At 37.1% G+C, this 288,358-nt stretch overlaps 13 protein-coding genes and 1 non-coding gene across 28 annotated transcripts; 8 read left to right on the forward strand and 6 right to left on the reverse strand.

Annotated features, from left to right (window-relative positions):
• The first annotated feature begins 234 nt into the window (after window positions 1-234).
• On the forward strand, window positions 235-75,812 carry LOC113066182 (connector enhancer of kinase suppressor of ras 2-like). Of its 13 annotated transcripts, none has more exons than XM_026237916.1 (21): window positions 235-854; window positions 12,994-13,157; window positions 30,136-30,338; window positions 36,582-36,687; window positions 40,268-40,309; window positions 42,613-42,732; window positions 43,556-43,615; window positions 44,564-44,632; window positions 49,227-49,373; window positions 50,306-50,442; window positions 51,254-51,447; window positions 52,344-52,433; window positions 55,804-56,012; window positions 61,149-61,197; window positions 61,951-62,126; window positions 62,804-62,877; window positions 62,954-63,093; window positions 63,955-64,058; window positions 65,519-66,038; window positions 70,427-70,626; window positions 71,824-75,812. In XM_026237916.1, the coding sequence occupies exons 1-21, from the start codon at window positions 791-793 to the stop codon at window positions 72,052-72,054; spliced, it is 3,099 nt and encodes a 1,032-aa protein (XP_026093701.1). In that variant the 5' UTR covers window positions 235-790; the 3' UTR covers window positions 72,055-75,812. The 13 variants fall into 13 exon arrangements, with proteins under 13 accessions (XP_026093701.1, XP_026093703.1, XP_026093706.1 ...); XM_026237918.1 differs by having other exon boundaries at window positions 63,958-64,058; XM_026237921.1 differs by having other exon boundaries at window positions 36,600-36,687.
• On the reverse strand, window positions 54,827-54,900 carry trnat-agu (transfer RNA threonine (anticodon AGU)). Its single transcript has one exon. It is a non-coding gene; the product is annotated as a tRNA-Thr (tRNA).
• A 622-nt stretch (window positions 75,813-76,434) lies between the features above and the next one.
• LOC113066183 (kelch-like protein 34) lies at window positions 76,435-79,553 on the reverse strand. Its single transcript, XM_026237930.1, has one exon. The coding sequence runs from the start codon at window positions 79,229-79,231 to the stop codon at window positions 77,468-77,470; it is 1,764 nt and encodes a 587-aa protein (XP_026093715.1). The 5' UTR covers window positions 79,232-79,553; the 3' UTR covers window positions 76,435-77,467.
• Window positions 79,554-80,944: 1,391 nt separating this feature from the next.
• On the reverse strand, window positions 80,945-91,034 carry LOC113066184 (small muscular protein-like). Of its 2 annotated transcripts, none has more exons than XM_026237934.1 (5): window positions 90,905-91,034; window positions 87,304-87,368; window positions 85,219-85,305; window positions 83,172-83,306; window positions 80,945-82,592 (listed from the first exon to the last, which is right to left on the reverse strand). In XM_026237934.1, exons 2-4 carry the CDS (start codon window positions 87,340-87,342, stop codon window positions 83,181-83,183), a joined length of 252 nt encoding a protein of 83 aa, XP_026093719.1. In that variant the 5' UTR covers window positions 87,343-87,368; window positions 90,905-91,034; the 3' UTR covers window positions 80,945-82,592; window positions 83,172-83,180. The 2 variants fall into 2 exon arrangements, with proteins under 2 accessions (XP_026093719.1, XP_026093718.1); XM_026237933.1 differs by lacking the exon at window positions 90,905-91,034 and adding an exon at window positions 89,668-89,843.
• Window positions 91,035-93,126: 2,092 nt separating this feature from the next.
• LOC113066185 (membrane-bound transcription factor site-2 protease-like) lies at window positions 93,127-99,622 on the forward strand. The gene is made up of 11 exons (XM_026237935.1): window positions 93,127-93,365; window positions 93,946-94,094; window positions 94,567-94,705; window positions 94,829-94,932; window positions 95,502-95,629; window positions 95,793-95,911; window positions 96,001-96,181; window positions 96,555-96,649; window positions 96,920-97,115; window positions 97,195-97,270; window positions 98,075-99,622. Exons 1-11 carry the CDS (start codon window positions 93,291-93,293, stop codon window positions 98,295-98,297), a joined length of 1,485 nt encoding a protein of 494 aa, XP_026093720.1. The 5' UTR covers window positions 93,127-93,290; the 3' UTR covers window positions 98,298-99,622.
• A 6,197-nt stretch (window positions 99,623-105,819) lies between these two features.
• On the forward strand, window positions 105,820-118,593 carry LOC113066186 (phosphate-regulating neutral endopeptidase-like). The gene is made up of 22 exons (XM_026237936.1): window positions 105,820-106,306; window positions 108,807-108,863; window positions 109,076-109,237; window positions 109,319-109,402; window positions 110,739-110,965; window positions 111,114-111,182; window positions 111,286-111,402; window positions 111,515-111,598; window positions 112,189-112,331; window positions 112,559-112,652; window positions 112,749-112,877; window positions 113,551-113,652; window positions 113,744-113,821; window positions 113,932-114,035; window positions 114,120-114,178; window positions 114,826-114,880; window positions 115,000-115,067; window positions 115,152-115,282; window positions 115,387-115,452; window positions 115,928-116,032; window positions 117,822-117,898; window positions 117,996-118,593. Exons 1-22 carry the CDS (start codon window positions 106,183-106,185, stop codon window positions 118,096-118,098), a joined length of 2,238 nt encoding a protein of 745 aa, XP_026093721.1. The 5' UTR covers window positions 105,820-106,182; the 3' UTR covers window positions 118,099-118,593.
• A 23,863-nt stretch (window positions 118,594-142,456) lies between these two features.
• Window positions 142,457-153,914, forward strand: LOC113066187 (patched domain-containing protein 1-like). 2 transcript variants are annotated; one of them, XM_026237938.1, is made up of 4 exons: window positions 142,457-143,046; window positions 143,719-144,196; window positions 146,481-147,144; window positions 150,138-153,914. In XM_026237938.1, exons 2-4 carry the CDS (start codon window positions 143,849-143,851, stop codon window positions 151,787-151,789), a joined length of 2,664 nt encoding a protein of 887 aa, XP_026093723.1. In that variant the 5' UTR covers window positions 142,457-143,046; window positions 143,719-143,848; the 3' UTR covers window positions 151,790-153,914. The 2 variants fall into 2 exon arrangements, with proteins under 2 accessions (XP_026093723.1, XP_026093722.1); XM_026237937.1 differs by having other exon boundaries at window positions 142,457-144,196.
• Window positions 153,915-168,464: 14,550 nt separating this feature from the next.
• On the forward strand, window positions 168,465-176,297 carry LOC113065911 (uncharacterized protein PB18E9.04c-like). The gene is made up of 20 exons (XM_026237453.1): window positions 168,465-168,508; window positions 168,658-168,717; window positions 169,100-169,555; window positions 169,765-169,812; window positions 169,927-169,994; window positions 170,555-170,647; window positions 170,737-170,774; window positions 170,867-170,997; window positions 171,264-171,381; window positions 171,503-171,561; window positions 171,655-171,699; window positions 171,788-171,855; window positions 172,126-172,169; window positions 172,308-172,350; window positions 172,457-172,491; window positions 172,571-172,698; window positions 172,802-172,916; window positions 173,403-175,040; window positions 175,494-175,805; window positions 176,198-176,297. The coding sequence occupies exons 2-20, from the start codon at window positions 168,672-168,674 to the stop codon at window positions 176,295-176,297; spliced, it is 3,585 nt and encodes a 1,194-aa protein (XP_026093238.1). The 5' UTR covers window positions 168,465-168,508; window positions 168,658-168,671.
• On the forward strand, window positions 175,789-184,700 carry LOC113066188 (adhesion G-protein coupled receptor G2-like). Its single transcript, XM_026237940.1, has 18 exons — window positions 175,789-177,619; window positions 178,067-178,274; window positions 178,362-178,518; window positions 178,615-178,767; window positions 179,070-179,189; window positions 179,280-179,325; window positions 179,435-179,538; window positions 181,171-181,292; window positions 181,451-181,722; window positions 181,803-181,890; window positions 181,970-182,253; window positions 182,398-182,499; window positions 182,600-182,722; window positions 182,801-182,977; window positions 183,056-183,232; window positions 183,311-183,487; window positions 183,568-183,744; window positions 183,823-184,700. The coding sequence occupies exons 1-18, from the start codon at window positions 176,443-176,445 to the stop codon at window positions 183,939-183,941; spliced, it is 3,783 nt and encodes a 1,260-aa protein (XP_026093725.1). The 5' UTR covers window positions 175,789-176,442; the 3' UTR covers window positions 183,942-184,700.
• A 175-nt stretch (window positions 184,701-184,875) lies between these two features.
• On the reverse strand, window positions 184,876-192,676 carry LOC113065953 (gamma-aminobutyric acid receptor subunit rho-3). The gene is made up of 9 exons (XM_026237486.1): window positions 192,181-192,676; window positions 189,287-189,399; window positions 188,091-188,158; window positions 187,434-187,657; window positions 187,276-187,358; window positions 186,925-187,062; window positions 186,651-186,803; window positions 185,824-186,017; window positions 184,876-185,298 (listed from the first exon to the last, which is right to left on the reverse strand). Exons 1-9 carry the CDS (start codon window positions 192,396-192,398, stop codon window positions 184,999-185,001), a joined length of 1,491 nt encoding a protein of 496 aa, XP_026093271.1. The 5' UTR covers window positions 192,399-192,676; the 3' UTR covers window positions 184,876-184,998.
• A 14,336-nt stretch (window positions 192,677-207,012) lies between these two features.
• Window positions 207,013-217,624, reverse strand: cip2a (cellular inhibitor of PP2A). The gene is made up of 21 exons (XM_026237941.1): window positions 217,195-217,624; window positions 215,062-215,209; window positions 214,855-214,967; window positions 214,639-214,733; window positions 213,724-213,820; window positions 213,500-213,622; window positions 213,227-213,372; window positions 213,067-213,142; window positions 212,690-212,917; window positions 212,238-212,397; window positions 211,885-212,026; window positions 211,657-211,756; window positions 211,452-211,570; window positions 209,480-209,669; window positions 209,204-209,278; window positions 209,012-209,122; window positions 208,672-208,868; window positions 208,397-208,510; window positions 207,897-207,979; window positions 207,674-207,792; window positions 207,013-207,499 (listed from the first exon to the last, which is right to left on the reverse strand). The coding sequence occupies exons 1-21, from the start codon at window positions 217,294-217,296 to the stop codon at window positions 207,347-207,349; spliced, it is 2,691 nt and encodes an 896-aa protein (XP_026093726.1). The 5' UTR covers window positions 217,297-217,624; the 3' UTR covers window positions 207,013-207,346.
• A 960-nt stretch (window positions 217,625-218,584) lies between these two features.
• Window positions 218,585-224,094, reverse strand: LOC113066190 (SH2 domain-containing protein 1B-like). Its single transcript, XM_026237942.1, has 4 exons — window positions 223,716-224,094; window positions 220,270-220,333; window positions 219,928-220,108; window positions 218,585-219,762 (listed from the first exon to the last, which is right to left on the reverse strand). The coding sequence occupies exons 1-4, from the start codon at window positions 223,847-223,849 to the stop codon at window positions 219,719-219,721; spliced, it is 423 nt and encodes a 140-aa protein (XP_026093727.1). The 5' UTR covers window positions 223,850-224,094; the 3' UTR covers window positions 218,585-219,718.
• A 2,168-nt stretch (window positions 224,095-226,262) lies between these two features.
• Window positions 226,263-232,867, forward strand: plcxd2 (phosphatidylinositol-specific phospholipase C, X domain containing 2). Its single transcript, XM_026237488.1, has 4 exons — window positions 226,263-226,606; window positions 226,927-227,393; window positions 229,538-229,779; window positions 232,377-232,867. Exons 1-4 carry the CDS (start codon window positions 226,507-226,509, stop codon window positions 232,528-232,530), a joined length of 963 nt encoding a protein of 320 aa, XP_026093273.1. The 5' UTR covers window positions 226,263-226,506; the 3' UTR covers window positions 232,531-232,867.
• A 2,781-nt stretch (window positions 232,868-235,648) lies between these two features.
• On the forward strand, window positions 235,649-280,130 carry LOC113066191 (pleckstrin homology-like domain family B member 2). The gene is made up of 24 exons (XM_026237943.1): window positions 235,649-235,924; window positions 241,594-241,662; window positions 241,733-241,856; window positions 243,408-243,590; window positions 249,304-249,423; window positions 255,999-257,146; window positions 260,781-261,122; window positions 263,365-263,502; window positions 264,432-264,569; window positions 266,402-266,530; window positions 266,947-267,102; window positions 267,873-267,983; window positions 268,107-268,196; window positions 268,457-268,591; window positions 268,998-269,159; window positions 269,471-269,668; window positions 269,730-269,873; window positions 270,570-270,672; window positions 272,911-273,109; window positions 276,047-276,137; window positions 276,478-276,624; window positions 276,941-277,160; window positions 277,258-277,343; window positions 278,782-280,130. The coding sequence occupies exons 1-24, from the start codon at window positions 235,901-235,903 to the stop codon at window positions 278,920-278,922; spliced, it is 4,398 nt and encodes a 1,465-aa protein (XP_026093728.1). The 5' UTR covers window positions 235,649-235,900; the 3' UTR covers window positions 278,923-280,130.
• Window positions 280,131-288,358: the final 8,228 nt, after the last annotated feature.

Below are 288,358 nucleotides of genomic sequence, written 5' to 3' on the forward strand. Positions count from 1 at the left end.
TCCATGGTCCTCCATCATTTTGGATTAGACCATAACATTAGTCACATATATCCCCATATGTGGCCACGTCTCATGCAAATATAGCCCCTCTATAGGGCATCATTAGATATTCCAGACAAATACTTTGCGTGCACTGCTTTTACAGAGTTTCTGAAGCAGGGTGAACCAGCGTGCCCTCATTAAAATGAATACGGCCGAAAGCCTTTTATCCTCGTGGGAAATAAACCGAGCGCGCGAGTCAAATTCACTTTGCCGCACCACCCACAGGAGGAGCGCGCGCCCAATTGAATCAAAGCTCGCCGCTGCGTTTGGAAGCAACGTTCACTTGAGTCCCCGTGGGTACGCAGCACATTTCTCTCTGTCTTACTCTATATACTCACTAGTCCACCTCTGAAAGGTACAGACCCCTAAAGAGGAGAAGAAAACGAAGGGAGGGGAAGGAAGAAACAGGAGAGACTGCAGTTGGTGCATGGCATGAAGACGCGACTGTTGGGGACCCGGCTGAGCATGGCACATTATGCCAGGATAAGAGCAGATTCGGGCTCTTAGATATGGGTTTTTATAATAAGAAACCCTTAAGTTTGCAGGAGTAACGGGTTAGGAATGCGCTTGATGTCGTTCGCTGTGACGCTTTGGATGCGCAAATCTGGATGGGATGAAATCGCGTAACCGGGAGCCAAATCTAGGCGCTTAACGTAAGACCACCGATCTGAGCTCCCCAGAGCTGCGTTAAACCAATTCTTCTGCCCCTCGCAGCCGTGTTAAGGGGGCAACCACAGAAAGTTTCGCGATGGCTCTCGTCATGGAACCTGTTAGTAAATGGAGCCCCAGTCAAGTTGTGGACTGGATGAAAGGTACGTGATGCGGTTTTGGTCCCTAAACCCATCGTTTACTAACCTAATGGCGCAGGGTAGTCAAGAAAAAACACGATGCCTTACATTTCACTTGATATAGGAGATCATTTATGTTCTAGTTTGGCATTATTGATGTCTTTTGTCCAAGTAGTGAAGCGTACAGGTGTCTGTTGTTGATGATGGCAATCAGGCAAAGCTGGAGTCTGTCGAAGGAGAAGTTAAAACACAATTCTTAAAAGTATGTGTTTTTTTACTTGTATGTTCGTTTCAATTCAAATTTAGTAACCTATCCACAAAAGTTATTTCACAAGTTAGTTGGAAAGTATTAAATCGCTGCTAGCAAACTAAAGTCCCGTTTGCCTGAGGAGGTAACCATAGCAACAATTCGCCGTCAGGCCTCGAGCGCTTTCAGTCAGGAGCTGCATGGGATACGACAAAACACGATTAACGTAATTATTTATCTCTTTACTATATATTTTCACAAATGTATACGCTTTCTGTTTAAAACGTCTTTAAGAAAGTTGACACTAAATACATTTTGAAACGTCGACAGACAGACATTCCTTTAAAAAGTCGACCGCACTCAAAGCCATATAACTTAGATATCAAATCACATATGTAGCATCTTATATAAAATTGATGAGAATTTAACTTTGTTATGGCAAGGAGCTTGAACTCCGATTCAACACGACATAGCTGTACAATACCAGTAATGGGGAATGCTGGTGGCAGAGCATCAAAAACTACCTTTTTCATTAAACATGTATAATTAGGAGTTTCCTCGTGTATTAGTTGAAGAAGAGAAGCAGAATCTTTGATGCGCGGAGGCGGAGGGGGCAATTACTCACCTTCTCTGCTCTCGTGGGCGTGGGCGGCGTGTCCAGATTCGTCATCACGATAACAAATCGAGCAGTGAGTTATCGAGGTTGTATGACAGGATTCGAACACGTCCCAGTGGGATAATGATTCACAGATCTGTGATATAAGGCTTGTTATAAGGTTTCAGACATACAATTGTTCTTAATATCATGTCTTCGAGCTAGTATGTAATGACGAAGTAGAAATTACATTATGAGGCTTCTGCCTTTGCAAATAATGATGGTTATGATTGCAGCATATTGTGCTATTTTAATAGTTTTGGCATTAGTTCACAGCTACTTTAGATTTTGGGGAGTAACATCCTCCTATATTCAGATTATTAACACAAATAAATACATTTGGTCTTCCTGAATATGCGGTCAAAGCTTTAGCCTGGAACTAAATTCTCCCATTAAATCATGGACTTTTGCAAGTGCATGTGTACTAGAATTATGCAGTGTTTGTGTCTTGTCATTTGTGCATCAATGTGAGCATCTGTGAGGAACAGCTGAGAGACTATTCATCAGAGCAGAAGACTTCGTCAGGACTGTAAAGAAGGGCTTTTTGCCCTCATTTTGGATTCAGATTGTTATGTGTACCACTTTTAGTGATTGTAATTACATTTATTATTGTGCTTTCTATCAGTTTGTCTCATCATTCATCCATTAAGACTTGTATCTATGAGCTGTAATATCTCCCTAGACCCCATTAATGGCTTGGTACTGACCCCAGTTTACTGTCCTAATTACAAGTACATAACCTGCAAAAGATAGAGCTGCGGTATTATACCTGCTTGTGAAGAGCAGATTAATTTAATAGCACAGCTAATGCAGCTTACAGAGAGACAGGATGTAGCTGAATCAGTCTGGTTCAGGCTGAATTGAAGTGGAGGCTTATTTGCTGTGTGTGTGTGTGTGTTGGAGGGGTACATATGTACATGAGCTTTAGGTCAAACTGTGACTTATAGCAAATGTATTTTTCAGTTTGTGACTCAGAGAGTCAGTGAGTGTTTTATCGATGCATGTACATGCTGCGCACACCCCCAGGCCTACACATTACACTCAGCACACCCCCTCTATGGCCCTCTCTAAATGCCATTATTAAAGTCTCACTAATGCTGGAATGGTGTATTGGTGCTCTGAAGGCTGCCTGGAGTGGCAGAAACTCATTTACTTCAGAATCAGCAAAGCATTTGGAAGAGACCACCGAGGTCCTTAAGGGGGGACTTAAGGTCCGTTCATACCAAGAATGATAACTATAAAGAAAACTATCTTATTAGTGTCTATACCAACCCATAATAATGTTCTGTTTATTGTTGGATGCAGTTTTGTCATCTGCCACTTTAAATGGTCAAGCTCTTTAAAGCAGGATTATGTGTTAATGTTTTTATCATTCATCAGCTTAAAAAAAAAAGTGATTCCGTTGACATCGCTTATCTGTGCCATTATCGTTATGGTTGTGGTGTGAACGGACCTTTAAAGGGATAATTCACCCCAAAATGAAAATTCTGTCATTAATTACTCACCCTCATGTCATTCCAAACTCATAAAGACCTTCGTTCATCTTCGGAACACAAATGAAGATATTTTTTACTTACTAAAAATACTTTCTGACCCTGCAGAGACAGCAAGAGAAATACCTCGTTCAAGGCCCAGACATTTAATAAGAAAATCGTTAAAATAGTACATGTGACAGCCAACCGTAATTTTATGAAGCTACAGAAAATACTTTTTGTGTGCAAATTAAATTAAATTAAATTTTTAAAACTTTTTTTTTTTTAAATAAAATTAGCAAATTTATTCAACAATTTTTCTCTTCTCAGCCTCTCTGCTGCCGTTCACGAGAGTACCATGACTTATGCGTAAACCAGGTGCAGTGAATGGGTGTTCTGTGTCAGCAGCACCACATGCATGCATCATGATTTATATGCATTTAATAAGTAAATATGGAGCTGAAAGAACAGAGATGAAGAAGGACCTTGAAGATGAAGATGCAAGCAAGACGTAGTACTAGGACTGATTAATGTTAAATGGAGGATTACTAAGTCTTGAATTTTAATGCTCTTGAATGAATATATAACTTTTCTATGATTAATTGTTGTTGTGTCTTATATGCTGGGCCTTTTAATAAACAGTGGTTATAAAATGAGGCTGAGGATGCAGCAGGACATTTAATGGTACATCAGCCTGTACCCTGGAGACTTACAAGATTTAATAGAATGATTTGCTCCATTCTGAAATAGCATGTCCTCACTGTCTGGTTAAAACAACAATGTGTTTGGTTCGGTGTGGGACTGTTTGTAAGAGCTGCACTGTTTGGTCAAAAATATCTCCAATACTGTGATTGTGAATTAGACAGCAATATTGTAAACTTGTTATATTGCTGATGCCTATATAATCAAAATTAATTTAATTTAATTCAAAATCATTGCAAATGATAACATAAATAATATATAAATATTAAAAATAATAATAAATATTCAAAAATATTCAAAACTTGAATATTTTTGTATTCTTTTATTATTATTATTATTATTATAGAAGAAAAACCATCAACGTACAGTAAACTATAAAGCTATATAACAAATGTGGATAATTATAATTTGTTATTTAGTTTTAATATATGTTGATGTGTATTTTTTTAAATGGATTTAATTATGTTTAACTATATACATATTTTAATATTTTGCTAAAATTCCATTTTCATGTATTAAAGTCTCATGTCTCAGAATTCATGTGAGGTTTTGCTGTCCATGCATTTTTCATCGAAAACTTGAAGTACATATTATGACATAATATTGCAATTTGCATAGAATAACTTCTTAGTGTTACTTAAACTAAATTTGTATTTGTTACAATGATGGCAGATTATCGTTAATGGAAATGTGACCTTATAAAGTTAGTCAAGGCATTTCCATGTTAATAATTAAGTCAGCAGTAAGCCTTCATATCCTCACTTTTTAAAGATCGAACACCTTGTTTTTTTTTTTTTTTTTTTGCGGTGTTGGAAATGCAACAGCTGGAAACAACTTCAGGGTGTCTGTGGGTGTGTTTGACTGCTCCTTCCTCTTGATTAGCTTTCTGACCACAGGGCTTTAGATCTAATCAAGTTCTGTCACATCACTGCAGCCTCACAAACTCTGATAGACAACAAGCCTGTTCTCTCCATCTCTCTATCTCTAGTTTTTACTTTGTTTCTCCTTTTCTTGCTTTTTCCCATAAGTGCTATGTATAATTATCTCCTGCGGCTACCAGTGTGCATCGCTTTCCATGAGTACAGTATGCTCATTTAGTAAAAGCACCAGAGACACAAATTTTTTTTAAGTATTAGAAACGATAGAATGTAATATGAAATTAACACAACACGAAGCTATGGGGATGAAGCTATCAAGCTTTTATCCAGATTATTGTTAGAAAAAACTTTTTCAGGTCCTATTTTGTATGTGTCAGGCCCTATTTGTGGAAAGTGCCATGTATCTGCTATGCTGGCCAACACATTCCAGAGAATAGAGAAGTAAACAGTCTCTGATTGAATTCCTGTCGCTAAAGCCAATGTCTGCATCTCTGTAAAGATTAGGGTGGAGTACTTTGACTGAACTCGAACTAGCCTCTGTGGTTTCCCAGTTAGACTGTGGTCCTGGTCTTGCTGTGCTTTTGTGGCTTGTGGTTTTACTGGGAGGCAGCAGTGCTTCAGATAGAGTCATTGCCTTGGAGGGAGTGTTCAATATAACTGACCGGCGCTGGGAGCTGTGCGCTAGAGCCTAGAAATCTGCTGACGGACCATTCAAGTCCTGAATCAGTACCAACTGAGATATTTTGGTATCAAAATCAATGACTGAGAATTGTTCATCACAAAGATGCCACGATAAATAGATAAAATGACTTTTATAGTTGATTAGACTCTGTTGTGCTCCTGTAAATATCCACTGTGTCTCATACCTTTGGAATAATACAACTTGAAAGTTTTTTATAATATATTATTGCATAAAATAATAATAATAAATAATTTGTTATTTTATAAAAAAAGAAAAAGAAAAAAAAGAATAATTTATTAAAATACAGTAGGATTATAAATCTACATGACAAAAATGTGAATAAAAAAGTCAAAGAAGCTGGCTGCTTATTTAAATATCAGCTTAATTTCAGATTCCGCCTAAAATTCTTTTTGAATTCCTTTGGAAAAACAAAACTTGAATATTTCTGTAATTGATCATTATTATTATTATTATTATTATTATTATTATTATTATTATTATTATTATTATTATTATTAATAATCTTACAAAAACAATTAAAAAGAAGCAGGTATTGAAATACAGACTACAAAACTATACAACAAAAATGTGGATAAAAGCTCTGAGAATCTGGATATTATGGTCGTTTAAATATCAACTTTGTTTCAGATTTCTCCACAGATTCCTTTGGAAATTCCTTTGGGAAAACAAAACTTGAATATTTCTGTAAAACATTGTTTATAATAAATAGATACAAAATCTGGATACTGCCGGATACAGCAGTATATCATGACTGTCCAAGGGAAACAACTGAGATACTAAAGAGATCGCGTTTGTGTTTTTTCCCCTTCGGCTGCTACATGCACATAGATCCAGCGATTATATATTATTCAGAACGCTTCAAGAACAAAAACCCTGAACTCATTTTCCTTTACGCCATTCTTCCCTTAAACTTTTTTCTTTTTTTTACCAATTGAGCAGAAGAAGAACCGCAGCTTCATTTGAAATATCCTGACAGAAAGATGAAAGACCATGTAACGGCACGTCTCTTTCTCTCTGCTCCACACCGCATAATTGATTGTCATGTAGGAAGGTGCATTAACAGCTTTTTACAGCCGTCTGCCTGAAATGAGACGCTGTCGTTTATGGCGTTGAGCTCAGAATGCTTTAGTACTTTTTCTGATGGTTAATGAGGTTAAAGGAAGTGTACTTGTGTGGAAAATGTATAGCACACGCTTATGGAGGTCATCAGAGCATATGTACTCACACTCACACACATATCAGGCTCTCCAACTAAGACATTTGGGGGATTCCAGGCCTGCCTTCGGGGTGTGTCCTAAGGGAACAGATGAATATTGAACATTTCATATGACATGTGTCGGAGCTGGGGAGGATTGACTGTGTGTGTGTGTGACAGAAATACAGAAATGGTAAAGAGCGAGAGGAAGAAAGTGAGGTTAAAGAGCTTTGAATAATAATACACACACGCAGAGCTTTAGCGCTGCGTCCTGGGCTGCAGCTTCGAGGGGTGGGTGTGTGGGTGTGTGGCTTGGCTCAGGGCGACTCTTCCCTCCTGTGAAAAAGTGTAAAAGTGTGTTTGTGTGCTGTAGGTGGGTGTAAAGGGTGTGAGTCATCTCTGAATCACTTTATAGAACTGAAGAACTGCAATATAGAGAGGAATATTCAGCAAAATACTTCAGAAAGGTACAGATACAGTATGTACTAGGTAAGAGGCTGTACGTGCTGCGCTGTTTGCCATTTGTCAGAGCTTGGTGATCGAAAGATCAACAGTAGTAGGGCTGCACAATGAATTGAATTTCTCATAATTAGAATCACAAAATTACGCAATCATTCAAAGGCACAATTAGCTTACTAAAAAATTAATTGCAAGGAAAGTGAAGAGATACGAGGAATAGTGAGATGAGGAAGGGGTGGGATAGGAATTTGGTAAATGTTTCATTCTCAGGTTGTATCGCATGTCAAAGCATACACACATATGGTTATTTTCTCAGATAACGGCTGTGGAACAGGCTGATCTGAAGAACCTATAATGCAGCCTCAAGAATGTCATTCTGAAGAGCAGTTAACATCAGAAACACAAAGAACCAGTTATATTTTGTTCAGAATCACAGAGAAGAAACCAATCTGGGACTGTGTTTATATTTTGTTGGAGAAGACTGTATTTATGAACATTCACTGTTGGTCCAAGATCCAGTCCATCAGCTGTCCTACTCCAGCAGAGGCTTGAGTCCCGGCTCTGCACAGCTGGATGGCTCATTTTGAGGCTTTAACTGATGAATTCTCATCTCCAGAAAGTTCCCATTGGCTTTGAGATTTAGTGATGGACTCACACACACATGCACACACTTTTAGAGCCTCATCGCAGGTGGTGTCATGACAGAATGGCAAAAAGCCTGGGTAGGAGTTCACAGCTGATTCATGGGTATTCTTATCCCATCCTTTTGCAGTCTGTGTTCATGTTTCTTTTCAGGGGTGTTACACCTTTTTGTAACTGTAACTGAGGCTACATTCACACTTGTAAGCCTTAATGCTCAGTTCTGATTTATTACTTAAGTCATTTTTTTTTGCAAGCAGCCAAAGCTGTGGCAAGCAGTATGCTCTCATACACGGAGGCCACTGAGAAAATGTGTGAGAATATTTGCATGAATATGATATGACTGTTCAGACTGAGATCGCATTGTAAAACATATAAAAGTGGCCCAAATCAGAACACTTGCAGTGTGACATAAACATAACAATAACATAAACATAAATACACTATTCAGTAGAGTGACAGTAGCTTAGTGTACAGTACATTTTCCAGAAACATGCTAACTTTCCCAACAAGTGGCTTTGTAACATATACATTACTGCTTTTTTTTTTTCAATAAATTTGCTTAACTGTAATTAAACAAAGCAAATTCTCTTATGTAGCTTTTAAAAGATGATTAATTAAATTAATCTGTTTAAATTATTCAATGATTAATTTAAAACACAGTAAAATATAATATAAAATATATCATATATAATATTGTGAAGTATTATTACAATTTAAAATTCTATTATTTATAATTGTATTCCTGTGATGGCAAAAGCTGAATTTTCAGCAGCTATTACTCCATTCTTCAGTGTCACATGATTTTTCAGAAATTATTTTAATATGCGGATTTGCTGCTCAAGAAACACTCACTAGCAACCTTGAAAAGTTGCTGAACTGCTTAATTTTTGTTGGACTTTTTGAGATTCCCCGATGAACAAAAAGTGCAGAACAACAACATTCATTTGGAAAGATAAAAAAATATATATTTGTGTGTTTAAAAACGATTTTGCTCGCCTCTTAAATGGCTTCCATGTGCTTATTTTGGTTTTCCTTGTAAACTTGTGTGTAGCTATTGTAACTAAGATTTAAAAAGAGCTAAAAGGGTAGCTTGAGATTCGTTGAACTATTTTAAATTATAAATATTGAACAGTTTATAATGAACAGTTTCAAAGTAGTTACTCCATCACTACTATTTGTGTACCATTACAATTGCACAAATCACCAGCGTAGCCTTAAAACAAATCAGGAAAACACTATGAACAGTTTTCACAACAACCCTTTCAGTGGTCACCAAGTCTGCATAATACTGCACGGCTGCAAGAAATGAGGTGAACAATGAAGATGCATAGAATATAGAAGGAAAAGCATGACTAAATGACATTACTTAGAATGCACCTGGAATAGATGGGAAGGTTCAGTGTGATCAAAATAACTCCAGATTGTTTTATCTAGGGGAAGTTTGGGAGGAGTTTAATACGTGTCATTTTTTAAGTGCTCAGGCTAAGCTTTTTTCTTTATATCCTTTTGGCCCATTTTCCAGCGTTTTCTCTCTTTCACTGCATTTTTTACTGTGCTACCTGTCAGAGGAGCAGGCTGTGTGCAATGAATAATGCACTATAACAGAGCGAGGTTATTCTAATACTCCAGTATGAGTGAGGGTTTGCCGAGACAGCGAGACAGTGGGGTCTGTTCAGGACAGAGTATATGATCTGTAAATAATATCTCAGATTCGTTAATCCACTACAGTGATGAATTAATCACAAGCTGCTTGAGTGTAAGCAGGGGGCACCTTTGCTGTCTGATAACAGTGTGTCTTCACTGCTGCTTCATGTCTGCTTATTTAAGTGTGTATTTCTCAGCTTTTTCTCTGTAGATGGAACATTATATGGGTGGGAGCAAATTAAGCTGATTCTATCTTTTAAAACGTTATTAAGTAAAGCGTTTCTTCACTGTATTGGACTACATTTTCTACATTTTCAGTTTTTGAAAGTTAATCTTTTAATAAAATGTTTGTAAAGGTGCTTGATTAAATCAGAGAAACATATTTAAAGAATTGAAGGGAAAATAAGGTCTCTGGGACCGCAAACATGAAAATATACACTACTGTACAAAAGTTTGGGGTTAGTAAGATTTTTCTGACAGAAATAAATTATCTTTCATTCCACAACAATGCATTAAAACGTGAAAATAAAAATTCTGAAAAAAATAGTCAGTTTCCACAAAAATATTAAGCAGCAAAACTGTTCATAATAAAAAAAAAAAATCACCATATTTCTGAAGGAACATGTGACTCACGACTCTAAATGATATATTTATATTGTATTCAAATAGAAAATGGTTATTTAAAATTGTAATATTATTTCATAATAGTACTCTTTTTACTGAATTTTTGATCAAAGAAAAGTTGCCTCAGTGAGCATAATAGTCTTCTTTAAAAACTATTAAAAATCTTCTAAATAGAAGCAAGTTAATCTTTACAGAACCATGAGGGTTAAAAGAGGCAATAAAAACTAGATTTGGTCACAATATTATAAATAATCATTGCTATTAGCCTGTAATATCTCTATTTATTTTCCTGTTTGTGCATCTGTGCACCCTTAAGAGTATTAAGAGTATTAGTTAGTATTAGTAAAAAAACAGACAGTAGTTTTTAGATTTGTAATTTAATAGCTGTCTTTTCAGTTATTAGCCATAGTGTATAATAATGTCTGTGAGTATTAGCTAAAATAAATGGTCATTGCTTGAATATATGAACATTTAAGGGGCCACCCTCGTCACAGGTATATTGCCAAAATTAAAAATGAGATTTCACATCCTCTCTTCCTTTATTTCATACTTTTCTTTCTAAATCACTTCATCCTGTTGCCCACACCTCATTATTAACAACATTAGCTAACAGTTAATTGTTCACTGCACCTGTCTAGTATGTGAATCAGGGTCACTGCATCAACAGACATCAGTCATCACGTACACTTTGAGATTGTTCTCTTCAGCAGTCCCTTCCAGGTTAAATTCAGACCTGGGATCACCAACTAATTATCTAACAAGTGAAGCAGTCGCTCATTAATGAGCCAGATATTGTTTATAAACAGTAATGACAGCTATTGTTATTCTTGCTGTCTTGGCAAATGAGTTTGGCCTGTCCTGTTAATGAGCTGGATGATGATAGTTGCATTAGTTTTCATTATTAAAGGGCAGCTAGTGAGATTAAAAAGAGTTCCTGTGACTTTCCATCTTCCATTCGCCATTCGCCATTCTAAACACATGCTCATTCTGTAAGCAAAATATGTGAATCCCGCAGTTATGTACGTTGTGTCAAACAGCAGCTGTTCAGAGATTGAGGCCGTTGGGCAACAGAATGCCCAAGACTGACAAATGCCGTCCAACAAGTGTGGCTCTATGGAAAGTGTGTGTTGTCACCTGTTTGATGGTGACAGTTGTGAATGGTGGTGTTTTCTAAACTTGCTAGATCACTCCTTCTTTATTAGTCTATTTTTTGGTATTTATAGCCTTCGAAGCCGCATCTTTCCTGTGTAGCTGACAGTAGCTTTATTATTTTGATTTATGTGTGCATCCTGTCAGTTTTCAGAGACATTAGACAGTGCAGCCTTCATTTCTGATTTGATTTAAGACTGTTTTTAATCTGGACATTGAGCTTTCTAGACTGATATAAATCTCAAAATGGCTGAAGTTATGGTCTAATTTAAACAAACTGTTTCTGTCCATCACAAATTCTATTTAAATGCAGTTATTTTTTTTGGACATGGATGTTTCCTTTCCATCAAATGTACTTCTTGCTCAAACATGGGAAGGCTTCAAGGTTGCAATGTGGCTTAGATGTTATTTACAGTCAGTTTGATGGATATGTCACACAGTGGAGGTGGAACACAGGTTGTCAGTCATCGTGTATAAGTGTGGCACCTCTTGTCTTGTCTTGTCTTTTGGGGTAAACAAAGTCTGAAGCAGTTGCATTTATTAAGATTTTGCACTGCAGAGAAATTTGGCATGGACAACCCTGACGAGGTTATAATGCATTATAAATCACTACTGCTTTAAAGGAAAACTTCACACAAATAATAAAATGTGCTCTAAATGTACTTACCCTCAGGCCATCCAAGTTTTAGATGTAGAGTTTGTTTCTTCATCTAAACAAATTTGGAGAAATTTAGCACTACATCACTTGCTCACCAGTGGATCTTCTGCAGTGAATGGGTGCCGTCAAAATGAGAGTTAAATAAAACTCCAATCCATCAATTAAAATATTGTGAAAAGCTGCATGTTTGTAATAAATCCATCATTATAGTGTTGTTTGGCTTCAAACCATTGCATCAGGCTAAAATAGTCCTCTATCTATAATATTGCTTTCTCCAGTGAAAAAAATAAATCTTCTCTTCTGAATCAGGAGAGAAATATGCACAGAAAGCACTGTTTACAAGCAAAAACCATTGGTGAGCAAGCTGAATTTCTCCAAATCTGTTCTGATAAAAAAATACTTATATTGACAGATATAAACAAATAAATATCTACATCTTGCATGGCCTGAGGGTGAGTACATTTTTAACAAATGTAACTTTTTGTGTGAACTATTCCTTCAAATGAACTAAAATGTTTTGGAATCAGTTATACCAAAATGGGTATAAATCTTATTTTGTGTATTATGAGATCTATGTATTGTGCTAGCAATGAACATTTATGTTTGATAATATAAATATGTACTGTATATGGCGATGTTTATTTCAATGTATATTTATATGCTTGCATACAATGCAGATGTCTAAATGACTGTTATTGCATAAATCTTTAATAGTGGTCAACTGAAAGGCTTTTGAATTTAATTAACAAAATATACATAAATATTTCAGAAACCTTGCACTTGTCCACTATTATTGCTCTGATGAGCAATTATTAAATCATCAACACTACCTGCATGACTCATGGACTCTCTAACAGAAACCGGGCTAATGCTTAATTTAACAATATTTCACACAAGGCTAATATTAGATAATATTATTATTGCTTTTATGTTATATTTTACATTGCATTGTACAGTACATGCTAAACTCATAACTAAATGTTACAATTTAGTCGTAATGTACACTGGTCATATGGGGACATCTTCCACTGTTGCATGTACCATATAAGCACTTTAACCATTAATTCCACATACTTTGGGATGATTTTGAATGTTGTAATCTGCAAGTAATGATGTTTACTTGATGTCTCTACAGGTCTGGATGACTGTTTGCAGCAGTATATAAAGAACTTTGAACGGGAGAAGGTAGGAGGTGACCAGCTGCTGAGGATCACCCATCAGGAGCTGGAAGATCTGGGGGTGTCCCGCATCGGACATCAGGAGCTGATCCTGGAAGCTGTGGACCTGCTGTGCGCTCTGGTGAGAGTCTTCACACTCCTTTATATCCTTGATCCTTCATCTGCTGGTTAACACCCCATCAGCTGGTGGACACTGAGTCTCCTACTGCACCATGTTGACGAAGATATCAAGATCATTTTGAGAAAAACAATATCACATTATGAAACGTCTACAATCATTGACATAGTAAATGACTCTCTTTACTTAATTACTTAATTTTACTGGTCTTATTTCACCCAATACATAATAAGAAAAACGCATAAAAAATCTAATAATTTAAAATGAAAACTATACATTTTTTATATGAATAAATATGAAAAATGATAATATGGAAATACTATGTAATGTATGTGTAACTATAATATGTAATGTAAATAATGTAAAGAAAATGCATTACTTATTTTGCATAACTTACCATAAGATAAAAAGTTAAAACATTATATATATATATATATATATATATATATATATATATATATATATATATATATATATATATATATATATATATATATATAAAAATCTAAAAAATACAAATTAATAATAAAATTACCTAATTTACAAGGTCTTAATTCACATGATATATCAGGTAAGAATTCGAATAATTTACAATTAAAATAACCGTATTAAAATATTTTTATATAAAAAAAAAAAAATAAAAAAAAAATTTATTTTGATTACAATTTTTTGAAGAAAAGGCAAAAAAAATTTAAAATCTAATAACTTAAAATTACAAAATAAAATTATTATAATAAACATTTGAAAATAATATGTATAAATATTAAAAACATGCATAAATAAACCCCAAATTAACTAATAATATTGGAGCAAAATCCAGTCAAATTAATATTCTGTTCGACTTTGAAAAACATCACTTGCAAATGTCATTTCATGTTCTCTTAAAAGTCAGCCCCCATTTTCTGAGATAATAATATTGTTATCCCGGGAAATCTTTACACAGATTTGTTCTAAAAACAAAACTTACTCAAACATTATGTAAATGTGGCTTTTTACTAGGTGGGTTTGTTCCTGTGTCCTTATTCTGTATCTGCGATGTGTGTGTGTGTGTCTTTTTACTAATTTGTATTGCTGTGTGACGTTCCGTGGCTTGAAAATAATTTTCAAAAAGGTACTAAGAGTACAGACAGCGGGGAGATGGGAAAAGGATTTAAGCTGAAATTTGCTCTGGACCGCTTGAGCCTTTTACATTATCTAGCATTTAATAACTAGCTTTCCATCTAATTCTCTCTTGCTTTTCCTCTTCCTCTTTCTCGAATCTCTCAGTTGAGGTATTTACCAGCCCATGCTTTCAGAATGTCAGCATCATGTTGGGAGGGAACAGGCGACAGGGGGATATTTATCACATCTGTGTTAGACTGAGTCTCTCCTCAACCTGTCCTTTTAATGTTTTGCTAGAACGACTTGTCTTGTCTTTCTAAGAGAGATGTTTTTCGTTGCCTTTTCCAGAGATTGAATTTCAGTGTAGAGTTAACGCAAGGTGAGCTATAATGAGTGTGAGGTTTTGTGAGGGACTGTGAACTACTGGCCTGTGCTGCTGACATTTAGGAGAGTGTTAATCATAAATAGATGGCTTTGCTGTGCTCTCTATCTGCTCTGAACACTGATCCCAAATCAGATCTGATGACATTCACGTTAAATACAGCCCATGTGAATGTCAGCCAATAGACATGTGCGGATGAAATTAGCCATATTGTACACCTCTGATTTCATATAAATGCTGCCTCAACTGTACAATTTAAAGACCAATTTTGTGACTATTTACTTTGATTGACAAAATAAGATATTTAGCAGAATGTCTCTGCTGCTTTTTCTATGAACTTAAAGGGATAGTTCACTCGCAAATTAGAATTGTCATCATTTGTTCTTATTTATTCTGAAAAACGCAAAAGATGATGTCATGTTGGTTAAAAAAAGAAAGAAATTTCTTAAAATATCTTTTTATATTCTACAGAAGAAATGTTTCCAAAAACATGATATGTGATATGTGACACAAAGAACAATGCCACAAACATTCTTATTCAAAGCGAAAACACACTGAGAGAAAAAACATAATCACTGCAAACAATAAAGCAAATCCTGCAGCATTGTCTTGTGAGAACAGTATTAATTCACTGAGGTCTCGTTTCCCCACCAGTAGGTGTCTTTAAAACCATCACAGACACAGACTCGCACACAAATATTGATGAGAGCCAGACAACTGTTGAGTCTTTATTGTTTGACAGCATACTGACCTCAGAGACACACAGCGGCTCACTCTCCTTTCCTGCCTCTCTAAACTCGCAAAGGCTGTCATTCTCTCACTCTTCCCCTCAATATTGCTTTATCTTTCTGTCATTATGGTGTATGTTATCTGCTGCATTTATGCAGTAGCTTCTAAACATTTTAGCATGGAGGATTTTAGCCTCTCTCCCCCCCATCGTCTGCCCCCCCCCCAGGCTTCCTCCACTCACAATCTGATTAAAGTATCTTTTGTGAGGCTGTGTGTATGTGTGTGTGTGTGTGTTAGTGTGTGTGTGTGTTGTACACACCCATTTTAGTGTTCCAGGTATGTTTTTATTACCTGTACTTGTACTTTGTGTGTGATGGATTTGTTCCTCAGACAAGATGGAGCACATTACTCTCATCGATCTCCTACTGATGTGAGATGAGATACTGTGTGTGCACATTTCATACACACACACACACACACACACACAAACACACACACACACACACACACACACACACACACGCGCACACACACACACACACACACACACACACAAAAATTTTCTTTCTTTCTATCATGATTGCATTGACTTCTGATGTTTTATGGTGAATTAATGATATTTTCTATCTTCCGCCCCTACAAAGCCCTCACAGGTTCTCCATTTTTAGATTTAAAAATTTTGGTAATCAATTACAGTAAATCAATATTTTGTGATCAACTCTTTATAAAAAGGATAATAATAACAACTAGATAAAAAAGTTCGTCAAGACAAACTTTAAGTTGGCTTGAGAAAGCCTGACCAGAAAGTCTGAAAAAGTTTGAAAAGTTTGAAAAGTTTGAAAAGTTTAAGTTTAAAAAGTTTTAAGTTTGATGGTTTTCAGTCTGAGATAGATAGAAAGATAGACAGATAGACAGATAGATAGATAGATAGACACAGTCAGAAGATAGATAGATAGCTAGATAGATATATAGATAGATAGAGAGATAGATAGATAGATAGATAGATAGATAGACAGACAGTCAGAAGATAGATAGATAGTTAGATAGATATATAGGTAGATAGATAGTTTGAAAATGTGAAAAGTTTAAAAAGTTTAAAAAGATTTAAGTTTAAGAAGTATAAAAATGACAGTGATTAACATATTGTTAGCATTACAAGCAAGTGACTATCATGTGACAAGCATGTACTTAGCATGATTAGCAAGGTATCTAGCATGTCGCTAGCATAATTAGCAAGTGACTAGCCATGTCGTTAGCATGATTAGCAAGTTACTAGCATGTCGCTAGCATGATTAGCAAGTTACTAGCATGTCGCTAGCATGATGTTAACATGATTAGCATGTTTCTAGCATGCGACTAGCATGTTGCTAACATGATTTTAACATGATTAGCATGCGACTAGCATGTTGCTAGCATTATTTTAGCATGATTAGCATGTTGCTAGCATGATTTTAGCATGATTAGCATGCGACTAGCATGTTGCTAGCATTATTTTAGCATGATTAGCATGTTGCTAGCATGATTTTAGCATGATTAGCATGTTGCTAGCATGATTTTAGCATGATTAGCATGCGACTAGCATGTTGCTAGCATGATTTTAGCATGATTAGCATGTTGCTAGCATGATTTTAGCATGATTAGCATGTTGCTAGCATGATTTTAGCATGATTAGCATGCGACTAGCATGTTGCTAGCATGATTTTTAGCATGACTAGCACGTTGCTAGCATGATTTTAGCATGATTAGCATGCGACTAGCATATTGCTAGCATGATTTTAGCATGATTAGCATGTTGCTAGCATGATTTTAGCATGATTAGCATGTTGCTAGCATGATTTTAGCATGATTAGCATGCGACTAGCATGTTGCTAGCATGATTTTAGCATGATTAGCATGTTGCTAGCATGATTTTAGCATGATTAGCAGGCGACTACCATGTTGTTAGCATGATTTTAGCATGATTAGCATGTTGCTAGCATGATTTTAGCATGATTTTAGCATGATTAGCATGCGACTAGCATGATTTTAGCATGATTAGCATGTTGCTAGCATGATTTTAGCATGATTAGCATTTTGCTAGCATGATTTTAGCATGATTAGCATGCGACTAGCATGTTGCTAGCATGATTTTTAGCATGACTAGCATGTTGTTAGGATAGATAGATAGATAGATAGATAGATAGATAAGTTTGAATAGATAGATAGATAGATAGATAGATAGATAGATAGATAGATAGATAGATAGATGAGTTTGAATATAGATAGATAGATAGATGAGTTTGAATATAGATAGATAGATAGATGAGTTTGAATATAGATAGATAGATAGATAGATAGATAGATAGATAGATAGATAGATAGATAGATAGATAGATAGATAGATAGATAGATGAGTTTGATGATAGATAGATATATATATATAGATAGATAGATTAGTTTTAATATAGATAGATAAGTTTGATAGATAGATAGATAGATAGATAGATAGATAGATTAGTTTGAATATAGATAGATAGATGAGTTTGAATATAGATAGATAGATAGATAGATGAGTTTGATTATAGATAGATGAGTTTGATTATAGATAGATAGATAGATTAGTTTTAATATAGATAGATGAGTTTGATAGATAGATAGATAGATAGATAGATAGATAGATAGATAGATAGATAGATAGAGTTTGAATATAGATAGATAGATGAGTTTGAATGAGTTTGAATGGGTTAGTAATAGTACATAGGTTAGTCTGATTGAGTCTAATGGGCTTCAGTGTGTTTAGATTTGAATTTTTGACAGTTGGAGTTCACGGAATGTTCAGATGAGCAGAGGCTTTTCAATGCAAGTCTATGGGATTTTTATGATTTTTAATCTTCAGTTTTATGAAAAGTATAAGTCCGATCAGTTAGAAAAGATATAGCACACCCGGCGAGATTAGTCTGAAGAGCTGGTCCGAGTTTGGAGTCTGTAGAGTTAACGGTCTAGGAGGAGTTAGAGTCAGAAAATTTAGTCTCAGAAGAATAATAATAACTAGAATTAAAAGTTAGTGAACTAACTTTGATGTTGGCTTGGCCATCTTGGCCATGGAGCAAAAGAGCCAAAGTACTTGTGTGCCCAACATTGAGTTGCCCCGCTGCAAAATTAATACAAATAATAATGCCATAAAAAAAATACACCTGCGACAGTCTTTTTCCATGCTCCCTTGCTGTTTTCTTTTTTTAATAAAAAGCCTGGGCTATGATAACAGCTATGACAGGGTTGTCTAGCTGGATGTGAAATAAGTCATGCCTATTTTTCTCGTGTATGTATTTCACAGTCCTGCCACCGTCACGTTGTGGGCAACGACACACAAGATAACTGAAACAATGCATTTTAAATCAAGGAGATCATAAGGGGTCCAAGCACAATGGTTTGTATAGATGATGCAGTTACACACTGTTTAAAATTGTTTAATTTGTACTGTATGTTCATTCTATTTATTTATTTGTGCTATTTACATAATGTTTACATTTTTTTAAGTTTGTTTATGTTAATTTAAAATAGCACTGCATAGTCTTCACGGTAAGATAAAATACACAATCAAACCAAAATGTATTCAGACACCTTCAACATTTCTCACATAATCACAGTTTATTTGCTGTAGTTTAGAAACTGGTAATAATATATGACAATAACTCAGAACAAATTCATATTGATAATTTCGGATAACTTTGATAAAAAGATATGTAATGGAATCAACCAAAACTTCAGACAGCTGTCAGTATGACAATATTTACACAACTATCAATACTTTGTTGAACAGTTACCAAGCAAGAAATGCTTAATTTGGTTCAGTCTGTGGTGTGAAAAGGTTGCATTAACAATTAAAGAAAGAAACACTTAAGCAAAACATGGGCAGGTCCTTAATTATTATTTTTTTAATCAATTTCACTGGTAGCCTACAGTATTAAGAATTTGTGGGTATAATATTTCACAGATCACTATTTTGCCATACTCACTTACATAAATGAACTAGTGGCCTGCACCCACTAGTAAAACAATTCTATCTGATTTTTGGATTGACTTTGGATAAATTCTTGTACTACAAGGTAAATCAGTCAAGAGCAGTGAGTGATTTACTTTCATTTTCATACATTAAAGACTCTGACAGCAGAGCTAGTAAATTAGGCGCGGTCCCTTTAAGAGACAAACGCATCCATTATGATGATCCACATCCGATTTTTTTTTGCAACTCTTTACTTTCACTTAAGACATAACCACATACTTATTCGAACACACTTTCCAACACGGGTATTTCGACATATTTTGTATGTATTTGTTGTCGGTACAAAAGCAAGAAGACTTTGAGACGCGTCTCTGCTTGCCCTGAACAACACGCGCTGCTGAATTGAGCTCTTTCGCTTTTCGCTCTTTTTTCTGTTTATTTAAACTGCGATTTGAATTTGTTCGTTCAGGTCCAGGAGGAAGTGAACGTCCTGAACGAGAGCTCGGTTCAGTGTTGACGCGCGGCTCTCTCTCGTGCACACGCGCCATCAGCTGCTCAGTCCAGTTTCCCGCAGTGCGGGGCTGAAGCGCGAGTTTACTGTGACGTTCCGCCTGATGATTCAGTTAGAAACCAGCTAAGACCAGCGTGACAGTGGCCAAAACTACTTTAAAACCATTTAATATATTATTCAAATTGTTTTGTGCCGTTTCGCTGCAGTGTTTTAATGTGAAAGGCTGTAAATGTGTACTTCAAGTGTTCAGAGGAATACGTCGCGAGCTCGCTGTGATGTTCAGCCTGATGATTCAGTTAGAAACCAGCTAAGACCAGCGTGACAGTGGCCAAAACTACTTTAAAACCATTTAATATATTATTCTAATTGTTTTGTGCCGTTTCGCTGCAGTGTTTTAATGTGAAAGGCTGTAAATTCTCTGTGGACTTCAAGTGTTCAGAGAAATACATTGCCAGCTCGCGAGCAGTTGGCTGCCGCGAATATATCATGTTATTACTTTAAACAGTTCAGAAACATCTCAATTTAGCTCTTGGTGTGTTCTAACGTGTGGATTGCGTGCAATAGCGTTTTTAAAATGTCTTAAATAGGAATGAATTCGCTTGTTGTCGGCTCCGTGTAGACAGCCTGAGCTGAGCAGCAGTGATTCTTCTCTCGTCTGACTGCTCCCCTCCCCTAAATGTCATTGCAACTGTAGGGGCGCAATTTTTCTCAGACAATGTAAGTCTATGGGTAATGAATTTTGACATTTAAAAATTAATAAAAAAAAAACTTTAAGTCTGATCAGTCTGAAAAGATATAGCACACACCACCGCTCTATCCCGCAGGTGTCTGCCGAGTTTGGGGCTTGTGGCTTTAAAGCCCTAGGAGGAGTAGCGTTCAGAATTTCTGTCAGAAAAATAATAATAAGAAAAAGAAGAAGAAGAAGTTTAAATAGCATAACAGTATGTTGGCTTGTTGCCAAGCCAACATAACTAGAATTAAAAGTTAGTGAACTAACTTTGATGTTGGCTTGGCCATCTTGGCCATGGAGCAAAAGAGCCAAAGTACTTGTGTGCCCAACATTGAGTTGCCCCGCTGCAAAATTAATACACATAATAATGCCATAAAAAAATACACCTGCAACAGTCTTTTTCCATGCTCCCTTGCTGTTTTCTTTTTTTTATAAAAAGCCTGGGCTATGATAACAGCTATGACAGGGTTGTCTAGCTGGATGTGAAATAAGTCATGCCTATTTTTCTCGTGTATGTATTTCACAGTCCTGCCACCGTTGCGTTGTGGGCAACGACACACAAGATTACTGAAACAATGCATTTTAAATCAAGGAGATCATAAGGGGTCCAAGCACAATGGTTTGTATAGATGATGCAGTTACACACTGTTTAAAATTGTTTAATTTGTACTGTATGTTCATTCTATTTATTTATTTGTGCTATTTACATAATGTTTACTTTTTTTAAGTTTGTTTTTGTTAATGTAAAATAGCACTGCATAGTCTTCACTGTAAGATAAAATACACAATCAAACCAAAATGTATTCAGACACCTTCAACATTTCTCACATAATCACAGTTTATTTGCTGTAGTTTAGAAACTGGTAATAATATATGACAATAACTCAGAACAAATTCATCTTGATAATTTCGGATAACTTTGATAAAAAGATATGTAATGGAATCAACCAAAACTTCAGACTGTCAGTATGACAATATTTACACAACTATCAATACTTTGTTGAACAGTTACCAAGCAAGAAATGCTTAATTTGGTTCAGTCTGTGGTGTGAAAAGGTTGCATTAACAATTAAAGAAAGAAACACTTAAGCAAAACATGGGCAGGTCCTTAATTATTATTTTTTTTTAATCAATTTCACTGGTAGCCTACTGTATGAAGAATTAGTGGGTATAATATTTCACAGATCACTATTTTGCCATACTCACTTACATAAATGAACTAGTGGCCTGCACCCACTAGTAAAACAATTCTATCTTATTTTTGGATTGACTTTGGATAAATTCTTGTACTACAAGGTAATTCAGTCAAGAGCAGTGAGTGATTTACTTTCATTTTCATACATTAAAGACTCTGACAGCAGAGCTAGTAAATTAGGCGCGGTCCCTTTAAGAGACAAACGCATCCATTATGATGATACACATCCGATTTTTTTTTTGCAAATCTTTACTTTCACTTAAGACATAACCACATACTTATTCGAACACACTTTCCAACACGGGTATTTCGACATATTTTGTATGTATTTGTTGTCGGTACAAAAGCAAGAAGACTTTGAGACGCGTCTCTGCTTGCTCCCTGAACAACACCGCGCTGCTGAATTGAGCTCTTTTGCTTTTCGCTCTTTTTTCTGTTTATTTAAACTGCGATTTGAATTTGTTCGTTCAGGTCCAGGAGGAAGTGAACGTCCTGAACGACAGCTCTGTTCAGTGTTGCTGTCCCTGTCCGCGATACGCGCGGCTCTCTCTCGTGCACACATCAGCTGCTCAGTTCAGTTTCCCGCAGCGCGGGGCTGAAGCCAACTTGATGTGTTGAATGCTCGGAGCACGTTATAAAACGTATTCTTAAAATACACATTTCTGTTTTAATAAATGGTCATATTAAATCATAGCATAACACATAAGTAGGTACAAAAATAATCAGTGATGCATGCGACCCTTTTGGTCTCAGTGTAGCTCCCTGCTTTACCATGTTATGCAACGCTGAGCAATTGCTGCGACGTTAAGCCTGACAGAGAAATCTCACAAGCACATATAAACACTCATTTTCATATGTGTAATATATTCTTCTAATTGTTTTGTGCCGTTTCGCTGCAGTGTTTTAATGTGAAAGGCTGTAAATGTGTACTTCAAGTGTTCAGAGGAATACATCGCGAGCTCACTGTGACGTTCAGCATGATGATTCAGTTAGAAACCAGCTAAGACCAGCGTGACAGTGGCCAAAACTACTTTAAAACCATATAATATATTATTCTAATTGTTTTGTGCCGTTTCGCTGCAGTGTTTTAATGCGAAAGGCTGTAAATTCTCTGTGGACTTCAAGTGTTCAGAGAAATACATCGCCAGCTCGCGAGCAGTTGGCTGCCGCGAATATATAATGTTATTACTTTAAACAGTTCAGAAACATCTGAATTTAGCTCTTGGTGTGTTCTAACGTGTGGATTGCGTGTAATCGCGTTTTTAAAAGGTCTTAAATAAGAATGAATTCGCTAGTTCTCGGCTCCGTGTAGACAGCCTGGGCTGAGCAGCAGTATTTTTAACCAGTTTAAAAGTGAAACGAAACCCGACTCCGCCCCTAAATGTCATTGCAACTGTAGGGGCGCAATTTTTCTCAGACAATGTAAGTCTATGGGTAATGAATTTTGACATTTAAAAATTAATAAAAAAAAAACTTTAAGTCTGATCACTCTGAAAAGATATAGCACACACCACCGCTCTATCCCGCAGGTGTCTGCCGAGTTTGGGGCTTGTGGCTTTAAAGCCCTAGGAGGAGTAGCGTACAGAATTTCTGTCAGAAAAATAATAATAAGAAAAAGAAGAAGTTTAAATAGCATAACAGTATGTTGGCTTGTTGCCAAGCCAACATAATAATAATAACTAGAATTAAAAGTTAGTGAACTAACTTTGATGTTGGCTTGGCCATCTTGGCCATGGGGCAAAAGAGCCACAGTACTTGTGTGCCCAACATTCTTGAGTTGCCCTGCTGCAAAAAAAATAAAATAATAATACCATAAAAAATACACCTACAACAGTCTTTTTCCATGGTCCCTTGCTTTTTTCTTTTTTAATAAAAAGCCTAGGCTATGATAACAGCTACGACAGGGTTGTCTAGTTGAATGTGAAATAAGTCATGCAAAAACCATAATCTCCTAAATACCATTCAATTTAATCTTATTTTAATAGTACTGACAACATATTTTAAGTTATCATACATTATTGAAAAATTAAAGAAGGGACACTATATATAGTATACTTCGGCGAGTCAAGAGCTAAACAAAAAGTCATGTTTCATTACAAAATACTGTAACTTTTATAAACTTTATACTATCACCACAACATTTTAATTACTTAAATATATTATTTCTATAGGCTATACAAAATAGAAAAGAAAAAAGACTAAATAATAAGGCTGAATAAGCTGATCTATAGCATGTTAAATGGTGGTTGCCTGTCTATGAATGGTACACCCCAACCACTAAGCTCACAGAAGTGGTTTGACCCAAGTCCTCAGCAGCCAATGACATTGACCTCTTCAAACAGATTTTTAAGGTGTACTTCAGTGTATTTCACGTGAAATACATGTTAAATACCCGCTGATTTTTCACTTGTAAACAACACTATTTAACACGTTAAATAATATTGGATATAACATTGGAGTAATATAGTATTTTAAGAAGCTCTTTAAAAAATATATAAATTACTTTACCATGTTGTGCAGCGCCGATAAATAAATAATATTAAATACGTGTTGTCTACGCATGAAATACACGTATTTAACGTGTTGTTGAAACGTTAAAATTCACGTGTATTTGACCCTGTTGGCCTTCCATACACATTAGATATAATGAAAGGAGACGTGAAAAAAAGGACATCGCTTTGTTTTGATATGGATTACTTTATCACAGAATATTTGTTCGGGAGCACTTTTTTAGAAAAGTAGACATGTCAAGCTTTCTATAGATATATCTCTCATGTCTCTTCGTTGAGTATTCATGGAGTTACAGTTCATTTTAATGACGTGTTTGTAAATGAAGATCAGCGCAGACCAAGGCTGCAGACAGCACACCTTGTTTGTTATCTTTATTTTATAAGTGCCCAAAGTTTTGTTGTTATTATGTTTGTATCCAAAAAAAGTAGACCCTTTACAGAGACACGTTAAAATTCACGTGTATTTGACCCTCTTGGCCTTCCACACTTGAGACGTGAAAAAAGGACATTGCGTTGTTTTGATATGGATTACTTTATCACAGAAAATTTGTTCGGCAGCACTTGTTTGGTTTAAAAGTAGACATGTCAAGCTTTCTATAGATATATCTCTGTCTCTTCGTTGAGTATTCATGGAGTTACAGTTACTTTTTTCCCCTCGATGTCAAATGATATTTCGTTTTGCACGGCTCAACAAACACCTGGATTGTGCTCTTGTTTTGTTCTAATGAGTGGATTGTGTGCATTAATATTTTAAGAAGCTCTTAAAAATATATATAAATGACTTTATCATGTTGTGACGATGGATAGCAATTGATGTGACGTTCAGAACTTCAGCCTGACAGATAAAATCTCACAAGCACATATAAACACTCATTTTCATGTGTATAATATATTCTTCTAATTGTTTTGTGCCGTTTCGCTGCAGGGTTTTAATGTGAAAGGCTGTGAATTCTCTATTTAGACTTGTTCAGAGAAATACATGGCGAGCTCGCGGGCAGTCGCGCTGCCGCGAATATATCATGTTATTACTTTAAACAGTTCAGAAACATCTGAATTCAGCTATTGGTGTGTTCTAATGTGTGGATTGCGTGCAATCGCCGATATAATTTAATTACAAAAGGTCTTAAATAAGAATAAATTCGCTCGTTGCGAGCTCCGTGGAGACAGCCTGAGCTGAGCAGCCGTGATTCTTCTCTCATCTTTCTGACTTCTCTCTGCCCAGACATCAAGTATTCATAAGCTGTATCACGCTGTCAAATTATATTTCATTTTGCACACATAAACAGTTCAAAAACACCTGAATTCTGCTCTTGTTGTGTTCTAATGGGTGGATTAGTGCAATTCGCTGTGATATTATTTTTGGAAGCGCTTAAAAATGCGGATGAAGCGCTCTTTTCTCTCTCGTCTTTCTCGCTGTTCTTTGGCCAGAGACATAATTTATAAATGAGATCTGACCCTGTAATAATAACATATGTTGGTTTAGCTTGTCAGTGTGAATGAAATGTGTAGCCTATTTATTTGTCCGATCTCGCCCCGAAACGCGGCTGTCATGTGACTTTTTTTTCTCTTCGCGATGTCAAATATTGCATTTTGCGCACATACACGGCTCAAAAACCCCTGGATTTTTCTCTTAGTGTGTTCTAATTGGTGGATTGTGTGCATTCGCAGGAATATTTATTTTAAGAAGCTCTTAAAAAATATATATAAATGACTTTACCATGTTGTGACGATGGATAACAATTGATGTGAGGTTCAGCCTGACAGATAAAATCTCACAATCACATATAAACACTCATTTTCATGTGTATAATATATTCTTCTAATTGTTTTGTGCCGTTTCGCTGCAGTGTTTTAATGTGACAGGCTGTAAATTCTCTTCAAGTGTTCAGAGAAATACATGGCGAGCTCGCGGGCAGTTGCGCTGCCGCGAATTTGTTATTACTTTAAACAGTTCAGAAACATCTGATTTTAGCTCTTGGTGTGTTCTAACGTGTGGATTGCGTGCAATCGCCGTTTTAACAGGTCTTAAATAAGAATGAATTCGCTCGTTGTGAGCTCCGTGGAGACAGCAGCAGTGATTCTTCTCTCATCTTTCTGACTGCTCTCTGCCCAGAAATCAATTATTAATGAGCCCTGACCCCTGTAATAATCAGATATGTTGGTTTAGCTTGTCAGTTTGAGGGAAATTGTATTATTTAGCCTACTTGGTATTTTTAACCGGTTTAAAAGTGAAACGAAACCTGACTCCTCCCTTAATCTCGGTTATTGCAACTAGGGGCGCATTTTTTCTCAGTTAATGTAAGTCTATGGGTAATGTATTTGACATTTAAAAATTAATAAAAAAAAAAACTTTAAGTCTGATCAGTCTGAAAAGATATAGCAACCAGCACCGCTCTATCCCGCAGGTGTCTGCCGAGTTTGGGGCTTGTGGCTTTAAAGCCCTAGGAGGAGTAGCGTTCAGAATTTCTGTCAGAAAAATAATAATAAGAAAAAAAAGAAGAAGAAGTTTAAATAGCATAACAGTATGTTGGCTTGTTGCCAAGCCAACATAATAAGTTTAAATAGAATATCAGTAAGTTGGCTCTCTCAAGCCAACTTAATAATAGTCATAAATGGTGACTTTTATTTTATATATTTATATAAAATAATAATGCACACATAATTTTTTATTGATAAATATTAATTATTGTATATTTAAATGTTATTTTTATTTCTATTAGAAATTAAATGTGTATACATTAAATGATATAACAGTATTATTTATTAGTGACATTTTATAATATATTATAAAAGATTATATATATATATTTTGTATTTTATTAATAGCAATGATGTATGCTGTTTTTAATTAACATAGGATTAGAAAAAAAGATTTTGATATTATATATATCCCAGTATGTATACTTTTTAATATAACAATAATATAACATTATCAATATAAGGTCAATAACACATAACACACATAACACATGACATCACACACTTTTTTATGGATATAATATTGTTATAATGTGATATGTAATTCATGCATAAATATTGTGAGTGAATATATAGTATATCTCTTAATTGTTTTATTAATAGTAACAATATATTCCGTTCTAATAATTACATGCATCACCTTCTAATAATGAAAAAAGATTTCTGTGGGGGTTATGTTTAGAGTTAAAAGTCAATGGATTGATAAACAAATGTTTGTCTGTGCTCTTGAATGTATGTGCGTTGTCACGATCACTGGCTGAAGTGCCCTGTTTGTTCACTAGAGGGCACTCCATCCCAGACATCTGCCACTCTAAGGACTTCATTCCCCATAATCCTCTGCCCAGACTCATAAGCACTTATTGTTTGCACCTGTGTCTCATTAGCATGGTTAGCTCACACTATATAAGCCCGGTTCTCACTGTCATTATTTGCTAAGTCTTGTATGTGTCATTACTGCAATTCTAAGCCTTGTATCCTGGTTCCTCATCTTGTTAGTCTGCCTGTTTTCTGGATTACTCAGAGCATTGAGGTTTTCACTCTCTCTGCTATTGCTCCCTCATGAGCACAAATTTTGCCAACTCATGCATTAAACAATTATGTCTCGATCACTATCTGGAGTGCCCTGGTTGTCCACTAGGGGGAACTCATCCCAGACTTCTGCCATTCTATCAAGGACTTAATTTCCCAAATTCCACAGCCCAGTATCATCAGCACATATTGTTTTCACCTGTGTCTCATTAGCATGGTTAGCTCACCCTACTGTGTGTATGTATGTATATATATATATATATATATATATATATATATATATATATATATATATATGTATGTATGTATATATATGTATGTATATGTGTGTTCTGTAGACCTTTACTCTGTCATTGTTCATGATTTGCCAATTTATCCTTTGGATTATGTTTGTAGATTACCCCTTCAATGAACTACTCCATTTGGATCCTCTGCCTTTGTCACTGTGCAGTTCATGATATGCATAATGCTGTGTTTGATCAGTCTCTGCCCCTTGATTAGTACTCTTTATGCAGGAACAAGGTAATTTGGTTCTTTTCCAAAGGCACCTGCTGTGACCTCTCTAACACAAACACAGACATCAGCAATTTTGATTTTAAGATACTCCAAAGACACCTATAAGTAAACGCCAATGCGTATGTGAAAACCAAAGTGTGCTCTTTGGCTCTTTTGTTCTGATGTGTTTTATGCAGATTTAGAAATGCTGATTTGTCTGAGCTGATTGTGTTATCTCAGCGTGGAGCGTGGCATGTGTAAGCTCCTATTAGTTGGCAGCGAGACTCTCAGTACATTATTCATAGCCTGAACTTTATGTTCTGTGTCCACCCACTCAACGCACCTCTGCATATGAAGCGCTCTCTCTCTCTCTCTATGCTAGGTGATGAATATTCATTTGGGATCTCTGAATGCTCTTTGAGGGTGTGAGATAGATAGATCGAGAGAGAGAGAGAGAGAGAGAGATTCTCTGCCAGCGAGAGGTGTGCTTTGTGCCTGTGTCTGTGTTACTAAATTTATGCTCACTGTAATCCATTACAGTTATGTTTTATCTTTAGTCTAACCTAACTGAATTTATTTTGTATAGTTTTATTTTAATAGGTATTAACATTTTTTAATTTATTACAATAATATAAATTACATTTATTTTATATTTTATTTAAAATAATTATTACAATTTAAAATGTACTGTTAAACTAATATTAAAGGGGGGGTGAAATGCTCGTTTTCACTCAATATCATGTTAATCTTGAGTACATATAAAGTAGTACTGCATCCTTCATAAATCCAAAAAGTCTTTAATTGTATTATATTCATAAGAGAAAGATCGTCTGTACTGATTTTTCCCGGAAAAACAGGACCGGCTGGAGGCGTGACGTGTGGGCGGAGCTAAAGAATCACGAGCGCGAATAGGCTTTGGCGTTGAGAGCATGTGGAAACTGTGACATTACCGTGAGGGAAAAACCATCATCCAAAACAAACCATGGCTTACAGTCAGATTCAGCCGTTTATTTATGATCCAGAATCAGATCCCGAGGCTGAAACTGAACGAAAGCAGCAGCAGCAACAACTCGCTCCGAGCGGGGCTCGAACCCGGGTCTCTGGCATGGGAGGGGACGCACTAAGAGATATTTGAGATATTTGAAGCAGTTTTACTCACCGCCTGCGGTTCCAACACACGATCGTGACCCTTTTTCCTTGGGATTGCATCATCCTTAAGAAATAAACGATACGCAAATCCGTCGTCAAACTGGGCCTTGTGAACAAGCATCTTCGAAATGCAGGGAACAAACAAAAACACTTGCACAACTCCGTTGATGCTCTGTAAAAATAAACTCCATCCACTGGTCCCTTAATGCTGTTTTTTTTTTTTTTTTTGGTAGTCTGTGCAGGGTTGTCTTGCCCTGGCAACCAAAAACACACTTCTTTTGTGACTTTTCGCGACGCTCTCGCTCTGATCAGTGAATCGCTCTGATGGGAATCCAACTCTTTAACAGTGTAAAAAACTCAGTTTGCATGAAATAGCATTTCACCCCCCCTTTAAATTAATTTAAATTTAAGGCTTGGTTGAAGAAAATATTTTCAAGTAACTGAATTTATAAACTTTTTCACAGTTTGCACAATCACAAATGTACAACTTCTGTTATGCCAATAAAGCACGGTAAAACTGAATTTGAAAACAGAGAAAGGAGATCTGTAAATCTAAAATTAAGTCAGAACAGCGGGAAATGAAAAGCAATTCTGGCTGACTCATTCCTTACTGAGTCAAGTGTTTGCCAACAAGTTTTTTTTTTTTTTTTTTCACTAAAACACTTTATTGTCTTTATCTTTGTTTGACAGAACTACGGGCTGGAGACTGAAAACCTGAAAACTCTCTCTCACAAGCTCAATGCCTCTGCCAAAAACCTGCAGAACTTCATCACGTGCCGCAGACGCAGCGGTCATTACGATGGCCGGACGACTCGTAAGCTGCCCAACGATTTCCTCACATCAGTGGTGGACCTCATTGCTGCTGCTAAGAGCCTTCTAGCCTGGCTGGATAGGTTAGTCCTGCTAAGAGCCGCATACACACCGAATCAATACATGATTTAATACATACTTAATATAAATAAACAGATATTTGATTCCCAAATTCATCCTAAGGTCCAGTGTCTTGTCACCTTTCATTGTTGATAGTCAGATTAATGATGTTGTCAAGTCAGCACATTAGAATGAATTCTGAAGGATCATGTGACACTGAAGACTAAAGTAATAATGCTGAAAATTCAGCTTTATCATCCACAGAGATAAATTACATTTAAAACATTTTTTTATTTTATATCATGAAAATATTTCATAATATTACTGTTTTACTGTATTTTTGATCAAATAAATGCAGCCTTTAAGTCTTACTCACCCCAGACTGTACATTATGAGAAATTTATTCTTGGTTTTTATGGATTAAAGATGTATTCCTGCATCAGAATCCTTTGTTGTTCCTTCCCGGGCTGATAATTTTGAGTGTTTGGTTTCAGAGATATGGCTGTGATTCCTGGAGTGTTATTCCAGGAACATCAGAGGGTGTTGATCCAGGAACATTTCCAAGAATGTTTATTTAAATCATGTCATGCATGGTCTTCCTTCCAGTCAAGGGATGGCACTGAGAATTAGGGTGTTCTCAATTCTTATTTGTGCATTCTCATTTCCTTTCCTCTCTTTGATTCCGTGAGGATGGAGGAATTGAATCAAGCTAAATGACATATTCTCATTTCCTTTAGCGTAACTTCAAAGTAGAAATGTGTGCGATATGACGATTTTTGATCATGGACAATAGAAATGTGTCCACAGTCTGTTTTTGAAGAAATATCGTAGTATCGTGCTACAGCGCACATTCTATCAGCTGTATTCTATCTGGCATCTACATCATATATTGTACAACACCACATGCATTCACAGCAGTGTTAACTCAGCGGTAGAGTGACTCTCTCATTATTTGCATGTGCTTTTAAATGTTTCATTCGTGCGCTGGTCTGTTCTGTGCTTTTTCTGAGCGCCGCATAAACCCGAAGGGCAGGCACTTAAGCCTGTCAAACAGTGCCTGATTAGTTTATCTTTTGCGCTAATACTGTCAAAACACGTTTTATATGTAGACTCAAGTTGGTTATGTCTAAAATGAAAGTAAACGGTTGAGAGAAAAATGTATATGTATTAACTGCTTTTTATTTGTTCTATTGTATTATAGTTTGTTTAATTTTCTTGCATTTTCTTGAAATCATTCTCTATTTCCTATATAAGAGGCATTCATTTAAAAATTAAAAGCAATAAGCCATTAAAATCAAAAGATGCAAATAAATGTAATTAGCTGAAAGTTGCACATTATATCTAAATTAAAGGCAGTGTCAAAACATAACCCACATTTACAATAAATTCATGCTTAATACTCACATTTATGTGTGTTTATATTTTCTGGCATAGCTCAGATGTGAAGGGGAGGAGAATTTACACGTGTGTCCCGTTTAGTCGATAAAACACTTCCTTGCTCATGACTACTCAGAAAGCCTCCTCAACTCCTCGATACTCGCCTCTTAGCAGTGCAATTAGAAAATTGAGATGTCCTACAAGATGGCTGAGCTCGATCGGTTTCTGGGTCTTAGGATGGAGGACAGAGAAGCGAGGAAATGAAGAGGGATATTGAGAAGCACCCCTACAGTGGCATTTTTTGTGACAGGGCAGGCAGAAGTTACAGACTTGGGCTTTCTTGTGTAGTGAGTGCGAGGTCAGCTTTAGTCTGCTCAAATTTAATCATGTCGATTTGTGTTCCTCCCCTCAGCAATCAGGTGCAAAGATTGAAGAGGTCTTGTATAACTCAGACTCTTTCTCCCTTAGTAACGCTGCCTTTTTTGACTCAAGGTTTTAACCACATGGCTTCTGTTTATGTACAGTTGTCTTAAGATTGTGATTTTTTTATAATGTATTGACGAGCAGTGTTTCAGAGAGATCGATATGTGAGGAGGTGAGAAAAAGTAAGAAAGGGATCTATTTACAACTATTTGTTCTTCAGCAAAAATCACTCACTTGTCACTCACTTATCATATATTTTATATTATTTCAAGTTCTGCTGATTTGTCGCCAGTATAATGTTGTCTAGCTGTCTAAAGGTGATTTTGTCAAATTAGCAAAAATTATTTTATAGACTTGAAAGCAACAGTAAGAAGAGTCAGTAACATGTTAAAGCTGAGAGAACACAAATTTGTTGTGGTTGTACTGTGTCACTTCTCATTTACTAGAAATTTCTCCAGCTCCCATTGCAAATTAATCGTTTCCAGTCACCTGGCTGTTGCAAATCACTGTCAGTATTAAACACCTCATAAGACACTTAGGTTAAAGACTGTAGTCCTGCAGTATTTCTACTTTTCATTTCGAAATGAAGGTAAATCAGGTGATTGGTTTGTGCTGAATGATGCATTTGGCACCCAGCTGCTTGATTTGGTCCAGCTCCCTCTGGTACTGAGCCTGGCTTAAAGCTCTGGACTGGGACAGCACTGCACAGTAGGAATCTTTTCATCAGATGGCATTTGATATCCTCTCAGCTTCACCCTGCTGAGAACGTAATCTCTATTTTGCTGTGCCCGGGTGTCTGCCACCCCACTCTCTGATCCTGGACTTGAGAGCAGTCCATATCACACACATTTTACATTGGCACATTCTGGATTGGGATCAAGCTGAGAGGACTTATCCACATCAGCTTGCTGACTAAGGCGAACTTATAGCCAATCAGTGTTTGGGTTAGGGAGGTTTCTGAGTTTCAGTTCCATAATCTTGATCGTACGCTGTAGGAACAAGGCCACCGATTGGGAGGGTGTGTGCCTTGTTCCCTTCGTTCATTAATGCTGGCCTAATTACGCTCCCCAGCCTCTCTTCTCTGCCAAAAAAGTCCCCAGTAGAGCTGTCGTCTCCCCTGCAGTCATAGTGGAAGAACAAAAGGAACTCTGAGAGCGAGAGGGAAGAATGGAGTTACACTAGCACAGGTGAATGGATCGGAAGCCAAAAGACATTATGACTGACTTGAGATGCTTGGTCCCTTAAGTGTTATTGGTTGATATCCATCCGGGCTGTCACCAGCTCTCCACTGCCACTTGCCAAGTCTGTGATCATCATTTTAATGGTACCTGGCTGCTTCTTTTGGGTTTGTGGTGGGTTTTCCCTCTTTTTAATTCATTGTGGATGGCGCTCCTGGTGGGAGGGGCTTATTGGAATGCAGAGGAGGTTCTGTCAATTAAATTTAAAAAAAGGCATAACAGATCATAGTCAGAGTATAAGCCATATTGACAGTTGATGATTCTGGCGGCTAAACATTGATAATGGCTTTTTTCCATTTAAAATTGGTGGCATTCCTGCAGACACGCAGGAAAAATGGCTGCCCACTGCTACGGGTTTGTGTTCATGGGGTGGGGGCGCTTTTTCACTGCTCACTGCTTTGTGTGCAATTGGATGAATTAAATGTAGAGCACAAATTGTGGGACTACATCACGTCACTTTTACTTTCACCAGTATCAACTTTTGGAAACTCCTGTTGCTGAAGTCTCAAGGTGCGCATGCAAGAATCATGAGCTTCAATGAAAACTAAAAATTCTCCATTGCATATTTTTTAACATTTAAGGAATGAATTTGTTTAATCTCTTTATCATGCATGAACACTTCCAAAATATCTTAGTTGAGTTTTACAGTTTTATGTTTACCGGGAGGACTTTTGTTAGTTGGCTTTTTTACCATGTGCTTGTGACTCTTTAGCTCCGCCCACGGCTGATAAAACTAAAAACTCTTCTGAGATATGATGAATGTTATACTACTATAGGTATTCAAGATTAACATAAGATTTGCAGAAACTGTTTGAAAAAGTGTGATTGGGGTTCAGGAAAAAAAATAGAACTACATTTTAATTATATTTTATATATAATATAAAAAAGTCTAAAATATAAATACACTACAATTATATTAATATATAAAATATATTGAATGATTGGAACGGTATTGGCCAATAACTGTTGAACCATCAGTTTCTTGAATGGTGCACCAATAGTTGCCTATAGACTAACTTGTAATTGTGTGATCATTCTTACTTGGATAAAGGTTCCTGAAACTGAAACAGTACAGCATTACAGCACTAGTGACACCAAGATCATTAATTCTGAGGGAATCTGTGATTTGATTAAATTTATACCTTGAATGCAATGCAATTCGCTTTAGATAAAAGCATCTGCCAAATGCATAGATGTAAATGGCCTTACATTAAAGGGGTCATATATGTTGTTGCGAAAAAGCAACATTATTTTGTGTATTCGGTGTAATGCAATGTGTTAATGCAGTTTAAGGTTCAGAAAACATTATTTTCCATTTTTTACAAAGGTCATCATTCTGAAAAGCGAGGTGTATGCTGATTGGCCAGCTATCCAGTGCATTGTGATTGGCTGAATGTGATGCCATCTCCCAGCACGAGTCAAAACCAATAAAACCCATTACAAACGAGGGATTTAGTTGCATCCATTGTGGACATAATTACTGATTACAATAATTTATTCTTTGTTTTTACGCATTGCGCTGGATATCGCGCCGCGTTAACATAAAACAATTTTGTGAACGGAGAGGTGACAAACAACAAGCCCTACTCTACACTGCTCAAAGCTCGCATTTGAATTGTCAGTGGCAAATTCTTACAGGCTGTTAAGTGAGAAGCGCCAGACTGTCCTTGCAAAGTTGGACCTGCCCCACTTTATAAAAAAACAGCCTTTGTGTGTAGATGACATTGTAGGCTACTTTCCCATGTCTTCTGTAAACTGCGCTGCACACATCTGAATATTTGGGTTGTACTGTTCTGGAACAGTGTTGTAAATACAGCGTAACTACTGATTTTTAGATGTGTCGTCTTTTTTTGCAGCAGAAGCAACAATACTACAGCGAGAATCAAAGTTACGCCTTCTTTCTTTGAGTGAACATTTGGGCAGTGCTATGCAAATCTTCCCACACAGTGATGTGGGGGCATGTTTAAATGAGACGTTTTTAGGAGGGAGTGATCGAGTCTTAACTTTTATAAAGAATATCTCTTTGGGTTTAAAACTCTAGTCTTCGCAACTTTAGGGATCTTATCTGTGTACAAACAGCTTATAACACTCCAAAGAAAAAGGAAAACTTGAAATCACATCATACAGTAAGACCTTTTTAATAGTGTTAATGCAATTTCATTGATTTGCACAGATGGGAGATGAAAGTATTCGGATCCTCTCTCTAAGTGTAAAGGGATCTTTGAAATGAAGATAGACAGCAGCACATAAACAGTTATAAGCACACACCAGCTCCCAGAGTCTGATGCACTGATTAAAAAACGGGAGCAGGACGAGGTAAAACTTTAAGGCCTTGCCTTGAGGAGATGGTAGTGGACTTTTTTTACCCAACTGAAGATTTCCTGTCAGCCTGGTGCCTTTGTGTCCTGATGCGTGTTCTCAAATGCTTCAAAAGAGCAAAGGTTGGATGTAATGAAGTCTACTCAGTCCTGGAGAGAATAGAGTTAGCTGCATAGATTTCAGCGTCTCTCAGTCTAGCTCAGATGACTTGGTATTGAACTTTTGCGGCTGTCTTTTTCTTGTCTCACTCTCACATTTTGTCTTATTGCTCTCTCCCTTCTCCCTCCCCTCAGGTTTTTTTCAGACAGTTCTCGTGAAATCTCTGACCACTGTGTCCAAGCTTGCCGACAGGTGTCCTTGTACGGGGGTCAGGCAGAACTTATCTACAGTTCTGCAAAGTGATATTTGGGAGTCAAGCAAAACCACTGACATTTATGAGGGGAGTTTTAAAGGGAGATTTGGTATTTGCCGAGAGCCACATCTCAAATCCTGTCTCAAAAAGCGAGTTTAGTGTGTTTGGGTGGTATAAGAGTGCTTGTGAGATCTTTGAATGAATGATTTTTAGCCCAGCGGGTGAAAGAATGTTAGAGTTTCTTTAATTGTGAGGGGCTTCTGGGCATGCGTCAGTTGGTGTTCCCAGCGGCCTTAGAGGAATATTTAGAGACAGGATGGAAACGATGAACCAATGTTCCTACAGCCATGTAAATATAGAACAAAGCCTCAATACACACGACCCACATTCACTTCGTCACTCACAGGAAGAGAGAAACTGGGTCTGGAGTACATTGATAGTCAACAGGGATAGCATATACCATAGTACACACCAATAGATACATACAATTTGTAAGCACAGTCAAATTGTGCATCTTGTGGGTCTGGCTGTAAGAATAATCTAACAGTTAATTTCAGGTGTTACTTCTTTTGCAGGTCACCATTTGCTGCTGTTACAGATTATTCCATGACCAGGAACAACGTGATTCAGCTGTGCTTGGAACTAACTACCATAGTACAGCAGGTAATGACATTCACCATCCAATGCATGAGATGCAAAAAAACACATTGACAAAACAAAATCTTTAGGAATTTAATTCTTAAGAAATTATTTTGTATAGGTCTTGTATGGCTTTTGTCTGAGAAGGACTTTTTTTATAGTAGATTTAGATCTGTGGTAGAATTTAATGGTGCAGTTAGGGGATTTTAAACTTTTTTGCTAAAATATGATGAAACTGAAAATATAAAACATAGAGGCAGCTATATATGTATAACATGTAAATGCATGTCAAACAAAATAATTGAATGTAAGTTTCAGTTTCCAAAATTCAGTGTTTTTTTGTTGTTGTTAAAAATAGTTAAATTTTCTACTGCACTGTCAATAATAGAATAGTATTCTAAATGATGCTGCAGTTAATCAAATCATTTCTTACAAGTCTTTTACTATTACATTTTAATTTGTGAATTTGTGATTGTGAATATAATTTTGCATATATACACTACTGTTCAAAAGATTAGGTGAAATTGTATAAAATGTTTTTTTTTTTTTTTATGCACACCAAGCTGCATTTATTTGGTCAAAAATTAAATGATAAAACAGTACTATTGTGAAATATTAATTTATTACACTTTAAATAATTTAATAACTGTTTTGTCAATTAAATATGTTTTATGTTTTACATTTTGTATTTATTCATGTGATGCCAAAATTACTGAGTGCATGTTTAAAACATTACAATGAAATGTTATTTAAACCTGTTTCACACACATCTGGTCTTCACGTATTCTCTCACATGTATTAAAAAGGCTCTAGAATGTTTTAGAATGCACTTTGAGGATTTTAAGAACTAAAGCTCATTCGCTACTGAGGCGGTGTGCATTGTGGGTAATGCAGTCCTTCAGAGCAAAGCAACGATGGAAACATGATCAGTGTAAAACGGCTGTCAGACAAAAGAGAAATATGAAAAAGGCGAAGGATTCAAGTCCCCTGCAGTAATGTGCGTGTGTGTTTGTGTACACAGCAGATTATTTCTGGTAGGTTCAGAAGATCATGGCCAGCTAGAGCAGCATTAAATGGATGAGTCTGTCACAGCCAGCTCAGCCTGAATGCTGTGCACAAACTCTCTCTTAATCCAGGACAGATTACAGCGTTGAAGGCAGAGATCTAGGTCTAATCTTAACTACTGCAACTAGTATAGTAGTTCTTTGGACCAGCAGGGGTCTTTTCCCCAAATCGGCCCTTGTGAGATTAGGTTGAAATGGTCGGTTTCCTTTCCCTTTTATATTTTTTACACTCTTTTCCCTCCCAGTTAAATTGGCAGGTGTGATTTTAGCTGTTTTCTACCTGATCCAAGTTGGTAATTAACTGATCCAAGATAATCCAACTTGGTTTAGCTGACCAGATGGACTACCAGCTGGATGGGACCTGACTGAGTTGGTAGACAATCTTATACTAGCCTAGCATGTTCCAAAAACCTGCTTGACCATCTGATTTCTCCGCCAGGGCACTTGACCACGATGGTCACTGATATTCTATCACTGGCCACTAGTCAAACATCTAAACAAGCTTCATTGTCCACAGTCCCCTTTACTACTATTGCATTGTAACTTACATAGACTTTATGGATGAGCGCCGCCTGCTGGCATCACTAACACCTCTATCCTTAGTTTGTGTGTCTGTGTGTGTCTCTCACATTGTTTGGCTCAGTGTGGTATTTACTTTAAAGTAATATTGCATCCAAAATAAAAATTTCTGTTCCATGCTGTTCCAAACGTACTTTCTTCTGTGGAACATTTTTTTTTCAATACAGTGGCACTGAACAAGGTCTGTGGATCCGCCAAGCTTCAAAATTATGTAAAAAACACCCTATAAGCACCAAAGAAGTTTCCACATGACTTGCAGATATATTCCAAGTCTTTCAAAGTGATATGATTGGTTTATGTTAAACAGAACTAAATATGAATCTTAATTACTCCGCAGGGTTCTCTTTGGAATGTTTAGCAATGTTTGATTTTTTTCGTTTCGTTTAGATTTTTTTTTTTTTTTATTAATCATTTGATCCAATTTGCAAAGATAGTCTGAATGATTTATTCACAGTGTTTTTGAAAAAACGTATCTTATGCACACCAAGGCTGCATTTGATAAAAACAACACCAACGTAAAACAGTAATATCGTATAATATAATTACATTTTAAAATGACTATACAGTTACAAAAAGAACCATTTTTATGACCATTTAATTGTGATTTTAATTGTGCTCTACTGGGGACTTTTTTGACAGCTCCACTCCCTTGTGTGATCTTTAAACACCAAAGGGTAGCATGAGAATGCATGTGTCGCCTCCGGTCGCACACACACACATACATGTGCACATTGGCGTCAGCATTGGTGACAGCACTGGAGAATAGGTACAGAGATGCAAAGGGGTGCTCACATGGGAAGTAAAGCAATGTGGTTTCATTTTCTGGGAACCCTCTTTTCTTTCTCTCTCTTGCTCTCTCTTTTCTCAAGCCTTTGCTGCACTAGTGTCTCTGGTGTGAGGGCTGGTTATTACTTCATTGTGATGAAAGATAAGAGGTGCAGGTGAGAGCTCAAAGACAATGAAAGAAAATAGGCTTTCTTGGGAAGATGCTGCAGAAATGGAGATAGTTTCAATGACCAACGAAAAAAAGAATCATGTCCTCCTACTGGAAATTGTTAGGTTTGGCTATAAGTGATGAATACAGGAAGAAGAGCGGGTGTTGCCATGGTGATGGCCAATGGACAGAAATGCATAAATGCTCAATTTGTCTATATACATGAAACAAGGGTTTTTTAACTTTTTTGTCTGTCCTTGAAACAAATGTCTGTCCCTCACAAAGTCATGTTTCAAAGCCATTTGTCCCATCGGTTGATGTATATGACTATTTATGAAATATTAATGTTGTATCTTGTAATGTTGTGTATGTCTTAACTGACACTTAGGATCAGTTGAGTGCATCCTTGCTGAATTAAAAATAAATAAATAAATACAGTGCCATTATAAAGGAATATTCAGAACGTACAAACTCAAAACTTGCAGCACGGAAAACACCAAATTCCATCAGCTGCTCCCAATGTACAGTATATATCCAGTATCAGATTTTGGTAGTAATGGTTATCAATGTACTTGATAAAATGTTTGTGACCAATGAACAAGCAAATAAACATAGAGGTTTCCTTGACGTTTTTCAGGGTGTATGTATACAGTCCATGTATTTCTTATTGTATATGACACCAACACAAACACAGTCACACTGCAGGTTTGTTGTTTCTCCATGAACTTCCACAGCCGTCCCGGCCCCCAGCGGGAACCTCAGAAACTCCTTGAAATGTCTCCATCAGAGCCTGAATGTTAAATTGAGCCCGAGGCTCTCCTCTGTTCAACCTTCCTATATTAGATCAGCATCTGAGAGAGAGAGACATTTCTGAACACAGTGACCCAGCTGTTTGGTAGATTATCTCATCTGCAGAGATACTTAGCTCAGTAAATGTTTTCTCAAGCGCTCAGTGTGAGTGAGTGTGTACAGGAGAGGCCTAAACTGTTTAAAATGACAGTAATATCTTACTCTTTCCTCTTCGCAGGACTGCACCGTCTATGAAACTGAAAATAAGATCCTCCATGTGGTAAGTGTTTCTCTTCTAGTTTACGCTGCAATATGAGGCTGATAATGAGCTCTAATGTTCCTCCTCGGAGCTCTGCCCTCATTTCTTCATTTACAGGAAATACCGTGAGGATGCTCATACACATACTCTCTCTCTGCCTGTTGTTATTTCTCTGTGGTAGACATCATTTTAACTCCTGACTGATTTTATGACCACACAGTGATGTGAATAGACATTTTAAATGTTCATTTCAATGAACCATTTAATAAATTGATTGTTGTGAGTCATTATTCAGTAGTGCCTGCATTTTTGCCCCCAAAATAGATTTGTTTTGTAGTAAAAATAAATATGATATGAGATTGCACTATATCACTGTTACAAGTTAGTTGTAAATGAATGTTTCTGTTGTAAGTGCTGTTCATGTAATATTTTAAAAATGTTATTCATTTGTAGGGATGGGTATCGTTATGGTTTTAATGATATTACTACTCTTACTGATATTGCTTATCAATCTGGTACTTTAACAGTATTCTTATCAGTATTTTTTGTTCACACACACACACACACACACACACACACACACACACACACACACACACACACACACACACACACACACACACATATATATATATATATATATATATAATGAAACAAATTAAAAGCTGAATTATCATTGCTTCATATTCTGAATATAACATAATTTAAAACATTGATTTGTAAATGCATTAGTGTGTAGGCATTTTAAGTGTTTTATATACATAAGATAAGATATAATAAGGTCATGAAGAAAATAAACGAAGTAAAAGAAACCCAAAAAAAAAAATGTCTCATCATCTCAGTGTTTTACATTTGTTGCCGTAAAATCCTCAGGGAACCATTTTGTGAACATGTATTTACTAGTTTAAGCCCTGAGGTCAAGTTCCCTTTGCAGTCACAGCAGACCCACAGCTAGGCTCTTTGTGAGATTCCCGTCTCATACACACTAGCACACAGCGGTGTGTGTGGCAGGTCCTGTTGTCGCCACAGACTGCTGGGCTGGGCACAGCTGTCGTTCTCACTGAGTCCCACAGCTATAAATACCTACACACTGCGCCTGCTAGCAGCATATTTCATTCCCCAGCATCACCCCACCTCAGCTACTGACTGTAGGAGGAGAAACAAACACACCAATGACACCAGATGAAAGCAGAAGCAGAGAGAAAGATGACACCATAAAACAAAGTGAATTAAAGTGCTACAGAACCCTAAAAAGCTAATACAAATCACAAGTTAACTGCAGTCATGCTAAGCCGAATTGAGAGAGTAATTAAAGCAAAAGGAGCCACTACCAAGTATTGAGTACATGTAAAGTAAATTAACATACTTTCCTGAAGGCCAACAATTCACAAAAATATTTTTTTATTGGTCTTATGAAGTTTTCTAATTTGTTGATATTAATTAGTGGGTTTTTGTTACATGTGAGCCAAAATCACCACAACTGAAAAAACAAAAAGACTTAAGTTATTTCAGACTGTGTGCATATTTAATACACGAGTTTCACAATTTGAGTTGAATTACTGAAATAAATGAATTTTTCCTGACATTCTAATTTATTGAGATGCACCTGTATGTGTTGTAGTTTTCTTAACACTGTTGGTTTCTTGCTTATTATTTTTGAAAATTTTCTTGAATGCCTCAGTGTTATAAGTTTATAGTCAGTAACTTTATAGTCATGCCAGTAAAAAGCTTGCTGAGAGTAAAGTGGAGACCATAGGAATGGTGCAGTGGTTAACAGGAAATGAAACATCGATTCCCAGCTCCTTCACCTTGAGTGAACTACACAATATCCTAGAGAGGTGAAATATGATCATAATCGCTGAGAGTTTGATATAACGCTGTTGAGATAATGAACGAAAAAGGGTGAGAGTATAGGGAAGACTGACGAGCACATGAAAAAATAAAAATATATTACTTGAAAATGAACTCTTCTGAAAACTTTATGCCAACCAACTTCATGTCAGTTAATACAGCACATTTTCCAAACCAAATCATCACCATAGTCATACCTGACCAACCCATAGCTTTAGTCTTTTTAGGCATAAGAAAGTTCTTCCCAATGGAAATGGCTTCAGAACTGCACCTACTTACTAAAACTGTGCCCCACAAAAGTTGAATATTGACTTCAGTTAAAGATGCATTCTGTGGTCACGGGACATTAAACCTGAATTTGATCGTATCTATGAGGCTGAGTTAATAAATGAATAATTGTTTGCACAGTGCAGCATATCCATACAGAAAATAATTTATATTCTCTCTGTCTCTCTTTTTTCCCCTCTCACTAGTGTAAGACATTGTCTGGGGTATGTGACCACATCATCTCACTGTCATCAGACCCACTGGTCTCCCAGTCGGCACATCTGGAAGTGGTACAACTGGCTAATATCAAACCTTCAGAGGGTCTGGTAAGATCATACACAATAACTACTGTACTATTGACCATTGAGCTAATTACGAATCAATTTATATGATAATTTATTAACTTTACAGATAATTATTTAATATTTAAAATAACATGTATATATATATTTTTCGTTTCAAAAGGTTGGGGTCAGTAATATTTATTATTAATAAATTAATATTTTTGTAAAGCAGGGATGCATTAAATTGCTCAAAAGGCACAGTTAAGACATAATTTTCAAAATATTTATATTTCAAATGTAGTTGTTTTTTTTTTACTTTCTATTATGTATAATGTTTTCCACAAACATTTTGTATGTGTTTTGTTGATAAGTAATGTTTCTTGAGAAGCAAATCAACATATTAGAATGATTTCTGAAGAACCATATGACACTGAAGCCTGGAGTAATTGCTCCTGAAAATTCAACTTGCCATCAAAAAATAAATAAGTAAAAAAAATGTTTAAAAAAAGAGAAATAATAATAACCCCAAACTTTTGAATGGTTATGTAATGATTATCTTTTGTTTGCTTGATTTTAGCTTAACTAATTGTAATTAGAAGCAGCTTGTGTATCTTGCCTTACAGTTTTAGAGTCACTTCCCGAACACTGATCTTTGTTCTAATGAGTGAATGTGTGTATGCATGCTTGCTTGTGTTAAAAATAAATCTCTTTTATTAAAAGCAATTTAACTTCTCTATATACACATTAATAGACTAAAATCATTTTGAAGTGTTTTTCAATGTGTGCATGAGACAGAAAGAGGAAGAGATGAGGAGATTATTCATTAGAGTCTATTAATTTCTTCCTGTGTCTTTTATATCTTAAGGGAATGTACATCAAATCCACATATGATGGTCTTCACGTTATCACAGGAACCACCGAAGGGGTAAGAGCCAGTCAGTGGTAATGTGTGCGCTCTAATTCATGTGATTTTTGTAATGTTCTGTTTGCAGCAGATAAAAGTAAATCTCAGCAACTGATTGTACGGCTGTTACTGCACATGCTCAAATTAAAGAGCAAGAGAGAGAGAAAGAGAGAGCTATACAGACAGGACTGCTCTAAATAAAGATCCATGATCTAAATAAAATATTGAAATACTGAAATAGAAATATTTATAATATTGTAAATGTCCATACTGTCACTTATCAATTTAAAGTGTAACTGCTGAAAAAAAAGTTTTTCCTCCAGACTTTTAAGTAAAGGACAGAGTATCTGCCACAGTGTATAGATGAAGAAGACTCGATGAAGATGAATATATTCCCACACAAAGTTTAATCACAATAATCCACACAAGAGGTAATCGAAAAGGGCAGGGAAACACACATGAATGCAAACGTGACCAGACAAGGACTGAACAGAACAGGGAGAACTTATACAAGAACTAAACGAGGGAACTAATGAGATAATAAATGAACACAGGTGAACTGATTGAACTAATCAAAGGAAGACAGAAACTAGATCAAAACCGGGAAACAAGAGGAAAGACAACAAACAAACAAAAAACAGTCCATGATCGTGACAATACCATGGTTTCCACAAAAATATTAAGCGCACAAATGTTTGTAGCATTGGTGATTGGTGAATATTAGCTTTATAACTACATGATTGAACCACATTTTTTTATATATTGAAATAGAAAACAGTTATGTTAAAATTGTAATAAAATTTCATAATATACATAGAATGCAATGTAAATTGGTTTGGATAAAAACATCTACAAAATTCTTAGATTTGAATGTAAATTAAATACTTCAACTGCTTTGTCATTTGACATCTATTTTTCTCTCTGTTTTTCTGTCTTTCTATATTTCTCCTTTTTTTGTCTCTTTCTTAGTCTCCAGCAGATCGCTGTAAAAAGATCCACGCAGGTGATGAGGTCATCCAGGTGAACCATCAGACAGTGGTGAGTGTCAGTCTCTCTTAGTCACTCAATCCATCTGGCTCATTTATTCTTCTGTTTTATCATCCATCCATCAGTTTTTTTATTTATATATGTAAGTCTCACTTGGCATTCAACAGCAGTTGCCCCTTTTCTGCCTGCTTGTGTATGGAATTATGGAACTGAAAATGAGATGCATTTGAATTTAAGGACTTTAATGTGTCCTTGTTAAAGCACTAAGAGGTTTAAAACATATTGCTAGATGTTTTTATGACTAGGGCAGCTATATTCCAATTTGACTTAAATTCAGACAGCTGGTTTAATGTGTTACGCTTTAAACTGCCTTTCTGAGTGAGAGTGGAGAGTGTTTAAAGGGCATAAGAGGCTGTACATGTAATGAAGGGCAGTGGAGTTTGTTTTTAAGGATGGTTGTAATTCAGAGATTTTTTGCGTGCATATGGAGTGAGTCAATAGGTACTCCAGTGATCTTACCCTGTGGAGTTCCTTTCAAATAATTGACAAAGAACCTTTTCTGCATACGTCTGTGTACAAGTAATTGCACATGGAGTTCAGTTTCTGAAATCAATTCTGTTTGAAATTACTTCCTTAGTGTTTGATGTGCATAAGGTGCTGAATAATTTTGGTGGCATGTTTGATGAAGTTAAAGCAAAAGCAGAAAGCTAAATGTTCCCTTGTCATCATCCCTTATCACAATGTCTTCTGATGTTTTTCTTCAGTTCTTCAGATTTAAGATGCTTTTTACCTCAAGGCACCAGAATTCAACTTCTACATCAGTTTTTCTTGCTTGTCTTTTGTCGCTGTGGTTAGGGATGCTGAGCTTTTTTTTGTGATGAAAAATCAGCAGCACTATGACTTCATTAATCCTCATGTAATTAGATTGTTGTCACCTTCATAATTGGGTAAAAGCGCCTTTAATGTGTGATAAGAGATATGAATTCGGCTTGTAGCGAAAAACACACAAACAAACAAGTACCGTAACAATGAGCGGTTCAGGAACAACCTCAGCAGACATTAAAGAATGGTGCATTGTGGGAGCTGCTCTATATGTAACCTCTGTGATTAGTCCCCATTCGCTATAGGATCAGGTCTGACTATCCAGCCCATCTCAGTGTGTGTGTGTGTGTGTGTGTGTGTGTGCGTGTGTGTGTGTGTGTTTGTAGTTGTGTATTGTGGTTGTTTCTGTCTGTGAAGGACAGTCTTATCTGAGTGTGTGGGTCAACTTTTCCCCACAAGGATAATAAAGTATAGTAAAACCTCAAACCAGCTACATTTTGGGGACCAGCGAACAGAACACTGCTTAATAAATATAATAAATTATCTCTTAATGACAGTCTAAAAATGCATAAATATTTCTTTGAGGGTTAGGTTAGGGGAAATAAATTATCATTAGCTCAGTTTAAGTATGGAAATCAATCAAAAGTTCCCACTATCATAAAAGAACAAATGTTTGTGTGTGTGAATGTGTACTGCTTAATTTCACCTCTTAGATTTAGAGATGAGCAGCATATTAAAATGAAACATTTATCTTTTCATATACTGACACTGTAGAGAGTTTTGGGTTAATATAGTGTTTTTTTTCCTGCTCTAAAATCTGATTGACAGCACATTAATATTTAATTAATTATATATATAATTAACTAACCAGCAGTTGAAATAATTATTTATTGTGATGATCCATAAATATTTATTTAACATTGGTATCCTTTATCACAGAGTTTTAAACTTTTTGATGCCACAGATCCCCAAATATTATGAGCCCATTCCTAAAATATTATGGCAGCTATATATTTTCATGTGTTAAAGACCTACTATGTTATATTATATTATATTATATTATATTATATTATATTATATTATATTATATTATATTATATTATATTATATTATATTATATTATATTATATTATATTATATTATATTATATTATGTTTAATCATGTTGCTATTGTTCTTATAAGCCACTTGAGTCAGTGATGATGTACAATGATTTTTACCATGGTTAAGTGGTGTTGTATCATCTAATAGTACATCTTAACCAGCTGAAAATCACTGAAATGCTGTGAATTATTGTAGTTTAATAATTAATCTAATGTAAACATCTTTAAAAATGTAGAGTTTGCATACACAGTAGTGTGTCACATTATTTTAGAATTATATTTAAACAGTTGCCTCCAGCTATGAGTTTCACTTGCCGGCTCAGTAAGCATTTTTATAGCAGCGTAACAGAAATATTTCAACAATAAAAAATATGTAGTCAGTCAGTATGTAGACTTCTTCTTCTTTCGGCTTTTCCCTTCAGGGGTCGCCACAGCGAATCATCTCTCTCCACCTATCCCTATCTTCTGCATCCTCAACACTTGGACCCACTAGCTTCATATCCTCTTTAATTTCATCTATATGCCTCCTCTTTGGCCTTCCTCTTTCCCTCCTGCCTGGCAGCTCCATTTCCTACATTCTCCTACCAATATACTCACTCTCCCTCCTCTGAACATGTCAAAACCATCTCAATCTGGCCTCCCTAACTTTGTCCCCCAAACGTCCAACATGAGCTGTCCCTCGATGTACTCGTTCCTAATCCTGTCCAATCTTATCTCTCCCAAAGAGAATCTCAACATTTTCAGCTGTGCTACTTCTAGCTCTGATTCCTGTCTCTTTCTCAGTGACACTGTCTCTAAACCATACAGCATGGCTGGTCTCACCTTCCCCTTGTTTCTCACTGATATTTTCCTATCACACAGAACTCCCGACACCTTTCTGCACCCATACCAACCTGCCTGCACCCACTCCTTTACCTCTTTCGCACACTCTCCATTACTCTGGACTGTTGACCCCAAGTACTTAAACTCCTGTACCTTCTTCACCTCTTCACCCTGTAACCTTACTGTTCCACTTCCCTCCTTTTCATTCACGCACATGTACTCAGTCTTACTACGACTGACTTTCTTTCCTCTTCTCTCCAGCGCAAACCTCCACCTCTCCAGGTTTTCCTCCACAAGCTCCCTGCTCTCACTACAGATCACAATGTCATCTGCAAACATCATTGTCCAAGGAAACTCCTGTCTGACCTCTTCTGACAACTGGTCCATCACTATAGCAAAAAGGAAGGGGCTAAGAGCCGATCTCTGATGCAGTCCCACCTCAACTTTGAACTCCTCTGTCTGACCTACAGCACACCTCATCACCGTCCTGCACCACTCTGACATACTTCTCTGCTACTCCTGACTTCCTCATACAGTACCACAGCTCTTCTCTTGGCACTCTGTCATACGCTTTCTCCAAGTCTACAAACACACAGTGCACTCACAACATTCCTCATTTTTCAGCTTCCACCACTTGGTTTTCTTCTCTATCTTTGACCTCTTTGTCTTACAGACCAAAAAAGTCATCCTTCACACCACCATCCTATGCTGTCTGGCCACACTCTCTCCAACTACTTTACAGACACTAATTTCTTTCAGATTGCCTCTTCTTCATAAGATGTAGTCTACCTGTGTTCTCCTACCTCCACCCTTTTAAGTCACTCTATGCTCCTCCCCCTTCTGAAAATATGTTAACCACAGCAATGTCTATTCTCTTAGCAAAGTCCACTACTCTGTCCTTCAAGATTCCTTTCCTTAACTCCAAACTTGCCCATCACCTCCTCATCACCTCTGTTCCCCCACCAACATGTCCATTAAAATCCGCCCCTATATCCACTCTCTCACCCATGGAAATACTCTCCATCACTTCATCTAATTCACTCCAGAATCTCTCTTTCTCCTCTAACTCACAACCTACCTGTGGGGCATAACCACTAACAACATTCAACATCATCCCTTCAATCTCAAACTTCAGACTCATGATCCTGTCACTCTCTACACCTCCAGGACATTCCTCACACTCCTCCTCCTTCAGGACCACACCTACCCCATTTATCTTACTATCCACACCATAATAAAACAGCTTGAATCCTGCTCCTATACTACGAGCCTTGCTACCCATCCAACTGGTCTCCTGTACACACAGTATATCGACCTTCCTTCTCTCCATCATATCAGCTAGCTCTCTACCTTTCCCTGATTTTTTTGATTAGTCAGTATATAGACTATGTTTCTATATTTTATTTATCTTATATATATATATATATATATATATATATATATATATATATATATATATATATATATATATTTTTTTATCTTTCATTTGAACAATTTCCTGAATTATCTACAAAAAAAATAAAAAAATTCCCACACTGTGCATTTGGTTCATTTTTCATGCTTCAGAATTCATGATTATGCATAATAAAACCCAATGCTCAAATATTGACTTAAACATTGAATGTCAAATTCTTCCGTAGACTTTAATGTGGAATTATTTGAAAGATTAGCAAACATCACACCTCATTAGTGTACACTCATTTCACATAGTAAACTTATCCAACTTGAGCTATCTGTCAGGAAATGTATGTGTGTGATACACAGTTGCAGTATATTCTCTCAATATTCACAGAATATAGAGAGATGAATGTAAGCCTTTCCTAGCTTCTTGTCAGTTGATGTCTCTGTGTGGCGTTCTTGTCGAGTCTGTGTATGTTGACCTTGTATTTGTTGCTGTAGGTGGGCTGGCAGTTGAAAAACTTGGTAAACTCTCTGCGCGGGGATCCTGCCGGTGTGACATTGACCTTGAAAAAGCGTCCCCAGAGCACTCTCACCTCTGCCCCAGCCCTACTAAAGAACATGAGATGGAAGCCCCTGGCCCTGCAGGTAGGATTCAGATCGCCCTGTCCCAAAAGCTTCATCATTTTGGGCTGCACTTTTCCCCTTTATCTGCCACCTGCTCCCGGGCCTCATCCTAGTTAGTGAACTGACACTTTGACTCCATTTCCCATGATGCACCTGCCTGCTTACATGTCGCTTTGCATTCAAACGTCAAACATCCTACTTCTGACTGAAACTTTGTAACAAAACTTTAGAAATCAGTTTGTTATGTGTAAATAACAGGACTGTTGGATATCTGAGTTAACTTTGTGGTCTTTCGGTGCTTTTTAAGTCTTTGCATTAACATCACTAACCTGCCTTAAAAGTGTTGTGGAAAGTGTTTGTTTCTGCACCAGAGAGAGCAGATTAGCTTTAATCAGCTTTTGGTGAAGGATTAAATGTTGGTTCTAGACTTGTGACTCTAGGCTAAACTTTTAGCCATTTTCCCCAAACAGCCATCTGTGTATGTCTCTATCTTGGCGGCTGTTATCTTATATGCTCATTTCACTGATTATATGCATGTGCCTCTTTGTGCATGTCATGTCTGTACATCCACCTGTGCAGTCTGTGTCACAACCCCTGTTTCCAGGCATTCAGCTCACTGGAGACACTAATCACATGTCTGTCTGAAACCATTGTGTTCTCTGGAGATGTTGCAAATGTTTCCATAGACTCCCACTCATTATGTCAAAGCATCCTCACCCAGAGATCCCAGTGCACTGTTTACTGCAGACAGCACTGCAGAGGGACTGTGCCGCCGTCTTACTGCTCAGGGACCTATTAATTTCTAACCCTTGCCCTTGTGACTGTCTACACATATCAGTGCCTGGGTCACGTCCATTATTACATTTGGTTGTGCTCGCAGACATTTTACCAGTAGTTTGAGCTCATAGTAGATGTGAACTTTGATATTTAATTTACTGATCTTGTCTGCCCAGCAGCCAGTCATTCCCAGGAGTCCGACCAGCAGCTCGGCCACGCCCACAAGCACCATCAGCACACCCTCCAAGCGTGATAGCTCCGCCCTCCAAGACCTGTATATCCCGCCCCCTCCATCCGAGCCGTACACACCCAGGTAAACTCATCCAGTAAAGGCTTCTTTTATACTTCAGCTGCTATGTTTCTTGAAGTTCACTTAGTCATCTTAGTCATCTTAGTCAATATTACATCAAAAACTAAATTTTGAAAAATGATCTGTTTTTGCAACATTATTTTCATATATCAGTTTTAATTGATCTATGTGTCGAACAATACTCAATTTAATTATACAGTTTTGCATTTAGATTACCATTATCTATTGCTCACTTAAAGTTAATCTTTAAAAAACAATAATATTTTAATGAAGCTGTTAAATGTCAGTTCTAGCAAATCAAAATACGAATTGGCATTTTTCATACTGCAAAATGTTGTGATGCCTAAATCCACTTGTAAAATGGTTGATTTTTTTTGTGTGTTTTTTCTAGACAAAATATAATAGAATTTCTATTTTCCTTTGTTGCCATAGTATGTGTGACATTTGATCTACTCTACTGCTCAAGGACACATTCAATTTATCAAAAGTGACAGTAAAAGATGTTACAAAAGGTTTCTGTTTTAAATAAATGCTGTTTATTTATTATTATTATTATTTATTTATTATTTTTTTACTTTTTCATCAAAACTATTCCACAAAAATATTAAGCAGCACAACTGTATTTGACATTTATAATAATGAGAAATGTTTTTTTTTTTTTTTTTTTTGGAGCACCAAATGAGGATATTAGTAAAAATTTCTGAAGGATCATGTAACAATGAAGACTGGCTGCTGAAAATTTAGCTTAGCCATCACAGGAAAAATTACATTTGAAAATATATTAATATAGAAAACATTTTAAATATGGTTTTAGAGATGAGAAAGGCATTGTCCCGGGGGATGTTGGGGTACCAATCGCAAAAGGGTCAGAATCACCGAACTCATTCCTGGATCAAGAGTATAGACGACGATTTCCTCTCGTGGAAGAAGAGGCCGTCCTGTACTGCTACGAGTATGAACCCAACCACGGACCTACAACATCCCGCCGAGACAGCACACCTACTTACGGTACACTACCACACACAGGATCAAAATGTTTTGTCTGTGAAGACAGTTTATTACAAGCTTAGATGGTACATCAGGGTTATTCACTCTTTTAGCATGGGAAATTTGTTTCTGCCTTTCTGCTTTTGTTATTTTTTGCTAGCTTTTACAGCAGATGCCCGAGAGACTGAATATTGACCTAGCAACTAATTCAAGGCACAGACCAAACTTCAGTGAACATCTGCTGATTATAAAACAGCACGTAACGACCAAAAAACACGACATACCCCAATTATGTTGCATAACTAAGTTGAGTTATTAAGTAAGCTGTTAATAAGATATTGTTTTTAGATCCAGCTAAAGAAATGGAATGGGAAGCTTCTGCTAGTCTAAATATGTTCTGTAAAGTATGCTACATGTTTAGCAATGCTGCGTGTGGTTGTATGTTCTTTGAGGTTTATAAAGTGAGCATGTCTATAACAAGTTTCCTGCATAGTGGAGTCGGCTTCAGATTTTCTGTAATTAAACTCCAGGGAGCTGGGCTGCACTTTGTGTGTGTGTGTGTGTGTGTGTGTGTGTGGCATTATATCCAGAACCAGAGAACTCAGCTCTAGTCGTTAAATGCCAGCGTGAGCCACTGCAGTGGCACAGAATTGCTGACACACTCCATGCCCGCTGCTTCCCTAGAAAACGAGAGGACACATTAACTCTGACAGTTTGTCTTACACAAACACACACTTGAACAGACTTACCTTGGCATCTGTGAAGAAAATGGATTGTGAACTGTCATTTTACTTCAATCTTTCTTTTCCCTGTCTTTCCACACACACACACACACACACACACACACACACACACACACACACACACACACACACAGGAAGTGATGTGTTTGTATATGTGCATGTTTGTGCTTTCAGGTCGTCTGAGGCCTATCTCTATGCCTGCAGAGTATAACTGGGTTCCTGACTACGAGGACCCAGCTAGAATGAAGAGAGAAGGTCGGAGAGGTCAGTTTGTGTCAGTCACAGTAAATGCACATGGTTATTCTCTTGTTTTTATCCATTCTTCTTCTTTTCACTCTGCAAAGGTATTATGAAAATCTTAGGTGGTCTGTTTTTCTGTAGGTATAAGACAGAATCTTTTCACAAATTTGGGGTTAAATAATATATTATTAGTAATTATAGTATTATATAAACTATTTTAATGAAAACTCAATATAAAATGAACTATTATATAGTTTGGCACTATAGCTGCAACCTAAAATGATCATACGTACTGTATAAATCATTGTATATAATATAATTTATAACAGTGTTATATATATAATATAATATGATAAAATTAAAATTAGCAGACGTTTTTATCCAAAGCGACTGAAAGTGCATTCAGGGTATCAATTTTTACATATCATGTGTTCGCGGGGAATCGAATCCCAACCTTGCGCTTGACAGCACAGTGCTCTACCAATTGAGCTACAGGAACACAAGCAAAAAAAACTATAAATACTATAAAATAGTTTTAGATAGCATGTCCTACTGCAGGGAACTGCTAAAACCCCTTGAATGTATATTTCAGCATCTCTTTCTTTATTGTAACCATCAGAATTTATTGAACTGTAAAAAGTAGACTGATATTAAATCAGTTTCAGATGAGCAAAAAAAGCTGTTTTACTACATCATTGTTACATTGCTTTTATGCAACAATTCTAAAGTTAAGAATTTAAAGTAGAGTAATTGACATTTCATCATTATGCTTCCCCCTCTGCATGGCTCTTTTTTTTTTTTTTAGGATATATAATGATGTATTACACAAAATAAACATGAACATTTATGTCTATTTTATTTAAGGTAAAAGTAGAATAGCATAAATAATGCAATTTATAAATATTAACAAAATTATTATTATTACTTAAGTAAATAGGGTCCATTTTAATTATATATATATAATATATATATTATTTATCCAGAATATCTTTATCTAATATCTTTAGAATGCATCTTCGTTCACCATCTGTTGATCTTTCTTCAAATCTTTGCTCTCACTCTGTCTGGATTTCCCATTGTTCTTTCTCTCTGCTGCTTTATTACATTGTCATGGCTTTTATTCAGGAGTGAAGTTTAGCTATGCTCTTTTCCATGGATCTAATTCTCCTCGCTGCACGGTGGCTCTGAAGTGTGCTGGGCATTACTGATTACTTCCTGTGGCTGCACTGCATGCAGTGGCAGGATAACAGTGGCAGTTTCTGAGTACCAACACCGAGCCAGTGTGTGATGGGCCCAAGACACTCTCAATTGGCTGCTGGTTAGGAAATACAGTCCAGAACTCTCGACAGAAAACACAGATAATATCAATGAAGCTCTTTCATCAACATTTTACGGATTGTATTTTTTAAATTATAAGCTCAGGGTTAAAGTTTGACTGGTTAGTCTTCGTCACTTCCTTATCACCATCTTCATTGAGGCTGAGGGGGCAGCATCTTTTGTTTTGACTCACTCGTGTCGTGTCTTACTGCTTTCCCACGCTAACGTGTTTGTTTTCTTTCGATGGTCTCCTCCAGAACTTGCAGTTGCCCAAACCCCTCTCTTCTCTCTTCTTTGTGGCACTTATGAGTCTGTAAATGTGTTTTTGAGCGAGGGGGTGGATTATCACCTGGCTGTGTCTCCTGGCTGCTATATGATTCTGTTAAGCTGCTGTGTTTATCCGCATTGTGCGGAGTATGGCACCTTGATATCTCTCTTATTTCCTCGCTTTCTGCAGTTCCTTTTTTCCCCGTAAAAAGCTGGGGAGAAAATGCTGGTGGTGAGGCTGCCAGATGGTGTTTAACTGAGAGTAAGAAAGATAGTAAAAGAAGAAAGAGGCACTCAAAGGAGAGTGATGTTGGACAAAGATTGTGATGTGAGAGTAGAGAGAGGGTTCAAAAAGGATAAAGATGTATTAAAGTCACCCGCAACTTGACAAATCTTGGTAATTTGTCATATATCCTCTGTAATGTTGGCAATCCATTATTATCCATTATATAATCCAATATATTTTGTTTAATTGTGCAGCCCTACATAAAGGTACATTGTTACTGTTGGATCATCCAGACTGACATTTTAGATTAATCCACTTCTTGTCCAATTTAATGAGTTTTTTACTGTTTCATTCACTTTAGAAGTTACAATTAATTAAACAAGGATTTATAATGACTCTGCAAGGCTTTGTAACCTGCCTGGATGAAGTGACATTCAGCCAAGTATGGTGACCAATACTCAGAATTTGTGTTCTGCTCAAGGGAACCTAAGTCCTGGTATTGCCAGCCCAAGACTCAAACCCACAACCCTAGGGTTAGGAGTTAAACTCTCTAACCACAACTTCCCGACAAACCACACAGCCCAAGGCGACGCTTGATCACCAGCAAAGGCACCACTGGGATTCGAACCCAGGATCTCCTGTTTACTAGACAGGCGCTTTATCCAACTAAGCCATGACACCAACCTGAACACATGCAATTTAAAATCTGCCAGCTCTTCAATTTTTCCATCAGCGTGAGGGAAACCGAGCTGTAAAGAAGAGGGAATTTCTTCTGGAAGCATGCTGTTGCCATGGAAACTCTGAATGGAGCTCTCCTGAGAGTTTCATGTCCCATTGGCTGCTGCCGGGCAACGGAGGGCATGGATGTGGGAGAAGGGAAACCCAACAATGGCTGTGGTGGTTCCTAAATTAAAGGACGAGCATAAATCGGGACTGCTGGGAGCCCGTTGGTTTGGCTTCGCTAATATGGCTGTGACCAATTGGCTTGTTATGCTCATTAGGCTAGAATAAGCCTATAGAGTTTGATTGGATTCGACTGATTTGGGAAGAGTGCACAGACTAGTGTAGTGCTAATAATAGACCTCTATTGAGGGAATGAATCATTGTGATTGAACAAGGTTTGGAGTATTTTGAGAAGGGTTTGGGATGCTTGATTGATGGAATACTGATTAGAGCTTATTCAATGATTTGAGACAGTACAATAGCATGGAAAATGGCCATACTGTTTGAGAAGGACTGGGTGTACAAACGTAATTTTGATTTACTGAACATGCCAAATAAAATGTATAATGCCAGATTAATCATATAAAATGGTAACGTTGGAAAAATGATCTTTTCCTTTGCATAAGGGGCTGTGTATCCTTTCAGTTTAAGTACTAGTCAAACGGTTGCAGTTTAATGATTAAACAATAGTTGTGCAAAGCATTTAAAGGGATAGTTCTCCTAAAAATGAAAATTCTGTTATCATTTACTCACCCTCATGTTTTTCACCCATATGACTTACTTTCTTTCATGAAACACAAAAGCTTTTTTTAATATATGCATATATTCACCTAAAGATACAGTTCTTTCTCTGTCTCTCAGAAAACTCTCTGTTGCGGTATGTAAGTGATGAGAAGGCTGCCGAACTAGCGGGGCGCAGCATGAAGAGAGACACGGGAAAACGCGGCAAGAAGAAGAGTGAGAAGAGCGGGAGCCCCACCCACTACACCCTTCTCCCCACCCTCCAAATGGAGGTTCTCCGTCAGGAATCCATGAACAAGTCTAACCCCGACTCCACCTCTCTATACCATGTGAGTAGTGTGCTTTCTGTCAAAGTCCTTTGAAGGGAGTTGGTTTATTCTGCAGTTATCTTGGTGGTACTATTTGTAGTCCTGCTAGTACCAGGCTTGTTGATTGGGGAACAAAAGCCATCTCCAAAGCAGACTGCCAAATTAAAGTGATTGGTTTGCAGTGACCAATAGTGTTAGACTGTAAATTTATGTATTTTTTGTTTTCCATAGTATTTTCTTAAATATCCTTAAAGATAAACATTGATCATAAGAGATGTTTTGTGAGCACCAAAGCAGTATATTATGATTTCTGAAGAATCATGTGACACTGAAGACTGCTTAAAATTCGGCTTTGCCATCCCAGGAATAAATTCCATTTTAAAATATATTTCAATAGAAAAGAGTTATTTTAAATTGTAAAAATATTTCACAATATTACTATTTTTAATATATTTTGATCAGCAGCCTTGGTAAGCATAATATACTTATGTTTTAGATAATGGATAAATAAAAATATATTTGTTAAACAATGTAAATATATTGTGCAGTTTTGTTCTCAAGAACACTGATCTTGTTTTAAGGATGTTACCTGCAAAACTAGACAAAAATACTGATTAAGAAACTTTTGAGCTATTGAGCTGGTAGTGTGGTAGTATGTGCACCTTTTATCTGACATGTCTCAATCAGGTTCTTTCTCTTTGCTAAGAATATATACTTTTAGAGTGTCACGGTCTGGATCGGGCTAAAATCAGGCTAAAATCGCACAATGTCTGTGTTCAAGTAACAAAGAGTAATTCTTCAAGGTCTGGCTGCTTTCACCGGCTCTTCGCCCGATCAAGGTCTCTGTGATCAGTGCAGGTAGAGTCTTACATAAAGAGTTTTCATTGAAAGCACCTGATCTTGGTGTGCAGAAGCAGAATGTATACTTACACCCACATGCTAGGTGACTGTTTGTGTGTGCATGTGTGTGTGTGTGTGAGTGTAATGAGAGTGTTAGTCCTTTAGCCTTTAGTCGAGGTGTGTGGGAGTTTGTGCTCAGCCCTGTGTATACTGTGTGTATGTGTGGGTGGGTGGTTTTTCTCAGTGAGACAGCTGCCCTGTGTGTGAAATTATTAGGAGTGGAGGTGAGATCTGGCTGACATTTTTAAGAGGGAATGTGGCAGCCGATGTTCTTGGAGCACACACACACACACACACCGAAACAGCCACAACCTCACACACAAACACCAAGGGAAAACTAATAATCTGGGGAAAAGTGACTCGCAGTGGTGTGTCACAGTGTGCATATGGATGCTGAGTAGGCAGATGGTGGTTCTGTGGGGGTAGGCGGGACTAAGTTGTGTTGTCATCTGTCACAGGGCACAGAGTGACGTGATTGGCTGCGCTCCATCCAAAACAGAACTGTGATTGGCCAAAGCTCATCCATGTGCTGTCTTCATGTCAATATGTTGTGCTTGATACTGTATGTCTGGCAGACCATGAGAAATTATTACATGTGTTTAGTTCTCTATCATTTTTTTAAAAATAAGGGTCTAATTATAGGTCCTCATGAAGAAGTGTGAAAGGTGCCACTCTGAGATCCCAGCTGGGGTGTTACAGTGTTGCGTAAGAGTGACTTTCACAGTATATCATACCTGCGGCGTCTGTTTATAGACACCCTCAGCAGGGTGATGTATGTGTGTCCATTTGTCCTCTGACCTGATGTGGGATGAGGGGTGTGCGGGGGGGGGGGGACTCTGCTGACCACTCCATCACCAATAGTTTGGACAGAACCAATGTGCTGGTCTAAGCACACTTTATATGAGATTATATGAAAGGAAATGAGAAGATGCCAGAAGATGCAAAAGGAGAAGAGAATACAAGATGAGACGAGAGCAGACATGATTGATTTTAGATGAGACCAGAAGAGAAGGGACTCAAGAAGGATTGGGGAGAAAGGAGCATTCAAAACCAGAAGAGGTGAGATGAGATAAGAGAAGATGCAAAATATGAGACAATCAGAAGAGTAGAAGCAAGATGAGAAGTGAAAAAGGGGAATTAAATGAGAAGAGAAGATGCAAGAAAAGAGAAAAGAAAAGACAATATGAGATGAGACCAGAAGAGAAGAGACATGACAAGACAGAACATGGAGAAGGCTACATTCAAAACTAGATGAGAGGTGAAGAGGCAAAATTAAATTAGAAGAGAAGATGTGAGAAGAGATGAGAGGAGACCAGAGGAGACATGACAAGACAGCAGGATGCAAGATGAGAGGGGATTGGATGAGAAGAGAAAATCAGATAAGAAAAGATTCAAGAAAAGATGTGAGAAGCAAGAAAGTGAAAGTGATGTGACATGCAGCCAAGTATGGTGACCCATACTCAGAATTTGTGCTCTGCAGTTAACCCATTCAAGGTGCACACACACAGCAGTGAACACACACACACTGTGCAGCAGTGAAAACACCCTCAGCAATGTGATGCGTGTGTGTCCATTTGTTCTCTGACCTGATGTGGGATGAAGGGAGAGAGAAGAGGAGAGGAGAGAAGAAATGAGGAGAAGAATATTAGACTAACATTAAAAGAGAAGGTCAATTAAGATGAGTAAGATGCCATATGAGAAGATGCAATGAGATGATGCAAGAAAAGCAGAATGGAGAGACCACGCTGTGCATCGTTGATTTAATAAGCCTGCTTCTGTTGGAATTTGCAGTGTTACTGCATTAAGCTCTATTGTTTACAGTGTTTTTTAATTGCCTGCTATGCAGTCTGATAAGAGAGCTGCAGTTTGTCTGAATAATGCCAGCACACTGACCTCACACTCAAGGAGAACGCTCACTCATTCTGCCCATCAGACACACACACAAAGAAGTGTTTTGCCTGACTGTCAAAACACTTTAGACACAACCCAGTGCCTTCAGTCCTATTCATTAAAGCAACCCATTGCCATCATTACATCATTTGAAGACTACAAGAATTCAAAGATGAGAGAAGAGAAGTTGCTGCTTATCTACAGGTTTGGTTTAAATATAACGAGAGGTTAATGCATGTTTTAAGGCCATCAGATGGAGCATATGTCAGCATATGTCAGTTGTTGAAATCACAGCGGAAGAGGTTTGTACCATATGTCATGAACTGAGAGCCTGCAATGCCATGTGGCATTCAGTTGTACCCTGATGGCAAATTTTAGCATGCCATCTAAGATGACGTGTTAGTGATAGAGATAGTGGAGAGAACAAATTCACTTAGTTTCTGAGAGTGACCCACATCAGAGACTGAGAGAATGGATGAACAGAACCATTGCACCATAGCAGAAGGCAACCAGAAGTAACTGCAGGAAGCAAAAATCATGTCCATGCCACTTGCTGAGATGTAACCACTGTGTTTATTCGAGCCACACGGGTCATAGTCATCCCATAATGCTCTCTCTTTGAGGATCATGACCCCTGAGGCATAAGAAATTAAGTTAAGAAGATCTTTGGACTTGGTCTGCTGATGCACATCTCATGTTCATGTCTTGTAGGATTTGTTCTGCGTGTGCTTCATGCATTGTCAAGAGCATGCGGTTCCCCAACATTTAGACATATTCATGAAACCCAAGCAAAGAGAATTTCTGTGTACGTCATTTGTTAAAATCTTCCTACACAAGAATGGTTTTACAAATGATTGACGGATATTGTTCTGCTCGTGTTTCATGAATGAGGCCCGTTACACGACCCCTATCACTGAGTGGCTCTTCAACCCCTAAACATTTTCAGTGATTACTCGTGACTGTTTCAAGCAAGTTTGGATGTCGTTTGAGTGTCAGCAGGGCCATTAACTCAGCAATAATACCCCCTCTGTTTCTTCAGGGACATTGTAAATTATGTTTATTACTGAAATTCAAGGTTGAGTATTGCCTATAGGCGTCCATCCCCTATCTCTCCATCATCCGCTTAGTGTAAGGTCTGTATTGTTTCTTGATATATATGCTGTGTCACTATACATTGCTAGATCATTTTGCTTTGTTCATGTTTAAGTGTTTAATCTTCAGGGAAGTTTTTCTTTCTCAGCGTCTAAGTGTTTCTCACAACTCGCTCCAATTCACACACCAATTGCGATTCATACCTTCTGGGAGTAGATTCCCACAGTGCTTTGGGAGAGAATCGTGTTGACATTTAATTGTGATATGAGGCGAAATGCTGGGAAAACCACAATCTTTTGTTAATTTATGTTTTTGAGTTTTATTTTATAAGAAAGTGAAGTAATAAAGAGTGAGTGGGATTGGAATATGACCCGGGACTTGAACTTGAACTGAGACAACTACCATTTTTATTGAATAACCGATAAGGGCACTTGAACAAACAGAAAATCGTCTTCAAGGAGTGGACACAATTTATTCAGATACTCCTGCATAAACAAAGACATTCCGAACCGGTTGAGTGAGTTTCTAAACATGTTCCATTAATCAATTTCAGTCTTTCTTCTTGGGCTGCAGGGCAGCTTCCCTCCTCAGGCAGATATCAATAAATCAGTTAGTGTGATGTTAGTCAGTGTGTTCTCAATACTGTTGCTAATGGATGCATAGCAACACAAGTTTATCTCTAATTCAGTGCTCAAGGTTTCAGGAATTTTCTTCATGGAAGAGAATTGCCACAGGGCTTGGATCTTAAATATGTACTTGGTCTGGGTGTGCTGATCCGAGATATACTGCTCAATAAACACAAGGGCCAAGGATGTTAGAAATATTATTTATTTTCTCTCTATGCCTCTTCCTGCCCTCCTTCTCTCTGGCTGTTTGGGCTCTCACGCCTTCATCTGCTCGAATGTCATCTCTGATTTTAATTTGTTTTGCGATGGATTGATGCTCGGAGATCATTATGTTCACACATTTCCTCCATGCTATTCCACTCGGGAGAACCAAATGTGTTGACTGATAATTTGGTTGAGATAAATTTTGTCTCGTTTCATTTCATCCCGCTGTATTTTCCAATACGTTTTTCCATTCATATTTATTCATAAATCTTATATAAATATATTTAACTGTAGCTCTAATATATTTATATAATACTTATGAATAAACACAAATGGAGAGATGTCGAAAAAAAAATGTGTATGCATATGTATGTGTTCTTGTGAGTGTATACTGTATGTATGTATGTGTATGTATTTATGTTATGTCTTCTGCTTTGCTTAACAGACATTCCAGGGATCCTCTCTGCTCTCCAAGACCAAGAAAAAGAGTAAAGGTGATCCCTTATCTTTCTTATCCTCATGTTTGGTAACATTGTCTTCATTGTGTACACTACTTGTCCTTTTTTTTTGCCTTATTCAGGCAAAATATGCACCAATACAAATCCTAAAAGACTAAAGAAAGTTAATTTCCAACATACTTATAACAAGTGACATTCAGCCAAGTATGGTGACCCATACTCAGAATTTGTGCTCTGCATTTAACCCATCCGAAATGCACACACACAGAGCAGTGAACACACACACACACTGTGAGCACACACCCGGAGCAGTGGGCAGCCATTTATGCTGGAGCACCCGGGGAGCAGTTGGGGGTTCGATGCCTTGCTCAAGGCATCGTAGTCGTGGTATTGAAGGTGGAGAGAGAGCTGTTCATGCACTCCCCCCACCCACAATTCCATCCAGCCCGAGACTAGAACTCCCAACCCTTAGATTGGGAGTCCAACCCTCTAACCATTAGGCCACGACTTCCACGACTGTAAGCATTCTGACACATTTTGGGACATTCATGGCAGATGGGTACTGGTCATTATACACTTTCATTATAAGGAAAAGAGCAGCATGAACATTCTGCACATGTCCTTATATGGTCTATAAATGAAAGAAAGTTAAACTGATTTGTAACAACAAGATTTGAAGAATGCAAATAAGTAAAAGATACCCTTTAATACAGAAATCAACTGATGATGCTATATACAACAGCTTTATCCAATTGGGATTCAAATACTGTTCTCTTATATGGTATTCAGGGGCTCCGCTGTCCTCCATCAGTAAGAGACGAATCTCCTGTAAGGACCTGGGTCGTGGGGACTGTGAGGGCTGGCTGTGGAAGAAGAAGGATGCAAAGAGCTATTTCTCGCAGAAATGGAAGAAGTACTGGTTTGTTTTGAAGGACGCCTGTTTGTACTGGTACATGAATGAAGAGGTGAGTGTGTGTGCGTGTTTGGCCAATGCAGTTGTCTTTGTTGTTTCTCGTATCCACCAGCGCAGCAGAAAATGTATCGATCTAGAGATGAGGCTTTAATTGGTGCCCGCTTTACTCTCTTGTGTGGAACAAGATTAATGCTCATCTACCCCAACAAAACAGTCTTCTACACACGCTGTTGCTGTAATGAAGATAAGGAACTTCTCCCAACAAACACTCCCCTTCTCTCCCTTACTTGTTCCCTTGCTCCTTTGGTTTTGATTAATTACACTTTTTATCGCGGCCAGGGTATGGGATACGACTGCCGTTCAGGGGGTTTCAGAGGAAGTATGGGGAGGGGAGTGTTCCTCTCGGCCTGGTTTTGGTCCACTGAGAATCCTGCAACATAGTCCGACTCTGCTATAATTGATGATCTTCTACTGTGTGGGTTTCGTAAACACAGACAGGGCTTACAGAGGGCCGCACCAATTTATGCTTTTCATTTATTTATGCAGAGCTCCTGTCAGTGATGCTGCTGCAATTTAATGCTGGAGAAAAATGGAATGGAATGAACCAAGAAAAAGAGAGAAGAATAGGGAGATGTAACTCTTAATGAGGATGTAATGACATTACAGATGAGTGTAAGTGGGGTGAAACATCCACACAGTCCTCTCTCTCTTTTTCTCTCTACCTTGTAGGATGAGAAAGCCGAAGGTTTCGTCAGCCTCCCTGAGTTTAAGATCGACAGAGCCAGTGAATGTCGCAAAAAATAGTGAGTAACTTGAACTTTTGAGGAGCGTGATGATGATGCTTGAGGGATTCTTATTGTGTCTTCGCTCCCTACGCAGTGCATTTAAAGCATGCCATCCCAAAATCAAGAGCTTCTACTTCGCAGCAGACGGCGTGGACGATATGAACAGATGGTTGAGTCGTCTCAACATGGCGGCTGCCGGCTACGCAGAAAGAGAGCGAATCCGTCAAGAACAGGGTGAGATTTCTTATAGTTAGGAAGGTTATGGGTTCGATTCCCAGGAAACATGTGTGCACTGAATGTAAATTAAGTCGCTTTCAATATAAGCATCTTACAAGTGTATCAATGTATGTGAGAAGGGCTGAGCAAAACTGTTGGAGGGGTCAACCAAAGTATAGAGAGGGCCTAATAAGAGCTGACTTTCCCAAAAACATTGCAAGCCTATTGAGACCATAGAAAACATCACCGTCTATTTAAAATTAAAATTAAAATTAAAATTAAAATTAAAATTAAAATTAAAATTAAAATTAAAATTAAAATTAAAATTAAAATTAAAATTAAAATTAAAATTAAAATTAAAATTAAATTTAATTAAAATTATGCATTTAGCAGACACTTTTATCCAAAGCGACTTACAGTGCATTCAGGCTATCAATTTATACGTATCATGTGCTCCCGGGGAATCAAACCCCCAACCTTGCGCTTGCTTGCGCAGTGCTCTACCAGTTGAGCTACAGGAACACTATTCTATTTTGAAGTCACAGTGAAACAAAAAGATTGACACACATGAGAGTAACAGATAGAACTTGGTTCTATGCATTGGATGTTGTTTGGATTTTGAGATGAGGGTGTTGCACTCAAAAATGTGGAGGAGGAGGGTTTGAACGAAGGTTATTATTGATATTCTGTTACAAAATGATACAAACTCGAAACATATACATAGATACATTGTTTAAAGTAGGATCTATAAAATGCATTTACAAAGTAGATTTATGCTCCACATGATCTCCAAGGCTTTAATTTAATTATTGTTTACTTTATGGAAATGTTTTGCAACAAGCTAATGACTCCCTGCATGCTCCTCTCTCTCTCTTCCAGCAGACTACTGGAGTGAAAGTGAACACGAAGACAATGACACGCCCTCGACACCCAAGCAAGACAGCCCACCGCCCCCTTATGACACATACCCACGGCCCCCCTCGGTGAGTCAGCATCTACACAGACACACACGGCTCTCTCTCATTGTGTAATCCCACACAATAGCACGGCTTCATAACGCTTGACATTTGACATTGGTAAAAGAGCTGTTTTATAGTGCCGTCCCCCAGTCCTGGCCTTACCACGTCACCGAATGGCTGTGTGTGTGTGTGTGAATGAGTCAGACCTCCTCATCTCTAAGCCCACTGTAGAGATGTGATAAGATTGAGTCTCATCTCTCTTTCTCTCTACGTGTCTCTCAGTTTTGTGAGTCACTGTTATGTTTACCCTGTGCTCTTGATAGACATCATCGGATATTTATTTCCTTTTTGGCAAGTCTTGTGAAACCTGTCATATTAACAACTGAGATATATCTTTTTTTATTTGTTTTGTGAAGAAAACAAAGCCTATTTTAAAGATTATTATGACAATTCTCATTACCATAAAGCAAAAAAATATATATTTGTAAGCCATTATATGTGTATGCATTCCTGAATGTGTGTGGTTTAATTTGTTTGTGTGTGTGTACTGGTCACTGTGTTTTGTGTATTTTCCTTCATTCCTTCAGGTTTACTTTTTTTCTTCTAAATGGCCCCTTTCATTTCTCCTTCACACATACTGTACACACACATTATTACCAAAGAGAAATTAATTAAGGAAGACAGACATGGTCAACTATTAGATCTCCAGAGTTTTCTGTTTTTCATGACATTTCAGAGCATCTATCTATCTGTCTATCTGTCTCTGTCTGTCAATCATTCTATTGATCTATCGTTCTATAGTTCTGTCTATTGTTCTGTCTATCGATCTATCATTCTGTCAATCGTTCTATCATTCTGTCTGTTGTGCTATCTATCATTCTATCCCAACTATCATATAATTATTTATTTTAGTTAAATATCTTATATAATTAAACATGTTCTTTTGGAACATTACCAGTTGGTTGAAAGCAGAAAGAGCAGTTAGCCCATATTCCGTGTCTACTTTCACACTAACACCGCTTGACAGGTTCTCCCTCCACTCATCTGTCCCCTATCTCTCCATTTTTCTATATTCGGCGGTTTTCACCGAAACCAGAGCTCTCTCTGTTCATTATTCATCTGCCTGTCTTAGATGAGAGCGGGTATTCAGGGGCCTGTTCTACTCTCCGAGTTTCTTCATTAGCACACTTTATTCTTGCCTTTAGCATGAAGGTGATACGTGCAGAAAAGCAAGAGCATTATTTCCATTCATGATTTTTAAGCCTAGTGAATTTTAAAGGGCATGAATGATTTATACCTTTGAAAATGTAGTTGCATGATGATCATCAAATTCAGTCGTACTTTTCTTTTGTTCATGTTTTTATCTTTGGTGCCCCATGGAAGAGACAAAAGTTGCCTGGCTTAGTTGCTGAGTAAAAGCTTCCTACAGTCTAGCTAGCATATACTCGGGTTTAACCTAATGTTCACCTTTTTCTCTCACTCAGAACCAGGTGAGTTGTGCCAGTCCTTACCTAGAACCCAAGCACGGCCGCCTCTCATCCACAGAAACTTCCCAGTCTCGCTCCTCTCACGAGGAGTACCGCTCTGAACCGCATGGGGGTAGCAGCAGCGGAGGAGGTTCCCCAGCTCGGAAGTCCACCAGCCAACGGCGCTCATGGCAGGACCTGATTGAAACCCCTCTGACCAGCTCAGGCCTCCACTACCTGCAGACGCTGCCCCTAGAGGACGCTGTGTTCTGTGAGCCAGGTCCAGGTCTTTCTCCAGAATATCGCCGCCAATCCACTCTGCCTGCCCAACGCACAATGATGCAGGAACATTACGGGCCCTTCCCATTGCTCGAAGGGGAGAGGCTCCGAGACCCTTGTAATGCAGCCGGGAAACCCCGCAGCTTCACCTTGCCTCGGGATAGTGGCCTGCATGCCCTCCTCACACCCTCCGCCAGCATGGCAGAACAACGGGACCCCGGCCGTAGGGAGCTCAGCCGTTCACACTGCATCAATAACGGTGGGTCAACAGTGATTAAGAGTTATGATATATATAATATACTGTATATGTTATCTCCAAAATATAATATATCTACCAACTTTCGAGGGTCGTGAGAATTTTTTTTAAATATATCTATGTATATATGTCTAGCTCTATATACATAGATATGTATATAGAAGTGTATATATATATATATATATATATATATAGAGAGAGAGAGAGAGAGAGAGAGAGAGAGAGAGAGAGAGAGCTAGACATATAAACATAAATTGATTTATTATTATTATTCTTGTTAATAATTTTTTTTCAAAGACAAATGCTATTTATTTAAAATATAAATTTTTCTCTCTTTTTTTTTTAATTTGATGATAAATAATTAACAAATTCTTGTTAATTAATGAGTTAATTACATCAGGACTGTGAAATTAAGACTTCAAAAGTTAAATTTCCCCTGACCCTTAAATTCTTTTTTTAGTTTAATTAATTTTTATAATTGATTGACAGTCCAAGTGTACACACAAATTGGTAATGATGGCAAATGGGGGGATGTGACTTGATCTGGCTTTTGCAAAGGTACTGAATCTACCTTTTATTATTATTTTGCAACATAAGTAGCTGTGCATTGCAGAAAATAAATGGTTCTGAGGACAAGATCGGCTCAAATCAGTTCTCTAAAACCTCTTTACCACATTCTATTAGATTTTAATAACCCCTTTCATTATGAGAACAGTATAGGTACAGCAGAGTTATTTTAATGCACCTGTGAATTTATTTGAGTGCTTCGATGCTAAATTGTTAAGAGCAGTGTTCTCCCAGACAGTAGTGTGCAGGGATTTGAGGGTCTTTTTCTGTCTGTATCTCTTCCTGTGTTTTCTTAGCTTCTGTATCTGCCTCTTTTTCCCTGCTTGAGTCTGTGTTGATGCTGTGTGAAGCATAAACAGTGTCTTAGTTGCAGTTTCTTTTTCTTTTTTTAGCTGTGCTGTAAGGTCCCCCACTGAGATCTGTCCACTCGTTTCTTACATACACACATACAGGCATCTTCGACCAGAAATAGCTGCATGCACTTTCCTTTGAAACCCTGCAGTATTGCTGTGGTTCTGTCACAAGCTACTGACCCAATTCACTCTGATTGAACTTAGTTGATTTTGATTTACAAGGACAGTGGATATTTATTCTCTTAGTTTTCAGCTTTAGTACCTGGACACATTTCATGAGCAAAAATTGAAAATTGTATAAGAATTTATAAATAAGAAACAAGGATATATATATGTATTTATTTATTTATAAAAAAAAATAAAAATTTGAATTTACTACATTTTAATTGTCCCCCTGAGGAATAATACTTTTAGCTACTTAAGTGTAGCTTTGTATTAATATTCTTTTTTTATTATTATTTATAAAAAGATTTACTTAAAAAAAACCTTTTTTGTTTAATGTTTTTTTTTTTTTTTTTTACCAAGACTTTACCAAGGTTTCCAATACTAATTAATCATGGAACTGCCGGGGGGTTAGGTGTTGTGTTTTGATGAAAAGCTAGTAATAGATTCAATCAATAAGAAATTAATCAAAATAAATAATAAAAAAAATCTAAATAAAACAATTACTACATAAGATGAACCTTTTTATTTGTTTATCTGCATGTAATTTGACCATTAAACATCATAAAAGAACTGTGAACATGCAAGTGTCAAGTTCATATTTCAATAATTTAACTTCTCAAGTGGTACATCAAGTAAATATTTTAGCTCAAAGGGGTTCTGCTGACAAAAAGGTTTGGGAATACCTGTTTGTGAATCAGCTTTTGAAGAACCCTCTTATAGTGCATAATCCCACTGTTGATTGTAAAACAGTCTGATTGGACCTATCAAAGCCAGGAAACAGAGAGTTTGATTGCATGTCACTTTAATTCTGTATTATTAGTTACTGTGTTGCTTGACAACCATTAACTCCCTGTAGATATGCTAACAAACTACATTACTTGGAGGAATGTTTGTTAATTTGAATTATTATCAATAAATATAACTTTTTGAACACAGCCACCTCTTTCTTTTTTAAGTAACTTTAATACTCTGCCTCATGGATTATTGCTTTAACCTTGTAGTTAGCGGTAAACTCTGAATAGGCTATTAATTCTCTCCTGTTTTCTGTTTGGTCTGGTGTCCGGATAGACTCAGTTTCCTCCACAAACCTCACAGGGAGCCGCACATTTGCTGCTGGATTACCACTCTGTTTATCTCCCCTGTATTACTTTTCATCTTCCCCTTGTCTCGCAGTCTATCGCCTCATGGCTCATTGCCATCTCACCATCTATATCCCCCATCTCACTGCCCATATTCACTATCTCACCACCAATCTGCCTCTCTCACTTCCCATCGGCCCCTCTCTCTCCAACATTTTCTTCCAATATTCCCCTTTTTCGTCATCTCAGACAGATCTCCAGCAGCACTCTCTATATAATCCCAGTGGCTTTTAATGAGTCTCCCTCTTATCTGTGTCTTTTATATCGCTCTGTTTCTATCTCTCTCTGGAGGAGTAGGGGGCATCTGTTAGTCATCCACAGAGCCCATGTGTGCTGTAGCACATACTGAAGAGAAAAGAGAGGCACGGCCTATTGATCGTGACTCTCACTCGCATGTTCCTCAGCAACCGCAGTGAAAGATTGTGTCGTGCAATGGCAGAGTTTTGAGAGTTCTGTGCCATTTAAGAAGTTATAAAAGAATCACAAAGAGCTTTAAAACTTTATTGATTTACTCCAGTTTAGTCGTTGTTATTTTAATCTGTCACATGGTTAACCAAGCGGTCGATAAAATGCATTTTCTTTTCAAATTATTGCAGGCGTGTAATAAAAGCAGTGCTTGCCAGCTTGTACACTAAATATACAAAAAGTAATATGCTAAGTAAGTTTGAGACCTGTCTTACTGAACCAAATAGACAATGATTTGTGACATCAGACAGATATATCATCAGATATATGAGGCTTTATCCATGGATAATGACAGAATTCATTCTTTTCTAGGCTTTGTGCACTTATTTATTTTATTTTTTAACTATTGAACTGATTTTCATCTACAGCCGCTCTGGTTTAACCTCCTTATTCAGTATTCAATTAAACTTGATTTTGTTGCTGAACGTGACTGTCATGCAGCACGTGGTGGGAGGCGCAGTGTGGGACTGCTGCCCTCTTGTGGTTGTTTAAAATAGTCTATAAATACACACCCTGTATACTGTATGTTAATGAGACCCAGCACTAGATATTGTTCACGGTGCACATTTTTTACCTACACAAACACTGCAACAAAAAGACAATAGTGACTCAACCTATTTCCTGACTAACACACGAGCTCCTGCATGTACAATACGTATCCAGACAGTAAGAGCAAAGCAGCAAGCAACATGTCACCTGATCGACAGAGTCTGTCAGAGTGACTGACTGCCATTCCTGAGCAGCCTTAAGGGAGTTTTTCTCTGCTTTTGTTGGTGGCTGTGTTAAATGAATTGAACATGTCATTTTAAACACTCATAAAATCTGTCTTCTAGTTTTACTGTCCTTCTTTATGTTTCTACAATCACCAAATTGCACATACTCAACCCCTTTCTCAAGACCATCTTACATTACCTAATAATTATGTTTGTCAGCTAATGATTATGTTGAACAACTAATAACCAGCTTAAATCAGATGATCAGCTTATACCATGTTAGACCAGCGAATGACCATGCTTCTTAGATCATTTTAGACAATCTAATGACCATTTTAGACTGTCAGACTAGTGAATGGTCAGCTTAGATCATGTTAGACCAGCTAATGGTTATGTTGACCGGAGCATTTCCAGCTTGAACCGGCTAATGACCATCTTAGACCAGCAAGGTAGCAAGCTAATGACCAGCTTAAACCAGGAAATTACCCGTTTAGTCCATGTTAGAACAGCTGATTTAACCTTTTTTCATTTATTTTTTTAAGCAGGATAGTGTTAAACACATTGAGAAGGAAAGATGTATGACAGACGGAGATTCAGAGATAAAGAGATGTTGTGTTGGCACGGAGAAACCAGCACCCGTTTCTTCAAATAATAACAGAGAAAAATGAGACAGTGAGAGAAAATGTTCCCATATTTACATAAATGTTCCCATATTTACATAAATCTGAGCCTGATTAAGCATTTATCTATGCCAGCCTGGTAAAAAACACTTCTCATCCAGGTCTTATGTGATTTCTCTCTTTATTCCTTCACAATTCCAGACTTATAAACAAAATAAATGAGCCGAGCATCATCAGTCTATACACCTTATTGGACATTAAAATGAACAGTTAAAATGTTGCCTTTTCTGTTCCAACCCCACTCAAAAATGTTCCTTGCTGGTGGAGCCACCCCTCGTTAACTCTGGCTTTCTGTGGCGCCCCCCACAGGCGGGGAGCAGGAGTGCCACGGGCATGCGGATTCGCTTGGTGATTTGTACCGGGCGCTGGAGCGTGCCAGTCTGTCGCCTATTGGTGAGCACCGCCTTTCCACCCGTCTGGAATACAAACACCTTTTCATCCGGCGTTGCAACGATCCACAGCTAAATGACAAACTGCATCATCTCCGCATCCTGCAGAGCACGCTAAAGGTATCTGACCTCTGCTGCCGCATGGGTCCCACTGCACCGTGTGTGTTTCATCTGTCCCGTCTGCCCGTCCGTCCCTCTCCGTCTGTCTGATGTCTGTGGGGTTCTGGGGACAGCAGGAACTTTGTGTTTTTTGTATTTTTTTGTAGTCCATTTTGACACAATGACAAAGCTGAACTGCTATCCCAGAATCCCATCCATGTTAGGCGGAGTTCTCTGTCTGGTGTGGGAGGAGGGTTTCGGCCAAACTCTGCTCTGGACCCTGCCTGTCTGTGTGGGTTAATCTGGTTTACGCTCCACCTGGTGCCTTTGGGTCTTTCCGAGGTTGGGTCAGGAAAGACCCCCCACCTCAGGATTATGTTGGGGCAGAGCCTCTATTTGCAGTTGCATTAAAAACAATTGGTCAATAGAAAAGAAAGGTTCCAAAACATAGGATCAAAGATGACCATTAATGATGAGCTACTGACCATCTTAAACTATTGACCAGACTACATCCCATTTAAACCATCCTACACTAGTTAATGACCAGAGTAAACCAGCTAATGGCCAATTCATTAAACCAGCCAAAGACTAGCTTAGACAAACCAATGACCATCTTAGACCAGCTGATCACCATGCGGACCACTTAATAACCAATTTAGACCAAATAATCATCTTGTTGACCTGCTAATAACAAGTTTAAACCAACTAATGACTATCTTAGACCAAAACAAGCTGATGACCATTGGTAAGGCCAAACTGGTTCTCTGAACCCTGCTTCTCTGTGCGGGTTAGCCTGGTTTAGGCTCTGCCTTCCTGGTGCCCCCTTTTTTTTCCTTCCTGTGGTTGGGTCAGTTGGTCTGTGCCTCTGCTGTGACCTCCCTCCCCTTTCCGGGCTGCTGCGCTGTGCTTATTATGTTGGGGCAGTACCTCCCATTACATTGGGAGGGAATTATAAACATCCATTATCACTCAGACTTGAATGAAAGAAGGTTAATTGGGGGCACGAAGCTCCACAGTGCCAGAGGACTCCAGTCAAGTCTGAGCATGTTATGTGTGTGTGCCTGTGTGTCGCTCTGCTCATCTAGGTTGAGTCCACATCGCTTCACGTCTACGCTAAGCGCCAGTGGCGTGCTTTGACTATGACATCCTAATCACTGTATGAAGGAGACTGTATCTGTAATGCCCACCCTCCACTGCTCTCTTTCTTCACTCCCATAGGACAGGGAGGGCGAGGTAGCACTGATTGACAAGCTGCTGGCCAATCCTAAGCTCACGTCCTCAGAGTTCCAGGAATGGAAGAAAGTTTACATGGAGCTGTTTTCAGGAGAGCCACAGCGGGACCGTCAGCCAAGCCCCGCCTCCGAGCCCAGCCCTGCGACCACACCTGAACCCGCCCCTCGCACACCCTCCCTCTCGCACACGCACTCCTACATCGAGACTCACGTCTGACACACACAATTGCACGCTTCGAACAATCTACACAAAAATACCACCACATTATTTGAAGTATTTATCATTCACATCCAGAGAACACTGTCTCCCTTTCATCATGGACCTTAGACAGTCAAACTAAAGTAAGGGTTGAATTGGTGTTTCTGGACTCTAATTTTGCATTTTAATTTATGAGGCTGTGAGGAATATTTATGTACAGAATTAACTTAATAATGCATTGATGTGTGAATCAACAAGTTACATTATTCAGTAATCAACATAAAATAAACCAAGGTGTTATAGAGAGCATCTCGGAATACATGCACAGGGCGCACTTTAAGTAAATACTTAAAAATGTTTCATATTTGTTTGTATCCATTTAAGCAATGCAAGTTGATATTTGTCATTTTCTTATGAAATATAGTGTTTATGGTCTACAATTTTTGCAGAAAATATATGGAATCACAATAGTTAGTTTTGACCCTGCCTATAAGTGACAGATTTTTGTTTTGTTTTTGTTTTTTTTTTTACATTTAATTTAAATGTATCATGGATATTTGATATATCAGCCAATATCTGCTATTTAATTGTGCATGCACATAATTTTTTACACTTGGATTACCTGTCACCTAATACTCAATTGAAATATTTTTTTAAAAACTATTAACTAATGAATTAATAATTTAAAAACAAATGTAAAAATAAATATAGTATGTTATAATTTTGTGATGCCTAAATTCACTTTTAGCATGTTACAGTACACTATACATTTAAAAAATATATATTTAGAAGAATTTTTCAGATTTTTTATTTTTATTTCAGTTTATCCCATAGTTTCATTTTAAGTCTGAACAGTCAACATCACAATCTCCACAATTTTAATCGATTAAACACACTGTACTTCTATGCCTCACAGCCTTGTTTTAATTGATGTCAAATTTGATACAGCTTCTTCCCTGATTAAGGTCTTTAAACACAAATTCACTTCTCACATTTGCTTGTGCTTTCACATTCTGACAGCAATTACAGTCTCAGTCTACATGTGCTTTTTAAATACTTGAAAAACGTTGTTTACGCAGGCACAGATAGCTGTACAAACAAAGCTCTCTCGATGGCTAGATTCACAACCCGCAAGCTTCAGAGTATGCCACGTCTGTACAAGGGGTTGCCATGGTTACCAGTCCTCCAGGCGGCTCAGACGAGGACAGACAATGCCGTCGCACGGAGAACAAACCTGGCCTACCGCTAGACAGGAACCAACGGACTGAACTCTGAGAGGAAATGCACATCTGATGCGCCGTTCGAACTCTAAACACACTGACTGGCACATTGTGATCCTGTGTTTGTCTGTCTTTTTGAAGCTAATCTCTCAGTGGACACAGACGGTCATCACACAAGTTATCTGCTATGTTTATTTGCTACTTTAGCATACTATATACTCTACTGTATGATACTATATGATCCGATGTTATACATCGGCTGGCCCCGACTTATAGCACTTGTACATTTGTGTGGAAGTTGTGTGCGTGTGCATGAACATGGAACACTTATGTGGTTTTCTCATCTCACCACAATCTGCGTAGAGTGTTTCGATACACCAAAAGGCATATTCCCAGTTCAAAATCAGATCAGTTCTATTGACAGCATCTTTGGCTTGGTGCCAGTTTCCACAGTCAGCAATTTTGACTCGACTCATAGTAATGCTCTTAAAATGGAAGGCTATGGGACAAGCCAATTTTCGGGCAGAAAAGCAGCTTATGTTTGTGTCTCTAAAGTTGTCTAAGTGATCCTTGTGAGACTTTTCGTGGAGCAGAACCTCTGGTAATTCCTGAAGCGGGATTTGTTTCTGTGTAAACAGACCTTTTCTGGTATACTTGCGCTTATCTTACAAAAGTTACAAGGTTTATAGACTTCACACAGTCAAGAGTTGCAGTACAACACTTTTACAGGTTAGTTTATTAATTTGTACATTGTAATAATTTGATGCAATAAATTCAATGTAAGGAATGCACATTTTAGTTATATATTTGTGATTTATTTAGATTTTCATGTATTTTAAAACAATATAGAATTTTTATATTTTATCACTTATTGTCCATAACATAGATATAATTATTGGCTTATCCGTATAGGCCACTTTTTATATACCAATGCATCTCCAATAGTTATAATGCTTATTATTATTATGATTATCCTGCGTAATATTTAAGTCCTGTGAATCTATGAGTTTTTGATGTCGTAAACCTTATTTTAGCATATATTGTGGACCAGTGCCTTGTCCCAATTAGAAACGAGTCAAAATAATTGAATGTGGTAATTGACAGAATGCTAAAAATGCTGTAGATAGTGTTCAGCTTGTACTGAACCTGGAAAATGTCTGTGTCGTGAACACTTCTCGACAGAGCGTAACGCTTTGCCAGACTCGGCCTCTGATAACGGATGAGTGTTCAGTGAAATGTGTGGGCTTTGATTGGAAGAAAATTGCACAGGCTCCATTATCAAGAAGCAGCATTATCTCTGTAACATGAGTCAAATTATGGAAGTTCTCTCTTCACTACTGTTTCCTGATATTATGAGGTGAAAATGAGAATTCATAATCAAAACGGGACGGCACTTACAAGTGATTGTGTGTCTGTGCACAAGGTGTGCTGTTCATTTTGAATGCTTAATCTGAAAGAAGTTTTATGCACTATTGTGTTCAATTCAAAAAATTTTGGAGAATTTGAAGTATAGTATTATGTTTAATTATTGCATACTTCTGTTTGGATTCAAGTTTTCCATTTCTACAAGCTGCCATGCAGCTGTCCTGCACAGTGCTGCTAGTTAAGAGACATTTATGTCAAGACACCAGTGAGTTTATATGACAGACGTGGTCATCACGACACATTGCTGGTCCCAGCCCAGGGACTCGCCGGCGATCAAATCTGATCAAATCTGTTGCCCTGAACTCACCCCAGCATCTGTCAGAAGCAGCAGCTCGACTCCTGAAAATACATGTATATCGTAATTCGGGAGGCTGTCCATCTTTATATACTCTCATAGCAAAACATCTCTTTCTGCATGGCTTGTAGATATACCAGAGTCATTTTTTTTATTATTATTTCTAAACCGAAGCTGCCAAATGATTTAATGTCAGTGTTTCAACTGTCAGGAAGGCTGTGCAGACCAAGAAGCACTCAGGCTCTCAGCAGACACAAAAATGCTTTATTTGTGAGTTTTAGGAACATACTGAATGTTCAGAAGAGAGTTTATTGTATGATAAGATGTGTATTATATGATGTACATTGATATTTCAGGTATGACTCTGATGATATAATGGAGCACATTTCATTCTGTATGTAATCAAGACAATTAGCTTGATTTAGTGAGAGACTCGGGTGCTAATGTGTCCATGAGAATCATGGGAATGCATTAGCTCTTAGCGAAAGTGATTACAAGTGGGTCTAGAGCTACTAGAACAGATGTTTAATGGTATTTTACTTTAGTAGTAGATCAAAATGATTGTTAATTTAGTGAAAACCATGTTATGTTTCTTTAGCAGCCCATTTTTTAACACAAAGTTGTTGTAAAACCATCTAGTTTATCAGTATCTGTGCTGCTGCCTGTCTTTATTATGAGTAGGGCATGTCATTTGGGCAGTGCAGTTTTCTATGTGTTGTGTTTAGCATACAACCTGGTAAAGTTTACTTCATTTATTACATTAATTTAAAAGAGACGTGTTGCTTTTTCCAGATTTCAGTGTGATTATACCTAGAGTCAATAAACTTTTATGGATGTAATCATGCTATATTTATTGCATTTGCATGGTTTTTGTTTATATGCCTACACTTAAATGGGGCCAGTTAGAGTAAACATCAAAGAGAAGTGCACAGATTTTGAGGCTGGTGAATCCCATAAGTTTTTTTTTTTAACTGGAGAAAGCAGTCTGTTGGTATTCCCATTCATCAATTGCAGTTTCTCAGCTTGCTTTTCCAACCACAATGTTGCCATCTTTGGTTTAAAGGTGAGTGCCTAGCCATAAACAATCCCCTGAGAGCTCACAGCCTGTCAAGCAATCCTAGAAAGCTTTTTTTCTTTTTCTTTAAGACTTTCACAGATTTCCAGGCGGTTCATTGAAGGTAATAGAGTCGATTTACAAAAATTAACGGAGAAGAACTGTTTTGGTTTGTTCTGAGTATTGGGTTGACAAAGGGTTACTTTTCTTTGTTCACAAGAGGCAGTTCAGACGGGGAAAATCAGATTTTCTAATCAGCAGTAGTCTATCAGCAAGCCAGGGTTAAGCTGCTCATAACCAAATCTCACTAATTTGCTATTATTATACAGCAAATTGGTGTTCACACCTTTGATCAATAGATTAGTAAAAAAATATTTAAAGAAACTCACAAGCTGCAAAATAAATGTTATGTAGTAAAATCTTTTATTTATGCTTTTCTTAGATTCTTATTTGCATCAATTCATTTGCTGAATCATGTCAACAATGTACATTTTACAATCTCAAGGTTACTTGCTTTTATATAACCCAGAAAAGATTGCTACAAGGTTTAAAATGATATATTATGAAGTATATGATTAAGTTTCAATATTTATGCCAGCCTAGTTATTGTTGCTGATGTGTATCTCACTCTTTGCAGTTCACTTCAATTAATATCGATATTCTAATTCCACTCTATTATCTGTAATGAGTAATCTAGATTTCCATGCATAGCCTGACTTATCTGAGCTTTCAGATATAGGTGTGACTGTGCAGTTTTTGTTGATCATTGCTCACTAAAAATATCCTCATCCTCCTTTGGCTCATCTGCATCCCACACACACTCAGTGATCTTGATACTTGTCCTTGTCCACTTCGACTTCTCTTATACCCTTCTAAATCAATGATCTAATTTGTCTTTCTCGTTAAGCGTCTGTGAGTTTAGCCTCCTTTCACAGTCTGAATTCAACATTCAGGGCAGCTGTCTCTCTGTCATAAGACATTATGACTGTCACCTTTGATCTTCACGCAGTGCCAAAAAGTCAAATCTTGTCCAAAATGTCCTTTTTTTTAGGCTTTTCAAGACTCAGTGACCAGAGTGTGCAGTGGTCTGTAATTCCATCCTTTATTCTGTCCTTTTCTCCAGTGTCCTTAGACGATCTTTGCCATTTCCCGGGACAACGTCTTTATGACAAGTCATCTATCAATGTCATGCTTTTCTCTACTCTATTCATAGTGACCTAGTTTCAGGAGCACCTTACTGTTTGCTTTAAAGCACTTAACAGCATTTTACCCCATGCAAAATCTTCTGTATCTGGGTATATAGAAATCCTGTTTTCCCTGCCACTTTACAGGTCACGGATCCATGACACAAAGATAACCCCTGTCCTTCAACTCTCTCTTCCCCAGACAGCCATCTGTTTGTCTGTGTGTATGTGGGATGGTGTTTTTGATTGACTTTTAGGTCTCCGGAGGGTCTTGAAGAGTCATAATGGCACATTGTATCCCACACAAGGGCCCTGGTAGTTTACACACTTCCCTCCAGGCATCATATTCTGTATCGTACTCCAGCACATTTGTTGTACAAACCTCCTGTCCTTCCTGCCATTTCCTGCCTCCGAACATAAGCACACGTCTGCCCTCTGTTGTGGTCAAACCATAGCAGAAGCGATCATTCAGTAGGGGCTTCAGACGGGTCCACAGGTCTTGTTCAGGACTGTAGCGTTCAATGTCACAGAAGTGCTCGTACATTCCCAAAAAGGTGTAAATTCTTCCCCTCACTGTTGCCATCTGGTGGCCAAATCTGGCTATAGACATGTTAGAACGTCTCTGCCAGGCATCCCCTTCAAAGGCATTCAGGAACAGCACTTCTTTGCTGCTCTCTGTGCTGTTGACATGGATGCCACCTGAGATGTAGATTCCTGTTCCAATAGTGGTGCAAGCATGCCCATGAACTGAATACGGTAGGGATACAGCACTGCGCCAGCACCCTTCACTCATATTGTACATTTCTACAGATGACAAAGCAGGCTCACCCCTCTGGCCGCCTCCGCCAAAAGCAAAGATAACACCTTCCACCACACAGCAGGCAAACTGTGCCCTCTTCTGCAAGAGTGGCTCCATCTCCTCCCACTGCCCAAACCGTGGGTCATAGCGCCACACCTGGTTAGTAACAGTCATCACAGCACTCTTCTCATTCTCCTCATCCACCTGCACCACCTCACCACCTAGTACAAATAGGAAGTTCCCAACAACGCATACTCCCTGGTGCTGTAGCTTATTTGGAAGGGATGCTGAGAGTGGCTGGAATTTCTTACTGTGAGGTTCGTAGGCTAGGATCTGATTTTGGGGTCTGTTTGCCTCTGGTCCTCCTCCCACCAGAAGAATCTTGCTCTTTGTGGCTCTCAGGCTTGTGTGGACACTTTGTAGTAGGGGTTTTAGGGGACCCTGAAGGTGGTAGTTAAGTGCTTTCTGCACTACGCTTTGGATGAAAGGTGTACGTAGAGCAGGTTTAAGTGCACTGAGTTGAGACAGCTCTTTAGGTGGAATCAAACCAAATCGGATCCGACTCAGCAATGCATTACTGTGCAGGGCAGATTGTGGGTTGCACTCTAGCCAGTCCAAAGCCAGCTGCAGAAGATCTATCTCCTTCACTCCTGGCATCTCCTCAGCTATGAGCACCTCTTGCAGAGAATCAATGTTTAACTCCATTATCTCAGCCTTGTGCTCCTCAGATGCAAGTATCCTGCACATATTACTGCCAATAAAAGAGTTGCTGTTATTGAATGCATCAGAAAGGCCATAGCGAGCTGCTATGTTAGCAAAAAAGCAACAGTTGTCAGGAGCAATGCTTTCTGAGATGTACTGAGTGCAAAGCTCCACAGCATGGGTGATCTGTAGATAGCAGGCAGCCTGTAATGTGACCTCCAAAGTAGAGGGTGACAGTGAGATCCATGAGGTGTAGACGAAGTCCAGTATCTGCTCAAGTCCCAGAGATGACAAGGCTGGCAAGCTGATAGTGTGGGCACCAGATTCCAGATTGTAGTCCTTAAACACAGACCAGAAGTAGTCACTGGAACAGGCTAACAGTGTCCGATGAGCAGGGAACTCCACACCTTCTGCCTCCAAAACAACATCACACATTCGACCCTCTAGACGCAAGCTCTGGTACCGAGACAGAACACCTTCTCCATGACTGTTGCTGAGCATCAGGTAGTAATTCATCACTAGGAGATTAAGGGAGAGAAATAAGGAAGACCAGGGTCAGGAACAGATGAGTTAGGACTGAACGAAAGTAAGACACAGCACAGAAGGAAGAGGAAAGAAAAAAGGGAAGGAGGCTGAGGTGGTCGACTGTTATCAAGACTAAAGAAAACAGAAGAAAAGAAAAAGGTCAGTACACCAGCCGCGTATGTTGGGATGTGGCCCATGACTTCTCCAGGCATCAATTGCACATGCTTTAGGACTGCAAAGGGGTGGGTCAACCATTTCTCCTCCACCCAGTGGGCAGACTCCAAACCTTTTGCCTCAACAAGATTGGCATGTTTTCTACCAGATCTTTAGAAGGGAGGGGGGGATGTTGGGCAGACATTTTGGGGCCACGGGAGGTAAACACAGCTTTGAGCTAGTTGCCCTTTCCAGTTAGATAGATGGGAACAGCAAGAGTGGGAGGGATCAGACTGGGGGGTTTATTATGATATGCAGATCTGAGGTCATCTCTTGATAAATAAGGGAGTTAGTCAGCACTGTGGATTTCTGTCTGTCGCCACCAGAAGCCATATCTCACCAAGGTGACAGGAATAGAAACACAGGAGTTGATCAGAGGGACAGTTAAGACACAGTCTAGCCAGAGAACAGAAAGAGAGAGGATTGTGAGAATGAGAATCTTGCCTAGAGGACAATGAGAGCCATAGTGAGAGTGTTTGTCAGGAAGACAAAGATAAAAAAAAAACTGTTAACAAAAGACTACAGGAATTGACATGTTTATGTTGGCTAGATTACTGATGAGTGAGGTTTATTTATAGACTTATAGTACTTGTGTGTAAGTGTGATCCACAACGAAAAGGACACATCCCAACCTCGTGAACATCATACCCTTATCCTCCCTGAATAGCTGCTGGCTCAGAGTTAGGATGGGGCCAAATCAGGCCAGGTTGTGGGGGGGGGGGGGGGTATTAAATATAAGAGCATGGGGTGATTATGATAGAGCTTCTGGTTACATTCTCACACCCTCTGCTCATGATCACGCTGGTTTCTCCACTGTCTAGAGCATTCACAATACAACAGATTTACAAGGTAGTTGGTAACTGGAGATACTTGTGAATGCACTCGCACTCAAGTGCAACTGCAATGGGTCATGATTAATCTTAGAGGGGCGTCTGTGTGTGCTACTTGTGTCTCAAGGAAGTGATTTTGTAGTCTCACTGTTCGTACTGCCAAATCCTATGCTCACCTAATAACCCCATTGAATTCTCACTTTAAAACAAGTTGTTGGCCTTTCAGGGACCTGTCTTTCCACTCTGCCTTGTTGTGCATCAGTGGACATATTTATACGCATGTTACAACTGCAGGGGTCTAAATTTGATGCATTATTTATGCTACACTTTTTATATTTGGCCAACAAAACCAGACTTCATTGCATGCTTAAAGATCTTTTGCAGGATCATGCTCTCTTTCGTCACTGCAAAATCTATAAAAACAATTTATGATTTTTCTTCATGAATTTAATTGCAGATGCATCTGATTTATGTGTTCAGTCACACTGTTAGTGTCTTCGTACTCTCTGGTCTCCCTGTTTTGACCCTTCAGTCCAGAATGCTGTCAGACCTGAGTGGCATTCTAAATATAACAGTGTCTGATCTTCCTGTTAGGGGACTTGTTTGGCTCTGGTGGTCATGGTGAATTATTTTGATATTCTCTAATGAACACAACACTTATAGGTGAGAAAATCCTTTTAATTAATGCACATTTTTCAAAGATATATAATCTGAAATGTATAATGGTAAACATATGGTAGCAGAGAAGACGACTGTATCAATAAATCAACAAAAGTTTAGATATGCTGAGCATCTCAGAAGTTTTAAAACTGCAGGCTTTCTATGCCTTGCATTATGGGTAATAAGGGAATTATGAAGGCTTTGTTGATTAGTTAGACAGCTGCTCACTCTCTCTGTGTTCCAAGCACCTCTGCCAGATGCCTAATCCTAAAAAACTCCATTCCAATTCCACATGATTGATAGTTCCTGTTGTATCATTGTGCTCACAGTCTCTCATTCTCTCAACCAATGTCATGAGGTGCATCCTGGGTATCTTTTCCAACAGGTTTGGATGTATTTCAGTGTACCCTTGTTGGTTGCTTGTCTTTCACTTCGTGATCCAATTCACAATATACATTGTTTCAAAGCAGCATTACTGAATATAGTCTTACAAAATTAATAAAATTCATATGTAGACAATTTATTTGAATTATACATGCATGTGTTTTCCCTGCTGCCGATGCAGACTGACTCTGATCTTAGGAGCAATATGTGATCTTTAAAAAGGACACTTTCACCCAAAGGTCACGACAGCTGCTGCTAGTAAACTACTGTAGATCACAGAGCCGTACAGACATGTATGATGTGATTTGCAGTACAGGCAAGGAGACGAGCAGCGTTACACTTTTAAACTGATCCCAGTTTATGTACATAAACCACTGGTGCGGCATTTGAAATCCAGTTCTATTTGTTCAAGGATAACAAGTGCTGGTTTCCTCCTACGGTTCGCTCCTGGAGAGAATGTGAAATCATGTTTTATTATGCAACAGCCTACTCATGGACTGCAACACACAAGATCAAAGCCATAGATGAAGAAAGAGACGTGTAGGGAGTGAAAACAAGCCTGCAGCGTGAGCCGTTTAAGTAGGGCTGTCAATCGGAGGAAACGTAATCAAATTTAACGCATGACATTCTGACTAATTAATCAAATTATAGCAATTATTTGCATATTAATCACTCTAGATGTAAAATACATTGAAATAATTTCGTTTTTATGATGTCACATTTGTTCAAGTTGTTTAACAAGACAAACTTGCTTTTTTAGGGCGAATGGAGGAATTTTAAGGGGAATAGTACTAGACGATGTCTTCAGTGTCATGTTGTATATTCTGTTTTATGATTCATTGATGGTAGTAGGAGAACACAGAACTTCTATAAAATCAAACCTAAAGGGATAGTTCACTCATAAGGGTGAGTAAATGATGACAGAATTTACATTTTTGTGTAAACAATCGCTATAAATTAAACACACAGTACATTTTGAAACACAAAATACAGAATTGGAAACAGGGAGGTTTAAAAAGCAATGACCTATTTTAGACAGACTAAACCCTGGTTTAAAGCTTTGATTTGCTCTATACCCATCAGTCTTTGCTCTGATAGAATCCACCCCCTCAGTTATTGTTCTCAGGTCAGAAGGTAGCATCGTAGTTTAGGCTTGTCGTTGATTCCTTTGCGACTGGTTCTCTGGGAGTTTGTGGTAAATACATGAACCCGATTGGACGGAGATAGTAACCAAATCCTTGGATAAAATGGGGGTGGAGTCACCTCTGAAAATGGAATGAGAGGCATTAGTTAAATCGGGTTACCAGCATTAAAAACAATACAATCTCAAAGTAATTTGCTTAGCAAATTCTGTTTGTTTTTCTTGCACACACACACACACACACACACACATCCTACAGATGGAAGGAGTGGGTCACAGAGCATGTTTTGCTCTATAATTGGGAGGTCTGGTGAGGCATGCTGGGACTGCACACAACAGACGGACTTTCACTGCCCCACTGATCTGTGGGGTATTAATAGAGTCTGATTCGCCCTCATGCCCCTCTACACACTCAGAAGACCTACACACACACTCCAGCACTGACATATGCACATTAACACGCATGCAAACTACTTTTACAGCTACTGACACCATGTGGTGATTTGTTTGAACAGCATGGGGCCTGTTTTTAGATGATTTCAGTGATGTGACGCATGTAGAATTAAACGATTGCTCTTTTGTTCCTGCTTGTGTGTGTGTGTGTGTACGTAAGATTAAGAACTGCCAATGTTTTTTGACTAACCAAAAATGGTAGATGGGGGAAAAATGGGTGTGAGAGTGTGTATTTGCCTGTCAGATTTACCTGTCTTGTTTAATCCTTGGTGACCCATCTGAGTTCACTCTTTACATTCTGGATCTCGGAAAGGTTGACGGCGGGGCCTGGTAGTTTCACAGCACCTGGCAGGGGCTTTTTCTCTTCTGGAGTCACTGGGGACGCCTATGAAACCGATTGTGAGAGATATTACTAAGTGTGCCTCACATAACCTCTTAAGATTGTCATATTTTACTATCAAAATAAAAAGAAGTAAAGGGTAACCGAACTGAAAATGAAGTTTTTTATGTTTTGTTTTTTCAGGAGGACAGGGTAATTTTAATATTGTTTTTTGACATTTAATGATAAGCAAATTTGAATTATTTGTTTTTTAATTCTTTTTTTTCTGTGTCTGTATTAAAGCGTAATTAAGCATATTTCTTTTTACTAAATATAAGAAAAGCACATTTAAATGTTTATTAGTAGCCTACTTGTCATTTAAATAAGCATTGTGAAAATTACAGCACACATTACATTACTAATAACAATGTAAAACATCCGTGTCACTTATCATAAAAAAGTATTTATTTGTTTATTTATTCATTTTCTTTCCATCTTCATTATTTGTCTTTACTGTATGCAAAAAGATGCATTTAAATTGTTTATTAGTACGTCATGATAGTATTTATGTTAATTTTAAAACATTGTAAAAAGTACAGCATCACATTCCTAATATTCTAATGAGAATTATCAGTATGATAAATTATTTATAAATCTGATAAATAATGTCAATTCGATATATATTCCAGAATTGGATATGTTTATTTTAAATGAATAACGAAAGAAAGAATACTCATAACTGAACAATGGTCCAAAAAGAAATTAACATTACGTTAAAGGGGGGGGGGGTGAAATGCTCGTTTTCATTCAATTTCCTGTTAATCTTGAGTACCTATAGAGTAGTACTGCATCCTTCATAACTCCAAAAAGTCTTTAGTTTTATTATATTCATGAGAGAAAGATAGTCTGTACCGATTTTTCCCGGAAAAACACGACCGGCTGGAGGTGTGACGTGTGGGCGGAGCTAAAGAATCACGAGCGCCAGTAGGCTTTTGCGTTGAGAGCATGTGGAAGCTGTGACATTACCGCGAGGAAAAAAACCATCATCCAAAACAAACCATGGCTTACAGTCAGATTCAGCCGTTTATATATGATCCAGAATCAGATCCCGAGGCTGAAACTGAACGAGAGCAGCAGCAGCAACGACTCGCTCCGAGCGGGGCTCGAACCCGGGTCTCCAGCATAGGAGGGGACGCACTAACAAGGAGGCAGAGATATTTGAAGCAGTTTTACTCACAGCCTGCGGTTCCAACACACGATCGTGACCCTTTTTCGTTGGGATTGCATCATCCTTAAGAAATAAACAATGTGCAAATCCGGCGTCACACTGGGCATTGTTTGTAAAACAAGCATCTTCGAAATGCAGGGAACAAACACAAACACTTTCACAACTCCGTTGATGCTCTGTAAAAATAAACTCCGTCCACTGGTCCCTTAATGCTGTTTCTCTTTTGGTAATCTGTGCAGGGTTGTCTTGCCCTGGCAACCAAAAACACACTCCTTTTGTGACATTTCGCGACGCTCTCGCTCTGATCAGTGAATGTCTGTTGTGCTCTCAGTGCTCTGCTATACGGGAGCGCGCGCTCTTCCGGCAGAAGTGCCCTTAGGACCCATATAAGGAAATTCTGCTCCATCTAACGTCACACAGAGCCATACTCGAAAAAAACTTTCCGAAACTTGTGACAAACCGGAAGGAGTATTTTGGGAACAAAAATGCTCCTTCAAACGTACAACTTAATTTTTGAAACTTTGTCCATGTTTAGCATGGGAATCCAACTCTTTAACAGTGTAAAAAACTCAGTATGCATGAAATAGCATTTCACCCCCCCCCCCCCTTAAATAATTATTTGCTTACTTACATTTAAGTTACATTTACATCTGGATACATGATTACAATTGTTTTTATGTGTGTCTAATTTGTTTATTTATAAAACTGTGGAAATGTCTGTATGTGAGCTTTCTTCCAGCAGAATCTGACCTCCTCTGCTTCTACTGTATCTTCTCTCCTCTTCACAGGATGTCCCGCCCCAGGACGCAGAGCCCCCATCGGAATATTAAGGTTGGCCTTTGAGACAGACAAGAAAATCTAATGAGACAGTTACCATCGCTGCTACACCTCACAGAGTGCTGAGATGAAACCAGCCCTGACACTGCTCATTTCCTCCTGTAACTGCAACTATAATCCAATCACCAGTGTACCAAAGTCATTTAAGCTCACGTAATATTGTGCAATGGTCAAGCATAGCTTTCGAAAACCAAACCTTTCCACAAAACCTGCTGGACGTGTCTTCCTGCTGGAGTTTGTGTTTAATAAAGAGCAAAGTGCCTGTATGGAAATGAGCTGCGGGCAGATAAAACAGTGAGATGACAGATATCCTTGTGTTTGTTGAGGCCCGACACAGACAGCCAGTCTTTTTTCATTCTGGGCTTTATTGTGTGGCATCTAAACGCAGCATGTATTGTGAAAAACTATGTACAAATGTGAAAATGTATTTAAAGCTATACATGAGGAAGAAAGTATCTGGATTGTTGCCAAATCGCTTCTCTTATATATTATTATTGTTTTTTGCTTAACCATCCTATCATTTTGGTGAATCTCACAAAAACCAGGTCACCTTTCAACTCAAAATCAAAGGAAAGGAAATTACACTTTGTTGCATTATGGTGATGCAGATTTAAAGGGGAAAATGTTTAGTTATGATAAAAATTATCTTACAATGCAAAATTGACTTTACAGAATTTCCATATAGAACCCCACACACATTTTATTTAAAAATCTCTTCTGTTCTGCCTCTTTTTATACATTATTGTCCTGCTGTATTGGTCACGCAAGGTCAAACACTCAATTCAGTTTAGAGTTTTGCAATTCAGTGTTTTGATTAGTGCATGAGATCCCTCGACCAATCCCAAACGCTCTTAAAGATTTGGATTTACTCCAGTTTTGCATGCATTTCATGGTCCAGTACATCAAATGCTTGAGTTTCTCCTCTTTTTAACTCTCCTCTTTTTCATTTCTTTGGTTTCCATCTATAGGCTGCTGGATGAAATCTGATTGTTGGCTGTTTTAGGCTGTACAGTAGTGAGCATGTGCTCCTGTCTTTGCATGTCTTCCTTCTATTTGTGCTCTCTGACAGACCATATCCTGAAACTTGTGTATGTTTGGGCTTGGGCATTTTTTTTTTTTTTTTTTGATTCATGTGTATATGGAGGGTTTTTATGGAAAGATAAACGTGTCTATTTTTGGATGAAGTGTTCAGTGTTTTAACAAAAGTGTTCTCTGTACACCGCGTGAACTGTTAAGAGTCTCTCTTTCTGTCTACGTTTATTGCTCCTAGCCAGGAATATAGTTATGTGGGGGGGGGGGTGAACCCTTCTGATTTTGACGTAAACTAGTCATACTGTGTCATCAAGTCATTGATAAATTTTCATGTCTTTTTTTTAACACAAAGGAGCATTTGATGGAGGTTTATGCTGCCAAATGACATTTAACCAGATATCACAACATATTTTCACATGTGTAAAAATACATTTTGTTTTGACCCTTTGTTTAAATAGACTTCACATTCAGATCACATTTGAACTAATTTAAGCAGAAATCCATACAAAACCACAGGGATCACATCTTTTTTTCCTTTCAACTGTATATACTGGCTAGCAAAAGGAAAAAGGCTGTAAGGACTTAAAGTTTACAAGTCTATTTTTATATAAATTGTTTCTGTTTGGATAAGAAATGTTTTCCTACCAAGAAGAAAAAAGCTGGACACACATCAACTCCATAACGTATTTCATGTACTTGTGAATGGCCTTGTGTGAGTACTGTAATGTAATGTACATTGAAACGTGTTTTTACAGTTCTAACTCAGTGTTCAAAAGTGTGAAGTATACGGCTTTTCAGATTAAAATATTTAATGTGGACATGTTCGAGTGTTGTGCAAAGAAAAGCACACTGGGAACCATTTTCGTGCCAATAAAATCAATACAGAACTTCAAAACTCAATGTACACTATTCTTAAATGATGTACAAACAAAAGACACCCACACACACCGCTGGGGTAATACTCACCTGCAGGGCTTTTACGTTGGACGACGGCTGTTTAGACATTGTGTGCACTTGTGTCCACGTTCCTGCTGTAGAAAAGACAGAAAGAGACTGGATGCATTGATCAGATGGACAGACCGGCCCGGTGTGGGTTTAAATGCAAGTATTTTGTGTGTGGCTATGTGTATGTATGTTACAAAGAGCCGGGGATAAGTAAACTCTCAGGTGCCCGTGGATAGTCTTTCAGTTGCTTAGTGACTCCTGCAGTCTGGAGCAGGTAGCAGCTCTTACCCCTGAATCATTTATGTTAACATGGAGAAAACAGGGCTGGGATAACACACACCTTCACACACACTTTATACTGGATATGAAACATGAGTTGAAATATCTACTGTTATTGTGTGTGTGTGTGTGTGTGTGTGTATGTATATGTATATATGTAAAATGCTAAATTTTGGATGAAAATTTTTGGGGTGGTTTATTGCTCAGTGGTTTTTTCTCAACTATCTTGAAAAGAAAGACAGGTTTAAGCAAGATTAATATATTACATACACACACGCATATATATATATATATATATATATATATATATATATATATATATATATATATATATATATATATATATATATATATATATATATATATATATATATATATAGTTCAAAAATATAACCTTGTAGCCTATCAATGGATATTTATCATTACCATCATTATTTATTATCAATAGATATTTAATACATGCTCAATTGTATCAGTATTTGTTGTATCAGTATTATTACAGAGTTTTTTTAAAATTGGTATTATATTATTGAAATCTAATATAATCATTCTGTCTTAAGAATGACCTTGTGTGAGGGGGAACATTTAAAAGGAAGACATTTACATACTTGACAACACAAACCAACGCGTAAATGAGCACATTTTGCCATCACACTTCAAACAGAGAATGAATATCGAATGACTCTAATTGTGGTCTCTGACAGGAAGCTGTTCAGAAATACTTAAAATCATCCATTTCCCTAATGAACACAGCTCTAGGCAGATGAGCTTTGATTATGTGCTCGCGGGCAGCTTTCTGCCCATAATTTGCTCGGTTATGCTGCTGATGAAACGTCCCGATGTGAACACCTGAGATATAAGAGGAATCCTCCAGTGTGCTACAGCCTTCATACATGGTAATGCATCTGCAGTATTTACATTAACACTATCTGTCTTTCAATGTTTCTCTCCTTTTTTTAACTTAATACAGGTCTCTGTGGAAGAGCCAGGATTGACCATGGCAGTGGGGATTCAGAGAGATTCACAACCTTAGCAACCGTAACCTGCGATGTTGTTTGCACATCAACAGCAGTGCATTAGTACTAGTGGTGTGGAGTCACTGCTCCAGAGTGTTGTGCTAAATTTACCTTTCAAAGAGCAACAGAGCAGCTGTCCAAAACTCCTCAGTGTCTGAAATATCAAACTAAATCTACTGTCAGTATCCAAAAACATATAATAGGAGCAAAAAACTAGGACCAAATCACCTTTGGCATAACTACATTGTTTTTAGTTTCTAGATTTATTACCTTCCATATCAAACTGCAACCACCTACAGTATCACAAACCCTACCAGATACTGGAATCTCACACTTAATAATTCATTTTCAGAACTCTCACAATGTTTCACAGGCGCAGTTTATTTGCATTTAAGTCCCTCTATGACTGGAAGTCTTTCAGAAGTTCTAGATCTTTCCAACTGGTCTGACAAGATTTTCTCTTTTATAAAAAAAAAAAAAGTGTATTTGATATTCAAAATGGTAAATATCCAACAAAAAGTCAAATGGTTTTCGTCAAATTCGTTGAATGTATTATTCAGAACAACTCTGTTTATTATGTAAATCATAAAACGTCATGCCAATCATATGTTTAAATGCCATCTAATTCTGCTGCACCAAAACCACAAGACCGACAGAAAAAAAGTATCATTTACATGCGTATCATCACAGAATGCTAACGCTTATGTAAAAGTACAGTTACGGTTCAAATGAAACCTGCCTGTTGTTTCAAGAATGTGTTATGTAGGCCTGAATCCTGCCAGAGGCCCGAGTCATTAACACAGTGTCCCCCGCAAACAAAACATATACATAAATCATACTTTCTTATGAAATGAGTGAAACATGAACATACTTTTAGAAACTGTTAAAAGAAAGGTCAGTGTTAAAGAGGTCAAACGTTCAAATGTTCTGATTTAAATTGTATCTGTCTCATTATCATCATAATACTATCTGGCATGGCTTAAAGAAAAGCCATCCAGTTTATCTATTGTGACCTTTAACACTGTGTTAGTTTCACAGACATGGAGATGAACACACACTCATCCTTACTCTGTCCTAAAAAGTTACATACCTGCTGGCGTAACAGTAAACCGCTGCTCCCCGCTGTGAGACTGACAGGACAAATGCCAATCTTTCTCTTTCCCCCCTCTTTTGCCTTTCCCCTAATGGACTAAAGCAGACTTGACTTCTGTGCGGTTCTGGTTCTGTTCAACACCTCTCTCTCTCTCTCTCTCTCTCTCTCTCTCTCTCAATCTTTCTGTCCCTCACTAAAGGCTGTAGTAGAGCAGGGGATGCCACTCATATCTGGGATTTGTTCACACTATAAATAGTAGTGTGATACACTGAGGGGACCTGCTTTCTGTCCACCCTGACTGTTCACTTCACAGAAGCTATATATGATCCATTATAGCCCCATTCACAGTCTTTTCACTATATACAGATACACTGACTGGGGTCCAAACATTTGCAAGTGAGAATCTGGGATTCAAAATGTTATTAAAACATGGAAATAAATAAAGTTTTTGAATAAGAATAATAAAGTGAATTTGAAATATTATGCACTATTTCTGTCATTCCACTGAAACAAGATGGTATTTGGATCATTTTCAAATCATGCTGTAAAACGTGATCATTTAATTTATATTAATAATAAAAATAAATAAACTTGCCTATTATAATAATAATTTTTTTAATTAAATATTTAATAATATTTAATAATACATCTATCTGTCTACATAAACATATATATTACAATAAACTTAACATTTCATAGATTTATAGTACATTTTATATTATAATTATTATTTATTTATTTATTTACTTACTTACTTGCTTACTTATAAGTATTAATAAAGTTACCTGAAATACATAATATACTATATATGTTACATTACGTATTGACAAGCAAGTTTATTTATATCATGTTTTTCTTTTTTCAAATAAATAAATAATCTTGCCTAGTCATTGCCTAGACTTTTTGGTCCCCACTCTATATGCCCTCACAGAATTACAACAGCATCATTTTAAAATTGCATCTTTAAATTGCCACCAAGTTCATGTATGATGCACATTTGCATAAATGTATAAATGTGTGCTAAGTGGGTATATTTAGTTGACTTTAACCTAGATCGAAATGTCCTCAATATGCCTGAATATAAGAGAGAATGTATAATTGACAGCATTACTAGATCAGATAATGAAAATGGAAGAAAACAGAGAGTTCAGAAAGAGAGAATGGTGACAGATGAATAGACATTGACCTTTGCACGACACAGGACCCAGATATCATGACCCCGCTGTGCCCTTACCTGTTCAACTGTCAGCGTGAGGTCCACACCTCCTCGCTGCTTTGTGTTCTATTTTGATAGCCAGTTAAAAGTCCTGCCTGTTCCTCTTTTGCTCCCTTCCACGCAGTCAGAGAATCACAGAGCAACAATACTTATTAAGATCATGACCTAATTTAGGCTCCAGCATGCAGAGCCCAGGGAGGCATCTGATTGGCCCACGGTTTGACATGACGACCCATTCCCAGTGGTAACAGCACTGCCAGTTTAGAGGAGTTTCAGGTTTTAAACTAGGCAGATTTTTGACCCACAACCGGACAGGTATAAACAAATGATAGATTGCACATAATTTCACTGGAAACATAGATTTCTTAAACCGAACTTGGTGCTAGCAACACTGATGTCATGGGTTTGATTGCACAATGTTGCTTCCCCTCACAAAGATAAAAGTGTCTGCAAAATGCATGTTAAACATGGTTGAGCTAAATGCACTGAACTAACTATTTGCGAGGCTAAATATCAAACTACAACCATAGAACTGAATATTAAAGACTGTTAAAGTATCTCCTGTCCTTACCGGATGCCACTAGGATTTGGCGTGTGATCCCGCTCACTTATTTCCTTCACTGCTGAGTATAAACCTCTATACTGGAGCTCAGAGCTGATGCAAAAGGTGTCCTCTACAGACAGCAGAGCTATGCAAATCTTCACCTGAATTCTCCTCCCTCTACCTGGCATCACAAACTTCCTGCTCTTCCTGCCAGTCAGCTCATATACTACAGGTCAAGCAGAAGTATTACATCTTGGAATCCTTTTTAATGTGCATGTAACAATTACACGCAAAGATACACTTGAAAGTTAATGGGATTTGAAAGTGGCTAAATGCATGGTTGAACAATGCAAATATTGTTAAAAGGTGAGTGGAATATTAATTGTGTGACACTGTCCTTTCAGTGTCTGTGTCTTTTTACATTAATCCCTCCTGATGGCATTATAAAAACCAGCGGCATCCTCTCTGATGTATTCATAAAAGGCAGCCATAATTGCTGTCTTTCTAGACCACAATCTCAGATAATAGATCATTTCATAAAACCTTTAGGAGCCTGAGGGACAAAAACCCAGATGGAAATGTTTGTGGGAACTTGTCACATTTGAACCCGTCATTTGTTCCTGTGTACTTTACATCCAAAACCGCTGCACTTTTTTCATAAGTTTTACTGTACCAGCTGCCTTTAGTGACAAATTGACCACCTTTTTGGTTGACTGGCATCATTTGCTTATAGGTCAACAGTAATGCCTGATAAATATTAATTAAATTGCACATTTAAAAGCAAGTCTTGTGAGTACAAAAACCACAGAGGCCAAATTTGAAACATACTTCAAAGATAGGTCTATAGTGCAAATAAGAGATGATCTCATGCTTCAGCAAATGCAAATGAAACAAACATGTAGTGCTGCATTGCAAAATAGTGACATTCGAATCCTGAGCAAATCACTTTTGTGTGTCGAATCTTTCAACTGAATCAGTTAAAAAGGTTTGAAAAACTGTGTTTGTAGCAAATAATTTAATTTAAAATTTTACTTCACTGGTCCCATCCCTAAAGCCCACACTAAATGTACTGGGAGTTAGAGTCAATTCATGAATCAGACCAAAGAGTATGTGCGCGGGCTGTTCAAATCAGATTCAACAACTCACCAACCTTATTAATTGAACAAAGGATCAGCTTTCTACAATTTATAATGAGCTGAGAACTGACAAGTCAGCAAGTCTGAACTTTTGAAGTGGAAATGAAGATTTGAATGAAAAGTTTTATGAAAGTTACTACGCCACACGCACAGTCCAAATGGAGTAGCCAATGTTTTTTTTTTTTTTTTTTTTTTTTTTTTAATAGATGAACTATTACAAATAAAACATGCCTATTTGTAATGTATGATTTGTATTGCAATTTTAGCAACACACATAACCTATTTGAAATCAAGTTTAGTATTTTTATTGTGAATGTACATTATATTAGGTTTTGAATGACTGTGTTTTATTAGCTGAAACACAGCAGCAACAAACTGAACTGGGACACACAAATTAAAATAAAGATCATTATTTAATCAAAATTAAATACGTTGGAGAACGCAACGAAGTAAACTATTGACTGAATCGTTATGTTTGAAAGAACCGATTCACAGAAATGATTCGAAGCTACGTGGTCGATTGCTCTGCTCTGACAAAAGTAAACAGTCTGGCTCGATTAGTAATACTGCGGTTGGACGTCGTAATAGACGCAAACGCGGAAGCGACTGCTTCCACTGGTGTTTTGTACACAGTGCATGTGTATGTCGTGCTTGACAATCGGAATCGTAAGTTCATTTGTCTCCGGATTTGACCGCTCTTGAGACGCATGCAGACCGGGGTGCCATGATTCCTATAGCGGTGGTGGTGTGTGTGATGGGCGGGTGGTGTACCGTGTACTTGGCGGACACGCTGCTGCGGGTAGGCGGATCTCCCCAATACAACCCTTAATATCTAGAGTTAACGGTAGAGAGTAAGTTCACAACACGGAGGCATTTGCTGCTTAAATAATGGAATCGATTGTTATTGAATGTGATTTATTTGACAAGGACATTGTGATAAGAGCAGCATTTTGGAAGTGCGATGGTACAGTGATGTATAAAGTAATACCATTGTTCAGAATTTTTACCATGTGTACCACTGTATTTACAGTTATTAGTACATTTACAAAAATTTGTAAAAATGTTGGACATTGTACCAGTGTAACCATGTTTTTGTGCAGTATCATATCGTATACAAATACCATTTGAGTTCATTTTAGTTACATAGTAAATCTCCAAGTATCATAATATTATTAGGATGTATTACTGTACCATGGTACTGCCATGTTTTTAGTGTAGTTTTTCATTTGGCACTTCAAAAGTTAATTCTAAATGATTACTCTCACTAATGTAGGATTTGGTAAAAATAGTTTCCAACTGCTTTGGTAAAAACTGTGCTAACTCTATAAATGAGATCATCATATTTTTATACAGTAGTATACTGATTTTCTCACCTACAGTCGTCCAGTTCGGTGAAGAACCGCTATGAATCCTGGTTATCCTCGAATGGATTCACTCTCTCTCCATTCCATATTAAATGGCACACCGGCATTTTCAACCGTCTTTTTGCCAGATGTGCTAATCTCAACCCTCACTTTCTCTACATCTGGTATGAATTACTGTCTTCAAATCTTCTTCTTATTATTTTTATTTAATGTTCAGATGACAGCGATGCTTAGTATGAGCTCTTTAACATTTATTGTTGTAATATAAAGAGCTGTCACTCTTTTGTTCATGTGATCCTGCATAAAAATCAATCAACATCTTTCAATATAAACTTTATAAAATAAAAACACATAAACCTCTCCTGTTTTCCTTTGGTTTTTGTTGCCGTATTAAATCCACAGTGATGATATTTATTTAATTTTTTGAGAACTTAAAGCTTTAGTCATTAAAAAATTCTTAAGCTGCTTATGAAGGGAGCAGGGGATTATGGGTAACCCCCTCCCGCCCCCACACATATCCACAAACAATCTCCTCCTAGTTCTCAGAGATCATAGTAAAAGAATGAGATGTCCAGGTGTTAAAATCTAATTTAAACCTGAAAATATACCAAACATTTCCACATCTTGCTGTTTTAGGTTCAGTGCCGGAATGGTGTTCGGGGTTCTGGCGATGTTTGGCTCTGTGGTTCTCCTGAGCAAAACATTGCAGCAGACTTTGAGTCAGATGATGGCAGAGACGCCACAAGGGTCTCACGAACAGATCTTGCAAGTGGTGGTGAGCAAAGAGGAGCTCTGTTGGAGTTAGATGATGGTGGTGGACTTTTGTTTGAACAGCAGTGAAAGTGTGAACCATCAAACTCAACTTGATAATTTTTGTTGTTCTTTGTTTTATCGTCAGGTGCCTGGTGTGAACCTTCCTGTCAGTCAGCTGGCCTATTTTTTCATTGCCATCTTGGTCAGTGGAGTCATACATGAGTTTGGCCACGGGGTGGCAGCACTAAGGTAAACTTTTCATCTCAAAGATGCATTATATCATTTCTGTCAGTAGCAACATCAAACATTTTATCACTTACTTGTTGAATCTTTTTGCAATTACTGCAACTTGAAGATGAAACTGTGTCTTAATGGAGCAAAAACAAGACTGTCTGTACAATCATACATTTAGATTCTCTAAATGTACAGAGTAAATCTTTAGATTTTTGCATAAATGCAAACATTTTGTTTACTTTAAGAAGAGCCTTGTTTATAATGTCTCTTAATTCCTATGAAAATTACTTGCATAAAAATAATAAAGTTTGCATGCACATTTGTGAGAGAAAAGAGGGTCACTGTAATTTATTAGCAGAAGTTTTGGGGCAAGCTGCTCCAAAACACACTCTAATCCCAGCCCATTTGACTTAGTAAAATTCTCTGAAGTCTGTGTGTAATGCAAGTAAAGTGTGTTTTTCGACTCGTTCCATTATAAGACTAGTTATGCAAGGCAATCTCTCCAAAGTGTTGTGTTGGAAAAATGTTTTTGTTTTAATTTAATGTAGAGTATAATAATGTATATGTCTGCATGTTCTCCTCAGGGAGCAGGTGAGGTTGAATGGTTTTGGCGTGTTCATGTTTGTGGTTTATCCTGGAGCGTTTGTGGACCTCTTCACCACACATCTGAACCTCATCTCTCCAGTCCAGCAGCTGAGAATATTCTGTGCCGGTAAGACGTTTTAACCCAGATATTTTACAGACACAAAGCCACAAATCTTATACATGCAATTCATAAACACTTTATTACAAAACATTGTGTCTAACCACTATTTATTCCTCTTACAACCTTTATAATCTATATAACATTTTCCACATTGTCTGTCTTTGTATAGGTGTATGGCACAACTTCATGCTGTGTGTTGTGGCCCTCAGTTTCCTGTTCCTGCTGCCCATCTTCCTATTTCCGTTTTATTACACTGGAGCGGGGGCGCTTGTCACTGAGGTGGTGGAGGTCAGGCCACCTTTCATCATTAATTTTTATATTTTTATATTTAGAGGATGTCCTTAGTATCTGAGATCAGTTTTGGTTTGTTTTCACAGGGCTCTCCATCAAGTGGACCTCGTGGGCTGTTTTCAGGAGATCTGGTTACCCAGCTGGAGGACTGTACAGTTCGGGGAGTGCAGGACTGGCACAGCTGCGTTCAGCATCTATCCCATAACCCTCAGATGGGATACTGCGTTCACACTGCCAAGCTGCAGCTCAGTTGGTCGACTGGAAGAGGTACTGACCCGCCATATACTCTTTTTGATCACAAGGACAATGAAGATGCTTATAATGTTACAAAAATGCATTTTTTTTTGTTTAAAGGCACCAAATCAGCTGTGTTTCAGAAATGTTTTTGAAAGATCATGTGACAGTGAAGACTGGAGGAATGGCTGTTGAAAATTAAGGAATAAATAATATTTTCAAATCAAAAGTTATTTTACATTTTAATGGTAATTCACAGTATTACTGTTTTTACTGTACTGCTCATGAGACTGTCAAGAATCATATTGCCCCCAAACTTTTAAATGGTAGTGTACTGTAAGTGGAGATGTTTAAGTTTAATATTTACAAATATTTTTCCGCTGATTCTGATTTTTCTTCCGCTCAGCGTTCAAGCGTCTCGATGGCACGATGGAGTGCTGTGGGAACAACAGCTTGACAGATTTCTGCTTCTCTTATAGTAATAACGTGGAGAGCAAATTGGTAAGACAGCCCTTTTTTGAAATAATCTGTTGGGATTTGGGAATTTTATTGAAATTAGACCAGTTATAAAAGTTATATTGGTCGATTCTGTTCACTCCTCTTTGTATTAGCGATAAACTATAATGCATTGTCAGAAAATGGCCTTATTGCCAAACATTTTATCAGTGTTATACTGTTGCATGTCTGAAAGAGATATCTGAAATGATTCATTTTTGTGTTATTGACATCTCAGTCTTGGTATTTTTGACGCTCCAAACTATTGCATGCTAGTTTACCTGCCTGCCGGTCAGAAAAACCATTGAAGCGAGCCGTACATGCCGTACCAACACAGACTGTCAAACCGACTTCACCCCAAGCTTGTGTTTAATCCCATCTCTGGAGAACCAGACCAGACTGATTCGGGTCAAACACCCGCCGCAAACAGACATGCTGTTTGTCGGCTACCCTTCACACCTACAGTATTCAGGTTAGACAGATTCCGTTCTACTCTTTTCAGGTTTGTGCAACAGGCTTGTTTTTAAAAGCGGTCACTTCTTTATGTTTAGTGAGTCTGACCGGCTTCGTTCCTCGTTTGGCCTTTCTTCATCCAGACCTGCCTGTCATGCTGGAGACCTTCTGCAAGTATCCTTCCCACACAAGCACTCTAAAAGATTCCAACTTTTCTTGACTTGCTATTAAAACAGGGACATAGTGAAGAGTTTTTCCTTTTGCCAAAACAATTAGCTACTTATTTAGTCTCATGACTCTGTAGTAGAACTCACAATAATGGCTCCTGGTTTATTTAGGAATCAAGCATAACTTAAAAATATACACACACTATCATTCGAATGTTACAGAATACAGCAAGTACATTGAGAAATATTATATAGCAATTTAAAATAACTTACTGTATTAATATATCGTATTTTTCGGACTATAAGTGGCACTGGAGTATAAGTCGCATCAGTCCAAAAATATTTCATGATGAGGAAAAAAAACATATATAAGTCTCACTGGACTTTAAGTCGCATTCATTTAGAACCAAGAGAAAACATTACCGTCTCCAGCCACGAGAGGGCGCTCTTTGCTGCGCAGTGCTCCTGTAGTCTACACTGAAAACATAGAGTGCGCTCTCGTGGCTGGAGACGGTAATGTTTTCTCCTGGTTCATTTCACTTGGTTCATGTCAAATATTACTTCTTATTATCAGTGTTGAAAACAGTTTTTGAAATAATGATAGTTTTTTTTAGGATCCTTTGATTTATAGAAAGTTCAAAATAACAGCATTAATTTTCTTATTTAAAAAAAATAATTATTTATTTACATTTGTAATGTAATCTCCATTCAATCTGTGTAATTACTCTTCATCCATGAATTCTGACCAGGTTGCATAGGTTTTGTCAAATATATACTTCTGTTAACTAGCCTCAACTTACTGTGTGTTAAGATACCTGGTCTCATTGTCGGGGGCCCTGGCGGTGGTAAACGCTGTCCCGTGTTTTGCGCTGGACGGCCAGTGGATGCTCACAGCGTTCCTAGAAGCCACACTGAGCTCTGTGATCCCCGAGAGGAATAACCGAGAGCTGATTGGCTTCTTTTTTTTGCTGGGAGGCAGTGCCCTTCTAGCGGCCAATGTGGCTCTGGGTCTATGGATGGTCACAGCACGATAGCACACAGCTTTCTCCTCCAAACTGACTGTTTGGGGGAAATCGCTTCCTGAAGAACCTTCTTGAACTGACGGAGGAAACGACTGGGTGGTTTGACCTTTGCTGGTAATTGCTAGGTTGGCCACCATCAGAGGGCGGCCAGTGGGTTAAGAGTGCTGCTGTACTCAAGAAAACTCTTAATCGATGTGTTCTTAGGTTTCAATGGCTTAGCTGGACACAAGCAGTTAAAATGATCTTGAAGCTGCGTGCTTTTCCACAGTGACCTCAGGATAGTGCCGATAGTGCCCTCTTTGATAAATACCTGATCACATTGTGTCAAAAGTGTGTTTACTTCACCATGTAAACCCGGAAGTAACACTAGATCAGGAAATAGATGGAGGACTCTTCGGGTTTTACTTGCCTGTTTGTCTTCGTGAAGTACATAGACACTCATAGTATGTGTAGTTTTGTGTTGTACTTCCTGTGCTTGAGTGTCTGTTCGTTCACTTTTCTGCACACCAGCTCATCCCAATTATTTACAAGTGTGCTACATAAATAGAGCCAATTAACAAAATTGATTGACCCCAGCTGGGAAATTTGGGAAGCACGTAAAAAATATAGAACAGGTACACTCAGTAATTTATATTAAGTTTTGAAAAATATGTTTAAAGTCATGTACACTTGCATGTAATGAAGAATTCAGTCACTGAAGCAAAACAAGAATGGTGTCGTGTTAAAAAGACCACACAACCAGCCAAATTTGCTTGTTATCTCATTAACAAGCCTATAATTGAACGATTATAACTCAATTTTCTATATGATGGCATCTATAACTGAAAATGTTTGCTAATGCATGATGCTGCATCCACACTACTAGGTTTCAATATAAAGTTCAAGATGGTTGCCATCAGATGAAAATGATATGCATACAATGTTAACCAACTATATATATATATATATATATATATATATATGTATGTATGTATATGAACCTGCACTCTACTGCTGTATTATTAATCTTAGGAGTTTAGCTTTAGTTGCTTAGTCATATATTTAATGGCTAATGATTAATTTTTTATACAAATGTATGTTCTGACACAACTGAAAATGTTCTCCATGACAAGGGCAGTCAATTACTAAAAATGCTTTAATATGCGTCAGAAGTGTTCATATTGTTTATGATCTGTGTACTGTGAATATGTTCCCCAGCAATTAGCCTGTGGGTTGAAAATGCACTAAAATATGAATTATCATTTGTTTTTAAGATATTTTATCGCTCTATCTTTGTTGTCCTTCTTCACCCATTGTACATATGTTTATAAAAGGAAATAAAAAAGCCTAAACCTTCCTGTGTCATTGACTCATTTGTTTGTAGAGACCTCAATGCTGCTCTGAATATGTTTGCTAAGTCTGATGAACTTGAACCTGTCTGTCTGTAACGTCATATGGAAGTTGATAATGTGAATTTCATATTTGAAAATAGATCGAGAAAATTATGGAAAATGAGACTGGAAGCTATACAAAAATGTATAATCATTCTTGCAGAACATTTTCTGCCAAAAGATGTCAGCATTGTCCCATGTGAAGCTAAATTTTGAGTCCTAGAAAATTAGACCTTATAGGAAAAGTGTTTCATTCTAGTTCTGTTGGAGATCATTTAGCCATGACTTAGAGATCCGATGGTGATACTGAATGCATTTCCCTTTTTTAAAACATCTCACCACAGTACACTGACAAGAGCTGCCAGACAGGCTGGAAATGATCATGTTAGGCCATCTTGAAAAATTTGAACTTGCATAACTGTGAGCATTTTCCTGCTTCACTTTTCACACATTGTTCCTAGTTTATGGCCCATCCCACCCAGAGTTTCTCTTGAGGGATCGTTCCATGTGAATCTTGGCTCGTTCTTGGATAACCTGCATGATCTGCAAACATTTTTGCACTTTTCAGACTCTCAGAACTGTATCGATTGTTATCGTCAGACATGTGATCCATGTTTTCTTTGAAGAAGCTTTGCTTCATGGAAATGTCCAATAAGAGGCTTGGAACATAGTGAGGAGAGTGACTGGCTGACCTGAAACACAGAGAGCACACTTTGAGAAAAGAACAGAAGTTCATGGGTCAGGTTGCAGTTTTCCCTCAGGTCCTTCAGTTAAGGGATTTTGATTATTCAACAGCATTTATGACTTATATGACTGCAGTTAGTGTCCAAATCACATGGCATCTGATCACTGAAGATGAGTTTACACCTGAACCATGACTCAAATTAGTCACTTTCATGTTGTTAAATGTTTCCTGATGGAGGTGTAGAGCACATCTGTCCATTAGTTTATCATTTGTTCTCCTTTGAGGGTTGCATCTTTGGCTTTATGTGTCTCGGATGTACTGCTATAACTAGCTTTGGTTGTGCATGCATTTGGCTCATTTCCTCAGAAGAAGGGTGTGTTGATGTTGCGTTTGGGACGTGCCCCTTGGGAAGATGGAGGACTGTATATCTTTGTTATTTCAGAGGGAAAATAATTACACATGGATGTGGTTTTGCGTGGGGAGCCCAGACTCCTCCATTCTTACCGTCACCCAGAAAGCCTTGGGGCTGTTTATGTGCGTGTGTGTTCTTAGTTTAGGAGGATGAACTAATTGCTGGCTTTATTATGTATATCTGGAACTGTGTCCGGAGAATCAGATCTGAATTAGCCTATTATACATTCATCCTCCATTGCTGTTTTATTTTATTTATTTATTTTTAATACCGCTTTAATCTTTGAATCTTTGGAGATAATTTTTCCATGGAAATAATGCTGACGTATTATTTTGGCGATTACATGACTCAAGTCAAATAATAAAAACTACTTATTTCATTGTTCTATTATATTATTAACCAACTATACCTATCTATCTATCTATCTATCTATCTATCTATCTATCTATCTATCTATCTATATATAATACATTTATATATATGATATTACTAAATATCAAATTGTTTGCAAATAATTTGAAAATGTTGTTGAATTTCATATAACTTAATAAATGTAGAAAGTGGTCAACTTATTTTGATGAGTTAATGTGTAAACATAAGTTGACATGGCTTGCCAATCATATAATTTTTACAGTTATTAATAATAATACATATTAAGGTAAGATTAATTAATATAAATATTTTAATAAATAAGTATTTTTAGCTAATTGCATTTTAGTAACTAGTGATTATGGAATTTATTTCTTTATTTTTTGTTTGCTGAAAATTATGCTAAATTACAATTAGCAACAAAACATTTTTTAAAAAAAATTATAATCACAGTGGTTCAATTTTATAAGGAATGTCTATGTAGATTGTCAGTCTTTTTTTTAGAAATATTTGAATATTATGTATAAAGTTGTATTCTTTTATTGTCAGTGATGTGTATGCACTGAAGAGCTGTGTGTGTGTGTGTGTGTGTGTGTGTGTGTGTTTAGTATCTCAGTGTAATGACACTGTCAGTCTGTTTCTCTTCATACAGTAAACAGAGCAGCGATGCATGAGGTTTAGCCCAGAGATGTGTCTGCAGTCCTTCCCCATATCTCCCTCTCTCATTGGCTCACTCGTTTTCTCATTCAGTCTCTGTATATTCCATATCTTTGCAGCCTGTGTTTAAACTAATGTTTGTGTATAAATACCGGTTTCATCTGTAACATCCCGTGCTGAGGAGCTGACCCGTCTACTCTGTGCAGGGGGTCTTCCTGACCACAGCCTCCTGTTCACTAACAACATAATGAGACACGAGACGCTCCCCTGGAAAATGATGGCTGTAAAAAAAAAGAAGCTCTCACCTCCTCACTAACCACAATTGCTTTGTGTATAAATATACTGTAGCTTTTGGGAGGCACAGTTCCATTCTTTATAATGCTGCTTGGGAATGTTTTTATTATTGTGAAAAAGTGCTACAGAACTACATTTGAATTTAATAAAAAATGTATACTGACGAAAATACAGTAGAATTGATATTTAAGAGCAAATTCTGTTAAAACGGGACATGGTGACTCTCGATCTCAAAGAATTCTTGCTGCATGTTTCACAGCTGTTATTCATCGTCATAGTTCATGCCAGAAAAAATAATGTCTAACTCTACCTGTGATACAACACTGGAGCATGTAAATCAACTCAGAAACACGTTTTAAATTATTTATTATTTATTCTCCCTCATGTTTTCAAACTTGACAATGTACAAGTGAATCGTCAGACTAAAACTTAGGAGTTCAGTAAGAAAAAAAAACAAAAACAAAGTATTTTATGCTTGCCGAGGCTGCATTTATTTATCAAAAATGTAGTAATATTGTGAAATGTTATTGAAATTTTAAAATAGCTGTGTACTATTTTAATATGTTTTAGTATAGTAAAACAAGCTGAATTTTCAACATCATACTTCAGTATCACATGAACCTTCTGCAGTCATTATAACAATAATTTCCAGGTTTTTAGTGCTATAATCAGGTCCCCGGTGCATCTACCAACCAAGGAACCATGAAAAAGATTAATCCAGTAACTTTACGATACACTGAGCCATCGTTTTTGTTTCTTTCAGTGATTCAGCAAGAGTTGAAGATGACCAGTCATTAATAATGACTTCCATATCAGCATGTTCCCTCATATGAGAGAAATAAAGCAAATGTCACAAATCAGGTGTTTTTTTTTTTTTTTCAGCCCTTAAAAATCCTTGTTAACTATTTCTTCCACAGGAAAAAAAATAAAAATAACAGCAACAAATGGATTTGGACCTGAGAGTGCGTTTGAACAGTCAAAAAAGTAATTAATTAATTACAGAAAAAAAACTTCTTTACAGCTTTATTTAATAAGCTTTGAAGTTTATAAGATGTTAAATTCTTCTAGTAACGCGATGGTAAAAGAAACCAATTTAAAGTACTGACTGATAAGACATAATCGGCATCAGGGTTATCAATCCTCAGGGTGAGAGAGCAGACGTGGCTTTTTATCACTTCAGGAAGTCTTTCACTGATGATCTGTCAAGGGTCTGATTATGAATTTATAGAGTGAGAGTTTCTTCTTTGACTCATCTGAAATGATGAGTGATTTAGTGACTACTGGAAGCACATAAGACTGCATTGTCTTTACTGAGGAACATGTTTTATGCACAGTCAGAAATGAGAACAGATGGTCTTGAGCTGAACTACATTAAAAGTCTTTTTGGGGAATGAAAAAAAAGAGTCCAACACTGATAAGATACTCAAGCGTCAGAGCCCAGCCTTTAACCACACAATTTATTTAATCTCTTTCCGGTGTAATTCTAATGTCAATTAGGGATGAGTCACATGATAAGGCCAGGCGATAAGAAGACGCTCTGTGCTTGGTTGATACATTCCACATAAATCTCACTCTGTTATCTGCAGTTTTTATAGTGGTTACTTTTGAAGAAAAATAAAGATTTTCCAAGAGATTTTGTTTAAAAAAATAACAATTTTTAGTAATTGTATGTGCTTTTGTCAGTTTTATTACTTTTTTTATATCCAGTATTTATATTTTATTTGAATAAAAATATGAATACTTTTCATTTTAGTTTTATTTAGCAATAATGACCCTGGTTTGCTGGTACTAACATGTTCAGGTGGTGCAAAGAGCACCAGTTGCACTTAATGTTACATTTTAATTTTAATAAATATTAATTTGCAACTACATGTCTAACTCTCAGAGTAGACTGTTAGGGTAGGTTTAGGGTTAGTGTTAGGGGTAGGTTTAGGGTTATTATAAGTTGACAATAAGTTGACAAAGTGTTAGAAGATATTAAGCAGACAGTCTACTAATACTCTACACACTGCTAATTGACATGTACCGTATTTTTCTAACTATAAGTCACACTTTTTTCATAGTTTGGCTGGTCCTGCGACTTATAGTCAGGTGCATTATTTATCAAAATAAATTTGACATGAACCGAGAGAAATGAACCATTACCGTCTACAGTCACCAGAGGGCGCTCTATGCTGCTCAGTTCTCCTGTAGCCTACACTAAGCAGCATAGAGCGCCCTCTCGCGGCTGTAGACGGTAATGTTTTCTATTGGTTCTTGGTTCTAAATAAATGCGACTTATAGTCCAGTATGACTTATATATGTTTTTTCCTCGTCATGACATATTTTTGGACTGATGCGACTTATACTTAGGTGTGACTTATAGTCCGAAAAATACTAGTTGCAAAATTACTTACTGTTAGTAGAATGTCTAAAGAGGACTATTGAAATAGTGTTACCCTCATATTTTATAGGTAAGGAAATGTTCTCTGTTATTGGATGAGTTTTAACTAACAGTGTGAATCGGTGCTAATCAAAATCTTTTTTTTTGACAATTGTTCATTCACGGTACATACAGATGTAGGGTGTGAGCCTTATTTGTTCCCAGATTTGGAAAATGTGTACAAGTTGGAAAGGGTCCAGGAAAAATGCTCTTTGTAACTATGGGGAAAAATGAACATTTTATACAAATGTCAGGAAATGCAACATGCATCAATGTCAATAAAATGTAAAGATATAGTGTTGAAAGAAATCCTCAGATGATCTTACAGCTACAGACAGGATCATGACTGACTGCATTGTCACATTCGATGTCAGAGTGCCCTCTTGTACCTTATTTCAAGCTGCGTTTTAGCACTGACCTTCACCTGCCGTTATTTTTGTGTGATGTGACAAAGTGATTTGATATTTGAGGCTTAAAATGTATTAATTTGTTGATGAGATCATGTTTTAGATCCCCTTTCAATGTCAATTATTTATTAATTCTAGTAAATGCATCATCTGTTGGACAACTGCTTAGAGTCTCTCAGAGACACGCTGGAAAAATGACAAGGTCAGGTCATTTCAATTGGTTATTCACTCCAGCTACTAACAGCTGTGGATCTTTAACACTTTGGACATCTTTCTGACTCAAAACACAGGGAAAGCTGCCCTCCAATAACTAAACTAGACCGCAGTCCTGTCATCTCCTGATGGCTCAGCAAGTGCATGTATTTCTTATCAGAAGATAAGATAAGAGTTTAAGGAAGCTTACGTTATGTTCACAGGAATCTCTGCAGTCTGTTTGTTTAAATTGGTTATTTACTGGAAAGCCATGCCTTAGACACTTTTTAGTTGCTTTGAGATGATTATTGTAAAAACAGCTAATGATTTTGAATCTATATTAACGGATGTTTATTTTATTTTTTTATTTTTTACAAAAATGTAGTGTCCATACCATGGTACTGTGATGTTAACACCATGGCAACATATTAATGTACCATGTCCATACAGTTTAGTATCACTGATATGCTCTTATAGTTTCTAATATTTTTTAATAAGATTTATTTTTTTTTATTTTTTTTTATAAGATTTAATTATTATTATTTTTTTTTAATTCTGAGAACAAACAGGGAACATTTTACATTTTACATTTAACCGTAGGGCTCAACATCTCAAACTTAGTGTTGAGTGGGCAGGTGCAGGGACTTAGAAAACACACACCTTGAGCATAAACAGAGGTAGATCCACATATATATACACACACACATCCAGTCATCCAGCCCTTCCTGCAGGACGCCACATAATTACTCCTGTAAGTAGGTGCTCCAGTTGGCTCTAAGGTGAAGAATTCCTCCTACTCTTGGATCTCCTGTCTCTCTTTCCCCTCCCTTTTGGATTATTCTCTTCTCTCCTATCCTCTCTCTTAGTCTGGGACACTCTTTGGCATGTAAAGCATGGCTCTTCATGCTGTGTATCTGCCATTGATCTGAGACCTGTGAGGAGAGACTCCTCTGCATGGCCCCAAAAGGAACGCTGACCTGGGATCAGGACTTAAAAGCACATATCTCCAGGCCAGGCGGGGTGAAAACCGGGTGAGAGAGACAGAGGGAGGAATAGAAAGAGAGAGAACACACTCAACTCAGTGGTAGTATGGAAATGGAAAGGCTGGGGAGAGAAGGATCCAAAACGAGTGTGGGCCCTAACACTCTCCTGAAGGCCGCACTAGCAGTGTGTGTGTGTGTATGCATTGCTCTACTGATAGCTGTCATCACGGGTGAGTGAATTGCATGCTTATTTATGTACTTGCTGCTAATTTGCATAGACAGATATTTGTGCTTTAAGCTCAGTTGTTGTGTTTGTGTGTGAGATTATTTTTGGAGTGTATGCTGTTACACGCACAGTGTGTCTTTGAAGGCTGTAATTAGCACAGTAAGTAGCTTTGGTCAGAAAACATGTATATGTGCATTAAAGTTGAGGCTGAGAGTGTGTATTTATGTGTCATTTGGGAATCCGAGTGCTTAAGTTTAGGAAAGAGTGCGTTTTTAAAGGGATAGTTTACCTAAAAATGAAAATTCCCAGTCTGTATGAATTGTATGGAAGATTGTTTCCACCATGGTATAATATTAGAACGGTTATAGTGGCTTTTTTTTCTTCTTACAATTCTGACACTTTTTATTTATTTATTTTAATTTTTTGCGTTGTTTATATCTTATTTATATGTTCTTTTTTTCTCTCAGAATTGTGATATATAAACTCAGAATTGTAAGGAAAAAATTACTTTGGGAAAAAAAACTAAGAATACAGATAAGAAAGTCTGAATTGTGAGATATTAACTTGCTATTGCGAAAAGAATAATTGGGGGGAGGGGGGAGGGGGGGGGTCACAAAACTGGGAAGAAAAGTCACACAGTCCCTCTTCTATGTGACAGAGAGAAAATAAAAAAAAACAGTATTGAAAGATGTAATGATTGAGATATAAACTTGGACTTGCTAGAAAAAAAGCGGGAGTTTATATCTTGCAATTCTAAGAAAAGTATATTTTTGCTGAAACAAGCTGCCATGCTTTTTTCTCTGGAACATAAAATATATATATAAATATATAAGTATGTAATGTTCAGGGGATGTTAAACTCCAAAAAAGCATCACAAAAATGACTTGCACAACTTGTTGAATGACATGAGGGTGAGTAATGAAGGCAAAATTTTTATAATTTGTGTGAACTGTCACTTTAAGAGTGCTCAAATGATATGAATGGGTCTCTTGGCTCCTGAGATGTTGTGAATGTTGTTTCATGACATGCTGTACAAGTGTGTGTGGATGTGTTTTGGTTTACATAAGTGTCTTCTGGGTGGTGTAGAGTTGAGACAGCAAATAAATGATGTTCTTCTTATTGTTCTCAGTTGTTGAGGGCTGCCTGCTCATTTGTGGTGAGACTAGAGTGTAATTATGCTCATTTCTGTCTGTACATATTCCAGTCTCACACACACACACAAGACTCTCTCTGCTGGTTGTGGGGATAATGAGGCTCAGTCCCATGGGGCCGGGTGCTGGATCCTGCTGTGGTCATCTGCTGTCCAGTTGTGGACTGAACCATAAACACAAGCCTTTAAAAGCAATGCTTGTCCAATTTCACAAGATATTTGCAAATTTGTGCTGTCCAACTTACTGAAATAAATTCACACAGCTTCACTAACCTCTGCATGGAGAGTTTGCGCTGATTGGGTTCAGTGCATAGATATTGCAAAATGTATATTTTTATTACTCCATTAATTCATTTTACTACAAGGTCTATGTACAGCATATTTGCAGACAATATTGGGATAAAACAGCATCGTGTACCCAGACTTCTAAATTGACACCATTTTATGAAATATGTTATAAAAATGGATCTCTGCCATCCTCATCAGCGAAAAGGTATACATTGCAAGCAGTGCATCTACAAAAAAAATATAGTTCTTAAAAGTTCTGTAAAAAGCTAAATATATCAAATAAATATTTTTAATTTTTAAAATGAATTTAATTTAAATTCCATGTACACGAAAAAATCAGACCAGTGTTATTTTAGCATCACTGAGATATTATTTTACTTTTTTTGTTTTGTTTTTATTTTGTATTTTAATTATTATTTTTTTTATTTTATTTGAAGAAATTTCTTAGTTAAGTATTATATATATATATATAATATAGCTTAGTTAAGTATTAGTTATAGCTTTTAAATTTGTTTATAGTTTATATGCACTTTTATTTTAGTTTGCAATTTTAGTACATCAAATTAAACTAAATCAAAATGAGAAATATTGCTTTGTAACTAGCTCAAATTAAATAAATAAATATTATATAAAAATTATATGTTAAAATATTTAATTTATATTTTGTTATTTAATTTAATATTCAATATAATAGTAGATACATAAATACTAAGAAAACATAAGAAAAAACAATTTTTATTTTATTAAGAATGTTGCCTAATAGGCTGGTTTTAATGGAGTAACATATAACAAGAAAATAATGTAACGTTACTTTTCGCCAGCCCTGTTTGTAGATGTGTAGCTTGTTTGGTATGTGTGTAGTAGAGCATGCACTATGTTTTTGTCCTGTGACATCCAGAGCATGGACAGCTGAAGCCTGAGCTCAGTGGGAACTAAATTGTGTGTGTGTGTGTGTGTGTGTGTGTGCGTGTGCGCACTCGCTCATAACGTCATGTTTGGCTGTCATTTCAGGGCATAGTTCCCTTGATCGTTCTGCTTGACATATTTATTTTTCTCTGCCCTGTAGTGTCACACAAAGCAAGCAATGATGACATCTGTCTCACCCCACAGTGTATCGAAGCAGGTAAAATTACATCATGAATCCATATACAGACTCTAGAGTACAATGGGGACTTTTTTCAAACTTGAGCCAGCAGACAACCACTTACAGTAGCAATTCCCTAAACTTCACTCACTCTTACTTTGAACATACTAAGCAGGCATTATCATTTAGAAACACACTTGTTTGAGATTACTGTAATGCTGAATTGGTGTTTGGTGATGTGTCTTCTCTAGCCGGTTCCATCCTGAGTAAGATGGATCAGACAGTAGAACCATGTGATGATTTCTACCTGTATGCATGCGGAGGCTGGCTCCGGGACAACCCCATTCCGGAAGACTCATCCAGCTATGGGATTTACCCATGGCTCAGACAGAATGTAGACCTCAAACTGAAAGGTGCACTGATCCACATTATTCTGACAGAAAAATACCTTCAGCCCAAATAAGGTGCTTTACTCTTGAATCTTTGTGCCACAGAGTTGTTAGAGCAGCCCATCGGAGGAGATGATATTGAGGCGGTGAAGAAGGCCAAAGTCCTCTATGTGTCCTGCATGAATGAATGTAAGAACAGTTTCATATGTGCAGTAATATTCAGTTGTGATAACTTTCTAAATGATATTATAATTATTAGCAAGGATGTTTGTATTTTCATATATTGATAGGGATGTGGGACATCTAATCAAATATAACATTATAATATTATGTATTATATAATGTAATATGAACAAAAAAAATCAGTTTAAACACCGACAACTGGTAAAACTTTATTTTACCCAGAAAGTTATGGTATTAAATAAATGTAAAAATAATTAAAACAATGACACAAACACAGTATCCAGGCTGGATAAGAATTCTCCAGGGAATCAAAAAAAAAAATTATGTATGTGTATATATATATATATATATATATATATATATATATATATATATGCTGAAATTTGAGCTTTGCATCACAGGAATAAATAATATTTAAAAGTATATTAAAATACAAAACAGCTTTTAAAATGGCAATGATTTTTCACAATATAATTATATTTTTCTGTATTTTTGATATATATATATATATATATATATATATATATATACAGTACACCTTCTCATTCAAAGAGTTTTCTTTATTTTCATGACTATGAAAATTGTAGATTCACACTGAAGGCATCAAAACTATGAATTAACACATGTGGAATTATATATGGAATTATATACATAACAAAAAAGTGTGAAACAACTGAAAATATGTCATATTGTAGGTTCTTCAAAGTAGCCACCTTTTGCTTTGATTACTGCTTTGCACACTCTTGGGATTCTCTTGATGAGCTTCAAGAGGTAGTCACCTGAAATGGTCTTCAACAGTCTTGAAGGAGTTCCCCGAGAGATGCTTAGCACTTGTTGGCCCTTTTGCCTTCAGTCTGCGGTCCAGCTCACCCCTAAACCATCTGGATTGGGTTCAGGTCCGGTGACTGTGGAGGCCAGGTCATCTGGTGCAGCACCCCATCACTCTCCTTCTTGCTCAAATAGTCCTTGATGTCTTCAGTGTGACTCGACAATTTTCATAGTCATGAAGATAAAGAAAACTCTTTGAATGAGAAGGTGTGTCCAAACTTTTGGTCTGTACTGTATGTACATATATATATATATATATATATATATATATATATATATATATATATATATATATATATATATATATTTATATATATATATATATATATATATATATATATATATATATATATATATATATATATATTTACCAATAAATAGCATCAGAGAATGTTTTTAACTTTGTTCATTAAAATCTCAGGGCAAACTTCAAGTAAATGTTTTAGGACTTCAGTTGACTAAAAAGTTAGGAATCCTTGTAAGAATCACTCCCTTCCTCCCTCTATCCTGACAGCTGCTCTGGAGATTGTGGATGCAAAACCTCTGCTGAAGAATCTAAAGCAGAAGGAGTTCCGCTGGCCGGTCTTAGGCGAGGCTTTGGGCTCTTCCTCTCGGTGGGTGGAGTCTCAGTTTAACTTGGTGGAGACACTGGCACAGATCCGCAGTCAGCACAGCAAGTCCGTCCTTATTCGGCTTTATGTCTCTCCTGATGACAAGAACTCAGACCACTACATCATCAAGGTGAGACCTACATGTCAAAACTCAAAATGCGTTGACATGTCGACTTGTAGCTCAACCATTGGTGTGAGTTTTAGGTGGGGCTACCTGTTTGCCAAACAATAAAACTGAGATGAAAAGATTTCTAGATATTCTTCATTTCTTTTTCTAGCTGGATCAGGCCTCTTTGTCACTGTCATCCAGAGAAGATTACATCACCAATACAACTGAGGCACAAATGGTACATCAGTATATCTGTCAGCCTATATATCATTACACACCGTCACAGTCAGCCCTGCTTATTCCCCAGCATTCTTAAATCTTTCTTTCATGCTTCTCTGCAGTACCGAGAAGCTCTTTTAAGGTTAATGGTTGACGTTTCTGTCATGCTGGGAGCCAATGAGCAAGATGCTGAGGCTCAGATGAAACCAGTACTTGACTTAGAAATCAAACTTGCACAGGTGAGCACCAAAACACTGGAGAAACCACATTCCTTCAAATCACTGGCATTGAGAACGAAAATAGTGCTGTCAAGGTACTCGATGCTTCAGTGGAGTGTGTGCTCTTCTGTAGATTGTGATCCCATATGAGAACCGCACCAGTGAGAACATGTACAACAAGTCCAGCTTGTCCAAACTGCAGCGCACTGTTCCAGACGTAAGTGCATTATAATTCATATAAATGTTCATTATAAGCCATTTCATACTGATATACACACACACTTACTTAATGATAGACAAATATATGAGCCAAGCTGATTAATTGCTTACAATGATGCAATTTTGCTTATGCAGTTTACTTGCGAGTTTACATTTTCTCTGAATTGCAAGTTATAAGCTAATTTACATTTTACAATTCTGTTTTTTTCTTGACATCTCCCTAAGGTTTTTTTTTTTTTTTTGCCATAGGGTAAAACAGTTAACTGTGACTTTTTCCTCTCACAATTCTGGCTTTGCAAGCTTTACTAATGTGATCTGCCAGAACTAACATTATGCTTGATTTGTGACTCTATTTAGACGGCACTAGTTTTCTCTGAGGTGGTAATTCTTTTTTCCTTTTTTTTTCAAAATTGTGTGAAAGAACATCAGAATTGTATATAAAAAGTCACAATTACCTTTTTAATTTAACTTTCTTTTATTTATCTGAGGCAGAAATAAGCTTCAATACAAAACACAGGTTATCTTTTTCTTATCTATTATTATTATTATTATTATTATTATTTTTTTTTTTTTTTTTTTTTTTTGCAGTTTAACTGGCTGGGTTTTGTCCGAGCAGTGATTGACACTGAGCTGTATCCAGACCTGAAATTCTCTTCTTCGGAGCAGGTGATTGTACGTGCCCCAAAATACTTTAAAGACCTCTTCAAACTCATCAACAGCACAGAAACCAGGTATCCAGACAGCTTTAAAAATATTAAACCTCATTAAAACCTACATCAGAGCCCTGAGGTTCTGCTTCTGTTAGTCTGGACAATATCACTTGTGTGATCACTGTGTGTGCTGTTTATATGTCCTACCTGTTTATCAAAAGCCTTGCTCAATAACAGTTAAGATTACGCTGTAATTTAACTGCTCCAAATGTTTATTATTATTATTTTTTTCTCCAACCTCGCCCCAGGACAGTTGCCAATTATGTCATATGGAGATCAGTTTTTTCCAGAATCACCACGTTGAGCCGACGCTTTCTCTACAGATACCTGGAATTTGCTCGGGTTAGTGAACCACCTGCTCATTTGAACTCTCCACCAATCTTTGGAAAAAAATAGATTTGCTGGGGTTTACAATATGAAATAACCGTCTCTTCTCAGGTTACCACGGGCACCACCTCTCTGACTCCTCGCTGGGACAAGTGTGTGAATTATGTAGAAAACACACTCAGCTATGCCACCGGTAGGCTCTTTGTCGATAAGCACTTCCTGGAGGACAAGAAACACATGGTACAACTTATATTAAGTGCAAATATTATATTAAGTGCAAATATTCACAAATATTCACATTCATATATATATATATATATATATATATATATATATATATATATATATATATATATATATATACTGTATATATATATATATATATATATATATATATATATATATATATATACATACATACATACATACAGTATACACATAAATTCAGCTTTGCCATTACAGGAATAAATAATATTTTAAGATAGATTAAAACAATATTAGGATTCTTATCCTAATACACAAGTTATGCAAACCATTCATACAATATTTATTTAGCTTTGCCATATCAGGAATAAATTGCTTATGCATATGCTACTGTTCAAAAGTGTTTTTTTTTTTTTTTTGATTTGTAATGCACCAAGGTTGCATTTAATTGATTAAACTACCGTTAAATCAGTAATGTTGTGAAACATTATTAAAATGTATAATAATTGTTTCTGTTTTCTACATAATACATCAAAGCTGAATTCTCAGCAACCAGACTAGACTTCGGTGTGATGGATGCAATTTCTGTCCCCATCTAGTGGAACTTATCATGAATAACAGAATAAAACACTGGATCTCGTTTTACTGTAAAACTGATGAACATGCTTTTGAATGCTCCTCTGATTGGTGTCTTTCAACATTTATGAAGATGGAGGAATTGATCAATGGCATCCGATGGGCATTTATTGACATGCTTGAGAAGGAGAACGACTGGATGGATAAAGAAACAAAGAGAAAAGCAACAGAAAAGGTGTTTTCCAGTGTATTTGTGACAGCTATGAATACACAGCATCAATGAAACTGTTCTTTTTCACATCATTACTATCTGTATCTCACATTAGGCTCATGCAGTCATGGCGAAAGTGGGTTACCCAGAGTTCATCTTAAATGACACATATATTAACGAGGACATCAAACGAGTATGTTTGCAAGCTTTTTGGATTCAGTTGCTGATGGTTAATTGTTTTAATTGTGTTTGGCAGATATCAGTGCAACTCAAAGTCATTAAGGTTTCTATGTTTATGCACAGTTGTCATTCAGTGAGACGGACTACTTTGGGAATGTCATGCAGACCCTGAAGTTCATAGCTCAGTCTGACATCGGCTGGCTGAGGAAAACAGTCCCACGCACAGAGTAAATTTTCAGCATTTTCAAAGCCTGTTAAAATGAGATGAATCTGGCTTTGAACATGATGAAACATCACTTTGTTCCCCTCAGGTGGTTCACCAACCCAACAACAGTAAATGCATTTTACAGCTCCTCTACCAACCAGATCAGTGAGTTATGAATTTCAGTTCACTGATAAATAAAGAGCTCTGTTGAATACTTGGTTTTGATTGGTCAAATTTTCTGTAAAACAAAGAAATATGAAGACTTGAAATAATTTTTTAAAGATATTAAAACTTTTATTTAGCAAGGATGCATTGAAATAAATAAATGTATATATATAAAGTTAGGAATATATAAGGTTTTCAGAACTGATAAACAATTTTTTTTTTTTACATGAGCACCAATCGGCATATTAGAATGATTTCTGAAAATTCAGCTTTGCCATCAAAGGAATTAATTACATTTGAAAATATATGAAAATATATTGTGATTTTTAATTGTAATAAAATATATCACTGTTTTACTCTATTTTTGACATAAATGTAGCCTTGATGATCATAAAATGATACATAAAAGACGTTTTAGTGTGTGTATATTATGCTTCCCTTTACACAATTTTGTGTACAAATCAACCTCAGTAACAATGTTTTGCCTTTAAAAGTGCATTACTAATGATAAAGGATATCCAGTATAATATGAGTTATACTGAATAAACATTTCTGGTTTGGTATTTATCAGGTTTTAGATGTTTGATGTGCATTTAGATACACTGTATCACATTCTTTTATTCTGTGGCTAATCTTCTCCTTCCCAGGATTCCCTGCGGGAGAACTTCAGAAGCCATTTTTCTGGGGACTTGACTACCCTAGGTAAGACATAGACACTTCTTCTTGTTGATGTGTTTTAATTAATTTTTTTCATAGTATGCTCATTTCTATATTGAGATGTGGATTTCTAGGAAAAATAACTTTTTTTTTTCTCGTGACAGATCCTTGAGCTATGGAGCAATTGGTGTAATTGTGGGGCATGAACTGACCCATGGCTTTGATAACAATGGTGAGGCCATTTGATTTAGGAAGGTGAGTCTCAATACGTGTTGCCATCTAGACAACCCATCTGTGTTTGTCTGTGTTTAACTAGGCAGGAAATACGACAAAGATGGGAACCTGGACCAGTGGTGGAGCAACTTGTCAATCACCCGCTTCACTGAAAAGACACAATGCATGATTGACCAGTACAACAGTTACTACTGGAAAGAGGCGGGGCTAAATGTACAGTAGACAACAGCCTAATTAATGCATTTCTGTTCAAAAATGTAATCAAAATGTAGTAGAGCTTCCAATCTAATACTTAATACCCACAATCCCCTCTCAAGGTCAAGGGGAAGAGGACGCTGGCAGAGAACATTGCTGACAATGGAGGGATGAGAGAATCTTTCAGGGTATTACAGCATTTTCCACTATAATTATCCCTAAAAAGTGACCGGAATCTGATTTACCATTAACTTGTCTCATTCCAAACTTGTAGGACTTTTTTTTTTTTTGATGGATCACAAAAAGGGAAATTTTGAGAATAAATTACAATTTGTTGTTGATTTGTGTACACATCATTCAGACTGCTAATCAGATCAATTGATTCATAAAAAAATGTGACTCAAAATAATGATTCATTCACAAATTTGACTTTTTCTAAGGAGAGACATGATTCTCAGTTAATAAATTCATTTAATCATATCTTAATGGTTCTTTTCATCCTTTTTTTAAAGTTTAAAGCACTATTTTAATTGCACAGAAAAAATGACAAGAACCTAAAATTCCCCCGTTTGTGTTCCATGGATGAAAAAAACATTTTTGGAATGAAATGAAGATTCTTTTAATAATGTGTCTGTATTGGTGTATATGTGAACTTGTCTGCAGGCCTATAGGAGATGGATTGAAAAAGAGAGAGCAGGAGTCGAGGAGCCCCTCCTACCTGGTGTGGGTCTGACCAACAACCAGCTGTTTTTCCTCAGTTATGCTCATGTCGGTATTATGCATGTCACACATAAATACTTAGGCTTAAATGTCAGATATCACAAAATTATATTTTATTCTTAAAAAATTTGAATGGGTTTGAATGGGAAAAAGTCATTTTTAGGTGTTTTATATGAGTATCCTATAAAGTTTACAAGATTAGAATTAGCATTTTATGACATGGTATTTTCAATACTCACTCAAACGTAAGCACTTTCTCAGTACTATCAAGTTTCAAGTTTAATTTATTTCATAAAAAAACAATAATAAGGTACTGTATGTAAAAATGTAAAACAGCAAAGATGAAGAGAGTGTGTGTGAGAGAGAGAGAGAGAGAAACACAAAGCTCTCAAACTGAATTAAATGCCAAAGAATAAAAATGTGTCTAAGCAGACTAAGTTGGGGCCATCCTCACAGACAATAGTATTAAATTCCAGAGTTTAGGGGCCGCTACTACAAAGACACGATCTCTCCTGTGCCTCAGTTTTCCTCTAAGGACAGCCAGCACAAGCATAAGGTCAGCAGACCTCAAAGACCTGGATGGACCGTGCAGTTTTGTAATTTCAGAAAGATAGGTTTAGGGTATCGTTTAAGGATTTGTAAGCAAGCACTAGAACCTTAAAAACAATTTTAAAACTGACCTGAAGCCTGCAGGGAAGCCAATATGGGGTAGGCTGATGGCTAGGAACTATACTCTTATTCTGGCATAAAAATCAAGGAACTTTGCTGCCGTACCATGGGTGCAGCAGGCACAGTGATATGCAGCACCTGAAAATAGTCAGTAGTCAGCTAATAGTCAATGATCGGCCTCAAAAATCCTGATTGGAGCACCCCTAGCATTGGGCCAAGAATAGAGCCTTGAGGGACTCCAACTGGAAAGGGTGCTGATGAGGCAACAATGTCACCAAGGTGGACAGAAAAAGTCCTTTAAAAGTACCATTTATGTGCTATGAAGAGCTTTAAAACCTGACTGATATACTTCTAAAACTCTATGCTTGTTTTAGAAAGACTGCAACTGTATACAGACAACTTTCAAAGTGAATACTTCAAGTAAATGTTATTTGCAAATGTAATTTAAGACAAGACAATCCAGGTTAATATGGTAAAAGGTTTAACTAATATAAATCACCTGACTTCCCCAGTTGATTTATAACATTAAGAATTGCAAACATTTCTGTATTACAAGATTTATGAAATGTTGTTCAGATATGCAAATGATGGATTATTCAATTAAATATGCACTAATTTGCATATATTTCCAAAAGAGAGATCTGTATATTGAATAAATCCAGGTTCAAGACTGTTGTTTCATTTTTCTTTTGAGGTGGTTTTGGATATTCCTTCTTTAATCACTCCATATATCAGAAAATAGTGTCAACAGTCAGAAAAAAATACATTTTTCATTTTGTTTTTAGGAATCCAATTTTGTATAAAATCAGGCAAATGATATGTGAACAAAATTGCCTTTGTAAAAACCCTCAGAATAAGGGTTCCACAAAAGTGAAAATTTGGTGTGTGTAAACGCTATTGAACTGAAGTTTTGAGAAAATGGCTTTTAAAGATATAATGTAACTGAAATCTACAGAAGCAAATAGAGCACAATACGTGCAATAAAATAAACTCTTAAAAGTGTGTTTCAGATATTTTTTTCTACTGGTCTGAAATAACATGTTATGAAAAGCCGAATAGCCCGAGATTAAAATTATTCAGTGCGTGAAATAAACAATGGTTTTCCCTGTAGTGTCTGGTTTAAATGGCACTCTTATTGATTGGTTGTGTATATGTTGTCATTTACTAGGTTCGCTGTAATGCCTACAGACCAGAAGCAGCACGTGATCAGATCCAGAGTGGAGTTCACAGCCCTCCTAAATATAGGTGTGATGCATTAATATACACACAGCTCATTTCCATCTATATTACATCCCTTATATTTTGTAGTGTCCTTTACTTTACTCTTGTTTCTATGGTGAAGGGTTATCGGGGCGATGAGCAACTATGAAGAGTTCCATAAAGCTTTTAACTGCCCTGAGACGTCAATCCTGAACAGGGGAACGAAGTCCTGTCGAGTGTGGTAATGAAAAAGAGGACCCTGTGAAGATTTCAATCACAGCAGAACCCAAACCTCCCTATTTTGTCCCGTTCACTGGTTTCTTATAGTGAAACAGCAGTTACTAACACTGAATCCTGGGGCCGTGTTGACAACTGAGCACCTGGCCCTCCTTCAGCCGCTGGAACACTGTAGATAAAATGCACAGTGCCTACAAATCTGAGTGCTTCAGCCAAATTTGCATTTTACTGTCTGACCTCAATTAAAATTTGCAAATGCCAAACGGACCATAAAATTCATTTGAGGCCTTTCTTTGATTCATCACTGTTTTTTTTACACAAGCAAATTAGGTGGCACTGTTGTTTTAAGAGTGCTATAAATTGATAACAGTTAACATTGTCTGTCATTTTATTTGATTGAAAACGATGAGGTTTTATAATTGTCTTCGTGGTTTTGTTTTGTTTTGTTGTAGAAAAACAACTCTGTTTTGGTGTATTTTACATGATAAAGTCATAATGAAACAAGTCTTTGCTTCAGTATTGTGACACATCAGAGTCTAACGAATTATAGAAAAAGTAAAAAAACAAAAACATGTAGCATGGAGACTTTTAAGATGTGGGCTGGTATATTTCAGAAGAGAGAAGTCTATCGTTTTCATCAGAAAGTTTAAGTTATAATTAAAATAAATGTTTAAACAGTCATTCACAATAAGACCTATTACATACATTAACAAGAAAAGACAAGGTGAATTTTTATTTCATGATTTAACCTGATGTAAATTATGCGGCAGAAACTGTTTTCAAATAACCCATCTGTTAAAAGTATTTATTTATTAATTTGGTCTTAATAAGCAGCATAATATACAGTCAACCTGTCCTATAGCAAATTAAAAACAGATGGGGTGATCAGATCCATTGTCTATAGACTACATATTTAGCTGGGATAATATATATATATATATATATATATATATCCAATAACTTTGAATGTTTGAAGGTAAAATGCCTTGATGGATTTGGTCTTGTGTATTATTGTGATGTTTTTATCAGCTTTTTGGACTCTGAGTCTGAAGGCAGCCATTCACTGCAGAGAATCAAGTTATATAATGCCAAATTTCTCCAAATCTGTTCTGATGAAGAAACAAATTCATCTACATTTTGGATGCCCTGAGTCTGAGTAAGTTTTCAGCAAATTAATGAAGTTTTGGGTGAACTACGCCTTTAAGGGTGTAGCAGAGGCACCTCCATCGGGGGGATTACATAAAAGCATGAAATCACTTTCACTCTTTTTTTTTGTTTCACTTTTTACTTTTGAAATCAATCTAAATTTGGAGAGTCAGTATGCCTCCCACCCCAAACAAGAAGAGAAAATCAATGCAAATGTCATTTTCACATGACCAATTATGAAACATGTATGAATATCAGTCTAATAAAGCACATAAGGAAACTGGATGAATGAAAAAAGGAACCAGCCCTGTTGGACATAAACTTGAATTAAGCACACACACACATACTGAAGCAATCCAATAATACAGATAAGATGTGAACCAAAATCAATTGCTTTGACCTCCATTTAGGCAGAAATAACAGGAGGCAAAACGGTGGAACAGAATTTCATTGATTGGAGTGCTAAAAGGAAAGGTCTAAAAATAGCCCAGATGTCCTGAGGAGATGCATCTGTCAGTCTGTGTGTAGTAGTGTTTGCTGTTATTCTGAGGAGCAGGTAAAGGAGAGTGACAAAGTATAAGGGGATCAAATGTCCAGGGGGCCAAATCTTCATTCTGCCCAGAGGAAACTGGAGATGAAAGAGAGTTTTGTAGAACAATGCCAGAGGCAGCCAACTGGCAGTTCACTGAAGCAGAATGCTTGTGAATGTGAAAATACAATGTGTGCACTGCAGTTTCACATGCTTTACTTCATCCAAATGATCTTAAACAAACAACAAAAATAATAATATTATGCATGGAGTTATACTAAACCCATTAATTGAGACTAGGTACATTAACTATACATAAAAAAACTGTATACATTTTATATATTCAAAGAACTTAAATGTAATATTCATATTCAGCTTGTGAATATGAAAATTACAAAAATAAAATAAATCTTTATTTTTTTAAGTGCTTGCAAAACAGCTAAAGGTATATTTATGTGGCCATCCTTTTGAAAGAGTAAATTAAAATTTTCAATCTCATGTGAACTATCCTTTTAAGACACACGATGACCAGTTACAGAATATAATGAAATTCAATGGGGAAATAAAAATTGGTTTAGAAACAGTTTTCATGCAGAAATTGCTTGTAAATGTAATAAATGTAACTAATTTCAAAGAAACAACAAGGAACACTGAATTACACATGACATTTTCAAAAACTGAAAGTGTTTTCTTGACAAAATGTTCTCTCTCTCTCTCTCTCTCTCTCACTTTCACTTTCACTTCCGGTGCGAGCGTGAGTGTGCAGAGCGTGTGGGTGAGAGCTCTTCGGTGAGTCTGAGTAAATCTAATTTTTTTTCTTTCTGGCTTTTTTTCTGATCTGTCGTTTGATTGTTTTTTTTTTTTTTTTTTTTTTTTTTGTGCGATTTGGGGTTTTTTTTTTGTAGTTGTTTTGGGCCGCGTGCCACCTTACCGGGAGCATGACGGCCCCACACACACGGTGTTGTTTGGGTTCATTGACCCGGCGTCATGGCGTGAAAGTGGCGTCCGCGGTTAGTGTAGAGAAGTGCTGTCTTGCAGTGGGAGAGGTAGTTGGACATGAAAACATTATGTCTGCCTCCAGGATGAATAATGCCACTGTGGTATTTCTCAGTACTGTTGAAAAGGCTAATGAATTAGTTGAGGCAGGAATAGTTATTGATGATCTGTTTAATGCTGTACTTCCGCTGTCAACACCTTCAAAGAAAGTCACGCTATCTAATGTACCGCCGTTTTTAAGTGATGAGATACTAGGTAAGGCTTTGTCTCGCTATGGAAAACTTGTCTCTCCCATTAAAAAGATCCCTATCGGTGGTGGATCGCCTTTATTGAAGCATGTCGTTTCATTTAGGCGGTTTGTCTACATGGTAGTGAATGATGATGCTGATATGGATCTGTCTTTGCACTTTCGGGCGGATGACTATGATTACATCATTTACGTGACATCGGGAAACATGAGATGTTTTAGTTGTGGACAAACTAATCATTTAATTCGTGATTGTCCCGGGAAAAATTCAACCAATGTGTCAGGTGGTGGTGACGTCAGAAGCGATGTCCTAATTAGTGCTGAAACGGAGCCGGTTGACGAGACTCCGGGTGAGTCAGCGACAGGGTTACAAATCTCAGAGGATAGAAGTGATGGTGTTCCTGCGATCGCTGTAACTGAAGAACCTGCGCCTGAAAGCACAGTTTCTGATGTTACATTAGTTGTGTCTAATGTTCAGGAGGGGGGAGCCGTTATTGAGACAGAGAAGCATTTAAACGATGCTCTCGATGTTGAACTGCAGCCTGCTGTGGAGAGCGTAGGTGACGTCATTCCAGTGGAAACGGTGCAGGCAGATTTTAAAGTCCCGTTAAAGAGGAGGAAGCCTGGTAGAACTGGGATTGATAGACACGCAAAAAAATCAGATAAAAGTGAGTTGTATGAAGATACGGAAAGTGATAGTACATCATCTGATTCAAGTGTTTGTCTTTCTCAGAGTGATTTTTCTGGTCATTACGAGGTTGATGATATTAAACTGTTTCTTAGAGCTACTAAGAATAAGAGGGGTGTGTGCATTGATGAATTTTTTCCTAATACAGAGCAGTTTGTTGAGAATACTAAGGCTTTCATGATGGAGGGATCCTTTACAAATAAAGAGGTCTACAGGTTAAAAAAAATAGTGAGGAAACTTAACTCTGAGCGTAGTAATGAGGATAGGGGGGAAACCTAATTCCATGGCTTTTAGTGGGGGTTTTTTTGTGGACATTGTTTTTCTTTTTTTTCTTTTCTTTAAGCATGTGTCACGTTAATGTTGCTACTCTGAATGTGAATGGTGCCAGAGATATGTATAAAAGAGCAGCATTATTTGAAATAATTCATCAGAAAAAAATTGATGTTATGCTGTTACAAGAGACACATACTGATGTTATTAATGCTGCTGATTGGGCAGTGGAATGGAATGGGGTTGCTGTTCTAAGTCACAATACCACAATTAGTGGTGGAGTCGCTGTTCTCTTCGCTAAGGGTTTCAGCCCACACTCTTATCAGGTTGAAGAGGTTATTAAAGGTAGACTTTTAAAAGTAAGAGCCTCTTTTGAAAATGTTGTCTTTGTTTTTATTTGTGTGTATATACCAACTTCAGCTGTTGAGAGAATGCTTTTTTTAAGTACTTTGTCTTCTATCTTACAAAATGTTGCTGATGACGAGTATTTAATTTTGGGTGGTGATTTTAATTGCACAGAGTCTAATCTGGACAGAAATCATGTGGAACCTCATGTACCCTCACGTCAGCGTCTTGTTCAGTTAAAAAAAACACATGAATTAATTGATATTTGGAGGCAGCTTAATGGAGAGCAAAGGCAATACACTTGGTCTCATGTTCGTGGTAACACAATTTCTTTAGCAAGACTGGATAAGTTTTATGTTTTTAAACATCATGGGAGTATTGTTGAGAGCTGTTTTATTATTCCATCGGGTCTTTCAGATCATAGTATGGTGCAGTGTGGTATCTGTTTTAATTCTATCAAGCCAAAGAGTGCCTATTGGCACTTAAATACCACTTTATTGGATGACAAGTGTTTTAGGGAAAGTTTTAAATATTTTTGGAGCATGTTTAAAACTACAAAGAATTCTTTTAGAACACTGCAGCAATGGTGGGACTTTGGGAAAGTCCAGATAAAGCAACTATGTCAACAATACTCTCAGAACGTCACTAGAGAGGTAACCCTGAGTTTGAGCTCCTTAGAGACTGATATTTTAAAATTGCAAGAATTGGCTCACTTGCCTGAGGTGGAGTCTCTTATAAAAAATAAGACGACTCAGCTATCTGACCTTTTAGGGCTTAAAACGCAGGGTGCTCTGGTCAGGTCACGTTTTCTAAGCATAAATGAAATGGATGTACCATCAAGGTTTTTCTTTAGCTTGGAAAAGAAAAATGGGCAGAATAGAGTTATTCATGCCTTACGGTCTGAATCTGGAGCATTGTTAACTGACCCTAAGGATATCCGTAAGAGAGCAGCTAATTTTTATGAGTCTTTATATAAAAATGAACTGAGTCCAGATTATAGGTGTGACAGTGCTTTTTTTAAAAATCTTCCTCAAGTGGCGGAGGAAGTCAACGCAAAGATCTCAGGTGCTGTGACCATGGAGGAACTGGTTAAAGCCCTCCAAGGTATGGCGCTGGGAAAAGCACCAGGGATTGATGGTCTGCCTGTTGACTTTTATAAGTCCCTTTGGTCAGAGATTGGAGAGGACTTGCTAGAGGTACTGAATGACAGTTTAGCCGGAGGGTTTCTGCCATTGAGTTGCCGCAGAGCGGTCCTGACTCTCCTACCCAAGAAGGGTGATCTGACGGACATCAGGTGCTGGCGACCGGTCTCCCTCCTGTGTGGCGACTACAAGCTGCTCTCTAAGGTCTTAGCAAATCGATTGGCAGAGGTTATGGACCAGGTAATTCATCCTGATCAGACATACTGCGTCCCCGGGAGGTCAATTTTTGATAATGTTTTTCTGATTCGTGACCTTCTTGATGTCTCTAAGAGGCTAAATCTAGATTATGGCCTTATATCATTAGATCAAGAGAAAGCCTTTGATCGCGTTGAGCACACTTATTTATGGAGAGTTCTGGAGGCCTTTGGTTTTTGCAAAACCTTTATAGATCAGGTGAAAGTTCTCTATAGTGACGTTCAGAGCATTCTCAAGGTTAACGGTGGTTTGTGTGCTCCTTTTAAAGCCTGCAGAGGTATTAGACAGGGGTGCTCCCTTTCTGGTATGCTCTATTCTTTGGCCATAGAGCCTTTATTACAACAAATTAGGTTGAAACTAGAGGGTATTTCTTTGCCATCGTGTAATTGCAACTTTTCATTATCAGCGTATGCTGATGATTTAGTAGTAATGATTAGTAAGCAAAGTGATGTGCAGGTTTTATTCGAATTGCTTGGAGATTTTAAAACCTTGTCTTCCGCTAATGTAAACTGGAATAAGAGTGAAGCCCTTCTGATAGGAAGCTGGGAAGGTGGAAAACCCCAACTCCCTTCTGGTTTACAGTGGGGAAAAGAAGGATTTAGATATTTGGGGGTTTTTCTGGGTGAGGAGACAGTAGTACAGAAAAACTGGGAAGGTTTAATTGAAAAAGTCAAAGGACGCCTAGACAAGTGGAAGCATTTGTCTCCAAAATTATCATATAGAGGACGTGTTTTAATTGTTAACAACTTGGTGGCGTCTTCCTTATGGCATAGGTTTGCCTGTGTAGATCCTCCTTTGCAATTACTTTTAAAAATTCAGACTCTCATGGTGAACTTTTTTTGGGATAGGTTACACTGGGTTTCACAAAATGTATTGTTTTTGCCTAAGGAGGAGGGTGGACAAGGACTAATGCATCTTCAAAGCAGGATTGCAGCCTTTCGGTTGCAGTTTGTGCAAAGACTGCTGGATGGACCTTCAGACTGTAACTGGCGCGCTGTTTCATGCCTGATTCTACGGAGCTTTGCAGGTTTGGGACTTGACAAAGCACTTTTCCTAATGGATCCCCTAAAACTGGACACCTCTAAGTTGCCAATTTTTTATAAGAATACTTTTAAAGTTTGGAGTCTCTTTTTTGTCCAGCGTTCAGATAGCTCACCTTCTCTTTTCTGGTTACTGGAAGAGCCTTTAATCCATGGCGCCCGGTTGGATTTAATGGACAGTTCCTGTTTTCCTGGACTCAGTAGGGTGTTGGTGGGACATGACGTTCTCACTCTGAGTCAGCTACTGAGCATTGTGGGGCCAGATTTCAAGGATGAAGTAGCTCTAGCTCAACACTTGGGAATCAGGTCTATTCGTCTTGTTAACCAGTTGCTCATGAAATGGAAAGCTGCTCTTGAAACAACTGAAATGGAATTGTTAACAGAATTTTGTGTAGGTTCTTGTGTTGCAAATCCCAAAGACTCCTTTCCTCGTTTATCTTTGGCTATAAATGTTGAAGGGATTATTTCCCCCTTTTTTAAAAATTCTGCATCTCTGTGTAAAGACTTTTTTTTAAGTGCTGGTAAATCTTTGTACAGGTCTTGTGTTTTAGTGTTTAGCAAAAATGTCTTAAGTGCAAGAGTTGATACTCCCTGGCGTGATGTTTTTAAACTGGACGAAGGCGTAAAGCCTGAGTGGAGTTCTTTGTATAAACCACCGTTAACCAAGAGAACAGGTGATTTACAGTGGAAGATCATTCATGGTGCTGTTGCGGTTAACGCTTTTGTGTCAGTTTTAAACCCTGAAGTTGACTCTGGATGTCCTTTTTGCTCTACTAGAGAAACCATTTTTCATGTGTTCATGAATTGTTGTAGACTACAACCTTTGTTTGAAGTTGTAAGCGATGTTTTTATGAGGTGCAATGAGACCTTTTCTCTGGAGACATTTATTTTGGGGTACAAGTATGTGAGAAAAAAAAGTGTTGTCTGTCAGCTTCTGAATTTTGTTCTAGGCCAAGCCAAGCTGGCCATTTATTTAAGTAGGAAAAAGAAAATAGAACAGAATCTTAATCAGAATATGGTTGCCTTGTTTTCTAACCTGGTGAAGTCAAGAGTTATGGTAGATTTTTTATATTATAAGTCCATTGATGATTTTGTTACATTTGAATGTATTTGGTGCTACAAGGAGGCTCTGTGCTCTGTTTTTGAAGGCGAATTGATTTTTGTGCTGTGATTTTTTTATTTTTATTTTGTACATTTATACTTTGGTGTAAAAGTCTGGTATGATAAATACTAGGTAATGTCTTGTACACTGTGTTGTAATAAAAGTTTTGTTAAAATCAAAAATCTCTCTCTCTCTCTCTCTCTCTCTCTCTCTCTCTCTATATATATATATATATATTTAGAGTGTATACTTACACATTAACATTAATTCTATTTTATTTCTGCAACCCATAATTACCCCCAAAGGCAAGGTTTGTTTTTTTTTTTTGTTTTTTTTGTGGCACTAGCCTGTACATTATTTTTGATGTGATAGTTAAGAAATCACATACACAAGGCCCCTCAGATGATTCAGAGCACTCAGATCTGTTAGAATGAAAAATAAAGACAGCCACTCAATTAACCGTTTCCTCTGCCTCTCTCGCTCTCCCCCTTATTCTGTCTTTGAGACAAGGGTAGTAACTGAATTATGTGCATTTATGTATACTGTTCCTATGGTAACACTGTGCCCTATGAGTGCACTGGAACCTGAAGAGTCTGTAGAGGGGTCTGCACTGTCTGTGAGAGAGCAAGAACATCATTACATTATCAGGGCATGCATCATCTTTAGTCAAACCCATCCCATTCTCTCCCCATAATGCACTAAAACTGATGGCTTGAGCTAATGTGGATGGGGGACGATCTCAGAGCTAAAAGAGCAATAATCAATTCAGTGGTTAATAGGCCCATCAGTCTTTAAAAGATCACACCCATAGTGAATTAAAAGCCAATTCCATTAACTTATCCTTTGTCTTTGAGTACTAATATTGCTTCTGTAGATATTGTAGGCAATTACAGTACTAGATTTTGTCTGTGAGAGAGTGTTTTTCATAAGTTGTCCACTAGATGGTGTTTTAAGCATGTTTGTGTGTTAGAAAGGCCTACATTTTATTTGTCTTTTAGCCTATTTGCATCTTTAAACATACACATTGGATGTTGCATTGGTTGACAGGTGATTTATACAAATACAAATTTTGTAGATCTTATCTGTTGAATTAACCTAGGTTCATTTTGGTCTATTCTCTGGAGTTTAATTACGCTGGGCTTGAGTGGCATCCTGATAGCCCTGAGCAACACGCAGAGATAGAAACATGGGTACTGAGAGCTTTTTGAAAGCTCTTATCTGTCTGTACTGAAACACTCTGTGAATTAAGTCATTTCAAATGGTAGGAATAAAACTGAATCATGTATAGATGGAAATGAAAAATCAGTGATGCTGCTTGAATAACAAACTGCAGCTGTTTTCAAATTGTACACAGTACTTCCAGATGACATTTAAGTGGCAGAGAATTAACATTATCCTTCCCAGGTGGTCCAAGTTATGAACCAGCAGGAATTCAAGCCAGAGGACATGACAGGAGGAACATTTGGGTCAGACAGTTTATCTGCCCACAGGTTTTTCTAGACATTATGTTTTCCACTGGTGCCCGGCAGAATGCAGAAGATAGATTCGCCATTAATATTCTATCAAGTAAAGAAGAGCTAAGCTGGGACCTCAGCGTTAAGGGGTCAGGTTGCCAGATTCTCCTCATGGGCTTATCCAAAATAAATACACTTGGAGATACGCTGAAAGCAAAACGACCAAGAAATGGAAGAATTATTTATAGATGTGTATGGTGAAAATGCAGCAATAGATAAGCCTAGGGACTGCAGGAGCCAGTCGTTTTTTGTGAGCAATTCCTTGTAGAAAATATGACTGGATGTCACTTTATCATAATAAAACTCCCTATCAATAATGGAGGTATCAATATGGGCAATTTATTTAATTAAGAGAAAGTTCACAAGGAAAGAAAATATTTGTTTCTTCTAGTACTCTGTCATGGGCTTCCTGGAAGCCCATCAACACATCAAGTTTTCCTCAATCAAACACACCTGATTCAGTTCATCAGCTCATTAGAGACACCAAGACCTGAAATGGGTGTCAGACAAAGGAGATGCAAAATGTGCAGTGTTGGGGGGCTTCCAGGAGCCTGTCCGGTCACCTGACTGTTAGTGTGATCATGAAGTAATGTTCCATCTGGAATGGAACATGCTCATACACTTAAATCACATTAATCCCATCTAGGTAGTATGGACATATGCTCGAATATCATGGTTTATGTTGTTTGGCAGGCAGAAGATCATGACAAGTGTCAATGACATGACATTTATTTTTTATGTTTTGATTTAGTCACAAATGAAAAAAATGTAAAATGTAGTTCATACACAGAATGTCAGGAATGCATATCTATGATGAGCATGTGTTTAATAAATTAAAGGAAAAAAATAGATTTAAAATTCTAAATTAAATCTGATTTGAAAATATATATATATGGCAGCAACTCAGTGCATTTAGGCATCTAGGTGTGGTGAAGACGACATGAGTTCAAACTTCAAACCGAGCATCTGAATTGGGAAGAAAGAGGATTTAAGTGACTTTGAAAGCGGAATGGCTGTTGGTGCCGGACAGGCTGATCTGAGTATTTCAAAAACTGCTGATCTACTGGGATTTTTACGTACAACCGTCTCTAGAGTTTACAGAGAATGGTCAGAAAAAGAGAAAATATCCAGTGAGCAGCAATTGTGTGGACAAAAATGTATTTTTGATGTCAGAGGTCTGAGGTGAACGGGCAGACTGGTTAGAGATGATAGAAAGGCAAAAGTATCTCAAATAACCACTCGTTACAACCAAGGTATGCAGAATACCATATCTGAACGCACAACACGTCGAACCCGGAAGCAGATGGGCTACAGCAGCAGAAGACCACACCGGGTACCGCTCCTGTCAGCTAATAACAGGAAAAGGAGGACAGGAGAAGGAGGACAATTCACACAGGTTCACCAGAATTGGACAACAGAAGATTGGAAAAACGTTGCCTCGTCCGATGATTCTTGATTTCTGCTGCGACATTCAGATGGTAGGGTGAGAATTTTTCATAAAGAACATGAAAGCATGGATCCATCCTGCCTTGTCTCAACAGTTCAGGCTGGTGGTGGTTGTGCAATGGAGGTATTTTCTTGGGACACCTTTTCTTAGCCACTTAGTACCAACTGAGCAATAAGTCACCAGATCTCAATCCAGTAGAGCAGGTTTGGGACGTGGTGGAACGGGAGATTCACATCATGGATGTGCAGCTGAGAAATCTGCAGCAACCGCGTGATGCTATCATGTGAATATGGACCGAAATCTCAGAGGAATGTTTCCAACACCTTGTTGAATCTATGCCAAAAATAATTAAGGCAGTACTGAAGGCAAAGTGGGGTCCAACCCAGTACTAGCAAGGTGTACCTAATAACGTGGTCAGTGAGTGTATATATATACTGTATAAATACAAACACACACAAATACATATAATTTTCACTGCTCATTAAACTTTTGTGTTCTCTAACTTAAGTAATCTAAGAAAAAGTTTGAAATATGAAATAAAGCACTAAAATATAATTTCTCCACCCATCTTATATTACCATGTTAACTTAGGGTACTGTAGAAACAGAAATGAACTTGGCACATGGGTATTTAACATGATTTTTAAAAGATCTTATAAGATGTCTTTATCTTGTCATTGACCTATTTGCAGATGAAACTGGTTAGATGTTAGCACTTTAGTTACATTAGTTCAACATGAAAACAAAAGGACGTCATTCTATGAATACTGACTGACAGTATCATGCCAAATTGAGATGCTGATGCTGATGTCTAAATTCAAATTAAATTAAATGTATGCATTTAGCAGACGCTTTTATCCAAAGTGACTTAACGGTGTATTCAGGCTATCAGTTTTTACCTATCATGTGCTCCCGGGGAATTGAACCCCCAACATTACGCTTGATAACGCAATGCTCCACCACTTGAGCCACAGGGACACTTCTACATGTCTACAAATGCCCTTCACACAAATCTCTTCTGCATTCACTTCTCTTTCTCTCACTTTAGATTTGAGAAATATGCCATCATAAGTCAGCGGCATAACTTGGATCAGTCATTGACAAGAACTTTGCCTCAGGGTCTGACGGACTGAACTGTCACGCATCCGTCAGCCCTTCAGACTTCACTTCAACACCAGCCTTCACACAGACACAGATGATTCATATTTATTTAAGAGCCTGCTCTAATCAACTGCTCTTATAGAATATGAATTCAAAACACAACACCCCTAGCAAGACATCCTTCCCTGCCGAGCAGTGTTCATGGGCTGCACTACCATTCGTGGCTCTGGCCTTGAGGCGAAAAAGTAGAATCAGAAAGGAAAGCCTGGGACTCAATGTTTGACTAGATCAGACCTTTTTTAAGGGTTCTTATCCATCATGGTTTTGTAGCTGAAAGCATGCCGCCCTTACTCTGCCGTTTCCACTGAAGAGACACTGAGAGGCTGAGAGAGGTAGACAAATGAGATGAAAATAAGAAAAATGGAAATCAGAAAATGGAAAACAGAAAAGCAGAGAAGGAGGAGAGAAAGGTAAATGGTTTCTTAAACAGCAGGCAATTTCATGTCCTAAGAGTTTGATTTGTGTCAATTTCAGCTGCTTTCTTCTTTCTTTTTTTGCTATAAAACGGTCTTGGAATATTTGTTTTTTACCATGCCTTCATAATTTCTATTGGCTACTTTTTAATGGCTTTTAAGTATAGCTTTTATTCTTTGCTCTTTTATACAGTATATATTATTATATATATATATAAAATATACATTATTATTAAAATACATTGTTTTCCATATTTCTAAAGCTCTTCACTGACCCCATTGTCTCCAAGGTTAATAAAGTTGGGCAAACACTCGGTTATTTTGGAAATTAAAATGGCATTAGTATTTATACTAAATAAGAAACATTTCTATTCACTCTTTCAGTAGATGTCACATGTGAGTGTAGGAGGACCTGGCAAATCCGTGACAAACGGTAAGTATCACTCCTGCACAGAATAATCCTGTGAGCCTTTTCCAGTTTTGTTAATTTTGTCAAAATATGCAAAGAGTGTAAAAATATTATTAGATTGTGTGTGTTTTAGGTTACATTAAATCCTATCTAGGAATCTCGCAACAAGGCCTATGAGTAAGACATTTTACTCAAAAAATATTTTTAAAATGGCCTTTCCATCACAGAATGCTACTGCACACAATGCATCATTTGAGATGTAGAAATGACACTGTGTTAGAAAGGTTTATGACTTCAGGGAAAAATAACTCTCAGTTTAAATAAACAAGTGAAAGTGTGAAAAGTGCCAGTAGTTGAAGAAAGACACCGTCGCCCCCCACCCCCCACACAAAAAAACAGTCCAGAGTAATGGCAAGTGCCAAGCTTTAACATCAAGTAAAATTTAACAGCTCAACATACTGTGCAGGGTGAAATTCAGACCAGTTGATGTCACTTTGGCAGAAACAGACAGACTGAACTTGATATATTCACCTGGATAATAGAAGTCATATTGCATTACTCCTTGCAGCTCTTTTAACTGTCATCGGTAACTCTAGAAGAAGTCTGACCAGAAGTGCTTTAACTGTACACACTTTGAAAAATATGTAGTGCATATATAGGTAGAGACAGGAGGTTACAGATAACAGAGAGATGATTGATGGAAGAGTACACGGGCCGAAACTTTTGATTCAGACAGCATCGCCACAGTAACAAGCTGGAAAATAGGATTTTCTTTTGAGTGATTTGTTCCAATCTGATTTGATGGGGAGCATGACAGGAATCTCTAAGGACTGAGTCTGACCTCCCAACCTGTCCACTTCTCCTTCATCTTTAACAGGTTTTCTCCTCGCCGTTCCCCAAAATAAAATGTCTTTGCTCAAAGATTTCTTTATTATACCTCGTCATTTGTTTTAAAATTCCCTGGAAAATGCTCACAAATGGGACAGATGATAGAGTATATGATGATCGAAATTTTAAGATTTCAGACTTTTAATTGCAAATCTGATTACAGAGCCACCACAAAAAGATGGTTAGGAAAGCTCAGTTGTGATTTTTCTTTCCTATAGGGTCTATATGACATAAAGTCTGAGTTAATATAGGGATATGCGAAAGTTGTGCTGGTGGTTTCTTTTGGTGATGGTTGCTGTGGGGACCATGTCTGGTGCACCACAAAGGGCTTGTGTATGGAGGCCTTCCCATTAGCTGCAATAATGAGGCATTTTCTCCTCTCAGTGGCCATATGGCTAACACACATTACAAACATGGTCCTCACAAACACATTGGTTAAGGTATGAAACTGCTGATCATGTTGACAGGACTGATCAGTCTCTGTGTTCCCAAAAAGTACAAAACACAAACACACGAGAGTAAGCATTAAACTGGAACACCTCGTTCAATGGTTAGTTGTAGTTTCTTTTAACGACTTAAAGGTATGATGGATTCTCTGCCGTTTGTTTGTGCGAATCCGTTTGACAGTTAAAGTGCCTCTGGTTCAGGCTGATGCATTTAATGATTGACAGTCTCTGATTCAACCTCACAGAAGAGCACTGTGCATGCCTCAAAGATTACTCAAAGACATACATAAACTTCTTAGATGTTTCTTTTCAAATTGCTTTGAAGTAAAAGTAGATCAAATGATTCATTGTGTTTTTAGTTTGGTTTTTAGTTTAGTTATTATGTTATGTTAAATTATGTTAATAAATGTGATTGATTGTATGTTTGAAGGTATGCTTTCACTTTCAGTTTTGTCAGACAGGAACCTGGTCACAGAAAACAAGGAAATATAAAGGTAACAGGTAATATAAAATATGAATATTGAATTTCTGTTACTTTATCACTTAATGTTTCAATAAAGTTTATAAATAAACATATTATTTAGTATATAAAACTATACATTTCTAACCTTCTCAACTATCTTTAAGATGAAGACTAAAATTCATCAAACTCGACACCGAGTTCCATTTTTCATTGTAGTATTTTCTGTGCTATTGAGCATTGTCTCCAGCAAAAAGCTTTGAGAACTTGATTATTTTGTGCTTTGAAGGCAGAGCTGAGCTATGAGGCAAGTAGAAATTTCTATGGAAGTGCGTGTCTCCTGTCTCCCCAGAATCAAACACCTACACACAGAGCCACAAAGACAGCTACTGGTGTGACAACACACAGGAACTTCAAATGAAAAGCCTGGTGACCTCAGCCTTGGCAGTGTGTATGGCTAGTGTGAAATAACATGGCAGGCGGTGGGCGACGGGGCTGAGTGTGTGCCCACCCACTTGAAAGAAGAAGTACAACAGAAGCTCATCTCTCTGTCTATCTTTTTCTATCATCATCTTTCTTTTTATGGGGAAGTCGTGGCCTAATGGTTAGAGGGTTGGACTCCCAATCGAAGGGTTGTGGGTTCTAGTCTCGGGCTGGACGGAATTGTGGGTGGGGTTAGTGCATGAACAGCTCTCTCTCCACCTTCAATACCATGACTTAGGTGCCCTTGAGCAAGGCATCGAACCCCCAACTGCTCCATGGGTGCCGCAGCATAAATGGCTGTCCACTGCTACTGCTCTGGGTGTGTGTTCACAGTGTGTGTGTGTTCACTGCTCTGTGTGTGTGCATTTCGGATGGGTTAAATGCAGAGCACGAATTCTGAGTATGGGTCACCATACTTGGCTGAATGTCACTTTCACTCACTTTTCACTTTTTCTTTCTTCCACATATAACAGTGTACCAGAATCTTCAAACCCCAGTTATTTCCATGCTGAGAAATACTAATGACTTATAATATCTGGATTATGTCAGTTTTATTGATTTATACACTCAACTGAGCCAGAAGAGCTGGTACTGCATCTTAAAAAATACTTATGCATCAGTTGATGCAGTAAAGTAAACAATGTGACGGAGATCAGTATATATAATTTAATAAATGAACATGAAGAAAAATTTAATTTTGAGTCCACTAGTGAAAATTTTTCTATTATATAAATGAATACAGAAAAGATAAATGATATAATTAGCATAGCTACTGGAAGCAAATTTCTGACTCTGTTTATGTTTTGTTTATGTAATTGTGACTATTTCTTTGCATCTTTATATTGTGCAGTTGTGACTTCATATCTCACAGATATTTCTTATTTTATTCTTTACACAATTACCTCTCTTTGCAGTAGTGAATTGCACCAACTGACAAAGATGATGCATTGATTATGAGTGCTCTAAAAAGCTTTTAGAGTGATTCTCACAAATCTGACACCCAAACATTTCCAATAGATGAACAAAAACATACAAAGCAGGACAGAGAAATTGCAACGTACAAGCACAGTATACAGTGTCATTGTGTATATGTGTGTGCGTGTGTGTGTAAGACTGGATGTGCTGAGTCATTGTGTAAGAATAGATCTCTCTCTCTCTCTCTCTCTCTCTGTGTGTGTGTGATTCATTTGTAGTTTTTCTTCATTAGAAAAATTGACAGTTTGAAGTAATGGTGACTAATGTTAAAGCAAAGTATGATTCAAGTAGTTAATTACTAATTTTGTGCATGTATGACTAGATGTGTATGTGAGGGATGTAGCTGAATCATTTACATATTTTAAATATTTAACTTTCATCCATTTAAAACAGTAAATAATTACTAATGACTGTCACACTAACATATTCTCCAGTGTTTGTCTGCCAGTAAGCATGTAAGACGTAAGGCAACTGGTTGAGAATGAAAAGGTTAGTTGATTCTGTCATTTAGTCACCAGAAAGACCAAGATTAGCAGTAAATAATGACTTTTTTTATTATTATTTTATTTATTTTATTAAAATACAAAATAAATAAATGCAATAATACTATTATCACAATGAATAATTATTTTATTTTCATAGTTATATTTAATTTGCAGTGTGAGAACCAAACCAAATCTCCAGGGGCTCTCATGAGAACCAGAAACGTATGTGCACCCACTGGTTTTAATACAGCTTCAGAAGACTTGGAACACATGAACGAGTCAAAAGGACTACTTTTATAATCCTTTCATCATGCTTTAGTGTGTTTCTCTCCTTTTCGGTCACTATAAACACTATAAAAATTTACTCTTGTGTTCCACAGACAACATACAGGTTTCAAGCAACATGTGACAATTCTGGGTGAAATACCTCATTGTGTGTGCTTCTGGCTGGATTGGGATCATGTAACAGTATTGTCTCCTCTCAGAAAAGAACTACAGCTCTTCCACGTATCCATCCACCTTTTCATCATCCATCGTCTCGCTTTTCCTCTTTAATGCTCATGTTCATTGACTCACTCAGACAGTCCCTTAGGGTATGCTCTCCTCCAAACAAACCTGAATTAATCAAAGGACAATAAGACAGTGAATTATTAGCCTGACTTAAAGGTTCTGGAAAGAAAGTGAATTACAGTGATGAATGGCTTGATTCGATCCATCTTATTGTAGCCCAACCTGGATGGCAGCACACACAGTCTCTGTCCCTGTACAATAAACTAAATGGTACATAATCTGCAATGTCCAACACAATCATGCACTGCTTGTTATCTTGCTTATTACATAATTAATCATTAATTGCTTTCTCTTAATGGAACAGATTTCTGGCCCCTCCTGCAACAGTGGATTACCTTTTCCTGCTTTGGGCTCGTTCTTTTACAAGTGTGGTGCATTAAACAAGGACTTCAGCTGTCTAAATGTGCTGGATAGTGACTCATTTAAATGACATAATATTTATGATCACACCACCAAATTAGGCGATTTCCACATGATGTTTAGTGGAAACAGGTGTTGCTACAGGAAGGTAAATTGGTCAGTTTGATGCATGTGAATTTCTTTTATGAATTAAAAATATATAACACAACAAAAATTACTTTGAAGATTACACTGACAACCCAATATAATGCAGTCATTTCGTAAAATATTTTAATTTCAATTAAATACCAATTAAAATTGTAATTACATTTTACATTTAGATTGACAGCCCTAAAATTTGCACAAAAAGGCATGTTAATTAAATTAATTGGAACGCCAAAGCAAAGAGAGCACAAACTTACTATTAATTCCAGTAGTGCTAACACTGAATACTGAACTAGCGTATATAGATGTGTCGTTCGGGTGTCCACATTCATTTGGCCATGTATTGATTTTAATATCTAAGCTATCTTCTTATAGACCGTAATTAAAAAATAAAGAGGGACAGACAAGATAAAGACACTATTTGGCTCATTGGTCCAGCGCTCCCAGTGCTACGTGCAGAAACGTCTCTGTCTCCCTCTAAATTACCTGTTTGCCCCGGCTGAGATCAATCTAACTGCCTCGCCAATGAAAGCATGGCCATTATTATAAACAACTTTTACTGCACATTTTCAAACTGTGCCTCTAATGTAGTTTTAGCAATAAACCACAAAGTCTGGAAAAAAAATATTAGGAATATAAATCTTATGTCCTTTTTTTTTTTTTTTTAACCAAGATTATTGTTTAGGACGCTGAATAGTGAGTGACAGAAAGGAAAAAATTCAGAGTGTACTGTAATAGAAAAAGTGCTGAATGGAGTTCTCTCATTATTCAATTCAACATATGTGTTTAGAAGACAGGTACATAAAAATTCACAAATATTTGTGTGAAAATACTAGTTCTTGGAAATGTGGCATCCAAGTGATCTTGAATATATATGTAATGTATAAAGGGATATATGCAGTACATTGGGGTAAAAAAAAAATCTGATCGTGAGAATCTATAATTTAATTTAATACATTTGCACTAAATCATGAAAATTGCAAAACTGTTTCTTTCTAGTGTTAAATAAAAAAACTCTGATTTTTGGACCCCATGCACATAAACATAGGATATATACAGTACATGAAGATGACCAGTTTATATGAACATGTCCGAATGTGTTTGCGTGTTTATTCCTGAATTGACTCATTTGTAAATATGTTTAGTGTTTCCTGTGAGCATGTGGTGAGGATTACCATACGATTTTTGTGCCCAGTTTGAGTCAGCGGGATGCAGGATTCTTATTGTCAGAAAGGCATAATTTCTCATTCACCGTGTACATCCTTTCTTGTCATGTCTCTTTGCAAATTTTTCATTCTGGTGTTGATTTCAGTTATCTTGACTTTGTCAAATTCAGAGAAAGACAGAAAGACATATAGAGTATTTTATAGTCTACTGCCATAATATATGAAATGCACACATTGTAAATGCACATAACCCTCAATCTCTCCCTTATCTGTGTTTGTCCTCTCTGGATAAATATATGGGTAGACAGATGGAGAAATGTAGGGGTGGAGGGATAGTTTATGAATTTCAGTCAGCCCCCTATTTAAATAGGAGCTGATGTGAATCAGTGAAACACTTGTGAGTAGCCGTATAATAGCACCACTAACAGTTACAAATCATTTAAAAAATTAAGTTTCTACAATATTTAGTAGTAGCTTATCAGTGGCGACTGTCAGTTTATGTGCATATGGTAGAAATGTATGTAAAGATAAATTAAAGACGTAATCAAACAGATGATGAACACTATTAACAGCGATTATTATACGATGGAAACACACTTATAGCTATATTTGGTAGTTCTGTATGTTGTTTCAGGGTTGGTATCATCTGAGGTCCTTTGAGGGGTTGGCATCGTCTCTTCTCAGGTGTTCTGGATTCAGTCTGGAGCTTGTGTAAATCCTAGTTACCACTGGATGTAGATCCCATGGCAAAACAGAGAAACAAATAGAGGCATAATTAGCATAGCTGCTGTTCCAACCAAGTAAATTTAATTAGGAAGGCTATTCCAGAGTTTGGGAGCCAAATGCGAAAAAGCTCTACCTCCTTTAGTGGACTTTGCTATCCTGGTTACTACCAAAAGTCCAGCTTTTTTGTGACCAGGAGATAAACCATTAAGGGCCTTATAGGTAAGTAATAAAATGTAGTAAATGTAGAGAACTTAATAGGTAGCCCGTGCAGATACTTTATAATTGGGGTAATATGATCATATTTTCTTGACCTGGTAAGGACTCTAGCTGCTGCATTTTGGACTACCTGTAGCTTGTATATTGAAGATGCAGGACAACCACCTAGAAGTGCATTACAATAGTCCAGTCTAGAGGTCATGAATGCATGAACTAGCTTTTTTGCATCAGAAACAATTAACATGTTTCATAGCTTAGCAATGTTTCTAAGATGGAAGAATGCAGTTTTTGTAATATGGGAAATATGGTTTTCAAAAGACAATTTGCTTTCTAATATAACACCCAGATTTTTGACTGTAGAGGAAGTAACAGTACATCTGTCTAGTTGCAAATTGTAATCTACAAGATTCTGTGTACTGTTTTTTGGTCCAACAAGTAATATCTCTGTCTAAACTGAAGGAAAAAAATGTATGAAAAAAGTCCTTAAATATCATTAAATAAAAACTGCATGCTCAGTTTCTTTTCTTTTGCTAAACACTAACATACCTTAAAATATATTGTATTCTTCAGAAGAAAGAAATAATGTTTGGACTGACATGAGGATCTGTAAATTATGACAAAGTTTTTCTTTTTTGGATAAACTATCTCTTTGTTTCCAGAGAATATATCTCAATGTTGAGGTGAAGTTTATGCTTAAAAAAGAAAAGAAAAAGAAACTTACCATTATTATATAAAATGAAAGTGAACTTAAATATAGAATTAAAAACAGTATCTATTATTATCTTGCATAATTTTGATTCTTAATTCTAAGGATGTTTAGATAATTCTCATAGAAAAAAAGACAAAATTAAGGAAATTATTTGGTAAAAGTTTGAGATAAAATAAGGATAAGAGTGAGGCAAGGAAAATGACATCATTGACATTCAGCTCACATTTTCCATCCTCCCTGACTTTCTCTGCATCTCTCTCCTTCTCTCTCTCCCTGCCATCACTCTTTACTCTCTTTCCCACCCACTATTTCTTTTTCTCCTCTCCTCTCAATCCAGGTCTCCTCCTCTTTTCTCTCATATCAACTTTTCCCCAGACTCCACTGCACAGCAAGCAAACTAAGCCTTATTCAGTTCAGGTTTTCTCTGAACGCCATACAGCTCAAGTGAGATTTGAGCTCTGATCTTTTACTCTTTCCAGAAACTATTGTAAATTTCTACTGCAGGAGACCAATCAACTAGAGACTCCCCCCTCTCTGTGCAAACCAGACCTTCTCTGCCTTTTCAAGGTAACAATCTTTAGTTCCTCTCCTGTCTCTCAAAATAAACTCAGCCTAGACTTTTCCACTTTTTGTGTTAGTCAGTTTAGTCTTAACTGTGTCACATTTTCACGAGTGGATTTCCATTTATGCATTTGGCACAATCATTTAACCAAAGCAGCTTTTACATTCAAGTTACAGTACATATTTTTCCTTTGCATTCCCTTGGAATCAAACCCATTACTTGTGCCATGTATTGCCAGTATACTGCAGGAGGAATAATAATACAACATGAGTCCAAACATTTACTTGTCTCATGCAGGTATTACACACACTAAACACAACCAGCACTTTCAGCTGTGAAGTCACAATGGTGCCTGTAACCATGGAAACCATTCTTTGTCGGTTTGCTGGAACAATATGGCAAAGAATGGGCTACAGGAGGCATAGGCAATGGTTACCATGGCAATAACCATATAAATCAATGTTGATCATTATAAGTCCTGCTTTTGTGTCTACAGCACAGGTCGAAGGTTAGAGGCAGGAAAAAAGAAACATAACATCCATCTGAACAGTCTCACTGTGGATTTCAATAAACCACATACAAAATATAGTTGTGCTAATTTGGATATGTGACATCAAATAACTCTCAGAGAAAAGCAGAAGGCACTAGTGCAGTCCAGGTAGGGGAGCCGTGCTCAGCCATGGGCTCAATTCTTGATTAGATATGCATGGGTAGATCCAGAGCCATGCTCCTGCACTCCAGCAGACTGTTCCAGTGTTATTAAATGATCTGTCTGCCAGAGACTGTCTGTCTGAGGAATTCAGAGAGACCTGGCTGTTATTAAGGTTCTCATTAAAAAAACACTACTCACTCCTATAGAATGAGTTAATTACAGACCGATGTCAAATCTCCCTTTTCTGTTAAAGATACTAGAAAAGGCAGTATCATCACAACTATGTTCCTGTGAGGATTTCCAGTCAGGTTTTAGACCACACCATAACACTGAGATTGCTTTTATCAGTAATTCAATAGTTACAAATGACCTGCTCTTTTCATCCGTTTGTGTTTGTATCTCTCTATTAGTGCTACTGTATTTTAGTGCTGCATTTGACAGTATCGACCATAGCATTCTTTTGAATAGACTAGAAAATTATGTTGGCATTAGTGGAATTGCATCAGCATGCATGGTTCAAATCGTACTTATCTGATGGTCATCAATTTGCAACAGTGAATGAAGAAGTATCATATCAATCACTAGTGCAGTATGGAGTACCACAAGGCTTAGTATTAGGGCCATTGCTTTTCACTTTACATACTACACATGGGAGATATCATCAGCAAGGATGGTTTTAGATTTCACTGTTATGCTGATGATACTCAGCACTCTATTTTTCTGTGGCCTGACAAAACACCAATTTGTAAAACTGACAGAATGCATAGTTGATATAAAAAACTGGATGACTAGAATTTCAAACAACACATTTCTAGCATTTGTAAAAACACATTTTTCCATCCGAAAATATATCTAAATGACAATCAATTGTTTCAATTTCAAATGCAAAAACGTTAATGTGTTCATCTATTCATGACCTCAAGGTTACAGTATTTTAATGCTTTATTTGGTGGTTGTTCTGTGCACTTATTAAACAAACTTCAGCTGGTTCAAAATGCAGAAGCTAGAGTTCTTACTAGAACCAGAAAATATGACCATATTAGCCCAGTTCTGTCAACACTGCAATGCTTCCTTATTAAACATTGTTTACATTTTAAAATCTTGCTAATTACTTATAAATCTCTAAATGGTTATCGCAATCCTTCATGTCCACTGGGATCTCAAAACTCTGGACAATTTATCCTATTTAGCACCCAAACTCTGGAACAATCTACTGTACCTGGCATTGTTTGGGAGGCAGACACACTCTGTCAGTTTAAATCTAGATTAAAGACCCATCTCTTTAACCTGGCACACACATAACACACTACTGTGCTACTGGAGAACTGGCCCTCTGACTGAGACTGGTTTCTCTCAAGACTTTTTTTCCTCCATTTTTGTTACCGATGGAATTTTGGTTCCTTGTCACTCTTGCCTGTGGCTTGCCTAGTTGGGGACACTTAATTTTTGGCAATATTGTTGACTTGAATGAACTGCTTAGTACTCCTACATTCGACACAATACCTGTTTGACACTGTAAAGCTGCTTTGGCACAATCTATATTGTATTAAGCGCCATATAAATACGACAAGATGGGTAATTGTGCCAATAATACCAAAAGTACATCAAAAGAAAAAAAAAATCATGGTAAACTCTCAAACATATTGACTTACAGGATTAGTTCACCCAAAAATGAAAATTTGCTGATATAGATGAGCATGTTTCTACATCAAAAGATTTGGAGAAATTTAGCATTACATTCCTTTTATACCAGTGGATCCTCTAAAGTGAATGGGTGCCGTCAGTATGAGAGTCTAAACAGCTGATAAACACACACACACACACACACACACATCTTGTGAAACAAAAAACTGTACATTTGTAATCAATTAATAATTAACTTAACACCAGTGGATCCATTGGTGAGTACATTTTGAGCAACTTTTCATTTTTGGCTGAACTTTTATTTTAAGGGTTACCAAATTCATCTTAAAAAAAAATTGAAATGGGGGGAAAAAGAAGTGCCGGTACTCATTCATATGCTTGCATTCATTCATGAGATTTGTCGAGATGAGAGGTGACCCTTCCTGGGTAGTGTGACTTATTTAGTGTCATTTCTAATCACCTAGACACTGACGCTTTGACTCCGAGAAAGTGCCTGTGCGCTAAAGACTAAAATATATTTTATATAAATATAGTATAGTTAATCTCTGTCCATGGTGCTGAATCAATCCTAGTGGCTGAATTTTGGTTCTGAACACTTTTTCCCTTTCTGTAGAGGCAAATATTAGAACAAAGTCTGTTACATCTGTAAAAGCCTGTTCACACAAAGCATGACAACTATAAAGATTACAATAAAGATGTACGTTTCTAAAAGTATATCTCACTATAGTAGTATATACGAGTCCACACCACAGCTATAACGATAAAGACGAAGAGAAACGATATCGTTGGAATCACTCAAGAACGCTTTTTTTCCCCATTGATGAACGATAAAAACATGTATAGGCTATCCAATCAGAATTAAACCTGCTTTAATGAGCTAAAGAATTACCACCTGTTTTTTTTTTTCATGCCAAATGTTGCCTATTCATTTTGTTATAAAGGTGATCATTTTGTCTGTAGGCTAATATAAAGTGCCCATATATAAAATATTTTTGTAGGCTGCGTGTAAATTAGCATAGTAATTGCAAACAGTTTCTATAGTCAGTCTTTAACAGGCTGTCACACAGAATACATTCTGTCACATAACCGTTGTCTCTATGTGTGTTATTATCTCTTGTATGGTCTAACGTTAACAGACCAATCAGAAAAGCTTTCCTTTCGCCTTTACACAAAACCATTCCCGTGATTAGGTCTTCTGGGGGTGTGGGCACCACCGGCATTCACCGGCCGGCTCTTCGGGAAACCTGAACTTCTGAATTAGCTCCGTAACTGAGCAATTAAGTGCCGCATCGCGTTCGTCTGTAAATATTTTCTGTGGAGCAGCCTTGCGCAGCAAACGAATGCCTTAGCTCGGAAAGGAAATGCACACAAGTGGCCGAGCTGGAGCTGCGCGGAGCCCGCACGCATTCTGCACCGCGGGTCGGTGGTGGAGATTCGTGTTTTCAGACTGGTAACAGCGGATAGCGGTCGTGCTGGGCGCGGTACGGGATTCATATGGATCATTGAGACGCGGCTCATAGATAATGGAATACACAAAACTGTATTTGCGCATTTGAAACTGTCTGTGAGTACATGACCAGTTCACTGTTGAAAATACACCGATATGAAGTGGATTTATCCTCTCTAAGACGCTGTGGATGTATTCAAAAAGAAAAGAGATTCGTTTCTATTACGACAAATGAGCATATCATTCCTTCCACTCGGATCAACGACGCATTTATGGAAATTGGGTCTCTCAGATGGCATGAAACTGCAAAGACGTGACTGGTAATAATTCAGAACATTCCTTTCCCTGTCGAAAAAAAAAATCTAAACAAACAAACCTAAAAACAGCCACGTTTCAGCTCGTCGTGCTGGTTTAGGGTTTTTCTTTCTACGAATAGCCTAACCTGTAACTCCAGTGACCACTATTGCCCAGGGTGCGAATTATGGGGTGGGGATGAGTAGAGGGGTATATGTTTACCCCAAAATAAAGACTTGAACCCCTAAGGAATTCAAAACAAATCGTCTGAGGGTTCTTAAAAATATGCATAGGCTAAGTGTATATTTCAAAAGACGTTTAAGGTAAAGTTAGCTAAAATTGCGCTAAAATAAATGCTCGTAAATAGAAATCACGGTATTCTGAAAAGATAAGCATAGCAACGTTTCGTTACTCGAGCGCTTTCTCGATGTGGGATTTTACATCAAAAAATCATAATAGTCTAATGATTCCTTTTTGTTGAAAAAGTCTTCGAGGTATTTGAAGGATATATTACTATAGCGACGCCAAAGTCTGGGTTGCGCGAAACTGCGCCCCAAAATAACTTGACAGAATTCTGAAAGAAAAGTCGAGCCTTTGAAAGTCTCGCACAGTGATATTGCCACATGCATTTTCATTCCGACTTATCTTTTTCTTAAAAGTAAATGCAGTAGCCTACTAACAAAACGTCTCTGACCCAGAAGGACCTGATGAGATTCAACGCAACGCTTCATCATTTCAGTGATCCAGCTGCGTGGGTTGAACACTGATGCTCCGGATCTCTGATGCTGATGCTGGTTCATCGCCCTTGCGCTGTTGCTGCATTCTAGGATGTTGCGACAAGTGTTGCACGAAGGGCTCAGGACGTCATTCCATAAACTGGGCCACTTTGTCGCCAATCATCCAGTGTTTTTCGCCTCCGCACCCGTGCTGATCTCCATCCTGCTGGGCGCGAGCTTCAGCAGATACCGCATAGAGGAAAACGTGGAGTACCTGTTAGCTCCCAAACACAGCCTGGCGAAGATCGAGGGGAACTTGGTGGACAGTTTGTTCCCCGTGAACCGATCCAAACACACCCTCTACTCAGACTTGCAAACACCCGGGAGATATGGTCGGGTCATCGTGACTTCGCGCAGGGGGAGCGTGTTGGACCCTCACCACGTCAACTCAGTCCTAAAGGTGAGTAACATTTCCATGGAGTTATTGCTTTGATCCAACAGTTTCTACTACAATAGTGTTGTTGTCAGGGCTCCGTGAATCTATCTTTTTCTCTTTTTTTTTCATTTAGCTTCTTTTTGAGAGATCCAACTTTCCTTGAAGCTTATCTTTCTCTTATAAAGGGAAAATAAGTGAAAAGGAAATCACACGTTCCAGATAATTAGAAAAATATACGTCTTAATCAGCTTTACAACTTGTCCTGCCTTTTCATCACTTTTCAGATTATATTTGCATAGAAACACAATTTTTGTGATTATGTAATAATCTTTTTCGTTTAAATATTGTATCTGATGCTAATCACACAGTAAATGGAAAACTGGAAGATAATTCTGTGATTAATATTTCATAACTCATTCCTAGTACTCAGGAATCACTTGGATAATAACTCTTTCAAAATGTCTTAACACTGAACAAATCTGTAGCTTTAATTCCCCTGTGGAATACAGGTGCTTTGATATTAACTGGATTTCAAGGAAAGTTCTCTTCCCACAGCTCTCACTGGATCATATATTTTTTAAATATGAGAAATATTTTATGCAATTTCGGTCAGAGTGTTAGCCTGTGGCCTACTTTATCTTCATGTAACACAGCTTCTCAGTCCAGCTCCAAAATTCACCCCCCAGACACCACCAATATGAAATATGATGCTGGGAACTTCTGCTTATACTGTACTCGCAAAAAAAAAATACAAAATAAATAAATACAATTCTGGCAAAAACTAAATAAGCACTGTACCTCTTTTTGTGGAATGTAGATGAAATTGTGGCTAAACATTTCAGATTGACATTTTGCTAGCAAAGACACTTTATTATTAATGCAAATACTCACGTCATGTGCATTTAGACTCATCCTTTCTAACTGGAAACATTTGTTTCAATTTTCTTGAACTAAATGAACTAAGCCTGAGCTGCAACCACGTCTTAAGAACTTTTTAATATTCACAATGCATTGTATATTCCAGAAATAGAGCCTTTCTTTATATTCTCTCTGCACCATAACACAACAGGTCTCGGTATAACCTTGTTCACTGTATCACAGGCCACCATTGGGCAAGAGGTTTGCTCTCCTCTGCTGAGCCATGCAGTGACAATTGTGTATGCCAAGATCTGATCTGATTCTGAAAGAAGGAAAAATCATGGTTCAAAGAATTTGAGGTGATTATATTCTGTATAGTATACAGCGTATAGTTTTTTCTTTGCCCATTGTTTCCTACAAATGAAGAGCAGACAGTCCATTTGGAGCGTCTGTCTCCGTCAGAGACTGTGGCCATGCAGATGTCATGTTTTAGTCTCCAACTGAGGGTAAATTATCAAGCTTAAGCAATTAGAGGCCTGACTGGTGTGTGTCTGACATTTCTTTGCTGCTTGAAGAGGCTGGAGGAGCATTGGAGGAGGCAGCCTCCCCCAGTGATCTGAGTCTGACACAGTCTAATCAGTCTGACATTAACAACGCAGAGAGTCTGACCTCAGAGGACAATCAATGCTCCTCACACATGGATTGCCTTAGAAGAAAGTCTAAAAGTTTTTCCCTTAATGTTGCATTTGTGTTTTTATACAGGAAGTAAACTGTTGGCACATTCTTCCTGCAGCAACATGCTTTTTTGTTGCCTGGCAACAAGATACTTGCAATTAAATGCATTGAAATACTGACAATCACAGTTTACTCTTGTGTATTAAAAGTTTTCATTTGAATTATTCCTGATGTTGCAAGAACATAACACGCTTCCATTCAAAAGTTTAAGGTCAGTGTTTCGCCAGGTTTTTTTTTTTTTTGATACTTTAATTCAACAGGGATGCATTAAATCAATCAAAATAAAGCAGCATAGATGTTAGAAAATGTTTTATTTATTCTGTTCTTTTGAACATTCTATTCATCAGAGATTCCTGAAAAAAGTTTTACAGTTTCCACAAAAATAATAAGTAGCATAACTGTTTTCAATATTTATAGAAAATAATGATTTTTGAGCACAAAATCAGCATACTAGAGAGATTATTTGACATTGAAGACTAGAGTAATGGATGCTTTGCCATAAAAGGAATAACAATTAAAAGATCTAAAAATAAAAACAAATAAAAAAAAGTATAATATTTTGCAGTATTACTGTTCTTGCTGTATTTTGATCATACTTTTGAATGGTAGTGTATATCTTTTCATTGACTAGTTCAAATTTTGTTTATTTGTATTTACCTGTACTTATTAGTAAAATCTATATACATATTTTTATCCCCCTCTTTTCCACCCCAAGCTACACAACACAATTACTCAGATCCAGGTTCCTATGCTGGGATTCAACTACACCTTTGCCCACCTCTGCCTGTTGGATGACAGCAAGAGCTGCATCGTGGATGACATCCTGCGAGTTCTGGAGGAGATGAGGTCAGCGCGGGCATCCAACCATTCAGTACCCACTCTGCATTATCCCATCACCAAACTCAAAGATGGGCGGGAGGCCTACATTGGGCACCAGCTGGGCGGAGTCCTGTCAGGTGGAGGGAGAGACGGGGTGCGTACTGCTCGAGCCCTTCAACTCACGTACTACCTGCAAGCGGCCAGCCCACTGAACGAAGTGGTAGCAGCCAGCTGGGAGCTGCTGTTCTGCAAGGAGTTGGAGAACTTTGGAAAGGCTCATCTAGAGCTTAGCCTATACCCCTTCACTTCCTCTTCTCTTCAGAGGGACTTCCAAATGACCAGTCGGGTATCAGAACGGCCGCTGCTCTTTAGCCTGGCTCTGTGTCTCTCACTGGCCATGCTGTGCTGCTCAATGCGAGACTGTGTGCGTACAAAGCCATGGCTGGGTCTTCTGGCTCTGGTGACCGTCAGCCTGGCTACACTCACTTCTGCAGGCATTTTCAATCTCACAGGAGGGAAATACAATTCAACATACCTGGGTATCCCTTTTGTCATGTTAGGTGAGATTATATTGCGCCTTCCTGTCCTCCTATTATGCAGAAGTGTACCCTGCTGTTCAAAAGTAATTCAAATTTTTCTTTTATATTTTTTTGAAAGATGTCTCTTATGCTCACCACAGCTGCATTTATTTAATCAAAACATGGTAAAAACACTAATATTATGAAATATAAAAACATTTTATGTATTTTTTTTCCTGTGATGGAAAAAGCTTTTTCCGCAGCAAACTGCAGTCTTCAATGTCACATGATTCTTCAGAAATCATTCTAATATGTTGATTTGGTGCTCAAGAAACCTTTTTTTTTTTTTTTTACCAATGTTGAAAATAGTTGTGCTGTTTGAAATTTTTGTGGAAACAGTTTTTGATTAGTGGAATGTTCAAAAGAATGGCGTTTATTTGAAATAGAATTTTCAATTAACAATGTAAAACTCGTTACTGTCACTTTTGATCAATTGCTGAATAACTGACTCAAACTTTTAAATGATTGTGTATTTGCATCATCCCAGTGATTTGTGCTCTTTTCTCTCTAATCACTAGTCGCCATTGCTGTCTGCATATTCGTTCCGTTCTTTTGATCTGCCATTTCCATACTGTGACTGCTTGTATTTTAAATGACTGTCAGGTTAAACGAGTGCACCTTTTCAACTGGCCGGAAAGCTCTGCATTGCACTTTTGTCAAGGTGTATTATTAAAAATGAAACGCTCCACATCAAAGGAATTCCCTAATAGAGCTCAAAAGACAGCCTTTAGAGGAATTCCATCCCCTTCTTTTGTCTTCTGCCCATGAGCCATTCTGGGTGAATCAGCTGTGTGCATGTGGAACAGATAGATTTACACGGGCAGATTTCTTGCAGCTAATTACCAACAAGCATACATGCATCCTGACAGATCACATCCATATTGCTTGCTCTCATTGGCCATCTCTTACCCACAACAATTAGTGCCATGTGTGGGTGGAGGCCTCTGTTGAGAAAATAACAGGCTGGGGTGAAAGACAGAAATGAGAAGAAGAAAAAATGGAAAAGAAAAACAAGGGCTTGGCAAGAAACCATGAGTTTAGATTGACCCCAATGCCACCCGCTCCAAAACATTACTATTGCATTTCTCAAGAAGACTGACATCTGTGTTGTCCTTATAATGCTTCTACACTTCAATCTCAACCTTGACAATTGTGCCACTCAACGTCAGCAATCTCAGAATTCTCCCCACTGGTTTCCAATCACATCCCGAGTGACAGCATCTTCTTACAGAGCTCTCATAGAGAGCACTTTTTTAGCTTAAAAACAGAACTTGATAGAGCTGCCCAGAGTCACTGCATATTAATATCATTCCAGGTTGTTCATACTGAGTTGAATAGGGTTCAGAGAAAAGCAGGGATATAAGTACAACATAACGGATGTCTGACAAAACAATTGGCCTTATCTCTGTAGGCCACCGGCCTTTTATTTAAAACAAATTCCATTACAAGGACATTAGCTGTCAGCTGGGAACATTTGACAGTCTTCTGAAGATAATGGAAAGATGGAAGGGAGAGATATTATAGGCCATAATTGCTAAGATTAATGTCATGTTTATGAAGAGAAAAAGACTGCACTGCATCTTGGGAGATGAACAAAGATGTTTAGGAGATTTGCATACTAAGAATCAGTCTGTGTGTTACATTGGTATTCTTTATTTTGTTTAATAAGAAAAAAAATAGTTGGTTCAATTAGTAAAGAAGAAAAATTTTGTGGCAGAGAGCGAAGGCAAAAGTGTGAGGAAAATGAGAAAACAGCATGAGGATAGAAATTACAGTCTCTCTCTCACTTTCTTTGTTTTACTCACAGATCTCGATTGTTTAGTTTAGCTGTAATCTCCTCTTATTTACTGCCCATTATTTTAATTTGAGAAAAATCAGAAAATCAGAAAACTTCCAATCATGGAGGCCAAGACGTCAGGCCATTGCTGTTTGGTGACTCTGCTAGCTATTGTGCTGGGCACACACCCCAGGCCTGTGTGAGAGGCAGTACTGGTGGTGATATCGGACCGAGGGAAACTCCGTCATGAATGATGAGTCACTGATGTCGTGGCAACCCTGTAGGTGAGAGCCATCTGCTCACTCTGCCTGCATGAGCGAGTCATGTAGAAAGCCAGAGAGGAAAAAGCATGAGAAAAAAAAAATACAATACAATGTGAAAGCACAAGTTAAACATGTACATGTATGTTATGGTTTAAGAGTGTTAGCTTCATCACGATGAGTTTGTTTCAATTGTAGGACCCCGAGTTCCTTTATATCAACTTCTAAAAGTAGACTGACCCAGTTTGCCTAATGTCTTGGGCTTCTGTGCTTCTATGAAGTCCCAAGGCCACAGGGGCTGTCAGCCTTCCTCACATCCATAAGGCTTTTTCCTTTCATCAGCTCAATATTACATGACATGTGGCTATCGTGAGTGTGACTGAGATTTATTTAGCTACAAATTCAACAGCTGTGAAGATGGAGGAGGAGAGATTGGGCTATAGTTAGATCATGCTCTGTAAATAGAGGTGGTGGTAGCCAAGAGGCTTCTATGAATTGGCTTTCAATCCTTTCTTTATTTTGATGGATTTTCCAGTAAACTGCACTGGTGATGATGATAAGCTTCAAATTAGGAATGGAGTTCTCTATAGGTAACCGTTTGTATAGATTAAACTGGATAATAATTGGATTTTTTTGCTGATGGATGTATAAATGCTACATTGCATGCTTAACACTTTTTGATTTAGCTTTGTCCATAAAAAAAAAGCAGTGCCGGTTTCCCTCACATCTATTGTTGCGATGCAGCTGCAGAGTGACTGTCTTGTCATCGTTTTGTTCAATTATTTACATCTTCATTTTCCCAGCAGCCATTTATGTCATTTGAAAGAGTTGCCTGCCAAAATCATTCTAAGCTATGCTTAGACCATTTCACTTCACGTTTTTTCATTTAAGGTTTATAAATCACTGAAAGATGTATTTTCTCTCTTCATCTCTTTCAGGTCATGGCTTGTTTGGGACATTTGAGATGCTGTCGTCTTGGCGACGTACCCGCGAGGACCAGCATGTGAAGGAGCGTGTTGCTGCTGTTTTCTCTGACTGTATGCTGCCCTTCACAGCTAGCACGGCTTTGCATGTGGTCACCTTCGGCATCGGGGCCAGTCCATTCACAAACATTGAGGCTGTGCGTCTCTTTTGTCGAAATGCTTGTATCTCAGTCCTCTTCAACTACCTCTACATCCTCACCTTCTATGGCTCCAACTTAGTGTTTGCCGGCTACCTGGAAAACAACTACCGTCACAGTCTATTCTGCAGGCGTGTACCAAAGCCCGAGTTGCTGCAGCAGAAGCCAGCGTGGTATCGCTTTCTCATGTACACACATTACAATGAGGAGGCCACAGAAGCAGGACCACTGCGTGCTTATGAAAGTCACCTGCTGGTAGCCTTTATGAAGCGGTACTACTGTGACTGGATCACCAACACCTATGTCAAACCATTTGTGGTTCTCTTCTACTTAATTTATGTTTCCTTTGCCCTCATGGGCTACCTTCAGGTCAGTGAAGGGTCAGATCTTAGTAATGTGGTTGCCACAGAAACAAGCACTATAGCATACACCCATGCACAGCAACGGTATTTCAGCAGTTACAGCCCTGTGATTGGCTTCTACATTTATGAGTCCATTGAGTACTGGAACACGAGCGTGCAAGATGACTTACTGGAATACACTAAAGGTTTTGAACGTATCTCCTGGTTTGAGAGTTACCTCAACTACCTTCATGGACTGAACATCACCACTAGCCTGTCACGCAGCAACTTCACAGAACATTTGCGGTCTGGCTTTTTGCGCCAACCCCGATTTGTGCATTTCTCGGACGATATCATTTTTGCCAAACGTGCGGATGGGGAATTTGATGTGGTAGCCTCACGTATGTTTCTAGTGGCCAAGACAACAGAAAACAAACGAGAGGAGATGTCTATCCTGCTGGATACACTAAGGAAGTTGTCGCTGACCTCCAGGGTGAAATTCATAATTTTTAATCCATCCTTTGTGTATATGGACCGTTATGCTTCATCTGTTGGAGCACCCCTGAAGAACTCTTGTATTGCAGCTCTCTTTCTGCTCTTCTTTTCCACCTTCTTGGCAGCTGACCCACTGGTGAATGCCTGGTTGACTGTGACAGTAGCCTCTGTTGAGTTTGGGCTGGTGGGTTTCATGACCCTGTGGCGTGTAGAGTTGGATTGCGTCTCAGTGCTGTGTCTGATCTATGGGGTGAACTATGCTGTAGACTCCAGTGCTCCACTGGTATCTGCATTTGCTCTAGGCCGGGAATCCACGCGTACACGCTGGGTGAAACTAGCTCTGGAACGACATGGAGTTCCTGCCCTTCAGAGTTACTTGTGTTATGGGGCTGCTCTGCTCCCTCTCGCAGCCGTGCCCTCAAACCTCACCCGCACACTGTTCAGGTGCTTCTTTCTCACCACCATCATCACCGCCTTCCACTGTTTGGCCATTATCCCTGTCCTGCTCACCTTCTTGCCTCCCTCCAAGAAAAAATGTCAGGAGAGAAAGAATGCTGCAGAAAACCTGGAGGAAATTGAGTGTGTGGAAATGGTGAACAGCACACGTGTGGTTGATCAGATTACCACTGTCTGACCACATGCCCAAAAGAGAGGTATACTGGAGGATGTACAAGAGAGAAAAAAGAACACCCACAGGGGGTGGCAGAAGGAGACCTGAGATATGAGAGTCAGCCTTTGTGCAGCTAGGCTTCCAGTTCCCATACTTAAAAGCCTCTAGATGGATGAGAATGAGCTTTAGAATGAGCCCATATTTTAAACAAGGCTTCTGTTTGATGGTAATAGCAGATGAGTTTGATGTTGAGCCATTAACAGTGGGTGTATTGTTGTCATGGTAAAAGTCCTATGCAGGTTTTCCTGCAGCTCAATGAGAGCGAAGAAGGACAGATGAACCACACTGCTGCACAGTTGCAGATAATCACAGAGGGGGGCTTCTCTGGTCTGCAGTATTACAGCAGCTGTAGAGCTGAAACAGTAACAAGCAATTGCTTTGACAAGGCATAGATAGAGACTTACAATGCTTCTGATGCCCCAAGAACCATACCAAGACTTTCATGGGGCACTAAGCTAAAGACCAAGCAGCCATATTCACATCTGCTTTCACAGCCATGACTTTAATGTGCCCAATGTCATTTCTTCTCAGAGGTTAGATGTTTCTGTCAGGACAATATATTTGTCTTTTGGTATATGGTGGTATTAAAAATACATAGTATTTGAAAAGTATTTTCACTGATCATGGTGAAAGTCACCTCTCCCACCATTACCAATGTCTCAGAAGCATTTAAGGCTCATCTTCCATATAGGAAATACAGGAGGGAAGGGGGTGGGGATGTATCTGAGCGATACATAGAAGCAAGACTCTGCTGACAGGTTGGTATGCTGTGCAATGCTTCCATGGTAACTCTGATCACAGTTTAGTTGCATAGTGTATGTTTAATTTCCTTCCCTCTCAATTCAATAAGGTTACCAATTAAGTCACACTGCAATTGAAAGTATCATCTATGAAGGATTTTGCCCTGCTGCTTCTTGCTTATTTTGTTTGCCTCTGAAATGTTGAAAATCACCTTGTCACGGACAATGCTCTTCATCAATATGCATAAGCCAGGGTCCCTTTGTTTTCACCCTCCTTTGCCCTCTGAGTATAAAAGGCTTGAACAAAAAAAAGATACAGAGAGACCTGGAGCAGAAAGACTGCATAAGAAAGGAACATCTGGCCAATCATATCTACTTACTTTTCAAATTACCCTCAAAAACCAATTGATATTAAATCAATCATGAAGTAAAACAGCATCCCCATTAGATCCAACTCTTACTGTATTTGTGCAAGGATTGGTGATTTAAGGCAGCTGGGGTTGGGGTTGGGGGCATATCTTTTTTCAAGTATCCCTTTCTCAAGCACACACATGGACTGTGACATTGACATTCCTGATGACTGTGATATAATAGAATGGTTATGTTGCAGCTTGTGAAATATTGTTGAATGCATTGCTCCAGATAATCATATAAAGGACAATAAAAGGGAAAAAGACAGCTAGACATGTACATGATAGGACACAAATGCACACACACTTAATGTGGCAGCTGTAAAATCGGCTTTTTTTACCATTCCCCACATGCTTGATGGTCCTTACCTACTCCAGTCTCCTCCTAAGTATCACTTCTGAATCACTGCATGGCCCACAAGCATCAGGATGAGATTTAGATAGGCTACACATTTAAATATACATAACTATATGGCTAATTAAATTTATATATTTACAGTGCTAGAGCCTCTCACAGCTGATTTTACTCATCTTGATGAAGTAGCCAGTACTCTACACAATTTCAAACTTATCTGAGGATAGTGCTCTATAAGTTCTCTCAACAAATTAATTAAAGTTTTCAAACATCTCTAAATGTTCTCAGACAAGCTACCCAACTGCAGCTTTTACTGATCTAAGCTCTTGCTGATCTCAGTGAAGCACTCAGACAGCTCTGTCTTATTTCAGAACAGTGCTGTAAATAGAGCTTTCACTGATCTCAGAATAGCACTGAAACACATCAGAAACATCCTTATTGTTCAGTACTTTTCTTGACAGGTCCTATACTGAATAAATTAAAATAAATTTCTTAATCTGTACTTTTGTGCATATATAAACAAGTAAAACTGCATTAGATATTAAAGGGTTAGTTCACCCAAAAATGACAATTAGCTCATAAATTACTCACCCTCAAGTCATCCTAGGTGTATATGACTTTGTCCTTTCAGACGGATGCAGTCGGAGTTATATTAAAACGTTTTTTTGATCTTTTAAGCTGTTTAATGGCAGTCAGAGGGTTTTGTACTGCATCAGTCCAAAATAATTTAAATAAAAAGCGCCCATCCATAATAAAAAGTGTCTCACACAGCTCCAGGGGGTGAACAAAAGCCTCCTGTAGTGAATCGATGTTTTTTTGTAAGAAAAGTATCCATATTCAAAATGTAATAATTACATTAATGTAGCTTTCGCCAACAGTTGTACAAGGAAGCAGCTCCGGACAGAGGACAAATGGGTCACAGCCTATGAGAGAATTTTTTTTGCCCTGCGGTAATTCCAAATAATGTTGCGTAAAAATTCTAACACAGCATCAGAAAGCAACATTAACTTACATTGTGTCTACACCAGGTGCAAGCGGCGTGGCGCAATACAATATAACTTATTATAATCAGTGACGCTGTCTACACTGGATGCGGCGCAACAAATTCCAGACAGAAAACTACTGACTCGTTCTATTTATGATATGCTGACACAGAAATCAAATGATTTGCAATGCTTTGACACATCCATTGTAGAAACTATGTGACAGCAAAAACATTGCAAGTGTGAAGTAAACAAAAGTAGACACTGAAAATAGATGATTCAGATGTTGAATATATATTTAGGTCAGTGGCCCTTGGTTGGTATTGTTGGCAGAATTCACTTTTTATTAAGGATGGGTGCTTTTTATTTCAATTCTTTAGGACTGATGCACTGCAACACCCACTCTGTGCCATTAAACAGCTTGAAAGATCAAAGACAATTTTTAAAATAACTCCGACTGGATTCGTCTGAAAAAAATATATATACACCTAGGAATCGAGGGTGTATAATTTAAGGGCTAATTTTCATTTTTGGGTGAACTTACCCTTTAAAGCTTTTTTTTTTTTTCAGAAGGCCCTTGACCCCTTTGACAAATAGTACTTTTCTTGTTTTAAGCGTAAATGAAAAAAATATAGTTACGTTTGCCAATAGAGTAAGAACAACGATCATGTTTTTTAGATAACATGCCTTAATTATGCCTTAATATTTAATGCAATTTGCTTAAGTACATTTAACTTGTTTGGATATGAAAACAAGACAAAAAAAGACAAAAAAATTTATTAGGACTAAAATACTCATTAAGAAACTCATTTTGAAATGTATTTACCATTTACCATCTATCTATCTATCTATCTATCTATCTATCTATCTATCTATCTATCTATCTATCTATCTATCTATCTATCTATCTATCTATCTATTTATCTGTCTGTCTATCTATCTATCTATCTATCTATCTATCTATCTATCTATCTATCTATCTATCTATCTATCTATCTATCTATCTATCTATCTATCTATCTATCTATCTATCTAATTGGAAAGCTTTCATTTTGTAATGTAGCTTTAAAAGTAGTCCAGTTATGTCTATGTAATTAACTGTACTTGAAAGTGTACCCTTTAAGAGAAATATAATGGACCTAGAATGATCTTCATTTTATAAATGAAGCTTGAAAGTTCATGTTCATTCCAATCTCTTATTTGTCCTCCTTGTCTGTCAAAATTGCTGGATTTGAACATTCATTGCAAAGCTCTTCACATACCCCCTCTTACATACAGATTCACTCAGGCTTACATTCCTTCATTTTGTTTATACACCTCCACTATTTTATTGTCCAAATATGATTGCTGTGAAGCAGAATTGGCACAAGGCCCTTTGAAGATGTCAAAGCCAGTGGGAAGAATTGGGGGGGAGTAAATACTATACACCCACACTGGCTTGCACACACATAAACGCACACAAATTTAGCCTAGAGTTCATGTTTTCTGCCTGACTGATATGGAGATGATTGTTGTTTTTTATCTGTTTCTATGAATTTCAGGAGAGTAAAAATAAAAAAGGGTGAAATGAAAAGAGAACACTGTTGCGTTATTTGTTTGTGTTATTATATTATATTATATTATATTATATTATATTATATTATATTATATTATATTATATAGTAAATAGTATAAATTGTTCCACTGTTATCAGTTTTGCAGCATACTGCCATCTAGTGGTCAGAGCCATTAAATAGCAATGTTGCAGATTGTTAATAACTAGTGGAAAAAGTGCATGAAATACAATGCCATGTGAAACTTTTATATAAGGGTTAATAGTGTTACAATATAACCAGAGACTCTGACGAAGGAGAGCGAGTAAGAAGACATAATTGGGAACGACTCCCACAGTGTGACATTACTAACAGTCTCCACACATAGAGAGTGCTCAGATTCTCAGAGGACTTCTTTAGCATAGAGAGCTGTGAAAATTGCTAGGCTGTCATTACCATTAGTAAACGGTTCATTACTACAGCAACAAGAGCCATATGAGCAGCGGTATGATAGTCTGAGAGTGTGTGCAAAAAGGCACAGGAATAGGGGAGTTTTTCCTTCTTTGAAACAAACATTACACAAAGAGTATTGCATTTCACTTGACACATTTTTTTTCTGTCTAACGCCACTGGCGGTCACATAGATGCTGTGGCATAACCAAATGCAGTACTGGTCGTCTATAAAAATATCTACAGTAATAAGTACCATAGAGACTGATCATGAGCAGAGATTACAGAATTCATCCGACAGGAGAAACAGCCACCATGTATTCAAATAGGCTGGATACAAGTATAGAAAAAGAGAAAGTGCAAATGAACCTAACTAACCATAGATATTTCAATAGACAGAGGTCTGATAAAAAGAAGTGCACCAGTACTCTTTTTTGATCCGTAACCATAGAAACTCAGTCTACTGAAAAGGAAGTCATAAAAGAAGACATTATTCAATACTCACGCTTTTGCTGATGATACATCTCACTTCCTAAATGCAGTGGGGTCTAAATTTAAACCAGGAAAGAAAACAATGTTTTAGTTTTCTGAAAATGGTTAAATAAAAAATATATATATATGATTTGAAATATTTAAGATTTCAAGGGTGTTGTTATTGTTAACAAAAACTGTTATTATTTTGTTGTTGTTGCTGTTTCTGTTATTATTGTTATTATTATTACTGTTAATATTGTTTACAGTAATTAAATTGAATGTGATATAAACAGAAATACATGTTTTGTAAAATTAGAACACTCTTAATGAAAAACTTTAAAATGAAACAACATATAAAAATCAAAGCTAATTCAAAATATCAATAAATACTAATACTATGTAAATCATACAAAAGCTAATGTTTTTATTTTATTAAACCATAAGGTCTTGTGGTTATTAATTTCCAATAACTCTTGATAACTTAATGGTCATAATATAATTTAATGTGGGGGAAAAAACATACTCTTAAAAACTAAATTAGATGCATTTTCACTCTTGGTCTCAGAAGTCTGATTCTTACAATACCAGTCAGTTATATTGCAGTGATTATTTAAAATGGTGTTTGTCTTAATCAAACGTGCCTTAATTAAACTATGTTGAAGAAGAAAAAGGCAGTTCAGCTCTTGGTTAGGGTCCAAACTGCAAAACAGAAGTATAAAAAAGAATCGATCAATAAAAACAAACATATAATAGTTTAAACTAATAAACAATGTACAGTACTAAGCTTATTTCACAACTTTACAAAAAGGAAAAGAGGAAAAGAGATAAAGGAGCCTCAGGGATCCACACCCTGCGTAATAGAAAAGGTGATCTGCTGTTAGCGTGAGGGTCATTTTCACAGGTTTTTTTGTTTGCGTGTGTGTGAGGGATAGAGATAGAGAAAGAGAGAGAGAGAGAGAGAGAGAGAGAGGCTAACAGGAGTTGAGAGGGAGAGCGATGTTAAACCGGTCTGTGCTTCTCCATACATCACTCTGTACCGTCACTTTCACCCACAAAGACATAAACACCATGTTTCCTACAACTTCATGTCCCTTTTTCTATCAACCCATATCACATCCTATTCACATATAAATATATAATATTTAAAGGAGTAGTTTATCCAAAATTAAAGCTGTCATAATTTATTCATCCTCAAGTTGTTGAAAAAAAAAGGGTATGACCTGCTTCCATGTAATACAAAAATGCTGTACATACTGCTCTTTTCCATAAAATAAAACTAAATCCACCAGTGACTGTCAAGCTTCAAAAATGACCAAAAGGCAAAAGCATTATGGAAGGGGACCATAGGACATATACATATATATATGTAAGTATATACAGATCAGACTAAAAAACATTGGTCTCACTAGCTACATTTGCATGCAACAAAATAATATGTTACTATTGATCCCTGAATCGGACTGAAAATCCTTCATGAAAACACAGCAATCAATCTGATGAATCGATCTAGTCTGAATGAAATTTAGATCGGATTGGAAGGGAGTGTGTGGACCTAAAATAATCAGATCATGAAAAAAATTAGGCATGTAAAGGTTTGAATCCAACTGTTTTCTCAACTGGATTAAAAAATACCTTGCACACATGCATAGTGAGTGATTACGTGTGTTTTAAGCCTTACAAATGTGCGTTTCTTTATTTACATCTTACAAACTGGTCAGCTGAGGAGACTTAATATAATTCCTAAAGGCTTTTTTCCTTTTTGGATGTGTCATCAAGGCAAAATGACATTTATACTCACTGTGGCTTACATTGTCATTCGCATGTACTTTCAAAATCTGTAATTAGCTTGGATTCATTTGACTGGCAAAAAATTTTGTAAGTTAATATACCTATTGATCCTCATAACCTATTTTCACAACAACAACAACAAATAATTCCTTCAACATATATTCAACATTAAGTTCTGCGTAACATCTCCTTTTGTGTTTCAAACTATATCCCACAGCATGAAGGTGAGAAAACAATGACAAAACGTATGTTTTTAGATGAACTTTCACATGAACATAAACTTTCTCATGCCTAAAAAAGTTGTGTCTGTCTTTCCAGGCACCTGCTTAGTCATGGAATATTTGAGCTGTCTGTGTGACGTTAGCATCGCTCTCAACAAGCAATCCTGAAAACAGCCAGGGTGTCTGACCTCTTAGAAAGAGCAAGAAGAACCCTGAAGGGCCGACACAAGGCATGCACAGATGGGCATGCTTTACCTCCACTGACAGGCTGCCGAGGGTCCAGGAAATGTCTGAGTCCACATCCTGGTCCCCGCAGCGCCTGAAAGAACCAGTTGCCACCAGATCACTTTTCACTAAGTAACCATGGTAAAAGAAATTAAGAGTGCCTTTTAAAAAGCATGTATCTCCTTATCTCATTTTTTCATTCACAGCCTATAATTAATAATGTCAGAGAATTCAGAAAACAATATTTTTGGGATTATCTTTTAAGCCTTAATAATGGAAAGTGCAAACACTTATTAGCAACAATATCAGTCATCAGGCAACAGAAGAGATCAATAAAATCATAATAATTTATAACAAAGAAAAACGTCAGTAGTGCTGACTGAAAAGTCACGAAGTGTAAAATAGCGGAAGGCGTGGCATCCTCTTACTGAAAACACGAAGTTCCCACAATTATGGGAGTGTCACAACATTTTTTCAACCCCAAGAGCTGTCTTTTTAACTTCACCCTGTTTTGAAACTGCGTTGCTTTCTTAATCCTCGTTACCTGTTAATTCATGCCAGTTGAAAACGGGAGCACACGTCGACAAGCACCGAGATTATTTCGCGTGGAGCTGTTTGGATGAAGTTAATAGCGGTGAAAGAACCGCGAATCTAGGATGAGTTCAGGCGCATCATGCATGACGACACCAGGTGAGCTCGAGACTTCATTAACAAACCCAGACAACTGTATTACACAAGTCTGACAAGAAAAAATTAGTGTGTTTTTTAGATATTTTGAAACATAAATACTACTTATAAAAAAAAGAAATAATAAGTTTAAGCTCAAAAAAAGCAACGAACATTGTTATAGACTGATTGGCAGATTCAGCGATGTGACATATTCCATCTAAAATAAACAATACAAGTTGCATGTACAGTGATAAACAGTTAGCCAACCCTTAAACATACAGTACATATAAATTGTACCTTAAGGCTCATTATCATCTTTAATGTTGCAGAGATGATGGGTTGCTTTGGATCAGGTGATGAGACATTGGACAACTTTTAAATAAAAAAAAATGATGCTCATGCTAGGTTATTAATAGGTTATTCAGAGCTTATTCATATTTCTTTATGCAAATCCACAACACAAGCCTCCATTTTTTTCCTCTGAACTCAGTGTCTATTCAAATATAGTATACTTCATTGGAATAAAGTTTTTCCAAGGCATTAAGGGATGTGAGTTTCTAAGAAAGCTGAGAAAATAAAAATAATAATAATAATTTAAGACTTAAGCATTACCATATAGCTTCTAGACATATATATCTAACACAGAAACTTCCATGACTTCTCCAGGCTTGAGAATCACAATTTTACAATAGCCTGATATTTCCAGATTTTCAATGACTGTGAGAAACCTACTGAGTTAAAAGTTTGCAAGGTTAATGGATTTTGTCATCACAAATCAGCGAATGATAGCAACACCCCTGAATCCTGATATTGGTGAACAGCAATGAATGGAATAAAAGATATGTTCTTTTGTCACATTCCTTGACACACATTTTTGTTAAAAAAAAAAAAATGAATAGCTTCCAATGCATAAATTTTGCTTGTAAATATTCAGTTCTCAAGCACTTGATAACTTTACAGTATACAAAATCTAAAAGCAGAAGGATTCAAACAGTAGATACTTCTTTTTTTTTCAGTTTCATTGTTCCAATGCAAATTACCTCACCTGTGGGCATTTTATACATCCTGAGATTCTAATTGTAGTTTGAACGCTTGAGTTGATTATTGTTTTCATGTTGAGAAATGTGTTTTAATTGAGCTCAGGTTGTGATGTTGTTATCACAATTACTGAATGCAAGTGCTTGCTAAATAAGCACATGGTACAAACTTCTAACCTCTGCCTTTTTGGGCTGATTTCTGTTTTCAGTAGAATGTAATCACAAAATGTTCAGCAAATTCACAGTTTATGTCTTTTTTTTTTTTTTTACAGTAGCTTAGCAAAATCAGAAAATGGTCTGTTTAGCTGGTTTGTCCCTGCTGGTATGTACCATAATTACACAGTTATGTGGGGAAAAAAGGATGTTTCACCATTGACGGCAACTCAACAAGCAATTATGACAAAATGCATATTAATTCCATATGCGGCATCAGTACAACTGCATTAGTGCTGAAGCATAGCCAGGTGTATTAGACCTTGTTGGAAATTACACCTATTATAGAAAGCAAAAGAAAAGGTAGATATAAATAGAGGAAGAGAGCAAAAGAGATTGTGTGAGTGGCTGAATCGCTAAACAGCCCAGACAGATTTGATGAAAGAGGCTGCTGTGAGTTGACAGCCACTTTACATTAGACAGAATTACTGCCTCTCACACAGTTAGTAATGCCTGTCTGCTTTTGTCCAGACAGTAAACCAGGACCATTTCATCAGAGTTTTATACAAACATCCCCACACATGCAGTGATTTAATCACTCTCTGTAATCTATTACTGTAAACCAGCCACAGACATTTAACATTTCCTGTCCTTCCCATCTTTAAATCAAGTGGGACTTTTATCCCCTTTTATAGAGATCTGAGTCACTGTGGAGTTTTGCAGCACAAAAGCCTAAGGATTGGGCATAGGCACCATTTTAGACAGCCCACGAATGCATCTCTAATAGTATCAATTTATGCCTGCGACAAACGTAAAAATAAATAAATAAATAAATAAAATATACAGAAATATATAAATGTACACTTCCTGTTACAGTTGTTGACTGGATTGTGAAAAAAGGGTATTATATAAGAATAAGTTAGTTAGTTAGTTAGTTAGTTAGTCAGTTGGAGAGGAGGGGTTGAAAAAAAAACATTTGTGATGTCAGGCAAAAAGATAATTATTTAAGTTTATATGTAAATTTTTATTATTTTGATAAATGACTCCAAGGACAGGAATAGGGTGTGCATTTAGAACATAAACGGGGTCAATTTTAATTTCATGTTTACTGACAAACTGAAAGAGCTTTATAGAAGTAATGACCTTCTCTCATTTAAACCCCCCTGTTATTGTGTTAGATGAAAATACTTATTTTCTATCTTTGAACAAAAGAGTTCCTTTTGTTTTTCTTTGAAGGATGCTTTACAAGCACAGCAAGCACCTGAGTGGACGCTACAAGAAGTCCGCACATCACTTTCTCTGGCTCTGTCTTTGGGTTCACCTCCTGCCTAAAGGTTAGTACAGTATACTACTATTTTACCAAATGTATTTGTTATTAAACATAGAAAACAGAAGGGCATGTAAGGCTAAAATCTTGCTTTATAAAGTCTGGCAGCTTATTTGCCCCTTTAGACAGAAACAGACCAACTGGCCAATATTTAAATTAACCAAACACAGCATTACATGCCATTTAGAGGTGAGCAAAACTGAAATATATGATATGAAAATTATTATATATCTGTGGGCACTTTTTTTCTATCAATTTCTATATGAGCAAAGTAGAGAGTAGAGAGCCTGAAAATGAACATTAGTTTGGCTGAGAATCAAGTCCAGAAATCCTCCTAAGGCGGCATTTGCTTAATTGCTTGCCCGCACTCTCCTACAAGTCTATAAAACTCCAAGTAGTAAAACGATTAATAAGAATGGAAGGAGGCTGTAAATTGCGAACAAGAGGGACTGAGTCAGCTGTGCAGAAGAGTCACTCTATGCCGAAGACAAGAACGCAACAATTTTAGGAGGGAGCATTTTTTAATACCATTATGTAATCTGATCATGTTTTAGATTGAATCTAATAATAAATACTAGTAATACCAGGAGAATTCACATACCCAGAGGGCATCTAGTTAAAGGAGAGTGAGAGACAGAATGGATGAGAAAATTTGGAGGAGTCCAGCGACCTGCAGTATGATTGTCCTAGCCTTAATGAATTAAATAGTGATGATCACAGTGAAGATAAAGGGATTCAGACCATTTCTCTCCTCATTCCCCAAGAGAAACCACCAACAACACGTAGAGAGCAGAGGGGAAAAGTGACTTATTGTGTTTCAAATGATGCACTATAATGTACACTACCTTTGAAAGGTTTAGTGAAGAAGTGTTTGTCTTACTTTCACGTATTACTTTTATTCAGCAAGGACACGAAATCGATTAAAAAGTCGTAGTTAGCTTTTTATTTTTTTATTCTGTGACGGAAACAAAAAAAAAACTGAATTGTGAGATCCAAACTCAGAATTCAGAGAAAAATAGTCACAACTGCAAGATACAAACTCCAGAGGAACCAGTTATTTTCAAGGGGTCATATGTTGAGATTTAATTTTTTCTTTCTCTTTGGAGTGTTACAAGCTCTTGGTGCATAAAGAAGATCTGTAAAGTTGCAAAGACTAAAGTCACAAATCCAAACAGATATTCTTTATAAAAGTTAAGACTTGTCCACGCCCTCCAAAAATGCCTTGTTTAAACACACCCCCACATGTCTACATAACTGTGTGGAAAAATCTGCATAACACTGCCCAAATGTTCACACACGTGAGTTTTAAGCAGTGTAGAGTAGTGCTTGTTGAGTGTCATTTCTCCGAAAACAAATGCAGACAGGGTTTTATATTTATATGTTAGTCATTATAATCAGTAATTATGTCCCCACTGGATGCAAGAAATCTCTAGTTTGTAATGGGTTTTATTGGTTTTGTCTCGTCGTGCTAGGAGACTGCATCATAGTATATTAAGGGGCGTAACATTTCCTTCACACGATTGAGGTATTCAGCCAATCACAACACACCGGATAGCTGGCGTATCAGTGTACACCTCATTTTTCAGAACGATGAGCTTTGTAAAAATCGACATGTTTCAGAAAGGCGGGGCATGGAGGAGCAACAATAATGTACATAATAATGTTTTTTAACCTTAAACTGCATTAACACATTGTATTATGCCAAATACACAACATAATGTTTTTTTTTAGCAATGTCATATGACCCCTTTAAATTTTAACATATTTCACAATATTTGTTTTTACTACATTTTTGATCAAATAAAGGCAGCTTTGAAGAACATAAGAGACATCTTTCAAAACAATCTAACTAACTTCAAACCATTATAATGTATTCTGCAATCCAGTATATTACATTTAGAAAAGTAGTGTTTTTAGTTATAGAATATTTAACAATTTTATTTATTATACATATTTACTGTTTCCAGTTAAGTCTCTCCCTTTTCTGCAATATGCAATCAAGTGTCCAACATTACACACTTTGATTTTCGGTAGAAAAAAGTTGGAGAAGCACCTATAAAACTGTATAAAATCCCTTTGTAGTCAAGCAGCTTTCTGCTGGGCAACAAGGTGAGTTCATGTAACCAACTCACTGCATGGAGAATTAATACACCCTCAAGCAATATTCCATATCGCATGCATTCCTCTTGAAATGACTACATGGATTTTCCCCACAAAATTTTTTAATAATGGTAATGCAGTATGACTGCACCTTTATTTCAAAGAAACCTTTGGAATGTTTAATCAAATAAGTACAAAAAAAAAATAAAAAAAAAATTCTTTATATGTTTTCCTTTTCAAGTGATGTCACTGAAACATCTTATTTTTCATACCTTCCCCTCCATTTAAATAAAAATACATTGGATCGTTATTCGTGATTCGTGTTATTTTCTGGGATATATGTCAAAATTGAAATTTTGTCTAACACCAAATAATTATCTATATGATTTTCATTCTATATTTTATGATTCTTTTCATTTATTGTTTTTTTTTTTCATTTGTTTTTTCCTGTGATAAATAAAATCTTTCTAATTCCATAATGATTTAACAAATATAGGCCCGCTATAAATATTACAATTATACATGCCTATGGTTAACTTAAAAAAAAAAAAATCAAAATAATGGGAAATGGCATAAAAAAGGCATAAAAGATAAAAATTCCTATTTACAATTAATTAATAATTGTATATATCGGCCTGTTGGACTAATACCGATAACATTCAAATTGCTTATATAAAGGACTTGTACTTATATAAAATTATTATAATAAAATTATTATATAAAATTATATAAAAATAATATAAAACCTTGTATTTTCCTCTCTGTCCCCAGTGGATGGCTTCTTTATGTCTGATGCTAAGGCTGTCCTGCAAGGGTGTGATGACCACTGGACTCTCCAGGAGCAGTGGCGTATGCCTGTGCTCTTTCAAACTACGGTATGTGTTGACGTACAGGTCCTTTCCCCAGGCGAATGGACAGCATTTAGCTACATCTCAGCACCTGCACCTCGCTATGAATTCGCGCTGCAGGGGGATGCGAACAACCTGTATGCCTGGCTGTTGGGTGTACGGCACCAGTTCACTGTCCAGCTTACCATTCGTCGCTGGTACCAGATATGTCTACAGTGGGATGCCCCACGTAAAAGCTTCAGCCTGACGATAGGTGGTAGCTCAGAAGTATACCAGCGGACTGCCATTGCCCGAGCAATCCCTCCTTCAGGGCGTCTTCTGCTGGGATGCCAACCAAAGGAAGCCTCCCTTGTGGCAAAAATGGCCACCGTGGAGCTCTACCTGTTTCGCATATGGGACGATGTTGGAGAGCACAGGGCCTGTGAAGACGGGACAGTGATTGGCTGGGACTCACGACTTTGGGCCATCACACGAGCCCAGGCCAGAGTCCAAGATTATACATTGCAATGTGGTGAGTACAGGGATTCACAAATGTGAAGCATGTTTAACCAGCAGTTCTTAAGAGAAGCGGCCTGAAAATAGAAGTGATAATTTGTGTAATGACTGAGTATAAAACAGCGTCAGATCAACTCTGCAAACCATAAACAGCCTGAAGTGCTTTCTCTCTCCGAACTCTGAAAAGTATTCACAGCACTTTGTTTTTAAAGTCTTTGAACCTATTTAAAGCTTTAATGTTTCTGACTGAATCATCCAAATAGACATATCTTGCTTGTAAAGACCAATGTGTGGATTGGTTGGGACATTTTGTGTGTAGTGTCTTCATATACGTGCATGATGAAAATGGTGCATGATGTTTTGATGTTGCATGATTTCATGATTTAACTTCATAAGAAAACTCACTTCCATTAATGTATTATTTATAGATAATATAATCACCCTGCTGGAAAATCCAACTTTAGCTAGTTTGGAACACGGTAGCTGGTTTCTAGCTAGGTGGTCATTAACTGGTTTTCTATTCCCCATATTCCAAAAATCAGCTGGTAACCAGTTTGTTGGTGGTCCATGATGGTCTACTTCCTTGTTCTTGCAGCTATTGACCAGCTTGAATAATAAATAACTAGAATCAGCGAGTTGGACTACCTAATGACTAGTCACCTAATTACCAGCTAGGATCATCTAAGACTAGCTATGATCAGCTGAAGACTTGGTAGAACCAGCAGCTAAAGATGAACAAGCACCATCTTATTACCAGCATGAACCAGTTAAAGACCATTTTAGAGCAGCCAGTGATTAGCTAAGACAGGCTAATGGCCATTTTGAACCAGCTTGAAACCAGTTATAATGTTTCAGCAAACAGTTACTGGCTTAATATGGATTTTCCAATAAAAGAGTCACTAGCCTTGCCTGTTCCCTGCATCAGAAGATAACTATCATTTGAGTATCTTTTGTGAAAAATTGTTCACCCTCAAATGAAATTCCAGATTATGCAGATTAACAACAGTAAATGTCACTGCACATTTATTCCAAAGAGGGTTTTTGTAATGTTTAATGCCCTACCTCTGAAACAGCTCTCCATTTTAAGTGATGTCACCAAGAACTCTTATTTTTTGGCCCTACTCCTCAGTTGCATTTAAATTCAATCTTATTGGCATTGTTATTTTCTTTTTTAAACCCATAATGATTTTAAAAATACAGGCTTGCTGAAGCATTGGAATAAAAAAATATAAATTTCTACAGTACAAAAATAAAAATAAATGCATCCTATATACGTCAGATCAAACCTGGCTTGTCGTTTCTAGACCTGAATGAGTTCCCTATATAAGACATGCTTTTTCTCCTCCACAGGAAATTAATTCAAATCTATTTCAAATATCCTACAGGATATTTGAAACATTTCTGAACACATCCAGACACAGAGACTGGATTTAAAACCTTGGATGTCTTGATTGAAATGATCTGATCAGATGTTGATGCAGGGTACAAGAAAGGCAATAGTAACGACACTCTTGTCTTTCTATCATTTGTGCATGCCAATTCTATTTCTATATTTCATCTTTTAGGTCTAGGGCATCTGCGTATGAAACGCGATGCAGTCAGAGCTGCAACCCCATACAGTAAGTACAGTGCAAGTGAATTCACTTCACTGAGTAGTATTATAGTGTGGTGGTGGGTCTCTGTCTTCAAGGAGTTACGTCCCAAACTATAAGCTAATCAGAAATTAAAGTTGTTTAATAACAGTTGCAGCATTAAAATTTAGCAGATACTGTAGAGTCAAGTATGCATTTAAATAAATATTTCCTATAAAAAGGAGTAATTTACATTAAGGGGTTTCAAAAGGGATTTCAAATGGATTCATCCAAAATGTGCAGGAAGGGAGGCTCCCAGTCCAGCAATGGTTAAAAAAAAAAAAAAAACTTATTTGCATGACTGTCAGAACAACACAATTCACTATAAAGAAGAATGCGATTTTCAAAGATTACATATGAGAAAAGGGAACAGTTTATTATAACATGTTTGCTTATTTCCAAGGAACAGAAAAGCTTTTTTCTCTTTTTTTCAAAACGTTCAAGCTGCTTTCTTATGACCAATTACAGCACGCAACATCTGAATGTTCTGAATTGAATGTACACAAAAAAGATTGGAGAGCTATGGCAGGATTTCCAGCAATTTAATATCATGTTTTCCATACCCAAAGGTATTATACAGCTTTAGAAGATTTGGAACATAGTACATGAATCAGAGAAACTACATTAAAAGAGATTATTTTTGCCCTTTTATTACTTAACAGCACAAACATAAAGAAACAAAAATGAATGAAATAGCAAAAAAAGTTAAATATCTAATCAACCTCTAAACAGACATTTAGAAAGCAAACCTCCTTCAGAGAGAATTTAAATTTAAAATTATAAGGCATCATTTATTTAATTAATTAATTTAGTTTCCAGGAATCAGTACTTCTCAGGAAGGAATGACAGTGCTTATCTTTAACATCATATTTAATTTCACTCCTTTGCAAATATAGCTCTTTCTTTTGTCCTTGATCTCACGGCATTCTGCCCTGAAAAGGCATTATGCAAACAGATGTTTTGAATAGCGGATGAGTTAGATAATCTCGTGCTTGGTTGTTGTCTGAAGTTAAATTGGAAAGGGTTAAGTGAATCAGCTGTATCTACGAGTTCTGCGAATTGAAGAGCATAACCTCTGTAAACTCTGTGTTAGGTTCTTTCACTGTAACAAATTAATTGTGTAAATGTGTTATGAGAAGCCAGAGCTATTTTTTATTTTAAGGTTTAAAGGTTAAAATTAAATATTATATACACTTACAGCATCCCAAGGTTTTGCCAGCACCCAAGAGTTTGTTTCGACATCTAGTAAGTGTTCCTTTTCTATATATAGACATATAGACAAAGCATTGTACTTTGTGTGTCTATTTACATTTTGCATTTGCATTTTTGCATTTGAATTTGCTTGGTGCAGTGTCGAATAACACTTTGTCCCTTCCTCCCTCTTCCTTTCTAAGGTCCCCTCTACTTGATGTTGACTTCAATAATTACTGGCTCACAGAAAACCACCACCCAAGGTCAGTAAACCGATGTAAGATGCTGTGGAATATAAAAAGCTGGAGTAGAGAGTTCCAAATCAACTTCAGTCAGTGAGCCTGATGTTGAATGGGTCAGAAAAGTTGACTTTTAGCAGCAATGCTTTAAAGGAGATGAATCTAGAAATAGCATGGGTTTTATACAGAGAAATGTGCATTAATTGATTCCTGTTAAATCGCACCTGCTACAGTCATCTGAATTCAGATTTGTTACACTCACCACCCTTAACAATCGATTTCAAGGCTCCAAATTACAGTGTTTCAATTTTTATGCATAATTTACAGCCTTATTTAGCATGCAGTGAATCTGCATTGTACGTGGTGCAGCAATCAAAACGAATTCCTTTTCATTTCTTTCACACAGGACAGAACACACGCTCTGCTTTAACCTCACAATCCAGAACCACATCAAATAATGCAGGACTCGCCACAACAACTTCTAAACCTTCAGTAACCCTTAGTGCACCAACACAAATTCCCCTCACATCAACTTCCACATCAAACACTATTACGCCCGCTAATCAAGCTCTGACTAGTTCAGCTGTTAATAACACAACTACTGTGTCAAATGCTAGTGGATTAAATATGTTACCTCCAACTCCAGCCTCACTTATGTCTTACATAACTACTCAAACTACACAGAGCACTTCAATATCTGCCCAGACACTTTCAAGCAATCATGCTAGCCATCCAATTGGTACTTTTGAAACAACAGTCAATCATACGACAGCAAGCTCTTCTGCTGCACCAACTGTCGTGGCTCAAGTAGCAAATCAGACAGCGGTTCTACGAACAATGACGTCCGATGCATTATTCACAGGTATGGCTATTATCATAGCATTCTGATTATGCCGTTTTTCTTCTTTTTTGGAAAAAAGACAGATGGCTTCTATTTCGGTGATAATTACAGGATATTAAATTAAATTCCTTACCTTCATTCTCTCATTCTGCCACATATTACATAATTTACACATTATACAATTAATCCTAATGGTTCAGTGCTTTGATATGTCTTCTCATTTGTTTCAGAGCCATTTGCAGCCCAGTGTGACTTTTCCCAGTACTGCGCTAATGAATGTAAGAAAGAAAACATTTTTAGACCAAGCCTACTTAATTCTCAGACGACATCATTTAGATTAAAAGTGGTGATTCCTGGGGATGTGTAATAATATCTCTCTAATTACGTCACAGCATCATACTACTGGATGCTTGTGGAGGTGAATGGCTCTAATATGACAGAGGGAGAGATTCAGATTTGGGTATGAGCTGTTTTACTTTTAATAATAATCAAGTTCTAATGCTGAAATACTGTTTTTATTTTTTCAAACAAAATACTTTTCACAATTTCAATTTTGGTCTCATCTGTCCATTAAACTTTTCTGCAATAGTTCTCTGGTTTGTCAGTATTATCTTTAGCAAACTACAGAAATTTAAGCAGTGACTTTATTCTTGCAACTCTGCCATGCACACCATGGTTGCTCTCCGGAACGCATGAACATTAACATGATTCATATACCACGCACAAAACATTGATTGGATAATTTTCCAGCAAAAGTATATATTTTTGTCTCAATTGTTTGATTGGGTTCTCTTTGTCAAATTTCAGAATTTTGGGGTCTTATTTATGCAGAAATTATTTAGAAAATTCTAAAGCATTCACAATCTTTCAAGCATCATTGTGTATAATGGTTAATAATAATATTTAATAACATTCTTGTGTTGTATAATTATTTTAGAAGCTAAAGGGTACTTTATAAAATAGAGTTTTTAAGTTTTTTGTTTTCTTTTTGAAATTTTAAACAAATCCCTGATTCCTCAGTTTTTAGATCTTTTTAATAAAAGCACCTGTTCTGCTGGAGTTTCAACAACAGGAATCAATACAACATCATGCAAAACTCACATAGTCTTTGTGGTAAGTATCATTTGTTTTCAAAGATCAGGTCAGGGCTGAGATGTTGTCCAACACTGCATACTTATAAAATTTATTTTTCATTAATATAGACTGCCGAGGTTAGATGTGTAGCCAAGCAGAACATCCAGTAAGTCAAACATAAATCTTTAAAGCTACACAACAATGATTTCACGTCAAGTAATTTAGCATCAAGTAACACTTTTACTGTAAATATTACAGAAGGACAAACTGCACTGTGCTGCTACAGCTGAGCCAACCTGTGAATATGTGCATCCTCCGAAGGCTGGTGCAAAACGGGACTGTAAACCCATCAATCAAGATCCAGCTTCTGGGAGATGTAGAAAGAGTGGGTGAGTGAGACAAACACAGATAAATATGGGCTTGATTAAGTAACTCGGATACAGTATTCAGGAATAGTTCACACATACTGTAAATGGAAATTCTGTCATAATTTACTCACTTAAAAGTGAATGCAGACTGGTGGCTCTTTGCTTCAAAATGACAAAAGGCACCTGAAAAGCATAATAAAAGTGGTCCATTTGATCTGATCATATACAGTAACAATCACAGACTTTGTTTTGTTTTTGAGGTCTCACTGAATGGCTTTTGTTTATAGGTAAAGGCTTGTGCCCAGAGCACAATAATTCGCCCCCAGGAGATGGTTTAGTGCACTGCACATCTCTAATGTCTTATGATGATTTCTGCAAGACCCAGGGGACTGTCAATGTCATATGGTAGGACTTACCACACTCTTTAATTAGTCCTGCGGCAAACAATTTCGAAATTTTTAGTGTCTACAATATTTATGTGCGATTGCATTAATCATTTCCTAATGTTTGCTCTATCTTGCATTAGTTCTTATAAGGAAAATGGCTTTGTTCCTAAAGACTTGGTTGCTAATCAGTCCTGCAACGGTGAGTGTTTTTATTCTTTGGACTTACTTTAGTCTTCATTTTCTGACTAATACCAGTATCATATTCAAAACTGAAATTTAGTTTTTTTTTTAGTCGAGAACCAGCAACATTGTGAGTGTCACGTGTTTACCAACAACGGTGAGTGGAACATATTTTTTTTATGTAAGAGTACGTACAACATGTCATGGACCAATCAGACTCCAAGCTCTCTCTTCCCCACTTTTAGAGACATATTATGCTGTTCGTCTAAATATCAAAAACCCAGATGTGAATTTCCTCTACATTCAGAACATGGTGAGTTTTTAGACAAATGATTCTTGCAAACAGGTAAAATCCCTTTAGGAAGTATTCTTACCAAAACACATCGGCAAGTTACAATAGTGTTTTAACTAGCCTGACTACGTCAGACTTCGTACGTCCGCTCAATTTCAGTTCGCTTCTGTCTACGAAGCAAAGCGAAGTAGCAGAGTTTAGTATTACCAGGCTAGTGTTTTACCTCAATGAATGACAAAGTATGACAAAATACAGTTATTGTCTTATTAATTATATTGTTTCATCTAATAGGTTATACAGTTGAGCACTCCCTGCAGCGACTCCGGAATGCAAGGGTATGTCTGCAATTTCTGTCAGAAATAACAAAAATACAAAATATTGGGGTCAAACTTTTTATTATTGTGCATATATATGAAACATTATTATTATTATTATACAGTTTCTTTATGGTCGGTCATGTTTCATGTTAATAGGTCTCTGTGCAATTCTTTTACTAAAGTATCCCAGTTGTATCAGGTGAACATCCATTTGTTTTCCATCTTCAGTAAAATAATCTTGTTACAAGTGGGTCAAATCATGTTTTCTAAATCTGTTCTAAAAGGCTGTGATTGATACTTTGCAGGGAATGCACTTGGAATGTTTTGGTGAAGGAACAAGGTAAGTTCTACTGTCGTGTGCGTTTTTATGTGTGTGTGCATGCATTTACAGACAGCTTAACCTGTCTGTCATTCCTCAGGCTCTACACTTGTATGTTAACTCTGCAGCTGTCAAAACAGCTGGATGCGTGTACTGTTAGTACTGCTATTGCTGTTCTTTGGAAGGACAGTACCAACATTAGTTTTGATGGACCTCTCAGTCGAATAGGTGAGTGCTGAACTGTATGTACTGGTATTCCCCAATTACAGCTACATCCAAGTGCTGTAAACTGTAAAAATGCAATAATTTTTTTATTCTCTCTACTATACAGCCATTTGTCATTTGCCCACTGATTCGGAAACCATTCCTTTGAACTCAACTTTTACTTGGATGTCTGTAAATTTAAATTCCAGCCACATTGATGAAATCAAAGACAGTTTGAAATGGTAAATCTTGTATTTAGTTCATATTGCATACTCCACATTTGTATAAAATTTCAATTAAATTTCAGTTAATAATATATTTCCATGTTTCATGGGCTATATTCACATTGAACATTTACATTTCTGGATATCAAATTCAAATTGAATTGAATTTTTTTACAAATCATTCAAACTATATTACAAACTGAATGATTAACGATTAAACATCAATCCAAACAAAAAGCAAATCAGAACCGTTGGCAGTGTGAACATAGCCATTTAATTTGGTTCTAATGTTAGTCCTAGAACAGCATTCCTGTCAACCAGTCATATGTCAGCTTCAGGCTTAGTACTGGAGTTGTGGTTTTCAACAACATTCTTATCAACCTATCATTTCCTCATTCCGGCAGTATATAGTGGTTAGGATTATTTGTTTGACAAGAATGTTGTTTCAGGACTAACAAAAACCTTATCCAAACAAACTTTCCAATCTTGCCCTTTGTTTCTCAGTGTACAGGGTCAGACATTTGCTGTTATCTTAAATGAGAGCTGTAAAGTCTCATCTTCTGAGTCCTACCCATCTCAAGCTGTCCATCCTAGAACAAGCTCTGAGAGCAGTGCTACATTCCCAAACATCACTTCTTTGTCAGTAACTACAGATCGGACACTGACCAACCAAACACTCACTGCAGTCACACCATCTATCACAAACACTTCTAATACACCACTTAATACAACAGTCCTAACATCCAATACATCCATCAGCAGTACAGTCACTCAAACAAATACTGTTGCACATTATACAGCAAGCCTGCCACTCAATTCAACACTCAGTATAGGATCGGAAGTCATTATAACAAGTGCACCAAATGAAATAACCACCTCAATGGTCAGTACAACACATACAACAACTGATGAAACATCTCAGCCAGTTAATACAGCAGTTACAACACACAGTATAACAACCTCACCTGTCAGAACAACAGGTACATCAAATAATATACCAGCATCAATGGCCAGTACAAGTACACATGATATAAAAACCCCATCAGTCAGTGCAATGGGTATAGCATCCAATATAACAACCTCATCAGTCAAAACAGAAACAACACTCAATATAACCACCTCACCGGTCCAAACAACAGGTACACTACACAATATAACATCATTACTGGTCAGTACAACAAATATGTCACACGATATAACCCCAACAGCCAGTGAAAAAGGTATACCATACAATATAACAACCTCACCATTCAAAATAACAGAAACAACACTCAATATAACCACCTCACCGGTCCATACAACAGGCACCTCACAAAATATAACAGCCTCAACGGTCAGTGCAGCACTCGATGTAACAACTCAAACGGTAAACACAGCAGATCCAACAGACAGTATAACAACCTCAACAGTCAGTACAACACTCAGTGTAACAACTCAATTGGTCAATACTGCAGATACAACAGACAATATAGCAACCTCACCTGTCAGTACGACACATACAACACTCAATGTAACATCTCAACCAGTCGATACAGCAAATACAACAGACAATATAATAACCCCACCTGTCAGTAAAACAGCTATATTAAACAATATAACAACCTTACCAGTCAAAACAACAGAAACAACACTAAATTTAGCAACCTCACCAATCAGTACAACAGGTACATCAAACAATATAACATCACCAGTCAGTACAACATATGTGTCACCTAATATAATAACCACACCAGTCAAAACAACAGAAACAACACTCAATTTAACAACCTCACCAATCAGTACAACAGGTACATCAAACAATATAACATCACCAGTCAGTACAACATATGTGTCACCTAATATAATAACCACGCCAGTCCACGCAACAGGTACACTGTACAATATAGCAACCTCACCGGTCAAAACAACAGAAGCAAAACTAAATTTAACAACCTCACCAGTCAGTACAAAAAATGTGTCACCTGATATAATAACCACACCAGTCAAAACAACAGAAGAAACACTAAATTTAACAACCTCTCCAATCAGTACAACAGGTACATCAAACAATATAACATCACCAGTCAGTACAACATATGTGTCACCTAATATAATAACCACGCCAGTCCACGCAACAGGTACACCGTACAATATAACAACCACATCAGTCAAAACAACAGAAACAACACTAAATTTAGCAACCTCACCAATCAGTACAACAGGTACATCAAACAATATAACATCACCAGTCAGTACAACATATGTGTCACCTAATATAATAACCACACCAGTTCACGCAACAGGTACACCGTACAATATAACAACCACACCAGTCAAAACAACAGAAACAACACTAAATTTAGCAACCTCACCAATCAGTACAACTGGTACATCAAACAATATAACATCACCAGTCAGTACAACATATGTGTCACCTAATATAATAACCACGCCAGTCCACGCAACAGGTACACCGTACAATATAACAACCACATCAGTCAAAACAACAGAAACAACACTAAATTTAGCAACCTCACCAATCAGTACAACAGGTACATCAAACAATATAACATCACCAGTCAGTACAACATATGTGTCACCTAATATAACAACCACACCAGTCAAAACAACAGAAACAACACTAAATTTAGCAACCTCACCAATCAGTACAACAGTTACATCAAACAATATAACATCACCAGTCAGTACAACATATGTGTCACCTAATATAATAACCACGCCAGTCCACGCAACAGGTACACTGTACAATATAACAACCACACCAGTCAAAACAACAGAAACAACACTAAATTTAGCAACCTCACCAATCAGTACAACTGGTACATCAAACAATATAACATCACCAGTCAGTACAACATATGTGTCACCTAATATAATAAACACGCCAGTCCACGCAACAGGTACACCGTACAATATAACAACCACATCAGTCAAAACAACAGAAACAACACTAAATTTAGCAACCTCACCAATCAGTACAACAGGTACATCAAACAATATAACATCACCAGTCAGTACAACATATGTGTCACCTAATATAATAACCACGCCAGTCCACGCAACAGGTACAACGTACAATATAACAACCTCACCAGTCAAAACAACAGAAACAACACTAAATTTAACAACCTCACCAGTCAGTACATCATATGTGTCACCTGATATAATAACCACACCAGTCAGCACAACACCGTACAATATAACAACCACACCAGTCAAAACAACAGAAACAAAACTAAATTTAACAACTTCACCACTCAGTACATCATATGTGTCACCTGATATAATAACCCCATCAGTCAGCACAACAGGTACACCGTTCAATATAACAACCTCACCAGTCAAAACAACAGAAACAACACTCAGTTTAACAACCTCACTGATCCATACAACAGATAAAACACACAGTGTAGCAAATCCACTTCTCAGTACAGCTGATACATCACACAATATAACAACCCCACCAGTCAATACAACAGAGGCCACATTCAACACATCTCCAGCGGTCAGTACACTCAATATAACAACCTCACTGGTCAACACAATGGGTACACCACACAATATGACAACATCACTGGTCCATACAATAGATACAACACACAATTTAACAACCCCAGTCCAAATAACAGAAACTACATTTGATATAACAAATTCACCGGCCAGTACAAGAGATACAACACTCAATGTAACAGCCTCACTGGTCCATACAACAGGTATCCAACCCAATATTTCTATATTACTGGTCAGTGCAACACCTAATGTAACAACCTCACCAGTTAGCACAACAGGTACACACAATTTTACAAACTCATTCACCAGTACAACAGATATAGCACTCAATATAACAACCCCACCAGTCAATAAAACAGTTACAGTACGTGAATTAACATATCCAATCAATACAACAGTCACACCACTCGACCTTACTGTCACAAGACTTAGTTCAACAACATCTTTAGTCAGTACAGCAGCCAAATCACTTGACACAACACTTGATAAAAGTACAACAACTCTCAACACATCAATCACTGTAAATACAACAGGTATGCCACTCATTACAACAGCTATACCACCTTCAACACCATTTCATACATCGGCACAGATAAGTGAATCACTTACTACAACAGTTAAACCAATAAATGCAACAGTCACACCTCACTTTGCTACTGCAATGCCACTAAGCACAACTGCACTTCATCATTCAACAGTCACGCCATTCAATACAACAGTGACAATACAAGATGCAACAACCTCAAATGATACAATCTTAGCCCACACTACAGAATCACCTAGTAATGTAAATGAATCAAACACAATTCATCATCTTGGCAGTACAATTGAATTCAACACAACAGCCATTCCTTATTACTCAACACAACTCAACAATGTCAATCGTAGCATCAACACAACAGAGACCTCCAGTAACGCATCAGAATTTAACACAACAGTAAGCCCTGCAGTTAATACAACACAGTTTAATATCACAAACACAACACAGATACATACGACAACCTTTCCAACAACAGAAAATATTACCAGTGGGCCAACCCACTACAGTACAGATTCCACAACTGCTCTATCAGTGACACATCCAAGCTCTCAGAAAAGCTCCACTTCCACAACAGAAGCTCCAACCCCAACGACTAGTAAAAGCAACACAACAACAGGCACTGCAAGTCCTGCCAATACAACTGTGCCAACAACATCTGTAACCACTTCAGGTTTGACTATATAGCATCTCAACTTTCCAAAACTCTAGTTTGTTGACACAAAATTTCAAATATAAATGATTTTGTTCACCCATCCACAACAGAAAAAAGTACTGAAACACTTAAGTAAATTATTATTTTTGAGTAATCCATTCCTTTTTAAGTTTGACTTGAGTAGGTGTTGTTCCAAAACTTTTCCTTTAGTGGAACACAGACAATGATACTTTGAACAATGTCTCAATGTTTTTTTTCTTTGATCATATCATGAAAATCTATGGGGTCCGAGCAACATTGGATCCCATTGATTTGCATTAAATAATCTGTTTGCAATATATATTTAAATAGTATAGCATTGTATCCAATGCAATGGAATTCTCTATCAAAATATGTTTTGGTGCCACTGTGTATTTACATGACACATCTTCAACAACTGCTCATTTATTTTTGTTCATTTTTCAGAGGCAACAACTAAAAGCCCAGATGCAGTGGCTAACGATCTTCTGAAACAAACACAGAATATGACATTTTTAAACTCATCTCAGGTCAATCAGCTGGTCAGCCAGCTAGAGAATATTATCTCCACTTCCAACATTAGTCTGAAACTACTGTCCATCATCAACAACTTATTAGACAGCTCTAAAGATACTCTGGCTCCCTTCTCTAACAGGTGAAATACGTGTGCAACACATGCATTCAATGTCTTAAACTGTAAAACAGGAAATATTTTATTCAAATAATGTATTGTGCTTTGTAGATTAATCCAAGCTGTGGATAACTTGGGTCTGAAACTTGTGATTCGCAACCAGACTGAAAACATTATATTTGATTCATTCGCTTTGACAGTGACCAAAGTTAATGGGAGCAACTTTGAGACAACATCATTCGCAATTGCAGATCCGCTAAACCCACAGGTTATAACAATTGAAGTCCAAAGTAATCCATTAACATTTTTGGATGTTTTTGGAAGTCACACTCAAAATTTGGTGTATATATATCTGGTTATACAGGTCACAAAAGGACAAGTCAGGGAAGTGGAAAGTTCCTCCTCTCTGGCCAAAATAACACTACCTGCGTCCCTGACAGAGAACCTCTCTCCAGAAGAAAAGAAGATGGCTTCTAGAGTCCAGTTCACTTTCTTTCAGAAAAGCACATTTTTCCAGGTAAAACTGGGTTGATTGGAGTTTTACCTTTTAAGGTGGCAGCACTGAACAATGTTTGTACATAAAATTTTCAGAAAACCAATTGCCCTCAGATGAAATGCAATAGTTTACAGAAAACTGAAAATTCTGTCAATAATTATTCACCTTCATGTCATTCTGTCTTTTCCCATTACCATGTATTAAAGCTTCAAAGGATGCAAAAGCACCACAACAGACACCCCACACTAACCGGATAACATTTTCAGAAATAAAGCTTAAATCTGCCTCATCAGTTGATTCTTTGATTTTGCATCTATCTACAGGATGAAAACCCTAGTCGACAGATACTGAACAGCCACATTCTGGGCTGTAGTGTGGCTAACCTGTCAATCAAAAACCTGAGAGAGAATGTTGAGTTTACTCTGAAGAATAAGAAGCCTGTGGTGTGTGTGCTAACATATCTACTGTACTTCATATCTCACTGCCAGCTGAAACCTGTCTGATCTATCTCTTCCTTAACTCCTTTCCCACAGGGGAACGATGTACCTTCCTGTGTTTTCTGGGACTATGGTAAAAACGGTGAGATTACACACCTTCTGAGAAACTGTTATTAGGCTTAATTAAATGTGTGATCTGTCTAATGTCTTTATTAATTTCTTTTAATTCCTATGTGTTTTGAATTTTCTAGGAGGTTTAGGAGGCTGGAATCCCGACGGCTGCCATCTGAACAAAAGCACAGAGAATGAAACCATCTGCAGCTGCAATCACCTAACTAGCTTTGCTGTACTACTGGTAAGTATGCCAGTGTGGGGGATTTTCTGCAGAAACGTCCACATTTTTTATCTAACTAATGCCTAATCCATAATAATGTCTAATCCATAATAATGTCCATCATGTCTAATTAACATTTATAAGTTAGAAAGATGCTTGATATCTAAATACTCAGAGCACAAAGAGTGATGAGCAAAGGCCTCAACATTAGATTTTTATTTGGCCTGCCAACATTTTCATTTTTTCTTTACTTTACTAATTTTTTAAACATTTTTAGAACTGTCAGTAATACACAAACTGTATATGCTATAAATAAGTGATATTTAAAGGAAGTCTTTTATGCTCACCCAGGATGCATATTATTGTTATTATTCTTATTTGATCAAAGAAACAGTAAAACCAGTTATATTATGAAATATCATTACTAATTAAATAACTCTTTTCTATTTTACTATAGGTAATTTATTAATGTGATGGCAATTACTCGTAATAAATTACAATTATTTGATCCTTCAGAAATCATTTTAATATGCTGATGTGGTATTCAAGACACATTTCTTCTTATTATCAATGGCTGCATTTACATTTGGCATTAACAAGCGATCCGTATCCGGATGTTGTCCACATACAGTACACATTGAAAAGACAAGTGTAGAGGTAGTCGAGGATGCATTCAGGTGGACGTCACACAAAACCCCACCCCCTCTGTCGCGAAATTTCCGAAGACATACAGAGAACACCCGCGAGGAGTGCTAGTTAGACTCCTAAACTTGTCTTTGGTTTGTAAAATGTCCTGCAAATGAAATTGCTTTTCAACAGAAAACCCAACACTTCAGGACTACATATTTATTTAAATAATGCGCGGTAAAGATCTGATCAGTTATCCAGATAGAGAAGTCAGCCGATGTTGTCAAGTGTAAACGCGCCGTGTTCTGAATGACTGATGATCCGATATGCTTGATCGGATCACAGTAATGGCCAAATGTAAACGCAGCCTTAAAATTGAAAAAAATTGTGCTGCTTAAAGATTGATTGAAATATAAGGTTAAAAAGAACAGAATTTATTTGAAACAGAATAATTGAACAATATTACTAGGGGTGCTCCGATCACGATCGGCCGATCGTTATGCGCATCTGGTCAGTAAAGCCGGTTCTCTAATCAGCGGTTAATTCCATCAGGTGCGTGATTTCACATAGAGCAGCTGTTACTACACAGAGCCGTTGTTAACTGAGAAGATGCACCAAAAAACACTGAAAATGAAGTGGATTTGCGCATCTTCTCTATTAACAATGGCTCTCTGTAGTAACAGCTGCTCTATGTGAAATCACGCACCTGATGGAATTAACCGCCGATTAGAGAACCGGCTTTACTGACCAGATGCGCATAACGATCGACCGATCGTGATCGGAGCACCCTCTAAATATTACAGTCACTTTTAATCAATCTTGCTGAATAAAAGTCTAATTTCTTTCCAAAAATCTTACTGACCCTAAAATATTTTTAAAAAATGAGGGGGGGGGGGGGTTAATAAATAAACAAACAAACAAACAGGTAGTGTATACATATATAGTAGGCTATATAGAATAAATATAGTATATAGGATATAGTATAAAGCTTTCATTAATCTTTTGCAACTTGTTTTGTCTTAAAAGAAAATTAGCCAGGAAGATGTATGTCAGTCAGATGGCAAAATCCTTACATTCATCACTTACATCGGATGTGGGTTGTCGGCCATCTTTCTCTCGGTTACTCTGCTCACCTACCTCGCATTTGAGTGAGTAGCATCCTCATTCTCAGTATTTATAAGCCCTATTAGATTAATTAAAAACCTCTGTGATGTATCTTATAAAATGTAACTGTAAACAAAAATGTATTTCCATCTGTAATTCCCAAATAACATTTATTTACCCATTGCTTCTTTTATCATTTCAGCAAAATCCGCCGTGACATCCCTTCAAAGATCTTGATCCATTTGTGTTTTGGCCTTTTAATGCTGAACCTGGTGTTCTTGTTGGACTCATGGCTGGCATTGTACAAAAAAGCTGAAGGCCTGTGCATTTCCACAGGCTTCTTCCTGCACTACTTCCTGTTGGTCTCCTTCACCTGGATGGGGCTGGAGGCTCTGCATATGTACCTGGCCATCGTCAAAGTCTTCAACAACTTCATGTCCAGATACATGCTGAAATTTTCCCTAGTAGGCTGGGGTGAGTTGAGCTGCTAAATTAGCCATGTGGTTTGTGGCTGTAGATGATTCCTGATTTAAGTTCAAGATGTGCTCTTGCAGGAGTCCCTTTGGTTGTTGTCATTATTGTGATTGGGGTAAACAAAGAGAATTATGGCCTCATAAGCTTTTCTGATGGAACTAATGCTTTGTAAGTATTCAGCTCATCATTTAAAGGTGTCACTCTGCATTATGTCATCGCTTCTAATGTTTCTATATTTCTGTTTTAGTTGTTGGATAAAAAATACATTAGCGTTCTACGTGGCTGTTGTGGCATACTTCTGCATCATATTTGTGTTGAACTTGGTCATGTTTGGGGTGGTGATGGTCCATCTGAGACGAATCAAGCGCCAAAACCCTCACAATAATCAGTATCGCAGCGGCTTGCATGACCTACGAAGCATCGTGGGACTCACTTTCCTGCTCGGGCTTACATGGGGCTTCGCCTTCTTCGCCTGGGGACCTGTCTGTTTGGCCTTCACGTACATGTTTACCATTTTAAATTCCCTACAGGGTGAGAAACAATGTGATGGATTTTGTTTTTATTAATAAAAAGTCTACATAATAGAATTGGACGTATAGTTTTCTTATTGTAATGCAAGTACCTCGGTAAATTGATGGAAAAGGGGTCTTTTTTATTGTTCTCTTTCTCTCTCAGGATTTTTTATTTTTATTTTCCACTGCGCTCTGAAGGAAAATGTCCGTAAACAGTGGAGAATGTACCTCTGCTGTGGCAGTTTACGATTGGCTGAAAATTCAGGTATCGCCACATTACCAAACCAAATAAAAAACTAGCTGCAGATTACATTTAATAAATGTTTTATGGGTGTCTCCTTTCAACCTCTCTTTTTTTTCTGCAGAGTGGAGTCGGACAGCCACACAGAACTCTAAAAACGCTTCAATTGGGAAGGCAGATTCAGGGTTCCACAGTGCACCCCGAAGCTCAGTGAGCAGCGATTACTCAATGCTGTACCAAGGCATCGGTCTGTTCTGGCAAGAAATGTGCAAATGCATTTTATTTAAGTCGAGACTGTTTTTAACTCTTTAATTTCACATTACAGGCTCACCAATGTATGACAATCTGGTCATATCAAGGGAAATGAATGACGATGTGGTCCTAAATGAGATATACAGTAAAATCCATCCATGGAAGAGGACTGTGAAGGCAGATTCAGGGATCCACAGTGCACCTCGAAGCTCACTGAGCAGCGACGACTCAATGCCGTCCCAAGGCATCGGTCTGTTCTGGCAAGAAATGTGCAAATGCATTTTATTTAAGTCAAGAATGTTTTTAACTCTTTAATTTTAATTTACAGGCTCACCAATGTATGACAGTCTGGTCGCATCAAGGGAAATGAATGACGACGTGGCCCTAAACGAGATATACAGTAAAATCCGTCCACGGAAGAGGAATGTGAAGGCAGATTCAGGGATCCACAGTGCACCCCGAAGCTCACTGAACAGCGATGACTCAATGGCGTCCCAAGGCATCGGTCTGTTCTGGCAAGAAATGTGCAAATGCATTTTATTCAATTCACGACTGTTTTTAACTCTTTAATTTCACATTACAGGCTCACCAATGAATGACAGTTTGATCATATCACGGGAAACGAATGATGACATGGTCCTAAACGAGATATACAGTAAAATCCGTCCATGGAAGAAGATTGTGAATGCAGATTCAGGGATCCACAGTGCACCTCGAAGCTCACTGAGCAGCGATGATTCAATGGCGTCCCAAGGCATCGGTCTGTTCTGGCAAGAAATGTGCAAATGCAATGTTATTCAAGTCAAAACCATTTTTTAACTCTTTAATTTCACATTACAGGCTCACCAATGGATGAGAGTCTGATCATATCACGGGAAATGAATGACGACGTGGTCCTAAACGAGGTATACAGTAAAATCCGTCCAAAGAAGAGGACTGTGAAGGCAGATTCAGGGATCCACAGTGCACCCCGAAGCTCACTGAACAGCGACGACTCAGTGGCATCCCAAGGCATCGGTCTGTTCTGGCAAGAAATGTGCAAATGCATTTTATTCAAGTCAAGACTGTTTTTAACTCCTTAATTTCACATTACAGGCTCACCAATGAATGACAGTCTGGTCATATCAAGGGAAATGAATGACGATGTGGTCCTAAACGAGATATACAGTCAAATCCGTCCAAAGAAGAGGAGTCTAAACGCAGAAGGACTCTAGGTGAAGAAACAGATCACTAAATATTCTGTTTCTGTCATGACTGAAAAAAAAACGTATTACCAAGATAAGAATCTAGTGACTTAGTTCAAAAACATATATTATGTTTTGTCATCAGTTTTGTCTGAATGAACGTTAAGGCTTTCAGCATTCAGCTTCATAGCCAGACATTTTGTTTTTGGTTATTAAATCAGGCTGCTCACAGCTAAGTAATGAATAGCAAGAGCATGTACCTATGGTAGCCAATGCGTTAAAGTATCACCATGTACTGAGAAGTGAGGAAATTGTATATTATGCTTTTGCAGCATCAAGGGTTTTAAAGTCCTATATGTTTTCAGCGAACAGTATTAAATAACTCTTCTGCAAATAAATAAATAGGCCTAATAAAATAAAGCTAAATGATGCAAGTGCATCAAATAGTACAAACAATGTTTTATAATAGATGAAGGATTGCACTTAAAAAGAAGGAAAAAAACATCTTAATCTTTTCATCTTAAATTCTGTCTTAAAAAGCATATAAATATGTCATGTGTTGTAGAAAGACGCAGATATGTCCATTGACCATATAGTAGTTTATTAGTTTTTCCACATTTTATAGTCATTCTCAGTTTTGTGATTCTCATATAAGTGGAAATATGAAGTTAATTCTGCTAATGTATCACAAATTTGTTACATGTAATCAAATGTGCTTTCATTTGTCTGTATTGTCATGAGTAATTTAAGGGTTCTGTTTAGGCAAAATATGGTATAATAGTAATTGTATATAGTAATATTGTAATAGATAAATTGTTTATCATGTTTTGATATATATATATATATATATATATATATATAACAATTTCATAGTTTTATGAGTACAAATTTCACATTTGTACATTTTAGGAATCTGAGATTCTAACATTATAAATAATTTAAATCTTTTTGTCTGTGTTACAGTTTGTGTTTGTGTTTGTGTGTGTGGGAGTTTGAATTTCACTGTGGCATGTGATCACATTCAAGCAGTCAAAGTGTATATGAGTCTTATAATCTCAAGAGCCGGTTTTCTGGATAACATTCTCTCTTAGGAATAGATGCTCCAGTAGATGATATTGAAGAGAAAGTATGCCAAAGGAAAGAATATTCTGGAATAGGAGTCAATCTTGTAACTGTTGCTCATGATATGGTTGACACTTTGGCGGATAGAGCGCCGCCGCCGGAGGCGCGTGCCCAGGACGGAAGGGAGGTCGGGCGTCGTGGAGTTTTGGGAGGACATGCATGTGTCTGTGTTTAGGTCAGAGAGCGGAAATGCGCTGAGCTCTATGTCCTGGTCATGAAAGCAGCCATCAAATGCCATGGCTTGAGATGCATCATATCCCGAGAGCTGTAGGAGACAAAAACAATTCACTTTTTCAGGAATTTATGTGGTACGATTTTTAAAAATAAAAATATTCAAGGAATAGTGCACCGAAAGATTTGAGTAAAAATATTAGGCTAGGGCCATGTCTGAGAGATATTATTTAAATCAAGATAACCCATGAATAATCATTCAAATTTTGTTCCGTTCACAGACAGCTCTGATACAGGTTAGGAATTATACTGCACATGATTCATATGGATTACTTTTTTTTGTCCTTTTGGAATTTGAAAGTGTGGATAAAAAATATATCAAATTTATTAAAAAATATATTTATTTAAATAATTTTTTTAATGTGGTCTTAAGTCCATTTTGCATTTGCGTGATTACAATATTTGATCAACAAGGGGAGACATTTTGAAATTTTGCTGTTTTTTTTTTTTTCTCTGGGTATGTCTAGAGAATGCATCAGTACACCCAAAATACTGGTAACTTTTATGAAGTTTAGAGTGAATGAATTGAGAAAATTAGGATGTTTAAGGGAACTTTGACCTTTAATTGCTCGAGTTTCTTCATTTCCTCCTGAGTAGTGAAGTAATTGACAGCTGCGTACTCGATGACGGACAGAAACACAAACAGGAAGCTGGTCCACAAATAGATGTCCACCGCTTTCACATATGATACCTGAGGCATGGACGCTGACACTCCCGTAATTATGGTGGACATAGTCAACACCGTAGTGATGCCTGGATTGAACGCACATGCAGAGAGACACACATCTGCAGTCACATTTATCATTGTTAAGATAACTGAAATGCAGTTCAGAGGTTGAAATACAGTAGTTTCAGTAAGAATCCACACAACTGGGGATTTTTTGAAATGGCAAAAGATTTCCTTAGACAGATTTCTCAACAGGTTCTTTTGGCCACATTGACCGATTGATCTATGCTTTATAGGATCATTACACAATTGACACTAGACAATTGACCTTTAAGCCCAAGAAATTCCACACATTTAGACTGATTTACAAAGATACAAAATGAGGTGCTGTCTAGATCAACATACTTTTTGATTCTTCCCAACCAATCAGATGTTAGGGCTTGGTTAGGGTTACATAGCCAGCAACCGTGAAAGAAAAAAGTGTGAAACTTCTATGACACTATCACTGACAATCAGAACACATTTTGTATGATATTGGACCCATGTGATTTCATTATGAGTGGAGCTACCCAGTGTGAAGGCCATGCTCTTGTGAAAAACAGTTGCACACAAAATAGAGGTTCCAAAAGGGGTTTTGTGATCCCATAGAAGAACCATTTCTGAGCAGTTTTTGAACTAAGAATTCCACCATTGCATGTGTTTGAATAGGTGTTACGCACCAAGCGAAACACGGGCTGGTACTGCCCGCCTGTCAATCCAAAAAGACACCCAGGACAATACAACCATCAGCATTGTAGGAAAATATGTTTGCAGCATAAAGAAGAATATATGTCTTCTGAGGATGAAGTTGATGTAGAGCCTGTTGTACCAGCCTGACAGAAACACGTAAAGTCAAGAATTAATGACCTACTGATATATAACCAAACAGGACAAAGAGATAAGATTTGTCATAGTATCAATAGATAGAAGGAGAGAGAAGAAAGTGTGTCGTACCCGTGCTGCTGTACAGCGCCAGACCATGTGAGGGGTGAAATTCTTCAATGAAGAACTGAGAGAGGGCAATCTCATCTGTCCTCAAAGAGTCATCACCATTTTTCCAGTACAACATGAGGTCGTTCTCTGCATATGCATCTGAATGGGACACAGGAGAGAAGCCAAAAGATGAAGAAATGAGGCAAAAGATTGTGCACCCTGTTGAATTCATGTTTATATGAAGCATTTGAAGTGTGCTATAATGGCACCATTTTCCCAACCTGTCAAATATCAGCTAAAAAAAGGAACAATGTAGGTGGGACTCAATAAAAATTACACAAGAACTGAAGATGTTTCTAGGTGGGCACGCACAGCTCTCCAATTCCAGGGAACAGTTCTGAGTGTCCAGAGGGAATCGACTGAAGTCCATTGAGCACAGAGAAGTAACTGTAATCCTACAATAAATAATAGTCAATTATTAAAACATTACATGTGAAGTAAATGAATCATCAGAGGTTGCAGGCACCTACCTGACGCTGTAAAGGATGTTGCCGTCTGGGTAAACCCTCAGCATTATGTTCTCCATTGTGGTATCATGGATGAAGGAGCGCTTGGAATGGACGAAAAAGACATCAGGTTTCCAGATCTTCTTTACCAACCGGCCGTCGAATGTGCGGCTCAGATTGTTACTGGAGGGAAAAGCCAATCGTTCATCCTTCCAATAATGCCTCAGGTATAGGGTCATGGTGAAGTCCTGGAAGAGACCTTTAGATTTTACTGACCTTAAGATAATTATTACTACTTATTAAGGGCAACAGTGCAGGGCAGTGACGGGCATTTTGGTGCAAAAAAAAGGTTTTGACATATACCAGAAAAAAACTTTTATACTGCTTTGATTTACTTTGTAGAAGCTGGAGGCCTACTTTTTCAAGACTGACATTTTTTTTACATTTTTGTTAATTTTAAAATACTGAATATTGAAGTTTCCAAAGAACATTATATAAATATATATACACACACACATGTTAAGAACTGAGAATATGAGGTTTGTATTGAGATCATTGACATAATCTCATAATGACTTTATTCCAAATATGTAGTCATTAGAAGAATTCTAAAATAATCATTAATGGAACTTTTAAATAACTACAACCATTACTGTATTTACACAAAAGAGTGGACTTTACCATGTTTACTTCAGAGATGCTGTCTATACTCTCCACCTGCACATCAATGCCCACAGGGATGGCAGATCCTAAAGAGCAGAAGACACAATCCATTTGCATATTGGTGTAGGAGGACAACAGTAATGCCTTTGATATCAATTTAGAGAGAAACCGCCTCCGTTCCTCCTACAGAGTGAGCATATGGAGCTCAAAATGTTACTCTAATCCTATTTGTCCAGTCATTAATTAACAGTGGTCCACTGAATGGAAAGCATTCAAATCCTGCTTCCACTTCTCAGTTTTCTTCATTCATGTTAAAGAAAGTCTAATCACCAATAAACTACTAAAAGTCTTATCTCAACCTTATCTACAGTATCTCTTTGTCTTCCTGTTTCCTCTTTAGGTTAAAACACTGACAGATGAAAGCGCCGCCCTGCTGGCTAAACGGAAGTGATACAGCGATTTACATACGCTTCCACCTATGCCTCCACTCACAATGAGGATATAAAAAATGTAATATTGTAGTTGCAGATAATTTTAAGGGCCTCTCAAGTGTACTTAAACAGAGCGACTAGAGTTTCTCAACATACTTAAGTACTTTTACTTTTTAATTTTTAATTAAATTGAATTAAAACCTCAATAGCAGAACAACAATCGGAAGTGATTGTTAGTGGATACTTTCCCAGTATGTGTACTGTTTTATAAATAAAGTCAGTCAACTGAATAAACTTCATTTAATAATACACTGTTAAATGTTTTGCTTATATTTATGTTTATCTTGGTTTTAAAAATGCACTTGCTATGATAACTGATACACTGTAAAGACATTCATATATTGTAAGTGTGTCCAAATGTGTGTGAAAATTGTCTATGAGTTGCATCATGCACTTTTCCATCTGTTTTATCAGGCCTGGGATGTAATCCAGATTACTGTCCACCAAAGCGCATCTGTGTCCTCAACACCCATTGTCTAATTTGTGTTTGGCACAATCTGGGTCATGTTTGAATTTAGGACCACACTCACTGTGTTAAAGTCACCTCTGGCTGCTTTCCCCAAAGCAGAGAGATGGCAACATCCACCTCGCTCTTCACGCTCTGACATGGTGAAATGATTCAGTCCATTTCTAATCAGGCTTATTAAAAAGAATACTCTAACAGTGATTTTCAAGGTCAAGATGAAAACTGATAATTGGAGCCAGTAAACAGTGAGTCCTGACCTCCAAAACCAGGCCTCATGGCAAAGTCGTGGTCTTCGATTCTCAGCAGCTGTTCAGTTTTGATCAGGAGGGACTTAGTGCTGTCCTTTTTCTTTAATTTGTAGTCAATCCGCCTGAAAATTGAGAAAAAACAGTCAGGAGAAAAACCCAGGCCATTATTGCACTTCAGTGGCATTTCAAAAGGAGGGAAAAACAGCTAAATTGTCCAGGGCCCTGTGAGTAGAAGACCCTTGCATTACAGAGAGAGAACTAAAACATGTTTCAATCATTTGCTGACCTGTTTCCATGTCAGAATGTTACTCTAAATATCTGCCTCAGAGCTATAGCATCTGTAATATGAAAATAATCACTCAGCCGGGTGGGAATGATTTATAAAAAGCAGCTTGTTGTAACAGTGTTTGTGTGTCCCAGGTTGTGAAAATGAGCTACGGTTTGGAGCGGTACCAGAAGCCTCCTGAGCAAACTGTTGTCCGATCCCTGAAAGATGAGACATGAAATATGCCAAAAACACAGCAGTAACTAGTGAAGGTCATTCGTAGGCATACAATGTTTCCTCTAATATAGTCTTTCCATCTGCGTGCTTTAATTGAAACACCAAATATTCTGTCAATCATGCTGTGCTCATTATGTGGCAAAGTTAATTGCACACCGAAGTGCAATTCCAAAATTAAACCTCAAACTGAATATAGAGCCACACAACACTAATGACTGTGTGATGGACTCATTACGCAGTCATGCAAACAAAAACACAACCGAGGACTAATAACACAATTCATGCTGCTGTACACCGCTGTGAATATCTGAAAAATTTTAATAATACAAGAATAAACTAAATACATATAAATATATTTAAATAAATGCATTTTAAACCTCATATTAACCTCTTTCTAAGAACAGAGATCACCATAATAAAGCTTTTAGAAATTTTTAGTGCAATGACACATTATACATGAACAAAAACTACCTTGAAAACCTGGCTGGCACTAGGAAACTGCAGGCGTGACTTTAATGCCAAACAGTAGTTTGGCTGCGCTCCATCCTCCACTATGAAAGGAAAAGCAGATGATGGCACCAGGATGGTTTTAATTACAGAATGAAGGAATATTCTCACTCCTGGGGTTGCGTGTGACTCATTCCTTTGTGGTAATATATAACCATTAACAACAGATTAAAGCCACTATATTCCTCATGTAGACAGACAGTGTGTTAGTAGGAAATATCAGTTAACATTTCCAAACTATTTTTGCCATTAATTGTAACCTCAAGAAACCTACCTTCAAAGCTACCTGAAAAACAATGTGCAAGTGCACCTAGGACAAAAGCTTTTTTAACGCATAGTGTGGTCACACCAAATGTAGATTTAATTTAGTTAAGTTAACATAAATGAATTAATAAAATCTATCTATGACATTATTTTTGACGGCATCCTCACTTACAGCATTTTTATACAAGTGCCTAAAACTTTGCACAGTACTGTAGCATTGCAGGTTTCTTGAAGCGTTTTGGAGACATTGCCACAGTTCTTCTGGATTGAGTCTCAGTTTGTTCTGTTTCTTCATGTTATTCCAGACAGACTGATGATTATGAGATCAGTTCTCTGTGTGGATATATATATATATATATATATATATATATATATATATATATATATATATATATATATATAGTTGTGCTTGTTAACATTAGTTAATGCACTGTGAATTACCATGAACTAACAATGAATAACTTACTGTATTTTCATTAACTAGCATTAACGAAGATGAATAAATACAGTAATAAATGTATTATTCATTGTTCATGTTAATTAATACATTAACTAACATTAACTAATGGAACCTTATTCTAAAGTGTTACCATGTGTGTGTGTATATATATATATATATATATATATATATATATATATATATATATATATATATATATATATATATATATATATATATATATATATATATATATATATATATATAAACTATAGACATATTTAAAATTAATTTATAAATAAAATACAAATAAAAACTAAACCTTTAATTAAAATTAAAGTGAAAACAGAAAACACAAAATTATAATAATCTAAATATTAACAATGTAACTAAAATAATATGGATTCTCACAATCAGAGGCAACTTATCTACCTGGTAATATCCAATATAGCACAGCTTACTGGTTTATCAGAAATCCACAAATGAAACATGTTTTTTTAGTCAGCCACATGCTAAGCAACACGGAAACCTTTCAAACCCAGTTCTGGTGTCCTCCACTCTAATTAAACCCCCTGTTTACTCTTTCCTAATTATTGCCCATCTGTTCACACACTGAACCATGCTGGCAAATGACAAACTAGCAGCACAGTTATGCAAAACTGATCTAATATTGAAATACTATTACATGTCTAAAAGTCCAAACAAAATAATTTTAGAGTTATTACAACTAACAATACATAAATGTTAACATTTAAATTGAATCTATCAAACATAATGTACGTTCAAAAGTTTGGGGTTGGTAAGGAATTCTTTTTATTTTTTATAGTAATTTATTTCTGTGATGGCAAAGCTGAATTTACCGCAGTAATTACTCCAGTGTTTAGTGTAACATGATCCTTCAGAAATCATTCTAATATGCTAAACTGCTCAAGAAACATTTCTTATTATTATCAGTGTTGCAAACAGTTGTGCTGCCTAATATTTTTGCTGAAACCATGATACTTTTTTTGTCAAAAGTCTTTAAGAATATAAAGTTCATATAAGAACAACATTTGATAGAAATAGAAATGTTTTGCAACGTTATAAATGTTTTTGCAGTCACTTTTTCCATACATTTTCTGAATTACTTATAAAGCATACTGACCCCAAACTTCTGAAGTAAGTCAAAAGAGTTAAATATTCTTTACTCACCCTCTGAATCTGTTTTTGCCATGCTCAGCCAAGTAAACATCCTTGTTCTTCTTCCGGTTAGGGTAGGGGTTGTTGAGTAAGGTGACGGGCCAGAGACAAGCAAGGCACAGCAGCCTGAGAGTCAGCAGGACCAGCTTCATGTCCAAACACCTTCGTCTGTTGCTGGGGTATAGAAATCTTCCACAGACCCAAGACAGGATGGTTCCTGGCCATCCCATGCAAACCTCAGCTGAGAGAGTGCTGGGATACGTTACCGTATCTGCTGATGTTCCCACATCTCCCAGTACAACCACAAATCTGAAATCTAGTTTGTTTTATCATATTAGAGCATATATTCAGCATTTATCGGTGCATACAGTACTTCGGCTTATTGTATGCGTCAGCATGTGTCTGGTCACTGTTGTCGACATGCTCTAGCTCAGGTGCTTTGTAACCCAAACATAAATCAACAGGAATTTATTCTTACGGTAATAAAAGAATGACATTAATTCCTCAAATCCTCTTATCTGTAGCTGGTGGATCTTCCCTTAACCTACAGAGTGGGATGTGACAGTGGGATGGAACCATGTCTAATCAGGATTTCCACATGCCAGGAGTAGCTTTATGCCATCACTGTTGAAGATAAACTTGTCATTCCTTCCCATTCATGTTCATACACTTCATTCGATGATGCTGAGGTGGAGCTGAGCTGAAGCATACAAAGCCACAAATAAGAGACAATGAGACAATAAGATGAACCTAAACATCAGAGTGTCATGTTGCATTGTCATATGGCGATGTAATCCTGTCATTGTCCTCTTGTTTACCTTCTTTCAAGAAAATAGCACAGATGTAGTCCAAAAAAAATCTTCAGATTTAGGCATCTGAGAATAAAACATTACAGCAAGTGAACATTTGAAGGTAGTAGTGCTGGTTAAAAACATTGCATCTGTGTTTTGTAGAGCACCACTCTGGCATCACCTGATGATCTGCTCCAATTTCAGGCAGTTCTTTCATTAGTTATTATTATAAAAAGCTCAGGGACTAACCAATCAAATCACATTAATGCAATCAATTACATTACAGAGGCATAGAGGGGGGTGGGGGAGCGAGCTCATAGGATGGACAGATACATAAGAGGGGGGAAAAATCATAAACCAATCACAGACTCCATGTGTCCAGTAATCCCAATGCATTGCCTAATCTGGTGGATTACGGCTTGATCAGCAGAAGAGCAAGCTACATCATCACAGATACTGTAGCTGCATTGAGATTGACTGGTTAGACAAACATATCACAAGAGGAACTTGATAATTTATCAAAAAGAAAGAAAAAGAGACCACTGTTACTGTTATTAAAAAAAAAGAAGAAGAAGATTAACCTTGGCCCATTAGTCTCATGGCACCCAGCAAAAAAAAAAAAAAAAAAAAAAAAACAGTTGGTTGTGTATTTATTTATTTATGTATTTATAATTAAACCCTACAATTTTTATAAAATATAATAATTATATATTTTTTTGTAAAACATCAAGCATTGTAATAATAAGATTAATTATTTAACGAATCTCTATATAAATATTTAATGAGAATAATGATTTTTTTTTTACCCTATTAGTGCCATCCCAGCAAGTCAACAAATCATTATATCATTACACCATTAAAGTGATAATGTTTACTTGAAATTTACATTTTAGTTTTAAAGTTTTGGGTCATAGACATAATATATGTATTTACAAAAAATAATGTATTTACAATGCTGTTCTTTTGAACCTTCTATTCATCAAAGAATCCTAAAAGGCATCCATCATGATTTCCAAAGAAATATGAAACAACTCAGTTCTCAACACTGATCATAAAAAGAAGTGCTTCTTAAGCACCAAATCAACACATTAGATTCTGAAGGATCACGTGACACAGAAGACTGGAGTAAGTTCTGAAAATATTATATTCACTGAATAGCTACCATAATTTTTCCGGAAGTCTAACAGTATTTAGAAACTCCTCCCATTCATGTATCAGCACAAAGTGGCAGACCTATGCTCATACTATGGGAGAGTGTATTATAAAATAAAATAGTAAGTCTAGTCACAGCCTAGTTCACTTTCACAGAAGAAGCTTCTCTCCACAATCAAAACATACACACATTAGTTTGCCTTTTGAATCATATCAACCCCAACACAACACAAAATAAATGGATAAAGCCTTAGACAGTTCAACATTACTTTTCTAATTCACAAACAGATGAGACTAGAGAGACATTTTATCATCATGTTCTATGCTTTTGAGATTTGTTTTAATCTAAAGTAACTAAAATTAGTAATGATGTATTAATTGAATCACTTCTTGTGCTTCTATATATAGAAGTGTGTGAGTTGTTTTGTTCAATTTACTGTAAATTCAGTAGATTTCTGCCTACAAATGCTTTGTTATTATTAGCAATCTCAAGAGTGAACTTGATCCGAAAGATTTAAGTCAAGTCAAAGGTCAAAGTCTGCTTTATTGTCAATTCTTCCACATATACAGCACATACATACAGATAATTGAAATTGTGTTACTATCAGACCCTTGGTGCATACATATAACACTAACAGTGTTAGTAAGCAAATAGAGAATGTGACCAACAGTTTTCACACATGACATAAAATGACATCATGCACAAGCTTAAAGGGGGGGTGAAATGCTATTTCATGCATACTGAGTTTTTTACACTGTTAAAGAGTTGGATTCCCATGCTAAACATGGACAAAGTTTCAAAAATTAAGTTGTACGTTTGAAGGAGTATTTCTGTTCCAAAAATACTCCTTCCGGTTTGTCACAAGTTTCGGAAAGTTTTTTTCGAGTATGGCTCTGTGTGACGTTAGATGGAGCGGAATTTCCTTATATGGGTCCTAAGGGCACGTCTGCCGGAAGAGCACGCGCTCCCGTATAGCAGAGCACTGAGAGCACAACATACTTCACTGATCAGAGCGAGAGCTTCGCGAAATGTCACAAAAGGAGTGTGTTTTTGGTTGCCAGGGCAAGACAACCCTGCACAGATTACCAAAAAAAAAACAGCATTAAGGGACCAGTGGATGGAGTTTATTTTTACAGAGCATCAACGGAGTTGTGCAAGTGTTTGTGTTTGTTCCCTGCATTTCGAAGATGCTTGTTTTACAAACAAGGCCCAGTTTGACGCTGGATTTGCACATCATTTATTTCTTAAGGATAATGCATTCCCAACGAAAAAGGGTCACGATCGTGTGTTGGAACCGCATGCGGTGAGTAAAACTGCTTCAAATATCTCTGTGTTGTTAACTTAGCTATCGGCCCGTAAGCACATCAAGTAAACAACATGCGATGTTGTCATCAAACTGCCCTTTCCACATGTCCATCTTAAAAAAAAAAAAAAAAGACGACAAAGTGGAACTTAGTCATTTTCCAAAACCGCTAAGCAAATATATACAGTTTCAGTACATACCACATACAGTAGAGACGTCGTTGCTGATGTTGCTCTTGTTAAATTTCAGCCTCTGGATCTGATTCTGGATCATAAATATATGCCGAATCTGACTGTTAGCCATGGTTTGTTTTGGTTGGTTTTGTCCTCACGGTAATGTCACAGCTTCCACATGCTCTCAACACAAAAGCCTACTGGCGCTCGCGTTTAGCTCCGCCCACACGTCACGCCTCCAACCGGTCGTGTTTTTCCGGGAAAAATCGGTTCAGACTATCTTTCTCTTATGAATATAATAAAACTAAAGACTTTTTGGAGTTATGAATGATGCAGTACTACTGTATAGGTACTCAAGATTAACATGATATTGAGTAAAAACGAGCATTTCACCCCCCCTTTAATCTAAAAAGTTTAGATCATAGAACTTTCACATCTCCATAATCCAGAACACTGAACTTGACTCTTCACTTAAACAAGGCTGGTCACCTCAACTTGAATCTATTGTTCTCTGAATTAAACAGTTGAAAGAAGCGTCTGGAAAATGTATTTGTAAAAGTTTCAATCGATCCGATATTCCGCCAGAAAGCAGCCTTTATCTAGTTAATAATGATTGGTGTTAATAAATAATTTCCCCCCCACTGTAGTTCAAGCCTTCAAGAAGAGAGAATAATGACAGTGGTGCATTCTTGGTAGGGGTGCATGATAAATATAGTCCGATAATTAATGCGCATTTTGTCTTGTCTGATAATGAACGTGAATTTGAGCAGCTTTTCAGTTAACAACGGCTCTGTGTAAAATAATGCTCCTGATGGAATTTACCGCTGATTAGAGGAAAAAATGTGCCTGATTTTAATTACATATGCCACAGCAACCACGTGTGACTGGAAAATGAAAACACCATCACAAACAACAAAAACAAAAAATAACTCTGGCTCCTGTCCAGCCAGTGAGCCTGCAGACAACATGTCTCAGTGGTTTTGAGGAAGTCATATGCTCCTGTTGAGATGTCTACCCTGCTCCCCTTGTAAACCTGTTCATAGAGCCGTCTGGTCTACCTGATTCCCTCCAACCCTTCACATGCAAAACAGCTGACAAACAAGGCCTGTACTTGGTGGAGAGCAAGCTCAAGAAATTGAACAATCTGACCTACATCTGCCTCACTCAATCATTCTACAGGTCTCAGACATGGAGGGCATCGCTGCAGGAGAAAGGTTTGTTTTCACCGAGCGAATTCATAGATGTCTGGACTTGTTACATTGAATTTCATCATCATTATTATTGCACAACACTGCATCACAAAATATTTTCATGACCAACCAAACAGTTACACACAGTCGTGAGAATATCATGGATCCATGGAACCTGCAGAACACACTGACATGGTCCTTCACCAAAGAACACAAGTCCTCAACCATGTATACCTCTGATAGCTTAACACAGCGGAGCACAAGCATTTGGAAGGAGAAAGCATGACTGATGACCCCCAGAGATGGATAAGGCTCACTGCAGTTACACAACCTGCTGGGACTAGAGCACACTGGAACCTACACCTGTATCCTCTCTGCTCACCAGATAAATGTTTTTCTCTAAAGACACATTGGCCACAATTAAAGGCAACCTTTCATTCCAAATTTTATTCATCCGGTTTAAATGTTCTCCTATAATGCCTGAAGAGGTTAGAGAACACCTGACAAGAGATCAGAGACAATTCCTTCATCCAGAATCACTCCAAACCCTTTAGATTCCCACCTCCATGTTGGTGCTTCTCCACTTCAGTTCACTCCTCTCATTTTCTATAGGGTTCAGGTCAGAGGACTGGAATGGCCATAGCAGAAGCTTGGTTTTGTGCTCAGTGAACCATTTGTGTTGTTTCTGAGGTTTGTGTTTGAATTATTGCACGGTTGGAAGATCCAAACATGGCCCATTATAAGATTTCTAACAGAGTCAGTCACTTACTAATTTTTTTGACTATTGGTATTTGATAGAATCCATGATGCCTTGTATCTAAACAAGATGTCCAGGACCTCCAGCAGAGATATAGGCCCACAACATCAAAAATACAGCAGTATATTTCATTGTACACATGGGGTAATTTTTATCTCTGTGTTTACCAAACCCATCTTGAGTGTTTACTACTAAAAAGCTACATCTTTAGTTTCATGTGAGCATAGAAGCCAGTCCCTATGAAGTTCCAGTCATGTCTGATAGCTGAATATGCTCTTGTTTGTTTTTGGATGAGCTAGGAGAATATTTCTTGAAACCCTCCCAAACAACATGTGGTGATGTAGGTGCTGTTTCACAATTTTTTTAAAAGGTTTTCTGAACCTGAGACTCAACTATTTTCTACAATTCTCCAGCTGTGATCCTTGGAGAGCTCAAACTCTCCTTCTCACCACACATTAGGATGAATTAGACACACGTCCTCTTCCAGGCAGATCCGTAACATTTTATGTTGGTTGGAAATTCTTAATTATTGCCCTGGTGGTGGAAAAGCTCAATTATCTTTTGCTGCATATCAGAAATATATTATTTGATTTTTTCTCATTGTGATGGATGATTAAGGGTATTTGGGCTTTGTTTTCCCTCCACTTTATATTTCTGTGAAACAGGAAGCTATGGCTGGATAATTTCTTGTTTATAATTACGCTGGAGTGCTCAAGATTGTGAATATGAATGGCAATATACTTCAGAGATATTTTACTCATAAGAATTTCTGGGGGGGGGGGGTGGGGGGCAATAATTGTGTCCAATGAGTATTTGAGAAAAAAATTTATTTCATAATGGTTTTCTTAAAGGCATTTGTTTTATTCTTCAGCTAACAAACTTATTTTCCTCATATTCCAATCACCACCTAAACTGTTTCTGTGGAAAAACTAAAGGGTGAGAGCGCCACCAAGTGGTGAATTCCTGCTGGGGGGGGGGGGGGCAATAATTGTGTCCAATGAGTATTTGAGAAAAAACTTTATTTCATAATGGTCTTCTTAAAGGCATTTGTTTTATTCTTCAGCTAACAAACTTATTTTCCCCATATTCCAATGACCACCTAAACTGTTTCTGTGGAAAAACTAAAGGGTGAGAGCGCCACCAAGTGGTGAATTCCTGCTGGGGGGGGGGGGGGGGGCAATAATTGTGTCCAATGAGTATTTGAGAAAAAACTTTATTTCATAATGGTCTTCTTAAAGGCATTTGTTTTATTCTTCAGCTAACAAACTTATTTTCCTCATATTCCAATGACCACCTAAACTGTTTCTGTGGAAAAACTAAAGGGTGAGAGCGCCACCAAGTGGTGAATTCCTGCTGCTGTGATCACATGCATTGCAGTCACTGCAGTCTTAGCATTAATAGGAATCATAAAATGCAAAGGTATGTATTACCAGAATCATAAGTCAATCAATATTTGGAATACATAGACTTATACTTAATATATATGTGCAACAATTGCGTCTACTTCCATGTAGAGGCCACAGAGATGCAACCAATCAGAGGTTTGTGTGTGGTTGCAGTTGCATAATAAATCCTCCTCATATCACTGCATCATATTCACAAATCTCTATCCTTTACAATGACTGTTGCAAACAGCGGAGCTGCATCTGAGGACGCCTGCTTAACAGAACAGATCGTCATCAGACCAACATGAGAATAAATGCGGGAAATGGTTTGTGTGTGTATGTCTTGTCTGCATAAGAACATCTACTAAATTTATAAAAATGTAAATATAATTTCTATTAACTATATTAATTAGTTAACAGAGTTGACTAGTGACTACATATTACAAATCAGTGACTATGAAGCTGTTTTTCTTGCTTTGGATTCTGTCTGTAACTTTAGGAAGTAAAAATTAAGAATATCTACTGACATTTATTTACACGTCTGATATGTGTCTCAAAAACTCTTAAATCATTAATTCAACCTCAGAAACATACTGCCTCCTTCAGTCACATTAGCACCTCAGTGTCTATTTAAAAGAAATGATGGTCACAAACATTTTCATAATTAAATGTAACATTAATTGTAAAAATTATTATTTAACTTTGCATTACATTAATGTGAATATATGAACTTTTGTGTTTCTTGCAGAGATCCATATAATTGTTTCTTTTCTCAAAATTAAAACGAAAACCTTTATGACAAAAACAATGTAAAAAATATTTTTACTAATATTTTGATATTGCATAATAATATCTGCATCAAAAACATTATGAATAGGTTAAATGTTGACTATTTAAACCACAGTCAGCTGAAGGTAAACACATCTGTATACCTTTACTCAGATTTGACCTTTGATACACAAGTAAATGATTGCTGACTTGTTGGAATCACTTTTATTTAAACCCTAAGGTATTTTGCAAAAGCTGGTTCAGGGCATTTCTCAATGGCTTCATAAAGGTCATATTATGTTATGAAACATCAGGCTACAAGATGAAGGCAGATACAAATGCTACACTGCCACTAAAAAAAATAATGATGGATAGTATGTGAATGTGTCAGTGGAAGTTGAGAACGAGAATTTCTGAAACTTTTACAAGATCCCTGACTTCTTTAAGAAAAATGAGACCTGTTAAAAATTAAAGTATGTTGCTCAGGGGTTTCTCTTTCATAGATCAGTAAACTTAATAGAGTTTGTTTCAAATATAATGCTGCCTTCTCAATGACTTGGCTCTGATTGGTCAGTCACCATATGGTGTGTAGTCCTTTAAGTGTTGATGAGAAGCTACAGAAATTTTACAATTACAGCACTAATATGATCTAAAAGTATCTATTACTATAGTCATTTATAAAAAAAAGCATAAAATAATAATAACTGCTCATATATGTTTACATATAGAATATGAGGTAAACATGTGAATACATATTTATTCAAATATGTGCAATTTTAGACTAAAAGTATGTACATTGTGAAGCAAAGCACTGTGATCAAAAATAAATGGAAGCAAACATGACTAAATACCTTCAGGTTTGTGTCGCTTTATTCTATTTGAAATATCAATAACTACTGAATGATTTTACATGCTTTAAAATTTCTGACAGAAATTAAAATTTCTCACTGTCATTGTATTGTTATAAATATTGAAGCTATTTAATCTATATAATAATTCAAAGCTGAAGATCAAATCAGAAGCAATATTTGCTAAACAAATAGTCTATACTGTAGTTGATGTACATCTACCTCTTCCCAGCTCTATCTTAATATTTTATTTAACATGATCTGCTATTAAAACGTTTCTGGGGCCTAAAACCTCAAAAGTTCTGATTTCAATCATAATTAATTAATAACAAGTAAAAGTAAATAATGGTTCTATACACCTGTCAATGTAAAAGAATTACAAATCACTCCTGTCAGGTCTAGTGTGACGTCATCTCACAAACACCTGTCAAACTCAATATCATACTGTGTGATTGTACAATAACAATCTGTATTTTCATATAATAAATAGGCAGTTTATTTCTGTGATTGACTGCCATTGATAAAATACAACATGTACAGTATATTTTGCACACTGATATTCATCAGTGTTATATAGTTCATGGGAGGGATTTAAGAACAAGTGTGGCAACTCCTGTTAATCTCGGAGGGTGTGTTGCAGTGAGAAGGAATCAAAACAGAAAATAGTTGGTGGAATGACTTATTACCTTCATTTAGTTTTAAACTATGCGACTATGAAGCTTTTTTTCTTGCTATGGATTCTGCCTTTAACCTTAGGAGGTAAGAAATCAAAATATCTACTGACATTTATTTACACATCTGATATTGCCTCATTAACTCAAGCTCAGAAACAGACTGGCTCCTTCAGTCACATTAATGTAGCACCTCAGTCTCTGTTTAAAAGAAATGACAGTCACAAATTAAGTGGGTAATTAAATGATTACTATGAAACTTTAATTCTGAACATGTTTATTTAACTGCATTTAACTACATTAATGTCAATGCTTGAACGTGTGTGTGTGTGTTTCTCGCGGAGATTAATATAATAGTTCAATATTTTTTTTTCTCAGATATAATAATATGTACTGTATGAATATATATATATATATATATATATATATATATATATATATATATATATATATATATATATATATATATATATAGTTTATACATAACATTTATTTATGTCTGTCTGTCTGTCTGTCTGTCTGTGTGTGTGTGTGTGTATAAAATAATAAAAATAATTATTTACTTTTAGTCCACTTTTATTTTTAAGAACAGTAAGCGTTAGTGTCAGTTTTGATTATTTAAACCACAATCAAATGAAGTTAAACTCCTTTACTCAGATTTGACCTTTGATACACAAGTAAATGATTGCAGACGTGTTGGAATCACGTTTTCTATTAAGCCCAAAGGTATTCTGCAAAAGCTGTTTACGCACATTTCTCAATGGCCTCAGACATGGAGGTCATTTTATTTGTGATTTCATTTTCCTAAAATAACTTACAACTGACTGTACAGGGAAGCCTGAATGCTGAATGCTGGATGAATATATACAGTAGGCCCATCTGTATGTAGTCTTAATATGAGCCTCTGTGTTTTTACAGACACTCATGTCTCCTGTATCTATTCTGAGGAATGTATGTTACCTTGCACTTCCACCAAACTTGATATCATCCATTGGTACAAGGATAAAATTCCAGTCCATTCATTCTACCACAATCAGAACCAGCTGGGCCATCAGCACCCGGACTACAAGGGAAGAACTTCCCTGTTGTCGGAATCTGAAATTAAAAATGGAAATTTATCACTCTTCATAATAAATATCACGGTCCAAGATGAAGGCAAATACAAGTGCTACGCTGCCACTGACAAAACTAATGATGAGAATTATGTGGATGTGTCAGTGGAAGGTGAGAATGAGAATTTATGAAACTCTTAAAAAAAAAAAGAGATTTTTGACTGCCCAGAGGAAACTGTGTTGCTTAGGAGATTCACTTTCATCACTTGTTGCTTACGGAAGTATTTTTATTTAAAAGTCTTTATTAAAACATTGAGGCCTAGTTTCACAGACAGGGCTTAGATTAATGTCCGGAAGTTGCCGCCGACTTTATTTTAGTGTAGTGATGTATTTCCATCCGAAACTGAATATTGAATAGAGGGCGGGGTTTTATTTTTGCACACTCATAGCAACTTGAAGAAGGTTGGGATATTCAAACTTTCGTCATCAGAGAAGGAATGCCATTACAGAGCAGATGTAAATGTTCAGATTTTGATTAAAGATTTCCAAAACAAAACAAAAAAGAATTCAGCAGATTAACTTGCACGGATTAATCAAGACTAATAAAATAAATAAGTACATTTCATGCAGACTTTAAGACAGGATTAAGCCATTGTTCAGCTAGGCCATTCATAGCTTTTATAAACATGCCTTAGAAAAAATAAACATGTGGTTTGCATCTTGAGACAAATTAAGGCCACTGACATATTTTAAGAAATGTCAGTGCAAGTTCCTTTCAGTTAAAACAGCACAGACATGCATTTTAGTCTAGGACTAGCCTTAAATCTTGTCTGTGAAACCGGGGGTATAAACTATAAACCAAACTAAGCAGCTTGTGAATCGCATCATTACTAATTTTTATTCAACAGAAAAAGTACATGAAAATTGGACAAAAAGATAAAGGTATTAGAATACGAGAATATTAGACAGTTTAGTGAGGGAAAGAACTGCTATCCTGAGAATAGTGCTTTGTAGTAACTAATTATATGTCATGAACTCCAGTTTCAGAAAACCTGATGTAATGTTGAATGCACTTCATGTTACTAAATAACAATAATAGGAATTCTCTTTGTATTTTATATCAATGTTGTACAACACTATTTAAATCAATGAAAACAAGCTAGTTACAAGTTAGTTTTAGTAATCTTAAAGTAATCAAAACATAGTCTGATTATAATGTGTAATGTTATTAATTAAATTACTAACTAAATTTTCATGTGCTTTGGAATGGACTGTGTTTGTAAGTCATCTACCAAACACTGCCTGTGAAGCATTGCGAATGACATAATTGAATTAAAACGATGGAGAAATCTAAAACTATTAATTTAAACTTGTTAAAGTTGCTGTATCTACAGAAACAATATACTTTCATTTTATAAAAATAAATAAATAAATAAATAAATAAATAAATAAATAAAAATATATATATATATATATATATATATATATATATATATATATATATATAAATATATATATAAGTATTATAAGAGCATAAGAAGATTGCATACTTCGACTTCTTTCCTTTTTTTTTTTTTTTTTTTTGATAAAACACAAAATGTTTGTTATAACCGTTTTGCTATATGTTTATCTTTTTTAGCTCCAGCTAAATCAGTGAACATCACATTAAATAATGATAAAGTCATCTGCAGCACCAGTGGAGTTTATCCAAAACCGAAAGTCTTGTGGTGGTCCTCAGACCTTCCAGCAATGGAGCCACAGAACAGCCTCAGTCAAACAGAAGATCAGCTGTTTACTGTGACAAGTCAACTTCAAGTGGATGCCATCACAGATACCTACACGTATAACTGCTCCATAACTACTAATAAACACAGCTATACAGCTAGTCTGACACAACAAGGTAAATTCACATAATTTTTTGTTTTGTTTTGTTTCAGTTTCACAGAATATGTCTGATGTTCTGTAAGAGAACAATTATACATTTTAAATGTTTATAAAGTTACATTTTGAAGTACAGAGATTTTTTATTTTTTTTGTCAGATTCCTATTTTAATGCATAACCTTTTTTATTATTATTTAGCTGCAGAGCTCTCAGAGAACGAGTTCACTTTCAAATGTCCAGTCACTAAGGACTTCAACTACAGTCTCACCTTGAGTTTTTCCACCACCACCGTCCTGACATATGACCACAAAACCTCTATGAAGGAAATCTCTAAACAGTGGGGGGATAAAGTTACATTCCATCCAGAAAATGGAAGTATTAATCTATCTCATCTTAATCAAGAGCAACTGGGAACATACACATGTGAAAGCACTACAGCCCAGTACAGATACATTACACAAACTACAGTCCAATCAGAAGGTACAGTATATCAACATTTCTACTATCTAGAATGGTTTATAGTTGGTGTATCTACTAATCAATCAAACAGACACAAAAGAAAATCTATAAAGTAGATTAAAATGTGTTGAACGTGGTCTTAGCACCTGAGACGTCATTAAAAAGAAAATTGATCCTCATTTCTTTCCGTACAGGTTTGGGAAAGGAAGTCTACATAATAGTTATCTGCATCAGTATAGTCCTAGCCATTCTTCTTATTGCTCTAATTGTTTATGTTGTAAGAAAAAGATATAAAGAGGTAAGTTAATTTATTGTTCTTTTGTTGTTATATCATGATGTTATTTATCTTTATTTTATTTATTTTAAAAAATGCAGAAGAGCTTTGATTTCAAAAGTTTTCTTGTTATTTGAATGAATCTGCCTTCCTCACTTTCTCAGTTTTAAACTTGAAACTGCATGCGTTTAACTCAGTATGCTAATCTGAAACTAAACTGCCATATGTTTTCACACAGAGACTTAACGTTGATAGAAAATATATTGGCCACGAGATGGAGGACGTGAATAAACCATTAAAAGCAGTTAAAAAGAGGAAATGTGGCTCATCTCTTCAAGCCCACAGTCATATGGAGATGGATTAACAAAACCTTACATACTGTCAATGAAACGTATTATCGATGAAAACTGACAAGGAAATCAAGTACCTGATCTTTAGTATTTATATTTAAGTAAGCCTGAAGATGAATATTAAGACTTTTGAAGGTGAAACCATACGAGGAGGTACCAGCAAGTGCAATGAGCCCGAAACTCCCGGTTATGAAACACATTTTATTTGTTTTCTGTCTGAAGATACATTTTAAGGGACCATCACTGAAGCAGCCACTGCCTAGACTCAGATGTCCTTCTAAACTCACAGCCTATCAGTTACAGACTATCTTTTCTGTATACTGAAGGAGCTTGGCTTTTAACTTAATCATTTCTAACATGTTTTAGCTCTGTCAGAAGTGGATAGATCAGATTCCAGGCATTTTCAGATTCAAGTCAGCTTTTTCTGACTAAGAAAAATATGTAAACAATCAAGTTTTTTTGTGTGTGTGTGTATGTGTGTGTGTTCTTGTTTTAGAAGGTGCTAATGTGTGGCTGTAAATGTATTATATTTAAGCTTTATATAAACCTATCAATGTAGAATATACTAATCAAGGGCTTTATGAGGGGAAATCATGTATTTCTGTTCTTTTACATGATGTGCAAATCTGAGTTTTCCAGTGTTTTTTTATTTATTTTTTTGTTACTACTTTAAATTGCAGTATTCTTACATTTTATGAAGATTGGCTCGTCTATGAAGGATGTAAATATTTAATTTGTCTGTCTCATTCCACATCAGGGATCGGTGGATCATAATAAATGACCAAAATATGAGAAACTCTGAGTCACACATGGTAATGATAAACTCATAAAGGAACTCATACCTTTAACCTGAGACCGAGGCACACCTCCAGCTGTAAAACAAAAAAAGAAATGATAACTGCTCCTTATATGGAAGCTTTTGGTTTGATTGTTGCCGTTCTGAATTGCAAAGCAACTTTTCACACCTAGCGCAGCCTGTCTAACGCGTTTTGAGACATGTACTGAATTGTTTGTATAACAAAACCATGAATCGAGCGATCACTTTTCATTTAAAATACATCTTTACATTAAGAAAATGATTCAGCAATTACTTTTCAGTCAGCTGTTTGTGGTTACTGATTTATCCCAGAATGTGTGCACCTAAAATTGTTACACTGACAAACTGTGAGAATCTGAGAGAATGTTCAAACAGACAGGTGAAGTAAGATTAACAGATGTCTTTTTAAAAAACATTCACACTCAAGATATATATATATATATAAAATTTGAGACAATGTCTAATGCATAGTTACAGTCCAGACTGATTATTTGGGACACATTCATCTGATTGGCTGACAACTTGCCAAAACAACTATGAAAATATGTAACAAATCAGGTTCAAACACTGAAACTAATGTTACCAGTACATTTATATTGACATGACACAAAAAACAACAACAATAAAAAAAAAAAACCACCTATAATGGCATTTTGTTCAAACCTGCTTGAATTAATTTCTATAGCTCTCACTCTCTTGTTCTTAAAGAATAAATAAATAAAAGTTTCAAACTAATACATAATACTAATTTCTAAACTAATACATTATTTAAATACAAGAACACACTTACGCATTAAATAAACAGAAACTATGACTTACACTGATTTTTACAGGCCTAAAACAAGATTATATTTAAACAAGGAAGTCATACCTTTCACATGAAAGGCCCTATAAAACTCTCTGAGCTTTAAAACCACATCCTTATCATTGTGAAACTGAAATAATGATCACTGAACATTTTCTCTTAGGAAGATAAGAATTCTTGTTTATTGAAAAAAAAAAAAAGTTACAATACTTTGTCACAATCTGTAAAGTATATACAGTGCCCTCTAGTGGCCAAAGATTCTTTCAAAAATCTGCACATTACTTCAACAACTGAATAATTGCAATAATTAATATGATACAAACTGAAAGCAGGGAAAATGTAGTGTTAATTTTCTATAGACATTTATTCATAAAAACACTAAAGAAAACATACAAAGTTACAGACTAAACGCGATAAAACAAAGATAAAATGTTATTTTAAATTCATGAAGCATGTGAAGCATTTCATAGCTTGATGGAGTGTACATGAATGTGCGTGAGTCACAGAGAGAGGTTGGCGGTGACGTCCCCCTTGAGTTTGCCGCTGCTGAGACTGTGTATCATGGAGATCATTTGCGTGTGTTTGCTCAGCTCTTCCTCCATCTTCTCCACCTTGGCCTCTAGCTGAGATTTCTGCAGCTCCAGAGAGGAAGCCTGCAAGATGAGTACAACAGAAAACACACTGGATCATAATGCAGCCTACCTGACCCCTTATATAGCAGATAGAAAACAGGTAAAGCTAAATCATGATTGTTTGTTTAATCATGACACAATATGATTTGAGACTGATAGGACTGATTGATAGGTTAGAGTGAATGTTGATGACACCTTGATGCTGGTGTCCTTCCTGGCTTGCTCTGTCTTATGAAGCTCTTTCCTGAGACTGGAAATGTTCTCCTCCATCTCATGAATCTGCTCTTCTTGTCTCTTCAGATCGTTCTGAAGACCTGGTACAGAACAGAACCTTTTTGTGTGCACTTTATGAAACCAAACAAAAGTGTGTATGACAGAAACAGCATAAAACTGATGTGAAATTAATTCCACCGCTCACCTGTTATTTTTCGCTCTTTCTCCAGCACGTCTGTCTTTAGGCCCTTTATCTGCTGTTCTTTTTCTGCCAACTCTGCAAGAGTCCTGAGCAGATAAAACTCAAAAGTTTAAGGTCATTCAAGAATTTTCCATAATAATAATTATTATTATTATTGACTCTTTCAAGGGTGGCATGAAGTACAGTTCAACTTCAATAAATAATAATAATTAATTATTATTATTACCATTTAAAAAAACTATAATAATGACAACAACTATAATAATGATAATTATTATTATTATTTCTTTTAAATTGAGTTGGGTTATTCTTCGATATGATAATTATATTAATTTTATAAAAAAAAATTTAAGAGTGACTTGAAGCATAACCAGTAAATAATAATAATGACAAATGTAATATTTTATTTTTTATAATATTTTATAATGGGTTATACTTCACGCCACCTTTATTGGTCACCTGATAAAACGCCTGCCTTTCACTCCAGCATTTCAAACACTGACCTCTCCTGTTGGCGTTTTAATCCCTCATTGGTCTTTCTCAGCCCCTCAGCCTGCTGGGTAAGTGAGATATGGGCAGCCTGCAGGTCCTTTAGCATCCCTTCACTTTTGTCATACCTAAAAATAAAGGATGAGGAGAAAGAAGGTTGCTTATCTATAATAAACATGTGATGTATCCATTCCTGGAGGACTAAAATGTTGTATCCGAGTGTGTGTAAGTTTGTTTGTGTGTGTGTGTGTGTGTGTGTGTGTGTGTGGTGTGTGTGTGTGAAACTGACCTACTGAGCAGCTGGTTATAAGTGCCCTTCAGCTCCTGATGCTGGTCAGCGACTGCCTGCAGACGGCCGTTGTGCTCCAGGAGCTGCTGGCTGTCAGACTTCAATCTCTCGACCTCCAACAGATGATCCTTCAACTCCGTCTGCAGATCCTCTTTCTTCCGCTCCGTGTCTTTGAGTAGAGATGCCAATTTACGTGCCTAGAATGGAGAAAGAACAGAAAACAACTACTGTATATAATAGCAACTCAATAATAGCAACTCAAAAAGCACATATGCATAAACAGTGGTCGTGCAAAAGTAGTTACATTTTACTGCAGAAAGAAGAAAAAAAACTGTGTAACCTCAGCTTCCGCCTGAGCTCTCTGACAGCGGTATTGAGCAATGAGTCGATCAGCCTGCGACAGCGCGAGTGCTTTGGCCTCCAAAAGGTCCTGTAGACGGCTCTCTTTACACTACATATACAAAAGCACATACAATTTCAAAGTCTGCATATGTTAAATATATACACAGGAAGTTCCTTGATGACAACTTACCGCTAGTGCAGAAAGCTTCTGCTCATACACATCAATGATCTCTGACATGTGCACATCTTTGACCTTCTCCTGTAACTACAAAAAACACAACAATAGAAATAAAGAAAAAAACAAGCATGCATTGCCATCCACTTGTGGGCACGTTTCTATTGACAGTACGAAATTAGATACACCTAAACCCACGCTGGAGTATATGCAGACATTGTGGTCACAGAACTAAGTCAATGTCAGCTTCTCATGAAAGAACAAAGACAAAAGCCCAGACAAATGCAATACCTCCACTCCGCTCTGAAGCTTCTCGATCAGGCTGTCGATACTTTGGTGAGCAGAACCAGGTGGTTCAGCATGCATTATGGGAAAACTCTTCCCCATGAAAGACACATCTTCAGTAGCAGAGCTGCTCCGGATCGACAGCTCCCCATCCCTCTGACGGTATGCATTATTGGCAGCAATACTATCCCCCAGACTTAAAACAAGAGTGACAGAGAACAATTATTTTCCGATTTAATGGCAATGTTTATTTCTAAATAAATAAAAGGCACTAATATTGGGGTCAACATTTTTTAAAGTTGTATTTACCATTAAACTGATCAAAAGTAATAATGACGGCATTTATAATGTTACAAAAGGTTTTTATTTCCAATAAATTCTATTATTGACACATAATATTACACGAAAAGATTTTAAGCACTACAACTGTTTTCAACACTGATAATACTAAGAAATGTTTCTTGCAGCAAATCAGCATATCAGAATGATTTCTGAAGGATCATATTGGAGTAATGGCTGCTGAAAACTCAGCTTTGCCATCACAGGAATATATTAAATTTTAAAACATATTAGAAAAAAAAAACAGTTATACAATAATAATATTTAATAATACTCAATATTTCACAATTTTACAGTTTTTACTGCATTTTTGATCAAATAAATGCAGCCTTGGTGAAACACTATACAAAACTTTTAATTTAATCTTGCCAACCTCTCGCTTTTGAACAGTAGTGTAGTTTTTTGTGGTTAAGCACCATATCTGCATTTAAAGGGGGGGTGAAATGCTAGTTTTCACTCAATATCCTGTTAATCTTGAGTACCTATAGAGTAGTACTGCACGCTTCATAACTCCAAAAAGTCTTTATTTTTATTATATTTATAAGAGAAAGATAGTCTGTACTGATTTTTCCCGCAAAAACACGAGCGCCTAGAGGTTTTGGAAAATGACTAAGTTCCACTATATGTCGTCTTTTTTTTTTTTTTTTTTTTTTTTTTTTTTAAGCTGTACATGTGGAAAGTGCAGTTTGATGACAACATCGCATGTTATTTACTTGATGTGCTCACGCGCCGATAGCTAAGTTAATAACACAGAGATATTTGAAGCAGTTTTACTCACCGCATGCGGTTCCAACACACGATCGTTACCCTTTTTCGTTGGGACTGCATTATCCTTAAGAAATAAACTATGTGCAAATCCGGCGTCAAACTGGGCCTTGTAAACAAGCATCTTCGAAATGCAGAGAACAAACAAAAACACTTGCACAACTCCGTTGATGCTCTGTAAAAATAAACTCCATCCACTGGTCCCTTAATGCTGTTTCTCTTTAGGTAATCTGTGCAGGGTTGTCTTGCCCTGGCAACCAAAAACAGACTTCTTTTGTGCCTTTTCGCGACGCTCTCGCTCTGATCAGGCTGTGCTCAGCCTCTCTCTGCTCTGCTATACGGGAGCGTGCGCTCTTCCGGCAGAAGTGCCTTAGGACCCATATAAGGAAATTCCGCTCCATCTAATGTCACACAGAGCCATACTCGAAAAAAACTTTCCGAAACTTGTGACAAACTGGAAGGAGTATTTTTGGAACAAAAATACTCCTTCAAACGTACAACTAAATTTTTGAAACTTTGTCCATGTTTAGCATGGGAATCCAACTCTTTAACAGTGTAAAAAACTCAGTATGCATGAAATAGCATTTCACCCCCCCTTTAAGGAGGAAACCTTGCCTGCTCGAGTGCTCTTTGCATGTTCATAATGTACATTTAATCATTTTAGGGAATTTTATGAATTTTCTAAAATCATGATTTAAAATGCTTAGTTATGCATGCAATTGTAATACTTAGGATAAGCACTCTCGCTATTTTTTTCACTCAGTCAGAATGTTTGGTACTGTACTTCATTTAAAACAGCCTGGAGAGTCAAGATTAATGTTTTGACACCTCAGTGTAAACGATCACACTGTGGCTGTGTGTTCGGTCAACTCACATGACAGAGGGGAAATCGGGGAGTGGGGCTGCTTCAAAAAGTATGCGAAGGGCGACCTGCACCAGCTCTCTGCAATTAGAGGTCAACGCTAGTGAGAGAGGTGTCACCATGCGCTGGTCCTGCACACAACGGAAAAGGAAGAGCTATAAATATCTGATACAGTGTGAAAAAAAAAGTCTGAGGGAGGGGTGCGTAGTTCTTGTACCTGTAAGATCCTGTAGAAGGACGCCTCCATGTCTGGCATCTGCTGCCTAAGATAGCTCATCAGCTCTAGAGTCTTCAGCACCACCTCAGAGCACATCTGACTAGAGATGCACAAGGAGACCACTATTGTTTTGATGAACAATTTCTCAAGGATTGTAATAGATTTGACTGGAACTGTAAGTGGCAATACTTTCTCACAAACAGTATTCCTTCCGAAACATTTAATAACCTGAGCTGATAGTTGGAGGTAGTGCAGGTGGACCCAGAGAGGTCTTGGTTGTAGGACAGCAGAAGCTCCACCTGTGAGACACACACCTCAGGACTGAGCCGCTGGGACACCAGCATCCTCAGAGCATCATCGCCGCAAAGCAGTGAAAGAGTCAAGGACATCTATACTATTACAGTAGAATTAGACAATTACAATACTAGAACAATTTACTAGTCAATTCATAAAAAAGGCAAGCCAAATAATTATATGATATTTGCTGATACCAATTGGCTAATAACACTAGCTCATCAAACAGACAGCTTGCCCTGTGAGGTGTCCTGAAGTGTGATTATTGTGCTTAATAATAAGGATATCTAATAGAAAGTCAACGACGCGGCCTGCACGTAAACAGTGTTTCTTTAGCAGCTGGTCTCCTTCAGTGGAGTCTGGAGACTGCAGCAAAACCAACACCTCCTGTAGAAGGAGCTCCACAAACGACTGAGCTGAGCTGCACAGAGAGGAGTCAATTGCCTCCTAGATGAAGACAAGCATACAATTATGGATTGAAATGGCAGTAAAACATTATAGAAATTAATCGAATTTAATAATTTTCCATTTGTTAACTACATTAGTGAAGTGACATGTGGTCAAGTATAGCGTCCCATACTCAGAATTTGCGCTCTGCATTTATCCCATCCAAGTGCACACACAGGTACCAAGACTTGAACCCGTGAAAATTGTGTAGTCTGATCCGAACTTAAAACTGTTTTGGAACTGTATTTTGAAAAACATTATGCAAATAAACTGATATGAAACACTAGCATACTTCAAAAAGCTCAGCAAGCAGGGAGAGAGCCTGCATGTAGCACTGCTCTGGACCATCCAGAGGTGACGTAACCCAGTGGACAAGTGCTAAACTTGGTTCAGACCCTCGAGCCTGAACACCTCTTCTAGTACCAGGCTGCAGTCGAGGTGCTGGAGGTCGGAGCACCGTCTCACAGACGAGCTTACGCAGGACAGGGACTGAGCACAGAGAAACCAGCAACTCCATCACCTGCACAGACAAGAGCTCATGACTCAAGAATTCAAGACCTTTTGATCTTGAAGCTAATGTTTAAAGGTTTGAAATTAAATACATATTTTGCATAAAGAATGAATTACTTGACAAAACTAAAACTGTATTGAACAAATGATGCATTTGACCTTTGATGCAGTATCAGGATCTTTGCTGTTTAATAAACCAAGAACCTCGGAAAGACAAACTGAGAGGTGTTTATACCTAGTGTGGGGAAAAAAATATGTTGAGACTGGGCCACAAGAAAGCTATTTAAAACTGTGTCATCAGACTCTGATAAACACATACTTAGTCAGGTAATCAGCAATCTTGGGATTTTTCAGGAGATCCACTAACAAGTCCACAGCATAATTCCTGGTTAATGTGCCATCTCCGTTGACGGTGATATTAAATATTAGCTGAAAGGTTTGATGAATGTTCTTTGCATTAAACAGCTGCAAAAGAAAAAGACTTAAGTATCAATAACCACAAAGGAAAAGCTAGTACAGGGCCACAAGTTTCCAGCCACAACAAGTGATGACGAGAAAGCTAACCAACATGAGCGCTATATTGCAAGCCTACCTTCTGCCCAACCTCTTCATTAAGAGTCAAACTTGATAATATGGACAGAGCAAAGATGACCACAGTCAGACAGTTATGACCCAGAAAATTTAGCAAGTCTCTGTAGAAAGCCTTCACATTACTCTGAAAAAAATAAATAAAAAGGGTAGGCATTATAGACATCAGCAGGTTAGTTCATTAACAAAACTTAGAAGAGTTCATGCAGAACTAATGCCGATTCTGACCTGAGATTTGATATGTGACTGCACAGAGACGTCGTGTCGACAGAGGTTGGCCATTAGGCCCAAGCAGGCTTTTACAATGTCATCATTACTTGACTGGCTAAAGACAATCATAAAAAAAAGATATATTTTATGCATAGTTTTTATTTATAAATGAAGGCTGTTATAAATAACTGCTGTTCTTCAAAGTATACTTATGTCAAAACTTTTGCATACATAACCATTACTGTGCCACATTTAAATGCATCTTGTTTCTTTTAAAGGTTACTGCTATACAGCCAGCCTCTGTGATGAAAGGTAAAGACTATGTTTCAGTTCGGTGTTGTGGTTTTCCACTACTCAACCTCTAACATTTCTGCTTCCTCTTAATAAGATACTAAAAAGTGTTTTGCATGCAGGACTTGTGACCACTTTTCAATATCATTAATGCATTTACAGAACTGAATGATGATTATATTCCTCAAACATGAACAGTATTTTATATGCTGTGGGCAGAAAATGAAACTGTGTACTTTCCGTGATACAAGTTTATGCTCACATAGGCTGCATTCGTTTGATCAAAAATACATTGAAAACATTAATAATGTTGACATAATTATTACAATTGAAAATAACTTTTCTTAATAATTGCTTATTATTATCAATGTTGAGTACAGTTATGCTGCTCAATATTTTGGTGGAAACTGACACATTTTTTCAGGATTCTTTAATGAATCAAAAATTCAAAGAACCACATTCATTTTGATTTTTATTAATAAAAGTATTAATATCTTTCAGAAATCTTCCGAAACCTTTGAACGGTATTATGCAGTCATATCCATTATCTTTATTTACACGAGGACTGCTCTGTTAAAAAGTGGCATTTACATAAAACAAACATCTATGTATAGAGCAGAAAAGTGAATGTCGTGGTCTTACACATGATGCATTAGGAAGCTGATGAGCTCATGGATGTGAGAGGCACGATTCATTGTCCTCACATTGTAGGTCAGTCGCTGCAGCACATTAAGGCACTGTGGACAGCATATTGTATTAAAATGAAATACATATTATTATTTTTTATGAATTAAAATAAAAAGCAAGTTTAAGCAAGTGGAGTACATTATTCATTTAAAAAATCTGCAGTACTGTCACCTGCAGCACAAGAGGCTCTTCTGGTGTGGTTCTGTTGCAGTGGATTATGGCTGCCAAAGTGCCGGTGAAGTTGTAGCTGCTGTGAAGAGCCTCTTTAGCCTCACCATCAGAAGCTGTTGGGCCATTAAGAAGAGTAAATGCATAGGTAAACAACTGGTGATGTAACTATAAACTGAGTGTGTTTAACTATATTAAAGGGTTTGATACCAAACTGTGCCAGCAGGGATATAATGGATCCCGACAGTGCGTGACTGGTGTTGGGATCTCCAGCTACTTCCATGAGTCCACTCAGACACTCGCTGGGCAGCACTCGACCTGAAAAAAGCACTCCACCGCATTTCAGCCCCGAAACATCCTGAGGATTTAAAAACAGCAATTAAAACATTGGAAATGTTATATTGAAGAGAATTATGTGTAAAATTACGCATTTGGCCACTTTTGACCACACTGGGTTTGACCGTTTGATGACTCCATTTCTTTCTTTTCCAGTCATCTGTTGTTAGAGAATAGAGATTGCATTCACATAAAGCATTTTCTAGAAAATCCATTATCTTTTAAATAGCAGTGGTTTTCAAACTAGGATCCAGGGAGGGAATATTTTTTACTTTGCAGCCTTAAATGAAGACGGACAGAGTTTTTGTTTTAATCCGCTGTATTTAATACTCAATGCAACTCATACAAGATATAAAACAAACATGAGGATCACCCGCTCCTAAAAATTGGCCACTAAACACCTTCACAATGGCACACAAAGCCTTTTGACTTTTAACTGTGATCAGCTTTGGTCATTTTTATTAGCTCAGCATGAAAACAGCTTTCTTAGAGCATTTCGGTCCTTGGTAGAGTAACTGAAGCAAACAATCAACTATGGGTGGCAAGATACTGTCAAAAGATCTCCAAAATAAAGTTGTGGACAGGCACAAGTCAGGAGATGGCTCAAAGGCTTTATCAATGATGGAAACTGGTGAGAGAGGCGACCGAGAGGCCTACAACTCTGAAGCAGTTGCAGGTATTTATGACAAAGACTGGTCATTGTGTGCATGTGACAACAATATTACAGATTCTCCACAAATGTGGCTTGTGTGGCAGGGTTGCAAGAAAAAGGTGGCTCCTCAAGAAAGGCCACATGCAATCACGACTGAGATCTGACAAAACACACCTTGAAGATTCTGAGGCAGATTAGATGATAAAATGTAATTATTAAGTATAAGATAAAATTAAATTATTTGGTCTCAACACCAAACAATATGTCTGATGGAAATACAATGCAGCTCTCCATCCAAATAACAGCATTCCTACAGTAAAGGATGGAGGCGGTTATATCCTTTTATGGGGCTTTTTCTCTGCAGCAAGGACATGAGCACTTGTCAGGATAGAAGGAAAAATGGAGAGGAAAATCTGCTGCCCTCTGAATTACAGTGATCTAAAGCACACAGCAAAACTGAGCACACTGTGGTTGATGGTGAAAAAGGTGAATGTCCTTGCATTGCCTGGTCAGAGTCCAGACTTAAAACCCATTGAAAATCTGTGGAAAGACTTAAAGTCTACAAATGGTCACCATCAAATGTAACTGTTCTGTAAAGAAGAGAGGGCAAATATTGTAACATCTAGATTTGCAAAGTTAGTAGAGACATATCCCAACAGACTAAAGGCTGTAATTAAAGCAAAAGGTGGTTCAACAACACACACACACACACACACACATATATATATATATATATATATATATATATATATATATATATATATATATATAAACTAAATAATATAAAATCGCTTTAAGTAAATTAATAAATATAGTAATAAGTAAAATGATACAGTACCATAGTACGCTGAAGCATATTTATGCAACAGATAAACAATAGAAACAAAATATTTTCCTAATATATTTTTTTTTACACAAATTTAATTTACATCAAATAATACATAAAATAATATATAGCTGCTTTTAGAATTTTAGGATGGGGGTCCTTCACATAAGGATGATAATGTTTTGGGGTTTGTGGGATTCAAAAGATAAAAAACTAAATAAAAAAAATTTAGACCATACAAGAAAATGATGTTGAATATTTAAGAAATAGCTTTTTCCCCTTCCAAAACAGTAAAGGACATGAATGACAGCTTCAGGCACCTTTCACTTTCATTGTATGGAAATGATGAGAGGAAGTGAACGTTGACTGTCATTCATAACATCTCCTTTTGTGTTTCCCTTTCACATAAAAATTAAAAAGTATGTTTGGACACTGGCACAACTTGAAGGTGACTAAATGATGCCAGCATTTGTATAGATCACACAAATAATACGTTTTCAATAAACCCAGAAAAAAAAAATTCACTCACTTCAATGTGTTTCTGCAGCTGTGATGCATTAAAAGCGCTTCTGTTATTTCTGTACTGACGAATGGCCAACAGAAGAGACTTCAAACAGGTCGATACATCCATCTTTACAACCAAGCAGGGTCAATGAACAAAAAAATTCAAAAAACTAAAGGGGGAAACTATCTAACTTAAACAGTTTCTCGATAACAGTTAGGTTTTGTAAACATAGAGTGGGCTATGCTAGTTGATAATAGAAGCCGTTACTGATATTAAATAACAGATATATCGTATTCTCTCCCATACAACGTTTTCGTCAAGCATGGAAGTGACTTCTATTTTAACAATAATATAAACTAGTATTTTATTTTACTTAAAAACGTATAATGAGATCCCCAGTGTCGGCTACAACGGCGACTTCCTCCCGCTAATACTTCGAATCGAAGGAAGTGTTCATTATCCAAAATGGGAGGGGGATAATGGAAACATTTACAAATATGTCTAAATATTTACGTTTCAGACAGAAGGTAGAGCATTTTTACGAAGAAACATAACTTTTAAATATTGCGTCAGTGGGTGGTTTGCTCTTCTTTTATTATCTCTATTTGTAATATTTTTGGGAGTGATTAAACCCCCCTTTCTAAGAAGAATGTTGCGAGCCAGAGTTCCACGACGCACTTACGTATCTGCGTCATAGCTTGGGTACATGGGTCAAAGGTATATTTCCATCTACACTTCGTCATTATTTAGCACTGACCCGCGTACGTCATACGTAGTTGCTGATTTGCATTTTAGTGAAGCCTATTTGGATAAAAAAAAAAATGCTAAAACTGTTTTTCAGATCCTTACTCAAACCTTCTTGTGAGAAGAATATACAAACTGTCATAGTTGCAAAATAAATTTCTTTATTAATAATGTTGCTGTGTGGCGTTCTTAAACCAGTCAGTTAAGCTATTATTATAAGCATGTTTTCACGAAAATGATCCAATGTAATCATGCCCTATAACAGGTACTGTCACTGTAAATGATAAATGTAGTAACTTATTTAGTATCTGTAGCCAGTTGCAGAAACTTTTTCAACTGTAACACAATTTTCCATTACAGTTACATAAAAATGAATAGAATAGGAAGACTGGTTATCCCTTGGTTAACTGCTAGTAGGTCAGACTAGTTCTTAAGACAGTTTAACCTTTAGGCTGTGCCTATGCAAATGGCATCTACACTTTTTATAGAAATTAAAACATTTGGTAATTTAGAATTAGACACAAAGCACTTGGAAAAAAACATACCAATCAAGTCATTTTATTTTTCTAATTGATTTATTAAAGATACCAACCAAACTTAAAATTAGACCGTAACAACCAGCTACATCATTTGCATTCTTTGACCACATGAAACAGAGTCACAAAACATGTTTGACTGTCTAATGTGGGCCCATCAATTTTAGGTTTTTATTTTAAGAAAATTGTATATATTTACATGTTACAACTGAAGATTGCACATTCATGGAACATAACATTTACACAGCATAAGCTATTATAGACTCTGTTTGACACAAAATTAGATAATATTTATAAACTGTACAAACAATATACAGATATACATTTTTGTAACCAAAAACCAAAACATATATACAATCAAAAATCTCTTCTTGAGTTAACATCGAGCACAAAATACAAATATAATATTTTACTCAGATCCAGATTAGTATTACAATTCCAGCCAGACAAACAATGGATTTTATAAGTCTGAGGCCACATTAAAAATCTAAAAGCAAGTTTTAGGATATATCGAATGCTGTAAAATAAATAAACAATATTTAATATTTTGGACTATTTCTAGGACATTAAACCAAACATGTGACATTGACCATGTGAAATCCTCTGAACATTAAATAATTTGTCATTAAAGCAATACCAAATACTAATTTTGAATCTTTCAATTCAACATTTCACTCAAATAATTATGATACCATAATTAGTAATGAACGAATTATACAAAAAATCCTATGAAGGCCAATTTCTGCCACATAATTAAAAAAAATAATTAATAATAGCTACTTTTTTTTTTAACTTTTTTTCTTTAAATTCTGAGTTTACATCTCACAATTATGACTTTTTCCCCACCAGTTCTCATTTCAGAATTGCATTATATAAACTCAGAATTGCGAGTATAAACTCAAAAATTTTAGATATAAACTTGGAATCCTTTATATCTAGTTTATAGCTTGCAATTTTGTGTTTATATCTTATAATTCTGACTTTTTTCTCTTGTTGTGAGAAAAAACATCCAAATTGTACGATAAAAAAAGTTTTATTTTGTAGCAGAAACAGGCTTCCATAAAATTCAGACCATTACAGCATTAAAATTTACATCCCCAATTTATGCATTTTCTATGCTAAAATATGATTTGAGTACTGTGATTCCACATGCATTTCCTATATTTGAGGTGAAAATGCCCAGAAAGTTCTTGGAAACTAATAGCACATCTATATTGTTCATATTGTCTGATCCAGGTATCCAGTCAGAACATCACATTGCCACTATATCAGTCCGGCAGAACAACAACATAGTCCCCCCCGCAATCAACATCTGTAAGAGACAAAAAAAGTGTTCACAGTTAATTTAGCTTAAGGAGCATTTTTGATTCTCCTTCAAAGAGAAGTATCTGACATTCTGATAATGTTTTGTCACTGAAATGACATTGGTAATGTCTCATGATTGCTAATCTCTTATATGGTAACAGTCGACACTCACTTTCATAGTCATTCTCTTCCTTATGCACTATCGCTGCTGCGCATGGCAAAGGCTGATCTTGCACCGTTTTTCTTTTCAGTGAACGGCATAAGCGTGTTGCAAGTCCTTGATTCTTTTGCTTATAATGGTGAATAAGATCCTTCAATGTCTTGAAAAACTTCTCCTCTACACCTGTGCTGGCCTGAAACAAATTGTGTGACATTATAATGAATTTCATTCATTTATATTTATACATTTATTCATATTTGTTGGCAAACCAATGCAAACTGATAAGACTATAGCAGTGAATCAAAGTTGTACCAAAGGTATCCAGCACAGAAAACTTATTTCAGTGTATCCTACCTGTAGAGTGAAGTATCCAGTGTGGGTTTGGAGAATCCTATAAGTATAGACCACTTTTTGTTTGCTGTAAAAATGAATGAATGAATAAATAAGTGAGCAGTCCATTTATAAACTTGAAAACTTGAATTATGTTAGACTATGACATTTGGGGTTTGATAGTTAAGGCATACAGTATGTGGGTCTTAAAAAAATGTAATTAGCCCTTCCAAAGATTAAGGAGTAAAGGTCTTAAATTCACAAAGTCATTGCAATAAATGTTGCATGCGCTGCCAAAAAAAAAAAAAAAATCATATCTTCATTATTTTGGTTTTGTTCTCCAATAAAATGAGATCCAAACTGACATCTTGTTTTCTGAGAAACTGGACAACATTCATTGAGTTTATGAAAACGTGTTGGCCCCTTTGAATTAAATTGTTTTTCTGAGCCCAGTGGCAGATATATATTCTTGTTTTAATCCTAAATTAATCTGAAAAATGTCTTATCTTATCCTTAGTAAATGCATTTACGCATGTTCATTTAATCTTAAGACATTTGCACTGGAAAACAAGACAGAAATACCAATTAAAACATCTCTTTTTTTTTTTTTTTTGCAATGCGATCAGAATGTTTAGTAAAAGTTATTTCCATATTCTAGTGGTTGTGAGCAGAGCTATTCAGTTCTTTTTCTTAGTTTTTTTTTTTTTTTTTTTATAAAACGTATCAGATCTGCTGTTTTTTTCTTTTCTTTTTTAACTTTGAAGAATTGCTAATACAATACCTACATTTTCTTTACTGCATTTTAGAAAGGTTTTTAAAAGCCTTACATTTATCTGCATAAAACATAAAAAAATCCTGGATTGCATGAAAACACTGAAAATATACATCATGGTCAGCATTTAAAAAAAAAAAAAAAAAAAAAAAAAAAAAGCTTTTTACATTAAATGAAATGGTAATGTTAAACTTTGACATCTGTATCATTTTGTATATTCATCTGTCTCTTGGAAGACACTTTCTTATCAAAGAGACCTTCAGGAAATATCATGCTATGTTTGGTTTAATCTTAGATTCACTGATAGACTTTTAGTTCTCTCTTCATTGAGTTTCTGTTTCAATTATTATTAGCTGTTATATCAGTACAAATTATTTTTTTCGAAGTTTAGCCTTCTTTTTTGTTATCTTGTTTTTGTCTATCTATCTAGTCGTTCTTGACAAAGACTGTTAGGATTTTTCCAAAAAGAAATATTAACAAATAAGGCTACATTAATAATAATAACAGTAATACATATAGATTATAGCGTTATATTATAGTTCCATTATATACGACATTTATTTACCATTTCAATTACTTTTTTATTATTATATTTGGAGTTAATTTCAGTCTTCGCATATTGTTCGAAAACATACAGAATACACTGAAATTAGAAACTGTAACACTTGGATCACTAATATTAAACTGATATACAATAACTTAATAACATATACAGTAACATAAGGCAAAAGTCTTTAGCTACGTTTTTTTAAAGTTCTTCGAAACTGCTATTAACTAAAGTAAACAGCATATTAAAAGTGCGCCATTCAATGCATGAAACAATGAAAATAATGCAATGGCCAAAGATGTCCATATGACTGAACATAGCCTAAATAATTAAAAGAAGCAGGTAGAATGCAAGAACATGTTTTTTGTGAAGGACCAGGGACAAATTTAGGATTCTGTGACTCCTGACTATACAGCATATTGCTCTGCCCCCTTGAATTGTTTCCAAATTTAACATCACTAGAATGACCCTTAAATGTGCAGTAACTAATTTAACTGAAGTTTTCCGTTTATACTCTAAATTTGAGCAAAGTTTAACTTCATTGTCATGTATATTTTGTCTCTACTGTGCATGAACTTATCTACCACATCTACCAGTTCTCTTTTTCCACTGACACAAGCTGCTCATTTCCTTTTTTTATTAATATGCATCTGCTGAATGCTTCACCCTGAATAACATCTAAGGCATTTCCCTGATCATAGTTTATCTAAATACAGTACATATTGTGTTTTGACCGTAACTGGGTTCACCATACTGGAATAACAAACAAAACGGCAAACCTTAAACATTAACATTTCTCACATATTACAAAAAAATAAAAGAGAACATATGGTTTAAAAATGAAGAAGTGTTGAAAAGCAATGTCTTGTGTTATCCTGACGTTCACGCAGTAGCATGGCGCTAGCAATGGTAAGAACATGGGTTTGATCCTCAGCGTACTGACCGTATGTGAACTGACAACATTTATGACTTCAATGTCGATCAGTTTCTTTGGATTAAAGCGGCTGCCAAATGTTAATAACTTCTAGAGGATAGTTGAGAAATCACAAAATGTGCAAAAAACTTCAAGGACAACATCATTGGTTTCAAAATATTACCAACAACTTAAAAACTGAAACGGGTCAAATTGGACCGCGACATAATATCAGGGCTAGAAACGGAACAAATTTAGAAACAATGCTAGGATGAAAAATGCACTTTAAGGAAAGAATTACAATTTCTTGTTTACAAATTAAACATTAACGGCTTAATTTCCCATAAATATTCCAATTATAAAAGATAAATGTTTTTAAAAAATATTAAAATATAAAAAAATGGCAATGCTTTTTGAGATACAGAATTAACTTAGTTTTGTAAGTAACAAAATGTCAAAATTTAATTATTGATTATAAGTGTGATATTCTTAATTCAACTGAACCATATATATATATATATATATATATATATATATATATATATATATATATATATATATATATGGGGGAAAAAATAAAATTTACATTATATCATCATCACTGACTACTGTTAAACTACACATGAGTTTTGGAGATTTTCTAAAATTCCTGGCTCGGTCACATGTTTAAAAATGTAAATAGGCCTTCTAATCAATATCAACATTGACTTTCATTCTAAAGCGTTGCTTTCCATATTTGATCAGCTATGAAACAAGTCTCACAGTTGTGGAATGTATGTGTTGTTGTTTTTTATTTTAATAATTCTAAGTAATTATGCATATATTGTCTGTCCCAAAAATGGCATATAAAATGTCTGGGACTGTGGGACATATATGTATTTACATCTTTAAAAAGTTCCTGACAGTAGCAAGCAAGACAAATAGTTTCTGCATTTAATACATGTGTGAATGCACAATATAGTTATTTCTTCAACACAATTTGCTGTCAATACTTTTTCTGAAGGTGGTAGCTAGCCTACTAAACTAATAAAAAAAAAGCTGTAAGTTAATTTGATCCATCCTTTCGTAACAAATCATTCACTCAATTAAGTGAACACTAGATTTAACAATCTATCCATCTTGTATCGGATGGGAGCAAGGAAATTAGAACAACCGAGAGAGTACACAATAAAGAGCACATTTATGACTCCTTGATAAAGTCATCAACAGTTTCTTGAATAAGAAAACACAATACTCACTACACACAGAGGCAGAGAGCTCCTTGAATGGTCTCGCTTTCCCGAATAAGGTATGTTCCGTCCCGTCCTTTCTTGCCGAGCAGCTCCTCGCATCTCTGTTTGCTTATCGGACCATGATACGCTGGATGCTCCATGTTTCACATCGCCCGCGTGAGGAGCGTGCTGTCAGCGCGAGTCACTGTTGTTTGCTCAAAGGATACTAATACGTCACGTCTTCTTCCGCAAATCCACAATTAACTTAATGGAGGGAATCTTCCTTCATGCCCACACTCAGAAATTATGATACACAGCGAGATAGTCAAAGCATCTTTCCGTCTGACGTTGAGAAAAATAAGCCAACCCCACTGCATGCGCAAACCTACTAATGTCACACAGGAAGTTGGCTTGCGTGTGTGCGTTTGCTTACTAGTAGTTTAGTGGTCAAAGGGAGTGTAAACGTCAAAATCTACAAGTAACAATAAGTTTAGGACTGAAGCTCTGTAAAATACTATTTTAACTTAACTAAACTGAAATTATTCGATTTAATCTAAAAAAAGGAAAGGTTTTGATTGATAACCTTTTGAATTTTACATTTAAATTAAGTTTTCAGTTACGTGAACATTCGTATGATCTAGCTTTTATTTCAAATAGCAGCTGATTTACAAATCACGCTTTATTCACTAAAAGTAGCTAATTTAAGGAACGTTCAGCCTTCTGTGACGCCATAGATGAACGAGTCTGTGTTTTTGAACGAATCTTTTAAGTGAACAAATCGTTGTTGTTCACTGAAGCATGTGACTACATTGGTTATACATTGTTTTTTTCTGAATCTTTCTTTCCCTACCTTGATAAATTCCAGTTCAAGTTCAAGGATGAGCGAAAATGATGAAAACGTTTAAGCACCCTGCGTGGTAGAGGCCTTTTCTGCTTTAAAATAACAGTGGTTTGTGAATGTTGATGATTTAATAAATATTTAGTTGTGCTTAGGCCACAAGGAACTTACTATTTCGTGTAAATTGAATGGATTTAGGCTACTGAAAATAATCTTTATAGACTACTTTTTTGTGGACGTCTATTAGATTTCTCACATTGTTTCGGTCAACTCTGAGATGAATCGGTGGAGTTAATGATTCAATAACGCAATAATTTCTTGCCTCCTTCTGGCATAATACATATTTTTAGTGAAATGATTTTAAAGATCTGAGTCACTGGGAATCAAAAGCACTTCATTGGGTGCACACTGCAGTGCCAAGTGGTCGCCGTGATTTTGCCAAGTAAGACATGTTCCTGAATCAACATCTTCTGATGATCCTGGATCAATATTATTGTCCAAACATATAGACTTAACCCAATCCCTACCCCTAAACCTAACCCTCCCCTTATTTTATTCCTAAAATCAATGGGAAATGATAGCTGATTAACAAGTTTGTAGAAGCACCTAACCCTGATTGTAAGCCTAAAACAGATATTTCCTGAAAAGTTATATCTCAATTCTGATTGGTTGATTGGAATGTTGTTCAAGGATCAACAAGGATGTTGTTCCAGGAACATGTTGTACTTGGTGAAATCATGCTCACCAGTGTGAAAAACCAAAATATGCTGAAGACAGGATTTAATTAAAGATTTTCTTTGTAGTACTTATTTTAATTATTCACTCACTGCTGCCATGGCCGGACTTGCCATTGGGCTGGACTGGGCTGCAGCCGATGGGCCCCAACTTTTACCTGTTTACATTTGTTTGATTTGTTCAGTTATGCCAGTCAGAAATAAGCCACATTTCAACTGCGCACGCAAGGGCTAATTGTGTCAGCCAGGGCTAACAAACATTCAAGGCCATATACTGTATCAAATAGCTTAAACTGCTAGCCTATTTATGATTTTTTTCACATAGAAGAAGGACATATGTATTAAATTGCGACTGCCCCGATTAATTTGTCATCACATGGCTACTTTAAACAGCTCCATTAAGCCTAAAAGAATGCACATTTTGAAAGATAATGATACATTCTCATACTTCATTCCTTTACAAGATGATTCTACATTATCTTAATGTCTGAGCACTCTCCCTCATCTCACCTCCATCACACATAGTGGGGAAGAAATGTCATCAAATTTATATATATATTTAAAAAAAAAAAGCCATTTAATGAGTTTGTGTTTTTATATATGCCTTTAATATAGGAGTTATATCCTATCACACAAACAAGACTTCTCTTTTTCATAATACCTGCAGGAACAGAAACAATAGAATAATAAAATACATTTGTGTTTTGTGTTACTCTATAATGATGTTCTAGTTGAGGGCATTTGTAGTGTATAGGGCCCAAACATAACCTTATGCCCAGGGGCCCCCGTTCCCTTAAGTCCTGCCCTGACTGCTGCACTCATGTGGTCAATAAGTGAATGTCTAGGCCGCCATGCTCTTTAAACATGACAATATCCACCTGCAGTACTAAAGGTGAAGTGTCCCATCTGTTACCTGTCTAATGGAGAGGGAGAGGGCGGGGATAATCAGCACTGACCAAGTCGTTTAAACTCCAGCAGGGAAGCAGGGAGGAGGATAAGGATTGTAATTTCGGTTTAAGAAGATTAACTTTGTAGAAAGGCTCGCTCTCCATCTGCAGTCTGCCTCACACATCCAGTGATGTTATAATGACTAAATCATTGTCATCTTGATTCAAATCATGCGTTGATGACCCGATTGACCGTAATGATTTTGCTGGGGATAACGAGCATTGCTGGATTAGCTTGGCCTGGATCTGTGTTGAATTGGCATCGTGAATGTTAGAGCTGAAACGCTTTACTTGAGGTAATGAAGACGCGACCGACAGGAAACACCTCCAATGCCGACTGGATGGGCTCCCTGTGCCCTGCCCTCACTTCCATGCCTCTCAAGCATCTGGCAGTTCCTGGTGAGAGAGTGTCTTTTTCTTTGGGGCATTTAACTACAATTAAATTAGATACTAAAGTGAAGGTAAAAGTAAAACAAGGTATTATTTTCCTTTTGTAGCAATTTAATTCAAATGCTATATGATATGTTACATTACAAATACAGCACACAGGATTATATAAACAGTGACTTGTATGTGTTAATACAGCTATTTTCTTAACACACATTAAAAAAAAAACATTTTTAATTGTTATTGCTAATAATATAATAACCAACTTAGAGTCAGAACATAATGACTAAATGAACTGCAGTCTTGATGCTGCGTTTATTCTCTTTCTATAGGTTCTCATGATTCTTTCAGCTTCTGGGTGGATGAGCAAGCTCCAGTCGGTCCAGACCAGAAAGCATATGTGAAGCACCTGGTTGCGATATTTCGCTTTCTGGCCAAGAAGGTGATGAAGAAGTGGTCCATGACCCAGAACCTCACCTTCAGGGAGCAGCTTGAGGGAGGTATACGCTACTTCGACCTGCGTGTTTCCTCCAAACCGGGAGAACCAGGCCACGAGATATACTTTATCCATGGGCTGTTTGGACACAGAGTACGTGATGGCCTTAATGACATTAACAGTTTTTTGAACATACATAAGAAGGAGGTTGTTTTTTTAGACTTTAACCATCATTATGCAATGAGCGAGGAGCATCATCGTTACCTAATCAAGATGCTGAAGGATGTGTTTGGTCACAAGCTCTGCAGGATTGATGTGGTGGAGGACATCACTCTGAACTATCTGTGGGAGAACAGGTACCAGGTGAGCTCAGGACGCCACACAGCCTATCTGATGATAATAGCAATGGCTTTACATCAAGATAAAAATCTTAAATGGCATTTGATGCAAAGAAAAAGCATAAAAAATGGATGGAAAATGTTGTTGGATAAAAGTTTTTAGATCAGTGATTAATCTGCATGATATCTAAATAAACAAATACTATATAAAAATACCTCTGTGAGAACTTGAGAACAGTTAGTGCCTTTTAGATAGAGGAAAAAACAGAGACACTCATTATGAGAGGTTGACTTTTTAAAACAGATTCGCGCATTCGTCATAGCGATTAGGTGAACAGTCATACTGAAACTATCCAAAACAGCTGTCAAAATCTGCAAAACAACGTTTTTCCAGTTACTGTCTAACAGCATGAAATAAACAAACTCATGCATGCAAAGCTATTTCCGGCTAGAGTTTCTGATTGCTCAAAAGTTTGAAATCAATGAAAGTATTAGTTTTTTTTTTTTTTTATTGCTAGTTTGTTGTCAGAGAAATGTGTGTATCTGATCTACAGTATATTTGCATCAGCACTAACAATGATATATGGAAATAAGTTAATTTTGTTTGTGTGTGGGTTTGCTTTTTTACCAACTTGAAGTTCTGATTGTTTTGTTACAAATCTGTGAGATATTATTGTTTTTATTGATATTTTAAATAATAATAATATATATATATATATATATATATATATATATATAAAACAATGTTTTTTGTATTATATATAGTTTTATTCATTTACAGTATTAAATTTTGCTTTAATTGAGTACATCAAGTTAAACTAAATCAATTTGAGAACTGTCACTTTGGCAACTAGCTGTAATAAATGATCTTTTATATTTTATCTCATTTTTTTTTAGACTTTATTTTCTTTTAGTTTTAGTTTCAGTTTTAAATAAAGGCTAATTATTTACATTATTTTATTATTTAATTATTTAAGGCTTTCCTTCACTGACTGCCAGTAATTTTTTATGAGGTTTGCATTAATTAATAATGTAGTAAGACAATGATATTTAAAGACCAAATTCCGTATACACCTTATCGATGATGCATACTTTTTACAGGGTACCAGATGAACCCAGAATATAAATGCAATGTGTAAAGTTTAATATTAAATATTTTTTCATAGAAAACCATTATAAAGAAAACACTTGAGCATTTTATTGCATTGCATTCATATTCCAGGCTCATTTGCTTGCCTGTATAAATCACTCAGTGATACATAAGGTGTGTACTGAATTCAATCTTTTAATATTACTGTTTCAAAGGCACTTTATGTGTTTTCAAAATAAATGTTTTAGAATATCCCGCTGTTTTTAGTGATTGAAATATTACGATGGACACTTAATATGGATTGCTAATGGCCAACACTTGCATTTTGTTCACACATTATTGTGTTATTCTTTTAAGACGTGATCTAAATAATTTTGAATGGGAACAGATAGAAAATTGACAGGCTTGTGTTGCAGTTCTTGTCCTGCCCGCCAGGTCTCCGAGTCTGTGACCGAAAAATAGGAATAATAAACCTGGTTGTGTCTGAATTAGTGCTGATGTCTCTTTGTGTGTCTGTGGTGTGTTGCACCAGAGGTCAGCTATATATTCCTGCTGTGTACTGACCCTAATCACTATAGGATTAATGTCTCACCTCCACTGGAGACCGGAGACAGACAGGCAATGGCAAAAACTGGACACTAACTGTATGTGAGATTTTTTTTGGTTCATTTTTATCATCATAAGATCATATCATAAGAGCAATAGCACACCTCTCCACACCTTTCCAACAGGGATAGTTCATCGCAAAATCGAAAACTAATGATTTACTGCAATGGAAGTCGAAGAATAATTCTCATCAGAGGGTGTTAGTGGAATATTAACTGATGGCAAAGTCACTTATAGGCAACAGTATCTCTAAAGGAGACCATGAAAATTTGGATAATTCAAGTTATTTTTCATGACTGCATGAGATGTGCACCTAAGTTTAATTCTTCAATACGCTTTGTTATCTTAACCTAAATATGAGCTATAGCAAGTATTTTGGAGGCATCACTGATAATATTATAATTATTAGTGCTCATCATGTCATTTTAGAATAAAGGCTCGTTCAGTTCTGGCATTTGTGTTTGATTTCACAGGTCCTAGTGTTCTACCACCATTCATTTGCTGAGAGCTGTCCTGTGATTTGGCCTGGTAGTAAAATTCCTGCCCCCTGGGCCAATACCACAGACGCCACCAAGCTCATCCAGTTCCTGGAAACAACTCTGGGTGAACGAGCCAAATATGGCAGTTTTCATGTGTCTCAAGCTATTTTAACCCCACGTGTCAAGACCATCGCCAGGGGCCTGGTACGGGGGCTAAGAAACTACCTGGTGGAGAAGTGAGTACTTTTTTTATTTTTATTTTATAAAAATGTATATATATATATATATATAATTCTAGTTCTTCATGAAACATGATCTTTACTCAATATCCTTGTGATGAGTGGAGCAGGTGTCACTCATTTCCAAATCACTCCACCGGCCTCGCTCCATTCCCACGGCTCTCGGCCCCTCTCCACTTGTCACAATGCTAATGATTTTTGCCATAAAAAAAAATAATAATAATTTTGACCCATACAATGTAATGTTTGCTAGTGCAACAAATATGCATGTGCGGCTAGTACTGGTTTTGTGGTCCAGGGTCACACATCTGTGTGTACTATGTTTAATTATATGTATACATAACTACACATACATACTGTACATATACTGTATACATTTAAGAAATGTTTGTATTACACATTTTATGAGTAATATAAATTATATATATATATATATAAAAGTTTTTGAAAAGCTTATTTCATAATATAATTTACTTTAATTTGATGCACTAAAATAACTAAAACTGAAATTAGATAAGATTTAACTTTATTGTCATTGCACATGTATAAGGCAACGAAATGCAGTTATCATCTAATCAGAAGTGCAATAAGCAGTAAGTACAGGATATACAGTGTCTACAATATGTTACAAATGTACAGTAAATATACAGATAAGGCTATGGGCATTATTTACAGATTTGTAAATACTATCAGCTTCTTATTCAGTATTCTGGATGAACAGACAGTAGTGCAAGTAATAACAAGTAAACTGTTTTGTTTGTTTGTTTGTTGGTAAACCAGATGTAGTGTTGAAGAGGGGTGAGAAATGTGTGAGTTCGGTGTGTGTTTGGGGGCGGGGGTGATGTGGTGTCAGAGAACAGAATTCGGTAAGGAGACAGCTGTAGGGAAAAAGCTGGTCCTGAATCTATTGGTCCTTGTCCGGAGGCTCCTGAAGCGCCATCTCGGAGGGCAGGAGATTATACAGTCTATAGTCAGGGTGAGAGGAGTCCTTAAGAACGCTGTGAGCTCGACCTAGACAGCGTTTTCTCTAGATGTCCTCAATAGCAGGAAGTGGTCTCCCAGTGATGTGCTGGGTGGTTTTCAGCAGTGCCTTGCGGTCAGCAACTTAGCAGTTCCCATACCAGACTGTGATGCAACTGGTCAAGAAGCTATCGATCGCACACTGCTAAAAGTTCACAAGGATGGCTGAAGACAGCTGGTTCTTCTTCAGTGTCCCGAGGAGGAAGAGGCGCTGGTGAGCCTTCTTGATCAGGCTGGAGGTGTTTGTGGTCCAGGACAGGTCCTCCAAAATGGTGGTTCCCAGGAACTTGAAGCTAGACACACGCTCAACAACCACCCGGTTAATGTGGATGGGGTCATGCGTGCTTCCTTCCTTCTTCCTGAAGTCCACAATGAATTCATAAAATGAATAAAAACAATTCAATCAAATTCTAAAAACAAAAACTAATAAAAAATTACAAAACAATAAAATTATATATATATATGCATTAAAAAAACTTTAACTACAATTAACATAAAAGCAGAGAATCTAATTCTATAGAGAGCTTGTGTTGGAAAAATGTTAAAATCATCCACTAGGTGGCAGCCCCAGCAACACTGCATATTTGGTGAGTAGGCTCTGAGGAACCTTTCTTGAGGACAAACCCTTTTTAAGGACACAGATGAAGGCGCCCCTCATAACAATTCCCAGGCCTGTTGAAATACAGTGCTGGCTTTTAATCTATTCCTACAGAACATTTGCATATTGTGCAATACATATAAAAAGATGGTGTTTGTTCTTTTGGGCTTAGCCTATCCTATGAAATGAAGCTGTCTGAATTAATCAGACAGAGTAGTACATATACTGACCCACACAGTAGTGGTGGGTCAGTATATGGAGTATGGAGATTTGTGCTGGGTCTTAGCAGACATCCTAATCAGAAAACTGTCTCAGAGGAAGCTGTTTAATTCTGCCCGAGTGTGGAAGTTGGATTGTTTATTATTCCAGGATAAACGCAGTCTGAGCTTCCCATTTCCTTGTTTTGTTGGGGCCGCTGTTGTAGATTACTGTCGAGCTTGGGAAGTGTATTTCTAGCCGGAGCTGACTCAGCTGATCTGAAATAAAACTAACGCAGTAATTGCTAATATTTTAACACTTCCCTGTAGACAAGTGAGGGTTGTTGTATTGATTATTTACGCGTTTATGCAAATTTCATACACTACCATTCAAAAGGGGTTGGTACCTCTTATGCCCATTAAGGCTTCATTGATCAAAAATAAAGTGAAATCTGTTACATTATTTCAATTTAAAAGACCTGCTTTCTATTTTAATATGGTTTAAAATATAATCTGAATTTCCAGCAGCCATTACTCCAATTTTCAATGTCACATGATCATTTTTAAATTAATGTAATATGCAGCTTTGCTGCTCAAGAAACATTTCAAATTAACATTGATATTGAGAACAGTTTACTGCTTTAATATTTTTCTGGAAACCATTATATATATTTTTTCAGGATTTTTTGATGAATAGAAAGTTCAAAAGAACAGTACTTATTTGAATTATGCATCCTACATGTCTATTCTTACATGTGCTTCTGTTGTTTCTCTCACAGGAACCTTCCAACCATAATGACGTGGGTGGAAGCACAAAAGCCAGGCGTAGATGGTGTCAATATCATCACTTCAGACTTCGTAGAACTTGTGGATTTTGCAAACACTGTCATTAAATTAAATAACCTCCTCATTCAAGATCGGCCAGGCACATGACCTTTTCAGTTAACGCCACAAAGACTGAAGGAGTGTTGACCATGAAGACCTGGAATGACATGGGGGCCACATCATGATTATCAAGAAGTGATAGATACCTATGGCTGTATGAGCTCTAAATTGGTAATTAATAATTCAACAGAGCTTTGCGTGCCATCAATATGATACCCATGTTTTGCTATAATTTCACTGAAACTCAGAGGTAATATTTTAAACAGCTGTTCTTCACCTACACTTCATGTATTGAAAATAAACTAATGTCATTATTTATGATTAATTATAATATTTGTAACATTTTAAGAAATGTTATCTGTTTATTCTATTTCACAATATCAGAGCAAGAACAAATGGGGTCATTGAGTTTTTTGTTGCATCATGAAAATTTCCCATATTTGACATAATATCTTAGCACTTTAAAGTTATTTAGCAATGACTCATATGTATACGTGATGATGTCAGCAGTTTGTGGTCTTTATTTGTGTTGGGAAGTTTTAAGAACCTTATTTTTACAGCCAGTGCGATACAACAATAAATTTAAATTTAATTTATAAATTAAATTATAAATATATTTTCATTTTGCAGTGCTATTGTATTATTATTTATATACTATTATATTATTTAGTTTTTTTTACTCATAACTTTATATTTTTATTTTTATTTCATTTTTTGTTTTAATTTCAGTTTTTAAGTTCAATTTCTAATTTTGACTTTTTTTTATCTAATATTTAGATTTTATTTTATTTCAGTTTTATTTAAATGACCAAAAACTGATTTTGAAAGTTTCAGGTAATAACACAGTACAAACAGTAACAATATAACAAACATGTAAGGCTTTGGAGATTTACCTAATCCCTTTAAATGCTAAATGCTGAAGAAAAGAAAAAAATTAGAATCATGTGTAATCATCTTCTGTATGTTTTCCATAAATCTCAGAATGTTTTATAGCTCTGCGGTATTTAAAAAATGTTCATACTAGTATTCACAGAAACAATGTGAGCATCTACACTTCAGAGCGCAAGATCTTCCACACCTGCAGCTCCCTGCGACCATTGTCCACATTCCAGTGAATGTTTTCTGTGGTCTCTGGGATGGGAAAGCCATCAGATAATGATCAGGAGCATGTGAACGAGTCCACACAGAACATTTTAATCCAATGAAGAAACAATTATGTGCTAAAAGCACGAAGGTATTTAGGAAAAGAGAAAGAAAATAGAGACAGATCTAATCAGCACAGCTGCTCTATTTCTCTTTGGCTTTAAAACCATAGTTTTTGTTCACTGCTGCCATAATCGCAAATGGAATCGCAAAAAAGGAAGTTTCCCCTCCAGTTTTTCAGTTTGGATATTGATAGTGAATTTCAAATGAGAAATGCATCCAAATTTTGAACACAGCATGGGGTCTAAAGAATGCTTCTGTGTATTTGCATTTTTCTCTTTTTTTTGATCATAAATTATATTTTCAGCACAACGCTTGCATTGAAACTAAAGTCTCTGAAACCTTTAAGTCTGTGTAAAATCTGATGATCATGTTCTCCAGCATGATTTGAGATGATCTAACGAGTTTCAATGGAAGCAAGAACATCTGTACAAAGGATTCATATGTGTCTTAAATTTGCAGATTTGATTAGTGACCAAGAAACAATGTAAAAATGTATTTTCAAATTAGCACTGGTTTTGTATTTCTTTTTGGAACTGGCTGATCATTAACTTATGCACCTCAGTTTCAGAGTGGTAAAAGCATTGTTTGTGGATAATTTAGGCAATTTTCACTCAAAAACTAAAATACATAACCTCAAATCAATGCGGATGACCAATCAGTTCCAAAAAGAAATACAAAGCCTGTGCTTTAAATACCTGAATTTTAGTGGTCAGACTTCTGGATCCATCTATATCAGTGACATGTAATTCCAAGCCTTAAAAAAAAAATGTCACACATGACAAACAATATTCTCTTTCACACTCTTGCCTCTCCTTTTGTTCACTCCTGCCCTTTATTTCATTCCAGATCCTGAAAGAATGTCAGTATTTTTTTTTTTTTTTTTTATCATGTCAGCACTACTACAGTAACTTATCCAAAAGGACACTAACTGCAGTGTAATTTCACACATCTGTTGTCTTGTTTGTACAGTGGACTTCCTCCAGTGTTTTCTCAAACTGGCTTAACATTCGTAGCTTCTGCCTCTTTGTTTGAGGGTTCTGCTGGGTTCTTCTGGACGCCAGGGTGAAGCGAGGTTGTATGGGCAACACCGGCCATCTGTGAACTGACCAAAGGTCATCCAGCTCTCCATTACTTATGTTTGTCCAACTCATTTGGGAACTATAAAACATAATGAAGCATTTTAGACAAGTATACATGCATAGAGCAGGTGATGTCAAGCACTTTTTTAGAAATGCAGAATTGGTGTCTTTTTATGATTTTGTTATTTACTAAATGGCATTCATCTTTTTTCGGAGATAAAGAAAACTGGATGAGCATGCACTGGAGTATCCTGTTTACCAAAAGATTTGAGCCGAACGTGACCTCTAATCACAAACTGGATGTTGGGTGTGAACAGCGGTGGGTGTGGATTTATGACACACGCTGTAGACTGTGTATGTTAAATAAACAAATAGTTTTACTGTGGATATTTTAATTAAAATTTATGAAAGTAAAAAACTGGCTGATTTCTATCATTGTTTTTATCTTTTTTGGTATTTGATGTAGGCATTTTCGAATCAGAATTCAAGAACTGGCCAATGAAAGTAAACTTGTAAGAAAAGATTTTACTCATCATATAAAATATTGCATTATACATGTATAACATACAAAACACTAAACAATAATAGTCACATTGCCCCTGATGCACGGAAATGATGAACAGCCTAACGTATAGCTAGATGTACACACGTGGCCTATGTTAATATAATGTTAACATTTTGATTAAATAAAAAATGAAAATGAAAACATACCCTAAATATGTGTTAAGAATATATATAAATTATGACTGGTTAGAATATTTTGCTCCATGTCTCAAGAAGCAGTGTATTGTTAGTGCTGGCTGAACTGCACGCGCCGCCGTCTTCAGTGCGCATGCGCACAACAGCGGACAACCAGCTGTTGCATTCCATAGAGCACAGCGGACTCGCTGCTGGCCAAGAGCGCAGACAGCGCCTTTCAGTCACCAAAGAGACACAGGACTTGCTTTATTTCTTTTGAAATAATTATTTGTAACAGAGTGCTTGTTTTCAACTTTATTAATAACGTTTGGCGAGGAGGTGGAGTTTACAAATCAAGAAAAATACTGAATTGGCTTGATAATTTTTTTTTCTGGATATTTGGGGAAGAGCGCTGCGCACCTTCTGTATAAGTGCCTTTGGAGCTGCAATTCAAAATGACAGATGTCGTCTCGGCAATGGTGAGACTTATGTTTTGCACAAATAATCCTTTAAGTAAAACTTTATTTAGGGCTAAAAGCTGTTCTTTTAATTAGGAGTGATTCAGCAATTAGGGACACTTTTAAAAAGCTCATTTTCAGTTAATTTGGTATTTACGTGAATGATTTGTTTAGTTTTTCTTTTCTTTTAGACTGACCAAAAGCTTTCAGTGAGTCTAAAAGAAAAGAAAAACTGAACAAATCATTCATGTAAATACCAAATTAACTGAAAATGAGCTTTTTAAAAGTGTCCCTAATTGTTGAATCACTCTTCTTTGCTTATGTCTAATGTTTAGTAGGTTAAATACTGATAAATATGCTTGATAATGTTTTTTTTTGGGCCACAGTATTTATTTAACTTAATCTATGATCAACTCTTGGCACAAGCCGTGGTATGGGTCTAAATGTGTTTTGACTGTTGAATTCATCATGGGCAGTGAATCATGACCTATCAACTGAGAGATAGGCATTATACAGTAAACATCGAATACCAGAGACACTTTTAAAGGGTTAGTTCACTCGAGAATAAAAATTCATTCATCTTCTACTCACCCTCAAAGCCTCCTAGTTGTGTCTGACTTTCTTCTTTCAGAATAATCCAATTGAAGCTGTATTAAAAATTGTCCTTACTCTTCCGAGCCTTTCAATGGGGGTAAGCAGGTGTTTGTTGTCAACAGTTCAAAAGACGTGAAATAAAGTGTGCAGATCTGTAATAAAATGCCCCTCACACAGCTCCAGGGGGTGAATAAAAGTATTTTGTAAGATAAATATCCAGATTTCCAAAGTAACCGGAACCGGAAGATGTCAATACAGATGTCTTAGTGCCTCAGCCCTGCGTGGTTAGTGATGAGCGTGGAGAGAGAACAATTCAAAATGTTGGTCAAGAATAAGAAGCACAAAATGAAGATTTGTAAAGAAAAATGTTGGGGATTTCGAAATAAGCCAAGAGGAGTCTGGTTTTTGTTTCCTTTGCTCCTGCATTTCCCAGAGCCACGCGCGTGATGCATATGTCTTCCATCTTCCGCCTGTACGTCTTCCGGTTCCCAACAGTCAGCAAAGGTGAGAAAAAAAACTACAAATGTCTATTACATTTGAAATCTGTATATTTATCTTACAAAAAGGCATGGATTCGCTACATGGGGGCCTTTATTCACCCTGAGCCGTGTAAGGGATGTTTTATTACAGATTTGCACACTTTAAGTGTTGACAACAAACACCTGCTTACCCCCATTGAAGGGCTCGGAAGAGCAAGGACAATTTTTAATACAGCTTTGATGGGATTATTCTGAAAGAAGAAAGTCACACACACCTAGGATGCAGAAGATGGACGAATTTTCATTTTTGGGGTGAACTAACCCTTTAAGACAATCTGAAAGCAAACAGTCCCATGTGGTGCGATTTTACTAAACAGTGCTGCCTGACTGAACAAGGAATAATCAAACTGAACCAAGCAAACAATTTGAGGTTTATAGTTGTGTTTTTTGTGCATTGTTTTTGTTTTATTTGACTTAAATGACCCATCTGTTCACAAACAACTGCATACACTCTCAAACCAGATGTCATGGTTGTAAAAAAACAGTCTATGACACTAAGAGCACAATTGCTATAGTTACATGCATAAGAGCAGCAATTATTTCATGAGTCAGTGTGAGGGGATGAAAAGAAACAAACATGCAGACAGACACAGAGAGCGATGCTAGATGCTGTAAGTGAAGCAGATGTTATGGTTGGACCTGCCACTCAACACACAATTGGGCTCAGGTGTGTTAACCTGTGATTTTGCTGACTCATTGACAGACAGGTTGTGGATGGCGCAGATGTTACAAAGATAGTAATCACTTGTGCTAAGTGATGATTCTGGCAAACAGTATAACCCCCTGCAGTGAGAAGAAACATCTGCATGAGGTCTGTTTGCATCTAAAAACACCATCAGGTGATTTACTATGGGCCAAACATACACTTTTGGTTTCAAAAGGGGTTTTTCACAGTGATGCCATAAAACAGGGGTCTCCTGGATGAAACTCTACAGGACAGCGGCCCTCCAGGACCGAGTTTGGAGACCCCTGCCATAGAAGAATCAATGAGATCATTGTAACATGTGACAGACTGGACTACATAAGGAGTGCTGCCTCACCACCTTTGAGAGATCAGATGGTTTTCTATGCTGATATTGTTAAAGAGGCAAGTGTGTGGCCTTTAATCAAAAGATGATGACCCCTGATGAAAAGCAAACATGTCAGAGTATCTCTTTAACATGACAATATAAATTCAGAGCCTACAAAGCCTGAATTCATGACATTGTCTTATATATATATATATATCCATTTATTTATTCTATGTTAGAGTTTGTTGCAGATCTTTTTCATAGGGAGAATAACTATTTAATAATCTAACTTTTTCCACTACAACACTACAATCTTTGGTACAATGTAAAGGTTCCATGGATTTTGAAGGTTCTTCATTGAACCATACAGTAGATGCCATAGAACTTTTATTTTTAGGAGTGACAGTAAATAGTCAGCTAGTTTTCCATTCTGAACACAGCCCATATGTTGGGCAGAAAGTTGAACAGGCAACCATCACAGCCTACGCCAAAATCATTTGGAAATGACTTGAAAGTGATGGTGTTTTCTGCCCATGTCCTTGTTACTGTAGATCTGATGAGGGAAAGGAATAAAAAAAGAGGGAGGTTGACAGACCATTTCCCTTTTCAAATCTCCCATCTGTCCGCCGAAATGATATCCTTGTGTGTGTAGCTGTCACCACCCGTCTCAATCACCCGTGCAACTCTGGGTGAGATTTGAATTTGTGATCCTTCTTTGATCGTCCCATGTGTGTTCCAGCTGAGTCGTCGGGAACGTCCTCCCACATCATGTCTTGTGTTAAGCACAAGGACTCAAAAAGCCTTGTGTGTCAAATTCTGGCCTTCTTGCTTCATTTGTTTTTCATCATAGATCTAATGTCTCTATGTTCTTGTAACACTTCTGTCTTTCTCTCTGAGTCTGTCTCCACAGTCTTATCTTTCATCCTGTCTCTGTGGCTCATAAAATGAATGTTTTCAAATTAACACTCACCCCCTCTTCCTTCCCCCATTTGACTTCTTTCCTGCATGTACTGTAAATAACCTTCCATGGTCTTTATGAAAAGTCTGGCTTCTTTGTTTGTTGTTGATGTCTGAACATGCCTGAACATAGCAGCTTCTACCTGAATCAAGAGGCCTTCTAACAAAGATCAGCCAGTGTGTAAACAGCAAACCTGCCCTTATCGCCCCACAGATGCCCACATCTAGAATCCCAAGAGTTGATTGGACGGAGAGGTGGTAGAGAGGAATGGAGCTGGTATTTTCATCCTGGGGTGAAATTCTCAAAAGCAAAACACTGGGACATTCCTGCAGGAACATGCCTGTCTACCTGTCAGGAAAGAGGGCAAAGAAAGTTGAGGAAAGGGCCTATGGTTCATGTGCAGTTCTTGTTTAACTTTAAAGTAGGTCATGCTATTGTCAAATCCCTTCTTGGGATGTGGTCAGACATGGGTCTTAAATATCCTAAATGACTTTAAAATTTTGAAATTAAAGTTAATCCTTCTTAAAAAATAATAATAATAAACTTAAGTTTCAAGTAGTGAATGCAGTACTGTTTAATTTCTGTTCACTTTAAATCAAGATCTTTTTTATTTAAGAAGTTATAACTTTTATTACGTTGTACATGTTTCCTACCTGTGTGTGTGTTTGTTTATTAAATGTTTTATCACATACGTAGTTATATTAAGGCAGTGCTAAATAAAATGCTATTTCTATCATCATTTTTAAATATCATATATCTTACAGATTTTGTAAGGAGTGTGTAAACTTACAAGCATAACTGCTAAAATGTTACTAACACGATAAAGAGTACTATAGAAGCGTAGTTGTAGGTGCACTCTGATTGGACCTTGGCATATGAATTGGAAATGAGGGTGCTTGAACAGCAATGATCTCAGTTGGGAAGTCAGCTTTGTATCAGAGGAAATAAGAACAGCGGTATAAAGCCAGATGTTCCTCTCAGGCTTTCAGTTCTGGAGAACCCAAAAAGTATGTGGACACTTGAGAAACACTTAAAATGCATGACTGTCACTGCAAGATATAACAAAATATTTTTAGGTTGAAGAAAGTTAGCACAAGTAGACTTCTGAAACAAAATCTTTTACAAAAACAAGGGAATTCAGTTATGAAAGCTGAGTCAAACTGACCTCCCCAAAATATTTTGGGAACCAGTTCTGCAGTCCAGAAGCATTTGGCATTTGCAACCAATATTTTGTTTTTAATGCAGTGAAAATATTACAGTTTAACTGTGTCTTAAGTGTCCAAATAATTTTTGCAGCATCTCTCTCTCTCTGTCTCTCACGTGTTCTCTCACTCTCTCTCTCTCTCTATATATATGTATCTGTGTGGGTGAGCAGGGTTAACAGAAATGCAAATAGGCCCCTCTCTATGGTTACTGCAACTCTGGGACGGCAGGACCAAAGCAAGGGCCATTTCTCACTACATCTCCATTTGGCATGGCATGCCAAACACTCCCAGTGACTCGTGGGAAATAATGGGCATGGAACATTCCTGCCTTTTCCTCCCTCTCTGTTTTTTGCTCCTTTGGGATCATTTTCACACACATTCCAACCTATGTTACGTGTGGCAGCTGGATTAGAGAGTGTGAGTATGTTCGCTCTGATGTTTATGGCCCTCAGGAGCTGTTTGTGAGTGTCTTTGCAGTACCTATCTTGTTACTGGAGTGCCATTAAACATAATAGCTTTTTTGGTATCTGGAGTCACTCAGTGGTTTTCAAACTAGAACTGACAGATAATCAGCAATTGTTTGCTAATGTTGGCTTTACATGATCTAAACCATCATGTTGGAGTAAATATTTAATTTTCTAAATGTCATGCAGACATATTGGAAGGACAATGGATTACTTGTTAGGGACATTTTAATGAGTAATCCAAAAATTTCATTCTTGTCTTTATTTGATTTACACTTATGCCTTTACATACCAATATAGTATTCATTATGGAACACAAAAGAAGGAATTCTATGTTCAAGCAGCTCTTTTCCAAATAAAAGTTAAAGGTTGCCAGACACTGCCAGAATTGTATCAATATTATAAAAGTACTCATGCATTATATTGCAGTTATTGTGAATCCACAAATCTAAATCTATGTTATTGTTCACAGACAAATCTTTACCTCCATCTGAGCAATAAAATCATATTCACATTTACTGCATTGGTTATCACATGGAATGTAGAAGGTTTTTTTTTTGGGGGGGGGGGGGGGTAATGATGCTAAAATAAATCATATTTGCCATTACAGAAATAAATAAAATACAATAAAAAACAGTTATTTAAATGGCAATAATATTTCACAATATTACACCTTTTAACTGTATTTTTTATCAAATAAAAGCAGCCTTTGGTGTGCAGAAGATACTTCTTTCAAAAATATTATAAAAGCTAAATTTGTATTTGTGCTCTACTTAAGAAACTGTTAGTCAAAGTGAAAATGAAAGGCAAACTATTTTGGTTAAAGTACATGTCATATTCTTGAGGAGTTAAGTCTGTTAACCCCTTTCATGATTGTACAAGTATAAGTTTAGACATATCTGTCTTTGTTCTTCTTACAGGATACAGAGCCAAACAGCCCGGTGAGCGTCCTCGAACTGGAGTCAGATCAGAGCCTTGGTTCTCCTAAGGTTAGTGGGCCATTTGCTCTTTTCTTCTTAGACGTAGAAACTGGTAATGAGCTGTAATGCTCTGTTTTAGAGTCCGCCCCTGGACCTGATTGACACAGGAAAAGGACTGAAAGTACAAACCGCGACCCCTCACCTAGTCAGCCTGGGCAGCGGAAGGCTCAGTGTAGCCATTACTCTACTACCTCTAAAGGAGGGTATGGGACTTTTTTTTCTCTCTGTTTGATTCTGCCTCAGATCTCACGATCTCTCTCCTTCACACAATACCCAAATAACCATGAACAATAGCCTGCAAAGAATAGATCTCTAAATAAGACCCTCTATCTGTTTGTGCCTTCATGAAACACTGGATGCATGTGGCTTTTATTGTTAGTGCACTTAGGTTATGATTTTCTGTTGTAAAGCCAGAACCCAGTGTATCTTATTTAATCTTTACCTTATAGACATGACAAAAAAGGGTCCACCTGTCTCTGATTACACACAGGTGTCAGGCTTGTCCTAATGACACCATGTCTGAGCTCCGGCTCATTCCTCAGCCCTCTTATCATGGTCAACATGGTAAACGCTGGAATGCAATCTAAAAAAGGTTCAGGAAATGAAGTGTGCAACGCAACCTATCGGAATAGAGACTGGACAAAGAGTCAAGCTGACGTCCTCCCAGTGGGATGGAGTAATAAAGTCAGTATTACAGTATTATACAACACTATTACAGTACCGCCATAGTGCTGAACCCACACAAAGACTGAATTAAAAATGCTATTTCGAAGCAGTCTAATTATGTCTTGATATAAAAAGAGCAAATATTCGACCAAATCCCTTGGTAATAGATTGTGAGGTGTTGAAGTAAAGCTGTAAGGGGGTGATTTGCATCACTGGTTGAGTGTGTGAGCCAGCAGAGGTCAGAGAAGAGTGGAAATGTAAAACAGAAACAGAAAGTTCCTTGGAACAATACATCTTAATGCCAGCACAAATCTCCAGACTGTGACTAAAATTGTCACAAATGGAAAAAAAAAGCATGAGCCGAGTTCAATTCACAAACAAATAATCATCATAAAAAAAACAACAACACAAAATGGTTTCAAACTCATTTAAAATCATTAAGAATCCATTACTTTACAAGTAACAAATAATTCACATATGACTCCCTAACTGAATCATTTTACAGTTACATCCAATTCGAAAATAACTGGGAACTGTTACTGTCATAGTTCTGTTTACTGACTGGTTGTTAATACCGTATGACCATGTCAATTAAAAATATATATTCACAACACAGTTTTATTTAAATTATAATGAAAAATTATTTATTTAATTATTATTTCGTTTTTTTATTCCAAACAAAATAGCTAAATATAGCCCAAATAAACCCCTAGAATATTTTTCCCTAATAATGTTTAGTCTTCAGCCCTAGCCACGGTTTAACTTAACATTGCTTGTAAATCACTGACAACTCTAAAAGCCTATGTACATTTTCATCAAAATTCAATTTAATAGGCCACATGAGGTAAAAATTGAAAGCCTCACAGTTGGCGAGAATTTTTTGGCACTGAATAAACCTGTCGGCTGAACTTCCTGTAGCACAATTTGCAGGATTAATAGATGAACTGATTAAATATATATAACCACATTGCAGGCATACTGTATTTATAGTGTTGCATTTCTTACCGCCAACATTAATTTATATCAAACCCACAGCGGCACTAAAAGCTTGCACTTACAGTTACAAAGTGAATTACTTTTTATTACAGGAGTGACACACATTAGCCGTGATGATGCCCCTGTACCTCAGGACATCACTATTGAGGGTCCCGGCATTGAAGCCGAACACTGCAGGATTGAGAACAGAGGAGGGGTCGTCACTCTTGACCCATGCGGACACCTGTGTTCACTCGATGGAGTTCCTGTTACCAGACCCACACTACTTACGCAAGGTAACCACGATAGGAATGATATTGTTTCAGTGAAAATGCATTTACAGCATGCATGTGTTGTTTGTTTACTTTGGAAAACACAGTGTCTGAGTAAATGAAAAGGGGGAGAGGTTTATGAAGTTTAAGTTGTATTGGAAATGCATAATATGTCTTTCCAGCAGGGTCATGGTTTTGGACATCACACACAGTTTAACTTGAGTGGTTTTGGATCTTTTCTTAATGCGACTCTGTGACTCAGAGCTTCCAGAAGTGTTAGAGTGAGCTACCAAGCTCAGCTTTTCTTCCCAAGGTGGTATTTTCCCATAATTCCTGCATTCTTTAGCCTCACCGAGTTCCTCAAAGAACGATCCATCATTCTCTATGCTATTCTTTCACATCTCAGTGAAAGCGAGTCAGAAAAAACATTTACCAGATTAAATCTGACACTTTTCAATTGTGAAGTGCAAATATTGACGGGATTGCGAAATGTGCCCTCTGCTTTTGTCTTTGTTTCATTGGGAAGAGCTGCCAAATAGGCACGACTGTGATGCAAATTAAAACAAACAAAACAACTACAGAGAGACCAGTTTTGACGGAACTCGTTTTATACATCTGTATTGCAAAAAGAAGCCACATGCTAGTTATAAAAGAATGCTCTGTCTATAAGAAATAAAGGCATATTTGAGGCTAACCTCCCCTGACTCTTAAGTGCTTTGAGTCAGTTAGATTAAAACTGAGAGCACGTGAGCTACAGCGCTGGTAATGATCAGCAGAGTTCAGTTAGAGGTCTGCTCCACCTCCTCCTCTCATTGTGATGCAACAAGCGACATCAAGCAATTGCAAAACTTTATTTGATTGGCAAATTCTTTGATTGGTGTCAGAGTACTCTATCTATTATTAGACTGTTTTTCCAGTTCCGTTTGATCATATTTTGGTGGTCTTTGTCATAAAAAATAAATACAATTTAAAACCTGGTTTAATTTTATACATCTTTTTTATAGTCTACTATTACTTTTGAGTCATACTGAAATCAGATTTCTCATTGTCTACAAGGTGATGTGGAGAGGTCAGATTATGCTCAGTCTTGTGCAAGAGGAAAAACAGATTTCAGTTGGTTTCAGTCAGAGTTGCACAAATTATTGTTCAATAGGCAAATCCTGCAATGGGCTGTACAAATATCTTGTAAAAAGTGCATAAACTTGGTTGATTCTAGAGTCTGCATGTTGTAGTCTAGGTTGTGTTTCTCAGATTATTCTTTGGGGGTTCTCTTAGGTAACATTATCTCTGAGTAGGTAGACAAAGAAAAAGGAGGTGGGGTTAATTAGCCCCTTTCATTTACTTTTCCAGTGTTTGTTTTAACAACAGGATAAGGTTCGAGATTCCCAATGTTAAAAAAACAATGCATCAATGAAACTGTTCATTAAAATTTTGACTTACTTTCAAATGCGCATTAAAGGCAACCAATAGTGAAAAAGCTAGACTTCCCTCTCCCATGTTGTCCTTGAGTATGTAAAGAGCACCTCCCCTTTAGGTTGGGTTGGGAGCGTTTGCTTTATTGACCTCAGGAGAGGAGGAAAGTGAAGCGGTGAAGATTACTGGCACTGGCTTTCGTCTCCAAAATCTATGTAATTGACTGCAGAACTCTCTCAATGGGACTTCCCGAAAGGTTTGTTTTCTTTTCTTATTCATCATTTTCTTCAGCAAATTTATTACATATGTGGTTTAGACTATAACATTGAATCCACGCTGCAAGTTCGGGACTCTAGCGCTTACATGTTCGCTCACAGCGTCTTTTTTTTTATAGTTTGTATTGTTACACTATTTTTAATTAGTAAAACCTTTTTTTGAATCTGCTTGTTCAAGTTCGTTTTTATATTCTTTATTTTAAGTTTTATTTTTATAAAATTAAATATAGGCTAAATATTAAACATGGTCATATATTGACGTGCGTGACGTCATAAAAGGCTATAGAGGAAGATCACTTCTTGCACTTTTTAAACTTTTATATAATATTCTCACATATTCTGTAAAAAAATAAATAAATAAAAATAAAAGAACAAGTAGTTTAGAAATGCACAGCTTATCTCTGAATGTAAATGATTGTCAAGTACAGTACAAAGACTGCTGTTGCTGCAACTTATCACACTGTGAGTCAGGGTGAGTTTGATTTAGATCTGGTCATCAAATTTTAAATCTAATTAAATATTTTTGAAATAATCCTTAAATATTTATGCTATCCCAATGTCATTGTATTTAAAATTATATAGCCTACATGTGGAGGCATTATTTTAAAATAAAGTAGTTTAGTGGTTTTGATGTATGCATTTTATAACTTAGCTTTCCTCAAATTGTTTAGAGTATCATACGGTTCTTTATATTATGTGATTTGTTTTGTGCTTGCACATCAGCACACAAACTGTCATCATAATGTTTTCCTGAGCAAAAGGCCAGATATTATTTTCTTCTTATTTATCAAATAACATTTACCTAATATCCATGCTTTGATCTTAACTATTTCTCCCCTCTAATTGATAGCACTAAACAGATATATTAAATGTTTTATTACAGCAGAAGATTGTTTCCTTGTGGTACAATGGTTAATCCAATAATTTGAGCAGGGAATTGTTCATAAAGTAACATGCACATTTGATTATGGGATCAAAGGAATCTTATTTTTAATCCAAGCCTGACTTTAGAAGAGAGAGTTTATAAGATGAAACAGCTGTGTTTGTGGATTCATTTGTGGGGCAGAAGGGCAGGAAAAGACTTGCAGTAAACTACAAGTGTAAACTCTTTTATGAAAGTCTTGGAAACAGTTTTATGAACCTAAACAAATGTTTTCTGTATTGAGGTACATTAAACAGAATTGCAATACAGTCACCTTGGGTGACAAGCTGAGATGTGTATATCTTTGTTCTTTTAAATGTATATTTATTTAGCCTTAGGAGCACAGCTGTGTAGACTAAACACTTATGAGTGTGCACGTGTGCTTGTTTCTGTTTCACGAGTGTTTCTCTGGACATGTTATGCCTATGGAAGTGTGTTGACTGATTCAGGGGTTTTATTTTCCTGCTCACTGTGTCCATGTGTTGTTATGAAATCAGCATATCCCGCAGCTCAAGTTGTATTTGTCTGTTCTGCGATGCATTAAAGGGAAGTCCAAAGAACGCTTTGAAGAAAGGTTCTGCCAGTGTTCCAAACCCTGGAATGTGCGGGACAGATTTAGGAAACTGAATGTTAAGGGTTTGGCATGTTAATGACACATGACTGGACATTTAGGGAATTCATCTTTGTAGCATGTGGTTCCATCACTGAGTAAAAAGTACTTATGCACTGTAATAAAATCTAACTTTAAAGGTCAGTTACATTTAGAATTACATACATTGAGTCATTTCAGCTCTTTTTTTTATTGTGTCTTGGTTAACTAAAAAATAAGTTTGAAAAGTTAAAAAAGTGAATGAGTTAAAGTAATATATAAATATAATTTTTAGAAAGGCTGGAATTTTATAAAGCTGCTCATGCATTGAATCCACTGATGATTTACAGGCAGTTCCCATTCAAAATTCTTGAATTGATGGAATTGTTTTCACTCACATTACAGTTTTTTTCAATCGCTAACAAGCATTTGTCCAAGCAGTTGTCACATTTTCAAAACTCTAAACACAATTTGCACAGCATCTGTCTATTGTGGCCATACCATTCACACATTTCATGTCGTTTTCACACAATATGGATTCATTGAACACATTTCCACAATGCTTACATTTTCTGAACAGACAAGCTATACCTCCCAACAAAATTATGGATCGTTTTTGTAGTATTTACAAATGTTAACACACAACATCCCACAATAGCAAAAACAATGTTCCAAACCTTAGATACAGTATAAAAACCTCTGCTTCTGCAATGATATCAGTTCAAAAACAATATATCTTAGCTGATTTATTTTGTGTAAATTGGGCAAACCACAACTGATTCCAATTTGGCTTAGACTCAATGGCAGGGGTTATTTTTTTCTATTACATTGACACTTATACAATAAAGGGAGGACTTTGAAGAGTGATATTTTTGGAAACAGAAAAGACAAACACTGTAATGTATGGACGAGGAAGAGTAAGAGCAAGGGGCCCAGGGAGAAGAGCAGGCCCAGTGAGAGATGCAGTGAGAGGAGCAGGAGCAGTGAGAGGAGCAGTGAGAGGAGCATGAGCAGTGAGAGGAGCAGGAGCAGTGAGAGATGCAGTGAGAGGAGCATGAGCAGTGAGAGGAGCAGGAGCATTGAGAGGAGCAGTGAGAGGAGCAGGAGCAGTGAGAGGAGCAGGAGCATTGAGAGGATCAGGAGCATTGAGAGGATCAGGAGCAGTGAGAGATGCAGGAACAGTGAGAGGAGCAGGAGCAGTGAGAGGAGCAGGAGCAGTGAGAGGAGCAGGAGCATTGAGAGGATCAGGAGCATTGAGAGGATCAGGAGCAGTGAGAGATGCAGGAACAGTGAGAGGAGCAGGAGCAGTGAGAGGAGCAGGAGCAGTGAGAGGAGCAGGAGCATTGAGAGGAGCAGTGAGAGGAGCAGGAGCAGTGGGAGGAGCAGTGAGAGATTGTTTTTATTTTACCCCCCCCCCCCCCCCCCTTTTTATTCTGGCCTTTTTGCTGTTGTTGTTTTTTTTGTTCAGAATGCTCTTATGTGTTTTAAGGATATTTTGTTCACTGTAAGCAATACTGTCAAACCTTTTCTGTTCTATCCTACCGTGTTTCTACTGTACCTCCTGCAGTAAACAGTAAAGGAAAAAAATAGCTTTTTACTGGAATGCTTGAATGTGAACATTACTGTACATTTGGACATACAGTTCCTAACCAAGAAATTTAGTGTAAAACAGTGAATTGCATGTTTTGCATGCAAATACCTGTAAAACTGAGAATGAAAAGTCTATGCAGTTTTTGTAATGTCAACAATAGCCAGTATTTTGAAACCTGGTGTACTTTGATTGACTGCATGTACCTTTTGAAGTGAAAACAAGTGTTATTCTTTGACAGAATAATTTAATTTTGAGTCAGATTTCCAGTGTTTTGGTAAAGTTGGTGTGTGCAGAAAAAGATGTGTTCTATTTTGAAATGAAGATTTAGTATATATTTAACAAAATGTGTTTTTGAGAAGGAAATTATCCATTTGGCCAATTGTGTTTTGTAGGTGTGAGTCTGTGTTAAGAGTTTAGAAAAAGTATCTGAAGTATGGTTAAGCGCTTGTTAGCGATTGAAAAAAACTGTAACTCATAGCTTTTTACATCTAGCAAAAGGACCACTGAGGAAAATATTTTGGGGTTTCATTGAGGAGGAAAAAGAGGTCCTACATATTTTCCATGAGCTGTTATTCAGCTTTCTATGCCTTTTTTCCAGGCTTGCATCCATCTGCCATTCTGTGGTCTCTGCTTTCAGATTAGTGGAAAGAGCAGACCCAACCCTAAGGATGTAGCAGTCAACTAAGAGACAATAAGGAAAAACGGATGTATAAATCAGCTTTTATGGTGAAACAAGCATTTCTTATTCAGAACTGGCAGCCATGCTGACTGACAACTGGAGTAATTGAATTATGAGGTTGAAAGATTCAGTGTTATTTCATATTTCAGCTTCCCTGGTGTCCACTAGTGCTCTGTGTTTCAGTGGACTATGAACTTGAGTGACATTAACACTAATCTGGTCTTTCTCAGACTGATCCAAGTGTGTGTTTATTTTCCTCTCTCGGCAGGTTACACACTCTGTTTGGGTAAATCTTATATCTTTCGCTTTAACCATCCTGAGGAGGCCAACCGTATGAAAAGCATGCTGCCTCAGAAGAGCCCCGTCTCTCCACTGGTGTACAGCACAGGTAACCTTTCCTCCTTCCATGTCTTCCAACTTATCTTAGCATCTTCTGTTCATGCTCTTCATCTTTCTTCTTTAACTATCCCGACCCCCTCAGAAACTGAAACCCGTACCCATACCCCCACAGAAACTGAAACCACTGATCTTTTGTACACACTCCACTAACACTGCATTGGTACAAATGGTAGACCAGTGGCTAACTTTTATGGATGACAAAAAGCTTGTGGGTGCTGTGCTGCTGGATTTCACAGCAGCTTTTGATGTTATTGACCATGACATTTTACTGTCTAAGCTTAAGTGCTATGGGTTTTCACATCAGTCTGTGTCCTTGATATGCAGTTATCTCTCTGGTAGAAGTCAGCGGGTATTTTTCGACGGGAGCTTTTCTGATTGTAAACAGTTGTCATGTGGTATTCCTCAGGGCAGCTGTTTGGGTCCATTGTTGTTTTCTGTGTTTGTCAATGATTTGCCACATGCTGTTTCAAGAGCAGATGTTGTACTGTATGCAGATGATGCTACAATGTTTTATGCATCACCTACAATAACTGATACAAGTTGTACCTTGCAGAATGAACTTAATGCCATTACAAATTGGGTGAAACTTAATAAACTAGCTCTCAATATATCTAAAACTAAATGTATAGTCTTTGGTACTAAACGTATGCTTGGCAAGCCTTGCAACTTAAATCTAATTATTGATACATCTGTGGTAGAGCAGGTGAGTCAGACTAAACTCTTGGGTGTGAAGCTGGATAGTCAGCTCTCTTGGGCTGATCAGATTGACCACATTGTGTCTAAAATGGCCAAAGGCATTGCTTTTTCCCGGAGATGTTCAGTATATTGTCTACTATATTGTAGTTATGAAAACAGTTGTCCAATCTTTAGTTCTGTCACATCTGGGGTACTGCCCAGTAATTTGGTCCAGTGCTGCACAGGGACATCTGAAAAAATTACAAATTGTTCAGAACAGAGCCGCAAGAGTAGCCCTTGGTTGCTCTTTTCGCTCCAGTGTGGATAAAATGCATCCTTGTTTGGGCTGGCTAAAGGTGGAGGACAAACTTAATATAAGTCTTCTCTGTTATATGCACAATGCTCTATTTAAAAGCAATCCAAAATCTTTTGTAGATAAATTGGTTTTTAGTGGGAATTGCCACGCACATGTTACGCGTCAGGTGAGCTCAGGTGTGTTAGTGGTTCCATCCGCAAGGTCCAATTGTATGACAAGAACAGTTTTAGTTAGATCGTCATCTGCTTGGAATAAATTGGACTTAAGAACAAGGCATATATCCAACATATGTAATTTTAAGAAGACTCTAAAACAGATTATTATTAATAGCATTACACCAGTTAATTTGTGACTGTTATAGGTACTGACATTTTCAAATGTTGTATGTGTGTGAATGTGTATATGTGGATAAATGTATACATGTGGTTATGTTATATGTAAGTTATATGTATGTTATATTTGTGTATTTTTAACTGTACATACGTTTCAGCACATTTATGGGCCCCAGGAAGACTAGTAACCACATTGTGGAAGCTAATGGGGACCCAAATAAATAAACAAATAAACAAATAAACTCGCCAGCTCAACATATGTGGAGGATCTTCTCTGACTTATATATGTGTGTGTGTGTGTGTGTGTGTGTGTGTGTGTGTGTGTGTGTGTGTGTGTGTGTGTGCGCTTACAGTTGTTCTCAGTCACTTTGGTGCATTTCTCAAATCAGAAATGAAATTCTCAAAACTACTTGTACAACCTCCACATCATCTAGTCATTTATTCACATCATAAAACCAATTTATCATTCTTTTGATCAAGTTGCGATTGCTTTTGTACATTCATGCAATTGATTATGCACATTTATCTTCGGTTTCCTACATTATCATTTGCTAATGTCTTGTCGCTCAAAATGTATTATATACTTTTCTGTGCAAATAGTCTTACCGCTCAGAACATCTAGTCTTTAGTTCATCATATAAGTCATTAAATGCAAAATGGTTAATCTAGTTGTCATAAACTGCCAAGCACACTTTTTATTTTTATTTTTTTACACATTATTATTAGACTTTTTGTAAATTTGGCATGAATTGTACAAGTGAATCTTTACTAATGAAGAGAATGTAGATGATAAACCAATGGTAAACAATGTCTCTGAAATAGCTCAAAGGTTCATCTCATGAATCTTCAGTTGGAAAGCTTTTACTGTATAGACAGAGGACAACACAAGAGTTTTAAATTCTGAAAATTGACTTATTTTCATCTTTGTGCCCCCATTTCTTTTTTCTTTTTTACAGTTTTTTTCAACTGCTTACACACAAAAATATTACTTGTCACACAATTTCTAAAACCTGACACTCAAACACCAGGACCACACACTAAATCTGCAAAACCATACACAAATTTTTGGCCTTTTACTTAGTTTTCAATTTCGTTAAACCCTTTTTGCAAAACACAACACACAATTTTCTATGCAACACACAAAAATCTTACAGGAAGTTTCTTGATTTCCTTTTATAAACACAACCAATCAAAATGCCACCCTAATTCATCAGTGCCTCACACTAACTCCTCACATGTGCAAACACTTGTTGCTTTACTTAACAACAACCAATCATAACTTTAGTAGTGGCCTATTAATAGGCCAAAGGTCAAGTAATAGCTTTTGGACAATGGATGCAAACAATGCAGACAGAGTAAGAGGAGTTGGAGGGAGAGCCAGAGGACGAGTTCGACTAAGAGGAGTTGGAAGGGGAGCAAGGGGAGGAAGAGGACGAGTCAGAAATGGAGGAGGACAAGGAACAAGAAGAGTGGTCTCGAATGAGATTAGGGCTACAGTAGTCGATCATGTGATAAACCATGGTTTAACAATGGTTGAGGCTGGACACACTTGGTCCTGCATACTACACTCTATTTCATACATAAGACACTTCATTCAAAAATGAAATCTCAGGGTGCCATTTGGAAAACACATGTATCCAAAATACAAAACACATTAGGTAATTGCTATCACTCAAATACACAACTGAAGGCACTTACTTGCAAAACTGAACACCAATCAGCCAGCTACAAAAAGCCCTCAGTTTAGCGATTTCAAGAACTTTGCAAGCATGGATGGAGGGAGAGCAAGAGCAAGAGGAAGAGGAAGAGCAGGAAGTGGAAGAGGAGGAGAAGGAAAAGGAGGAGGAGTAGGAGGAGGTCAAAGAGGCCATGCACGGACCCATATTTCTGATGATATAAGAGCAACTTTGGTGGACCATGTCATCAACCATGGCCTGACTGTGAGGGAAGCTGGGCAGAGAGTCCACCCACACGCCACATGTCTCTCCTGCAGGCAATAGAACAGACCTGTGACAACATTCAGGTGACAGCAATCCATGGATGGTTTCGACATGCAAGGGGATATTTTCCCCTTGCATGCATATATTATTTTTTTTTTTTTTTTTTTTTTTGCTTTATCTGAATTCATGTTACTGCACTGTACAGTGCTACAATGTACAATATTGAGGATGCCTATTTGCTTTTTTGGTTGTTTGAAAATGTGCCTCCTGAAAATATGCTTTCTGAATAAACAGTGAAAATTAAAGACTGCAGTGTTTTATATAAAGTAGACTAGTGTGTTCCCCCTGATCTGAAAGTGTATGCATATGATGCAAGTATGTGTCATTTTGTCATCAGAGTTACACTTTGACAGAGGATTGTTAGGTTTTGATAGCAGAGTTTAGGTTTTGATAGTAGAGTTTCAATTTGACACATGTGAATGGTATATTTCCCAGTGTTGTGTCATGTTTACTTGTGTGTAGAGTTTTGGCACAATGAGCGAAGTTTTGCAAAATGTGTTCAAGCAACGGGCAAAAACTGTAAAAGAAGAGCTTTAGGTTTTGAATAACAGTGCGTATATGACATAATCAAAAATATAACATTAACCTAAAGGTGTTTACAACGTAAGACAAATGTTTGCTTTTGAAATATGTTTGTGATATTTTGACTCTAGTGTTTCATTTTGAAAGAGATGTGGGGCATTTTACATCTTGTGTGTGCAATTCTTGAATTTGTGTGTTAGGTTTTGAAAAAAAGAGGAAAACTTTGGAAAATGTTTGTAAGCAGTTGAAAAAAACTGTATATCGCAATTACATTGTAAAGGTTTTTTTTTTTTTTTTTGGCCTGACCACTAGTAAAAGTGTAACTGGGAATTCTATCCAGTCTCTTTCAGTCAATATACAGTAATGTGTAAATCTGTACTTTTGAAATGGATATATGGCATACATAAGCATAGGGCATATTGTCCAATACAGTAACTGTCATCCAAAATGTTGCCATAGTTTACATCAGAACATCTCTCCAGAGTACACTGTTATATTGACAACATGACTAAGCAATTCGACTGTCTTATCCATAAACTATGACACAAGGACTTGACACAGATATTTATTTTTGAGAGATGAACTATGGATTTTGAGCAAGAGACTGGCTTTTGAAGGTTATCCATTGTGTTTTGCTATTTGTACGAGTTGTTTTGAGAAATGCACTAACTGTTTTGCAAATCTCAAGGATGATTCGAGAAATGTACCAAAGAGACTGAGAAAAACTGTAAGAGTGTTAAATGTCTGCTTTACAAGTCTGCTCAGAGCAATCTCTGCTCCAATGTCTGTATAGAAATGCCACTTAAAAGCCATTGTAAAAATTTGGCAGCTCTGACCAATCTCAGTCCCTAGTATCAGATTTTAATTAATTTTTTTTAAATAATTTATTTTCCCCACAACGTAATGTACATTATTTTTTGAGCAAATTCCTTTACGCCTTGTAAGTGCATTTACTGTATATATTTTTATTTCTAACTTAATAAATGTAAAAATTGTTGTTTTTTTTTTCTTTTTTCTATATTCTTAAATTGAACATTATTAAACATCTCAAAGGTGATTTTAATTTTTATTCCAATTTTTATGATATATATGCTGCTTCAGTGCCACAAATAAGGCATTAATTAATAACTTTTATTAAAGAAAATCGGTGCAATTCCTTGGAATTGTATGGTTCTATCTGAATTCTGAGCGGTTTTGAGATATTGAGCTTTAAAGTTTTTGCATTCCATATATTTTATAGATAGAATATTTTTTGTTATATAAATAAAAAGTCAAAAAAAAAAACTACACACAAAAAACATCACATGATTTCAATAAGTTAAATATGTGAATAACTCATTTTTTACATGTCAGATAGAAACTTATAACTCTAAGGGTATGAATTGCTGGACTAACTCAAACCTAAAACCTAAAAAAAAATTATTTAACTGTATATATCTATATGAACGACTCTTACCATTGAGTACAACAGCAAGTGTAGTTTTACCCGATTTAACATAGAGTATATATAAGTTAACCCACACACACTCAGGGAGCCAGTCTTGTGGGATGTGTGATCTGTACACAGATGTGGTTTGAAATCTCCCTGTTGATTGACTGAACATTTTGGGTGAGGTGTAGAGAGTAACATAAATCATTGCCACCTCCTCTCAGTCTTTCTCTCACTCACAATGTGTTGCTAGATTCCAGGAATGAATCTTCACATACACAAATGTGCACCCACTCACTCAAAGTTCATTGTACATAGCAAACCTGGGAAATACACACACTCTGTGCTCAGTATACTTGTATAATTTAAACTTTAACCCTTACGCATCTGTAGCCATATTAAGTGAAGCTTGTTGTTAAATGGTTAGCCAGAACCTCCCCATATATGGTCAAAGTTTGTATGATCTTGCATGCCTTTCCTTTAACCCTGTCATCCTTGTGATATATCTTTCAGTTTCTGCTCTATTTCCTTTCATGATTTAAGTTCTGCTTCAGCCTAATGCACGCACACATGCACCTTTAAAGAGATAAAGTGATTTTTCTTGGCATGTGCAAGTTTATGTGTTTATGAGCATTCACATCAGTCATCTGAAGTGGGATTTCTTTGATCTTTGCTGTCTTGGCACGTGGCGGAGCGAAGCTTACCTCTCGCCCAGAAAGCAGATGAGAAAAGTGTGTCTGTGAAAGAGGGAGATAGAAGAGCAGACATAGAGGCCAAATTAAACATGAACGTCTTTTGTCCGCTCTCTTCCAAGCCTGCGCTGGATCATATACAGTTATTTTAAAAGATAAACAAATTAAGTTAATGTTTTGTCACCTCATTGTGCAATATTTTGTGTAGTATAGACTCAGTTTCTGTTTCTGTTTCTTGAACATTCTAGACTTTTCCAAAATGTCTTAACTGGCTAGGTTTGTGTTAGTTCAAGCTGTAATGCCACATTAAATACTTGGACAGCAAGGTAAATGACTGTATGTATTGGTCCCTGAGGGAAAACTGATGATCTTTTGGTTCCAGGTCATTGCAGGTCAAATGAGTCTCAGGTACATCTCCCCATACTCCTACAAAGAATTAAAGCAATTCCAGGAGTTAACAAGGGCCAAGCAGACAGTTATATAACTCCTTGTAACCACTTTCTCATGCTTGTAATAGTCTGACCTTTTCAAAAAAGAAGCTGCTTGTAATAAACCTTTGTTTATTCTTCTGAAGAACCTTTCTTGTGTTTATTTTTAGATTATCTGAAGTTCAGCAGTGACTTCAGTCATTGTCTGGGTGTCTCTGGCTCTAGAGGGATGCGCTCCGTCTCCGAACTGCGGGATTTGATGGACACTTTACAAAAAAAGAAGCAGGCATTGGAGAACAGCTTGCGAGCCAATGGGGAATCAACCCCCTCCTACTTCAGCATGACACAGTCTCCGCCCACCACACCCAATTTGATGTCTACCATCACCACGTCCTCCCAAATATCCTATCAAGAACAAACCCGCCGATTGTACAGCTCCGAAAGGCCACCACTTGTGGCCAAAGTGCCAGGACATTCATCCAGTGGCATGCCTCCATCTCCTCGCCGTTCTGACCCTCGAGAGCGTGACACATCACTTCCTTATTCTCAAACCATGAGCCAGAACCAATCTCAGGATAGTCTGCTCCTCAATACGACGGGCAGTCGTCGTGCCTGGACCTCAGGCACAGCGCTCTCGATGTGGAACGGCTCATCCACCGTTGCGACTGATTCCCTCCCTTCAACACCAGTGGGCGGTAGTGGTGCAGCCAGCATGCCATCTAGTCCCCGTCTGTCTCGTAGATTCAATGCCCCAGATGCAAGCCATAATGGAGGACTCGAACCTGCTCCACGACAAAGAAAGTACTCCGCTGGGTCACTTACAAGCATGAGCTCATACAGTCACTCACTACCACGACTCTGTCGACCTGCCGACACTCAGCTTACCCTCCTGCCAAATTATCAGTCTCCTGAAAGGCAGCTTTCTCGTCCAAATGGTGCCAGCCATCAGAATGGTAATTCTGAGGCAATCTCTATCTCGCTGTCTAACAGACCAGATACCAAACACACCGTAGCACCTCCGGATGTCACCATGACATCGGGAGAAGCCACCAGCCCCCGCCAAGCCAAGAAGGTGAGTTTGACATCCACCAACTGCAACTCAGAACTGGACAGGCAAGCCATGCGTGGTCCCTCGCCGACTCTGGAGATTGGTCTCGGGGAGAGGAGGCAATCATTTGGAAAGGCAGGGCTGGGTCCCCCGAGTGGCTTCAGGGAGAGAAAGGGCAGCATCAGCTCTCTCAGTGGAAAGGAAGAGCTTCAAGACTACCATCAGAGACAGAGGGACGAAAGATTGCGGGAACAGGAAGTGGAGAGACTGGTGAGAGACTTTAATCACTTTATGTTGTTCATGTATTGCTTTAAAGTCAACATGACATGAATATTCACCTGATACATTTTTCTTAATGTATGTTTAGATTTGTCACTTATGCAGGACTTTGTTGTCCTCTTAAACCTGCCAAACTTGCGCTCTGGCATTTCACTTGGCTATAACTAACAGACTATGTACAGGAAGGCCCCTCTGGTTCTTTGTAGTGGATGTGGTGGAAGACCCCAGCAAAGGTGTGGCTGCATAAACCTCCTATTAATAGACAGCTCGACAGCCCAGAACCACATCCACTTTTATTGAACCCGGCCTCTCGAAAACACTCTCTGTGGGAGACCGCCCACAGCTGCAGATGATCCTGGCAAACTGCCCATGCTAACATGCCCCATTCTTGCTTCTCAGCTGCTCTCAATGGGGTTCAAATGAAAGGCAACAGAGTTTTTGTACGTTGTGGTTGAGGGAGGCCACCTGTGGCGCCGCCCTGCTGGGCAGAGACCAAACCATCATCGTAGGCCGCCTACTCATTAGTTATCACCACAGCTACAGGCTGGTGATCTTTACAAGGCCAGCACTGAGTGAAAACAAGGCTGCTACAGGTGGAGAAATATATCCACACATAGACTTTCATTGGGTTACTTTAAAAAACATATTATTACAGACCTAAGCCATGGTTGTACATCTCCAGAAAACACATACTTTATTCATGATGGGACAGTTGCGTAGCATGTGTTGTTTTTCCTGTTTCAGAGCCCAATTAGGTAAAAACATTTGGGAGAAAACTATCCAATAGCATTTCCAAATGGCAGCAGCATTGGAAAAAAAAGAAATTCCATGCAATTGATATCTATTTATATATTTACTGGCAATTTATTTGTCGCTCGCAGAGATATAAATTGCTTTGCCAATGACTTTGAATGTCTGTACGTCACCGGCGGCGCCAGGGGGGGTCTTGGGGGGTCTCAAGACCCTGCCAAAAAATGCCTTGACCCCCCATTTGACCCCCCAGCCTCTTCCTGATTAAAATATATATATATATTCGGGATAAAGATCCAAAAATGTTTCTCTTCAAACTACGCAGAACAATAATAAATAATAATTATTTCGACATTTATTCATACACTGAACCGAGAACCGTTTCTGTCGGACGCGTCCGATTCGAGAACCGATAACCTGATGATAACTGCGCATGTGTGATTCAGTGTGAAGCAGACTGACACAGAGCGCATCTGAACCGAACTGATTCTTTTGGTAAATGATTCTGAACTGATTCTTTGCTAATGTTATAAGCGCGGGTAAACCAAAGGCTTGAATGAAGGGCAATCATCGCCAATGACGGCATTACATCGAGCGCAAAAGAACCGGTGAACCATTTTTTTTCTCAACTGGTTTATTTGATCGAATTGTCCGAAAGAACCGGTTCACTTGAGCACCTGCTCCTTTGCCCCTTAAGTGCCCTTTTGTCAAAAGCAAAATTTCCTCGCATTTTTTTTGTAATAACATAAACTTTTGTGAATGCCTGCCCATACCCAATCATAATATTAGTACAATTTATTAATAATAATTTAGCCGTAAATAAGATGACCAACATGATGACTGTGACCTCATCCAACCGGGAAGATTCCTCATGCTGCACGCGCATTTTTTAATTGCTAGAGGATATTTCAACATCGTGGCAGCTGGTAAGTGGTGTTTCATTCTCAGCGAAGTGATTTTGGTGTTTATTTACTTATTATTATTTTACTAGAACGATGTGGTGTGAGAGAACATGCAGATATGTTGTTTATATTACTGTGTGTAGCCTGTAGTGTAGAAGTAACACTAGAGTGCTGTTTGAGGGAGAAAAGTTTCACAGGCATCGAGGGGTCTGGTCTTTTTTATGTTATTTGAATAAACTTTTATTATATTACAGTACTTATTTATTTTTAACATGTAAAAATAATTATCACAACACTGGTAAGGCTTATTCAGATTTTCTCATTCTCTGAATTATCATTATAAAAATAAAAACAATTCAGAAATGAATTAAAATATAATTATAATTTAAATGTGATGCAAATATTTTTTCTACAATAGCAACAGTGTTTACAACAGCAAGACCACTTTAGCCTGTAAACTCAATATCTATCTGGAAATAAATGTAAAAATATCAATGTCAATAATAATGCATAATATACCTGACATGAAAGTGAAGTGTGAAGGATATGAATAACAAATGTAGCCTGTCATTTGTTTACATTGCAAAGGTGTTTTTGTTGTTGAATAGCAGTAATAAGCAGTTATTAGCCATGTCCAATGTATTTTTTGTTGGTTTTCATGAGACCCCCCTTGAAAAGACCAGGACCCCCCATTGCCCCCCCAATCAAAATTGTCTGGAGCCGCCACTGCTGTACGTAAGTGCACATAGATGTTTTCCCCGCTTTTATCCCCCTGTTCCAGATCCTGATCATAAATGTAGTTCCATTAAATTTGTATTTGCTTGTTCTAGCTAGAACTTTTCATTACCTGTTAGTGCTACGCTATATAACGTGAGGAGTGATTCAAATAACATCAACGTTTTTATATTTTCGAGAATAAGTACACCACAAAGCAATAACTATCATTTGGCAGATCAATTCTTTCATTAATACAGAGAGTGTTTAGAAATTGATTAGGATTATAGGAGGGGATCCAGTGAAGTTTTCCCTTTCGCTCATGCACTGGGGCTGGTAGCCTGTCTAATGAATAAAAGCGGAAGGATTGAATCACGCTGTTCCTATTTGTATATCCTTTCCTGTCCAGTGCCAGCAGTGTTTTTATTGGGTCTAGTTTCAATCTCTGCCCAGTTTCTGAGAGCTCCCTCTCTCGCTCCCATTTGCAATCTCCCTTCCTACCAACTCATCAACCTCCCATCAGAGCGCTTGTGTTTCTGTCACCAGCTTAGTGTGGCGCTGAAGATGAGTTCATGTCTCTCAGTAATTTGTATTTGCTGTGCTAAGGAGAGTGACTGAACCTGGCATTTTTTTGATGAGGTCATGATCTCCTTCTGTGAGGTGGAGGTCACAGTGTGTCATGTGTCTGACCTCTGGATCTGTTGATATGGTGAGTAGAACTCTCTGAAGAATAGGGCCGTGTGAATGATGGGCTTGTTTTATGGACTAGGTTTCGATTTACAAGGAAATATCTTAATTATAGATTTAATAACTTTTAATATGCCTGTGATGCAGGACAGGTTGTTCATTATTAGCTATATGAGATAATTTTTCTTGCCTTTGGAAATGCTCACCTGAACTTGCTGTTTGCTGTATGTCTGGTTGTCTTCATCTGGTCTTTCTCTCTGTCCACATGAGACTTTTCAAGGTACTTTTGCACCTTTTTTCATGTAAATGGATGGAATCAAAGATGTTTGTGTATTGGACCTTCTTCATGATGTAAGAAATAGCAGTAATGTCCTTCTTTAAGTTAACCATGAGCTATTAGTGTAAAATGTCTGCATGAGAGTCCTCTCCAAATAACAAACATGTTCTGAACTGCTGCATGTAAATCTGTTTGCATTTCATAGGTAAGAAAGGTTTCCAAATCTGTCATTCCCTCCAGCTGTCTGATTGATGCTGCATTTTTTTTTATCATACTGTCTCTGTCTGATCCATAGGAACGTCAGCGTCTGGAGACTATCCTTAATCTGTGCTCTGGGCTGGGCCGTGCAGAGCAGGACAAAACTGGCTTGGCCGTTGCAGACTTGCAGAAGATCAACAAGGAGTTGGAGAAATTACAGGTGTCAGATGATGAGTCTACGTTCTCAGACTCTGCAAGTCTGTCAGCCAGCATTCCTGCTGAAAATGACTATGGGCTTAAAGCCTGGGAGACCCAGTCCAGCGAGGAGAGACAGGTACGACAGCACAAGAGCAGTGGACACAGAGAAGTCAGGGCGGAGACAACAGCTGTCCTTGGCTCTGCTCCCACCCCTTCTCCTCGGCTGACACGGATAAACAAGGTAATTAATAAAGCTTCCTTTAAGCCACTTAAGGTACTCTTAGAATTGTATGAATGAAATGAACTGACTTCATGCATGTAATAAAAATCACCTTGGTACCGTCTGGTTAACAGTCATTGCATTTACATTGCATTAAAACATTTTAAATGTCCAAATACTTTTTAGGGCCCCTGATTTTACTTTATATACTGTAGTATAATATATTAAATAAAAATTGCTGAAATAAACAAAATAAACAAACTCTTCTTAAACTATTTGATCAAAAAAAATATTATATTATATTATATTATATTATATTATATTATATTATATTATATTATATTATATTATATTATATTATATTATATTATATTATATTGCAGGTATTTTGTGGGTGAAATGGTAATATTAATATTTTAATTTGTAAAATTCAATTGTTTTAAAAGAGTATATTTCCATGTCAGCATTTAATGTTGTTATGTTATGTTATGTTTCAGATTGATTCAGACCGATTGCTTTCCAATATGGTTTCAAGCATGAAGTCTTTTTTTAGATGCAGTGTGTTTAAATCTTGTTAGGTAATTTAATCATTTGTAAAGCTAGTCCTTTTCCATACTGCTAATTCCTGTTAAACTTAGGAGTGGTTATAGGAGTTTACCACCCTTCCTTGGCATGCACACAACCTCACGCACACTTTAATCCAAGAAGGAATGTGCTGGTGTCTTGCCTTCAACTCCTGTATGGACAAATCTAATCAGTCTTCTGCATAAGAGTAGAAGTCATTGGTTCTGTTATTTATCCATCTACAAATACAGTATTCTTAAACTACTAAATAAACTTGAAAACCATTTTATAGAAACTATAAATCTGTAGTGGCCCCTTTTCTCGCTTTTGGGCCACACAGAAACAGCTGAAGCAGCTCAGAGACGTGCCCTCTTTAGTATAAACTGTGATGAGCAGATATAAACATCACTGTCCAAATATAGCAGGGTCATGTGCATTGTGTTTGGTTGATCTTTGCCTCACAAACTGGAAGAATGGCAGTCTTCTCACCCATATGTGCTGTCCTAATCATACATGACATGCACTTAGGCCTACATGTGGAATCTTCCAGGTCAAAGGTCAACTTTTTATTTCGCTTATAAAAGTCAAAATAAGCAGATCACCTTCCACGGATATTGAAAACTTAGATAAATAATTGGTTTAGGAAATGGAGTGTGTCACTCCGCTCCCAATGTTTCTCGAAGTTTGGACTCATTGGTGTTCATTCAGTGAATCCTGTTTCTCAGAGCTAAAGATCAGCACCGCTGCCAGAAGGGGGCATGTCCACGCTTTAAATGGCTTGCATTAAAGTGCTTTAAACTATTTGCATTGACATTCAGCCCAGTTATAAATGTAGCATTAAGAATCGCTTCATAACCAAACATTACTAATAATTTTATCTTGGAAGGTTAAGCATTCACTAATAGCTGCTGAAAAATGTGTAAATACCTGAACGAGGGGACAAAATGCACACAATAGCTCTGTTTCAAAGCCTAGTTAACTGCCCTGCTTTTTGCTGTCTACATAGGCAGCTAACTTCTAAGTAAGCTTCCTTACGAATACAGAACCTATTAAGAGACGGAAATGCTCTGGTGCTTCCCACTTACAGTTAACAGTCCAAACAACTGATTCCAATAAAGCTTGCTGCAGTATTATTTATATACTGTTATAATATTCATTAATATATCATTTAATTTTATTTTGATATTTGTAGTTTTCATTTAAGTTTATTTTGTTATGTGATTTTGTCATTTTTTTTAATTAGTTTTTATTTAAATGTTTATATTTAGCTTTCATTTATTCATGAAATTAATTATATTACTTCATATATAGAGTTTTGGTATTTTTAGTGCTTTAAACTAAACAATTCAATTTTAATTAATTAATTTATTTTAAGTGTTTAGTGTTACATTAATATTATTTGTATAGTTTTATAGTATTTATTAATATTTTAAAATCACTTTTATAGTAACAAATTTATTTTTCATTTCAATTTTAGTTTTAAGTTTTAGTAATTGTATGTGCTTCTGTCATTTTTATTATTTTCAAATATTTCTATTTAATTTATTTTGATATCAAAATTAAATTTTTATTTTAGCTTTATATGAATTTCAAAAAACTATTTTCAGTCATTTTAATTTTAAACCGACCCAATGTCTTTTATGTGTTTGCTTTTTATTTAATCCTTTGGTATAGTTGTGAAGTTGCTTGTTTTCAGCAGACGCCTGAGGACGACACACAGCTGAAGCTGGATGTGAGACGTATAGAGGAGGAGAGGATCCAGGTCCTGAATAATATGGAAGAGTTAGAGCTGAAGATCAAAGACCTGGACAACCAGATGGAGGAGTCCATCAGAGAGGTACAGTAGACACATCTACAGGTCTTGGAGGAACGGAGAGATCAGGGATGGTGGGAGTAGTGAAGGCAGAGTGTCTGTGTGGGAGAGTTGTGCATGTGGCAAAGTAATCAGGAGCTGTGATGAAGACCACAGCTAGACAAGGATGCCTGAACTGCCAAGACTAAATCTGTTTTACTTTCTCTGTTTTTTCCCCCTTTAAATTATGCTCTTCATTCCTGATTTGACTTCACTGTATTTCCACTGTAATGCACTTTCCCTTCCTGTCTTCCTCATTTTTCTTATTTGTATCCTTTCTCTCCTACTGAGGTTTGAAGGCACAGGGTAAAATTGCTCTTAGAGCTAGAGCATTGTCTATCAATGTCAGAGAATGGGCGCTTTTTGTAGAATGGAAAGTTCTATGGATGTTAAAGTGTGTAGCTAACAGTATTTCCATCTAATCAACTTGATGGTGTCTTGATCCCTACAAACTGCTTCTGTTCCATTGTTTTTCACTCTGTCAGGTTGGTTCTAAACATAAGAACGTATCCTATGTCTATCCCCTCTTAGACACTGCAAAGTTGTTATAAAGCCCAAGGCCCAAAGCACAAGAGAAAGCTTGCCTAAGTTGGCCTGATTAATGATATGTAGGTAGGTTGGTCTTGTGTCAGCTGTTCCATTAAAGCCCCGTTCAGTAAACCCAAATTGTCTGTGTTGTGTTGTGGTTTTGTGAGGTTAGGCTTTTATGGGTTTAGAACGTGGGCCCCTTTTTATTTGTGTGAAAGGAGGCACCTAGGTGGTCCAGATCGTAGTGACATGACATCACCGTTCTCCAAAAAATCATTTAATTTGTTGCAGTAGCTACTCTAAGTGACAGTGATTTTTTTTGTGATAGATTTTGTTTAAAACAGAACTTTAGATTGAGTAAAAAAATGAAGTGTGTGTGTGTTTAGTTGGAAGTGGAGCGCGCTCTGTTGGAAGGCGAGCAGGATTCAGAGACGGCTCAGCTACAGCAGGAAAAAGACGCTTTGGAGAAACTTAAAGAGAAGATTGCTGACATTGAGGACAAAGCACAGACGGAAAAATCTCAGGTATGTGCCTTGATAAAATCTGCATATCAGTGTATCAGTACCTAACGGTGGAGTTATTAACTTAACTCAAATGTGCTCTCCTAAACTGTCCATTCTTTTGGTATGTACAGTAGTTCAGTAGTCAGATTCATTTGTAAGGATTTAGTTCTTTCAGACAGTTCATATAAATATAAAAAGTATATGAACTATTTTGTTTCTGTTTTCAGGACCACTTTCGTCAAAGATGATTGACAATTAGCATACAGTTTGGATTGGCGGTATGGTTTTGTTCACCTAATAACAACCAGATAGCTTTAGAACAAGTATGTGTCCAATTCACTGTAGCTTTACGCTTTCCCAAAATAAAAAATAAAAACTAAACAAAAAAGCAGCATTAATACCAAATACCATAATAACAACATCTTTCTTGAGCATCATATCAGCATATTGGAATGATTTCTGAAGGATCGTGTGACACTGAAAACTCAGCTTTGCCATCACAGGAATATATTACAGTTAAAGTTATTTTAGTAGCTATTTATAACATTTCCACTTTTACAGTATTTTTGGTCAAATAAGTGCAGCCATTGTGCACATTAGAGTCTTCTTTTAAAGAAAATCGTACTGACCCCAGACTTCAGTGTAACAAAATGTAACACTGATTTGAGGCCTAGAGGTCCTTGTGAGGGATCTTGTAGCCAATTGCTGTTGTGCATCATTGGTTTTGAGTCTGGTATAGAATTTAGCATGTTTCATTATTAATTTTTATTGTAGATTTGTGTTACCCTAATTGATATTGCTGGTGCCAGATAAACGCTGTTAAATTGTATTGTCAGATGGAAACGTATTTAAAAGTTGCCACATTAAATTGCTGTAGCGTAATTGCCTACTTTTGCTTCTAGATTTGCTAATGGCTCTTTTAAAAGGTAGTTTAATTTAGTTATGCCAAACTATGGTTTCTAAGTATCTTTATCAGCACCTTTGTGTAAAGAACACATTTACATTTACAATTACAATACATATTATTACTTCTGAAATATTAAAATATAGCCTTAAATAAATTTGTATTTCACAGACCGACACGCACTTGCACTTCCTGGTAGCCTCTCAATCCGTGTCACATGGTGTTTCCAGCTCTGCTCGAAATACACCTTTGCTAACCCGAGTGACACCACACGCTGTGTTTTGCAGGGGATTTCTTAGACAGCAGTTGGTGGAAATCCTTGCACCTGCATCTCGAGGTCACGGGTGCTTCCGGCTCTTTCGTTAATTTAGCCTGGCAGCTGCAGAGACACTTTTGATTAAAAAAAAAAACCCTTTAGCAGACGGTTCATTTCTGACATACTAACTCTTAAAGAAGATGGCTGATTTGTTAAATCAGTTAATTGATTAGGATGCTGCCTATGTAGGAAGTAGAGTAACAGAATTATCACATGACGGTGATATTATAACATTTTGTTGTTTGACAACCATAAACTGTCTATGGTTGGACTACTTGATGCAAGAATTGCTTTATGATTATTAGTAGTTATTGAACATTGGTGTCTGTTATCAAACTGTTATTGAGGCCATTGTTTGCAGTGTTGTTAACATGCAAAGTGGCCACTTGTCAGTTTCAGTTCAGTTCGAACTGATCGCTGAGGTATTTCACAGTTTTTTCAGTGTTGATAATGTCAGCTATCATTTTCCTGCATTTTCATGCTCTTCATTTAATTCAACACCTCCACATCCATCATGCCTCACTTGTGCTGTTACTTACTGTGTAGTAACTAACCCTTGCCACCCCACCTGCCCCATCACTAACCCTTCTCTCCTTCTCTCCTCTTCCCTGCATCCTATGCGCGTACATGCAGGACAAAGCCAAGCTAGATGCGGAGCGTGTAAAGTTAGAGCGACTGGCGCATCTGCTTGCAGAGCAGAAGACTCAGTTGGACACCTGCCCCGAAGCCTTGAAAGAGCAACTTCAGCTGCAGCTCTGCAGGGTCAGTACTCACACACAGCCTTCATCCACCTCTTCCTCATAACCAGGTTCTTGTCCTCTTCATCCCTAGCGCTCGCATCTGTCTTACCTTCATGAAAGACATTTCAGCTGGCTTCCTACTATTGTATTGTGTCATTTTAATAAAAAAATCTGTGGTGGAAGTTGTGGCAGCTCCTCTGTTCACTGGCATGTCGTGGCGCGTGTTTCTAGCAGTTATTGGCCTGCTTCCAGCAGGGTGAAACCTTAACCCCTGTCTCTATCCCTGGGGAGGCTGCTGGAGCAGAGGGGGTTTGGTGTGAACTATTGTTGGGTTCTTTGATGCTTGTTAAACTGTGGGAGGATTACGACTTCATTTCCTTTCCAGTTTGAAGATATAGAACTAGCACCAATTCAGACCCTCATGTCTTTGTGTATCAGGATGCAGAGACACTAGAGGTGGAGACCAAGCGGTTTGAAGACCTAGAGTTTCAACAGCTGGAACGACAGAGTCGTCAGGATGAGGAGAAAGAGACTCAGACACAGCATATTCTCAGGGAGATCGCAGAATACCAGAGGAGCACCGTCACACGGAAGGTGAGTTTCTATTCATTGGCCTGTTGGTGCCTTCATGTCATGTCATCCTGGAAAGTTCTTTCTTATGAGTAACAACTTGGTGCATTCAAATGATTTGATGGGCAGAAAGAGAAAAAGAAAAATATGTGAATTAAGTGTAACTTATGGTTTATCAATATTACAGTTCAAATGTTTGGGTTCGATACAATTTTTTAAATGTTTTTGAAAAAGCATCTTATGCTCACCAACGATTAAGGCTGCATTTTTTAAAATCTAAATACACATAAAAATACTGTGAAATATTATTATCATTTAAAATAACTGTTTTCTATTTTAATATATTGTAAAATGTAATTTATTTTTATGAGAGCAATGCTGAATTCTCCATTAATCCAACCTTCATATGTCACATGATCTTTCAGAAATCATTCTAATATGCTGATTTGATGCTCAATAATTTCTTTTTTTCTTATCATCAATGTTGAGAGTTATTATTAACAGTTAACTGTTTAATATTTTACATAATACAATTTTTTCCAGGATTCTTTGTTGAATAGAAAGTTCAAAAGAACAGCATTTTTTTTAAATGGAAATAATGTGTAACATTTTAAGTCTTTACTGTCAAATTTGATCAATTTAACATATCCTTGCTAAATAAAACTATTTAAAAAATCTTACTGACCATCATTCTAGTGCTGCCACGAAGAACGATGGGAAAGTTTTAGCACAGGCCTCATAAAGTGGCTATTTGACTATGATCAGTTCAACACGTTTCTGTGTGACACCTTTAGGAGAGGCTCCTGGCCCTGAAGAAACAGCATACCCAGATTTCCCAGCAGGCTCAGAGGGACAAGAACAACTTTGTGAAGGAAAAGAATAATCTTCAGATGATGCTACAGCAGGTATGTCTGTGTAATATTACTACATGGCCATGATACACTGCCTTTTGGTCCTTTTTTGCACCCTTTATTTAAAGCTGTTATTGGTGCTTCTGAATCATGACAGTCTTTCTCATTTTTTCCCAGGAAAAAGAGAATCTCGTCGACTTGGAGAAGAAATATTCTGAGCTCACTGGGGAATTGGGTTTCCCTGTTAGTCCCATCAGTATGAAAGAGGTAAGTCTGACAGGATTGAGTGTTCTCTGACTGCAAATGTTCTCTTAAAATGGACTATGGATCCTCTCTTGGACTGCTCATGTGTTATGGGTCTGAGCACTTCAACCATGTGTGGCCCCAAAAGGTTACTATAACATCATGATTGGATCGCTTTTTCACCCATGTCCTCATCACGACCCTTGCAACATGGAAATCTTTAGTTGCAGAGGGTTGTTTGTTTCTACACTGTGGAAACAGGGTCTTTTTTCCCTGTATTCCAGGAATGCTTCCAGTTGGCCGATGTGTGTCCACCTCATAGTGAATTTTGCCATGCCCACAAAACCCTGTCTCCACTTCCTGCTGACCGGCTGATGTTTTCTTCTATTCTTTCCTCTCTGACTATCAAAAATGCTGAGGTAATGCACTAGCATGTGCATGCAAGATAATGTTGGTCGCTCATTTCCTGCTTTCCAAAATACCTCCTAACATGCCACTCCTCTGGGTAGTTTAGTTCATAATGCTCTTAAAATAACCTCTAATTATTTCCTCTTTTAAATTCCTTAGAGGTTTTCGTTTGGATCCCTGTTTTTTTATTTTACTAATTCATCTGTCATTTTATTCATTTTTAAATGTATTTTTTTTATTTAATTTATTATCATGTACTTTTAAATGACTTTTCTTTTTCTTTTTTTTAATTTGTGATTCATCTTTTATTAATATGCTTGTCATTAATAATTTTAACATACCTGAATGTATGTATTTTTCCTATTCACCTCTCTGCCCCCCACCCCCCCCCCCCATTTTCCCAATGGTTTGCTCCAGGGCTATGTTACATTCAATGAGATCAATGAACTGTATTCTCAGCTGGGGGTAGATCCCACCCCAGAACCCCTCCCCACCCAACTTCAGTCCTCTCCTGACGCCCCTGCCACAGGGACTAACCCCAGTCCTGCAGAGAGCACTGCCCCGACGGGAGAGGGTGAGGTGTGTGTGATCAGGATGGTTTATATGTGCTGGAATTAAGCGTGTCCAGGATTTAGTTTGTGCGCATGTCAAGTATTCGAAAGAGAGTAAAGGTCACTTCATGGTACTTATTTATATTATTTGATTCCCTTTCTCTCATTTTTTTTAAATTATAGGGGTCATTTCACGGATTCAAATGTAAATACATATCTTTATAAAGATATGTATTTCAATTTTTCATTAATGAACCTTTTAAACAAACTAGTCCACTCAGCCCACTTTCTTCTAGCATTCTTATTTTCTGATTTTCTCTTTTCCTATCTTTGCCAAAGCACTCTCCCTCTTCCTGTCCACTGTCCTCCTCTATCCCTTCTTTCTCTTTCACTTCATGTTTTCGTCCCAATCCTAAACCTCCCTATGTGCACTGGCCTGAAGACATGGTCACCTTCCTCAATCCTTTTCCTGCTCCTCCTCCTCTACCTGCCAAAAAACGGTGCAACTACAGGCAGGAAAACCGTGCGAGTATGTGTGTATGCATGTATGAGTGCAATTATTAGTGAAATTTCTTACCTTTAGCTTTCTGTTCCTCAGCATTTCCGCACACTAGAAGAAAGAAAGCGGTACGGTAAGGAAGGCGAAACTCATTTGAGTGACACTCTTCCTCGGAAGAAGACCCAGCCCACCATAGCCCCACAGTTCACCTGTGCCACTCTGGGTCGTAACATACCTTCTAAAGTAAGAATCGATTATACATTTACACAATATCATAGAAGTCACTAATGTGCATTTTATAATATACATCAAGTAAATAATAAATATGGTAATAACAAACTAAACATGTTCAGGATGGTATTTTTTACTGTGTATTCAGTATTTTATTAGCAATTATGAAATTTAACCAGCATTTGTGAATGGCATAACGATTCTACTCAAAATAAAAATATATAAAATATATTATTAAATCATTTAATGATATGTTTCACAAAGACTGTCTGGTTTTGAAACAGCTTATATAGAAACTTGTCCTGGCATGCTTTACAACGTTTTATTAAAATATATCTGTAAATTTTGCTGTTTATTATGAAATTGTTATGTTTTGGTGCATTGATTACATATAATTCTTCTTTGTTCATTATTTTAAAAAAGTAGAAAAAATTTTTTTATGTATTTTTCTGTAATATTTCTAGCTCATTTAAATATATTTTTGGTTAATAATATAATATAATATAATATTGTCACAAAATTTTAAATGTCTAAAAATAACAATTTTACAATTGTAAGATGTAAGATTTTTTTCTATTTAGCAAAGAAGCATTAAATTAATCAAAAGTTACAATAAATGTTCCAAAAACCTTGTTCCGGACCTTTTGAATGATTGTAAATGTATGCAGTAAAAGCTCACTCTACTGTAACATCACCCCCTGTGTTTAGCATCCACCTTTAGCTCAAAGCTCCAGCTGTGGGAGTGTGTTGACCCGAGCCCTTGCCATCTCCCCTAAAGAGACACACTTGGATACACATCGCCTGCTCAAGGGTAGGGCTCTTCACCTCAAACACACAGTTTAAAATGTACAGTGTTATTATGTAGCATTACATCTCAAAACTGATGCTTCATAAGTCTTCATAAATACGTTACCTAATTATTAATTACATTCTCTATCCTGAAGGCAAGTCTAGAAAGGTACAGTAGTCTTCCTTCAGTACTCTCAATGTGCCTGTAAGATCATTTCCAGCGTGTCCTCTCTGGCAAAGAATGTCCTCCTTTGGGAGACATTCATTGCCCTGGTGATTGGCTGATATCAACCCCACTCTTGTTGCTTTTAATGTGTCTGGGCTCTGTGAAATGGAGAAACCTGTAGTGTTTCTTTAATTTTATGCACTGTTTGACTCACCGGGCCTTTTATGGGTCTTATTGGATGAGGCTAAATCTTGTATGAAATAAAGCTGCTATTTCATACACATTACAAAGGCATGATATGATTTATTTCATACAGTGGTGTGATGTTATTTTAGTAATTCAGTCCTGCATGATGAGGTGTGTGTAGTCATTTGTTTTTGTTGTATTTTTATTCATAGATTTTAATTATTACGTCACCCAGCTGTTTATAGTCTTGAGAGCTGATGGTGGGTGTTTATGGGTATTTTGACAGGAATTCCTCAAATTCTTCTGCAGAAAATGAAGTTTAGGTACGGTCACATTAGTGAAATTTTAGCAAAATTATGCAAACAAAAAAAAAGCTAAATTTTCAGTTGTCAGTAGTGTAGAGATGTATGAAGCACAGCTCACACAGAATCACCGTCAATCCGAACAGCTTTCCAATGGTAAAAATGATGACTCCATTGCGAAATCGGCTTAGGGAAGTCTTTCACCCTCAAACGAATTTTCCTTTTCGTGTAAATTTCTATGCAAATTCCTATGAAAATTTGCAGAACAGTGGTAAAAATGAAGGAAATTAATTATTACCCAGCATGCAACAACACCATGGTCACTCGTGATCTCAGCAGTTATTTGTGTAGTAACTCTGTAACCATTGGCACATTAAGGCTCTCTAGACCATCAAAACAAGTAAATCAGGGACAATTAAAGTGAGGCTCCCTCTAAGGAATTGATGTCCTCCAATAGGAAGCATTTGTTCCATCTGGGTGGAAGCTTTATGCATTTATTTGTTTGTTTTGTGAAGATAGTTAAAGAATGTTGGGAAGATGATGAACAGGAAATGCTTCAATTCTATTTCCAACAAATACCTGTGTTCTTTTCCACCTGATCAGTCAGTCTGAACCTTTTTTTTTTTTTTTTTTTTTTTTAGCTTTGATTTTAATACACTTAAGCCTTTTTTGAGTATGTGAGCGTTATGAGTTTAATGTTGTAGATGAAAAGCTCGACTGTATTGTCGGATGGTTTATCTGAAGGTCCCTTGGGTAGGATCATCAGAGAGGCGGGTCTCTGCCTTTTCTCGATGTGGTTGATGTTATCAAGGTTGTAGTGGAGTCAAATCTTATATCCACTGAGCTAATTCTAGCAGTACTAGTTGTTCTGGCTACAAGTTAAACAGTCTATCTCCAGGAGACAGCACCTAAATTGATATTAAGCTCAAATATATGGATCTATCTATTTTTTATTGACTTGTGGTTGAAGAAGGGTGTCATCAGGGGCTTGGGATCCAGTCAATGAATCGGAGTAAGGTATTCTGTCAAATACACTACTATTCAAAAGTTTGGGTTCAGAAAGATATTGTGTTTTTTTCTTTTGCTCACCTAATCTGCATGTACTTCTTTGATCAAAAACACAGGAATATAATGAAATCATTACCATTGAAACTGTTTAAATTTGAAATTGTGTAAACTATTTTAATATGAATTAATTGTAAAATGTCATCTATTAAAGGTGAAATTTCAGCATCACTACTCCAGTTTTCAGTGTCACATGAGCTTTCAGAAATCATTCTGTGTTGATTCGGTGCTCAATAACTTTTTGCTCACTTTTGAACAGTAGTGTGGGTTGTCAGGATACTATTGCACGGTGGCTGGTCTTTGTGGGCACAGTAAAGGGCCCCAGGGCGCCCTGAGCAGTGCCTGGCCAGAGGACACTGACCTGGGCAGCAGGAATGGAGAACCTGCTCCTGGGAGTGATGCTGCACTCTCAGGTAAAGCTGAGATAGCCCTGAAAACAGGCAGGAAGACTCATGTGGTGCTTGATGATAAATAGTGCTATTTCATAGTGTTCATTATTGCTAAATCCATGTTTTCTTTTAATGGTTGGCATATTTCTCAGGGCACAGTCAGCAGCAGATTGGCGAGGAGCAGCGAATGAGGTTGAGTGAGCTTGCTGGCTGTGCATCCTCACAGACTAACGTCTACCTAGATTCCTTTGGATACCAAGACAATGGCCGTGCCTTTGACACGCTGAGTGTGGACAGCTCAGACAGCATGGAAACCAGCATTTCTGCCTGCTCGCCTGACAACTTCTCCAGGTGAGGGATTTTTTTTTTTTTTCACTAATTCTATCTTTTTGATGGCATCCGGGGATTTCTGGAAAAATTATTTATGTGGCGTATAAGCTTTCTTTTAAATGTTTCAGTATGTTTCATTTATTAAAAAAAATTCAGCAAGGATGCTGAATTCTTTATTCATCAAAGAATGCTGAATAAAAATCATTTTCCAGCAAAACATTTTTCCAAAAATGATAATAATAAGAATAAGATTTCTTTAGCACCAAATCTGCATATTAGAGTGACTTTTAAGGGATTATGTGACACTTGAGAAATGCTTCTCCATCACAGAAATTAATTACATTTCAAAATATATAAAAACAGAAAACATATATTTTAAATTTAATAATTTCACTAAATTGCTGTTCTTATAGAATTTTTTATTAAGTAAATGCAGCCTTGGTGAGTCTAAGAGACTTATTCAAAAATAAAAAATGGGTAACACTTTAGAATAATGGTCCATTAGTTAATGTTAGTTAATTAGTTAATGTTAGTTAATTAATTAATTAACACGACAAACAATGAACAATACATTTATTATTGCATTTATTCAGCTTTGTTAATGTTAGTTCATGCTAATTCAAAGTGCATTGACTAATATTAACAAGCACAACTTTTGATTTGAATAATGCATTAGTAAATATTGAAATGAACATCAACTAAGATTAATAAATGCTGTAGAAGGAATGTTCTTGCTTAGATCATGTTAACTAAAGTAGTTGACTAACATTTACTAATGGACCATTATTCTAAAGTGTTACCAAAAAATGTTACACCAAACTTTTTAATGGTGATTTAAATTGAATTATATATATATATATATATATATATATATATATATATATATATATATATATATATATATATATATATATATATATATATATATATATATATAAAGATAATTTATATTTATATAAAAAAAGCATAAATCTACTCTATGTCCCGATTTAGATTCAGACTGTAGTGTGTTTCTAGATCTGCAGACGGATCATATAAACTCGTGACTCATACCATGTCTTAGTAATTGAAAACATTTCCACAGCTCTTATTGTAGTTCAAGCCAAGAGTTCTGTCTGGGGTACAATGAATGAAATATTGAGAACAAGGGCAATGTGTGAGGAAAGAATAGAGAGAAAGACAGAGCGACTGAAATCCTGGAACCATATTTGAAAGCTCTGGCGACTGCCTGGTCTCATGTAGGTTACCATAAACCTCAAGTCTGTTTAAAAGTGACTAGTTGAAGACCTTAGTGAAAAGACTTTGACAGATGAGACCACATGAGGTCATTTCTCAGAGCGATGTGTGTGTGTGTGTGTGTGTGTGTGTGTGTGTGTGTGTGTGCTGCAGGCAACGGATAGGTACTTGTGTAATTTGAGTGGTTTGCCTGAATAATGTGAGTTCTGAGGGGCCCGAGAAGGACCGTTGGTACCCCTTCCTCTGCTCCAGGGATGAATCCACTCAGGTTACAGCAGGAACAGTTAGAGGAAACAGATTCAGGGTTTCTTCCCCCCAATTTGAATGTAATCAGCCGCAGAGCGCGGGTTCAGGCTGTTCTTGGATCTTTGTGTGTAATGATCCACTTCTCTCGGCTGGTTCTTTGGGTTCTAAATCAGGAATGACCTCCGTTCATCTCCGCCAACATCACTGGTAAGATACCATAAAGATGAAAGTACGTTAAGATGAAACTGATTGATGAAGGACATGAGAGGAATACAGCATGTTCAGAGGAATGGGATAGATGGAAACAAGATGGCCAGATGTTATGGCTTGGCGATTAGATGGAACAATCGAAGAAGAAGAAAAAAAAAACGTTTGTTTTATTTGAAATCTGCATCTGCGATGAATCGCACCTATAGTTGTTAATCATCCAACAAGTAACAAAAAAAAAACATTCTTAAGCAAATATTATAATTTTTTTTTTTTTTTGCTTTAAAAACCAAAAAGATGACTACTTCATGCATGCACAGGCATCTTGTTAATGATTGACAGCTGTCAGATTCCATAACTAAAGCAGTCTATTTCAGCTTTAGAACTATAGTGGACAGAACATGTTCACAGAAGCATCTAGAAAAATTTAATTACAGAGCATGCATGATTGGCACTGTAATTAGAAATCTGACAGCTAATATGTCATCGGTATCTGTTTAATGAATGCCTATTGGTCTCTCTTCTTTTGAATATTTGCATTTTTTTTTTTAGGCAATTGTTTTTATGTCTTCCGTCTATCTTGCCATCAGTAGCCAAACTCCTGTGTGTTGATTCTTATGAATGTCTGACAGAAAATGATGTGTGTTGATTGCCATGATGACGGCACTGTATTTCTAATTAAGCTTAAACTTAGCCTTTTTTTTTTTATTTTGCAAGAACTGCCATAGCCATTGTCCACTATCAAATACGGGAAGTGTATTATTGGAGGGTATATTTTGTTTTATGGACAGTTGTTTTGGGAATACAAGTAATGACAACAGGGACGGTATGGGGTTTTACATGGAAGAAGATTCTCATGTATTTTTTGTAGGTGGAGGTTTTAGGGATGATATTGAGGAGCCAAGCAGTGAGGGGAAGATTTTGGGGGGAAATTTGAAGTTTATTGAAAGGAGGGGCTGGTCAGATCTATTCCACGTGATCTTTTTGAAGTCTAAATTGAAAGCATCAGACGTCAGACTGTGGGCCGCACTCTCAAGCTGTCTATGCCTGGACTGTTAATGTGCTCCAGTGCTGAACTGCTTTATTGGTTCCCTCTGTCTTCTCCAGCTTATATAAATACATGCCATTGCACATACGACATATTTACATTTGCAAGTGTATGCGTTTGTGTAGGTAACGTGATGTTTCAGTGCCTAGTTGAGATTTCTTTGGTGTAGCATTCACTCTGAAAAGTCAAATGTAATGCATTATCTCATTTTTTTTCTGCAGTGCCAGCACCTCCAATGTTTCCAAGATCGAGGAGATGGAGCGTCTTCTCCAGGAGGCTCAGGCCGAGAAGCACCGGCTCCTGGAACACAGGGTAATGAAACGGCACTCAAACCTGCCACGTCATACTAAAGCTGGCATCAGTTTCACAATCCAGTCTTTCAGCACACCATAAAACCACATGAACCCCATTTGGCTTCACGGATCTTAAACCGTGAGCTTGCTTGCTCTGTTAGAAGTTTCTAAGTCAGCCATAAACGGCAACAAATTTTGGCTTGAAATGCAGGAACGCTGTGAGAAACGAGTCGTTCTTCCTGTTTCTGATGTTGTTCACGGGAGTTTGTGCTGGAACAGAGTACTAATTGTGTGCAGCTTTAAAAAGCAACATTTCGGCGCGTATCTGTACAGAACAGTGTCATCTGTTTGTGTCTCAGGAGAGAGAGATGGAGAGCAAGAGCATGGCTCTTGAAGAGGAGAGGAGACGGCGAGAAGAACTAGAAAAACGGCTGCGAGAAGAAACCTGCAGGAGGCAGAAACTCATCGAGAGAGAGGTGAAACTTCGTGAGAAACAGAGAGCACAGGTGAGTTCTGTGCTAAGACACGCATCGCCATTACTAGTGCTCATATTAAGGTTAGAGATTTGAACAAACACCTAACTTTGAGTCATAACATTGTTTTTTAACTTGCCTCGTAACATCACAGACATGAGTTAAACCTAAAACCACATAAGAATATGCTTACATGCATAGCAACATACTAAAACACTTAGAACAGATTATCAACCACATAACACACTAGAAACTTAGAAACACATAAGAACAGACTGCATCTACTGTACTTTTAGATTGATTTAGGTACAAAAACTTAATGTCGTATACTGTATGTGGCCTGCTGCAGTCTCGTCCTCTCACACGCTACCTACCTGTAAGAAAGGATGACTTCGACCTTCGTAGCCACATCGACTCAGCCGGCCACAACACAGAGACTTGTTACCACGTCTCCATCACAGACAAAACCTGCAGGGGCTTCCTCGTTAAGATGGGCGGCAAAATCAAAACCTGGAAGAAGCGCTGGTTTGTCTTCGACCGTAACCGCAGGACCCTGAGTTACTATGCAGGTGATTTTTTTCCCCTTCACTTCACCTGTTCACTCAAGAAGTTGGTCGATTCAGACGATATCAGTATTGATTTTTGTTCTTTTTTTAAATGGTTTAGATAAACATGAGGCCAAACTGAAAGGAGTGATTTATTTCCAGGCCATAGAGGAAGTGTATTACGACCACTTAAAGAGCGCCCACAAGGTACTTTTCCTCTGCAGCTAATAATCATCAAGATAATAAACTTTATATACTATTTACAGTCATTTTTATCTTTGATTTTTTTTCATAACATTATTTGGATGTTATAATTTATTGACATCAATTATTAATAAAATTTAATTTATGAAACATTTAAAAGAATTAGTAATAGTTAACGTTATGAAAAAAAATAATCTCTATAAATATTTTTTCTATAAATGGATACTTTTCAGTATGGAAGCCCGTTTTCGGCAACTAAATAAAAAATAAAACAAGGCAATTGTGACTTTTTTTCTCAGAATTGCAAGTTCATATCTCGCAATTCTGACTTTATAACTCGGGCTGTACGATTAATCGCATGCGATTGTCATGCATGTCTCGTCAGTAAAGCAGGTTCTGTGATTAGTATTAAACTTCCATCATCTGCTTTCAAATGGAGTGGCACTTAATACACAGAGCTGTAGTTCCCTGACAAGCTGCACAATATTGCATCATAATCGCAGATGAATCGCATTCGGATATGAATGCGATATTGCGCAGCTTCTCAGCTGTCACAGAACAGAACCGAATTTACTGATGAGACACTCATGAAAATCGCATGCAATTAATCGTGCAGCCCTATTTATAACTCGCAATTGTGAGAAAGAAAGAAAGTCAGAATTGTGGGATAAACTCGCAATTGAAAGAAAGAAATATCTCGCAAATTTTGACTATAGTTTGCAATTGCGTGAAAATTGCATCAGAATTGTGAGTTATAAAGTCAGAATTGTGAGATATAAACTTGCAATTCCAAGAAAACAAGTCAAAATTGTGAGTTTATATCTTGCAATTCTGAGAGAAAAAATATCTGAATTGTGAGATGAAAAATCGCAAATACTTTCTTTTATTTTTTATTCAGTGGCGGATAGTTCAGTGATGCTTCACTGACTTACAAAATAAAATTCAAGTCTGTAATAAGATGATTATTTTTATTTAGTAATTATTAAACAAGAATTAAAGAATAAAGATTCATTTTTGTCCAATCCTTCTCCTGGAGGGCAACTGTCCTGTAGATTTTAGCTCCAACCCCAATTAAAAACACCCGAACCAGCTAATCAAAGTCTTGTTAGTCAATCCTGGTCCTGGAGAACCCCCCGACAATGCACGTTTTTAGTGTCTCCCTTATCAGACACACACATTTGAGGTCTTCACTAATGAGCTGATGAGGTAAATCAGGTGTGTTTGAATAGGGAGACTTCAGAAATGTGCAGTGTAGGGGGTTCTCCAGGACCAGGATTGGGAACCACTGTGCTAGACAATTACCCAGAACTGTGTCAAGACATGTTGGAGTTAATCTCTGCAGGACAGTGGCCCTCAAGGACCAAGAGTGGACACCCATTTTAATGTTGCAGTGCTGCCCCCTAGAGGCCAAACTGTAATCTTATCCCTCTTTCTCTCTCAGAGTCCAAACCCTTCACTCACGTTCAGTGTGAAGACTCATGACCGTGTCTACTACATGGTGGCACCCTCTCCAGAAGCTATGAGAATATGGATGGATGTTATCGTAACAGGAGCGGAGGGATACACTCAGTTCATGATTTAGATGTTGTCTGCTGGCAGAGAAGGAATAATATGTGCATTGTGTGGACTTAAAAACCTTGATCTGCCCTATTTCATATGCTGGTTTTAGTATTGATTCCCCCAAACGCAGGACTGATCTTATTATTTTTGCATTTGTATCAGTTTTTCAATCTCGGTCCACAGTATTGAAGTTTTTCTGTTTGGCTGCCTTTTATTATTTTTATGCAATATGACTTGTTGGCCCAGATGATGGAATGGAACACATATCCTATAATTCTATGCGAATGTTTGTGTATATGTCTTTTGGTATTTTTGGTATTTCGTCTGTCTGATTGTGTGAAGAGAGAAAGACTTGTTAAATGATATTCAGTACCAGTGGTGCCACTTTGTGTGTGGTCTGTTTGCTACCTTGTGTACAGGACCTCAGGGACACACACATTATAATATAAACAGCTGTCAGCTGTTCTGCCAAAGATGAAATGCACACTGTACACACCCTATCGAGTTTATGCGTGTGTTGGTGTTTGCCAGTGCCTTCAGTTCTATATTATACTGATGCCTTTATACTCAACATTCAGATTAATCAAAGGTGCCATAAGCCACGCATTTGTGGCTATTTTAACACTACAGTTATTTCGAAATGCTTCCAAAACACTATAGCTGCTTGCCATTCAGGTATTACACAGATTTTAAAGGATAGAACATCCTGTGAATTATACTACGCAAAGACAATGTTTTTAGTATGTTTTATAACACTTGATCATTTTATCATAATACATATGTAGCATTTGGAATTTTATGAACCGTGTTGACTGCTTTTGGCCCTTTTTATGTTATCATTACTTACGTAATCAGTAAAACAAGGTGATCCTTATAATTAACCTTCAGGTTAAGCCAGTACTAAAAAAAAAAAAAAAAACCTTGTCCGTGATTTTCTATGGTTTATGTTTATACAATTTTGTGTTAGTACGATTTTATTAGTACAAGTCAAATCAGACTGAATTTAAAGTGTAATTTAATTATCTCCAGCAGGGGGCGACAGCCATCTGAGGCGTTCACATGTGCTGAACAAGTTAGCCATATAAGCTTTCTTCTGTGAATTAGCCAGTAGTCTGTTTTATATATCTTGTTAATACTCATAGAGATGTATATTTATACTTTTGTTTACCATGCATTGACCTTCATTTTTGCATACTGCAAAATAAAACAGATGCATTATGTTGTCTGTGATCTCTGTGTAACGTCCTGTAATTTACTTGACTATACTATAGTAGTCCATATAGACGTATTATCTCGTTCCCCAGAGGCAAACAAGACACGATGGACAGAAGTCAAATTAAGGATTTGAGTAATAACAAGATGTTTGGTAGATAAGTCAGTTTGTTCAGGATTACTGCATAGATTGAATGTTCTTCCAGGTCTGATAACTTGCTTCGCACTCCCAAAGACGCTAGATAAACAGACGTTTTGCAAATTCTAATATTTGCATGTGCATTATCATTTAAACATCCTCCAAGCAAGCATGTGCGTGAGCGTTGAGCCCTGCAGGCCTGCTCTAATTTTTTAATGTACAACCTTGTTAGGATGTGAACGCTAGGTTTAGCTTGTCTGACATAATCCTTGCTATGATTAATGTCCTATATTTGGTTTTCATTTGTGGGAATACCGTCCTTTACTTGTCCTTTGTGAGTGAATACCGAGGTGCAAACTCGATTTGTCAGTTCCCTATAAAACCACGCTTTCAGAAAGGTGTTTGGGCCGAGGCATTCCCAATAAAACATCCTGTCTCCATCTCTACGTACTTTGAGTAGTCCATCATCCCCTCTTTCATTTGCCCTAATTTCTTCCTCACGTTGTTTTGTCAAAATATGTCTTTCATAGCTCTCCCTGCAACGAGATATGTGTGGACAGACTTGTGTGCCCTCACCTCTGGCATGATCATTTTAATGAACTGAACGCATCCTAATATATTAGAGGGGGAAGGAGCCATTGGATCCCATATTGTCAACCATCTTGCTGTCTTTTTGAGGATAATTGATGCCGGAGAGATTCTCGCTCAAATGCACTTAAATCTGTATTCTTTGGTCTGTCCTCAAAGAATACATTACACATGCACAGTTGCACACATGTCATTTTCCTTAGGGTTGATCCCAAGTGAGTTTCCTAATGCCATGCAGGTTTGGGAATGGCATTAGGCCTCCAAATACACCACCCTTTGACACAAATACCAGAGGTGTATCTGAAAAGTGTCCAATTGATGCACGCTTCAGCATCTCTGTAAAAGTTGTAGGTCGATCTAGCTACTAGCTACTTTTTCCTTTCTTTTTTGCAGAAACTACAAATTTGTGGACATAAATACTCATTTCACATAGTTTCTTGTCTACGTTAGTTTTCATGTTCATAAACAGAGCTGTACTTGAATTGCCTCATTGAGTACAAACCCGATTCCAACAAAGTTGGGACACTGTACAAATTGTGAGTAAAAAAGTAATGGAATAATTTACAAATCTCACAAACTTATATTTTATTCACAATAGAATATAGATAACATATCAAATGTTGAAAGTGGGATATTTTGAAATGTAATGCCAAATATTGGCTCATTTTGGATTTCATGAGAGCTACACATAACAAAAAAGTTGGGACAGACAGGAATAAGAGACCGGAAAAGTTAAATGTACAAATAAGGAACAGCTGAAGGGCCAATTTGCAACTTATTAGGTCAATTGGCAACATGATTGGGTATAAGAGCCTCTCAGAGTAACGGTGTCTCTCAGAAGTCAAGATGGGCAGAGGATCACATATTCCCCCAATGCTGCGGCGAAAAATAGTGGAGCAATATCAAGGAGTTTCTCAGAGAAAAATTGCAAAGAGTTGAAAGTTATCATCATCTACGTAATATCATTGGTTTTCTCTGAACCAAGGCTCATTTAAAATGGACTGTGGCAAAGTGGAAAACTGTTCTGTGGTCAGACGAATCAAAATTTGAAGTTCTTTTTGGAAAACTGGGATGCCATGTCATCCGGACTAAAGAGGACAAGGACAACTCAGGTTGTTATCAGCGCTCAGTTCAGAAGCCTCCATCTCTGATGGTATGGGGTTGCATGAGTGTGTGTGGCATGGGCAGCTTACACATCTGGAAAGGCACCGTCAATGCTGAAAGGTATATCCAAGTTCTAGAACAACATATGCTCCCATCCAGGTGTCGTCTCTTTCAGGGAAGACCTTGCATTTTCCAACATGACAATGCCAGACCACATACTTCATCAATTACAACATCATGGCTGCGTAAAAGAAGGATCCAGGTACTGAAATGGGCAGCCTGCAGTCCAGATCTTTCACCCGAAGACATTTGGCGCATCATAAAGAGGAAGATGTGAAAAGGAAGAACTAAGACAGTTGAGCAACTAGAAGCCTGTATTAGACAAGAATGGGAAAACATTCCTATTCCTAATCTTGAGCAACTTGTTTCCTCAGTCCCCAGACGTTTGCAGACTGTTATAAAAAGAAGAGGGGATGCCACACAGTGGTAAACATGGCCTTGTCCCAACTTTTTTGAGATGTGTTGATGCCATGAATTTTAAAATCAACTTATTTTCCCCTTAAAATTATGCATTTTATATAAGTTTAAACATTTGATATGTCATCTATGTTGTATTCTGAATAAAATATTGAAATTTGAAACTTCCACAACATAGCATTCTGTTTTTATTTACAATTTGTACAGTGTGCCCTTTTTGGAATCGGGTTTGTACATAATGTGTTATAATTCAATTATTTATTAATTTCTCAGCAAGCATCACTTTAAAGACTTAAGATGCATCCAAAATCGCATACTTATGCACTATTCTATGACTTTTTATAGTATAAATGATGCAAACAGTGCATTCAGACTGAAAATATAAATAAAATAAAAAGTGCACTTTAAACACATCCAGATGATGCACTTGCAACCAAAAAACAAATCAAAGGCCCTGTCCTAAATTGCACCCTAAACCCTCACGGCCTTACGACCTGTCCCAAATGGCACACTTCATGTGCACTTGCAGTCTTGCAGACTTACAAAAAATATATTCTACTAAATTCACTTTAAGCAATAAATGCTTTTAAAAGGTAAATATTTCTGGGAAAACAAATACATAAAATATTGATGACACATCTTGGACTCAAAGGTGTAGGCCTATATACATTGTTTAATGTCCAATCAAATTCTGTCTTGAATGACAATGTCCCTCTCCCGATACGACCTACCTCTGACTAGAAATAACACATAGCAAGACATTGTTCGGTGTGGTAATGAAAATGAAAGTTTATTTATTCTGTTTTAATATATATGTATACAGCCGAACACAACTTTTCAAAGTATACTTTGATTGATAGCATGCACAGACACAGGTGCTCGACACAAGCACATTAGAAAGTTTAGTCCTCAGACAGTGTCTGTGCTATTTGTCCCCAGAAGTTATGAGCAAAAAAATGCTGTTGTACGAGTTTAAACTAGAGTTGAGAGTATGTGTTAACCCCCTCTCTCAAGAGCTCATCATTCCGACATGATGATTAAACTTACATCACATGTAATGTACATTGTATGCCATATGCTTAAAAAACGACATATACTTTGGGCTTCCAAAATGCCAATACAGGAAACAAAACTGTTCATCAAACCATTTGACAAGATTTTTGTGATCAGATTCTTGAATCATACTAGTTGACATATTTATAGCTAGTTACTTGAATCATAAAGCAATCGAATGGCACAGACTGTTAAAGGTACTTCTATTGCCTGATTGAATATTAGAGTTTTTTACTTCTACAGTAATGCAAGAACACATGCTATTCATGAACACCAAAACCACTCATTTGCATTTGCATGCTTATTTGACTGTTTTTGGGCGTCAGGAAAGACACTGAAAGCTTTGTGAGCCTTTGAAATGACATCATTCCGGAGCCTCTGACTTTCACACATGTCATAAATATTTAATCTGGCTTTTTTAGTTAATGGAAGAAGGCACATTACACTTTAGCGGGTGAAATTACAGGTTTAGAGACTTGCGCTTGGTAATGACTCAGTGTCACAGGCATCACAGCTGCTGTTGTGTGACTGTCGTGTCTAACTTGAGGCAGTTCACCAGCAAGTGAACTTGACCTCAAGCTTTTGTGTCTGAGGCAGCCGTTTGAGGGGTTTGACTCAATGTGGGGGGGGCGGACTATGGTTAGTAAATGTATGTGTGGATGGAGTGTAATTTAGCCCCACCTATGTTTTTTGGTGTGTTTTCATGGTGGTCCACATATATGGTGGGGGGCCCAGCTGGTGTCCAGCTGCAGTGCCAGATAAGCCTTTCCCTGTCCTGTCCTGAATGAGACCATTAAATCGTTGCCTAAAGTGTCAGAATTGTAACCCATAGGTTTCGGATTTGAGTCTCGGTATGGGCAGGTATTGTAGGTGGGGGGAGTGAATGACCAGCACTCTCTTCCACCCCCAATACCATGAATGAGGTGAGACCCTTGAGCAAAGCACCAAACCCACAACTAATCCCCGGGTGCCACAGCAAAAATGGCAGCACACTGCTATGCGTGTGTGTTCACAGTTGTGTGTGTGTTCGCTACTCACTGCTATGTTTGTGGATGGATATACTTGGATGGATGAAATGCAGAGCACAAAATCTGAGTATGAGAAACCATACTTGGCTACATGTCACGTCACTTTAATTGTGTTTGATTGGTGTCTGCTGAGTGGGTCTTTTCTGTAGAGATAGTGATTAAGCAAATACAACACCAGCAGAGAAGCAGCATCGTTCCCTCAAAAACACTCATTAGCTGTGTTCACACAACAAGCCAAAGAACAAAATTCATTTATTTCATTTATTCATTTTATAATATAATTTATGATCATTTATGTTAAAGTATAAAATTTAAATTGAGCTACCAGAATTAGAAAAGACCAACATTCACTGTTGTGAAAGCGTCACAGTATCTCAGACCTAATGTGGAACAATAAATAATATTATTATATTTTAAATATATATTTTAATTTATGATGTTTAATATATAGAAAGAAACACAGGTAGATTGACAATCCTCTATACCGACGGAGGATGTGAAATTACCTGCGTCTGTTTTCGCTTTCATTCCCCAGGTCAAGTCATTCATTTGAGAAAAACACACACTGAGGAAAACGATATCTTTGTCTAACTGTCCTTTCAACTGTTGTGTTTTAACATGACTTTGCAGTGCTAGCCACTGCATCGACATAAAGATAAGCATCAGCTTCAGCCATTATAGCGACATGTTGCTCACCAATTGAGTTTGTATGGTGGTGTTTAAAAGTAATTTCAACCTATTTGGGATTTGTGTCCTGGTAGTTCGGACATGGAGTAGTTGATTCAAGAATGCAGATGTCCGTTGACAGGAGGACACACACTTTTATTCTGCAAATAGATACAACAACAGCATACTTGATAACTCAGCTAGTTTAGACATTAAGTGCTTACTCTGCTTATCCTCACTGTAATGTATATTCACAATACAATATTCATGTAGACTGTCTGCATGTTTCTTTCTTCTAAATAACGAGAAGATATCATCCAGTCAGATCCAAGGTATATTTGTGTACAATGTGTATATTTTTGCTGTCAACTATCAATGTCACATATGAAGGAGAATTTTTTTTTTTTTTACCTAACTGTATGAACATATGAATAGATTGTAGATTTATGATCCCTTTTAACTTTTGTTTCTTGAGATCAAGTGACCTCTGAGTCTCCATGTCAGTGGCAGTGATAGGAAACACAATGCTGATCAATCATGACTGAATTACTGTTCCAAGGTTCATTTATATTCATTGAACCATGACATGGATCCATTAGTGACACTAGGTTCTTTTGTCAACATTAATGTCTGCTTTGGTGCCTGTAAATTGATGGTTCAGTACAAATAGGTTGGAGATTAATTGTTTCCTGCCCTTTCTCTCTCTCTTTCCAGAATGAAGGATTTAACAATGTTAAGTTGACAGGGCAGATGAGGCTAATTGATAGCATATTGATCAGATGGATTTTTTTCAATTTATCCTCCTCTGGAGGCTTTCCTTCTCAACTTCATGCTTGAGTTCAGACAGCACTTGAGTGACTGTGGTGTATATTAGCATCTCACACCAAAGACAAGCCATAATTCACAACACTTTCCACTTCCAACCTCTTTGAATAATGTCTCTTTGTTCCTCTTGTTTTAGAAATGGAGGCTCAGATAGAATGAATTATACATGTACAGTTTTTGATGTGTATTTATTATTGATGCTGATGGAAGCCTGGGAAGAAGAAAAAAGTGGCTGTAAGCAAATGACATCATCCATTGGGTAGAGAATGTAGGAGTTAGTGTAAAAATGAAGAAATATGGACAACACAGTCAAACAAAAAGTATCGTTTTCAAAGCATGGAACTAAAGAGTCACTAAAGGGTGTGATATTCTCAAGAGGTTGCAGCAAATGAAAGAGTGTATGAGAAATGAGATTTGAGTTTCTCAAGTGTGAGTGAAATTGCACAAACTCACATTGCACCATTCTGACTCCAATCAGTGTCCTCAAAACTCTGTCAGCCACGCGTACCCCAAACCCACCCACCCCTCCGCCGCCCCCTGGCCCCACCTCCACCTCTCATTGGATGACCTACTGAGGTTGCCATGGAGATTTGTGTAGTAGGGCAAGCGTGTAAAATTAAGGGTGCAGATTTTGAATGGCCAAGCCCCCTGTGATATAATTTCATATGCATGCAAACACAGTATGTATGCAGTGATGCTGCCAAATCTCAGTTAGTTTCTTCTTTTTGTTTCTTCCTGGTGGCCCAAGGCATGTTCTGATCTTTATTGAGGACTGATCTTTGGTTACCAATACATGACAAATAGAAAACAAAATTATTCTGAATTTTTTTTCTTTGTTTATTTTAGACGTGTTTGTTGAGTGGTGCAATTTTAATTAAGCATGCTATACATAATTCAATAAAAACTAACATTCATAATCCTTTTGTGTTCTACTGGGGGAAAATTTTTCATAAAACATTAACCTGAGTAGGTCAGTTAAAAGCAAATTGTGTGACTCGATAGGCGTGCCATTCATTCATCTTATTAAAGATGAAAATAATGTTCTTTGGAAGGAACAACTTGGCTTGAAAATCAGGAATTTCCTCTGTGTGACAGACTTTTAGTAAGGAAACAGAACAGAAAAGGGAAGAAAGAGAGGAAGCAGAGAAAGCAAAAGATATTAGTTGTCTATGTTTACTCCATATCACATTATCTGTCAACTAAAAGCAGTTGGACAGGAAAAACAGGGAGTGTTTCACTCACAGCACTTCAAGTACAAAACAAAAGTTCAGTCTTGGATAGCAGGCAACCCTTGTGAGGTTTTAAGCAACCGCTTCCAGTTTCCCCTGGAGATGAAGGAAAGAGTGTTTCTGAGAAAAGAGGGGCGTGAGTGAGACCATCCGTAGACTTTTAACTCCAGAGTTGTTCAGAGGAATGCTGTCCTATATGTCCTATGTTGCTACATTGTTTATTTCTGAACTATTTAGCTTTTATGATCATAGCACCCCCAAATGTAGTGTAGTCAGTTGGCTTTTTCACCTCTTAGAACCTTTGACATTTTGGGTTTACTTCAGACAATCCCTCACTCAGTCTTGAAATACAGCACTCTTTCTCTCGCTCTCTTTCACTTGTTTTGTATAAATGCGCTCTTATGCATCTTCTCTCTGTTCACTGTAATCAAATTCAATATGATTCCACTCAAGCAAAGCCGCTTCTAAATAGACCCCTTGCTTATACTCATTCCATTACAGTTTTTTGTCCTCACTTCCTCTCTCTCTTCTGCTCCTCTCTCACAATAGCACATGCAAAACAAAAGCCACAGGATACAGGATATAACCACATGGACAAATGAGGTTATGTAGGCAAAAGCAACATTAACAGTAATTCACAGATATGTCATTATATAATAGTATATAATAGATTTTTTTAACAACATGCTAAATTAATTGCCATTAAAATATACATATTTATCTGTTTGTGACAAAAATTATATATATATGTATTAGTTTCCACAAAAATATATGGAGGTGCAATTATTTTAAAAATTGACAATAAAAAAAAATGTTTCTTGAGCACCAGTTCAGCATATTAGAATGATTTCTGAAGGATCGTGGGGCATACAAGACTGAAGTAATGGCTGCTGAAATTTTAGCTTTGCCATAATAGGGAAAAATTACATTTAAAATATAATATAGAAATTAGTTATTTTAAATTATAATAATATATAAGAATATTGCCATTTTTATTATATTTTTGGATCAATTAATTGCAGCCTTAGTGAGCTTATGAGTCTTCCGAACACTCAAGGTATACCAAAAGCATGGTTGCTGAATTGGCACACTAATGATTCTGCCTCTGGCCCTAGTTTTGAACAGATTCTGAGCTTA

This window comes from Carassius auratus, chromosome 49 (assembly GCF_003368295.1).
Source record: "Carassius auratus strain Wakin chromosome 49, ASM336829v1, whole genome shotgun sequence".
NCBI lineage: Eukaryota > Metazoa > Chordata > Actinopteri > Cypriniformes > Cyprinidae > Carassius > Carassius auratus.

Bases quoted from the DNA above. Each gene is read 5' to 3' on its own strand.
- LOC113066182 (XM_026237916.1), top strand. From the start codon at position 791: ATGGCTCTCGTCATGGAACCTGTTAGTAAATGGAGCCCCAGTCAAGTT. The intron at 42,733-43,555 runs GTAAGATCATAC...TTATATCTTAAG, and splicing joins TCAAACCTTCAGAGGGTCTG to GGAATGTACATCAAATCCAC. The intron at 64,059-65,518 runs GTGAGTCAGCAT...TCTCTCACTCAG, and splicing joins CATACCCACGGCCCCCCTCG to AACCAGGTGAGTTGTGCCAG.
- LOC113066183 (XM_026237930.1), bottom strand. From the start codon at position 79,231: ATGAATTACTACCTGATGCTCAGCAACAGTCATGGAGAAGGTGTTCTG.
- LOC113066184 (XM_026237934.1), bottom strand. From the start codon at position 87,342: ATGTCTAAACAGCCGTCGTCCAACGTAAAAGCCCTGCAG. The intron at 85,306-87,303 runs GTGAGTATTACC...TCTGTCTCAAAG, and splicing joins CCAACGTAAAAGCCCTGCAG to GCCAACCTTAATATTCCGAT. The intron at 83,307-85,218 runs GTCAGATTCTGC...TCGGTTTCATAG, and splicing joins ATACAGTAGAAGCAGAGGAG to GCGTCCCCAGTGACTCCAGA.
- LOC113066185 (XM_026237935.1), top strand. From the start codon at position 93,291: ATGATTCCTATAGCGGTGGTGGTGTGTGTGATGGGCGGGTGGTGTACC. The intron at 93,366-93,945 runs GTAGGCGGATCT...TCTCACCTACAG, and splicing joins TGGCGGACACGCTGCTGCGG to TCGTCCAGTTCGGTGAAGAA. The intron at 94,706-94,828 runs GTGAGCAAAGAG...TTTTATCGTCAG, and splicing joins AACAGATCTTGCAAGTGGTG to GTGCCTGGTGTGAACCTTCC.
- LOC113066186 (XM_026237936.1), top strand. From the start codon at position 106,183: ATGGAAATGGAAAGGCTGGGGAGAGAAGGATCCAAAACGAGTGTGGGC. The intron at 106,307-108,806 runs GTGAGTGAATTG...TCTGCCCTGTAG, and splicing joins ACTGATAGCTGTCATCACGG to TGTCACACAAAGCAAGCAAT. The intron at 113,822-113,931 runs GTATGTTTGCAA...GTTTATGCACAG, and splicing joins TTAACGAGGACATCAAACGA to TTGTCATTCAGTGAGACGGA.
- LOC113066187 (XM_026237937.1), top strand. From the start codon at position 143,849: ATGTTGCGACAAGTGTTGCACGAAGGGCTCAGGACGTCATTCCATAAA. The intron at 144,197-146,480 runs GTGAGTAACATT...TTCCACCCCAAG, and splicing joins ACGTCAACTCAGTCCTAAAG to CTACACAACACAATTACTCA. The intron at 147,145-150,137 runs GTGAGATTATAT...CATCTCTTTCAG, and splicing joins TATCCCTTTTGTCATGTTAG to GTCATGGCTTGTTTGGGACA.
- LOC113065911 (XM_026237453.1), top strand. From the start codon at position 168,672: ATGTTGACTTCAATAATTACTGGCTCACAGAAAACCACCACCCAAG. The intron at 169,995-170,554 runs GTATGAGCTGTT...CTGATTCCTCAG, and splicing joins AGGGAGAGATTCAGATTTGG to TTTTTAGATCTTTTTAATAA. The intron at 172,699-172,801 runs GTGAGTGCTGAA...TCTACTATACAG, and splicing joins TGGACCTCTCAGTCGAATAG to CCATTTGTCATTTGCCCACT.
- LOC113066188 (XM_026237940.1), top strand. From the start codon at position 176,443: ATGGGTACACCACACAATATGACAACATCACTGGTCCATACAATAGAT. The intron at 181,723-181,802 runs GTGAGTTGAGCT...GTGCTCTTGCAG, and splicing joins ATTTTCCCTAGTAGGCTGGG to GAGTCCCTTTGGTTGTTGTC. The intron at 182,500-182,599 runs GTATCGCCACAT...TTTTTTCTGCAG, and splicing joins ACGATTGGCTGAAAATTCAG to AGTGGAGTCGGACAGCCACA.
- LOC113065953 (XM_026237486.1), bottom strand. From the start codon at position 192,398: ATGGGATGGCCAGGAACCATCCTGTCTTGGGTCTGTGGAAGATTTCTA. The intron at 189,400-192,180 runs GTGAGTAAAGAA...CTCAATTTTCAG, and splicing joins GGCAAAAACAGATTCAGAGG to GCGGATTGACTACAAATTAA. The intron at 188,159-189,286 runs GTCAGGACTCAC...TCTGCTCTTTAG, and splicing joins CATGAGGCCTGGTTTTGGAG to GATCTGCCATCCCTGTGGGC.
- cip2a (XM_026237941.1), bottom strand. From the start codon at position 217,296: ATGGATGTATCGACCTGTTTGAAGTCTCTTCTGTTGGCCATTCGTCAG. The intron at 212,398-212,689 runs GTATGCTAGTGT...GTCTTCATCTAG, and splicing joins TGCTTGCTGAGCTTTTTGAA to GAGGCAATTGACTCCTCTCT. The intron at 207,980-208,396 runs GTCAGTGTTTGA...TTATCTGCTCAG, and splicing joins TTAAAACGCCAACAGGAGAG to GACTCTTGCAGAGTTGGCAG.
- LOC113066190 (XM_026237942.1), bottom strand. From the start codon at position 223,849: ATGGAGCATCCAGCGTATCATGGTCCGATAAGCAAACAGAGATGCGAG. The intron at 220,334-223,715 runs GTGAGTATTGTG...TCATTTTTACAG, and splicing joins GCTCTCTGCCTCTGTGTGTA to CAAACAAAAAGTGGTCTATA. The intron at 219,763-219,927 runs GTGAGTGTCGAC...TGTCTCTTACAG, and splicing joins GGAAGAGAATGACTATGAAA to ATGTTGATTGCGGGGGGGAC.
- plcxd2 (XM_026237488.1), top strand. From the start codon at position 226,507: ATGAAGACGCGACCGACAGGAAACACCTCCAATGCCGACTGGATGGGC. The intron at 227,394-229,537 runs GTGAGCTCAGGA...TTGATTTCACAG, and splicing joins TGTGGGAGAACAGGTACCAG to GTCCTAGTGTTCTACCACCA. The intron at 229,780-232,376 runs GTGAGTACTTTT...TTTCTCTCACAG, and splicing joins AGAAACTACCTGGTGGAGAA to GAACCTTCCAACCATAATGA.
- LOC113066191 (XM_026237943.1), top strand. From the start codon at position 235,901: ATGACAGATGTCGTCTCGGCAATG. The intron at 241,663-241,732 runs GTTAGTGGGCCA...GCTCTGTTTTAG, and splicing joins AGAGCCTTGGTTCTCCTAAG to AGTCCGCCCCTGGACCTGAT. The intron at 267,984-268,106 runs GTATGTCTGTGT...ATTTTTTCCCAG, and splicing joins TTCAGATGATGCTACAGCAG to GAAAAAGAGAATCTCGTCGA.